Source organism: Jaculus jaculus, chromosome 17 (assembly GCF_020740685.1).
Source record: "Jaculus jaculus isolate mJacJac1 chromosome 17, mJacJac1.mat.Y.cur, whole genome shotgun sequence".
Lineage (NCBI taxonomy): Eukaryota > Metazoa > Chordata > Mammalia > Rodentia > Dipodidae > Jaculus > Jaculus jaculus.
The window spans coordinates 45,697,382-45,985,739 of record NC_059118.1 but is presented as its reverse complement, the minus strand read 5'-3'; the positions used below and the strand labels follow the sequence as shown (position 1 = coordinate 45,985,739).

At 38.2% G+C, this 288,358-nt stretch overlaps 2 non-coding genes and 3 pseudogenes across 2 annotated transcripts; 1 reads left to right on the top strand and 4 right to left on the bottom strand.

Annotated features, from left to right (window-relative positions):
- The first annotated feature begins 26,215 nt into the window (after nt 1-26,215).
- Nucleotides 26,216-28,520, top strand: LOC101611342 (annotated as a pseudogene).
- Nucleotides 28,521-41,176: 12,656 nt separating this feature from the next.
- Nucleotides 41,177-41,282, bottom strand: LOC123455648. The gene has a single exon (XR_006634037.1). It is a non-coding gene; the product is annotated as a U6 spliceosomal RNA (small nuclear RNA).
- Nucleotides 41,283-62,406: 21,124 nt separating this feature from the next.
- Nucleotides 62,407-64,235, bottom strand: LOC101611057 (annotated as a pseudogene).
- On the bottom strand, nt 62,439-62,564 carry LOC123455694. The gene has a single exon (XR_006634077.1). It is a non-coding gene; the product is annotated as a small nucleolar RNA SNORA33 (small nucleolar RNA).
- Nucleotides 64,236-81,456: 17,221 nt separating the features above from the next.
- Nucleotides 81,457-203,334, bottom strand: LOC101610763 (annotated as a pseudogene).
- Between the last annotated feature and the right edge of the window lie 85,024 nt (nt 203,335-288,358).

Sequence of the window (288,358 nt, the reverse complement as noted above, 5' to 3'; positions counted from 1 at the left end):
CCTTTTTAAACTCATATCTTCTAGTAGAGGCCTCACATTTTCAATAGCTTTGGTGTCTCACTGGCCTAAATCATTTTTAAAACAACTTGTTATAGGAAGAAAATATAAATTCCCAGTTATTATCACATACCACATAACTTTATGAATCACAGAACATGGCTGACTTCTTTAATTGTTGAAACAATAGAAAGAGATGTTTGATTAGATAACACAATATCAGTTTTTAAAATGATGTTGACAGCATCAGTGTTTCAGAACAGATGGCAAGAAAAAGGTGATGCTCTGTTTAGTCAAAATAATTTCTAATGGTAGGCTACATGGTACACACTCATAAATATTTGCTAAAGTAACACCATATGCATTCAACCATGTATTACAGAAGAACGCACACATACAAAATACATCTGACACCACTCCTTCTCTTAAGGATCAGTAGTGAGGACACATATCATGAACTCTGTGTGACAGAGTAGGTTTAAATTAGTCTCATAATGGAATCACAGTCAGCTCCATGAATGGTTTTTGTGCATTTTAGTTTTGAAAGAGTTTAGTAGATGATAATAACTGTCTTCTGTTTAAAAACTAAGATCACAGGCATGATGATGCACATCTGTAATCTCAGCACTCTGGTTGGAGATAGGAGAGTCAGAAGTTCAAAATCATAATTAACTACATAGCAAGTTCCAGGCCATTGTGGGCTACATGAGACCCTGTAATAAGAACAAACAAACAATATCCATGTATAGTAGTAAAACTAAAAACAAAGCTTGAAATAGTTGCCAGAATTTCACTTGGAGATTCAGTTTATTTGTTTCTAGCAATGGAAATAATATTTCATTTGTTCTTCAGAAAGACTTTAAAAGCCGATGCATCCTCCATGTTGGGTTTCTTGGAGTAAAGGAAATGGACTCAAGATAAAAGGAGACAATTAAGTAACCTAACTCACAGTTTTGTTGTCATTGCTTTTCACAATTCTGTGATCTTGAGATCATCTGGGGCTAGAGGCTTCACTTCTGTCATGACTTTATTCACATATCTGACCCCTCAATATTTATTCCTGACACTCTCATGCTCTTTGGTCTATCTCTGTTCACATGGTATCTCATATTCCCAGACTCTTAATGTGGTTTGGATTTCTCATGGCAAGGCAGTTTCATCATAGTCCTACTTTTTATTTAGCTGATGAATTCTAAGAGGAGATGATAGAAATATGTGATCAATGAATATCAGCAAATGCCTTAATTCCACATGCATCATATTCCATTAGTCATAACTACTAGCAGCAATATTTTTCTTTGATGTTCCCATCAAGTGTCAGAAACATTGAGACAATTTTTTAATCTACCATAAATTGATTGAGATACTGGCTGGAATGGGGCTGGAGAAATGGCTTAGTGGCTAAGGCACTTGTGCCTGCACAGCCTAAGGACATGTGTTTGACTCTTCATATCCCACATAAGCCAGACGCACAAGGTCATTCAAGCACACAAGGTTGCATATGTGCATAAGGTGACACATGCTTCTAAAGTTTGATTACAGTGGCTAGAGGCCCTGCCATACCAATTTTCTTTCTCTCTCTCTCTTTCTGTCTCTCTCTCTCTCTTTTCTCTTTTGCTCTCTAGCATAAAAAAGGCCACGCTGTTGGGCTCGCCACAACAAAAAGATACTGGTATGATATATAATCATAATGTATTGAGTATTATATCTGATTTATTATTTGTAATCAGCAAACATATATATAAACATATAGCTAATATAATCAAACATATATATATAAAGTGATGTGTAACAATTTTGATTGATGTGCTGTGGATGCATGCTTTTAAAATTGTAGGATACTTAGCATCCCTGGCCATCACCAAGTAATGACCTTACCCTATTCTTGACCAATACAAATGTCATGTAAAGCACTTTTCAGTCCCTCACTCAGTGAAGTGGCATAAAGAGTACTTTTGCTTGGTGAAAATTATTGGTCTAATGTCTTCAGAAGGATAATTTTCTACAGAGATGTTATCAAGTTCCTGTTTGTTCTGTATTTATAAGATGATAGCAAAATTATTCATTTATTTTGTACTTCATTCATCTAACATAAAGATCTCATTGAGTAGCTAAGACCTCTGGACATCTCACTATAAGCTTCTGCAGAAGTGCACATCATGTAATATGCTCCTGAATCTCAAGCATGGTCTAATATTCTCGATGACACAGTAAGCTAGCAATAAAAATTCAGCATGCTTCTTTCAATAAAAAACACATTCATTGTAGATCTTTCGAAAATTTTCTATAGAAAATACATTCATCTGAGGCAACCAGTTCAGATGAGATCACTGTTGACATTTTGATGGATGATGTGCTGCAGTCATTATCATGCCTAGCCACGTGAATTGCACTTAGGTAAAATATAGTATACATGGAACTTTACATTCTAGTCTATATAGCTGTGATATGTAGTATGTTTTACATTTGCTTTGAATAGCTACTATTTTTTAAAGTAGCTTAAAACTTTGAAATGTTAAACACTAACGAAAAGTGAAAAGTAATGTGCTTGGCTAGAGTTTCAGGGGAAATTCCCTGTGATAATCAAGGTTTAACTGTGAGTTTGAAGAAAGGGTAATTAAGATCTGTAAGATTCTAAGAACTTCACAATTAGAATGAGCATAACAGTTGGAAGACAGTGTAGTTTGTATCTGTATCATTTTATATATTATCTTCTATGTGACTAGTTTTTAAATTTTGGGTTATTGCACAAAGCTTGGAATAGGAAAGTATTAATGCCTTCAAAAATCATAAGGACACTGACAGAGGCTCACATACATACTCTTAAGGATGTCATAAAACCTGTAGAGTATACTATCAGCTTCAGTGACAGCAGTGAGGAGTGGGTCTCCAGTGGACTCAGAACAAAAGGGTGTTCAGCAGTTGCCAAATGAAGAAATAATGAAAGACTCTTTATGAAGAAAATCCATAATTCATGCTTAGAAAAAAGTGTGAAATTTATGTTTTTTACTTAAAGCTAACACTTTTCTGTTTGTTTACTGTCAATTCATTGTTTCCATGATAAAAGCTAGACAGTTTTTGCTACACCGGTGCATTTGCTAATATTACTCCTGGAATCAATTGCCAATATTACTAATATGGTAATAAAATTAAACAATGTAAATTATATGAGGTAATTTTGTTTTCTACTGTCTTCCAACCACTCAAAGTAACTATATGGTAATATGGCTTCTTTTTTGCATGTGTGTAGAGTCTGTGTGTGGTGAACTGTATGTAATATGTGTGATGTGTGGTGTATGCAAGTGTCCCATGTGCTTAAATGTAGAGGCCAGAGGAGAGCACTGAATGTCCTTCTCTATGACTCATCTGCATAGTTCCTTGAGCTTTCCCTTAATCTGGAACTGCTGTCTGCCAGCAAGGCCCGTCCCATGGACTGGGGTGACAGACATAAAATATTATGCCTAGCATTTTAGGTGGGTTCTTTGTAGTTGAATATTCTCTTATTCTGTTATGTAGAATTCTGATTTGTGATATTCCTCCTTTCAATTAACTTATAGGTAAGCCATGAAGAAAATGGCAGCAAGTTATTTTAAAAATACATTTTAAAATGAGAAACTGTTAATAACTCATTTTTTTCAGGAAATGGGTACATACCAAGACCCATAAAAATACAGTGATTCTGTCATTTTTAATTTTAATTAATCTTGTAATGTTCCTGAAAGTGAGACTTGAGTTGCTTCAATTCATTCATTTCATTCATACCAATTTTTTAAATTAATTTTAATTTATTGATTTTTTAATAAAAATGTTGCACACTAAGACCTCCTCCCCCACTCCAGTTCTGCTGAGGGTTTTCATGGGGTTATTGGTATTCACTGTGTAGACCAAGAGGCCTTAGTCAGGCTCTATAGAGGTGTCTCCCTTCACATTGGTGCCTCAGGCTATTCCCACCCACACAGAAGCTCTTGCAATCTTTCCACCCCCTCTTACACAATGCTCCCTGAGCCTTGGTGGGCAAGATAAAGATCTGATTTAGTGTTGTTTTCTCTGTAGACACTGGATCTGTTTTTATGAGGGTTACAAACTAGCTGTGAGAGCAGTATTCCTGTCACCACTTCCCCTGCAATGACTTCTGGCCTGGGAAGATGAGGTGAAGGTAACCAATCTTATGGTAAACAGTAGGCTTTGTCTTCTTGATATATTAACATTTTCTTGTTCTCCCCAATATTTTCCTCCATCACACATATGCACAGGGCATGGACCTATTTTTTTCTCTTTTTTAAAAAATGTTTTGTTTTGTTCTGTTTTGTTTTTAAGGCAGGGTCTCACTCTAGCACAGGCTGACCTAGCATAAAATATGTAGTCTCAGGCTGGCCTTGAGCTCACAGTAATTCTCCTACCTCTGCCTCCAGAGGGCTGGTATTAAAGGTATACATCATCATGCCTGGCCAGACCTAGTTTTTCTACCTACTACTTTTCATCTGAATGGTGGCTTTGACCCGAAAGTGGACCTGTTGCTTGCCTTCACCCCAAGGCAGTGCTAACAAGGCCTCTGGCTCTCTTGAAACTTGAAAGCACTTGGGTCATCAAAGGAACAACAAGCTCAAAATCAGTGGTGACCCAGAACAACCATCCTTAGCACATCACTATGTCCTTCCCCCTTAGGCTCCCTGCCTCTCATACAAAGTGCTCCCTGCTCCTTATTCTCTTCCACACTGGGCTTGCTTTGCCTATGTCTCCCTTTAATAAATGTCAGCTCCAACAGCTTCTTCTTTCCATGCACCACAGGAAGCCCCAAGTTCTTGAACTATGGAAACCACTCCTATCTGTCTACTGTGGCAGACATAGAACTCAAGGATGTCTTCATCTGGGATTTCCACTTTCAGAATTCATACCAACTTTTATTTATTTATTTCAGAGAGAGAGAGAGACAGAAGGAGAAAAAGGCAGAGAGAGAGAGAGAGAGAGAGAGAGAGAGAGAGAGAGAGAAGGGTTCCAGAAAAATTTTCTATTTTACTAATAGATGTTTTACTAGTATATCTTGATTATTTACTAGATTTTTTTTTTCTGGTGTGTGTGTGTGTGTGTGTATGGCCAGTGTTGGCAGGTCTTCATCAATTCCTCTCCACCTTATTTTTGAGATGAGATCTCTCACAGAACCTGGAGCTCATTGGATCAGCATGACTAGCTACCCAGGAAACCTTAAGGATTATCCTGCTCAGTCCTTGGTTTGTTTGTGTCCCCCCCCCCCCCCCGCCAATTCTTTCTGCTTTCCCTTGTGAGGTGTGTTGGTCGTAGAGCTAGTTTTAAGTTCAGAATTGCTATGAAAATGCACTCTTCTGAAACAGAAGCAGTGCCTGGCCCATGCACAATAACTAAAGGACAAGGCTCAGACATCCTCACACCTTGAAAATAAGGTGGTGATTTTTTTTTCCTTATAGAGTTTAGCACAATGAGAAACTCTCTGAAGATGTATAGATTATCTATCCTGGAAATGGTAGGTGTTGACAGAGGACTCTTTCAATACATTTTACATTTTATACAAAAAATCAGAGCTTTGTTCTGCCAAAGCTGTTTAGTTTTAATCAGATATGCACCAGTGATGTAACAGCCTCATGTAACCTGTCATTTTGAATGTGGCCTGAAAGCTAAGGAATGCCTCTGGCTTCATATGACAGAGCCACCCTGGGCATTGGGAATTAAATGTATAAATGAGAATTGCTCTAACAACTAATAAGCAAGCATGATGCTGAGGGAACACAGAATATGGGTTCTTTTAGATTGAGGTTGTAAAGAGCCTACAATCTCACATATAGTAACTCTCATTGCATAAAGGTATAAAATCAGTGCTTGTGATATTATTAATGTCAATTTAATAATTACAGAATACTTTGCAATTCTGCTTCAGTTAAAGCTGGGGGTCAGATGGGTGTATAAAATGTATGGATGGATGTAATTCCCCTGCAAATATATTAGCACTAGGGCCAAATTAAAATTGACCCTGATTTTGCAGTTTTAAAATTTTACCATTAAAAGTTTGAAACTGATTAATAGTTAGTGGGTTTCTTCCACTAAAATATGTGGAGAAGCTCACCCCATTGATTTGGAAGGTTATCATTTTCCAGGTGGAAAACTCATTACCATGGAGTAATGAGAGAAGATGGGAGTAGCCCACCTGCCCAAGTTCACCCAGAGTCCTCTTACCTAGGTCAGAGATCCATGGCAACTAAGCCCTTCCTCTACTCACTGAGTGAGTCACCTCTGAGCTGAGCCATACACACTTCCTGTTTTCCAGGCAGCTGTAAAGGTCTGGTCCCCAGGCAATGAGCAAAAGGACAGGATCAGGATGACCGGTGATCCTGAGATACACATTGGACTTTTCAAAAATAATTATTTCCCTTCTAATCCCTTCTTCATGCATTTCTTTTTTAATCTTTAATTTTCCCAGGTGCTTTCATTATGCTTGGAACAGTTGCTTTCTGGATCTCTTTGTTGAGGTGAGCAGAATTACCATTGCTCTTGTCCCTCTGATTCATGGGTGACACATCACCTTAAAAATATTTTCAGGTACTTTGTAAGCAACATTTTACCCCCTAAAAGTGATATTTTATGTAACCTTATGAAAGGCTATTTCCTATGATGCATGACTGAGGGTTCTTAGCAGTCACAAATATTAAATAGGCTGTGAAAATGTAGTTAATTAAGACAAATGTGGTCAAATGACCACATAAATTTTATGATTTAGCTTCAATATCTTTTCTCTAAAATATAAGTATATTCCCTGAAATGTAACTTGAATGATTTCTTATCCTCTGAAAAAAAAATCATCTGCTATTAAGTTGGGTTCTTTCTTGTCCAGATGTGTTCTCAGATACATCCCCAGTAAATAACACCAAACTCACAGCCTCCAATACATTTTACATCTCTTGAACCTCAAAGCTACCTTATCTCTTCTTCCTGCAAGTCATTGTTTGGTCATGCACTGGAGACTGCAAAGGTTGTGTCTTCAGATTTGAGGGTTGACATATTCTATTTGGATCCCTGTTGATGCTCACCCTGAAATTATCTCCCCACATTGTCATGAGCAGGTGTTTAATGTGGGGACTAGTCATGTCTTTAAACTAGAAGTATCCATCCATCACTGAGATTACTTGGACAGGTGTGTGTGTGCTCAGAGAAGTACTTTGGGGTACTGTGGTGGCCCACACTTTTGGGGCTTATAAAAATGGTCTGAGAGGTCATACATAATGCTTTTAGTGTGCATGTGTATGTGTGTGTGTGTGTGTGTGTGTGTGTGTGTGCCCCGTGTGCATGTGTGTGCAGGCCAAAGTAGAATGTTGAGTGTCCTCTTACAGGTCAATGGCATATTTCTTCCCTTGAGAACAATATGTCCCTTAACCTGGAGCTGCTGTCAGTGGGCCCCATTGATTTCCCATTCTTCCCCCACCCACTGATCTCCCATAGCCTGAGGTTCACGATATATATGGGAAGCTCAGCTTTATATGTAGGTCCTAAGGATTTAAACTTTGAAGTCTTCCTGTCTGAGAAGACATGCTTAACCACTGAGCAATCTCCACAGCCCACCTTTACCATTTTTAAAATATTAAGTTCTTTGAAAAATGTAGTAATAAACTAAGTTTATCAATAAATGAAAAACAAGGCCATGTGATTACTCCAATGTCTTCTATATGATTTCTTAGTTTTTAGCCTACGGAGATCTGCAGCCGGATTGCATAAATACAGGAGCTTTGGTGTGTTGAAGCTATCTGTGCTGGATAGTTAAAAGGCTTTTTAAAGCAAGAATGCTAAGACATAAAATAAGTCCTCTATTATTTTTACCTGATGTTTAAAAGAAAAATAATTTTGTTTGCCTTTTAATTTCTAAAGTTGGGGTTTATAGACCCCTTGTCCTTTAGAACTGAGTTAAAAGTGCTGAACAGGTTTCAATCTGAAATGCTAGAATTCAAACATGGATGGATTGAGCTTGCAAAGTCACTGTGACAACCAGTGTTTGAGTAAAACACTTGACATTGTATCCTGGGTAAAAAAGAAAAAGAAAAAGAAAAAAAAAAAAAACAAGAAAGCAAAACTCATATTCAGAAGTAAGTGTTGAGCCTCCTCCACTGAGATGACATCCACTCTCTTTCTTGTTTAAATTGGCCTCAAGTGCTCAGTACTACTCAGAGAACACACAATTCTGGATGAGGGACATGGACTTCCCCCAGCTACAGTTGTTTGGGGCATGGTGCAAAACAGGTTTCATAGGGGAAGCTTTCCTAGGAAGCTGGCTTAGTGTGTGGTGAGCACTGAAAGTGAGAGGAAAGATCTTCCCAGCACAGTATTTAGGTAATTATGAAAGACTGTCCAGCATGGCAGAGCCACAACCAAACGTTGAGGGGACTGGACAGACATCTGCACATTACCAAAACAAAAATAGCTTGCTCAGGCCAATGAAGGCAGAAATGCATGGAAAACTGCCCATCATTTCCCTAGTAACTTACATCTCTGATTTTCTGTGAAAATTCAGTTTTGGCAGCTACCTTTCACTGTTGGGGGAGAGGGTCGTGCAGTGTAACTGCTCATTGCTACTTTTTAGAAGTATGAAATGGCAGAATTTTATATGATAAAATTCAACCAGAAAAACAATTGCTAGGTCATTAAAAGTATACATCATCTGAGTTTATTTTAGTCTACAGAAAAGTAGGATTATTTATTTCTTGACTGTTTTGAAGATATATGTATAAATGTATATATATATCGTATACTTTGATCATAATCCCCTCCCATTATCTTCTCTTGATTCCCTTCCTTCTCCCTTCTTCCTCTTGATTATCCATATTCTCCTTTAATGCCTTAATGTCTTTTCTAATTTCTTTCTAATGTGAATGTGTGTGTGTGTGTATGAGAGAGGGAGGGAGGGAGAGAGTCTATATGTGTCTCACTAAGATTAATTAGGGTTGCTTGAATAAACATGGTTGGGGGTTTCTTACCATAGTACTTACAAATTACTAGTGTGTACTATTTTTTATCATGATTTCTCTTTTTTATTTATTCAATTTTTGGACTTCTATAATAACTGGCTGTTTCAACAATTTAAGAAATTTAATTCATTTCCTCTTGCCTGGTTAAAGAATTATAGATTTAGAATGTAGGCAAACTAAAAAAAACTATGTCTCAAAACATACAATGTCCTCAGGATGAAAAATTTCCTTTTATCTCTTTGTGTTTCATGATTTATAGTTAGCTTTTGAGATTTTTGCATTTATTGATCACTATTATTATCTCTTTTGAAGCACAAACATTGTAAAACCTGCCTGACTTTCAAACTCACACAGCAAGATTATTTCATGGATGTGTATGTGGAAACATAGATCACAGAGAGTAATCTGTACATTTTTCAGCTGGGAGTTTCCTGTTCCTGTCAGAAAGTTAGCACTGATTGTCAGGCAGGTTCTGTGTTTTCACCATTAATTCTTCTTCCATGCTTCAAGGACATTGGTTTTCATTTTAAAAATAACTATGAGTTTACTGCTTAGTCTATGGAAATCCTCAGCTTTGTTGCTGGGGGAAATTTTTCAACTTTCCCAGCATCCCTGAATATGAATACTTAGGTTTAGTGTTCCCAAACAGCTTATATAATCTTTTGCTTGTGTGTTCTGGAGACATCCTAGATCTGATCTTATCTCTAAGAAGCTAAGCAGGAGATCTCCAGAAAGTATTCTGCATTAAATAATAACTTACATTCTTCTCAGAGTATATAACTTGGTGGGGTGCTGTGAATTTCTTTTCCAGACACACTATTACAGTCAGAAAAACATCCTGCATGAGCTTGGGCACCTATCCACTTGCCACTGGTTCATGACCAGACAACAATTTAGCTATTGAATTAACAAATTAAGAGCAAAATGAAAAGCTATTTGGCTAGTCCTGACTAGAAGAGTGGAAGAAAGTTTGGAAATAGCATGTCATTTTAAAGTAAAATTTCCTACTTTCAATATGTTTTCATTATTAAATGTAGAAAAGCTTGACATTTGGTGGCCAGAGATAACATCCCAGACACATTTTGCATTTATACCTACATGAAATGTTAGTTTTGGTTATGAAGTCAATCATAGAGCATCATTATACGATTTGCAGGAGAAATATTATTTCACTCACTATTTAAGTTTCACGTTGTTTGGTTAATTTATATGAAATTATCAAACATACCTTAGTTCTATCTGTTATTGGAAGCATACTATTTGAAATCTGTGAGGTTACATTAGGCTTTAATTTGTACTATAGTATAATCCATCATACTCACATTCATCACCTCTACTTTTTCCCCAAGGAAACAAGTCACTTTACAAGGAATGGGTCCTGCAGACTGGGCATTGGTAAATGTTTGAAGTTGTTGGGTTGCTCTGCTGTCTCACCACATGAACTGTCCTGGCTCAACTGGGAGACTGCACCAGTTATAGGAATCTCTGAATTTCTTAGCAGCCAGAACAATTGGTCATCCTATCTGACACCAATGGTCATGTTTACCAGCCTCCTCTAAGCCATGACTCATCCCTTAGTGTCTAGCTTAACTAAGATGGATCAGCATTGCCTCTGCCCTCATGACTGATTGATGACTAATATGGTTGTAGCAAGGTATGAACTGTAGCCCTTTAGAGAAAGGCAGCTAGTATTCATTAAAATTTCATAGAGCTCTTGATCCTTGCTGTGGAGCAAGTCAAGACCCCAGAGACTCTTGACTTGAATGGTTTGGTAGAAGGTTAGGTATTATACTTTAAAAACATCTTACCTGCTGATTGCAAGTTGTAATCAAGGTTCAGTATGCTGTTCCCTGAGAAAGGTATACAAATTTCAAGAGGTAAAGATTCTGGAATTGCCTGTATTTCTTCCATTGTTGAAGGGTGCTTATTCAATGTTTATGTCCTCACTAGGGTCCCAGAGGACATGCTGATATTTTTTCTAAGTTAATTTACACAAAAAAATATCTACCTTGAACAATTCCTTTTTTTAACCAAAAGAACTGTATGTAATGCTGTACAACCGCAGTTTATTTTGTTCTTGGTTTTCCAAGGCAGAGAGAAAAAGAGGCTGAAAGTGAACACACACAGAAAAAAAGGAGAGACTTGTATATACAACACAAAGAAAAGCAGTCTCAAGGCCAAGGCCAGAATTTCACCTTGAAATATATTAAGTACTTAACTATTATGAGCTGAATAATAAATGAACTAAGAAGGGGTGCATTTACAATATCTTCTGCTACAGTTCACATGACCATTTGCAATTAAGTTCTAAGAAAAAATGCCACCATGGAGGAAGTATATACTTTTCCTTTAAAAATACAGCACTAAAACAATTTAAATATTTTATTTTACCTTTTTGCAAGGCAATTTAAATCTGGCTCAATTAGTAAGAATATTACTGTTCATATGTCTTTTCTATTTTTCCATTCACAGTTTACAATTTGTATGAAAATTATCTTATTTTGTAACTATTAAATACTACACTACTTTAAAGTTTCATTTGAATTAAAATGGTGCTGTCTTAGAAAAATGTCTGATTTTGAAATACGCAAGAATTAATGACAGATTCTTAACAAGAGAACAACTGTAATAATTATTAATACTCAAATGACATTGATTTCAGAAATTAAAGATGTTCTTTTAAATTACAAATGCCAAAAAAATGAGACCTGTAACAATACATTTGGAAAGAAGCATGTCATAGGCAAGTGGATGTGTTTTTAAACCATGAAGTATGCAAAAAATATTGACATAATACCCAAAAGTTACTGTACATAGACCAAGTATCTTTTAAATAGTAAATATAAACTAAAAATAACCACATATGATGCATTGTCACTGGGTATGTCTGTTCACACTTGTATACAGGAACACACACATTGACATAGAAACAACCAACATTCCACTTGCATGGGTGTTGCTACTTACCAAGGACTCATTTACCTTGTGATCTGACATTTATTTAATGAATGTCATCTTAAAAAGAATAAAATTGTATCTTAAAAATCAAAACATCTGAGGTAGGAGACTCATCATGAGTTTGCAGCCAACCTGGCGTTACAGTCTGAATTCAAGGTCAGCCTGTGCTAGAGTGAGACCCTAGTTGGAAAAAGCAATAATAATAACAAACCAGACATGGTGGTACATGCCTTTAATCCTAGCACTTTGGAGGCAGAGGTAGAATTGCCATGAGTCCAAGGCCACCCTGAGGCTACATAGTGAATTCCAGGACAGCCTGAGATAAAATTGAGACCCTAATTGGAAAAACAAAACACTATGCATAAAAATGATTATTTTTATTTCAAACTATTGTAAAGAATTCACTGTAGTCTGTTATCTTAGGCAATTCTTATATGAATCATATTGTGATAGTGTGCAGGAGTAAGTTATACTTCTGTGAACTACCAGTTGAGCATGGAGATTTATCTCTATCAGAGTTAGAAATCATTATCAGTATTTAAGTATATTAGTAGATAGAAAGGAGGCAATGCATGATGGAAGAAATCCAGAATAGTCACAAATTGTGTTCTTCCAAATTCTTTACATCTATACAGATATGTGCCCTGGTCAGGGCCATTATGGGTAATTATATTTTAACTTGTTTGTTAGCATTAACACAGCTTAAACTTTATACCATAAAATCAATAAAAATATGTTAATTATGTTAATTTATGGAAAATTTTCTTTGGGTCATTGAATTACAATATTTACATTTAAAATTGAAGTCATTATTTACAAATTGGGGAACTTCATTTTCTCATTGTGACTGTTGCCTATATTTTAGAATAGATATATTTATGTTCATATCATGATGAGGACACATGAAACTAATGTGATGATTGTATAAGAGGCAACTTCTGTGAGTTCATTGACTGCTATGCAATAATAAATGTTAGATGCGGGCCTAGGGTTTTTTTTTATACCACAAAACTTAATTCTCTGATCAGCCTTTCAAGCTAGGCAATATCACTTTCATTATAGAAATGATGAAAACAAGAAATACATTGTTTAAATAGCTTTCCTTCTTAATACGTGGCTATTAAATGCAAAACAGTCTCTAATGCAGAACAAAGTGTTTTGAATTTTATGTTTTTCCATTATATTAGTGTTCTTCCATGCAGTTAGTTAAGTGTGCCTACACTCACACTTGCTGGTAGGCAAGGCAGACAAATAATGGTGTTGTATTATTAATCTCATTTTTAGAATATATACCTGAAATCTGAAAGCTTCTTACTTGTATGATGATATGATTTAGCATTTATTTATCTCAATGGAATTATTCCTTGCTACAAGTGAATCTTAGGTGATTGTAAAACTCTCTGAATATATGTGTTTTTTATTGTGAGCAGCATTTGAGGTTATTGTTTTAGTTCTTTTTATAGTTCTTTTTATAGTTCTTTTTATAGTTATAGCAATTTTATTATAACTATTAGTAACCAAATTAATGAGAGGACTGAAGAGTGTCATGAAAGATGGAACACAGCACTTTTAAACATACTTACTGTCTTAAAAACATCAAATGTAATAGTACCCTGAAATGAAAAAAAATTAACTATGAAACATGACATTACCTATACATATCGTTTCAAATATTAATGCTAACATAAGTAATCTTATGGCTGCTTTGTTTGGATACTGATAGAGCCACCCTACTTTATGCTTTTTCTGGCATGTGTGTGTGAGTGTATGTGTGTGTCTTCTGTATCTCTGTATAGATGTGCACAACCCAGGAACACATGTGCAGAGACTGGATGAGGTCATCAGGTACCCTGCTCTATTACTATTTTTGCCTTATTTTCCAGAGGCAGTATCTCTCAGTAATCTTGCATATTTTTGATTATACTGACCAACCAGCCAACCCTACCAATCGCTCTGGTCCTGCCCCTCCCACTCACTGCTGGGGTAACAGGCATGCACAGCTTTGCCTGTTTTTTTTTTTTTTTTTTTTCCTTTATGTGCTAGGTAGCGAACTCAGGGCCTCATATTTTAGCAAATGCTCTTAACTACTGAGACATGTCCCCAGCACCTACTTTATGGTTTTGTAAAAATATATCTAGGTTCTTTAGTGATTAAATATTTTTCAAAAGCACTGGATTAAAAGAAATTATGGTCTGTGTGTTTGGCACACTAACATATTTGGGGCCTATGCTTGTGAGAAGCACAGAGTCTTTGGGGCCTGTGAGCCACCGGTGAGTAAGGGGTCAGTACACTACAGGAAGGTGAGATTCACTGCATCTTGGGGGTCTATGATTTCAGGGCACCAATGTGTTTGGGGCCTGCACACTCCAGGCTGGTGAGAGGGTGCATCAAGTTTGGAGCCTGTATGTTGGTGAAAGAACAAATTGTGCCCATTGTTTCAGGAAGTTAAAAGAGCATAGAGGGCTGGAAAGATGGCTCAGTAGTTAGGGCACTTGTATGAGAAGCCTAAGGATCCAGACTCAATTCCTGAGTAAGCCAGATGCGCAATGTGGTGCAGGTGAATGCAATTATCAAAGAAATGCAAGTGGTTATTAATAACCTAAAACAATGCTCATAATCCTTGATCATCAGGAAAATGTGAATTAAAGCAACAATGATATTCCACCTTACTCAAGTCAGGATGGCAATCATTTAAAAAATGAAACAGCAATTAATGTTGGTGAAGATACAGGGAAAGAGAAACACTCATTTACTGTGGAAATCAATAAGGAGACACCTGACACAGAAGAAACTAGACCCACTCCTCTCACTGTGCACAAAATTTAACTCCAGGTTCACAAGTTTGGTGCCTGTGTGTTCCCAGGGGCAATGAAGGGATCAGCTTGTATAGGGCCTCTGTGGTCCTGGTGACTCAGGGGATCTGCATGTGGGACCTATGGGCTCCTAGTTGATAAGGGTATTGGCATGTTTGAGGCCTGAGTAGTACCAGCAGGTTAGGGGCTTTCTGTGTCAGGGCCTGGACCATAAGGGAGCCTGATTGCATGAGGCTTGTCTGGAGCCTGTATGCTCAGGGCTGCTGAGGGGCTCTGTGTAAGTGGGAGGCCTTTCTACCTAGTTGGCTCCAACTCTACAGGCTAGTGTTCTAGTGTAGTCCCTGGAACCTGGTGCCTCACACACCCCTGCCTGACCTTGCCTCCCTCCCCAAAATTTCCCCTTGATACATCTGGACTGTCTCAGATGGGGGTCACAGGGATATCTGGCAACTACCCACCAGTGGGTATCAGTGAGTTCTCTATGACCTTCCCAGCTGGGTACAGTAGGGGAACAGGGACAAATGCAAAGACCCCAGAGGCAAGGCACAGCTGTGGTAGTGGGTTAAAAAGGTTCCAGATGTCCAACCACAGCTCTCTTATCAGCCATCAGCCCAGAGCTGCAGCAACATGTAAAAATTCTACAGGATGCATATCTGTGGATACAATGCCATTAACACTCCAACCTGGGTCAAGCTCAAAATAGAACAATCATGGTATGTCCTACAAGGGCAATTATTTGCTTCCAACTTAATAAAAAAAATATTGTGTAGAGATGGGTTGACACCAATGCAAAGAGAAGGAGGAGGAGGAAGAGGAAGAGGAGAAGAAGAAGAAGGAGGAGGAAGAGGAGGAGGAGAAGAAGAAGAAACAATAAACAGAGATCTCCACCAAACTAGCTAGTTTTACAAAGGTAGTGTCCAATGCAAACATAGAAGAGACAATAGAAATTGAATTCCATAATGAAAGCACAATAAGCTTACTTACCTTGACTGAGAAAATTGTTGAATCTTAAGCAAACCAACAAAAAAACCAACAATTGGGCTGGAGAGATGGCTTAGCGGTTAAGCGCTTGCCTGTGAAGCCTAAGGACCCCGGTTCGAGGCTCAGTTCCCCAGGTCCCACGTTAGCCAGATGCACAAGGGGGCGCACGCGTCTGGAGTTCGTTTGCAGAGGCTGGAAGCCCCGGCGCGCCCATTCTCTCTCTCTCCCTCTATCTGTCTTTCTCTCTGTGTCTGTGGCTCTCAAATAAATAAAAAAAAATTTAAAAAAAAAACCAACAATCAAATATATGAAATAAAGCTGATTAATCTCTTATAGCACACAGCTTTCATCACTGAGCTTGACTTAATTGAAGAAAATGAGAGAGACCTCAAAAGAGAGATGAATAAATTGAAAGTGAATCAAAAAAATGGGGCCTCAATAACCAGCTGATTAAACTTAATGAAGACATAATTAAATGCAAGAATGAATTCTAAGAAGCATCAAGAAAATCAAAACATGACCTGAAATTGGAACTGGACAAAGGTTTGAATTCTACATAGACAAAGGCAACAGAAAATAAAAACCAAATATAGCTTGTAAAATCTTCCCTAGAACCACTCACTAACAGAGGCCATCAAGTGGAGGACAGGACCTCAGACCTGAAAGACAAAAGAGAATAAACAGTTCAGGAGTCCAAATCTTTGAATAGTTCAAAAAATCATGTGAACAGAACATGAAGGAACTGTGGGATACCCCAAATCAAACTAATATCTGGATTATGGGTATGCCAGAAGGGAAAGAAATTCAGGCAAGGGCATGGAAAATGTATTCAACAAAATTTTTGAAGGAAACTTTCCCACCCTTTCAAAAGAGAAACTCATCCAGAAACAAGAAGTTCACAGAACTCCAAACAGACTGTAACAAAGAAGAAACTCTCCAAGATATATCAATGTTAAAACTCTAAACAACAAAAGCAAAGACAGTGCTAAGACAGCAAGAGAGAAGCAACACATTACATACAAAGAAAATTGCATCAGAATTACTTCAGATTTCTCATTTGAAACATTGAAAACCAGAATGGACTGGAATGGAACATTTCAAAGTCTAAATAATTATGGCTTCCAACCATACCCAACTGTACCTAGTGTCAGTAACCCTCTTAATAGATGGAAAAAGGAAAAATGTACCTAATAAAAAGCCAGCTCTATGAACCTTCACCAGGCCCTTAGAGGGAACACCTGAGCCACAAGGCACTGGGAAGGGTATGATGAAGATCAACCTGAATCTTCTACAGCTTCCCTCCCTCCCTCTCACCCCCCTCCGTTTTTCTCTTTCTCTGTTCTCTCTAATTCTTGCATATTTGTTATGTTTTTCTTCCTTTTCTTAGTGGGCACTGACCTATAACTCCCAGTACCAGCATGTGGCTATCATCCACAATGAGCTTTGGATCAGAAAGAACTACAAGGTTTCCTAAAAGAAAGACAGATTTCTGTCCGAGTACTTGATGACCCACCAAAGGTTAGTGGTAAGACCCTACTGCTGAAGACACTGTATGTAGGTGGCTGGAAGCTGGAAGAGAGTCAGTCCCCAGAAAGTCAGCACATCTAGTGCCAGAAGGTGCTACATGGGCGACTTGGGAAAATGACCAATATCTGTTCAAGCATCGAACCTACTTAGTAGCAAATAACCTGTTGTGATGCCCACACAAGTGCAATAGTAGCACACAGCCATGGTGGGGAACCAACTGCTTGTGATTCGGCTAACTGATCCCCTCAGTGGTATAAGACCCATAGCTGGAGCTGGGAAACAAGTCAGAACCATATCCAAACATAAGCCTGCTCTCCATTATCAAGCTACCATCAATCGTGGGCTACAAGAGGGCATACACCTCTTAAATTCTCTATAAAAAAAATAAGGGTTATTTCATTTGTCCTGGTGCTAACTTACTCTCTGTTGGAGAATCTGCTTCTCTTTTTCAGACAAATATAGATCCTAGGAGACAGCCACCCCATCATACCTTAAAAAGGCCTCGGCTGAAACTAAGAAAAATTGGTGAAACAAGCAAGGGTGCTGTTTTCCTGGTGAACCATGTACCAGCACAAGGGGGAAGGAGATCAACACAGAGATAAATCAACTCCTACCAAATCAGAGAGCCAAAAACCCAGAGGCCCCCAACACCTCATCACTGAAGAAGACCCAAAATGAACCCTACATGGCACAGGGAAATTTTGTGGAAGAGGGGGTGGAAAGAATGTCAGAGCCACATGTTAGATCATGATATGCAGAGACATTTATCCTACCCATAAATGATGGCTAACTCCACAATGCATGACCCATATACCTCAACAAGTTGGGGCCAAGGGGAGGGAGTAAGTCACAGATGAGCCTAATAATGCTACCCAACTGACTTTATTTGCTGAATACAAAACTGATTAGTAAAAAATAAATGCCAGCTCTATGATTATATGAAAACAAGGCCCAACCTACAGAGAATACTTGAGGGAATACATATAGAAGTGTTGAACAACCAATCTCAAGAGCCCAAAAGAGAAAGATCACAATGACCAAACTATAGCAGGCTCAAAAATGTTTAAAGTACAAGAAAGCACCAAACCCTATAATGCCCCCAAGATGGCAGGAATTAAATTGAACTGCACATTTATAAAAAAGACACAAATTAACAGTGTCAGTCAAATAAAATGGACCCTTCCATCTGTTATCTTCAAGAAATCCACCTTAGTCCTATGGAAAGATGCCTCCTCAGGATGAAAGGATGCAAAATGATATTCCAAGCCAATGAAAATAAGAAACAAGTGGTTATGGCTAAATTAATATTTGATTTAAAAAGACTGCAAACCAAAAGTAATCAAAAAGGATAATGAAGACCAGTTTTTATTCATCAAAGGAACAATCCAACAAGAGGGCATTAAAATCATAAACCCATATGCACCAAACACAGGTGTATTGCACTTCATGCAACAAAACCCACTTGACAACAAACCAGAAATAAACCACAATACCATCAGAGTAGAGGATTTTTATACTCCACTAAATCAATAGAGATCATCAAAGTGGAAAATTAACAGGGAAATAATAGAGCTTAACAACACCATGGATCAATTATACCTAACAATCATCTACAGAATATTCCACTCCATTTCCACAGAATATACACTCTTCTCAGTAGCCTATGGAGCCTTCTCCAAAATAGATCATATATTAGGGCATCAAGTTTGCCTTCATAAGTTCAGAAAAAAATGACCTAACTACCTGTATTCATATAGGGCCACAGCAGACTTAAAGCTAGAAAGTAACAAGAGACACAGAATTCCAAACAGACTGGAATAAAAAAGAAACTGCAAAACACACCACTGTTCAAACTCTAACCAGTGGAAACTGGGAGTGTTCAAAGGAATGAGAGAGAAGCAACACATTACATAGAAAGTAACATGAGCTCCTGGAAACTGAACAACATATTTTTTTAAATTACGAATGGTTTGTGGAAAAAAGAAATCAAAAAGGAAATTGTAAAATTTGTATAACGGAATGATAACAAAAGCACAACATAACAAAACAGATGGAACACAGTGAAGGCAGTGCTAAGGGGAAAACTCATTGCACTGGATATATTCATAACAAAGTCAGAGAGAACTCAAATAAATAGCCTAATCATCCACCTAAAGGCATTTGAAAATCTAGAAGAATCCAACCCTAACAGATTCAGACAAAAAGAAGTAATTAAGATCAAAGCAGAAAGTAAAGAATTTGAAACTAAGAACACAATTAAGAAAATTGATGGAAAAAAAGAGCTTTGAAAAAATAAACAAGATTGATAAAACCCCACCAAATTTGATCAAGTAAAAAAAAAAGAACAATCTCAAATTAACAAAATTAGAAGTGAAAAGGGACAAGTCACAACACATACCAATGAAATTAGAAGAATCATCAGGCCATACTTCCAAACTCTCTACTCTACAAAATTAGACAATCTGGAAGAAATGGTTGAATTCCCAGACATATACCACTTACCAAAACTAAACTCAGAGCAGATTAATCTCTTAAACAAGCCCATTACTTCCATCAAGATTGTAAAGGTAATCAAAAACCTCCCCAAAGAATAAAAGCCAGGACCAGATGGCTTATTAACCAAATTCTATCAAAATTTCATTGAAGGCTGGGCGTGGTGGCACACACCTTTAATCACAGCATTAGGAGGATTGCGGTGAGTTTGAGGCCGCTCAGAGACTACATAATGAATTACAGGTCATCCTGGGCAAGACCCTTCCTCAAAAGAAGAAAAAAAAAATCACTGAAGAACTTAAACCACATTTTCTCAAACTGTTTTACATATTCAGAGAGCAAAGAATGCCTCCAAGTCCTTTTATAAAGCTAGTATTACTCTAATTCAAAACTTGACAGGCAAAAACAAGAAAAGTATACTATATGCCTATATTGATGATGAACTTAGATGCAAAGATCCTGAATGAAATCCTCACAAACTGAACTCAACAATACATCAAAAGTATTATCTACCTTGAACATGAAGGCTTCAACATAGGCATACAGTGATGGTTCAACATATGGAAATCAGTTAACATAATTCACCACTTAAATAAAATTAAAGGCACATGATCATCTCAATAGGTGCAGAGAAGGCTTTAGACAAAGTACAACATCACTTCATGATCAAAATACTGGACAGAATAAGCAAGGCTGGTTCATAACTCAACATAATAAAAGCTATATATAAAGCACCTAAAACCCAAATAATATTTAATGGGTAAGGACTCAAGGAATTCCAATGAGATTAGGAACAAGATCGGGGAGGGGGGCACTCACAGTACTACTGTTCAACATAGTACTAGAATTCCTATCCCAAGCAATAAGACAGGAAAAGCAAATAAAAGGGATACAAATTAAAAAGAATGATGTCAAATTAGCTCTATTTGCAGATGACATGATCTTATACATAAGTGACCCCCCCAAAAAAATTTCAAAACTTTTTAACTCTTTCAATAAAGTGGCAGAACACAAAATCAACACACAAATACCAGTAGCCTTTCTATATGCAAAGTACAAATATATAGAAAAAGAAATTGGTGAGGCTGTACCATTTTCAATAGCCACACACAAAAATATGTGTGTGTATTTGATATATAATTGATTATATATATTTTATATATATACACACATATATACACACACACACACACACACACACACACATATATATATATATATATATATATATATATATATATATATATACACACACACACATACATAAATTACCTTGGAATGATACTAATGAAGGTTGTGAAAGACTTATGTAATGAAAATATGGGAAGATATCCTATACTCCTGGATAGGTAGAATTAATACTGTGAAAATGGAGATTTCACCACAAGCAATACCCAGATTTAATGTAATATCAATAAAAATCCTAGCATTATTCTTCTCAGAGATAGAAAAAAATGATCTCACAATTCAAGTGGGAGCTAGAAAGATGTCTTAGCAGTTAAGATGTGTGCCTGTGAAGCCTAATGACCTAGGTTTAATCCCCAGTGCCCACTTAAACCAGTGCACAAGGTGATGCATGCATCTGGAATTTGGTTACAGTGACTAGAGGCCCTGGCATGGACCCTCTCTCTCTAAAATTAAAAAAAAAATAAAATATTTTAAAAGGAAAAAAATGAGTTAAAATGTTCATGAGGAATGGCAGCAAGCCTTGTGTGTACATACATGTTCTCAGCAAAAGAAATGCCTCTGGAGGTATCATCATACCTGATCTAAAGCTATAACAGAAACAGAATAGTAGTGGCATAAAAAAAAAAAAAAAACAGACATATATACCAATGGAACAGAATTGAAGACTTAGCCCTTAGTTCAAGAAACTACAACTATTTGATCTTTGACACCAATGCTGATTGCCCACCTCAGTCCCTCTCTGTTGCACTGTGGATTCATTAGTCTGTTTGGGTCACTGAATCTGGTGTTCTGATAGCTGTGATGGATATTTGGGGCTGTGGGATGTTTCATGGCACTGGTATTTGGGGAAAGGTAAGATGCGCAGGTGCCTGAGTTGTACTCAAGCTGTCCCATTTGTCTTCTCTTACAGCAGCTACTCAGCAGGTTGCTGCCATCTTTCCCTTTGGGTTTCTTGACTTTTCAAGGAGGCTGGTGTGAGTGGAAAGCCTGTTAACCTGGCTTTTGTTCCTGTGGTTTTGCAACAGACCAGGGGGCACATGGAATGGCATTGCAGTGGAAGCTGATTCTGGTTGCTTTTCTGCCTACAAGAAGCTCTGGGTCTCTCCTGCCTCTCTGCTGTGATTGGTAATTTCTAATACTCCTTCACTTTTTGGTAGAAGTGTGTATTTTGATGTTTTTTATGCTTATCCCACCCCCACCCCAGCTGCTTTGACATGGCTACTATGCCACTATCTTACCAAGAAATCCTCATTTGATTTTCTTTCTTTTAATGATTGACATCCTGGCTGAAGTAAGGCAGAATTTCAAAGTTGTTTTAATTTACATTTCCTTAGTGCTTAAGGATGTTGGACACTTCTTTGAGTACTAGCCACTTGTAGTTCTTCTTTTAAGAACTCCCTTTTCATTTTTCTGCCCCATTTATTAAGTGGGTTTTATTAAGTTTTATTGTTTAGATTTTTTTTTTTTTTGAGGGTCTCGCTCTAGCACAGCCCAGGCTAACCTGGAATTCACTATGTAGTCCCAGGCTGGCCTCGAACTCACAAGAGATCCTCCTACCTCTGTCTCCTGAGTGCTGGGATTAAAGGCGTGCGCCTAGCCTTTCTTGTCTTCTTTTTTTTTTTTTTTGGTTTTTCAAGGTAGGGTCTTACTCCAGCCCAGTCTGACCTGGAATTCACTATGGAGTCTCAGGGTGGCCTCGAACTCACGACAATCCTCCTACCTCTGCCTCCCGAGTGCTGGGATTAAAGGCGAGCGCCACCACGCCCGGCAGATTTTTTTTTTTTTTTTATTGAAGTAAAATCTGTATTTAAAATGTAGATACAAGATCATTCCATTCTGTTCAAGCATATTAAATACCTTCTCTAAGCTTCTTTTTTTTTAATTTAATTTATTAGTTTTCTTTATTGTTTAGATTTTTGAGATCTAAATAAGCTGTATTTTAGTATTGACTATTGCTGCCTTTTGATGTTTTCTGATTTTTAGGGCCTGTGTCTTTTTCTTCTTTCATTATTGGGGGACAGGGTCTCATTTGGTGCCAGAATAACCAGGAACCCATTTCATACCAGAAATCTCAGCTCCTATTTGGCAGTTTTAAGGGTGCAACACACACACATAGGGACTTTGACTTAATTAGATTATCTGTTTGTTTAATCCTCCCCCATTACATAAATACTCTGTTCCAGTTTTGATTGAATGCATATATTGCTCAGTTAAATTTTAGAATTTGCCAGTAATTTGTTCTACACAACTTACTAAACTACTTGTATTTCAGACAATCTCAATACCTATGGTCACTTCTGCTGTTACTCTGGGAATAATATAAAAGCCACATCTGGCACCATAACTCCTGCACTGAAGATTTATAAAGTCAGATTTATACATCTACAAATATTGCAGATAATTAGAAAACCCAAGCATCAAGTTAACTTAATATGAATAATCTCTACATTATAATACAAGAAACACAAAAAATCCAGACAAGACAATTCAACAAAAATTATACATCCAGATTTCTGGTCAAGATGGCATCTGCATAACCATGCCTCACCTCCTGGTGAAGGAAAGGAAAGACTTTTAAGGTTCATGAGGTTTTTTTATGGCTTTGCAGAACCTAGTAGACCTCCACTGGGAGGGTGTGGAGAAGGAAAGTAGAGAATCAACTGATTCCGATGTGTCAGCTGCCCCTCCAGTCCCACAATCCCCTCAAGCAGCTGTCCTAGCTTCAGTCCCAGCCGCAGGTTCCTCCTCCACTAACTGCAGGCTAAGTGGACCCAGGCCAGCAGCCTAGTGTAGCTCCACATGTGAATTCCTTCCCACACATTACATCCCCCCAACCTTTGCAGACCCAGACAAGCAGACTAACAACCCCTCACATACACAAACCCTGGCATTGCTGCAACCACAGAGATACACACAAACACAGTCCCACTTACCACCATCCCCCCACCAACCCCACAGACCCCAGCCAACAGGGTAGTGTACCCCCCAATCCTAAGTGTTCCTGCCACTGCTGAACTACATGCAAGAACACAGTCTGACTCACCACCACCCCTGCTTCCAGTCCGCAGACCCAGATCATCAGGCTAGCATTTCCCCCCATCACCATTGGGATCTCCATATCCCACTACCCTTCCATGTGTAGACTCAGGCCAGCAGGCTATCCTTGCCCCCCTCCCTAGGCTTTCCCACCACAGGGGACCTCCACTTCCTGCTCCCCTGCATATCAGGGCAGCAGTCCCATATTCCCACCTTGCCTTTTCACAGGATGTGGCAGTGCAATCCACCCCCTGCTATACGGTCCCAATGGACCTGCTGTCCCATCCCCTCAACCCTCAGCTTTGTGGAACCACCATGCATTTCCATCCTCCTCCCCATCTGCAGCCCAGACACAACATCAGTCAGTTTTTTCTCATTCCCCCATACCCTGTCCTCTCAGCCCACCTGACCATGCAGTCCTATACCCTGAACCAACAAACAAGCCCCTTCATCAGGTACCTGGACCCCCAGCAGAGCCTCAAAGGCTCTTTCCCTATGAGCAGGCAGACCCCACTGCTATCAGAAGCATAGTTGAAGCAAACATAAAAGGGAATAATCACTGAAAACACTTCAGTGAATGGTAGACTAAAGCTTCCTCCTAAATTAAAAAAAGATTCCTACACTGTGATGGGCAGACAACAGAACAAAAGGAATAACATGAAAAATAATATGCCAGTTAATTCAACAAAGTTGCCTAGTCCTGCAACGGATGTCTCTAATCAAAGCATAGAAGAGACAATAGGATCTGAACACCAAAATGAAGATACAAAGCTATGCAACCCTAGTCAATCAAATAGAAGAACTTGCATAAAATCAACAAAAGACCAATAATTGCATGAATGCTGTCCTCACTACATTATACCTAATAGAAAAGAACCAGGAAGGGTTCCAAAGACAGTTAAATAATCAGAAGGAGCGAGAAAATAATAATAATAATAATAATAATAATAATAATAATAACAACAACAACAACAACAACAACAAAAAGAAACAAAGAAGACCTCAATAACAAGCTGGCTAAGCTCAATGAAAACATAAAGAAATCCAAGAATGAATTCCAAGAAACATTAAGAAAATCAGAAAATGACATGAAAAGGGAACTAAACAGAGCAGTGAAAACTATACATAAAAAAGCAGTAAAAAATACAAACCAAGTTGAACAAGTCCCAAACTGTACACAAGCTCTCAAGAACAGAATCAGCCATGTGGAGGATAGAAACTCAGACCTGGAAGACAAAACAGAAGAAACAGTTTGTGAGTCTAAAAGATTCAATAAGCTCAAAAATTATTATGAACAGAACATGATGGAACTGTGGGATACCCTTAAATTTCCCAATATTCAGATCATAGGAATTCCAGAAGGGAAAAGAATTAAGACCAAAGCATGGAGAACTTATTCAACAAAATTACAAAGAAAACTTTCCCATTCTTTCAAAAGAAAGTCCCATCAAGTTACAAGAAGCTAACAGAAATCCAAACAGACTGGACCAAAGGAGAAATTCTCCAAAACATATTATCATTAAGACTCTAAACACTGATACCAAAGAGAAACTCCTAAAAGCAGCTAGGGAGAAACAACACATTACATATAAAGGTAACCCCATCAAAATTACTTTCAACTTCTCAGTGGAAACCCTGAAAGCCCAAAGGGCATGAAATGGAACACTGCAAAGTCTAAGAACCTATGACTTCCAACCCAAACAACACTACCTAGCAAAATTATCCCTCATAATAAATAGCAAAAGAAAAGCTTTTCACAATAAACCTCAAAACTCAACTTTATAACTATATGAACACAAAGCCAAACCTGCAGCGGGTACTTCAGAGTATTCTACACATAGAAGAATCAAATAATGAACCTCAAGCAGCAGATCACAATAAAAGTCAAAGAAGGCACAAAACCTATGAAGTCCAAGAAAAAAGAAAACCATATAAAACACCACAATATGGCAGGAATTAAATAAAACCTCACCATTATTACCCTAAATTTTAATGGCCTATCAAGAGACATAAGCTGGTTTGTGTTGGGGGAGAGGGGGAAGGCACCCGATGAGGCTGGTGAAGCTGGTGAGGCTCTGGAATGTGCAGGTTTGCCTGCAATGAGATTTCATGCTTTATACCCAAAGACATTCTTTCTGAGCTGCTGTGAGGAAATTTGGGGTGATACTGTATATTTTCAACTAATGGAGAATTAGCTGTGTCTTGAGAAAGGATTGCTGCACTCGACGAACTCTACTCGAAATGTTATCCAACAGGAGTCAGAATCTTCATGGGTTGAGGCAGATTGGTCTTGACAAGATCTGAGATGACCTCAGAGCTGGGATCCAGCAAGTGTACACCAGACAAAGTATGGCAAAGTCCAGATACATTGAACTGTACACTCATGTTTATAAATACTGTACTAGCCTGGGGGTCTGGAGTGCCTCCTACCAAGTCATAAAAGGGCAGACACCTGCAGGAGCTCAGTTTGTTGGCTTGGAATTATACAAGTGACTTAATGGAAGTTTTGAAGAACTACTTGACAAATTTTCTTAAGGATGGAGAAGATTTGATGGATGAGAGTGTCCTGAAGTTCTACTCTCAGCAGTGGGAAGACTACCAATCATGCAGAAAAGTGGTAACTGGAATTTGTGTCTACCTCAACGGACACTGGGTTCACCATGAATGTGATGAAGGACGAAAAGGAATATATGAAATCTACTCATTTGAACTGGTGATGTGGCAAGATTGTCTGTTTAGGCTCTCGAATAAACAGTTAACAAATGCTGTCTTAAAACTGATTGAAAAGGAAAGAAGTGGGGAAACCATCAATTCAAGACTGATTAGTGGAGTTGTATAATCTTAAGTGGAATTGGTGCTGAATGAAGATGATGCATTTGCAAAGGTCCTACGTTAACAAAGTATAAAGAATCCTTTGAATCTCAATTTTTTTCTGACAGTGAGATTTTATACCAGAGAGAGTACCAAATTCTCACAGCAGAACCCAGTTACTGAATATATGAAAAAGGCAGAGGCTCATCTGCTTGAGGAACACTGGACAGTTCAGGTTTACCTCCATGAAATCACACTGGATGAGCTAGCAAGGAAATGTGAGCAGGTCCTCATTGAAAAACACTTGGAAATTTTCCACACAGAGTTTCAGAATTTACTGGATTCTGATAAGAATGAAGATTTGGGCCGCATGTATAATTTTCTACCTTGAACTCAGGATGGCCTAGGTGAATTGAAGAAACTGCTAGAGACACACATTGATAATCAGGGTCTTGCATCAATTGAGAAGTGTGGAGAAGAGGCTTTAAATGACCCCAAGATGCATGTACAGACAGTTCTGGATATTCATAAAAAATACAATGCCCTGGTGATGTCAATATCCAACAATGATGCTGGCTTCATGGCTGCACTTGATAAAGCTTCTGGTCTCTTCATAAATAACAATGAAGTTACCAAAATGGCCCAGTCATCCAGTAAATCCCCTCAGTTGTTTGCTTGATACTGTGGCTTCTTGTTGAGAAAAAGTTCCAAGAACCCAGAAAAGGCAGAACTAGAAGACACCCTCAATCAAGTGATGGTCATCTTCAAGTATGTCGAGGACAAAGATGTATCCCAGAAGTTCTATGCAAAGATGCTGGCCAAGAAACTCACGCATCATAACAGTGCGAGTGATGATGCTAAAGCCAGCAATATCTCCAAGTTGAAACAAGTTTGCGGTTTTGAGTATACCTCCAAACTTCAGTGGATGTTTCAAGACATTGGTGTAAGCAAATATTTGAATGAACAGTTCAAAAAATACCTCATGAATTCAGAACCACAGGACTTGGTTTTCAGTATTCAGGTCCTGAGTTCTGGATCATGGCCCTTTCAGCAGTCTTGCACATTTGCCTTGCCATCCACGTTGGAATGCAGTTTTCATTGATTCACAGCTTTTTATGCTAGCTGTCACAATGGTAGAAAATTGATATGGCTGTATCAACTGTCCAAAAGAGAACTGGTAACTAACTGCTTCAAAAACAGATACACTTTTCAGGCATCCACATTCCATATGGCAATTCTGCTTCAGTACAACACAGAAGATGCCTACAATGTGCAGCAGTTGATGAACAGCATGAGCACGTAGATTAAAATGGGCATTTTGGCACAGGTTCTAGAGAAGTCAGAGTTATTGGTCTTAGGAGATGAAAATGCAAATGTTGATGAAGTAGAATTGAAGCCAAATACCTTAATAAAATTATATCTTGGTTATAAAAATAAGAAGTTAAGGGTTAACATCAATGTACCAGTGAAAACTGAACAGAAGCAAGAACAAGAAACAACACGCAAAAACATTGAGGAATACCACAAGCTCTTGATTTAGGCAGCCATCATGAGAATCATGAAAATGAAGAAGGACCTGAAACACCAGCAGTTACTTAGAAAATTCCTTACTCAGCTGTCCTTCAGGTTCAAATCCCAAGTCCCAGTGATCACAAAATGCATTGACATTCTCATTGAGAAATAATACTTGGAGCCAGCTGATGGTGAAAAGTATACCTGCAGTTACTTGGTGTAACCCTTCTCAAAGGATCTGACTGGGACGCACAAGCTAATAGTTCCAATGGAGAGAATGAAAACAACTCAACTTCATAACAGCCAGCCTGCTGTCATTTGGAGCTCCCTTTTTAACACTGAGACTGTGACTATCATCAGCTGGTCTGAGACCTCAGCAGAACTGCTCAGGACTGACATATTTCAAGTCTATAAATATGGACAGCAATGCCATTTAACCTAGCTTAAGAACAGAGGGGACTGAAACTTCCATGCTGAAGGGTGCGTGCTACTGCATTTAAATGTATACATTGGCAACCTGATTAATATCTGTCATCTGAGGCAGCACCTGTAATGTTGGCAGCACTTTGAGAGCAATTCTAAAGGAATCTACATGTAATTTGCTATGAAAAAAACATTTGTATAGTGTGTTTTATTTTTTAATATGTGAAAGTAAAGAAAATTAAAGGATTTCTGTAAAAAGAGAGACATAAGCTAACCAAGTGGATCAGAAAATTAAACTCCTTAATCTGCTGTCTTCAAGAAATCCACTTCACCACTAAAGACAGACACCTCCTTATGGTGAAAGGATGGAAAACAATATTCCAAACAAATGGAAATAAGAAACAAGCAAGCGTACCAATACTAATATTGGATAAAATAGACGACTTCTTACTTACTAAGGGAATGATCTAACAGTAGGATATCATAATCGCCAATCTTTATGCACCAAACACAGGTGCACCACAATTCATAAAACAAATTTTACTTGACAAAAAAACAGAAATAAAAACCAACCCCATCATAGTTGGGCACTCCAATAAACAGAAAATTAACAGGGAAGTAAGAGAGCTCAAAGAAACCATAGTTCAGTTAGACTTAACAGATATTGTCAGAACATTCTACCCAAAATCCATAGAATACTTATTCTTCTCAGAAGCCCATGAAACCTTCTCTAAAATAGATCATATACTGGGTCATAAAGCCTGCCTCCATATATTTAGGAAGAACAACATAATTTTGTGTGATATTAGATAAAGATGTTGTATTGCTAAAAATTAACAACAAAAGATGTGACTCAACCAGGATTTCCAGGAATCCCACCAACTTATGGAATCTGAACAACAAACATTTAAACAATAAATGAGCAGTGGATGAAATAAAAAAGGAAACTGCAAAATTTCTAGAAATGAATGACAACAGAACACAACAAACCAAAACATAAGGGGCACAATGAAGGTGGTCCTCAGTGGAAAATACATGTCACTAAATGATATCATCACAAACACAAAGAAATCCAAAATCAATAACCTAACCATCCACATAAAGGCACTGAAAACACAAGATGAATACAACCTAAAAAGCTCCAGACATAAAGAAATAATTTTAGATCAGAGCAGAAATTAATGAATTAGAAACTAAGAAAATTGATGAAACAAAGAGCTGGCACTTTGAAAAACAAACAAGATTGATAAACACCTGGCCAATTTGATCAAGTGAAAAAAGGAGATGCTTCAAATTAACAAAATTAGAAATGAAAAAGGAGAAATTTGTGTTTACCTTTACCATGAAAACCTAAAAACACTCAAGACAGAAATTTAGGAGGGCTTGATAAAATGGAAAGATCCCAATGCTCCTGGATAGGCAAAATTAACATTGCAAAAATAGCAATCTTACCAAAAGCAGTATATAGATTTAATGCAATACCAATAAAAATCCCAAAATATTTTTTCACAGAAATAGAAAAGAAATGATCTCAAAATTCATATAGAATTGGAGAAGGCCTCAGATATCCAAGCATATCCTCAGCAAAAAAACACCTCTGGAGGTATCACCATACCTGATCTAAAGCTATATTACAATACCATAGTAGTAAAAACAACATGGTAATGGTACTGGCATAAAAAGGAATTATAGAACAATAGAAAAGAATTGAGGGATCCTCAATTTGGGTCAGGTAACTATAGCTACTTGATATTTGACAAGGCCTTAACAATGTAGGATGGAAAAAAGACATCATCTTCAACAAATGGCGCTGGACAAACTGGATAAGCATATGCAGGAAAGTGAAACTTGATATACACATCTTGCCATGCACAAAACTCAAGTCCAGATGGATCAAAGACCTCAATGTAAAACCAAAAACTCTGCTACGACTTGAAAAATAAATAAATTAAAAGGAGAAACTTTTCATGATACAGGAGTGAGAGAAGACTTCCTGAAAAAAAAAAATGTAGCTCAGGAACTTAAGCAATCACTCAACCATTGAGATCTCATGAAGCTGAACAGTTTTTTTCACAGACAAACATACAATAAGCAGAGCCAATAGATTACCCACAGAATGGGAGAAAATTGTTTCCAGCTGTACAACTAGCAGAGGGCTAATTTCTAGAATCTACAAAAATTCAAAATCCTAAACAATAAAAAGTCAAACAACCCACTCACAAAATGGGGCACAGAACTTACAGGGAATTCTCAGAGGAAGAAATACAAAAGACAAACACTTAAGAAAATATTTATCATCACTAGTCATCAGGGAAATACAAATTAAAATAATTATGAGATTTCCCCTTACCCCAGTAAGGATAGTAAACATTAAAAATTCAAATGAAAACAAGTGCTTGCAATGATGTGGCAATTCTTGGTGGGAATGTAAGATGGTATAACCACTACACAAAGCAATATGGAGACTGCTAAAAATGTTGACCATAATTACCAACAGACCCAGTTATTCCCTTACTAGGCATTTACCCTAATAGCTCCATGTCTCAGTTCAGAAAGATTTGCTCAAACATGTATATAGCTGCTCAATTCATAATGGCTAAGAGATGGAATCAACCCAGATGTCCATCATTAGATGAATGGATAAGCAAAATGTGGTATATCTACATGATGGAATTCTACACAGCAGTAAGGAAAGATGACACAATAAAATTTGAAGAAAAATGTTCAAATTTGGAACAGGTAATTCTCAGTGAACTCACCCAATCACAGATAGATAATCGCTGCATTGTTTCACTCATCTGTGGCTCCTAACATGAACCTGCCCAAGATGCTGACATACCTAATAAGCATCTCACGGACCAGATAACAGGGAGAGTGGAGTGGGAAGATAAGGTAAGGGGGATGGGAGTGACACAAGACTTCACCCAGCCAGTTAGGTGTGATGGTGCACACCTTTAATCCCAGCACTCAGGAAGCAGAGGTAGGAGGATCACTTTGAGTTCAAGACCACCCTGAGACTACATAGTGAATTCCAGGTCAGCCTGGGCCAGAGTGAGACCATACCTTGAGAACAACAAAACAAAACAAAACAAAACAAACAAACAACAACAAAACTGGACCCAAATGGCAATGGTACCATAAAATTTTATATCCTGAAAGACAGACTAAAATGTTGAACCTTCATCAGGTCCTTAGAGGGAACATCTGAATCACAGGGCCCAGCAGAGGGTATGTTGAAGGCTAACGTAATCTTCTCCTGTATCTATCTATCTATCTATCTATCTATCTATCTATCTATCTATCTATCATCTATCTATCTATCTATCTATCTATCTATCTATCTATCTTTTTTCTTCCTCTTCTCTCTTTCCATTTTATATTACATATCTTTTTTTTTTTTTTCCTTCTTTTCCCTTGGCACTGGCCTGTAATTCCCAGTACCAGGATGTGGTTAACAACCACAATGAGCTGTTGAACAGAGACCTACAAGGTTTCCCAAAAGAAGACAGATTTCTGTCAGAATACTTGATGTCCCAGCAAAAGTTAATGGTAAGACCCTACTGCCAAAGACACCATATGCTATTGGTATGGAACATGGAGTGACCTGTCTGGAATTTGGAAGAGAGTAAGTCCTCAGAGAGATAGCTCATCTAGTTCCAGAAGGTGCTACATGAGTGACTAGGGGAAAATGACCAACATCTGCCCTAACAACTCATGCTCTATGCTTCTCAGCAACAAACAAACTGATGTGTTACTCACACAATTGCAAAAGTGGCCCACAGCCATGGTGGGTAAGCAACTGCTCTTGATTTGTGTAACAGATCTTCTCAGTGGAATGGAACCCATTGCTGGAACTGGGAAACAAGTCAAAACCATATCCAAAATATAAGCCTGCTCTGCATTGTCAAGCTCCCCCCAATTCTGAGCTACAAGAGGGCCTATACCTATTAAATTATCTCTAAAGTAATAATGGTTATCCCATTTCTCTAGTGCTGACTTCACTCTCCATTGGAAAATTTGCTTCTCTTTTTCAGAAGGATGCAGAAGCTGAGGAGAGAATCCGCCCATCACAACTCACCAGGGACCCAGCTGAATCCATAGAGGAAATGGGGAAATGAATAAGAGTGCTACTTTATTGGTGAACCTTGTACCAGCACAAAGGTGAAGGAGATAGACACAGAGAACACTCAACTCCTACCAAACCAGAAATCCAGAGACACAGAGTCTCCCAAGACCTCATCACTGAAGTAGATCTAAAATGGACCCAACATGACTCAGGGAAATTCACAGTAGAGGGGTGGGAAGATTGTTGGAGCCACATGTTAGGACATTATTCATGGAGACATTGTCTCCTCCCTATAATTGATGTATAACCCCACAATGCATGACCCACATATTCCAATGAGGACGGTCCCTTTGGAGGGGGGAAGACTGGGAAGAGGCTAATGCAGGTACCAACATGGCTGTATACATACTATGTATATAACTGTTAAAAAAAAAATAGTCTGAGCATCTCTCTTTCCACATCCAGCTTGCCAGTCCCCTGGCTGAATTTAAACCTGTCTGATGAGAAGAGACATCTGGATTAAATGATATCATGGAACATGGACCTAACAGATACAGGAAATTCCATCCAAATCCTGCATAATATAGATTTTTCTCAGCAGCACATGGAACATTCTTTAAATGAACCATATATTGGGACACAAAGCAAAACTTGAAAAATACAGGGAAATTAAAATAATTCCTTTCACTCTATCAGATCACTATGAGATTAAACTATAAATCAACAGCAAGAAGTGCTATACAGCATACACTAAATCATGGAAACTAAACACTACACTACTAAATGATGTATGGGTCATTGAGAAAATAAAAAAAATCAATAAATTCATAGAATCAAATGATGATGAGAATACAACTTACCAAAACCTTTAGCACACAATGAAGGCAGTCCAAAGTGGGAAATTTATAGCTCTAAGTGCCTATATTAAGAAATTAGGGAGTTTACAAGTAAAGAATTTAATGCTTCACATTAAGCCCTTGGAAAAACAAGATGAAGGCAACCAAAAATTAGTAGATTGGAATAAATAAATAAATAAATAAACAAATAAATAAAGGCAGAAATTAACGAAATAGAAACCAAAAAAAAAAAAAATCCAAAGAATCAATGAAACAAAGAGTTGGTTCTTTGAAAGGATAAACAAGATTGATAAACCCCTAGCATATCTGAACAGCTGAAAGACAGAAGGGCAAAAATTAATGAAATCAGAGATGAAAAAGACACCATTTCAACAGAAACCAAAGAAATTCAGAAAATCATAAGGATATGCTTTAAGAATACATATGCCACTAAGTATTAAAATGTGAAAGAAATGGATGATTTCCTTGATTCATATGACCTCCAAAAATTAAATTAAGAAGAGATAAACCAATCAGATAGACTTATTACAAGTACATGAACAGCATGGTACTGGTACAAAAAAACAGACATAGAGATCAATGGAACAGAATAGATGACCTAGATATAAGTCTGAGCAGCTATAGCCACCTGATCTTTGACAAAAATACTCATTTGAGGAAAGACTGTATCTTTAGCAAATGCTTCTAGGAAAACTGCATATGGATCTGTAAAAGGATGAAAATAGATATTTATCTCTCTCTATGCACAAGAATTAAGTCCAAATGTATCAAAGACCTTAATATTAGACTTGAAACTTTCAAACTGCTAGAGGAAAAAGAAGGTGAAGCCCTTAAACATATTGATATTGGCAAAGACTTTCTGAATATAACCCTAGTTACTCAGGAAATAAAACCATTTATCAGCTGCTGGGACCTCTTGAAATTACAAAGCTTTTGTACAATAAAGGACACTGTGTATAGAGCAAACAGGCAACCTACAGAATGCAAGAAAGTTTGGTAGCTATTCACCTGAAATAGGATTAATATCTAGGATATACAAGGAACTCAAAAAAACTAAATAATAAGAAATAAAACCAATTAAAAATGGGCCATGGAACTAAATACAGAGTTCTCAAAAGAAGAACATACATACAACATCTAAATTTGAATATAGCCTTCCAGAATGTACCTTTTAAAATTTGTCCTTGGGGTAGCTAGGGCCATGCCTTGGTGCCATAGAGCCACTGGATGCCACTGAAGGCTGTACAAACACGTTTTTGATCTCAGGACTTATTTAAAGGTGCACTGGCACAAGTTAGAAGAGATTTGCCATCTTTTTCCAGTAAATGTCTTCTGTATCAATCGACTCCTAGTTAAAGTCATCCATATATATTTTCTAGATTTGAAAACAACCCTTTTGACATCTATGGTTGTTTTTCCTTATTATAGAATTAGAACTATAAGAGATACAGAAAATATGTCTTAAGGCCTTGTTTATTTTCCCTCTTGGAAAGCTCTTTTTGTATTACTTAATAGGCCATTTATATCTTTGAGTTATCCCTTTATCTATAATATGTATATTTGTAAATGTATACATTTCTCTCTGAGTGTTCAAGCAGATAGACAAAAGTTAATCAAGGATTAATTTTGGAGGTCACTAATGGCTCTCCAAAGGAGACATTAGGAACCCAGGAGTAACCCTATAGCTTCCCCAATACTGGTGTTTTCTGTCTATTAGAATGAGTCAGGGCCATGCTGGCCAAGTAGTCTTCCATTCTTTGGGAAGACAGGAGGGATGATTTTTCTTTGTCTTGTTTGTAACTCTCCTGTTTCAGAATATACAGCTATTTTTAGTTTTGGGGTCTTTTTATCCTCCTTGATTAGGAAGAAAGGTGACTTACCAGGGGCTAATGTAGAAGTGTCCCATCATCTCCAGTGGCCTCATGACCTGAGTATACAGGCCAAAATATTGGCCTTTTTAGCTACAATGATTCCAATTAGCTTTGTCTTCAACACAGGTTATTGATACACATAGAAAGGAAGTTACACCAACCTGGATATATACACTGAATTACTGAAATAGTTTTTTAAAATAACACAAGTTCTCAAAATCATTTTGTCCAACCTTTTAAAATTTGGTTGTCCTGCAGCAGTTGTGATGTTAATGAGTGAAGCCTTAACCATAATACTCAGCTTTTCTACTTTTCTACCTTGGCATCAAGTAAACATATTTAAAAATTTTATCCAATTACATGTTTCAATAAAGGTCCCTTCTCTGGTCAACCTTCATTACTATTAAAATATCCTGCTGCTGTCTATCCTTTTTTCATTATTTTCCTTTCTGGTCCCTTTTACTTTTTCTTGGCTTCCTTATTATAATAAGCAGAAGTTTTTACCTGGAGCAGCTGTTTTAAGCTCTTATCTAGTTCAGCTACCAATCTTTTAAGTCTCTGGGGAAAAGTAATAAACAATTCCTGTTCTCCCTGTATTATTTAAATGAGCCCAGTTTCTTGGGAGACAGACTAGCAGACATTTTTGGGCTATCCTAGAAGGCAACTGTCCCATCTGAAACAAAGTGAAGTAAACTGAAAAGAAGAGTCTAGAGTCAGGTTATGCCCAATGCTGGCTCTCATTTTCTCATATAAGGAGGGCATCCCTCTGAGAAGATTTGGGAGAAGAAATTTTGTCCCCAACAGAATGGGGACACATAATGCAGCCTATATTCCTCCAGGAGCAAGGAAGGTCCAGGACAGGATATCCATGCTCATCTTGCCTGGCCAGCTTCCAAGCTCAAATATGTCCAGCAGTCTCCCAGCCTTGCAAGTATCTTATATCATGGCAAATAAGCAGTGCCATTAGTAGGAGAGGACCAAGTGTGAAGACTTCTGCATCTACTCCTGTCTTGACAGCCTATATGCCTGAGTGTGGGAGGGCTATCCTGGGACTGCTTTCCCTTCTCTGTTCTGTGGGAGACTGATATATGGGTTCCCCCATTTGGGAATGTTTCACAATGGTCTAGGAACTAAAGGGTATTATTTTAAAGGTGGTCTTTGGTTTTATTATCTTAAATATAGGAATCCTATCCTTTGTTGATGTTTGAGAGAGAAGGAGAGAAAGAGAGCCATGATTTCTATCCACTGTAAACAAACTCCAGTCACATGTGTTACCTTGTGCATCTGGCTTTCATGGGTACTGAGGAATGGAACCTAGGTCCTTGGGCTTGCCAGACAAGCACCTGAATCAGTAAGCCATCATTTACTTGATGATACTTAATGATATCTGTTTATACCCAATATACATTTTGGGTAAGTCTGATGTTTGTCTTATATAAGGAGTTTGTAATATGATCAAGGACCTTGACTCAGTTTACCTATTTAGCCTTTTTTATTGAGAAATTTCACTAACAGATGTGACTTTATGTGTCCAAAAGAAAGCAATTATAAAGAGAACCAGAGTTATATGCTGTTTGACATTCTTTTTTCCTTGTTAATGACAACTGTCCATTTTATCTCTTTACAGGGTCTGAAGGACACATGGTTTAAATTTGCATGGCTTCTGAGATAAAGGCACCACCATTGCTTTTTTCAGAGTCCAGCTTACCATAATTTTAAATAGCATACAACAATAAGCAAGAGCAAACGGAAATGACAAAGCAGAGAGCTAAGCATGCTGACATTTCTTGTCTTACTCTGAAGATGTTTATTTTTACCAAGAATTTATTTTACCCACTTGTAATATTTAATGTGGTAGTGTTTGGTCTATGTCTAACCTAGCTATATCTCCAAAGAATACAAGTTGCATCTGTGCTTATAACTTTGAAACCCACTGAGCATAGGACATCACCTGTATCTAATGTAAGCAGAATTTATATTGTCTATGTCTCTATATAAACCTTTTAGAGCATCCTTAAGAGTCTGTAAGTAGTTGAAAATCTTTAATTTTAGGCATTGTGTTTACATTTCACCTGAAAATTGTCTTTTTATTCCTTATAAAAGGAAATTAATTTTAGGCAAAATTTGGTCTTTTTAGGTTTCCTACATCTTTTATACATACACACACCTTCATTGACATACTCTAACATTCTGATGTAACTTCCACTCAGAAAAAGCCATTTTTAACAAACATTCTGTTAGGTCATGATGGGCTCCCAAAATGGAGTCATAAAGGACAGCAGAAGGTGTGACAGTGTCATAAGGACATAGGTTACCCACACACCTCAAGAAACTGCCCAGCTATTATGCCCTTCTTGCCTAAAAATGCCCCCAGATCATGGTTTCCTGCCCCCTCATCTCCTAAGTCACCTGGTCACTCTTCTAGTGTCACACCCTAGCTATATTAGATCTCCCCTAAGGAAACCTATCAATAAAATAAAAATACATCACCATGACTGGCTAAAACTCTGTAAGTTTAAGATTGTCCTTGTCTTATTCATGCTGGTTTTGCTGGGTGATTTTCACTGAAGTTATAATCTAAGTCTTATAAAAAATGGCTTATTGTGATTTTATTCTTAGAAAAACTGAGGAATCTCCCCATGTCTTAGGGTAATCCACTGTATACAAACAATGTTAATATAGTTTGTCTAAGCTTCATGTAACAGTCATAAATATTTGTTTATTTAAGCCTTAAAATTGTTCAATGGCAGGGGCTGGAGAGATGGCTTAGTGGTTAAGCACTTGCCTGTGAAGCCTAAGGACCTTGGTTTGAAGATCAATTCCCCAGGACCTATGTAAGCCAGATGCACACATCTGCACATATCCGGAGTTCATTTGCAATGGCTGGAAGCACTGGAGCACCCATGCACTCTCTCTCTCTCTTTCTCTCTCTGCCTCTTTCTCTGTCTGTCTGTCACTCTCAGATAAATAAATAAAAATAAATGAAAGAATTTTTTTAAATTGTTCAATGGTAAAACATACTTATTTAAGAAATTACTTTGGCCGGGTGTGGTGGTGCACGCCTTTAATCACAGCACTCGGGAGGCAGAGGTAGGAGGATCGCCGAGAGTTCGAGGCCACTCTGAGATTACAGAGTAAATTCTAGGAAAAAAAAGAAAGAAAGAAAGAAAGAAAGAAAGAAAGAAAGAAAGAAAGAAAGAAAGAAGGAAAGAAAGAAGAAAGGAAGGAAGGAAGGAAGAAAGAAAGAAAGAAAGAAAGAAAGAAAGAAAGAAAGAAGTTACTTTGTATCTGTCATATTGTTTCTAATGTGTGTTAAAATCAGGCTTGCTTAACTCAACAATGACCAGTTTTATTTTATTTTTGAGCTATGTATAATCAGTCTCAGTTAAGGTTTCACTTAATTAATTGTCTCATTTCTGGTATCTTAACTTCATTGCTTATAGAGATATTGATACTTAAGATATGTTTCCTTCCTTAGAAAAGTAATCTTAAACTGCCATTCTGCTCCCAGTCTGGGGAGTAATTGGTACTTACATTGGTGTACATGCTAGCCAAAGTTGTTTTCAAACACAGATGCCAAGTTTGTATATTGTAATGTCTTTTTCTGTCATACAATTTCTAGATTACATCAGTTGTCTACTGATAAAATATTATCGGGGCTACTAAAATATTCTGCCTATACTTATAACTGACAGATACTTAAAAGATAAAATGTGCATGCTTTCTATGTTCCAGATATAGCTTACACTGTCACCTGACAACTAAACTTAAATATTAGTTAAATATTAATCAGAATGATTTTAAACTATTGTGTCATTCTCTAACCAGATCTGCTTTGCTAAACAGATATGTTTTGCACCGTTTTAACTAATATGCTTTGCTAATCAGATATGTACAGTCCCTTTGAGTGATTAATAACCATAAGTAGAAGCTAAAATCAATTGGAAACATTGGAGTTGAAAGGATAATCAATATTTTGGTTCCTGCTCTAATGTCAGAAGGCCACAGAGGATGATGGGACACTTGCTAACTTCTAGCTTCTGGTAAATTACCTGTCTTCTTGATCAGAGAGAATATGGAGATTTAGAGATGAATTCCAAGTCTGCAACAGGAGAGTCGTATTAGAGAAAAATTAGTCCTTTAGGCTTCCAAAAGAGGGAGGGCCACTTGGTCAGCACAGCCTTGACTTATCCTAGCAGATGACAATGCTGAGAGTCATAGAACTCCTCATAGCTCCCTAAAAGTCTCATGTACAGAGCCATTGTTGACCTCCAAAATATACAGGTAATTCTCACAGCCTACATGAACTTAACCCCCCAGTAAGAAAAATATAAGTATGAAATATAACTACAATAAAAGCAAAGATTTATACTAATAGGCACCTCTGTCTAACACTGCCTTACAATACTAAATTCCAACATTAACTCAGGCCTTCTGCCTCTGCCTGTCCCTGATTACTTCTGAACTCCACCTACCCTGGCTCCAGCTCCTCCTGCTTGCCTTAGACAGAAGCAAAACTATTCCTTGGGCCCCTCCTTCCTTAGCCCTTACCCTACTAGATCCAAGAATAAGTACACTGCCACCCCAATGAGCACTCTAAAACTTAAACTCTCTTGTATTCCTATGCTTCTCCTGATCCCAAAATGCTCCTTTTGAATACACTGATGCCCTTCTGCCTCCTCTCTCTTTCCCCAAACACTCTATCCTTTGCCTCTGAGTGCTCATTCTCCCCTTGTGCCTGGCATTTTGATGTCATAACTGTTGACAAGGGTAACAAACTCCTTAATTCCTTAATTTTCCCTTCTGTCTTCTCATGGGGGTATGCAGAGCCCATCTCCCTCACCTTCTCTATAATAGATCTTGCCAGTGACTGCCCTAAAGCCAGCTCAATACAGGGATGGTATGAGAGAAGTCTCTGCCTCGCTCCAGACTAAGTCATAACAACATGCTACACTGGCACTGACAGAGGGTGCTCACTATCAATATTACCACTCTGCTACCTCTAGCAACCATGGAACTGACTCCTCATCACCTGCCCTGAAGGGAGACCTATCGACTGCATTATCCAGCCTCTCCCATAAGATCTCAGTGCCCCTACGGTAACCATGAAGAAATTAATCTTCATCTTTTATCATTAACAAAAAGCTGGAATATTATTAGGTCCTGAGGGGCCCCCAAAATGGAGTCATCAAGAATAGCAGAAGGGTGACAGAGACATAAGTAAGTAGGTTATCCACATTCCTCAAGAAACTGTCCAGCCATTATCTCTTCCTTGCCTAACAATGTTCCCAGGTCCTGTTTTCCTACCCCCTTATCTTATAAGTCACCTGGTCACTGTTCTGGGTATCACACCCTGGCTATCTTAGATCTCCCTTAAAGAAACCTTTCTTATTTAGCTATTCCTTCCTCCCCTTTCCCCAACTGAAGCCCTATAAAGTCCATTATCTGAAAATTTAGGTTGGCTGTGCTCCTCTCTTGTAAGCGAGCTCTGGCAGTTCATGTTTTAACCAAATAAAAGCTTTCATCTTTGTCTCAGAGTGGTTTGCATGGCCTTGGTTACTCTCAAACTGTACACATTCTATGCCCAACATTGAAATATTCCTTCCTAGTTCTTTCAATCATCTGATCTCAACCACAATTAACTGTCGTTCTTTTTTTTTTTTTTAATATGGAATGCTTCATGAATTTGCAGTCATCTTTATGTAGAGGCCATGCTAATCTTCTCTGTATGATTCCAATTTTAGTATATGTGCCGCTGAAGCAAGCACTAACCTTCATTCTTATAAGAGTATTAAGAGAAACTATACCACATGGATTAATCTTACATCCATTGACAAAGAAGCAAGTAGTCTTAGCTTCAAAGAGTTAACCATCTTATTTTTGCAAATTTATAGAGGAAAACTTAGCAGAAAAACTTACAGCTGCCTTCGTCTTTATGTAACCACAATTTTCTACCTGATAACCAAACTTGTTTTATAGCACCAATATGTATACCTATAGATTTTATATAACCCATTGATTTGAGATATCTCCTACTAATATACTCCATGAAATATATTTTTTACTTATAAATCTATGAATACAGGCAAAACATGACAACCATTTGGGGATAATTTTTATCGATAATTCTAACACACTTAGTAATGCTTTTATTAAGAGTAACTATGGCAAGCTGGGCAAGGTGGCCCACTCCTTTAATCCTAGCACTTGGGAGGCAGAGGTAGGAGGATCACTGTGAGTTTGAGGACACCCTGAGAATGCAGTGTGAATTACAGGTCAGCCTCGGCTAGAGTGAGACCCTACCTCAAAAAACAAACAAACAAACAAAAAAGATTAACTAAGGCAAATTTTTGTTTTGTCTTAAGAAAGGCTGGCCTAGAACTCAAGCCAGTTGCCTCCTCCTTTTAAGCAACAGGACATTACAATCTTTTTTAAATACATGGCAAATTATGAGCCACTACCTTGGAAAGAATTTTGTTGTTTTCAATAATCCTTTATGTAAGTTGAAGTTGAACTAGAATGTAAACTCAGTATCTATATGTCATTTAATTATGATATTGTGTAGAAAAGTATGGCTTTGTTTACATAAAATTTCAGCTTACCATAGGCTTTAGTTAAATATGATTTTTAAAGACAAAAATGAAAAAAAAAACTTTGACATAAATCAACGCCAAAAAAACTTTAGGAGAGACCTGTAGGACTATTTGGATTAATAAAGAAGCCAAAAGTTATCTATAAACAACATATTATTTGTTCAAAGCCCAAACAAAAGAGAAAATATCAGGCACAGTTCGAATTAAAATTATGTACTTATTTTTCCTTTGCAATTTCAAAGTCATGTAGTTTAAAAATGTGGAGTCAGGCTATAACATTGGAACCTTGAACTGGTGACCCTCCTGCCTCAACTTTCCAAGTAGCTAAGATAATAGGCCTGCACCATCAGGCCTACCTGATTTTACTGTTATAACACCTGTATAAATAAATGTTTTACAGGTATATAAAGGTATATTTGTCATAGAGCAATTTGGCAGTTAGTGAGCACCATCAGGCATGTCTTTTCTATTGTGCTTCTGTATTTTCTGAGAGTCAGCATGGTTACCTCCCCCACCCAGTTGACATAGTCGCAGGACTCAGCTCCATAGGAGGGAGGAGGCATGTTGTTGGAACCCACACCTGTAAAAATAAACCTTCCCAGCCAAGTGTTCAAGGCATGACTTGAGCACTTTTAGTACTCCCCCCCCCCCCCCATTAAGAGGGCCTGAGACCCAGTCTCTGGCTAGGGACTCCCTCCGCTCCAGAAATGTCTCAAATCTCCAAATGATTTGGGCAGAGGCCTGCCATTATTGCAGGATGGGCAGAGCCCACAGCAGGAGTCTGAGCTCCATCCTCCCACCTCTCCCACAGGTAGCCATGTGTTTTGTGGCACAATGGCTCATAATAGAAAAAGAAAAAAAATATACAAAACATTCTGGCCAGGGCTTTTTGGTTCTGGAGCCTCCATGTGGCTGTGAGGACTCTCCCTCTCAGCTCAGCAGAACCAGCTCCCAAGCTCTGGATTAATTCAGCCTTGGGGCCAGAGAAACTCAACCCAGTTCATCACCCTACAAAAGTTGTCACCTTACCAAAAAGTCCCACCTGATGCTATACCAGTTTGGCCTCAGCAGATACCACATTTCAATACGGTGCTGAGCCCAGCAGGGTGGAGCAGGACAGGTCTAGATGCCGCAGCAGGTAGCTAAGACTGCCTGGCTAATGCTTAACCAAAGATAGTTATTTTAGGCTTTAGCCAATATAGAAAGCAAGCCAATTTTCCAAAAAGTGGAGAGAAGCAGTAGAAATACTGCAAGCCCTGCTCACAGCCACAAACCGTCACCCATAACATAATAGCCATAACTGTCCTTCTCAAGGTTCTTTTGTTTGACTCACCAACTATAATGGGGTGCTAAGGGTCGAGGAAAGTCCTTGAACCCCAGACCCTAGGTTCATTTATAATTTTAGTCAAAGAATTGAATTTAAAAGAACCAAGCAGGATAATTATAAAAATTATATTTATTGAGGGGAGTAGAACCTAGGAAAGGCACCCACATGGCAAGAGATCCCATGAGAAGGGCCTGGGGTGGGGGGAAGCATGGAAAGAAAAGAAAAAACAAAGTTCAAGGCACTCCTGACATGTGGGTAGCTGGGGGTGATAAAGAACACATGCAGAAAGTAAGGATAGGGGTCCTCCAGTCTGCCCTTGGGTTTATGCCTAGTCTGAGCCCCTCCCAGGTGGGCCTGGGTCTGGGCTAAGCCACCTCAGGGGAACCAAGGGAAAAACTCACCCACATCTGGAAGTTCCCAAGGGATCAGAGAGCCTGCCCTCCCCTTGCAAAGAGCTTTATAATCTTAAGGTAGTAGGCTGTCTTCTGGCTCAGGTGAACCAGAGGGCGAGCTGGTTTGATAGGGCTAGGGGCTGTCTCAGCAGATATTGTCTCTGGCACTGAGTTCTAGGGTTTAAACTTGACCAACCACAATGTTTACATCCTATGAAAGACTTTCCTCCCAGGAAGCCACATGACTGTTTGTGGAAAAATAGGTTTGGGACACTTGGCAGGAAAAAAGAAGTCAGGTCATCTTGGATTTCTAGAAAGTGAAAAAAAAAAAAAAAAAGGTGCCTTCCTGTATACTAACAACAAACTTTCTGAGTATGAAATCAGGGAATCACTCTGATTCACAATAGTCTCAATAAAATAATAATAAAGTACCTGGAGATAAACCTATTCAATAAAGTGATGTATCTCTACAATAAATATTTTAAAATATTCAAGAGATAAATTATAGCAGATACTAGGTAATGGAATGACATCCCATGTTCTTTGATTAGAAGAATCAATATAGTGAAAATGTCAATCCAAAGCAATCTGACATGTCCCCACCAAAATTTCAATGCCATTCTTCACAGAAATAGAAAACAATCCTAAAATTCATCTGGAAGCACAAAAAACCTTAAATAAACAAAACAATATTCAGCAACAACAATAATGCTGATGGTATCTCCATACCTGATATTATGATATATTGCAGAGCCATAGTAAAAAAAAACGTACGGTACTAGCCCAAAAACAGACATGTTGATCAATAGAACAGAAAAGAGAGGACCCAGATAGAAGTACAGGCAGTTATAGCCATCTGATTTTCAACAAAAATGTCAAATATATTCACTGGAGAAAAGACAGACTCTTTAACAAATGGTGATGGGAAAAACTAGATATCTATATGTAAAAGGATGAAAATAGATCCTTCTCTGTCTCCATGCAGAAGCATCAAATCCAAATGGATCAAAGACCTTAATATCAGACTTGAAACAATGAAACTGCTAGAAGAAAAAGTAGTAGAAACCCTTTAAAATATTGGCATAGGCAAGGACTTTCTGAATGTAAGGCTAGTTGCTCAGGGAATAAAATCACTAATCAACCACTGGTACCTCATGAAATAAAAATCTTTTGTATAGCATAGGACACTGTGAAAAGAGCAAAGAGGCAATCTAATGAGTGGGAGAAAATCATAGCCAGCTATACATCTGATAAGGATTAATATTCAGGATATACAAAGAACTCAAAAATCTAAACAATATGAAATAAAGTAAACTAATTAAAAATGGACTATGGAACTAAATACAGAGTTCTCAAAAGAAGAAACACAGATGGCCTATAAACATCTTTTAAAAAAAATGTTTTACCTCCTTAGCCATCAGGGAAGTTCAAATTAAAACTGCTTTGAGATTCTATCTCATTCCTGTCACAATGGCTATCATCAAGAAGATGAATGACAATAAATGCTGGTGAGGATATGGAAAAGGAGGAACCCTTCTATGCTGATTATGGGACTGTAAACTGGTACATCCATTGTGGAAATCAGTGTGGAGGTTCATGAGACAACTAAAAATAGATTAGCCACATGACCCAGCTGTACCACTCCTAGGCCTATATCCTAAGGACTCGTCTCACTACCTTAGAAATATTAGCACATCCATGTTCACTGCTGCTTGATTCACAATAGCTAGGAAATTAAACCAATTTATATATCCTTCAACTGATGAATGATTAATGAAGATATGGTATATTTATACAATGGAGTTCTATTTAGAAGTAAAGAAAAATGAAATTATGAAGTGTTCAGGGAGATGAATGGATATGGAAAGGATTATACTAAGTGAGGTAACACAGGCTTAGATAGCCAAACATTGCATATTCTGCTCATATGTGGATCCTAGCTACAAATGTTTTGTCTTGTATGTGAATTGGAGTAAAATTGGTAGCAGAAGCCAGTAAGTTAAAAGGAGGCTATAAGGGAGGGAGGAGAGGGGAGGACTTAAGGGGATGGTATTGTATATATGTAAGTATATAGACAGATTACTGTGGATGGAATGGTTTAAGTGAGGTCAAGGTAAGAGATTGAGTAGAAGGGTGAGGGGAGGGTTAAACAAAATTCAAGATAGTTTCAGTCAGGGCCTTTTTGAAACTAAGGAAAATTGGCAAAATAAGCAAGGGTGCTGTTTTCCTGATGAACCAGATACAAGCACAAGGGGGGAGGAGATCAACACAGAGAAAAATCAACTCCTACCAAATCAGAGAGCCAAAGCCTCAGAGGCCCCCAACACCTCATCACTGAAGCAGACCAAAAATGAACCCAACATGGCTCAGGGAAATTTTGTGGAAGAGGGGCGGAAAGAATGTCAGAGCCACATGTTGGGTCATGATTTGCAGAGACATTTATCGTACCAATAACTGTGAGCTAACTCCACAATGCACGACCCATATACATCAACAAGGAGGGGCCATTGGGGAGGTGGTAGGTCACTGTTGAGCCTAATAATGGTACCAAACTGCCTGTATTTGCTGAATAGAAAACTGATTAAAAAAATTTTAAAAATTCAAGATAGTATGAATATAAGCCATATGGAAACTTGCCTTTTTAGACAATGGCACACCTAGAAGCCAATGATTGTTACTAGAAAAATTTCAGTGCCAGGAATGGTATATCTTCCAACAAGTTGATGGCTAGGGAGGTCCCTGATATCCACAAAACATTACACACTACTGCCAGGGCTCTTGATTCCACACAAGTAATAGATGGCAAGACATTATTGCTGAAGACTCTACATGCTTGAGCTGCAAGTTCACTGAGAAATCAGCTAAAAACCTCTTCCTTATAGCCAGCTGACAGAAAAGTGGACAAGGTATGCTGCATGCACCAATATAGGAGAGAGACATAATCAGTGGAGATAAACTACAAAAGATACTGCAAGCCTCAAGTTTGGCCAGCCAGGCCAAATGAACCAACAGGTGTAATATTGGCACGTATGTTAGGGGAAAACCAACTACTCACTAATTGGATTGGAGACATGGTAAACAGGAGGGAATACATGCCTAGTGCTAAAAACCTATAATGGCAGAGGCCATGAGCCCTTGGGGTGTACTGCCTGATAGTGTCTGGATAAATACATATATTATGCTCACTAAACTGCCTTGAAAGCAGTTCTGTTAACACTCTTACCAATATAAATACTACTCTCACTTTTGGTTAAACAAGCTTCTCTTTTCAGATGGCAGTGACCTCTGGAATGATTTAAGTGGCACTCTAGTGCTGGAAAGAAGTGACAGAGGAGTGTTCAGCACTAAAACATCTCTATCACACCTTCCAAGGTTCAGGGTCTATTGTGAAAGAGGTGGTAGAAAGAATATGAGAAACAAAGCAAGGACAGGACTCCTTACAATACAATTTTCCAGAACCAAAATGGCCTGGATATCCATGATCTCACAATACCTGGCACTACCTACACAAGACCATCATAATATGAGGAAAAGATGATGACATCAAAACAAAAGAGAGACTGACTGTGAGGGGGAACATATATAATGGAGAGTGGATTTGTGAAGGGGATAGTTGGGGAGGGAATTATCATGATTTATTGTCCATAATTATGGAACTTGTCAATTTTATTTTAAAAAGTCAAATGACAATAAATGTTGGTGAGGATGTGGTGAAAGAGGAACCCTCATTCACTATTGGTGGGAATGCAAACTTGTACAACCTCTATGGAAATTAATATGGAAACTCCTGAAAAAAGATGAAAATAGAGTTATCAATAGACCCAGTTATTCCTTTACTGGAAATTTACCTTAACGGCTCTACACTTTACTGCAGAGATATTTGTTCAATGATATTTATAGATGCTCAATTTATAATACCTAAGAACTGCAATCAACCCAGTGCCCATCATTGGAAGAATGGATACTGAGAATGTGGTACATTTATACAACGGTGGCACATAGCCTTGGTGGGTAACGTATGGCTTCCTGATTGGCTAGGGACCTGCTCAGTGGAAAGAAACCCATGGGTGGAGCTGGGAACCACGTCAGAATCCAATGGAGACCAAGGCTATGGTTTTGAATGACAAGCTCCCATTAATCTTTGGCCAAACAGGCAATACATACATCAAAACTTCTCTAAATTAACAATGCTTATCCCTTTTAACTATGCTGACTTCATTTTCCACTGAAGAATTTGTTCTTCTTTTACAGACGTCAGTGAAGCCCAAGGATATAAACCACCCCTCCCTCACACTTCAGTCAAGGCCCATGTGAAACCATAGGAGGACCTGGTGAGATGAACAAAAGTGTTGCTTCCATGGCAAGCCTTGCAATCTGCACCAGGGTACTGGAGACAAATGCTGAGGATATTCAACATATACCAAAGCAGAAATCCAGAAGGTCCTGAGAGCTCAACACTGAAATAGACATAAGATACACCCACCATGACTCAAGGAATTTTGTAGAAGAGGGGGTGGAAAGATTATAAGAGCCACAGGTCAGGAGGGTATACCCAGAAGCATGCCCCCGACCCCAGCCCTGGGAACTAACTTCTGCTCTCACAATGCATAACCTACAGCCCCATGGGGAATACTAGCAACACCACTGAGGTGGACCCTTAGCAGATTAGGGGCAGGGAGGAGGGAAATAATGGTAGCAGCACATGATGGGTCCATGAAAAGCATAATTTTAATTAAAAGAAAAAACAGTTGAAAAGAAAAAGAAAATCTTTTTTCAGTTTTCTTCCCTAGGTTCATACTTAGCTCCGAGTTGGGGTCTCAGACGAAGTGGGTGCATCCAACTCCTGCTCCCGGGGTCAGGAACTCCCCTGACTGCCGTGAATAAGTGTAATGGTTTGTAACCTAAAACTAAAAGTTACAATATCTCAAATCCTTTATGAATCAATTTCAAAATGTCCCTTGAAAATTTTCTCTCTCTTTCTCTTTTTCTGTGTCATATATATATATATATATATATATATATATATGTATGTATGTATGTAAGAATGAATTGGTACAATAGAAGCCTTTCATTCATAGATAGATAGATAGATAGATAGATAGATAGATAGAGATATAGATATAGTTGATAGTTTATATCTATCTATCTATCTATTTATACATACATACATACATATATAGAGAGGGAGAGAGAGAGATCACAACCAAGTCAAGGTCTATATGTGTAAGTATTCTATATTTAACCTTTCTCCTTAGTTTTCCTCTCTACTCTTACAATTCGTCATTTTAAATTCACAAGAAAATTTTGAGGGCTTATTTTAATATTTAAAATGTAAGTAGTCAAGGAACAATAAAAACAATTAAATGAAACCAGAAAAAAACATTAACTCCAAATGGATTAAAGAGCTCAACATAATATCTGAAACCCTCAAAGTACTGGATGAAAAATAAGGGGAATGCTTCATGTTATAGGAGTGGGAAAGACGTCCTGAACAATACCCAGCAGCCCACAAAATTAAACAGTTACTACGACCAGTGGGATCTCATGAAGCTAAAAGTTAGTACAGACAAACCTAACATACTACCATGCTAAACACTGAATTTTAATACCTATTATTTGGAACAAACCTGAATACATATCCCTGTTGGTTTGCTATCTTAATATATTATTTGAATGTAAATGCAACAGGAGCCCAGAAAGTTTATGTCAAATACCATTAAAAACAAAAACAAAAACTGGAGGCTAATGGCTCAGTGGTAAAGTGCTTGTCTGCAAAACCTAAGGAGCCACATTTGGTTTCTCAGTACCCACATAAAGCCAGATGCACAAGATTGCACATGTGTCAGGTGTTCATCTGCAGTGGATACATACATTCTCTCTCTCTCTCAAAAGAAAGAAAGAGAGAGAGAGAGGGAGGGAGGGAGGGAGGGAGGGAGGGAGGGAGGGAGGAAGGAAGGAAGGAAGGAAGGAAGGAAGGAAGGAAGGAAGGAAGGAAGGAAGGAAGGAAAGAAGGAAAAGAAAATATTTTAAAAAATTAAAAACACATTATTTAATGTGATTCTGAAGCATGTATTGGATTAACATATTCTACTCAAGATCAGCACATTATTATATCCTTATTAAGAGCAGTAGACATGATCTTGTCAAATCTCAGCATCAGAAATGACAAGGTGTGATAGTTTGAATGGATGACCCTCAATATATTCAGTACTTTACTAAATTTTGTAATTTAGATCTACATCCTCCTGATGGGAAGATTTGTCACTATGGATGGATCCTATGGTCCAGCCCTAAGGTTTGGGGATGCATTTGGAATTCTAGTCTAAAGATATGCAAAGTGCCTAAGCTTTGCATGGAGTTCCTAAATGTGCTTGCTTATGGTGTGTGTGCGGCATGTGTCTTTCTCTCTCTGTGTCCCTGTCTTTCCTTCTTTCTTTCTCCCTCTCTCTCTCTCTCTCTCTCTCTCTCTCGCTCTCTCTCTCTCTCTCTCTCTCTCTCTTTCTCTCTCTCTCTCTCCCTCTGTCTGCCTGCTTGGACCTGTGAAAGCAGGCCAGCTTTCTGCCATTAAGGAACTTCCCCTGTTTCAATAAATCCCTTCCTCCCACCTGGTTTACACAATTTGTTTGCTTTTACAGGATTTACAGCTAAGAGATTATCTTAAATCTCAGATGAGACCTGGGGCTCTAGGATTATTTTAAATATGCAAAGACTTTGGAGGCCTTTAAATTTGACAATTTACAATGTGAGCTGGTTATGCATCTATTGAGAGCTAGGGCAGAATGTGGTAGTTTGAATTGATGGCCCCCAGTATATACAGGTTTGAAGTTTATAATTTAGAACTACAGCCACCTGACTGGAGGAGTTGTCACTGTGGGTGGATCCTAAGGTCCAGCCCTAAGGTGTGGCAGTTGATTTGGAATTCCACTCTACAGATATGCAAAGTGCCTAAACTTTGCATGGAGCTCCTAGGTGTGCTTGCTTATGGTGCTGGTGTGGCTTATGGTACTCTTTCTCTGTCTCTCTCTCCCTCTCTCTCTCTGTCTTTCTTTCTGTCTCTCTTGACCTGTGAAAGCAAGCAAGCTTCTTCTGCAATTATGGAACTTCCCATGCTTCAATAAATTCCTTCCTTCCTTAACTGTGCCTGTTCTAGAAGTTCATCCCAGCAATGTTTAGCTGTCTGCTACACAAATGAAGAGGACTTTTAGGGCAGTAAATATACTCTGTGTGACACAAGAATTGTGGATATATATTATTACACAGTTGCCAAACCTTGTAAAATGTAGAATGCCAAGAATAAATTAAGGGCTGGAGAGAGATTGCTCAATCAACAGTAAAGTTGCTTACTTTAAAAGCCTGATGGCCTGGAATCATTTTTCTAGTACCTGTGGAAAGCCAGATATGCAAAGTAGTGCATGTATACGGAGTTCTTTTGCAGTGAAAAAAGGGCTTGGTATGCATATCCCCTCCCCACTCACCCTCTCTCCCTCTCTTCCGGTGTTTAAAAATGCATATGTACATACATACAACTTAATGTAAACAATGGTCTCCACTGACCATGGTATAGATTCATGTGTTCTAAAAAGTGTGACATTTGATGGAGAGCTGATGCTAGAGAAGGCTGAGCACATGTGGGAACAGAAAGTAAAGGGGAATATATATAACTTCTCCTAACTGTTACTGTGATCCAAAATGTATTACCAAATACAATCTAGGTTGTTATTTTTTAAATGAAAACATATAGATTCTGAAAACAGGAAGAATTACTATTTAATCTTCAAAAAAAATAAACAGGGTGAATATGGACAGTAGAATAGATAAATAGTAAAGACAGTGAAGTGAATAGGGAGTGTAGAATAAATAAATAGGAAAAAAAGTGAATATGGAGTGCAGAATAGACCAATATTAAATAAGGTATGAGTAGCAGAAATAAATAAATAGCAAACAGGGTGGGTATGGACAGTAAAATAGATGAATAGTAAATAGGGTGAGTATGGAGAATAGAATGGACAAATAGCAAACAGGGTGGGTATGGAGAGTAGAATAGATAAATAGCAAACAGGGTGGGTCTGGAGAGTAGAATAGATAAGTAGTAAACAGGGTGGGTCTGGAGAGTAGAATAGACAAATAGTAAATAGTGTGATAATGGAGTTTAGAATAGGTGGGATTTTAACAGGCTCACTTGAGGGATATATGACCCAGTATATTTCACGTTAAATAAGTACACACATTTTTTTCACACATAGTTGGGAAATTATACCATTAATGACAGTCCATATATTGAATGACCATCTTGTTCAGATGTCCTTTCCTTTACCATATAGATATTGTCCCTGATCAAAAAAATCAGTTTTCACATAAAAAGTATCAAATATTCAAAAAGATATAACAATAGACCTGGCATAGTTTTAATATGTAAGTTTCACATTTTTTAAAAATTTTGTTATCTTTTAATAAATTCACAGTTCTTAAGAGTACATTTCTTGGGCTGGATAGATAGCTTAGTGGTTAAGTGCTTGCCTGTGAAGCCTAAGGACCCCGGTTCAAGGCTTGATTCCCCAGGACCCATGTTAGCCAGATACACAAGAGGGCACATGCATCTGGAATTCATTTGCAGTGGCTGGAGGCCCTGGTGTGCCCATTCTCCCTCTCTCTCTCTCTGCCTCTTTCTCTCTCTGTCTGTCACTCTCAAATAAATAAATAAAAGTAAATGAAAAAAATTTTTAAAGTGCATTTCTTTCAAATATCCCTTGAGTCAGTACTAAAAATTGGAAATGAACTTATAATAAAATTATTTTTAAAAAAGACTATAGGCAAGGCAGATTGTGGTCTAGAATAGAAGTTTGCTTTCTGCCCCATGCAGCCTTTCTAGAGTCTCAATCTAATATATAAACTGGTATTTGAGGCATGCATGGCCATCTCATTTCTGTTAATTTCAAGTTACAAGGTAATTGGCTTAATAAGGTTACCTTATTTCCAGCCTTCAAATTTTAGCTCTGGTACTCTGTCCTAGGAAATTGTCACATGATGAGGATATCAGGTAAGGCCAACCCTTTCTTAACTTATCACACAAGTCTTCCACTGAAGCATCTGTAAGGCCTGTCTTTTCAGTGCAGATGTCAAGAGAGGGGCAGTGAATACACAACAATGATCCATGCTTTTCCCTGTGCTTGGGAACCACCCATATCCTCATGAGGATCTTTTCTCTCGGGAGGATGTTGGCTGGTGCTGTGCTTGATGAAAATGATCAACTGAGAATTTGGATTGTTACCACTGGCACCTTACCCCAGAAACTGGCCTGAGGCCTAACTTCCTAATTCCACATTTGCCTAATCATGAGAAAAGCAGTAAGTTCAGGACAGGGAGGCTGCTCCAACACATTACTTTGCTGTGCATTTGTTTCTAAGAGCAGGTCTCTGCAGACAGCTTTCTCCCAACAATGGCATTGCTTCTCCCCTCAAACCACAGCATGTTATGTAGGACAACAGTCCCAAGATGGAGTCACAATGAAGGAAGAGAACAGCAGCAGCCTGACTGATGCAACTTTAGATGTTTATACTGCCTAAGCCCCACTCCTCTGGCCTTAACAAGGCCCCCAGCCTTAGTTTCCTGATGATCTTATCTCAGAGACAGTCTGGCTTTTCTCCTGGTGACACCTCCTCCTCTGCTGTTTGAGCTCTGTCCCTCTGACTACCTACCTTCTCCAATTGGCCCTTGCTGTTCCTTGCATTCCGCATCTTTTGTCTTCTTTATCCCTTTCCTCAAAGGAAAAGCTCTATAAAAATCCAAACTATCCAGAGTCACATTCACGCCAGCTGTTCTCTCTTTCTCTTTCTCTTTCTCTTTCTCTTTCTCTTTCTCTTTCTCTTTCTCTTTCTCTTTCTCTTTCTCTTTCTCTTTCTCTTTCTCCTTCTCCTTCTCTTTCTCTTCCTATGAGACAGCCAAGCAGCTCAGGCCCCAACAAACAGCTTTTACCCTTCCTCAGAGTGGTCCTGCGTGGTCTTTAGTTTGTGAACGTGACTTCTGGTGCTGCAACTCGCATAGGAGGCTCCAGGCTGGCCTCTTGGGCAGCCCGACCAGACCACCAAGCTGCCACTGTCCCCTGATCATTCTAGACCATCTGCCAGGTGCAGGCTCTCCCAGCCACCACAATTTTGGCTTCAGTCCTCTTCCCTCATCCTCTACCCTCTGTGTCTTCCACAAAGTGGCTTGCTCTCAGAAGTACTTTCTTTTTTTTAAATATTTTTTGTTGTTGTTCATTTTTTATTTATTTATTTGAAAGTGACAGGGAGAGAGGGAGAGAAAGAGACAGAGAGGGAATGGGCGCGTCAGGGCTTCCAGCCACTGCAAACGAACTCCAGACGCGTGCGCCCCCTTGTGCATCTGGCTAACGTGGGTCCTGGGGAAACGAGCCTCGAACTGGGGTCCTTAGGCTTCACAGGCAAGCGCTTAACCGCTAAGCCATCTCTCCAGCCCAGAAGTACTTTCCCTCCATTTCTCCCTCCCTCTCTTTCTCTCTCTCATTCTCTCCCACCTACAAACCTTCTCTCACCCTTTCCCCCTTTGGGGTCGTCTCTCACAACTTGAGTTGGCTCCGTTTCTGGGGTCCCCAGGTTTTGAGAAAGATGCACTCTCAACACCTAGGGATTCTCTCTCAGGCCCACCAAGCCCTAAGAGGCGCCTTTCAGCTCTGTTTGCGAGCCTAGAGACCCTCTCCTTTCCCCCACCTGCGCCCACACTCCAAACTCCCTCTGCCCAGAGGAGAAGGTAGCTCTTTGCCCCTCCTCCTACCTGCTATGCACAAAGGGACTACCTCGCTCCTCCTCTCCGTCCATTGTTTCCTTTGTCCTCCTCTCTGAGAGATTCCCTCAGCCACTCTCAGCCCTTAGACAGTATGCTGCAGTTTCTCTGTCTGCTGTCACTGTGCCAGGTGGACGGTCTCAAACATAGGACACTGAGCTACCATAATTTACATGATCCCGCCAGGTTGAAGCTTCTTCTCCCAAGCCGTTCTGGTCTGCCCTCCCCCCACCCCGCGCCCGCTACCCCTGCACAGTCACTATGCTCCCCCACCCCGCCCCTGTCCCTATCTCCTCTCCTCTTCAAAACTAGTAATTACTTCAAGAACACATCTGACTTTTATCCTTGCTTCCTTTCAAGAGTCTCCTCCTAGACCCTTCCCTTCTCCCTCTCATCTGAGATGAAAATAAAATTTCCAAAACTGTCCCTATCACCCCCCCTCATGCACACTCATCTACACCCTTAAAGAATTTAAGGCTCTAAGATGATCAGCTCCTGCCAGTTAGTCTTTTATTACAATGAGACCTGGCCTCAGTATAAGTTAGACAATAGATCCATATCTTTTGATTTCCAAATTCTTACTGATTTAAATAAACTCGCCACAGCACTGGCAATTGATTCGGGTTCCCCATATTCAAACATCTTTTGCTTTATATGCCTGTCCTTCTCTCTGCTTTGCTTGCATTACTCACCTGATTCTTCTAGCCAAGGTGAGCATGACCCATTTCGATAAAACAACAAAAAATAATAAAAAAATAACTTTTAAACTCTAAATTATTGTGCATGAATGTGAGATTAAACATTAACTTAAATTTCATATACTTGTACTAATCTGTAGAAAATGTACATTCTGGCTGCATTGGTTTGTTGTGCAGTAACCCTTTGAAACATGGATTCAAACAACATGCGCAGTCATACTGACACGACTCTTCATATGGGGGTATGCTGTGCATGGAATGCAGATTTGTCAAGTCTAGTTCAGATTTGTCATTTTGATTCTTTCCCAATTTCTATCTTGTGTAAGATCACTATTAACAGATAATCTCAATATGCTATGTCATAGATGTAGTTCAGATGTCTCATTTGTTTGTCTCTCTCAATTTCCAAATGTGTTATGTTATATCCAGGACAAATTATCAAGTTTTGCCCACATTTTAAAAATCCATGCTTTTAAAATGTGTTTCATAGGATTATAAAAAGTTTCAAATCAACAGGTTGTAAAGTCTAAAATTTGATTCACTGTTATAGTTTTGTTCAGGGTAACAGTTATAAAAGTTGCCTTCAAATGTTTAATTAAGTTAATAATGTCTCTATGTTAAAGTTTTAGGTACAAAAACTGAGTCTTAACAAGGTTAACATTTATTTATTAGTTACTGGGTTTTTAAAATAAAACTAATGCTATTAAATAGTTATTGTGTTTATAACTCAAATTTTATAAATAATGTAATATAAATTCATTCATGAATTCTTTTGTTCTTAGAGAGATAAAGAAGTCTCCCCATACTCTAATAACTATATAAACTGTGTGCTTTCTCAACTTTTGAGGAGCTCCATTCATAATTCTTGGGCAAAAATGTGGTGTAATGCTAAAAATTTGTTATTTACAAACAACATAACTTAAACTATCAAATATCTGATCAAAGCTTCATTTAATAGTCATGGATAATTATTCTTTTTATGTTAATCAAGGTAACCCTAAACAAGATTCAACAGATTGACTGTTCCACTTTAGACAAAAAGATTAAAGCCACTAAAATGGACATAGATACATAGATACATTTAAAGGAGATTCTAAATTACTAAAGTCAGACTTCTGGTTTTTTCAACTTTAAAACCAGAGTTCTTGTTTATATCTGCTAAAATAATAGACAGAGGGTTTTTTGTTGTTGTTTGTTTTGTTTTTTTTTTTCAAGGTAGGGTTTCACTCTAGTCCAGGCTGATGTAGAATTCACTATATCATCTCAGGGTGTCCTTGAACTCATGGAGATTTGCCTACCTCTGCCTCTCGAGTGCCGGGATTAAAGGTGTGCACCACCATGCCCAGCTGACAGGTTTTTAAGTAACAAAACAAAACAACAACAACAAAAAAACCTAGGGCTGGAGAGATGGCTTAGCTGTTGAGTGCTTGCCTGTGAAGCCTAAGGATCCCAGTTCAAGGCTCGATTTCCCAGGACACATGTTAGCCAGATGCACAAGGGGTACATGCATCTGGAGTTCATTTGCAGTGGCTGGAAGCCCTGGCATATCCATTCTCTCCCTCTCTCCCTCTCTCTCTCTCTCTCTCTGCCTCTTTCTCTCTCTCTGTCTCTCTCAAATAAAAAAATAAAAATAAATATATATTTTTTTAAATCTAAAATTCAACTCTGATTTTAGATTGACAGACTCAATTAAAAGCGGTCAAAATTTAACTTGATTTCTTACAGATTGCTTGATTGGAGTTTGTTAATAAATTTATCTCATATTCAAGTTCAGATCCTCTAGTGTGAAAATAAAAATGTCTCTCACCAAAAATAAAAGTCAGAGTTAATTAATATTCATATTTTTGTTAATAAAACTTGTCTCCAGGATTGTTTTATATATATATATATATATATATATATATATATATATATATATATATATATATAATATCTGTATATATATATACATATCTGTATATATATATAGTGTTTTCTATCTTTCAGATATGGCTTACCCATGTCATAAGACAACATAAATTAAATGTTACAACAAAATATTACGGTTATTCAATACTATGTTTTAACTAGATCTGTTTTTTTAAAGACAAAAGATACAGACATACTCTATATTCCAATTTTTCTACTGGATACATAACAACCAGATGTAGTAGCTACACCAATAAGGACTTTGGGACTAACAGGGTACCCAATATTTTGGTTCCAGCCCCTGCAGTTTAAAAGGGCTTAAGAGACAATGGGATCCTAAAGCTCTTGTTATGTCACCTATCTTCTTGATCAGAGAAGACATGGAGACCCAAAAAGTGGATTCCAATCACTATCCATTCTGCAGAAGGAGAATTGAAACAGATGGAAAACCCTTAATGCTTCCAAGGTTAGGGAAGCCAATGGTCATCATGGCCCTGACTCATCCTAGCATATGGCACAAATGCTGAGAGAGCCATAGAGAAACTTCACGGTCCCTAGAAGTCTCTCCTAAAAGAACCACAACTGACCTTCAAAATTACACTATAAAATTAAACTTTGGCCACTTACTTGGTATTAAACATTCAATAGAAAAAAACAGGCAAAAGAAAAAAAAATACAGGCAAAAGTACATGCTCACTGTAACAAGACCAGATGAAAACTATACCATTTTGTAAATCTCTAGAGCTTCATGATGATCATGCCTGGCATTTCTGATAAAAATTCTGTTAATTTTGGGAGTGGGTATTTATCTATAATCTTAACCTTGTAGCCTCTCTCTATAGTTAGCCCACACTCAGATGTTTCTATGACAATCCAACTTCATGTACTTGGGTCACCTGGATCGCCCTTCAAGGCCTAAAATGCTAATGAAAATCCCACATTTGAATTGAGGCTACTTAAACCCTAACCCTATCCAAACTTCAACTTTTTCTTTCACGTTACCTTTCCATACAACCCCAAAATTGTTTCAATCTCCTGGCCCCCACCTAACCTCTACTAAACAACTTACACATGCCTCCTTAGGGCTGGGATTAAAGGTGTGCACCACCATGCCCGGCTAGGAAGCTGTCTCTTCATAAACAAAAAAATGTTTCATATACACCAATCAGGTAATATAAAATTAGAGATAAAAAACTCCAAACTCTGGCTGACAGAATCTATCCTGACACTTCACTGTCCTCAGACCATGAGATATCTTTAGACCTATTTGGCCTTGACTACTACTATTACTTGGATCATTAATGGGGATATTTATCTTACTATTGATAGCCCCAGTCTTTAGAAATACACCCAAAACCAGGTAAAAAACCTCACACATCACTTCTTCAAAAAACTTTATTAACCTACATCTCTTCCACTCAATACCAACATTTAGCCTCCTCAGACTGACTCCCTGTCACCTGCTCAGAGCAGGACTTGCCAGCTGCTGACACCAACATCCCCTGAAGCACCTGACCATGCCCCCTCATAGGTGGAAACATCAATGAGAGATGATCATGCCCTCTTATCCTTAGCAAAATGCAGGAACGTTAGGTAGGACAAGAGTCCCAAGATGGAGTCACAATGAAGGAAGAGAACAGCAGGAGCCTGACTGATGCAACTTTAGATGTTTATATTGCCTAAGCCCCACTCCCCTGACTTAACATGGCCCTCAGCCTTAGTTTCCTGATGATCTTATCTCAGAGCTATGAAAAGCTATGGCTTTTCTCCTGCTGACACCTCCTCCTCTGCCATTTGAGCTCTGTCCTGACTATGTAGCTTCTCCATTTGGCCCTTGCATTTCCCTGCATTTCCCATTTCTTTGTCTTCTTTATCCCCTTCCCCAAAGGAAAAATTCTATAAAAACCCAAACTATCTGGAGTCATGCCAACTGTTCTCTCTCTCTCTCTCTTCTCCCATGAGATAGTCCAGCAGCTCAGGTTCCAATAAATAGATTTTCCCCTGCCTGCCTCAGAGTGGTCCTACATGGTCTTTAGTCATTCACAAACATTACACGACAGTGTTAGATACTTATATCACATTGACTTGGGTTTGCTATGTAATTTTTGGTAACACAAAATATTGTGTGCATTTGAGAAAGAGAAAGGGAGAGGAGGAGAAGAGAATGTGTGTGCCACGGCCTACAGGCCCTGCAAACAAACTCCAGATGAGAGCACCACCTCGTGCACCTGGCTTATGGGTCCTGGGGAATCAACCTGAGGTCCCTTGCCTTTGCCGGCAAATGCCTTAACTGCAAAGCTATCTCTCCAGCCCTACTGTGTAATTTTAAAAATGCCCGTGTGTGTGTGTATGTGTGTGTATGTAATAACTAACAAAATTGTGATTGCTTTGGTGATAAACAGTACTTCCAAAAAATTAGCAATTTCCATTTTTTTCAAAAAAATTGAAGCTTTACCCAGGGCCCTATGTATTCTAATAAAGTGCTTAACCTCTGACCTATACCCCCAATCTCCTACTTTATTTCTTATGCCTTATACCTGAGGGTCATAAAACCACGTGAAAAATTTAAAGACATTCTCTAAGCCAGACTAGTACCTTGCTAACCTACATTTAGACATCACCTCAGGCCTCAGGTTTCTCATGTAGGATAGGGAAATCTCCATGTTACCAAGTCTAAAATTTAATTTTTCATTTATGTCCAGTTAATCTGCACTAAAGATGACAATTATCACAACGCTTCATCTGGAAATAAGCCTCTCCAAGGCCATATGTTATCATAGTGGAAGCATGAAATTTGAGTCTCAAAGGAGGTCCAACTAAATCTTGTTATTACTACTACTACAATTTATATGGAGAAGAGGCATATTTACATTATGTTGACTGTGAATTGTGGGAAGGTAGCAATGACATCAAACACCTTACACAAGGTACAATATAATTCTATGACTGAAGTAGAATGTATTTTTTTTTAATGTGTTGAATTGTGATACACAGTACCAACAACAATATCACTAACAAAATCTTATGGGGACTAGACATTATTCAATGCCTCTGGAAGCCAAGTCAACCCTGAGGCCTCTTCAGTTGCATTTCATGCATTTCAGCTAGACTCAGGGATGACTTCATTGAAGATGAAATACAAGAGAGGTTTTTTGTTTCCTTGTATCTTTGGGCAGCTGTCAGAGAATGATTTAATAATCCTTATCTTAGGAAAGACTTAGAAAACTCTACACCTGCCAACAGTGTGTTTATGCTCATTTTCTTGGTTAAAATTTTTCTTGACATAGCAATGAGTTCCAAGGATGATTTTTTCCCTCTTTGGCCTGAGGTATGAGAGATTCCAAAAAACTATACTTAAATTCATTTGTTTACGTCACTCATTCGTTCCCTATCAGTATCTATTCCAACAGCTGGAATGGATAAGCAAGAGTGATCTTTACTAATATAAAATGTTTGATGGGGACCACCTTCAAAGGTTGTATAGTATGTAAAGAAATAAGATAATTGAAATTCAGTGTCATTATCATGATGGAAGAAGACACAGTAGGAAAGCAGAATGCAGAATAGAATATCCATTATACATATCAAATTTCCCAAGACATCTGATAATACTTATAGAATAGAAAATAGTACATACACAATAAAAATCTAACATCACTAGAAATATCTATCACCTAGTATCCCTTGATTATCTTGCATGAAGATCCAAAGAATTTTTCACAGAGGAGATAGTTAGAATCAAGGGGCCTCAGAGGACCAGCAGGGGCTGGAACTGATGCTATTGGGACAAGTGATTAGGGAAGCCATTGTAGGGTGAAGCACCACACGAGTGAAGGCATGGAGAAAGAGGAATTTGGTATAGTGTGGTGCTGCAAAGATCCATGGTCCTGGATTCCTGTCACAATGGTCGGGTCATGGCTGTTGAGAAGGATCAGATTAAGGTAATTAGAAAAGGAGTACTTTCCAATTCTTTTTTTTTTTTTTATGGGGAATGCTAGTTTATTATTTAAAAACATTTCTCATGATAAGTGTTTGACCATAAAACATGATGATCAAGACACTTTATGGCAAGTCTTCAGTAAATAGGAAGAATATATCTAAAGAAAAAGAAATATTCAAAAAGTTTACATGTATTGTGCAGTATTATGAGTAAAGGTTATGAAATTTCTTTACTGTTTCTTGTTTATAAAGGATACTCTTAGTGTAGAAACACCATTTATTATATTTAAATAGCTAGGTTTTCTGTTTGCTTTCAATGCTCTACTTTAGAATGAAGCTGAGACTTAAATCTTACTAGTTCTATTGGTACACAGACAATGATGTCTGGTGACAAGATGTGATTAATTTGTAAATGGCACTGTCTGGTTCAAGCTTTCCAAATGTTCTTTTGTTTTTTTAAGTAACAAAACTTTTAGAAAGTCCCATCTGTGTAATGGGCAATATGTAAATAAATAAATAAAATATTTCATCTTTTTCAAATTGAAGGTCATGCTGTTACAAGTAGTTTGAGTCCATAAGTAATACTTTGGAATTAAATTATTTAATATTTGATTTCAGTAACTGAAAAATAAAGGTATTGCATTTGCTTGTGAGTCCTTGAACTATCTTCTTGACTAGGTAACTGAAAAAAGATAAAAAGTTTAGCACTAAAATGTGAACTTGCTTTCCTTGTAAGCTATTAACTTTATTATTTCACTAATTTTGCATCACTCTGTAGTTCATATTCATAGCATATAACCAAACATAATTTTAAAGTAGTGCCTGGGTCTGACCATAATGTGCATACACTATAGTGTTGGCATGTGCTTTTTCTTAAAGAACTGTTTTTCTTTAGACTCCTATCCCTGCTCATAGTTTTAATCTTTGACTAATCATTTGCTAGGAGTGTGCTAGCTTCCTTTGGGAAATGTCAAATTTAAGAATGAAAAATGCAAGCCGGGCATAGTGGCACACGCCTTTAATCCCAGCACTCGGGAGGCAGAGGCAGGAGGAGCACCATGAGTTTGAGGCCACCCTGAGACTGCATAGTGAATTCCAGGTCAGCCTGGACCACAGTGAAACCCTACCTTGAAAAACTAAAAAAAAGAAAAAAAGAAAAAAAATTTTTTTTTCTTCAAAAGAATATGCAATTTATTAATTCTTATCTTTCATTAAACTTAGAACAAGTTACATTAAAATTAAGTCTTATGAAAATGCTTCAACATTAAGGTATTGTAGCCATTTTCAGGGACCTTAATGACCTCAACTGTCCTTAAGGCTCGTAACATGGCATCACTATTGCCAGCTAAGAAAAAATGTTTTAAGTGCAGTATATTAGGACCTTTTGCTCTGGACTTCTGTAGTATGTCTAGATATTACTGTGTGGATTATGTAAAGCAGGTTTGTTAATGTATAGCCCTGGTCTGTAATTCAGGAATACTTTAGAACTACCAGAAGCCATTATTTGCACTTACATATATGATCAGTATAAAAAGCAATAAATGTTAAAATTATAAACAACAAAAAAAAGTGAGAGTAGCATAAATATATGGGTATGAACATTAGGAGAAGTGCTTACTGGGCAGTTTGATGAGCATAGTATATACATTTAGCCAGACAGCAGCAGACATTACACCTTAGGGCTCATGACTATCCATGTTGTAGGTTTTCAATATCAGGGATGTATTCCCTCCCATGCAGCAGGCCTCCAGTCCAATTAGAGAGCAGTTGGTTTCCTCCATAACAGATGTGCCACTATTGTACCTGTTGGCTCATTTGGCCTGGTTGGTCAAATATAAGTCTTGCAGTGTCCATTGTGGAGTATCTTCATTGGTGATTTCTGTCTCTCCCATGGAACTGCAGCATGGCTTTTTCCAGCTGGTCTACATGGAGGAGGTTTTCAGCTCAGTTCCAGCAGGATTTCTCAGTGACCTTGCAGCCCAAGTATGTGGAGTCTTCAGCAATAGGGTGTTACCATCTATTCCTGGTGGGAAACCAAGGGTCTTGGCAATGATATCAAAGGGTAGATGATTTCCTTTGGCAATTGCCTGGCATAGCAAGCTGGTGGTGTTGCTGCCCCTCTTGATATGTGGGCCAGCCCCAAGAACATGCTGGAGAACACTAAAGGCATGTGCTTCTGCACTCCCATTGGCAGCACCTTCTGCCACGATGGCAGCATGGGCAAGGCTACCTCCACTCTGCTCTCGAATTTCACCTCCATGGTACTTGGTTTTTGTACCAGCTAAACCAAGCCCACCCCTTATGTTGAGAAACTGTTCAGCGACTTGCTTTAGGACAGAATGACTCACACCAAGTCCAATCAAAGCCATTCTTGCACTTGTAAAGTGGTTCTGAACAAAGTAATTTAACTCATCTGATGTCACTTTTCGAATCCTGTAGTCAGGACAATACAAGGAATTTGCCAAGGCATTCTTGTAAGCAGCAGCATGCACGTTTTCAATGACATGGGTCTGTGGATTCTGAAAAGCCAGTGCTTTGTCAACCCTCAGCTGAGACTGAAGGTCAGCTACTTCCCATCGACGAAATTCTGGTGCTGTGGTGACATTGAGCAGGAATTCCATTAGAATTTCAATATCATCCCGCACGCATTCCACTGTGTAAGCCATAGTTTCCCTCATTGCAGTCACACTTAATTTGCCACCAACTGCTTCAATTCCACTAGTTATCTTGAAAGACGAAGCTCCTTTGGTAGTCAAGGTGGATGCAAGGCGTAGTAAATGAGAGGTTCCTAAATTGTTGGAGTCCTCGTCTCTACTGCCTGCTTAATGAATAAACCAATTCTTGACATGGGAGCATAATTTTCCATAGAAGCAATCACCAAGCCATTTGGTAATTTGGTAAACTCAAGATCCTGGGGATGCAGAGGTACTCCTGGAGAGGCAGGTGCAATTTTGACTTTGGGGGCAACTTTGAGGGAATAAAATCGCGAGAAGGACCCGGCTATTCTGAGCAGCTTCATGGCTCAAGAATGCTTTGACCCGCGGTCAAGGCCGCTTAAAGGAAAGCAAGATGGTGTTCTTACTTTCCAATTCTTGCTAAAGAGCTCAGATTTCCCAGAAAGAGTTCATCACAACTTGAGGTTAAATACAAACTCATTATTTTATCCATAAATTTGGGGAAAGCAAGTACATTATTTATTTAAACTGCAATTAAACTCCATCATAAATAATTTAAAATTTTTATTTGAGCCAAATATATACTCAGATAGTCAGGTATGGTGGCACACACCTTTAATCCCAGCAGTTGGAAGGCAGAGGTAGGAGGATCACTGTAAATTCAAGGCTACCCTGAGACTACATAGTGAATTCCAAGTCAGCCTGGGCTAGTGTGAGACCTTTCCTTGAAAAATTAATAACAACAAATATATATGCACATATATATGTTTATTTATTTACTTATGTTTTTTTTGAGGTAGGGTCTCCCTCTAGTCCAGACTGACTTGGAATTCACTATGTAGTCTCAGGGTGGCCTCAAACTCATGGTGATCCACCTATCTCTGCCTCCCAAGTGCTGGGATTAAAGGTGTGTACCACCACACCCAGCTATAATTTCTTATATATACACATAATGAATTTGTCATAAATTTTAAAGAGTAAAGATTAGATGTCATAGATATGTCTCTAATGAAAGGAAAGTTTAGAAAGACATATTCAGATCCCCAAAGGGTCTAGTCTAGCTCTATCTGGCCATCAAATCTTCTTTAGTGCAAAGTTTTATGAGGGTTTTGTGGCGAGCACTGCAGTCTTATAAGGGTGTTTAACAAAACAGATAATGTAAAGAAAATGGGTAGAGAAGTTTTTCCTGATGAAAGAGTTTAGTGTGTGTGTGTGTGTGTGTGTGTAAGAGAGAAAGAGAGAGGAGAGAGGATAAAGAGAAGAGTGAGAGAATCATATGAATTTGCAATAAAATAAACTTTCTTACTGCTATTATATTCACTGAGTTCATAAAACCCAAAGATTTGATAAAATAAAAGATTCTAAGTCATGAGACATTTGGCAAATGTCCATTGCTTTGTAGAGGTGAAAATTAAGGAAACTTGGTCCAGTTGGCAGCCTCCTGCCCTACACAGATCTTTTGGTCAGCCTGAAGCGCTGTGACTGCTATGCAGTTTTATTATGGTGAAAAATTACATTTTATATCATATTTCAGCATTATTATAAAATAGCATTATTATAATGTAGCAAGTAGTTAAATAAAACATTATTTCAACATGAAACCAAAAGAAATATGGAATAATAATGGTGAGTCTGGAATTTATCTGATTCATGTCCCACATGGATACTATTTAATTTTTTAGAGAGTAGTTGATAATATTTTATTTATCAATGATTGTTTCCAAGAAATTTGGAAACAAATGCCACAATCAGAACAAACTGAGTATATGATTTCTTACCATAATTGAATATATTGATAATACAAAGGGAAATTAAAATCATCTAACTCAGTATTATTTTAACAAGTCACTCAGGAAAAAAAAAAAGTTCTAATCACTATAAGAATAGTCAAAAGTCCTTTGTTTATTTCTAAAGATATGTAGTGTCATCAGTGGGCAGTATGAGGGATAATTGAAGGATAATACAAATTCTTTTTTTTTTTTCATTTCTTTTTTTCACTTTTCTGTTTTGTGTGGTTATTTTATTCTTGGTCTTTTCTTTGGGCATGTGTACATAAAGTTTATGTGATGTGATGTGTATGTGGTATGTGTATAAATGTATATGCAAATATGTGTGTTCTCTGTTCAAGCATTCAGAGACCATAGGAGAACCATCTGGTGTCCTCTACTGTCCTTCTGCCATGCCACTCCTGTTGAGACAGAGTCTCTCACTACAGCTGGAGTTGTCATTTTTTGTTTTTATGGTCAGACTGTGAACAGTGAACCCTTGTGATTCTCTTGTTTTTGTCTTCCCCCACTTCCAGGACTGATGTTACAGACAAGGTGGGCACACATAGCTTTTTATGGGTGCTGGAATTGAACTCGGGCCCTCTAAGTCCTCAGGCTTGCATGGCAAGCACACTTAAACTGTTGAGTCATTTTCCTAGCTCTGAAAACACTTTCTGCTCCTACTTCAGATATTTACAATATCAGACCCTGAAACAGTTTTTGAATTTCTAAACCTTGTTTCTCCATGGTAAACAGGATTCACCCATCTTTTGACTCTATCATCAAATGGGAGAACACCTATGGCTGTTGCATTTTACATGAATATCTGAAGCATTTTTGTTCTGTAGGTTCATGAGTATACAATGTCTCAGAGATTAATTTTCATGGAATTCTTTTTGTAGAATTAAAGTGCACACTGTTGTGTGTAGGGTCAGCTCCTCATTCTTTAGATGGAGTCTTCCATATCTAGATATTGAGTGTTAATTCACGTGTTCTAAACATTCCAATGGGCCTTTCCATGATTCCTTGCTTGCCATGGCTTCAAGATTTAAAATATATACATAATATTATAAATTTTGCTACTTGATATTCGACAAATTTGAAGTAAAAGGAATAAATATATTTTACAAAACTTCTTTCCCTAATTTTAAATATGGAGATAAGAGAAAATGTATCGTTACCATCTGCATGCAATTGGCATTAGCTGCTGAGGATACTTCCTGCCCTCTTCCTTCCTTTGTGTTATAGCAATGCGCTCATAGAATTGCTTGTAGGACGTTAACAATCCCTTCCTAGGTAGAGTGGTGCCCTTTCTCCTGTCCATTATCTGAACCAGAAGTCAAAGGCTTTTGCTACACAGGGTCACATTTTTGAGGTTCTCAGACCGTAAGATCTGTCGTATCCACTCAAGTCAACTCATACAGCAACCCCAGTAGATACAAATGTACAAGTCCAGCTGTGTTCTTAGGAAAGCTTATTTACAATCACAGACAGCATGTCAGAGCTGCTACAGAGGTGCCTATCTCAGCATGTTACTTAATTGTTTTGTCCACTTCAGAGAATGGTCTATTTTGTAGTAGCTAACATTCATATAAAAAAAGTTACTTTTCTTTTCAAATGCTTATTATAACTTTGATATAAATTAAATATACATATCATCAAATTTCAGAAATTTTAAGTCTACCACTTCGTACATATTCTTTGCAATCATCATGCTTGTACAAGGAACCCAATTCTGAGGTGAGCAGAAAAGCAAACAATAAATGTCATTGTAACACCCAGTTGCAGCTCTGTTCCCACAGATGCTGCTTTTAACCACTGCTTGTGCCTTCTATCTTATTGCTTATGTACTGGCATGATGCATGCCAAAGTCCTTCACAAAGAAACCTTTTTTTTTTTTTTTTTTTGTTAGTTGATTCATCCACAATGTTCCCTGAGGCAGGTGTATTATAAATCTATTTTAGTACTGAGCTCTCTGAAACTCATGGATTTCTGCTTTATGAGTTTTGAGTGTTCTTGGCATCTATTGTCTGATTGTCAGGCTAGCAGTGACAGCAGCACTCATGTTGACATCACCACTTTCTCTAGAAAGTCTCCTGGGCTCTGGAAGATGTGATAAGGGTGGATTATGTCTTGATAGGCAGTCAGCTATCTTTTCTTGTCCTATTGATGGATTTAGGTTCTCCCCAGTCTTCACTGCCATCTGTAAACAAACAAGCAAACAAAAAACAGATTATCCATCCAAGAGTGAGATCAGCATGGATTAAACAGTATAAACATAGTTATTTTAAAGACTTTTGACAGCTACAGTGTCTCTTCTTGGCCAAAGACCAGTGGAAGTTTCTCTCTTTAGTCAGTGACCTTCATATGCAGAGGATTCTGACTTGGTTCTCAGTACTAGGTATGAGTTCTCTCTCACTGAATAGGCCTCATATCCAATCAGATTGTGCCCCACTATTACACATTTGTGTACCTCTTGTCAGGCTGTTTGATTTCCTAGCTTCCAGGGTACCCTGTCTGTTCATGCTCTTGGTGACCATTAACCACATAACACTTTCTGGCATTATGAAAGCTAGCCAGAAGGAATATTGCTTCCTTTTAAGTTGTAGTATGACCTCTTGATGCTTACCTGTTGGTGGCCTATGGTGTTTTCAGCAACAGAGTCTTACCTTTTAGCCCTGGGGGATAACCAAGTGCTTCGACAATTGCCTATGTTGTTTTGGAGACTTTTTGGGTCTATCTGTGACCAACAGCACACTATGGTGGTAACCCAGTTCTGGTACTGGGATGTACCAGCCAATGTCCTTGCTTTTAAGATTAAACTTCCTCCACCCTTTCCAGGGCCCTTCTGTCTTGCTCCCCACCCCCACATACACATAACCTCTTATTAAGGGTCATGTCTCTTAGTTTACTATCCAGGAAGAAGGTTTCAATGGTGCACTGGTTCCTGCTGTCATAAGTTTTGTGTATCCCCCACATATGGTGCCTCATTCTATCCCCTAAAGCCCTTCCACCCTCTGTGTTCTGCCCCTTTCCTTGCCTGCCAAGTATTCTGTCTTCCCTTTCTTTTCTGTTTCTGGTTTCTCTAGCTTCATTCTAACCCCCTGTCAATACTCCTGATGCTTACAACCATTTACACACACCTCAAGTTGCTCCACGCTAGGAACTGTGTGTGAGAGAGGGCACACAAGTTTGTCTTTCTGAGCTCGTGTGACTTCACTTAATATGTTTTTTTTCCTAAGTTCATTCATTTTACTGCAAATTTTATTATTTTATGTTTCCTTACTGCTATGTAGAATTCCATTGTGTATATGTACCACATCTTCACTAATCATCCATTAGTGGGCATCTGTGCTGTCCTAGCTACTGTTAATAGATTAGTTACAAATATGATTGAGCAGGTGTCTCTGTAGTAAAGATTGGAGTCTTTAGGGTCTACACTCAGGAGTGGTAGAGCTGGATCAAATGGTGGATCTATTTTCAGCTTTTCGAGAATTCTCCATATTTATTTCCATAGTGGTTCTATAAGTTTGCATCCCGCCAGCAGTTGGATTAGGGTTATTCTTTTCCCATATCCCTGTCATAATTTTCTGCCATTTTTATATTATTTTTATTTACTAGAGAGAGACAGAGAGAAAAAGAGAGAGAGAATGGGTACACCAGGACCTCCAGCAACTGCAAATGAACTCCAGACACATGTACTACCATGGGCCTCTGGCTTGCCTGACTTCTGGGGAACCAAACCTGGATCCTTAGGTTTCATAAGCAAACACCTTAACTTCTAAACCATCTCTCCAGCCTGTCATTTGATTTTTGATGTTGCCATTCTGACTGAAGCAAGATGGAATCTTGATGCATTTACTTGATGGATAAAGATGCTGAACAACTTTTTAGGTTTTTTTTGCCATTTGAGAACTCTGTTCAAATTCCTTGACCAAGGTTTTGAGTGGATTGTTTTTTGTTTGTTTTGTACGGTTTAGTTTTTGAGTTTGTCTTAAATTCTAGATATTTAAAACACCCTGTCTGATGTATAGATGGCCAAGGTTGTATTCCATTCTGCAAGTTGTCTATTGACTCTGCTGATGGTTTGTTTATCTGTATAATAAATTTGTAACTTTATGTGAATCCAATGGTGGAGTGCTTGTCTAATTCTCTGGGTTATTGGAGCCTTCTTCACAAAGTCTTTCCTTATGCCTATGTCTTGGCTTATTCCTCCTATTTTTTTCTTCCAGTCATTTTAGAGTTTCAGATCTTATTGAGGTCCTTGATATATCTGGAGTTGATTGCTGTGCAGTGTAAAGGAAGTAGGTCCATGTTCATTCTTCTAAATAAATTTAGTTAATCAGTTTCTCTGGCACTATTTGGTGAAAATGTCTTTTCTCCAGTGTGAATTTTTGGCCCCTTTGTAATTGTTCTTATTAGAACATGTACTGGGAACTTCTATTTTATCCCCTTAATCTATGTGTCTGTTTTTGCTCCAGCAAAATATTGTTGTTATTACTATGACTTTATAGCATATCTTTAAATCAGGTATGGTGATAATACTGGAAGTATTCCTATTGCTGAGTATATTTTTTGGCTGAGACCCTTTGGGCTTCCATATGAATTTTGAGGTGTTTTTTTTTTTTAACTCTATGAAGAATGTTGCTTGAATTTTTATTGGAATTGCACGGAATATTTGTATTTCCTAGGCTGGCCATTTTCACAATATGTATTCTAAGATTCATGAGCATGGAATGTCATTTCATCTCCTTTTAACTTCCTCCATTTCTTTCTTCTGTGTTTTTAAGTTTTCATTTTATAGGTCTTTCACTTCCTTGATTAGGGATATTTCAAGGTATTTACTTTTTGTGGGTATGACTATTGTGAATGTAGCTGCTTTCCTGATTACTTTGCCCTGATGTTTGTCATAGATATACATGAAGGCTACTGAATAAGTCCTCCCTTTTGATTTTATTATATATGTAATATATATATATATTCTACCTTTCTGATGTTTATACATTAGAACTTAGCAATCCATAACCTTTTGACAAATAAAATATGTATCTCAGCATATTTTTACCTCACTTAACATTTCTCTTTTGTACTCCATATTTGTATTTCTAGAATTTGTTTAGGATATTTTAGTGTACTCAGTATTATTCTTGTCCATCTTTGACAAGCAGGCTGTTTGTTTCTTACTTTTTAAATTTCTTAAAAATGTTTTTCTCAATTCATGGCTTCTTTTTATTTTTCCCTCTAGTTTTATTACAGTAGAATTAATGAAAATGCATACATTTAATGTATACAATGTGTGTCTTTGTATGTGAAATAATAACCCACACATATGATCAAGGAGGACTTCTCCTTCCACTTCTCATTTGTTCTACTTAGTGTGGTGTCCTCCAGGTTCATTCACACTTTTGTAAATAGCAGTATTTGCATCTTGTTATGGTGTAAATCTGAAATGTCCCTAGTGGGCTCATGTCTTAAATGCTAACTCTGAAGTTCTAGCATGGTTTTTGAAGGCTGTGGAGCCTCTAAGTAGAGGGCACTGGCAGAAGGTCCCTAAGGGTAAACGTTTGAAGGCTAGGCTTGTCCTTGTTTCTACTCCCACAGTTCTGACTTCTTGGTCAGCAATAGTGAGGGAGATGTGGGGTCCCACTCTTACCACCATGGAAACCAATGATCCCACTTGCATGACTTGCCCACCATGATGGATTAAAACTTCTAAAATTGAGCCAAAATAAACTTTCCTCCCCCAGCTAATTCTATCACCATGACAAGAAAAGTAACAAGCACACTTCTTATTCTAATATTAAATAATATCCTGTTGTATATATTTATCACTTTGCCTATATCTATGCTTTTGTTGAAGGGTATTTAAGTGGTGCTATATCTTGACCGGTATGAATAATGCTGTAATGAACATGGAATGCAGGTCATACTTTAAGAATTGATTTTCTTTCCTTAAATATGCACCAAGAAGTGGGATTTCTGGACCATGAAGAAGCTCCATTTTCAACTCCTGTATTGCACTTCATAAGGATATACTAATTTACATCTCGAATGAAAGCATGTAAGAGTTCTTATTTTGGTATATTCTCCAAAATGTCTTATCTTTTAGCTTTTTATAAAACTTTTTTGTTATTTACTTATTTGCAAGGAGAGAGAGAGAAAGAGAGAGAGAGAATATTTGCACTAGGGTCTCTATCCACTGCAAATGAACACCAGGTACATGTACCATTTTGTGAGTGTGGCATTGCATGGGTACTAGGAAATCAAACTCATGTTGTTAGGCATTAAAGACAAGCACCTTAACTGCAGAGCCATCTTACCAACCCTGTTTGCTTGGTTTTGGGAGTAGTATTTCACTCTATCTCAGGCTGACCTGGAATTCAGAATATAGTCTCAGGGTGGCCTTGAACTCATAGCAATCCTCTTACTTCTCCCTCCCGAATGTTGGGATTAAAGGTGCACACCACCACATCCTGCTTTTAGATAGTATCTATTTTACCAACTTTGAGATTATACCTCATTGTGCTCTCTCTTTTGATGACAGTCATAAGTCCCAAGTTCATTTAGCTTCTGGCAAATAGGCTGCAAATTCAGTTTTTCTTTATTTTATTTTAATTTAATTTAATTTTTTTATTAATTAGTTTTGTATTCAGCAAATAGAGTCAGTCTGGTACCATTATTAGGCTCATCCGCGACCTACCCCATCCCTATTGGCCCCTCCTTGTTGAGGTATATGGGTTGTGCATTGTAGAGTTAGCCCACAGTTAAGGGTAAGATAAATGTCTCTGCATATCATGACCCAACATGTGGCTCTTACATTCTTTCAGCCCCCTCTTCCGCAAAATTTCCCTGAGCCATGTTGGGTTTGTTTTTGGTCTGCTTCAGTGATGAGATGATGGGGGCCTCTGAGTCTCTGGCTCTCTGATTTGGTAGGAATTGATTTTTCTCTGTGTTGGTCTCCTTCCCCCTTGTGCTGGTATCCAGTTCATCAGGAAACAGCACCCTTGCTTGTTTTGACAATTTTTCTTAGTTTCAGGCGGGGCCCTTCTGATGGATGATGGGGTGGCTTTCTCCTTAGGATCTACATCTGCCTGAAAAAGAGAAGCAGATTCTCCAACGGAGAGTAAGTTAGCACCAGGACAAATGAGATACCCCTTACTTTTTTATAGAGAATTTAATAGGTGTAGGCCCTCTTGTAGACCATGATTGATGGTAGCTTGATATTGGAGAGTGGGCTAATGTTTGGATATGGTTCTGACTTGTTTCCCAGCTCCAGCTATGGGTCCCATACCACTGAGGGGATCAGTTAGTCAAATCAAGAGCAATTGGTTCCCCACCATGGCTGTGTGTCACTATTGCACTTGTGTGGGCATCACAACAGGTTATTTGCTGCTAAGTAGGTTAGACCATGAGTTGCTTGGGCAGATATCAGTCATTTCCCTCAGTTGCCCATGTAGCACCTTCTGGCACTAGACACGCTGGCTGTCTGGGGACTGACTATTTTCTAGCTTCCAGCCATGCCATTCAATTTTATGTGTCAACTGCATATGGTGTCTTCAGCAGTAGGGTCTTATCACTGACCTTTGGTGGGCCATTAAGTACTCTGATAGAAATCTGTCTGTCTTTTAGGAAACTTTTTAGGTCTGTCTGATCAAACGCTCATTGTGTATGATCAAGGCTAACCTTAATCTTCTACATCTTCCCTCTCTCCCTCTCCCTCTCTCTCTCTCTCTTCTCTCTAACTCTTGTATATTAGTTATCTTTATCCTCATTTTCTTAGTGGGCACTGATCTGTAACGTCCAGTACCAGTATGGGGCTATCGTCCACAAATCCAGTTTTTCATAATCCCTAATTCAGATTTCATTTATTTGCTTGATAAGCTCTTTATAATCACCAGGTCACAAAAAAAGGTTAGTCTAAAGCAAACAAAGGAAGATATGCATGGAATGGGTGTGGGAGAAGAAATGTGATCTCTCCAGGACACTGTTTTCCAGTAATCTCGAAGTGTTCTGCCACCAGAATATCTGAATGCCCTCCTTTGGGGTTTAATGGAACCATAACTAAAATTCATGATTGAAATCCAGGAGTGGTGGTGCACACCTTTAATCTCAACACTCGGGAGTCAAAAGTAGGAGGATCACTTTGTGTTCAAGGCCACCCTGAGACTACATAGGAAATTCCAGCTCAGCCTAGGCTAGCATGTGGCCCTACCTTGAAAAATCTAATAATAATAATAATAAATTCATGAATGATTAATTCCATGGCCATTGGTGATCAACTTAACCTGCACACCCTCTCATGTGTCTAGAAGTTGGAAATTAATGGGACTCATTGTATCAATCCTGTAATCCACAATCATGCCATGAATTGACGAGCTCCTATCCAGAAGTATCCTGAGGATTTCCAGCCATCATTATTGAATTCATTATCATGTAAAAGACATGTGTTATATTTAAGATTCTAAAGACTTCAGGAGATGTATTTCAAGAAACTTGAGATAAGCCAAATATATATTTCATGATATCACAGAGGGTTAAAGTCCAAAATACTTAAGGAACAATGAGCTAGCATAAAAACAAATAAATAGCAAAAACAATAAAAATAGACAAAGGTTGCTTTTCAAAGGAAGGTAAACAAATGAGTAATAAATTATATATACTTACTGTTATTATTCATAAGTGTCATGATGTTCTGTTTTCAGAAATATGCTAAATTTTCTGAGGACCTGTATATTTAGTTTGCTCTATCACTTAAATAAAATCTAATAGTTTACATGATTCCAGGAAGGAAGCTTTTTATGTTCTTCAGCACTCTGAATATATTAATTTAATTTGTCCATGTGTCTTGACTTGCTTTTAAAATGTGATTTAAATTTAATTTTGTCCTTTGTAGGTGGTCATCTAACCTGTTTCTAGATGGTCTTAAAATTCTCTTTTCATCATGATTGTGTTAAGTTCTCTGAACTGCATGTGGTTGTGGACTTGTTTGCTTATTGATTTGTTTTGTAGCATTTGGTGGACATCATTAGTCAGAGAATTTGGCTTCGGCTCTTCATAGCATGCTGTGCAGGAGAAACAGTTGTGCTCCTTACTCTCTGGCTGGGATTGTAACTCCAGACGTAAGCTATGGTGAGGGCGAGGAAGATTTCAAAAACAGACAGGCTGATACTTTTTTTTTTGGTTTTTCGAGGAAGAGTCTCATTCTAGCCCAGGCTGACCTGGAATTCACTATGGAATTCACTATGGGTGGCCTTGAACTCATGGCAATCCTCCTACCTCTGCCTTCCGAGTGCTGGGATTAAAGGCGTGCGCCACCACGCCTGGCCAGACTGAGACTTTCCAACCTCTTGTCACCATCCAGGAAGAATTCAAGATGAGATAAAGCAAGGAATTGGGAGGAAGTTCATTGTAAACAAAGGTACACACTCAAGAGTAAGTAAGGGTTACTTAAGAGAGGGTCATGTTGCTGGGATTTTGAATAGCTTATTTTATGGACGATTTTTTAAATATTTTATTACTTATTTATTTGAAAGAGAGACAGACACAAGGAAAGAGAGAAGGAGGGAGAGAGAGAATGGGTGTGCCAAGGCCTTCAGTCACTGCAAATGAACTCCAGACTCATGTGCCACCTGTGCATCTGGCTTACGTGGATCTTGGGGAATCTAACTGAGGTCCTTTGGCTTTGCAGGCAAACACCTTAATATAAGACATCTCTTTACCACCTTATGGTAGATTTTTTAAAATAATTTTTATTTATTTATTTGAGAGGGAGAGAGAAAGATGGAGAAAGAGTGAGAATGGGCATGTCAGGGCCTCTAGTCACTGTAAATGGAACTCCAGATGCATGTGCCACCAAGTGCCTCTGGCTTATGTGGGTGCTGGTGATTCCAACCTGGGTTCTTAGGCTTTGTAGGCAGGTACCTTAACCACTAAGCAATCTTTCCAGTCTTTATGGTCAAATTTTAATTGAAAGAATGATTACTTAAGAGTTAAGGGTACGGGAAAATAGGAAGAGGTGGGAAATTCTAGAAATGGCCTGAGATTTTTACAAAATAGGGTTTATTTTCCCTTTTTATCTTTACATGTGTGTAAATATGTGGGAGGAACAGGGAATGATGCAAGGCTAAAGATAGTTACTGTTGTAATGACGGAAATGGTGACTAGTGAGAAATGACAGGTAGTGATTGGCTGTTTTGATGTTCAGACTATCTAGCTAATTTTGGGTGAGTTACTTCATGTCCTCCAGTACCACAGCTCTGAGGCTGCAACAGTTTCCAGCTTCCATATAATTTGACTCTTGTTTTTCCTATATCTGTTTAGTCTATTTCACCAGTACATTTACTTAGTTTTATTTGTGTGTGTATGTGTATATGAGGTTTGTATGTAGTATTTATGTGTCTAATATCTAAATATTCATATGTCCCATATACACACATGTGAAGACCAAAGAAGGATGTCATGTTTCTTCCTTTGTCACTCTTCTGCCTTATTTTCCTTGAAATATGTTTGAACTGAGGGCTATTATTTTGTCCATCCTGGTCAGACTGACTGACTAGCAAATCCTACACATCCTCCCTATATTCAACATCCCCCAGCCCTGGGGTTACAGCATACACAGCCATAGCTAGATCTTATGTGGGTGCTAGAGATTCAACTCAGGTCATTGTACATGTGTAGCAAGTGTTCTACTGGATCTTATTCCCAGTCCCAGCTAATGTTGCTCTAATTCCCACCCCAATATAACTGGCAAAGTCCTTTGTAGTACATATTTAATGTCAAGTCTATAATAAGACTAGTTTAATCAGGAGAGAGGTTAAGAAGTGTCATCTTGAAATTAGAAACACCCATTTATTTTGTAAATCACTTTAGTGCTGTCTTCCCAACCAATCTTATGAAAATACTGCTCTAGGAGTTTTCATAGAGAAACATCATCTATTTTGACCTCTACCCTTACTCAGAGGGAAATACCTGAAGGTTTACAATATGACACTTTTACCCTCCTCTAAATTAAGTTCTCAGACAGGTCTCTATCTCCTACATCAGCTAATTTTTCTATACTTAGGAAAAAGCAAATCATTTATTTTTGTATTGTTCCTAATTTGTTCAAATACTCCCAGTGGTATTTCTTCCTATTTTCTCATTACACAGATAAAGCATGTAAGGTTCATTACCTTACTACTCGGGTGATTATAAAGCTTGATTCTCTCTAACTTCTCTATTAATAACTTTCTCCATCAGTGATTGAATCGTCTCAAGACCTGAGAGAAATAAGAAGCCATTCTCCATGACACAATTGACTATAAACCTGGGGACACTGGATAAACTGACTTTTTTAGTAGAAGCCCAGCAATGTCCTGATGCCATGAACGTGGTGCTGTCTTCTGACCCCAGAGAAACTAGGATGAGATTCTCAGATAAATGTTGCTGCTATGAACAGAAAGCAGGAAGGGCAGGTACTCCTGCACATTTCCTGTCTTTCTAAGTTGTTGTCAATATGAAGCACAAGGAAGCTCAAGATCTGGTTCAGAATTTCTTAGACATCTTGCCAAGTCATCATCTTCCTTTTGTTTTGTGTTTCATGCAGTTTTTAAATGGTAAATTAAGCTATAAATTAAGGATAAATTTATTGTTGCATTCTCATTTCCTTCAAGCGAAAGGCATGATTTCTACATCAACAGGAGAACAGAGGAGATGGAATGACATTCATTATATCAGCCATTCAGTCCAATGTTGTTAATACTATTGAGATCACTGGCATTGTATCGGCATCCAGAGCTCTTCTATTTAGTGTCATCTCCTACTTGGAGTTAAATAGAAGAAACAATCCAAGCCTTGAAGGCTACCATGTTTCATTAGTGATGTATTAAAAACAAAACAGATAGAATGATAATTTCAAAAGCATCACAGCATCTCAACAAAAACCAAAAGGATTATATCTTCTAAGATCAGATTCAGGATAACTACACAGTTAGGTAGGGTTTTCACCAGGGGATCCAAGGTTCTCTTTTGCTTAGTTATATCTATGTCCAATAAATCATTCAGGAACTATTCATTAGGTCCCACTGACAGAGATTTCAATGCAGGAGACATAGTGTTGTGTGAAAGACAAATCAGGTATGGATTCACCTTCCAGGTGTCTTCAGCACAAGGGAATAGAGGCACTACATAACACAAAATAGTAGAAAGTGAGTGCTCTCTCAACAGTAACTTGTAAAATCCTAGAAACTCATATAATGTTCTACATTACCTGATCACCATGGTGTTTAACTTTCTGTGATTTCAGCATCAGTTATGAAACCAATAACAACAACAAACAACAAATACACTGAATTTTAGTTAGTTTGAGCACTTTTAGAAGATGGAAAATGGATTATATCATATATGCAAACAGAGCCTTGACTTTCACATTATTATTCCTAAAATTTATGTAGTGAGCCTTGCAACTTTGGTATCCATCCAATTCTTTCAACAAGAACTGGTGTGTTTTTAAGACAACATTCTACATTCTGTGTTAATAGCTTATCAATAAGTATACCCTCTGTTCCTCTACTAAGAAAAATATAGAAGTTTGAGAAAACGAGGAAAATTTCAATTCTTTTGTTTCTTTACAGAGAATCCACATATGCTCACAGCATATTATTTATGAGGTGTGAGACATAGAGGGCATTGCTTTTCCATGGGGATCCAATTACTTCTGTAGAGTTCCCTTATGTGGAGCAGAGAACCTGACAGCATTTATTCATGGATGAAAATTGGTCATATGAAAAATGGCCCATGTGAGAAGTCTTAGAGTCTCAGGATATTAGACCTTGCAATGATTGCAGAAATTCTGAGCTTTAACCCTCTTATGTTACAATTGAGAAACTGAGACATGGAAAGGTTTGCCCAAAGACATCTGGTTATCTCATGAGATCAGGCAATTTATAACCTTTTCCTATAGTTGCTAAGACTTACATGCCATAATGTGGTAGTGTGAAGTTATAATATCAGGTTTGTAGGATAAGATATCACCCTTGAGAATTGTTTTTAAGACTCTTAGAATTTATGTGATTATTCCATATCCCAAGATTGATCATTTCTGGTGCTTTATTGTTGCAAGTTAATGCATAGCCCAGACCTAAGCCATTGCCATAGAAGAGCAAATATCAACTTACAGGACAGTATAAAGTCTGACTTTAATTTAAAACTTTAAGTGAGAACCCTGTTGGAAATGATAATTTTCCTTCTATACTTCCTTAGGACTTTACTTGAATTTTAATACTGCTTTTTCTTTTTTACAATTTATATACCTATTGACATATTACATTTCTACTAATCAACCCAGAGTACTCTGAATGCAGGTAATGTCATGTTGATACCTCTCCTTTGGTGCACCTGTGTGTTTTCATATAGATATTTGCTCCAGAAATTGTTTATAGTGTTCATGAATAAATTAAAGGAACTTCTGCTTGCTAAATGTTAATTTACCTCTTGTTCTCCCTTTTCATTGAAAAATATAATAAATGTAAAATGAATGACTACATCAAACATGAGTTCTTCTTTTTACAGACTAATAATTATTAACCTATGCCACAGCAAAATATCTAATAATCAATGAGAATACATTAGCTTTCTATTGCTGAAACAATACCTGGAATAAATCAACTTATAAATAAAAATTTATTGTGGCTCATTCCATAACTTTCAGTCCAAACTGATTGTCTTTGTTGCATCAGGCCCATGATGACATAGTTCATCATGTCAGGAGTGTGTCAGAGGAAATCTATCCACTTCACAGCCCAGAACCTTAAGACAGGAAGAAGGGACTGAGGTCACAATGTTTGCTTGAAGAGTGAGCACCAAATATCTAGAAGACATCATATCAGCTCTATCTTTTCAAATTTCATTGTCTTGCAATGTTTTCACTAACTAGTGTCAGACCCTTTAGCATTTGAGACTTCAGAGAACATTCTAGATTCAAGCTATTAATAGTAATTATTTTCTATGTTAATAACAAAAATGTGTTTCCTTTTCTTTACTCAACATGTTTTACATTTATGGTATTCTCTTATGGAAAAGCATAGAGGAATGCAGGTGGCTTTCCTACCTTTTGTATATGACCTTCTTTCATTTTCCAGCCTGACTATGTAGATTCAATTTTGCTGAGTGCCATGGTGAGTTGGAAGATCACTGCAGTACCTGGTAGTTTTTGTTTTACATGTTATTGGTGACTGCTGACCACAGTGCTGTTAGAAGGATGTCTTTCATGAACTATCCACAAATTTATCCACTTCTATAGTTTTCTACAAGATATGAGGCTGCTAAAATCAACCTCACTTAAGATCACTGTCTTATGCTTGGACATGAATATATTTTAAAAATATTTTTTTTCTCACCTAGTCTTTCCTTACTGCTTTTTTCCTATGTAAAAATTGAAAGGATTTTTATTTACTTTTTATACTCTTGGAGAAAACCTTTCACATGTAAAAGTTTGACATTTGATAAGATATTTATTCACATTTTATTTTATATTCATATTTTATATTTATATTCTGTTCCATTGGTGGAACAGAATTTGATAGGACATAATTTTTTTAGTTCAATGGGACTTTCACATGATCACAGTCACAAAATTGGCACACTATATTAGTAAAATCAAACAACTAGACAATGTATGTATCTTTATGTCAAATCTTAGCATGCACTATCCTTAACACATGATCTTGGAAGTATCTGCTGTGAGCTTACTAAAATATTAACCACAGAAGGTCTGAGGTCACAAATGACAGTTTATAAAATAAAACCTCTTTTCCAATAGCTACTTGTTTTGTAGCAAAAATATTACAAATAAAAGTAGTGCTATTCAAGGTGTTCATTTTGAAATCACATGATACATAGGTTCAAACCATTATTTTCCTCTCACATAGAGACACACACGCTGTGAAGACTGAATTACTGATGAAACATGCCTTACCCGACACTGCCCATTTAGTGATGTCATGTTGCACACTCTGTGGGCACAGTCAGAGTGAGTGGATTAAAACTTCTCTAGTTATTCGGCACACTTATAATTTGTTCCTAGTTTGAGACTCAGAAAAAGTGTTTGAGAAACAGGACAAAATGTGTATTTTTGCCTTCCCTCCTGAAATTTGTCAAAACTTGTAAGTTTAAAACAGATTCCCACACACACACCCTTTTTGATAGAAAGAAATAGCTAATTGTTTTTCATAGATGGAACCGTATTCAGATGTATTCAATTCTTTTTTTTTTTCTTTATGCAAGGTAGGGCCTCACTCTAGCCCAGGCTGAGTCTGCAGTCAGGCTGGCCTTGAACTCACAGTGATCCTCCTACCTCTGCCTTCCAAGTGCTGAGTTTAATGATGTATGCCACCATACCTGGCTATCTATCTATCTATCATCTATCTATCTATCATCTATCTATCTATCTATCTATCTATCTATCTATCTATCTATCTATCTATCATCTTTTAGACAGGCTCTCATTCTATACCCCAAACTGGCCTGAAATTCACTATGCAGCTTAGACTGGCCTAGAACTTGTTGAAATTCTGCTTCAGTCTCCAGAGTGCTGGCCTGAGCCACCATGTCTTGCTTCAAGTTTTCATTTTTTTCTGGACGGTGGGAAGCTAACATTAGACAAACAGATGTTTCCAAGAGTACAGCTACAGTCAAAGTGCCTTGGTTTCTCCTTTCACATGATTATATAAATTTTAAAGAAAAGAAGCCTCACAAGCTATGTACAGCAGCTTACACTCAGTGTTTCGTTTTCACTTGATGTACAGTTAAAATTAATTCATGGCAAATGCTCGTCACATCATCTATGTAGGCACGTCAAAGCTCTGGAGCTTCACTGCAGGGATGAGGTCTTCAGCGGGACCATGATTCTGGACTCCATGTCCTGAATAAGGGGGGCTGTGTAGTATACCAATTCTTCCCAGCCGTGTTTGTGCCATGCTGCATTCCATATGTCTTCCCTGGTCTGCAGATCTTTGTAAGCCCAAAGACCGTGCACCATGTATAGCTGCCCAATCGGAGAGAAGAGCCGCCCCCCCCCCAGGGCCTCATTCCCGTCCTGTCTACACCTGTCTATAGCAGATTGCACGAGCCCAGTAATTTCCCCACTCAGTCGTGGTTCATGGTCGGAGTTGGTAAGACCTGAGTTCGTATATATTGGGTCCTGACCGAGGCACAGGCTCATTCCAAAAACTGAATTCCAGTAGCAGCTGATTCTTCCTAGAGAGAATCATGTCGCTTCTTGCCTCACGGAAATTCGCAAATTCCTGATTTTCTCTGAGTTTATTCATGACCTCTGTGAGGGCTGGATAGCCTTCGTCGTACCTCCAGAGGTGGACAGCTTGATCCTGCTCACCATACCACGTGTTCCAAGTCCCCGCCAAGGAACAAGGGTAATGTTTGTCATCATGAATCTTAAGTAACACCTCCTGACAAATTTTGTTGCATACTTTTAGGCCATCCGGCTTAACATTGTGAAACTAATTTGTACAGACTGCTTGTTTCTTTTTTGGCTAGGAGATTAGAGTGAGCATCTTTTCTTGGATCAACATTCCTGACAAATAAGGATTTTAACCAGCTATCTTCCCGAGGCCCTTACTGGCGGCCCTCAGTCTCCCGAGCCCGGGCAGGAGGCTGCCGACTGTGGCCGCCGTCCCAGGCCTCTGAGCGAGGCCGCTCCTCCCGCGCAGCCCTCGTGCTCCCCTTCCTGCTTTTCTTAATGGGAATGAAGAACCTCCAGCTCAACTCCATTTACAATCAATTAAACACCAAATCATTAAAAAATAAAATACTCAATTATTGATGATGCTGACTAATGGAATCATCCATGTCAACATTGTAGCATTCCAACCATTAATAATAAATCCATAGAGTGGGATGTATAAGATATTTAAAAATAAATAATTGATATGGTAAAGGATAACTCAGTAACGTTAGAAGTAATTCACCAATATAGAAATGAACAGGTAGAAGCAATACTGCAATTCTTTCCAGAGGAATTATCATTTATCTGAGAAAGTTAGGATGAGAGAAAAACTTATGATCTCAGGTAATTAATTTAAAAAGATGTAAGTTAAGCCACGCATGGTGGAGCATGTCTTTAATCCCAGCATTTGGGAGGCAGAGGTAGGAGGATTGCCTTGAGTTCAAGACCATTCTGAGACTACAGAATTAATGCAAGGTCAGCCTGTGCTACAGTGAGGCCCCACCTCAAAAAACTAAAAAGAAAAAAAAAGAAGAAAGATGTAAGTCAAGAATAAATACAAGTAATGACATGGACTTAGGAGGTTAATGCTCTTAGGAGGGAGAAGCAGAAGCATTAGTTCAATGCCATCTTTAGATACACAGCAAGCTGTAGGCCATCCTGCCTACATGAGACTGTCTCAAAATCAAAAACTAGTTATTTGTTGGATGGAGCTATTGTTTATTCATTTATTCACTTATTTATTTTTAAATAATTCTTTTTTTTTAATTTTCTTACTGAGAGAGAAAGAGAGAGACAGAGAGAGAGAGAGAGACTGAGAGAGAATGGGCATGCCAGGACCTTCAGCTTGCTACAACAAACTCTAGACATGTAGACATGTGCACCCTAGTGCACAGGGGTGGCATTGCTAACCTGTGTCACTGCATCTGAATATGTGGGACCTGGAGTTTTAAACATGAGTTCTTAGGCTGTGCAGGCAAGCATCTTACTCACTAAGCCATTTCTTAGAAATTTTTTGAGAGAAATTTTCTTGCCCAAGTTGGACTGGAACTCACAATCCTCCCTCCTCAGCCTTCTGAGTGTTGGCATTACTGGTTTGTGCTCCTGCACTTACAAAAAAAGATTACTTCTGTGAATTCAGTGCCTCTCTTGTGTGGTTTTACTATATCTGAAGATTTGAGACATGGATTGAGTTTAGGCTCTGGGTAGCTTTTCAGCTGAGGATAACTTTGAACTATAGCTCCTCCTACCTTCATATCTCAATTCTGGGATTACAGGTATGTGATCATATCTGGCTATCATAGCCTCAATTACCTATAGTGAGACACAGTCCAAAACTCTTAAATATAAAATTCCAGAAATAAACAATTCATAAGTTTTAGATAATTCTATAGAGTATATTACTCTATTCCAGTCTAAGGTACTAACTAACTCTTATTGTACAGTGACAAAGAGTATGTTTAACTTTTCCATGTTATCTATAAATCAAGTCTGGAACACAGCTCTGGATAAAATAGAATACTACATTTCTCACTGCAGAAGCAAGAAGGCGTGGGTGGAATAGATAAAACATTTCCAATCGAATTTCAACTAACTATCATTTGAAGAATTGGCAGGACATACAATGTCAGATTTTCTGACATTCTGTGGTTGGTGGAAAACTCATGGTTAAGCATTTGGAAACTAAAGTTAGCATACTTTGGGTCACAGTCTTTGGCTGGAGTTTGGCCCTACTGCTGTCTTACATTAGCCTCATTTTTTAACTATTACTGTAAATTATTTTACATATACCAATTTTATAATGAATTAGCCAGAGTCCAGTTTGATTTCTCAATATTAAATTTTCTTGTCTGGGCTGGAGAGATGGCTTAGCGGTTAAGCGCTTGCCTGTGAAGCCTAAGGACCCCAGTTTGAGGCTCAGTTGCCCAGGTCACACGTTAGCCAGATGCACAAGGGGGCGCACGCATCTGGAGTTTGTTTGCAGAGGCTGGAAGCCCTGGCGCACCCATTCTCTCTCTCTCCCTCTATCTGTCTTTTTCTCTGTGTCTGTCGCTCTCAAATAAATAAATAAATAAATAAAATTTTTAAAAATAAATAAATAAATAAATAATTTTCTTGTCATTTCTAAAATGGAGTATAAGAGTTTTCAACTGTTGGGCCGGGCGTGGTGGCGCACGCCTTTAATCCCAGCACTCGGGAGGCAGGGGTAGGAGGATCACCGAGAGTTCGAGGCCACCCTGAGACTACATAGTGAATTCCAGGTCAGCCTGAGCCAGAGTGAGACCCTACCTCGAAAAACCAAAAAAAAAAAAACAAAAAAAGAGTTTTCAACTGTCATCTAGTATTGTTTTTAGATTAAATGAAACAATATGAAAAGTGTTTAGTATAGGGGCTAACTCAGGGCATTTAATGAATATTGACTGGTCACTGTTTTTCTTTTGTACTTGTATGTATGTGCATGTGTGCACAAGTTTGCATGATTACATGTATGTATGTGTGTGTACATGTCATAAATACAGATCACAGGACAATTCAAAAAATAAAAAATCAATGTTTTAGAGCAAAAATGTGGAAATGTTATAGTAGAGCATGTATTTCATACATTTCAGTGAATTTGACAGAAGAACCTCTTTGTGGCTGGTATTGGTGGATTAGCCAAAATCCCTTGTTTTCTGAAGAAGGAGATTCAGTCAGGAAAGTGGCTGACAGTGCTACCTTTCTTATATCACAGGAATACAAGTTCGTGGATGACCAATGTCCCCAGGGTGTTTGAAAGGGGGTTCAGTTCTCTTTCTTACCATGAGTTGCAATCTTCTAAGCTGACCAAGTGTCAGTACTGACATGATATACTTGATGACAGGCGGATATACCAATTGTGCTTATGTACAGATTAGTATTTTTTGATATAAAGTACTTTTTATGTCTTAAAATCTGCATGTCAATGTATAAAGGATGATCACTGTTTAAAAGACAAAATGTAAACAAAGTTAACAAATGGAAAATTATTTCTCTATGAAAGATAATTTCAGACTAAAACCAAAAAAGCAATACTGTTTTCCTGAAGCTAAGCTTAAAATATGTTTGCTCTTTGACAGGAGCTAATTTTTAGCTTAACATAATGGAAAATCATTTTTTCTAAACCTTTTGATTTTTAAAGGTCTAATTTTAATTGATGATTCTGTAAACTTGAATGTGTGCTTTTGTAAACAACAACAAAAAAAAAATCCCTTAGCTTCATCTTCCACATTTGCCCTCTGTACATTGCTCCCTTCATTCATTCTTTCTCACTCACTCATTTGTCACCCAGCAGGGTTTTGTGTACTCATATGTCTCCTCTGAGTTGTGCAGTCTCTTGATTTTGGGAAATGTCAATATAAGTAAGGCACTATTCCCAGATTAAAATGTCTATTTAATGCAAAATATGGCCAACCAAATTAATTATTATAATTTAGCAATTTCTTATTTTATGTTTATTCCATTAACTACTGGAATATACCATTCAAGAGAGGATACCAGTTGTTTTCTAGAATTATGCTTCAGATATATAAAACATTTATACATTTGCATAATTGATGAAATAGGTAAATAAAAAGAGAGGTTGCACTCCAAAATACTGAATTATGTAGCTAATGGATTCCAAACAATTATAAGAGGATGGTGCTGTATATTGGATTTTATACGTCTCAAATCACATCCAGTCCTGATATAATTAGTTCTTTGTCTCCACTGTAGGAAACATAGGCTTTGTATGCCTACATAAAATGCAGCTAACAAGTAAAAACAAATATCACTTTTCAACTGAAGAATATGTATTTTTATGTTTATAGTAATTTTGTCATTGATGTCAACCTGGAGCCACAATATCACATAGGTGATGTTAGATGTATTTGTTCTTGCTGTGATTGGTTTAAGCTAGCACCTAGACAATTTGTACCACTGTTATCCACTTTGCTTACCAGCCCACATCCTTGTAAGTGAAGGACAATGTTCAGCAATAGTTGTCTGAATGCTTCCTGGTAAAATATCACAGTTCAGTCAATCATATCTTTTCTCACTTGAGCATCTCTCATTGGCAGCAAATTGTTCCTTATATTAAGACTCATTAGCTCTCTACTCTTTTTTTCTTTTAACCTGGGCATCATTGTACATAATGCCTCTAAACTTTATTTCATTCTTACGCAGATATAAGCTAAATAATTTTTTCATAATTGATGTTTGATTAGTTATATTGAAGCTTAGTACACAGATATTTCAAGATTTTTATAAGACAACACTTCTACTAGACATTAAAAAGCACAGTATTATGATTCTTTCAAAAGTTCCAGTGAGTATAGAATGTCATATGTGGAGGCAAATTTCCTATAAGAATGTAATTAAGTACTAATATTTTACATACAAAAAAGCTATCACTTAAGTCCCATAAATGCACATTTTAAGTAATGTACATTACATAAGCAAATCTCATTATCTTACAAAGCATTAAAAAAATCATTAAGACAATTAGATTATCAGCACATAGTTCTAGCAAAGCAACATGAAAGGGGCAGTTTTCCACAAGACCTGAGTGTTCTTAAAGCAACATGGAACAAGAAGTAACCTAAAATACTCAACAACTGTTAACTATGTAACAGTGACTCTAAGCTGCCATTTGAAGTTATCAAACCCACTTATGCCCATAGCACAGAAAGCTTACATCCAGGACAATCAAACCTTCCATAATTCAATATCCTACTGCTCTGTGGTATTGCAGAAGCTATTTGGAAGTGCATTCACTGCTTAAAAATTATATACACTTGAAAAATAGGGGATTATTTTTCACCAATGTTTCCAGAGATCCTAGTAAGCTACATTTACAATGATAAAAAGTCTGTTGATAGTGAAAAGAAGGTAGACAGGATGAATGGAGGTAGAGATGTGTCATTCAGACTTTGTTGTTCTTATTTCATCAGACCTTAGACCCTCCTTGTAGTAGGTTGATTATCCTCCATACTCACACATTTTTGTGATTAAGACTCATCATACTCATTCTCCAGCTGGTTGAACTTTGGGAGGTAGAAACTTGTTGGAGGAGATGTGATTCTAGGAGAGGGACTTGGGTGTCATAGCCCAAGCCCTCTTGCCAGAGCCCTGATTACTCATCTTGCTAATTTCCAGTTGATGGGACCAGGTGTGATGCCATATTCTGCTCTGCCATGCCATGATGACATAGACATTAAACTGAAAATTTCCCTTTCCTGTGGTAGTTTGAATAGATGGCCCCCAATATATTCAGTGTTTTATTAGTTTGCATCTGCAGCCACCTGGCTGGAGGTGATGTGACTGGATGATCTTAAGGTGTGGTGGTGGGCTTGAGTTTTAATCTAAAGATATGCAAAGTGTGCCTAGCTGGAGTTCCTGAAGTGTGCTGTGTGGCTTTTGGCTTTTAGACTTGAGCTTTTCTCTCTCTGCTTGCACCAGTGAAGGCAGGCCAGCATCTTCTGCCATTATAGAATTTCCCCTGAATCTGTAAGCTTTAATAAATCCCTTCCTCCATAACTGTGCCTAGTCTGGAAGTTCACCTGAACCTGAAGCTGTCTGCTACAGAAGTTAGTACCAGAAGTGGGGTGAGCTTTCTAAGGGGAAGGAAAGACTACAGAGGACTTTGTTGGACCTGGACTATTGGTATAAGGGCTGGCCGCATTCTGCTGCCTAGGCCTAAGAGTTTGATCAAGGTTAAATTTGTTATGGACTGGTGTGCTTGGCTAAAGTTATTACACTGAGAGATTTAAGATTTTAAGTTAGAAAATATCAAGCAAGTTAAAATTACAGGCACTGAGACTGGTTTTAGGTTACTGAACATGCTATTGTCAAACACATTAGAAATCTTAAGGATGATGGCACAACTGCTTTACATTAAAACAATGGAAAGGGTACCTGAGGAAAGACTATCATAGAAATTCAAACTCTTTTGGAAAGAGTTGACTGCAGAAGGAACCTACTTTTCAAGGCTATGGTTTATTTCATCCTTGAATTAAGAATATGGCTGTGTCTTAATCTGCATTTCCCTGATGGCTAGTGACATAGAACATGTTTTTAGATGCTTATATGTCATTCGTGTTTCTTCCTTTGAGAATGATCTATTTAGCTCCATAGCCCATTTTTTGATTGGCTTGTTTGATTCCTTATTATTTAACTTTTTGAGTTCTTTGGATACCTAGATATTAATCCTCTATCAGATATATAGCTGGCAAAGATTTTTTCCCAGTCTGTAGGTTGCCTCTTTGCTTTTTTCACTGTTTCATTTGCAGAGCAAAATCTTTGCAATTTCATGAGGTCCCAGTGATTAATCTGTGGTTTTATTGCCTGAGCAATTGGAGTTGTATTCAGAAACTCTTTGCCAAGACCAATATGTTGAAGGGTTTCCCCTATGTTTTCCTCTAGCAGTTTCAGAGTTTCAGGTCTGATGTTATGGTCTTTAATCCATTTGGACTTAATTCTTGTACATAGTGAGAGAGAAGAATCTATTTCCATCCTTCTGCAGAAATATATCCAGTTTTCCCAACACCATTTTCTGAAGAGGCTGTCTTTTCTCCAATGAGTATTTTTGGCATTTTTATCGAATATCAGGTGGCTATAGCTACTTGGGCTTACATCTGGGTCCTCTATTCTGTTCCACTGATCTACATGTCTGTTTTTGTGCCAGTACCATGCTGTTTTTGTTACTATGGCTCCGTAGTATAGGTTAAAATCAGGTATGGTGATACCACCAGCCTTATTTTTGTTGCTCAGTATTATTTTAGATATTCGAGGTTTTTTGTGATTAGCCACCAGGGAAATGCAGATTAAAACTACACTGAGATTCCATCTCACTCCTGTCAGATTGGCTACCATCATGAAAAGAAATGATCATAAATGTTGGTAGGGATGTGGAAAAACAGGAACCCTTCTACACTGCTGGTAGGAATGCAGTCTGGTCCAGCCATTATGGAAATGAATGTGGAGGTTCCTAAAACAGCTAAAGATTGATCTACCTATGACCCAGCTATAGCACTCCTAGGCATATATCCTAAGGACTCATCTCATTTCCTTAGAAGTATGTGCTCAACCATGTTTATTGCTGCTCAATTTATAATAGCTGGGAAATAGAACCAGCTTATATATCCCTCAACTGATTAGTGGATAATGAAGATATGGCATATTTATACAAGGGAGTTCTACTTAGCAGTAAAGAAAAATGAAGTTATGAAATTTGCAGAAAAATGGATGGATCTGGAAAGGATTATACTAAGTGAGGTAACCCTGGCCCTGAAAGCCAAGTGCCACATGTTCTCTCTCATATGTGGATCCTATCTACAGATGATTGGGCCTCTGTGTGAGAAGGAAAAAACTCAGTAGTAAAGGTCAGCTCAGGGTCTAATGCAGAAGAGGTGGTGGAAAGAATGTAAGAGCCAATGGAACGGTAGGACTCCTTACAACGTGCTCCCTCCAGACATAAAATTGCCTGGATATCCATGACCTCACAGTGCCTGACACTACCTACACAAGATCATCATAAGAGGAGAAAAAAAAGTCATGACATCAAAAGAAAAGAGACTGTTTGAGATGGGGAAGGGCTATGATGGAGAACGGAATTTCAAAGGAGAATGTGGGGGGTTGATGGAAGGTATTACCATGGGAGATAGATATATATATATATATATATATATATATATATATATATATATATATATGCTTTTTTTTTTTAAATCTTTTTGAGGTCGGGTCTCACTCTAGCCCAAGCTGACCTGGCACTCACTTCCTATAGTCCCATGCTGGCCTCAAACTCACAACTATTCTTCTACCTCTGCCTCTCAAGTGTTATTTTTTTAACTTTAATTATATTTTTATTGATTTATTTGCAAGCAGAGAGAAACAAAAGAGAGACAGAGAGAATAGGCACACTAGGGCCTGCAACCACTGTAAACAGACTCCAGATGCATGTGCTATTTTGTGAATCTGACTTTATGTGGGTCCTGGGGAATTGAACTCAGATCCTTAGGCTTTGCAGGCAAGTGCCTTAACCACTGAGCCACCTCTCCAGCAATGTTTTTCATCATAATGTATTATTTATTTGCAAGCAGAGAGAGAAATGAGTGGGTCAGGGTCTCCTGCCACAGTAACTGACTCCAGATGTATGTGCCACTATGTTTGTCTGGCTTTACAAGAAAATGCCTTTAATCACTGAGCAATCTGCCTAGACCCCAACCTAGAAATCTTGTATTTTAAGGTTTAGATTGACTTTATTAAATTAAGAGAAGGAAGTGCAGAGAGTTTCTGCCATATAGAAGGCAGGAAGAGGTAGAGAGCCCATGTCTGGGTAAGGGTACTCTCCTACCATTCCAACCCAACCCAGATATTCTGGGATGTGGGAGGTCTGACAGAGGAGATGTGGAGGTGCAGAAGTGAGGAGAGATGTACAGCCAAGAAGAGAGCTCCATGGGATATTTTTTATAATCATGGAAAATGTTCATAAAAATTGAGAAAAAAATACAAAACAAAAAAAAAATTATTGAAGAATATTTTCCAAATCTCTCAAAAGAGAGGCCTATCCAGATACAAGAAACCCAAAGAACAAGAAACAGAAATAAAGAAGAAAGTCTCCAAGACAAATCATATTTAAAACTCTTAACAATATAAAGAGATAGAGAGAGAGAGAGAGTGCTAAAAGCAGCAAGAGAGAATCAATCACTACCTACAAAGGCAATCCCATCAGAATTACCTCAGATTTCTCAATGTAAATGCTGAAAGCTAAAAGGGCCTGGTTGGAACACTGAAAACTCTAAAAAACTATGGCTTATAAGCCAGGCTACCATAGCCAGCAGAAGTATCTCCATAATATATGGTACAAGAAAACCTTTCCATGAAGAATGTTAACTCTATGATTATAGGAACACAAAGCCAAACCTACAGAGAATACTTCAGGAAATACTGCACACATAACAAGCAACCAATCTCCAGAGTCAATAAGAAGATGACAATAACCAAAAATAGACCAGGCTCAAAAAGAACAAAACACAAGCAAGCACCAAACCCCATAATTCGTTTCATCATAGCAGGGATTAATTCAAACCCCATAGTTATAAGCTTACATTTTAATTTAATGGTAGATCAAAAAAAAATTGACCCTTCTATCTGCTTTTTCCAAGAAACCCACTTTACCATTAAAGATAGATGCCTTCTCATGGTAGAATGATGGAAAATGATATTCTAAGCAAATGGAAATAAAAACTAAAAGTAATCAAAAAGGACAAAGAAGACCACTCATCAAAGGTATGATCCAACATGAGAATATCACAATCATAAATCTATATGTGCCAAACACAGATGCACCACAGTTTACAAAGCAAAAGCTACTTTACAACAAAACAGAAGTAAACACCAACTCCATCATAATCAGAGACTACAATATTCCACTACCATCAATAGACAAATCATCTAAGCAGAAAGTCAATAGGGAAATAATGTAACTCAACAACATCACAGACCTAACAGACATCTACAGAACTTTTCACTCCAGGTTTACAGAATACACATTCTTTTTACAGAATACACATTCTTTTCAGCAGCCCATGGATCCTTCTTGGAAAGTGACCATATATTAGGCCATAAAGTGTGCCTCCATAAATTCAGGAAACCTGAAGTAACTTCTGTCATCATAGAAGACCATAGTGCTTAAGAGCTAGAAATTAACAAGAGTTGAAGAGTAACTTCACCAGTTCCTGAAGACTAAACCACACACTTTTAACAATGAGTGGGTTGTGGGAAAAAGTAAAGAAATTGTAAAATTCCTAGAATTGAATGATAATGAAAACACAACTTAGCTGGAGAGATGGCTTACCAGTTAAGGCATTTCCTGCAAAGCCAAAGGATCCCAGTTTTATTCTCCAGGACTCACATAAGCCAGAGGCAGAAGGGGTACATGTGTCTCGAGTCCATTGGCAGTGGCTGGAGGCCCTGGCATGCCCATTCTCTCCTTCTCTCTCTGGATGCCTCTCTATATCAAATAAATAAAAAATTTAATAGAGTTTTTTAAAAAAAAATAATGAAAGAGCTGGTTCTTTGAAAAGATAAACAAGCTTTGTAAGCCCTTGACCAATTTGTTCAAGCAAAGAAAAGAGAAGTCTTTAACAAAATCAGAAATGAAAAAGGAGAGATCACAACAAGCACCAATGAAATTGGAAGAATCATCAGGGCATACTTCCAAAACCTCTACTCCACAAAATTTGATAATCTAAAAGATATCAATGAATTTCTGGACACATACCACCTACCACAACTAAACTCAGAGCAGATTAATCTCTTAAACAAACCTATCACATCCATGGAGATTTGATAGGTAATCAAAAACCTCCCCCAAAAGAAAAGTCAAGGACTAGATGGCTTATTAGCCAAATTGTATCAAACCTTCATTAAAGAACTGAAACCAATTTTTCTTAAACTATTTCATGTAACCAGAGAATGAGGAAGCCTTCCCAACTCCTTTTATGAAGCTAGCAACACCCTAATACCCAAACCAGACTTTGATTCAACAAGAACAGAAAAGTATAAGCCTATATCCTTGATAAATTGATATGTAAAGATCCTGAACAAAATCCTCTGAAAGTGAACTCAGCAACACCTCAAAAGCATTATTCTTCTGATCAAATAGGCTTAATACCAAGGATGCAGGAATGGTTTATCATATGGAAATTGATCAACATAATACACCACATAAATAAACATAACCATAAGAACCATATGATCATCACAATTGATGCAAAGAAGGCCTTGACAAAATACAACATCACTTCACAATAAAAATTTGAAAGAATGGGTTTATATATCAACACAAAAAAGCTACATATATAAAGCACACAAATCCCAAATAATACTTAATGGAGAAAGACTGAGGGAGTTCACATTGAGATAGGGAACAAGACATGGGTGCCCACTCTCACCATTCCTCTTCATCATAGTACTAGAAGTACTAGCCCAAGAAATAAGACAGGAGAAAGAAATAAAATTGATTCAAATTGGAAAGTAAGAAGTCAAGTTAGGGGCTGGAGAGATGGCTTAGCGGTTAGGCGCTTGCCTATGAAGCCTAAGGACCCCGGTTCGAGGCTCGGTTCCCCAGGTCCCACGTTAGCCAGATGCACAAGGGGGCGCACGCATCTGGAGTTCGTTTGCAGAGGCTGGAAGCCCTGGTGCGCCCATTCTCTCTCTCTCCCTCTATCTGTCTTTCTCTCTGTGTCTGTCGCTCTCAAATAAATAAATAAAACTTTTAAAAAAGAAAAAAAAAAAGAAGAAGTCAAGTTAGCCCTATTAGCAGATGACATGAGCCTATGTAGAAGTGACTGAAATTCTCCATGTGAAAACTTCCAAAGTTGATTAATTCCTTTACTAAATCGGCAAGATACAAAATCAATGCACAAATTCAGTAGTCTTTCTATAGGTAAATGACAAATATACAGAGAAAGAAATCAGTGAGGCTGTACCATTTTCAGGGGCCACAATAAGTATTAAATACCTTGGAATAACATTAACCAAGTATGTAAAAGACCTATATAATGAAAGCAAAAGAAAACCCAAGAAAGAAATTTAAGAGGACTTGAGAAGATGGAAAGACCACCCATGCTCCTGAATAGGTAGAATTAATATTGTCAAAATGGAAATTCTACCAAAAGTAACATATAATTTTAATAAAATACCAGCACCATTCTTCACAGAGATAGAAAAAAGTGAATGAAAATTCATATGGAATGGCAGCAGGCCTTGGGTACCTAAACATACCCTCAGCCAAGAAACACCTCTAAAGTATCACCATACCTGAACTAAAGCTATATTACAAAGCTATACCAACAAAAACAGCATAGTACTGGCATAAGAACAGAAACATAGACCAATGGAACAAAATTGAAGACTCAGACCTTAGGTCAGGTACAACAGCATCTTCAACAAATGGAACTGGACAAATTGGATGACCATATGTAGAAAAATGAAACTAGATCCACTAATATCTCAATACACAAAACAATCAAGTCAAAATGGATTAAAGATCCCCACATAAGACCTAAAACTCTTCTCCTACTGGAAGAAAAAATTGGGAGGCACTCTCCATGATATAGGAGTTGGAAATGACTTCCTGAACAAAATTCCCAGTTGGGGAAAGAGGAACAGAAAGGGGAAAATCAAACACAAAATTAAATTCAAAATGAGCCAGTACATTAGAAACCACTATCCTTGGAGATAACCTAAAAGATGTAATCCTCAAAAGGGTAAAGGAGAAAAGTAGGGTTCTGGGAAAGGTGAAATGAATCCTAAACTTAAAAGCACCCCCCCCCCCAACGCCATGCCTGGCTGGTAACTCCCAGTACCAGAGATTGGTTGCTACCCACATTGAGCAGTTGATCAGAGGGACCTACAACTACAAGGTCCCCAAATCAAGACATCTGTCTGTCAAAGCACTAATAACAGCTTGAGGCAAAAGCTAAGACCCTATTGCTGAAGACACCTCATGCTGCTGACACAGAGAACAGAGACACCTGGCTGGAATTCCAAAGATAACCAGTCTCCAGACTGTTAGCCTGTCTAGTGATGGAAAGAGCTACATGAGCTACTGGGGGAAAATGACAAACAGTCTGGGCAACCAGAGTTCTAAGCTACTCAGAAGCAAGCACCCTGACATGATGTACACTCTAGTGCAATAGTGGCACACAGTGTTAGTGGCTAACCAATAGCTTTCCGATTGGCTAAAAGATATGATTAGTGTACAGGAACCAATATTTGGAATTGGGAACCAGATCAGGATCCTATGGTGACAAAGATTATATTCCCCAGTGCCAAGAACTCACTAGTCTTTGGCTCAAAGTGGGGTTACATATAACAAATTCTACCTAAATTAATAATGCTTATCCCATTTAAGCTATGCTGACTTTCTATTGGAGAATCTGCTCTTCTTTTTCAAAAGGTAGCAAGACTTGAGGAAATAAAGTACCCCTCGAAATTTGGCCAAGCCACAGCTGAATCCACAGAGGAATTGGGGAGGCAAGCAAGAGTGCTGCTTCCATGCTGTGCCTGAAAATAAACGCCAGTGTGTAGGATACAGACCTGACAATACTCAACACCTGCCAAAGCAGAGATTCTGATGCTCCTAAGAGCTCATCAATGAAGTAAACTTAAAAGTCACTCACCGTGGCTCAGGGAATTTTGCAGTAGATGTCATAGAAAGATTTTAAGAGCCACAGGTTGAGACATCATGTCTACAGGCATTCCTTACCCACCAAAATAACTGACTGCTGCTCCCACAATGCATAAACCACAACCCCATGGGTAATGCCTGCAACCCCACTGAGGATCATCCCCAATGCAATGGGAGCAGGGGAGGTGGAAAAGATTATACCAACACATGATGTATCCATATGAATCATGTTGTTAATAATAACAAACATTAAAAAATAATAAAGATTTTTTTTAGGAAATATGAATTTTTTATAGCATAGCACATTTCTCAATCTCTATAGCCCCATGCCTCTCAGTAATTACCCTCTACCTACTTGATTTCTTGTTACCAATTATTAAGTTGCCACATGTAGTCCATTATGCCTTCCAGTCCTTTCAGCATTTGCTCTCTGTTGTTTTCCATACCTTGGCCTACTCTAGTTGTAGGTGTAGTTCCTGGGACCTGTCCTGTTTTAGCTTCACTTACCTGTGTTTGCAGGTATGAAAATTTGCTAGTCAGCTGTCACCATGGCAAAATACCTTATCTGATTACCTTATAAAAAGCACAGGTTTGGGGCTGGAGAGATGGCTTAGTGGTTAAGCGCTTGCCTGTGAAGCCTGAGGACCCCGGTTCAAGGCTCGATTCCCCAGGACCCACATTAGCCAGATGCACAAGGGGGCGCACGTGTCTGGAGTTCATTTGCAGTGGCTGGAAGCCCTGGTTCAACCACTCTTCTCTCTCTCTCTCTCTGTCTGTCACTCTCAAATAAATAAATAAAAATAAACAAAAAACATTTTTTTAAGGCACAGGTTTGTCTGACTTATGGGTTTTGATGATATATTCTCCCTATTGATTTAGGCCTTTGTTGGAGAAGGCCAGTGGAGTTGTTAGAGAAGGTAGAGTGGAGTGACATCACTCAACTAATGGTCAGGAAGCAAAAAAGAAAAGAAAGAACTTGGTTTTTACAATCCTTTTGAAGGACATACCTCCATTGACCTAAACTCCCAGTATAGCACACCTTTCAAAGATTCCAACAAATTTCCAATAGCACCAGCTTGGGGGCATAGGCCCTTAGCACATAGGCCATTGTGTGTCTTTCCAAGTCCAAGAAAGAGCAGATGGTTTTTGGCAGATAGGCCTGGAATGACATTTTCTAGTGTGTAACAATGTAGAAAGTCAGCATGCTTCATGTTTCTATTTTCTACAATAGCTACTATGGACAGATGAATTTCTCAAAGCTTTCAAATTATTAATTGTGCTGACCTAAGAGAATATTTGAGACTTGGTACTTTAAAAAATGACAGAAATTTAGTTCTCATAACTCTTGATATAGTATACTACGAACTCAAGTTTCCAGAATTTGGTCTGATAAGGGCATTTTTGCTGCAGCATCACATGGCAGAAGCTAGACAAATAAGAGCAGAAGTATATCATATGCATGCCACATTAAGCCCCATTCATGGGATTATCTCACTACTGAGGATGGGTCCCCCCATGCATTTATGTTAAGGCACAACATTTTCATTATGCTTACTTTGGGTCCATCTATGTTATGACAAGAGCATATCCAAAGCACAGCACAGTGCACATTATGGCCATTTAGAATGGCAGGAAAAGCAGATGTACTTTCCAGTTACTCATTGTGTTCCTTAGTGAAGCAGCAATGAATACCAAATAAGAACACTGTGTTTTAACTTTTCTAGGGATAGGAACCTGTCTTAGTCATTAGTAACATCAGTTATTCCAAACTACCCGCGTGTTGGGGGACAAAGACTCAAATCAATGGCATCTACATCCTATTCATTAATACTGAAACTCCTCTGTCTCATTTAGCAAGATTGTTGACTGATGCAATATCTTTAATACTTTCTGATAACATGATTGCAAAGAGAAATGATCATTTTATTAGTATATGAATAATCACTGATAAAATAAAAAATACATAAGTTCTAAGTTTAGAATATTTCATACTCTGCTGAAGTAGAAAATTGAATCTGGAAATGTAGCTATAACTATTAAAAGATAGAGGAAGACTTCAGCTGACAAAAATATAGATTAGTTGGAGAAAGCTATTAGAAAAGAGGAAGCTAAGCAAATTCAACTTGCTCAGACCTGTCAGAGGCAATTTTCCCTACTGGATACAATATAATTGGATTTATACAGAGTGAATGAATGAGGGGCCTGAAACATAGAAACACCTTTCTCCAGCATATGTGCAAGCATGTATACATGCAAACATACATTCACACATGCATGCATGCATACACACACCCCAAACACCAAACATCTCAATTCATTGGCATACTAAATTTTTACATAATTCAAGAACTCATTATTGTCATAATGAAGCTATAAGTTTTCTAATACCTGAGAGTCCATTAATTCATTCTACATTAATTTTCATTGTCAAATATTCTATGGTTACTCTCTATATATTTTGGGAAGTGGTAGGTATTAAGTTTAAAAACATGGATAAGAAAATGTCCTCATTATTAGAATATTCTGTTAAAGTAAAAAGGGGAATGACTAGCATAGGGTGAAGACTTAGGTTTTAAAGCAGTTTAAATTTATTTTGCAAATAATAATTCAAGCTTAGTAATATGATGATATCTGAATTACAAACACTAAAATCTAAATGATCAAATCTTTGAAATTCCAAGCTGATATTTCCCATTAATATCTGTCTTGCTTCAGCTTCCTCCACATCTTTCTCTCCTGGATATCATTGTATCTCATTCATACCATCTCAGATCTTTCATAGCCCCCTGCTCCTTATGCATTAGACGTAGGTATTTCCATGCATCTAAATTTAGTCACCATATCATCAAGACCATGTAGCAATGGAAAAAATGTGTTCCATGTTCAACATATCCACTACTGCCTGGAGCTGATCATTGGAAGCAGCATCTCCATCCTTCATTTCCTGTTTGTTTCCTAAGGTGTAATTAATAACCACCTGTAAGATCTGGGAGTGACCAAGACCACACAAATAACTCAGTGATGAAATGATGTAAGCTTTTATTCAGGAAAAACATGAGCTACCAGGGATGACTCACAAGAGAGGGACACAGCCAACTTGACTTTTCGGTAAGTGCATTTTATAGGGCTTTTTCAGTTGGGGGAAAGTGAAAAAGAAAAAAAGAACTCATTTGTTTAGTTGACTAGAAAAGTTCCTTTAGGAGGTATCAATACATTAATCATTTTAAATAGCTAGGAGCCAGATGTGGTGGTAAACATCTTTAATCCCAGCACTTAGGAGCAGAGGTAGGCAGATCACTGTGAGTTCAAGGCCACCCTGAGACTACATAGTGAATTCCAGGTCAGTCTGGACTACAGTGAAACCCTACCTTGAAAAACCAAAAACAAAACAACAAAAAAAAAAGACACCAGAACAGTGTTCATGCAACTTAGGAGATAAGAAGGCCAGAAAACATGACCTGGGAATTGTTAGGCAAGGAGAGGATAATGACTGAGTGGTTTATTGAGGAATGAGGATAATCCACTTCCGTATGTCTCTGTATCCAATCTGCTGACCTTGGTGGCTCCGTCTTGGGAGCCTGTCCCAACCTAACATTCCAGCCTTGTGTTAATGATAAGGGAAGACAGTGATCTGTCTTATGTATTGTCTTCATTCTGACCATAAGGGCAGTGAGTTCTTATGGGAGAGGCTGGATAATGTGGTTGATGGGTCTCCCTTCAGAGTAGGTGATGACGAGGCAGTTCCATGGTGGCTACAGGTGAGAGAGTGGTGAGATCAATAGTGAGCACCCTCCAGCAGTGCCAGTGTAGCATGCTGTTATGACCTGGTCCTGAGTGAAACAAGGTTTCTCTCTTACCATCCCTGCATTGAGCTGGCTTTGGGGCAGTTTCTGGTGACACATATTATGGAGAAGGTGAGGGAGATGGGCTTCATGCGCCCTGTGAGAGGACAGAAGGAAGAATTAAGGAACTTGTTACCCTTGTCAACAGCTATGACATCGGAATGCCAGGTGCAATGGAGGGATGATCACTCAGGGATGAGGGATAGAGGACTTGGTGAAAGAGAGTGGAGGCAGAGGAGCATCATTGTCTTCAAGAGGAACATTCTGGGATTGGGATAAGAGTAGGAACATGAGAGAGTTTGAGAGGGACTGTTGGGATGGAGTTGTACTTATCCCTGGATGAGGTAGGGTAGGAGGGAGGTGGTTTGACTCTCTTTAGCTATGATAGGTGGATCCACTTGGGGATGTTGTTGCAGTCCGGTTTGCATTGCTGGTAGAAATCACCAAACCAAGAGCAGCTTCTGGGAAAAAGATTTATTTTGGCTTACAGGCTGGAGGGGAAGCTCCACGATGGCAGGGAAAAACGATGGTATGAGCAGAGGGTGGACATCACACCCTGGCCAACATAAGGTGGACCATAGCAACAGGAGGGTGTGCCAAACACTGGCATGGGAAAACTGGCTATAAAGCCCATAAGCCTGCCCCCAACAATACACTCCCTCCAGGAGGCATTAATTCCCAAATATCCATCAGCTGGGGAGCTAGAATTCACAACACCTAAGTTTATGGGGGACACCTGAATCAAATGACCACATTCCGACCCTGGCCCCCATAAACTGATAACCATACACGATGTAAAATGCAATGCACTCTTCTAACTTTAAAAGTCCCCATAGTTTTTATCAATTCCAATGATGTTCATACATCCCCATAGTCCAAGATCTTTTAACTGAGCCATAATACCAAAAAATAACCTCAAAAAAACCATAATGGCACAGAATATTCACACTGCAATAGATGACATTGGGCATAGCAAAGAAACATTCAACCAATACAAGATTTAAACAACCAGGGAAAACATCAAACTCTGTAGCTTCAAGTCTAGCAACTCTAGCCAGTGACAAATCTTCAAGTATGACAATTCTGACCAGCAACAAGTCTCTGGCATTCCAATTCTGCCCCTCCAGCTAGTCTACTCACAGTCCTGGGAAACTTCATTGGGGCTAGCAGCTCCACAGCAGCCATCTCATGGTCCCAGCATCTCCACTGGGTCTCCAGTGCAATCCATGGTTCATCCTCATGGCCCCATGGGGTCTCTATGCAGGCAACCAGAAAACCTGCTTCACACTGCCCATGGCCATTTCCAAAACACATGACCGTGTTGCAAACCCAATGACCCTTTTTCCAGCATTGCTTATACTCCTCCACCATATCAGGTAGGGTGCCAATTTGTTAATTCAGGGGGGAATAAAGCAGGCTTTGAAGAACAGGACACTTCTTGAGCACTCAGGACCCTTCAAAAGAGTTGACATTCTTCTTGTTGCCCCAACGCAGGACAGCTAGCCCAGTCTCAAAGGTTATAATCTCTCAGTTGCAGCTGAATGTGCAACAGTTCACCCAAAGATTTTTCTTTCTGTGCCATATCCCTCTGCACACACCAGTTCATTTCTATGCAGAGCAACCCTGCACAACTTCTCAGGACATGGGCATAAGAGCAAACTTCTCACACAAACTGCTAGCCCAGTCCAAGCAAAGCTCTTTCTCATCCTCATAAGCCAAACCTCACAGTCCATAGTTCTTACTGCATTCAGGTCTTGTAGCTCTGACTAAAATAGTCCATCAAGCTGTACTTACAGCACTGCAAGGCATTTCTTAGGCCAAGGTTTCAAATCCTCCCATATTCCTCTTGAAAATCAGCTCCAAAAGGCCACAGCCACACAGTCTGGTGTCTAGCAGCAATCCCACTCCTCGGTACCACTTTACTGTTGCAGTCCAGTTCGCATTGCTGGTAGAAATCACCCAACCAAGAGCAGCTTCTGGGAAAAAGAGATTTATTTTGGCTTACAGGCTCAAGGGGGAGCTCCACGATGGCAGGGGAAAACAATGGCATGAGCAGAGGGTGGACACCCCCTGGCCAACATAAGGTGGACCACAGCAACAGGAGGGTATGCCAAACACTGGCATGGGGAAACTGGCTATAAAGCCCATAAGCCTGCCCCCAACAATACACTCCCTCCAGGAGGCATTAATTCCCAAATATCCATCAGCTGGGGAGCTAGAATTCACAACACCTAAGTTTATGGGGGACACCTGAATCAAACCACCACAGATGTCCTGAAGCTTTGAGGCCATGGGAATGGTTAGGATCACCAGATGAGGTCCAGTCCAGAGTGGCTTGAGCTCCTGTAGGCAAGACTGCTATGGAAGACTTGATTTCTAGGGTTATGTGAGAGAGAAGTAAAACTTGGTAAGTACCCATAGAAAGGAGTTTCTGGTAGTGGTGAAGGTTGTTTAACAAGAAAGGGAGTCTATGGGTGAGTTACAAATACCTCAGGCAGAGACTTTCAGTTAAGATGGCAGCATAGGAACCACGCCAAAGCATCCTAGGGGAGAAAAAGCCAAAGAAAACCCAGCAAAATACACACTTTTACTAAAAAGTGAGGTGTATAAGAAATTAAAACAGCAGCGGAGAAATAGAGATCCAGAGAAGCCAGAGCCCACACAGGCAGGTCGAAGCAGCTCTGGCAGTGCAGCCCTGGCACCGGCAGTGGAAGCAGCAGTGGAAGAAGCAGCTCTGGATCCAGCAGCAACAGCAGCCACTCTAGCACAGGCAACAGCAGCTCCAGCAGCAGCAGTGGGGACCCAGCATGGCAGCTTCAGCTGCAGCAGCGGCGTTTCCAGCAGCGTGGGTTCTGATCGGCAGGGCCACAGTTGCCAGGCTCAGTTTGCCCCACAGGAAAAGCCAGTGCCCAGCTCCAGAAGACAAAACAGTGGTCCAGCAACCCAGCCAACCTATTTGACTGGACCAAAATCATCCAAAAAGGTAACTGGGATTGTACCAGGGAAGGGTCTCACTTGGTCACAAGCTGACTTGGATCCCTCAACAGACCAGAAATCTTAATCTCTTTGTTGATAGAGGATCTGGTTGTTATAATACCTACTCTTGCATAAATACTCGGTGCTGTTTTTGATTGAATGTCAACAGTGTTTAGTTAAATTTTAGAATCAACCTGTATTTTGTTCCACTCAGCCTGCATGAATACTCCCATAGCAGGCAAACTCAACCCCCTAAGAACACCTTTGTAGATACTCTGAGAGTGCTAAGAGCCACACCTAACATCTTAATCTCCTACCCTGAAGATATATAACATCAGATCAATTGATACAGCTAAGAATACACAGCTAACTAGAAAATCCAAGTATTAACATAATCCAAGATGCAAAACTATATACAATATAACATAAGAAACACCAAAAAACAAGACAATATAAATCCACCAAAAAGTATTAATGCATCAGAAATGACCTCCAGTGAGAATAAGTTAGAGGAAATCCCTGAGAAATGTTTCAAAAGAATGATTGCAACTATGTTCAAAGAAGTCAAAGAAGAAATCAAAGGAATCAAAGAGGAAACCAAAGGAATCAAAGAAGACACAGGACACCAATTTAACAAAATTAAAAGTCAATATAAGACATAAATAAGGAAATAGAAATATAAAGAAAAACCAGTCAGAATTACTAGCAATGAAGAACACAGTTAATGAAATAAAAAAAACTCTGTAGAAAACCTTACCAGTAGAATGGATGAAGGAGAGGACAGAATATGTAAGCTAGAAGACCAGGTGGCAGATCTAATACAGTCCAACAAAAAGAAAGACAAACTAATAGAAAAATATGAGTGTGAATTTCAAGATATTCAGGACACTATGAAAAGATCAAACATAAGAATTCAGGGCATAGTAGAAGGAGACAAATTTCACTCCAAAGGCATAATAGGCATCCTCAATAAAATAATAGAAGAAAACTTCCCCCAAATTGGGAAAATGCAGATACAGGAAGCCTTTACAAGACCAGCCAGACGAAACATGGCTAGAAACTCTCCTTGCCATATTACAATCAAACTACCAAACACACAGTCCAAAGAAAAAATATTGAAAGCAGTTAGAGAGAAAAATCAAGTTACCTACAAAGGCAAGCCCATCAGTATTACAGCAGATTACTCAACACAAAATTTAAAACCAGAAGGTCATGGAGTGATGTATTACATATTCAGAAAGATAACAACTGTCAACCAAGGTTACTTTATCCTGAAAAGCTATACATTCAAATATATGGAGAAATAGGACATTTCATGATAAAGACAGGCTAAAGGAGTATTTAAAGACAAAACCAGCTCTACAGAAAATACTTGAAAGAATCCTCCATGCTGAGGAGAAGGAAAAGCACACATATAAGGAACCTGGAATAAGCAAGCAATACTCAAATACTAGTTAACACAAGAGAGCAAAGGTAGAACAGGAACCACACACACACACACACACACACAAAAATTGGCAAACATAAATACACACCTTTCAATAATATCTCTTAATATCAACGACCTCAATGCCCCAACCAAAAGACATAGGTTTGCAGACTGGGTTAAAAAGCAGGATCCTACCATTTGTTGTCTCCAAGAAACTCACCTTTCTACAAAGGATGGACATTATCTTAGGGCGAAAGGTTGGAAAATTGTGTTTCAAGCAAATGGACCTAGAAAACAAGCAGGGGTTGCTATCCTAATATCTGACAAGGTAGACTTCAGTCCAACGTTAGTCAAAAAAGATAAGGAAGGTCACTTTATAGTGACTAAGGGCACAATCCAACAGGAGGACATTACAATCCTAAACATACATGCACCTAATCCCAAATTCATCAAACAAACACTATTAGAACTAAGGTCACACCACAGTGGTGGTGGGTGACTTTAACACCCCACTCTCATCAATTGACAGGTCATCCAAGGAAAAAATAAACAGAGAGGCATATGAACTAAATGAGGTCATAGAGGGAATGGACCTAACAGATAGATACATGACATTTCATCCAACTGCTGCAGAATATACATTCTTTTCAGCAGCACATGGAACATTCTCTAAAATAGACCATATATTAGGACACAAAGCAAAGCTTAACAAATTCAGGAAAACTGAAATAATTCCTTGCATTCTATCTGACCACAATGGAATCAAACTATAAATCAATAGCAAGAAAGGCTATAGAGCATACACAAAATCATGGAAACTAACAATACACTACTGAATGATGAATGGGTCAATGAAGAAATCAAGAAGGAAAACAAAAAATTTATAGAGTCAAACGATAATGAGAACACAACATACCAAAATATCTGGGACACAATGAGGGAAGTTCTAAGACATAAATTTATAGCTTTAACCGCCTATATGAAGAAATTAGAAAGGTTGCATGTAAACGACCTAATGCTTCTCCTTAAAGCCTTGGAAAAAGAAGAACAAGGCAAACCAAAAATCAGTAGATGGGAAGAAATAATAAGGATTAGGGCAGAAAGTAATGAAATAGAAACAAAAAAAAATCCAAAGAATTAATGAAACAAAGAGTTGGTTCTTTGAAAGTATAAACAAGATTGGTAAACCCTTTGTAAATATGACCAAAAGAAAGAGAGAAGAAACACAAATGAAAAAAATCAGAGATGAACAAGGTAACATCACAAGAGATTCCAGTGAAATTCAAAAAATCATAGGGACATACTAAAAAAGCATATACTCCACAAAGTATGAAAATCTGGAAAAAGTGGATGATTTCCTTGATTTATATGGCCTACCTAAATTAAATCAAAATGATATTAATCACTTAAGTATACCTATAACAAGCATTGAGATCTGAACAGTTATCAAAAATGTCCCAACTAAAAGAAACCCAGGCCCAAATGGATTCACTGCAGAATTTTACTAGATCTTCAAGGAAGAGTTGACACCATTGTTTGAAGATGAGGACTCCAAATAAGTGAAATTTGAACTAAATTGATTCAAAGAAGAATAAGCACTAAGAGGTAACTAAGGAGGGGAAAATATTTTAGGTAGAAGGAATTCTTGCTATCAAATACTTATTTTAACCAAATACTAATTTTAATTTTGTTATCAAATGCTTATTTTAGCAATCAAATATTTATTTTTTATTTTTGTTAATTTTTACTTATTTATTTGAGAGCAACAGACAGAGAAAGAGGCAGATAGAGAGACAGAGAGAATGGGCGCGCCAGGGCCTCCAGCCACTGCAAATGAACTCCAGATGCGTGTGCCCCCTTGTGCATCTGGCTAACGTGGGTCCTGGGGAATCGAGCCTCGAACCAGGGTCCTTAGGCTTCACAGGCAAGCGCTTAACCGCTAAGCCATCTCTCCAGCCCTCAAATACTTATTTTAATTGACTTAATTTTAATCATTTTAATACTTATAATTTCAGCAAACTACTGAATAACCTTTGGGAAGTTTTCACTTTTATCAAGTTGTCAAATCTAAATGTGGCCTGAATAAAGGAGGATAATTTAACTAGCAGAACAGTTCTGATTTACTTTGTCTTCTCCACCATATCCAGATTTTTTTTTCTCTAGCTCAGGCTGACCTAGAATTCACTATGTAGTCTCAGAGTGGCCTCGAACTCATGGCAATCCTCCTACCTCTGCCTCCCGAGTGCTGGGATTAAACACGTGTGCCACAATGCCCAGCAAATTAATTTTTTAATATTTATTTTTACTTATTTGAGAGAGAGAAAGAAAGAAAGAGAGCAGGAGAGTGGGCATGATAAAGCCTCCAACTGCTGCAAACAAACTCCAGAAACATATGCCACCTTATGCATCTGGCTTACAAGGGTCCTGGAGAATCAAACCTGAGTCCTTTGGCTTTGCAGGCAAACACCTTAATGGGTAAACCATCTCTTAGACCCAGACTTTATTTTTTACACAGAAAAATCTTCCCTTTGCTACCAAGAAAAAGGGACAGGTCTATAATCTTAGCTACGTTGAAGGCTGAGCACAAAGATCACAAGTTCAAGGCCAGCTTGAGCTATTATATGATGTCAAAGCTAGCTAGGGAGTGGGCTGATCCCTTGCTGAATACCTATATAAAAGGCTCCTTTGCTCCTAATGCACATAAATTGAGGCTTTTGTTATTGTATTGTAAAAATCTAAGGTTGTGATTAATTCAGTGTCAATGAATCTGATTGACAATGCCTTATTTTAGTCACATTACTTTGTCACTGCTTTTATTGTAATATAATAATCGGTTCCTGTGTTCTTGGAATCTGAGCTTCACTTGAAACTTGCTCTGTTTTATCAGGCAGGCACAAGCACAACTGGGAAAGTCAACAAACTTCTAACTTGTGTGTTTCTGGTTGCCTCTTCTCTGAAACCGTCAGTAGAAAATGTCTAGGTCAACCTGCAACAAGGAAAGCCAAGTATAGAGAAGGCAACTGGCCTCAGATGTTCTGGCTAATGTGGTCCTGGTACAGCTGAAGGAACACCAGATATATAAGTGAGTTCTGCTCATAACAGTTCTGTTTAGTCAAGGCTAGCTGATCCCACCAAAATCACTGACCTGGAGACTGATGAAGAAAATAGATATTCCTTAAAACACACTGAGTTTGGGTGATTTGTTATACAGCATTATTGCATATCATATTATTATTGCATATTAACAAATGAACATAATGGTAAATTCTTATATGAAATTATTTAGCATACTAACTTATTTATTGTTGTTTTCAGGAACCCATGCTTGATTTTCTAATGGAAATAAGTGGGAATATTATAGAACAAATGTTAGCATATATCTTTCAAAGACTTTATATTCTGTGAATTGCAGCATATTATATTGGGACATTGGAAGTTTAGAGAGAACTTTTCCTTCCTCCATAAATATAAAAATATGTAATCAGCTTATATCAATACTTTTGGGGGGATCAAGGTCTTGCTCTCACCCAGACTGATCTAGAATTCACATTTTAGTCTCAGTGTAGACTTGAACTCATTGTGATCCTCCTATCTTGGCTTCCCGAATGCTGGTATTAAGAATGTGCACGCCTGTGCCCAGCAAAGTTTTTACATTTTTTAAAAAAGATTAAGTAATCAGTTTGAAAACAGATATAGAGAAGAGAGACTGACAGAAAATGGGCGTGCCATAAACCCTAGAAGCATGTGTTACATGCGGTTTTTTATGGGCTCTGGGGAATCAAACTCAGGTTGTCAGGCTTTGCAGGCAAGAGCTTTTACCACTAAGCCATTTTTCTGGGACAGTTTTATAGTTATGAAGAAGAAACTTACATTATCACAAAATTACATTCTGAAAATGTCATGTGAAAAGAGAATTTTTATGAGAAGTGCACAGAACTATGTTCTTTCCAAATTTAATTGAATGTGAGTTAGCTTTTAAGAAATTTTCTCATATCCCTACTCTTTGGAAATATGCTTGCCATTATTAGGTAGCTAGAGAATAACAGGTTCTAAGGACACAGGGCCTAGCCTCTCCCTCAGGCATTTGCCCATATAGTAAAAGAATGGAAGAGAAGGGCTTTACTGGTTGGAAATTGATCTGCAAGATTTCTAGCGGTGCAAGTAAAGTCATCCTGGACTGCCTAGAGGTCCATTTGTAGATAACTATCTACACCTGGCTCTAAGACTTCTAGACCTCCTAAGATTACTGCAAAGCAGGAACTTTTTTTTTTTTTTTTTTCATCATCTATCCATCATGAACTCTTGTCCTTCCAACAAGCAAGGCTTGGGACAAGCACACTCATTTCTTTTTTTTTTTTTTAATTTTTATTAACATTTTCCATGATTATACTTTTTTTTTTTAAGACAAAAAAGACATACCATTCTATATTATGCATCACTGACCTCCCTACTATAAGATTCAATTAACTTGGTAAAGGCAAAAACCTTAAGAGAATGTCAACTATTCCAAAGATCTTAAAAAATTAATAAAGAAAGCCTACTTAGCTTGTAGATAGGGAAAATGGTCTTTCTGGCTAGTATCTACTTGAGGACTTGACAGTGAACTCTACTTTACTTTGCAATAAAACTGTCTATCATCAATATACACTTTGTTTCTCACCTTAGTGCTTTCAGTAGATTACAAGACTGGAGAAGTAAGGGGAATCCAAAATCATGATAGTCTTCGTGACACCCTCTTAGGCCTGGAATGTAATGTCAGTGCAAAGGTTGACAGCTAATTCTATAATACCCACTTAATTTCACAAAAAAAAGGTGACCTTAAAACAAACAAATGAAAATATGAATTGGGTGTATTGGAGTATTGGGAAATATCAGGAGAGTCATCACAGATGTACGTTAATTATGTCCTTAAGTAGTTTACTTTAAAGAAAATTGTGACTATTAAGAGAATGTGTATAAAGTATAATTTAGATAGTTTATCTCAGTAACTCATGTGCATTTGGCTATCTCTCTGCTGGAAATTCTAAAAGGTGAGAAGCATGACTAACCAGTAAGGCTCACTTACCTTTGGAGTAAAGGCAGAAGGATGAGGTAAACAAGAGCTACAGAGAATGTGAAAGGTCCTGGCTGCTATGAGGCTCACCTCCAGGCACCACAGCCCATGCTCTCTCTATACAACATGGCCATTCACTGTACAAAGGTAGCTTGTTTCTCAGGGGAGTGAAACCTATACCAAGCTTCACTGTCTGTGAATATGAAGGTATTTTATTGTGTCTTTAGGTGGTCAAGACACTTTCATTTTTCCATAATGTTATGTTGAAGTGATTATTTCATTGATAATAACCATGATGGACTAGAATACCTAAAATGATACTTTTAAAGAAATGTTGACAATGAAATGTTTTTTTTCTCTTAAAAAAAGAAATGTTGATAGCTTGAAAAATATTTATTTTATATACATGAAAAAACTTGCATATGTGGTATATCTGAAATAACAGAAGAATACCTACCTCTCCTAGGGAACTAGGCATATATTAAACATGGTGAAATCATTATTAGTAAGCCATATACAATGGCTTGTGCCTGTAATTCCAGCACTCAAGAAGATGAGATAGGATGATTGCTGTGAGTTTGAGGGCAGCATGAATTATACAGTGAGTTCCAGATCAGTCTGGGCTACAGTGAGAACTTGCTTTAAAAAAAATACTGTTAAGGTTACTGATAATTTAAAAAGGTGCTATTATTGCATTTATGCCTTCTGATCTTGGTGGAGTATAGGGCGGTCTGACTCCCTAATTGTCAGCTGCTGGACTGTTCCTTTCGAGGTTTGCTGTGATTGGTATAAATATTCATTCTCTAGCTATATAATCAAAGGTTTCTCTCCAGTCGTCTTTCCTTTCCTACTTCCAGTAGTGTTGGGTAATCTGGTCACATGAAATAAGGAGCCAAAGAGGTGGCAGTGTGAGCCAATGGCACAGATGCAGCCCAGCCCTAGGAATAGTCTAGCAGCCAGCAGGCCTGGCAGCTGGAGAACAAGCAGTAGAACTATTCCAAAGAAGGAACAGGGCAGGAACAGAGGCTAGAGACTTGAAGTTGAAGAAGGACAAAAGTCTATGACAAGCCAGAGAATATGTCCTGCATACCCTGGCTGAGTCACACAGAAAGGAGCCTTTAGTACCAAGTCAAACACCATAGGCTCAGAAGCTATACTGGCTGCTGTTAATTGCTGAGGAATCCTGGTACTGAAGCCTGCTCAGGAGCTGTGACATTAGCCAAATGTGAAGGAATCCTGTCTTCCTGGACTTCTGTAACACTAGATGGCACAACCTGCTGCTCCTTCCCACTGCCAGATGCAGCTGAGATTTCAGGGTTTCCAAGGTGGCCTGTAAAGAGTTTCTCTTGTCTTTCTCACTATTTCCATCTAGTTATAGTGAAGTGACCCTAGCTAGCTGAATGGTAACACAGTCATGATTATGTTTTATGCACATTTATTTCTCCTATGAAAGGACTGAGAGGAAGTATATCATAGTTGTTATCTATATATTATAGGCATATGATTTTATATTAATTTCTGTCATATTTCTTCTGAGTGCATCAATTTAATAACATAAATCTATAGTAATTTGTAATTAGAAAAGTTTAACACAATATTTGAAATACACTGATTTAGGAGCACTTTAAGATTAAGAGATGTGTCCTATTTATTCTTAAATTCTTTATACATTGTTATCAATGTTTGGTAATTTTTTGAAAAATAAAATTAAGAAACACATATAATTATAATATTTGGGAGTGACAAAGACCACCCAAACCACTCTGAGGCAAAATGTAAGCTTTTATTCAGGAAAAGTACAAGCTGCCAGGGCTGACTCTCAAGATCAGAGCACAGTCAACCTGAGTTTTCAGGTAGTGGGCTTAATAGGGATTTTTCTGTTGGGGGAAGGTGAAGAAGATAAAAGAACTCATTTTTTAAATTGAATAGAAAAGTTCCTTTAGGGGAGATCATTATATTAGCCATTTAAAGTATGATATCAGATCAGTGGCCAGGTGACTTACAAGATAAGAGGGGGCAGGAAATCATGACCTGGGGCATTGTTAGGCAAGGAAGGGATAATGACCAGGTGGTTTCTTGAGGAATGTGGTAATCCACTTCCTTATGCCTTTGTTACCATTCTACTGTCCTTGGTGACTCCATCTTGGGAGCCCATCCTGACCTAACAATGATGAATGAAAAGAAGACTTCAGAAAAGTACTCAGTAGTGCATCAATTAAAAAATCATAAAATCAATTCGATCTTTACCTGTGGTGGTGAGAAACCAAGGAGACTTTCTTATAATAGTGATTTGCAGTCTTATTCTAAAAGAAATGAAATTACATGAAGTGTAGAAAACATTTCTTACCAAGAAGTTGCCAGTCATTGAATTATACTTTATTCCTCTCTAATTTTAAAAACATAACAATTTGGGAATCCAGCTGCTCTCACTCAAGTAGCTGGACTCTAATGTGTGTGCCTCAGGAGTGATACTGAATGACAAACTGAATAAAGGAAACATTTATTTTTATTTAGGTGAAAATAACATTGACTTCTGTTGCAGTTATCTTCTCATTACTAGGACAAAGCACCCACCCAGAAGCAGGTAAATGGAGGAAAGTTTTTATTTCAGCTAATAGTTTTGTAGGGAAATTTCATTATGTCTGAGAAAGAATGGAAGAGCAGAGGTTGGACTTTATATCCTGTCATATCAGCTGGGAGGCAGCAGCAAGAGTGAGCTGAGCTAACAGTAGGAATGAAATAATAAACCCCAAGGGCAAACCCCAGTGGAATACTCCATCAAAGCTTCAACTCTCATAGGTTATATTAGCTGGGAACCAAGGATGTGGCTTAATCACAAACATATGAGGCTATGGGTGATATTTCACATTCAAACCACCACAGTTTCTTTATTGTTTTCTTTTTAAAATTTTTTTTTCTTTTTTTGTTTATTTAGAGAGTGACAGAGAGAGAGAGAAAGATGGGTGTGGGGGAGAGAGAGAGAGAGAGAATGGGCACTCCAGGGCTTCCAGCCACTGCAAACGAACTCCAAACGCATATGCCCCCTTGTGCATCTGGCTAACGTGGGTCCTGGGGAACTGAGCCTCAAACCAGGGCCCTTAGGCTTCACAGGCAAGTGCTTAACCACTAAGCAATCTCTCCAGCCCTCTTTATTGTTTTCTATTATATGTGTGTTTTGTGTGTGGGGTGTGTGTGTGTGTGTGTGTGTGTGTGTGTGTGTGTGTGTGTTATGTGTTCTTATTTGTGTGAATCCATGATGTCCAGGTGTGTGTGTGTGTGTGTGTATGTATGTATATATGTATGTGGAGGCCAGAGGACAGTTTGTTTTTCTCAGTCACTTTCTATATTGAGACAGGATCATTGCTAAACCTTAAGCTTGCCAATTCAGCCAGATTAGCCAATAAATTTAGGGATTCTTTCTGTCTCTGCCTCTTTAGCACTGGGAGTATATGGCTGCTAGAGATATAAAACTAGGGTTCTATGCTTACATGGCAAGCATTTTACCAACCATTTTCCCAGCCATTATTGGCTTTTTCTAGAAAGTTTTCCTTGATAACTTGAAACATTATTCTATTAAACTACCTGTTGTAGTTACCTTTTTATTGCGGGGACAAAGCACCTGACCTGAAACAGCTGGTGGGAGGAAAGTTTTACTTGGATTATAGTCTTGTGGGGAAGCAAGGGTAAAATGGTAAAGCAGAGGCTACACATCACCTTTGCCACAATAGGTTTAATAGCAGATTAAGCTGACTAGAGCTGGAAAAGTAGGGATTAATGAACCTTCAGATATTGCCCCCAGTAACATACCTCCTCTAGCAAGGCTTCACTTCTCAAATTGCTACTAACTGAATGCTTAGCATGCAGAACACATAAATTTATGGGGGGCATCTAATTCAAATGACAACAGTATCTTATGAAATATTTTAATTTAGTCAAACACTGACAAAAACTTTTTTTTCATGTTTATTATAGTATGGTGCACACAGGCAGGAATACACAGTCTCAGAATATTTTTATTATTCAGAGAGACCTTTATGGTGGACAAAAATGAATATACTTGTTTACTAGGCATGAGACACTTTTTACAGCCTTTGCATACATTGCCTTATATCATTTTTCAACAGCCACTAGAAGCAGGGGTCTCTTTTCAATCCCATTTTACAAGAAGAAAAAGATGAGCAGAGGGATTAAGTATCTCCTCAATGTGTGACAGCTTAGAAAAAGTGGATCTTTGCTTTAAGTCCATGGTCTTATCCACAACTCCCCACAGCCTCTTTAGTAGCATTAGAAAGTACTCAGTCAATGTTGCCTTAAAATAATGGCCAGATAATTTTGTGATTCCCAGTTCATTTCAGATTTATCCATTGAGAAAAGTCATAGTATTCCTGACTAGTTTGATAGGCATATTTGAAAGATTAAACTTTCCTTAAACAAGTTCCAAGCACATGAAATTTTAGTTATTTATAACATTATTCTTCAGGGAGCAGATGAGTATGTCATATCTGTGCATCAGTACACCTTGTACTGGGGAGAGAGATGGCATGTCAATTCCATTTCTTTCTTAACTATGTGGTCTGTTTAGTTTCTTATTATGGAAGTGCAAGGTATTTTTTGTATGTTATGTGTGTTTGTGGTATGCATTCATATGTATAGGTACATGTGTGTGGGAATGTGTGTGTGCAGGACTTCCTGCACATGTGTATGCACATGTGGAGTCCTGAGATTGATATAAGGTATCTTTCTCATTTGCTTTCCACTCCTTTTTGAAGCAGGGTCTCTCATTAACCCTGGAGCTCATTATTTTGGCTATGCTAGTTCACCAGTAAATCCAAGAAATCCATCTGATTCTGCTTCCCCTGAATTGGGAATATAGACACTCATCACTGTTAGGTCTGGATGAGTTTCCAAGATGGAGTCACGAAGGTCAGCAGAATGGTGACAGAGACAGAAGGAAGTAAATTATCCACTTTCTTCAAAAACCACTGGGTCATTATTCCATCCTTGCCTAACAATGCCCCAGGTCATGAGTTCCTGCCCTTTGATCTCTTAAGTCACATGGTCACTATTCTGGTGTCATACCCTAGCTATTTTAAATGGTTAATGTAATGATATCTCCTAAAGAAAATTTTCTATTTAACTTAACAAATGAGTTCTTTTTCCTTCCTTATCTTCCCCCAACTGCAAAAGCCCTATAAAGCCCACTACCTGAAAACTCAGGTTGGTTGTTCTCTGCTCTTGAGAGTCAGTCCTGTCAGCTCATGCTTTTCCCAAATAAAAGCTTTCATTTTTTGCCTCAGAGTGGTTGGGTGGTCTTGGTCACTCCAAAACCTTAAAATCACCACACCCAGCATTTTACATGGATTCTGAGAATTCTGACTCAGGTCCTCATGCTTACACAGTAAACCCACTGAGTGAACTCTCTGCCCTGATTCAGATTTTAATGCATGTAAAGCAACAACAGAATCACTATGTTTACATTGTTTGAACACAGTGTAAGTTCATAATTTATGAGGGTTTTCAGACACTATGTTGACTAGAGTACATCTCATTCAGTTTCTGAAACCTCTGAGAAAAACCAGACAGTCCTTTAGAAAATAACTCCAGCAGATTGGAACACCATGCCAAGAACCAGAACAAGAGTCAAGCAGGCTTCAGTACTCTCACTTTGCCCAAAATATGAGTGTGCTCTGGACCTAACCATGTCCTCTATGCCTGCATTTCCTTATCTGTCATTAGGGACACTAACAACAGGCCCTTTCTTTAAAAACTATTTTGAAACCTTTCCCTAGAACATATTCCTTGTACCCATTGTTACTATCATCGCCGTCTCACCATGACAGGCCAACTCAGAACCAAAAAAGTGAATTGATCTTACCTGACATTATTATCACCCTATAAGCTGGCCATCTTGCTTTTATATCTATCTGACCTAATGGTCCCAGCTGCCCCCTGAAACTCAGCCTTCTGACAGCTGACCCAGGGTCATTTAGTTCAGAACAAAAATGGGCCCTATGGTCATGACACATTGTGGCTCTTTGATCCAGCTGGGGCAGCTTTACAAGTTCTTTTGAGCCAAGTGGAAAATAAATCCCTGGTCTTAGCCCCAGGAAAACTGAACATGGGGGAGGAGTTAGATCTGCTCTCCCCCTTCTCCCTAAACTCATATTTAGTCTAGGCTGCTATATTTTCCTAAATCCTCTGTTAACCAGCACTAACCAGGAGCAGCAGCACTTCCAAAGCCAGGGCACTTACTTTGTTTCTTGTCTTTGAACTCTTCAGTTATGATGGAAACTTTATATTTTTATATCTGCTTGGCTGAAATCTACTCCTCAGAAAAAAGAATATGATTGCCTTTTGCTTGCTTTCACTTTTACCAACTCTTTTCACATTCAGACAGGGCTTAGAAGGGAACCTAAAGAAAGCAACAAGCCTGCTTTCTGGGCTACAGTGGCATTAGAATAGCAGACTTCAGTGGCAACAGTCTGTTTATAATCTCCTGGGCCCTGTTTCTGTTTTCATTTTCCTGTAGATTGAAGTGGCTGCAGTGCAGAAAACAATAGGAGGATAAAACGCTAATCCTCTTGGCTCTCACACATGTAGCTCACCAGCATGCATTCAGAGACCTGTGTTTCTGTCCTTATACCAATGAGTAAACAAAGGACCTCACAGTCTGTTGCCTATCCTTGGGGAATTAAAAACAAATGCATATACTAGAATATTCCTAAAGATTATGTTATTTGAAAGGCATTTCATTTTATAATCATGCAAATACATCTGTTCTTGTTTTTCAGCCTGGTAACTAGATCTCCAATTGCCAGCAAATAGTCTTCCCTTTCTTTTCTTCCTCCTCATTCTAACCAGAGTCCCCTTATCCTTTGTTCTTTGATGCATAAGATGGGATGGCTTTGCAATCAAGTGCTGAAAATTCAGTTAGCAAGGGTCATTTTTCATTCATTGTTCTGGTGCTCTGGCTTTCCTGACTTTGTAGGGCTAAGGAAAGGGGTTGACAGAAGGTCAGTCTATTGTGTTGCCTGTAGACTGTGTTTGTCCTTCCTAAATCTGTTTATACTCCTAAACACTTGACACACTGCACATTCTTCTATGAAATCTATCTTTGAACAGCAGTCTTGGGCACACTAAGTAATCCTAAGATTTGGATAGCTAAAAGATCTGGAGGAGATTTTATTAAATGACTTTTGGAGATATTTTTTATTAATAATGATCACCCAAAATGAATATTCTTCAGTTGTTCTTTGAGGTAGACTAGGATTGTTAGACAAAATATATGAAAGCATTGTTTCTTTATGTCAATAAATGTCACTTGGGATGTCTATTTCTGGTTCACCTAATGGAAATGCTTATTATAAATGCAGGGTCATGCCTTTGTGTGAATAAATAATAAAAAGGGAAGACTTAAGCAAGACAATGGAGCAATAGGATGCACTGGAATGACCATTGTTACCAATTAAATTATATTTTAAGGATTATAATAAAAAAGCCTTGAATAATACAATCATATATTTCATATACTACAACTCAAACAAGAATTGAACATTCATAAAACATATTTACTTATTTGAAGATTTGAAAATTAGGATTAGGACCCTGTTTCAAGTTTCTTCATAATCCATTGCTCTCCTGAGACTCTTAGCTCTCATCACAAGCAGCAACACTTGAGTATGTTTGAAAGTATAGCATGTGTGAAACTCAACCATAATGAAAAGTAAACATACCTGTCATCTCACAGTTAGATGTGAAGAAAACTAAAGATGACTGAAATGATTGCTGATTTTAACAATTATTAAGAAGGAATAGCTGGAGATTTCTAGTGATATTACTTTTAAAAATATTTCATTTTTATTTATTTAGTTGAGAAAGAGAAATAGGCAGAGATAGAGATAGTGAGAAAGAAAGAGAATGGGCTTGCCAGGGCCTCCAGCCACTGCAAATGAACTCCAGACACATGCACCACCCTGTACATCTGGCTTACATGGGTCCTGGGGAATTGAACCTGGCTTCTTTGGCTTTGCAGGCAAACACCTTAACTGCTAAGCCATTCCTCCAGCCCTAGTGATATTACTTTCATTAGCATTTTGATGGTGATCCTGTTAAAGGTGTAAGTCTGTTTCCCTGCTGAGCTGTGCATATAGACAGCCAGTAGTGGATTTTGTTTCTGAGGATGATTGTTGAATAGTGGACACAGGTCCTCACTGGCCTTTTCTACCTCTTTGTTTTGTATTCCTTAGTATGATTCATTATTTCACAGCTTAAATGTACTCTTGTTTCCTTTAGTTAACAATTAAGGTCAGTTCTGTAAATGGTGGTTAAGGTTCTGCTTTTGATAGCTTGTCTTCAAGTTGGAAGACACTGCAGTCAAGTTTGCATTGCTGGCAGAAATCACCTGACCAGGAGCATGGGGGTCTGGAATGGGAACTGGACTTGAGGAGATAAATGACCCAGTGCACTCCACCCCAACCCCAGCTGAAACCACAGAGGAATTGGGGAAATGAGCAATAATGCTGACTTGGTTAAGTAGCTAATATCAGCAAAAGGGTGATGGAGAAAGATACTGAAGACACTCAGTACCTACCAAACTGGACATCTGGATGCTCATAGGTGCTCATCACTGAAGTAGACTTAAAATGCTCTCAGCATGGCTCAGAAAATTTTGCAGAAGAGGGGGAAAAAAGATTTTTAGAGATATAAATTGTAACATTTTGCACAGAGATATTGCCTCTCCCTCATAACTGACTGCTGCCTCCTAATGCATGACCCACAATCCCCATGGGGTTGACCTGCATCCCCAGTGAGGAAGGCCTCTTCAGAAAAGGGGCAGGAAGGAAGGAAAGGGTGGTACCAACATGTGATGTTTACATATAAAATATGTCCAATATCTAATGATAAGAAATAAAAAATATAAGTAAATAAAAATCACAAAGAAATCACCTGAATAAGAGCAGCTTGTGGGGAAAAAAGATTAATTTTGACTTACAGACTTGAGAGGAAGTTCCATGATGGGAGGGGAAAACAATAGCATGAGCATGAGCAGAGTTTGGACATCACCTCCTGGCTAACATCAGGTGGATAATAGCAACATGAGAGTGTGCCAAACCCTGTCAAGGGGAAACTGGCTATAATATCCATAAGCTCACCTTTAACAATACACTGCCTCCAGGAGGGGTTAATTCCCAAATCTCCATCAGTTGAGAACCTACCATTCAGAATACCTAAGTTTATGGGGGGGCACCTGAATCAAACAACCATATTCCTCCCTGGCTTATACACTGATAACCACACATGATGTAAAATGCAATGCATTCATACAACTTTTAAAGTCCCCATAGTTTTAAATCTATTCCAATGATATTCCCATAGTCACCTGAATCAAACCACCACATTCCACCCATGGCCCCCATAAAGTGATAATGATACATGATGTAAAATGCAGTACATTCATTCAAGTTTAAAAGTCCCCATAGTTTTTATCAATTCCAATATGTTCATACATCCCCCAAAGTCCAAGATCTTCTAACTGAGTCATAATACCAAAAAACAAAACCTCAAAAAAAAAACCATAATGGCACAGAATAAACATTCACACCGCAAAAGATGGCATTGAGCATAACAAAGATATATTCAACCAATACAAGACTTAAAAATGGCAAACATCAAAGTTGTCTAGCTCAAATCTGACAACTTTAAACAGTGACAAGTTGCCAAATCTGATAATTCTAACCAGCAACAAGTCTCTGGTATTCCAATTTCACCCCTCCAGATAGGCTAGTCATAGTCCTGGTAAACTTCATTGGAGCCAGCAGCTTTTTTTAGCAGCCATCTCCTGGTTCAAGCATCTCCACTGGGTCTCCAGTGCAAACCATGGTTCATCCTCATGGCCCCATGGGGTCTCTATGCAGGCAACCAGCAAACCTGTTTCACACTGCCCATGGCCATTTCCAAAACATAAGACCACGTTACAAACTCAATGACTCTCTCTTTCCTCATTTCTTATATACCACAATACCAGGTAGGGTGCCAATTTGTTAGTTCAGGGGTTAATCAAACAGACTTTGAACAACAGGGCACTCTTTGAGCACTCAGGCCCCTTCAAAAGACTCTACATTCTTCCTGTTGTACCATTGCAGTACAATCTCAAAGATTGTAGTCTCTCAGTTGCAGCTGAATGGGCAGCAGTTCACCCAAAGATTTTTTTTTTTCTATGCCATATCCCCCAGCTCACACCAGTTCATTTATACACAAAGCAACCCTGCACAACTTCTCAGGACATGGGCATAACAGCAAACCTCACACAAGCTACTAGCCCAGTCCAAGCAAAGCTCTTTCTCACCCTCATAAGCCAAACAAACCTCACAGTTCATACTTCTTACTGCATTCAGGTCTATCAACTCTGACCAGAATAGTCCATCAAGCTGTACTTACAGCACTGCAAGACATCTCTTAGACCAAAATTTCAAGTCCTTTCACATTCCTCTTGAAAATTAGTTTGGAAAGGCCAAAGCCACAAGTTAGATGTCTAGCAGCAACCCCACTCCTCAGTACCACTTTATTGGTGCAGATTCTCATTGCTGGTGGAAATCATCCAACCAATTGCAGCTTTTGGGGAAAAAAAAAAAAAAGGTTTATTTTGGCTTATAGGCTCGAGTGGAAGTTCTCCGATGGCAGGGTTAACAATGGCATGAGCAGAGGGTGGACATCACCCCTTGGCCAACATAAGGTGGGCAATAGTAATAAGAGAGTATGCCAAACATTGGCATGGGGACACTGGCTATAACACCTATAAGCCCACTCCTCAAAATACACTGCCTACAGGAGGCTTTAATTTCCAATTGCCATCAGCTGGGGAGACTAGCATTCAGAATACCTGAGTTTAATGGTGTCACCTGAATCAAACCACCCACACAGTCATTTTTGCATTGCTGGCAAAAAAACACCTGACCAAGAGCCACTTGTGAAAAAAGAAAGCTTACTTTGGCTTACAAACTCAAGGGGAAGCTCCAGGATGGCAGGGGAAAATGATGGCATGAGCAGAGGGTGGGCATTACCTAGCCAACATCAGTTGGAAAACAACAACCAGAGAGTGTGCCAAGCACTGGCAAGGGGAAAATGGCTATAATTCCCATAAACTCACCCCCTACAATACACTGCCTTCAGGAAGGGTTAATTCCCAAATCACCATTATCTGAGAACCTACCATTCAGAAAACCTAAGTTTATTGGGGGCATCTGAATCAAACCACCACAGAAGAATATTTGGGGCTATGATTACTAATTACTCTTCACTGCCATAATCAGTATTTTATATTCAGTTCTTAGCTTTACCATTTAGAGGTATAATTCTCAATATCAGGGTAAGAAGTAAAAGGGAATAAATGATAGATCACGAACTCTGGAAAGGTGATTTATGTTAGGAATTTGTCTTCCAAAAGTACGTTTGCCTACTTGAAATTGGATTCCATAGGAGAATTATTCATTTATGAGATTGCACAGGGTGAAGGTGATAGACGTGATCGGCTTGAAAGCATGGGTTGCAGTATTTATAGCAGTGTGGCCAATTTAAGGTGATCTTTCTCCACCCCTTTCTAGAAACTGATATGCAAGGAGGTTTATGTGTGTGAATGTGAAGGAAGTTTGAAAAGAGTGTCATGGTGTCCTTCAAGTTAGTAGAGAATCCTAGGAAACTAGTGATGAGGATAGACTCTGCTGTCCTATGTTCAAGGACAGCCCTGACCCTGGCCTCATAGCTTCTTAGGGACTCCTCAGAGGTAGATTGAGGCCTTATAATATTTAGTTCCATAGTTATACTTATGAATTTTTCATTTTAATGTATTTTATATTAATGTCAACATTTTATTTTATTGCATACATATAAAAGCTAATAATACCTTCAACAAGCTTGTAGTTTTTTGTAAGCTTTACAATAAAATAAAGAAGATGAATATAGTCATTTGTCAAAACTGTGTGCCATATTCTGAAGGTTGAGCCTCTAGGCAGGGAGGATCCAATGTACAAACAAACTGCAATCATCCCAAGTTTTAACAACAAGAAATGAACTTTACAAAACAACACGTGCTGAGAACTTCTCATATGTGGATTGCAGCCCTTAGATAAATAACTGATTGGAATGGTTTCAAATTCCAACAGTTTTTAAGCTGTTTTGTTCTTAACTCTTTGTGTCTCAGTTTCTCCATGAATAGACAAGATTAATGTCCATATTAACTAAGTTGTACAAACTTTGGGCAAAGTGCTTTAGTAGCATTTCATTTTAATTTACTATGTTCAGTTTAGTGAATGAACCAAAATAAAGCTTACTTGCAAATACAATTCACCAGAAAACTGAAGAGCTAAATTTCAGAAAACAAAGTGGGAGTTTTCAATGATACAGCAGATAGTTTATAGGAATTCCTATCACTATGCTCCCCTGACAAAGCTCCTTTGATGCTATTGAATTTTTATGCACACCATTTATTCTGACTAAAAATACAGCTTTTAGCTAGGAGTGAGTGGTGGTGCATGCTTGGGAGACTGAGGTAGGAGGATCATTCTGAGTTCAAGGCTATATAAAAAAATTCCAGATCATCCTGGGCTAGAGAAAAGACTCTATCTCAAAAAAAAAATGCATACATGCATACATACATACATACAAACACGCATATACATATACGTGTGTGTGTGTGTGTGTGTGTGTGTGTGTGTGTGTGTGTGTGTGTGTGATTTTTTTTGTCCCAGGGCATGGTGGCACATTCTTTTAATTCCAACATTCCAGATGCAGAAGTACAAGGATCACTTTGAGTTTCAGGCCAGCCTGGGACTACAAAGTGAGTTCCAGGTCAGCCTGGGCTTGAGTGAGACCCTACCTTTAAAAAAAAAAAAAAGATAATTTTCCTCATCCAACAGATATGATGCTTTTCTTCAGGGAGAACCTACTCTGTAGTGTTGGGAAAAGTGATCCAAACCTGATCTGTCACTGGTACAGACTTGAGAGTACAAAGCATGGCATTCCAGAAACCAAGGAGTCTAGATTTCATGTAGCATAGCACTTTGAGGGCACTGTATAGGGAAACCCTTCCAAATGTACACAGGCATTGTCTGGAGACTTTGGTTGGATACTGGTTCACATTGTTGAACACCTTGGACAAAAATTTGCAACAATTCAATCAAACCAAACTAGTGCTGAGTAACTTAAATAACTTATACCTGCAACAAAAACTCTAAACATTGTGTAAGGAAATACAACAAACAACTTAAAATGAATATCTCCTAATAACAAACTGACTAGATACTGGAAGAAGTAGATAATGTAACTCACAGCCTGAAGAAAATGAACCAAGCAAAGCAGGTACTAAAGTAACAGAAATTAAGGAATGAATATAAAAGACCTCTAATAAATACACTTAAAAATCATATGACATAAGAAAATATAAACATGATGATATAGAAAAGAAAAATGTAAAATTAAATCAGTATAACTGCTAGACATGAAAAATACTATATCTGAGTTGACATCAGTACTAAATAGAAAGACTGTATATGTGGAAAAAATGAGTGACAATGGAAAAAAGAAACTCACTCACAATTAGCCTTTCCTTTGTTCTCAAAGTGCATTTAGAGTCCTTGTTTACCTAAAATTCAAGTCATTTACTATAAAGAGCCTTGTCACAACACTTGAATGTGCTAGTGTGCTTAGGAAAGGGCTGTCAGTATATAGCAGCCATATCAACAAATGCTTTTCACCCTTGGCCCTTTTCGGAACCCCTTCACAAAACCAAGCTTTGTGTAAACAGGCAGTGAAGAGCTAGACTCATTATATTTGCCTGAAGGTAAGTTGCATTCACCTGGTTTGGACTTTAGCCTCATACCTGAGACTTGCAGTCATTATGACTAGTTTATGCACTTTTTTGTTCATTATTCTTCCAGAGTTTGAGTTCATATAGGTTAAGTTCATATGGTTAAGTCCAGAAAGTGTGTTATGGATTAATGAATGATGTCTGAAATTGACATAAATTCCTTCTTTTAATCTGAGTTTCTATCCTTTCTCTCCCTCCTTGCTGTTCCTCCATTCATCTCATTTCCTCTCTATCATCCTTCCTTCCTTCCCTCCTTCCTTCCTTCCTTCCTTCCTTCCTTCCTTCCTTCCTTCCTTCCTTCCTTCCTTCCTTCCTTCCTTTCTTCCTTCCTTCCTTCCTTCCTTCCTCCCGTCCTTCCTTCCTTATTTCTTTTCTTTCCTTTTCTCTCTTTCTTTCTTTTTTCTTTCTAACTTGAGGATGTATATACAAAGTATTAGGAGATATTGCATTCTTATAAACTGAAACTCATCAATAATTGACTAAATATTTTTAAATAACCAACATTGGTTGTTGACCTCTCTGAAGTGAACTACCTTGCCACATCATGTGGCATTCCATTTGTTGCTGATAATCAATAGTCCTGTGTCAGCTGGTAGCTTTGGCCACAGAGCCATAGTTCTAATCATAATTTCAATGGAGACAGAAAACTATACTTCCTTATTTTGCCAGTTAGACCAGTTCCATGTTTAATCCAGGGTTGTAAAATGCAGACTTCTGGTCTGATATTAAGGTCTTTGATCCATTTGGAATTAATTCTTGTACATAGAGAGAGATAAGGCTCTATTTTCATCCTTCTACAGATACATATCCTGTTTTCCCAGTACCATTTGCTAAAGAGGCTGACTTTTCTCAAATGAGTATTTTTGTCATTTTTTGTCAAAGATCAGGTGGCTATAGCTACCTGGAGTTACATATGTGTCCTCTATTTTGTTCAATTGATCTACATGTCTGATTTTGTGCCAGTACCATGCTGTTTTTGTTACTATGGCTCTGTAATATAAGTTAAAATTGGGTATGGTGATACCACCAGCCTTATTTTTGTTGCTAATATTGGAATTTTTGGATTTTTTCTATTTCCTTGAATAATACCATTAAAATTTGAGGGGGATTGCATAGTATATATTTCATGCATACATACATACATACACACACACACACACACACACACACACACACACACGGCTTTTGGTAGAATTGCCATTTTCACAATATTGATTCTTCTAATCTAAGAACAAGGTTTATCTTTTCCTCTCCTAGTATCTTCTGCAATTTCTCACCTGAGTGTTTTAAAGTTCTCATTGTAGAGGTCCTTCATTTACTTGGCTAGGTTTATTCCAAGGTACTTTATTTCTTTTTTTTTTTTTTTTTGAGGCAATTATGAGTGGGAATGATTCTCTAATTACATCCGCTGTGTGTTTGTTGTTAGCATATAAGAAGGCTACTGATTTCTGTATGTTTATTTTGTATCCTGCTATATGTCTATAAGTGTTGATCAGCTCTAACACTTTGCTAGTATAATCCTTAGGGTCCTTTATTTATAGAATCATATCATCTGCAAATAATAACTTTATCTCTTCCTTTCCAATTTGTGTCTATTTTATTTCTGTATCTTGTCTTATTGTTATGGCTGAGTTCTAATACTATATTAAATAAAAATAGGGACAGTTGACACCCTTTTCTTGTTCCTGATTTTAGTGGAAAAACTTCAAGGTTTTCTCCATTTAGTATTATGTTGACTGCAGGTTTGTCATAAATAGCCTTTGTTATGTTGAAATACTATTCCTAATTTCTTTGTTATGTTGAGATTCTATTCCTAATTTCTGTAAGACTTATATAATGAAAGGATGTTGGACTTTGTAAAATACTTTTTCTGCATCTAATGAGATGATCAAGTGATTTTTGTCCTTCAGTCCATTTATATAATTTATTACATTTATTGATTTGCATGTCCAACCACCCCTGCATCTCTGGGATAAAGCCAAGTGCTCAGGGTGAATGATCTGTCTGATATATTCTTGTATTCTGTTTGCCAGTATTTTGTTGAGAACTTTTGAGTCTATGTTCATGAGGGAAATTGGTCTGTATTTTCTTTTCTTTTCTTTTTTTTTTTTTTTTTTTTTTTTTGTTCTAGCTTTGTCTGGATTTGGTAGCAGGGTGATGTTGGCTTTTCAGGATGAGTTTGGTAGGATTCCTTCCTTTTTCTTTTGTGGAAAAGTTTGAGAAGTATTGATGTTAGTTCTGCCATGAAGGTAAAATCTATATGGGCTTGCACTTGTATTAATTGGGAGATTTTTGGATAACTGCTTGGCTCTCCATACCTGCTATAGGTCTATTTAAGTGCTCAATCTCGTCTTGATTTAATTTTTGTAGGTCATATAAATCAAGGAAATCATCCATTTCTCTCAGATTTTCAGTTTTATGGGGCATGTGTTCTTATAGTATATCTCTGTGAATCTTTGAATTTCTCTCATATCTATTGTGATAGTTCCTTTTTCATCTCTGATTTTACGAATTTGTGTCTCTTTTCTCTTTCTTTTGGCCAGATTTGTTAAGGGTTTATCAATCTTGTTTATCCTTTCAAAGAACCAATTATTTGTTTCATTGATTCTTTGGATTTTTGTTTGTTTATTTCTAGTTTTCTGGTTTCTATTTCATTAATTTCTGCTCTAATCTTTATTATTTCTTCCCATCTACTGATTTTTGGTTTGCCTTGTTCTTCTTTTCCCAAGGCCTGAAAGTGAAGCCTTAAGTTGCTTACTCGCATCTTTTTCAATTTCTTAATATAAGCACTTAAAGATATAAATTTTCCTCTTAAGACTGCATTCATTGTGTCCCAAAGATTTTGGTATATTGTGTTCTCATTATTCTTTGATTCTATCAATTTTTTTGATTTCCTTGTTGGCTTCTTCATTGGCCCATTCATTATTTAGTAGTGTATTGTCTGAAACTGCTAAAGGAAAAAGTAGGGGAAACCCTTCAACATATTGGTGTTGGCTAGGATTTTCTGAATGTAACCTTAATTGCTCTTGAAATAAAACCACAAACCAACCACTGGGACCTCATGAACTTACAAAGCTTCTGTACAGCAAAGGACACTGTGAATAGATCAAAGATTCAACCTACAAAATGGGAGAAAATCTTTGCCAGCTATACATCTGACAGGATTAATATCCAAAATATACAAAGAACTCAAAAAAGTGAAATAATAAGAAATCAAACAACCCAATTAAAATGAGAAATCCTGCTGGAGCTGAGCTGAAAACCTACTTCATGTGTACCAGCTGATAGAAAGTTGGTACAAACTGTGCTGCATGCAGTTCAATGGGAAAGAGAAATCACCAGTGGAGATACTCCATAGTGGGCACTGAAAGCCTTAAATTTGGCCAGCCCGGCCAAGTGAGCCAATGGGTGCAATAGTGGCATGTCTGTTATGTAAGAAACCAACAACTCTCTAATTTGACTGAAGGCCTGCTTCATGGAAGGGTATACATCCCTGATACTGAAAATCTATAACAGGGGTAGCCATGAGCCCTAGGTGTGTAACATGTGCTGGTATCTGTCTAAATGTATATAGTATACTCACCAAACTGCCCGATAAGCACTTCTCTTAATGTTCAAACCCATATATTAATGCTACTTTCACTTTTCTTTTAAGACAGCAGTAGCGTTGGAATGACTCAGAAGGCACCATGGTGCTGCAAAGACGTGATAGAGGAGTGCTCAGCACTGAAATATCTATGTTATAACTTCTAAAGCTCAGGGTCCATTGCGAAAGAGGTGGCAGAAAGAATGTAAGAGCCAAAGGAAGGGTAGGCCTCCTTACAATATGCTCATCCAGACACAAAATGGCCTGGATATTTATGACCTCACAGTGCCTAAACTACCTACACAATTCCATCACAACAGGAGGAAAAGATGATGACATCAAAATAAAAGCAAAATTGATTGAGAGGGGATGGGGGTATGATGGGGAGTGGAGTTTCAAAGGGGACAATGGGGGGATGGAGGAAATTACCATGCATTATTGTCTACAATTATGGAAGTTGTCAATACAAATAAATAAATTTTTAAAAATTCAGACTTCTGTCAAATTTAGTGAAACTCCTGTCAGTGGAACTTGTTTTAAGAATTGAGTGGAATTAAACAGGTATTACTGGCAATCTTTTGCAATAATGTAGTTTCCATAAATATTACTCTAATACTGAATATTCCATTCCTGCCATCTTAGGAGCTTTCTTCACACCACAAGATGCTATGCAAGCTACTGGGTGGGGGGGGATTCAACAGTCTGTAGACCCTGTGCATCATACAACTGTGCTGCCAGGCCAGATATGCACTGATGGAATAGTTGTGTGAATGTTAAAGGAGTAACCAATCACATTCTAATTGAATTGAAACCTGCTCCACAAGAAGGGGTTCATGCTTGTACAATAAACCTGGCCTAAAGGTTTACACATTAGGGCCATAGACCCTAGGGGGAATACACTACTGTGTGTACTAAACAAACAACATGTCAAACTGCTTTCTAAATATCTATGTTCCCATAGGCTAGTATTCCTTGAAACCTTGATCTGGCAATTTCTTCCTACAATGGACAGTACTTTATGCAGACATGTATCACTGCCAAAACTGCCAAGAGTAAGTGACTGCTATGTACTCATCTTCAATCATGTCATCTAAACTATCCCTCCCAAGACTCAGGGGGAACTTTACAGAAGAGGGTGCGAGAAGAATGTATGAGCCAAAGGATGGGTTGGAGGACTACATAATGCTATCATCTGCATATTACTTGGCCGTTACACTCGTTAACTCATAGCACTGTAGTTTCCAGCACAGTATTAAGCCTTTCAGTTCTTCCCCACTGATAAGGGAATAAAACATTAGATCCAGACTATCTAGTGTCAGTTGATGTTTGCTGGGAGAGGGGAGTCAGGTTCATTACTGGTGGAGCTGCTGTTAAGTTGCCCATTTGAAAATAAGTAACCTTCTGCACATATCCGTGTGAATAACCCTAATTCAAGTCAATGAGCTATCACAAAAGTCATGAATGTAAGATGGGGATTAATAGGACAGGAGGGTGTTGGTGGGAAGGAGGCAGATAAAAGAGGGCAATGGGGTGAATAAGATTAAAACAAGTTATATGCATGTATAAAAATGTCAAAATGAAAACAGCATAAATTAAAAAAAACATATTTTGAAAAGTATTTCTTTGACATAATTAAGTATGATAGAAAAGTCTGGTTAAAGTTATGTTATGATACAGAGGTGACAATGTTCTGCTGATTGGAAGCCAAGATTGGGAACTGAAAAAACATTTTAGGGAAGCACTAAAGCCTGGCTTGCACTTTAAGATTCGTTTCCACTCATCAATTTGATTTGTGTCTTATAATAAACCTTGGTAATTACATGATGTATATACTTTGAGGCTATGAGGCTGGGGGAAACTATATTTAAAGAGAAGAATGGAAAACTCTCAACCATACTTGAATTCAGCTTCCTTGGTGGCATGCATCGTGACATCTTTCATCTCTGTAGTGAGGTTGGCAGTATGGAAAAAACTGATTTTATCTTTTTTATGTCAATACCTCATACATTTTTTAATGTTTATTTTCTTGGGAAAATTAAGAAAATTGAGTAAGTGGATAGGTTTTTAACACATTTGTCTGGCTTTTTAAATTTCATTAAAGAAAATAAATTTATGTTAGGAGCTTCTCTTGGTTCTAAACATTTACTTTTACCATGTACACATGCCATCTGTATTAATCACTTTACTTGTTGCTATGACCAAACACCTGACAAGAAGCAGGTTAAGGAATGAAAAGGACTATTCTGACAGCTTCAAGGGGTACAGTCCAGGGTGTCAGGAAAGGCACGGCAGTAGGAGCAGGCAGCTGGTTGGTCACTTTGTAGTACAATCATGAAGCAGAGGAAGAGCAGGTGATGCGACCAGACTATCAAATCTAAAGGCCAACCCCCATCCCACTTCCCTAGCAAGACTTCTATCCTAAACATTCCACAACCTTCCCAAACAGTGACACCTGCTGGGGACCAAGTGTTCAAACACATGAGCCTGTAGGTGACATTTCACATTTAAATCATAATGCCATCTTTATAGTGTTCTTCCTTAAAAAGGCCTAACTGTATGCGAAATTTAAGAAGCAAGGTATATATTCTGATAGGAGAAGAAAAATCAGATATAAGATGCAGATATTTATGCTACCTAAGATTTCAGTCTTGGTGACTTATTGGTTACCATATTATGAAATAAGTCCTACACAGGAAAGATTTTATTTAGTTCTCCTATTCCTTAAACTCAGAGAAAAATTCTACTTGCTTATTAGAAATAGCAAAATACTATTAATTATCAAATCTCTCTATGTGAAATGACCATTGTGATTTTAATGCCTTTGCTCAAGGTGAAGACTTCATTCAAAGCAAAGTGAAGACACATCATAACAATAAGAATAATATAAATATTAAATACATAATAATGACTTATGCTAAATTTTCCATTCAGTTTAAATAAGTAAATATAATTGATTGCATCACCTGGAATTTGTTATGATGGTACTTTTGGTCGTGTTAAAATAGCTAAAATACTAGTAGGTATGTTTTATTTATTTAAAATATTCCATCTTATTAATTATAATACTTTCTAAGGTAAGTGCTATTATTTGCACTTTGGAAAATTAAAATACTAAAAAAAGTCAATTTGGCCAGTATGGCCTCAGGCAATGGAACTCTTGGAAGACACAAATTAGCCAATGATGAATCCAATTCAGGGAATCTGACATAATAGTTCTTGCTTTTAATGTGTGTTTTAGGAGCTTAAAATAAAGGTCAGGTGGAAGAGTCATGTCCTGCATGTATGAGGCTCTAAGTTTGATCCTCAGCTTCACATTAACTAGATGTAATAGCACACACAAGTAATTCCAGCCCTTAGGAAGTAGAAGCAGTAGGAAAATGTTCAGGGTAATTCTACAATACATACAAACCATATTCAAAAGAAATTATAACATACTGTTAAAATACATATGTATAAAACTTTATTTATGGTTCACCAAAAAAAAAAAAAAATACTCTGCTGGCTAGAGAAATGGCTTAGTGGTTAAGGCATTTTGCCTGTGAAGCCAAAGGAACTAGGTTCAATTCCTCAGAACCCATGTAAGCCAGATGCACAAAAGGTACATACATCTGGAGTTTGTTTGCAGTGGCTAGAGGCCCTGACATGCCCATTCTTTCTCTGTCTGTCTCTCTTCACTCTCTCACATAGTCTTGCTCTCTCTGCCTGCAAATAAGGAGAAAAATTTAAAGAAAGATTCTTTTATAAGTCACTGCCTCTGACCTTGACATTATAGGAATGTACAACATTTCAATGTTTCTTCAGTTTTCTCTGTGCTTTTCTCTCTACATGGTAGGACTGATGTGAGGATAAACAAAAGGAATCATGTTTATATTATGAGAAGATTGAAGGACCGATACATGCTACAAGGATAAACTTTGAGCACATCATATAAAATGAAAGAACTTGGTCACAAAAGGCTATAAATTATATGATTTCAATTATATTACCTGCTCAGAGCTATCAAACCTACAGAGACAGAAAGTCAATTAGGAGTTGGTAGGTGCTATGGGGGAAGTCAATGGTAATTGGTTACCATAGAGAAGAAATAATTATTGTTGGGTCCCTGTCCTTGTCCTTGAGTTTAGATGTCAGTGTGAATGAAACTAGGTCCATTCTTCATGAATAGTAAGTAGCATCATCTTCCTCAGCTTCAGTATAGAAGTTTCAGTATTATCTTTCCATCCATATATTTGGTCTCAAACTACAAGTCATTAGTGAGCATTTCTTACTAATAGGTCACTCAGCTTAGGCCTAATTTATATATTTTTGTAAAAGTTTTGGTTCCTAAGTACGCTTAAAGAATCATACAGCCACCTTCTTGGAACATGCTATAGACAGAAATTCCAGTGCATACTTAGACCTACTGCATGTGAATCTGTGCAGGTAGAGTCTGTTACACCCCTAGTTTCTTCTCTTGTGTGGTACAATGTGGGAGTCTTTGTTTTATTAGAAGATGTGGTTCAAAAACCAAAATACTGCCTCTGTCAATACAATATAATTGCATAAATTTGAGTAAGTCATAAGTTTATAAATCTTAGTTACTACATGTGAAAAAGAACACAGAAAGTAAATTCTCAAAGGATGAAAGTAGACAATATAGTTAGATCTTGAAATGGTGCAATAATGTATTGTGAATGCCTGCTCAGCTTCCAGGTGAGGCTGACCCTGTGTGGATGAGCAACCATATGCCAGAGAAGACTTTAGAGGCTCCTGTTCATTCATGTCGGAGCATGCATCATGTGGCAGGCCTTTAATTGACAAATCATATGCTATTGTACAGATCTAAACAAACCATTATTTTGTTGTTGCCCCTGGACTTCACCAATTAGAGTATGATGTGGGCAGAAGAAGACATAGGATAGTCACAAATTGCTGATGGTCTGAAAGGTGTAATGTCAAGGAATTTTACAGGAGCATAAGGAAGGTAGGCAGAAACCATGGGTCCTTGTTTTTTGGAATTTTACAAATATTAATCATGTGTGTCTTATTGGATCTAGCTTCACATCAGGAACCCATCGACTGAAAGACTGTAAAGGAAAAACACAGTAAGCAATAGAGGACTTGAAACATAACTGAGAGCATGAAGAACATTGAAAGGGTAGCATGACTAGCTTTGAAAGGGTGTTGGGGATGCTTCATTCACTCACCCAAAGAAGGGATTCTACCAGCCAGTCTTGATTCCTGATCTCCCTGCTATAAGGCTTATATGTAAGTCTTCAACAGCCTGGAGATTTTCCTATTATCACCTTTTCAGTAGGAATTATGAAAACAGCATTTCCTCAGTGTCTTTCATTCTGATCAATGTGAGTGTTTTGTTTTTGTAATAGTTTCTCTCTGTTGATAGAAGTGTAGTTGGTGACCTCAAGCAGACTTCTACTGGAACATGAGCCAAAACAAACACAACCTTTGGCTCCTCCTAGCTTCAGAAGATTGTAGTTTCTGAATATGTGCCTGGCAACCTGCATGGCTTTCATAATGATTATTACAACTTTTTAAAAGGGCTAGTAAAAATATATATTCCATTTCAGGAGGACTGTGTAACTAATTTCACAGACAGAGAGAAAATGCAAAGTGTAAAGCTGCATAGGGAAGGGCTCTTCTTGATGGAGAAACTCATGACCTGCTAGGCCACCTTTCCCTGTGAGTTGTTTTTCAGCTTCTATGGACTACATATTCCAGTAAGCATAAAATAAACCACATGGCCCAGATGTATTGGTGATTTTCTCCACCTGGTTTTCATTATGGTCACCAAAAAGTAAAGCAAGTTAAATAGAATGCGTAGGTACTTCCTTTTTATTTCATTTTTATTGTTTCTTTATTATTTCTATTTGTTTTACTATTTCTATGTAATAAATATTGCTGTGTGCCTCTAAGATTGTGGTTTCTGAAATGGAGAACAAATGAGGAAAATCTCTTTCTCTGCCATTTTACAATCTACCAACATATTTATGTCCTCCCTCTATTCTCTGCTTTGAGATACTTCCACTATCTACAGATTTCTCCAGACATGTATGTCCTACTTCTAGCTGTCGACAGCATGGCTTTCTAATTCTTCATTTGTTTACCACAGGTTTACAACATTCACAGCACACTTCTCTTGTTGGTAAGATGCTTCTGTGACCTCAGCATGCTGTTGGTTTGGGTGGATGTTGTCACTTTTAAAAAAGAACTTTAAATTAATTTGTGTGTGTGTATGCACCAGATCCTCTTGCCAGTGCAAGCAAACATCAGACACATCATCACTTTTTGCATCCAGTTTACATGGATAGATTGGAAATTGAGAATTTGAACTCAGGCTGTGAGCTTCTGCTAGCAAGCTCCTTCATCATTGAGCCATCTTCTTAACCATACCCTTCTTCTCTCCATGTTTTCACTTCTCAATTATTTTCATTTGTGTCTTTATTTAAACTGGTAACATTATTCTGAGCTAAAGAAGATGTGAATACATGTGATAAGAAAGAAGATATTATACCTCTTACACTTCCCAGACATGAAAGAAAGTAATCAGACTCAAGATGTCCCCCAGAGATCTTTCATTAAAGTACTGGGGACAGGAGCAAGTGAACAGTTAGTCTCCTACCTGAGTGTTGTTACTATGTCATCCATTGCTACATGATAGTGCCTACCAGGGACGGCAGCACAAAAAAGTTGAATAGTGTTCAATGTGGATTAGTCACGGGATCATAATCCTGAAGTTTCAAAAGCAAAGGTAAATTGTGACTGCATTGTGATGTACTATTGCCTAACCTATTCATCTGTTAGTTACCCTGATGAAAGCATGTCAGTTGGAACCCTGTAGTGACAATCAACTCTGAGGTCATATGGCTGCTGTGACAGTCTTTACATTGTTTTGGCTAGCTTATATTCTCAGCTCCTTTCTGTATGGTCTTTCCCATGAAGCAGCTGACCTTTTAGCTTGAATCTTCAAACACATTCAGACAGTACCCTACATGACAATGGGTTTACCCTCTTATGAAGGATCATCATGTCCATCTTGTACTTGCTGTATTCTGTTAGTCAGAAGTAAGTCACAGATTTGTCTATATGCCAGAGAAAAGGATCATAAAATAGTGTGATAAGAGATCATGTTAGAGTTTGTGTACTGAAAGGTTTTAATTTTAGGAGTAAAGAAATCAATCAGAGGGATGGTCTGACTTTGTAAAGGCATAGTTACTTTGTAAAATAAGTAGGAGGACACCATCCACATCTTTATATTAATCTTAACCTATAGCACTAATCATGAGTCACAAAAAAGTTGTGAAAATATCCATGTTACTTAATCTTATTGAACTTCAGTCTTTCTAATTTCCAAGATGAGATTACTCTTTGATAAATTATTTTGGATTTTCATATCTCAATGTTTATATGATTTCTGTCAGTGTTTAATATCTTACCATTGATCAGCTTTGCTGAGAGCAACAATTTCAAGGAGGAAAGATTTATTTTGTCTCGCAGTTTCAAAGGGCTCAGTCTGTTGTCACTTGCTATAGTACACACCTTTTGGTTGCTGAGATGAACTTCCAAACTGGAAGAAGGGATTTATTAAAGATTACAACTCCAGAGGAAGTTCCATGATAACAGAAGAAGGTGATCCACCTTCACATGTCCATATACAGAGAGAAACAACCAACACTATAAGCAAACACAACTCCAGGCCAAGCTCAGGGACTTTGCATACCTTTTGACTGGAATTCTGAATCCACCCCCAGACCTTAGGGTTGGACCCTCAGATAAAAACTCCTCCTGAATCTAACAGGGTATAGTGGTACATACGGATAAAACTCCTCCTGAATCTAACAGGGTATAGTTATATATACATATTTAAGGTATAGGTACATACCTATACCTTATATATACATACCTTAAATCCTACCACTTGAGAGGCAGAGGTAGTAGGATCACCATGAGTTCAAGGCCACCCTGAGACTACATTGTGAATCCCAGATCAGCCCAGACTAGAACAAGACCTTACCTCAAAAAACAAAACAAAGGCCAGGTGTGGTGGCGCAAGCCTTTATCCCAGCACTTGGGAGGCAGAGGTAGGAGGATTGCTGTGAGTTCGAGGCCACCCTGAGACTACAGAGTGAATTCCAGGTCAGCCTGGGATACAGTGAGACCCTACCTCAGAAAACCAAAAAAAATTAAAAAATAAAATAAAAATAAATCTCCTGATTCTATTGGGGGGATATCCATTTAGACAACTATATTCCGCCCCTCACACCCAATTGATTAATAATTATTTCATATTGTTAACTGTATTCAGTCCAAATTCAAAAGTCCCCAAAGTCTTGAACAATTTAAAATAGTTCCAAAGTCCTAAGTCTCATCTGAGATTTAAGATAGTCTCTTAGCTCTGCATCCTATAAAATTAAACAAGTAATATACTTTCAGCACAGAGTAAAAATTTTCAATTGCTATAAAGCATAACAAGAAGAGATTGGAGCAGTGAAAACTCAATAACCATCAAGCAAACATCAAACATCTGCAGGTCAAGTCAATTATCATGACCAGTGACTGACAGTCTCTGGATTTTGAATTCCACCTCACCAGCTGGGCTGAGTAGCTAGGGAAAACTTCCATCCCTTGAGAACAACCTCCATGGTAGACCTTGCACAGTCCTTTTATATCCAAACATCTTTGAGTCTCCATGCAAACCACAGTCCATCTTCCAATGGCTCCACCAGCCTCTTCATGAGTTATTATGCCCTTCCTATGTGCCATGTCTCAGAAGAAGCTCCTGGAACACTGTGCACTTCATAATCACTCCATTCATTTTTCATGCATCCAAAACTAATACCAGTGGTGCAGAATATGTCCATATTCTTAATTCAGAGACAAGATAAATAGTGCATTCCTACTATTCAGTCTTTCTGGGGTGGGGTCACCTCAGGAATTCTCTCCATTGTTTTAATGTCAAAAAGTTGGCTTAGTGGTTAAGCACTTGCCTGTGAAGCCTAAGGACCTTGGCTCAAGGCTCGATTCCCTAGGACCCATGTTAGCCAGATGCACAAGGGGGTGCATGCATCTGGAGTTCGTTTGCAGTGGTTGGAGGCCCTGGCATGCCCATTCTCTCTCTCTCTTTCTCTCTATCTGCCTCTTTCTCTCTGTCACTCTCAAATAAATAAATTAAAATAAACAAAAAAAAAATTTTAATGTTGGGCCATCTTCCTTTAGATTGCTAATGTGTTTGACAATATCAGTTTCAGTTCCTTAAAACCATCCTCTGTGGCAGTAAACTTTAAACATTTTTTGTTTCTCCAATTTTAAATCTTGTATCTCTTAGTCCCATATCCTTAGCCAAACACAACAGTCCTTTACAAATTTAACTTTGATCAAACTCTCTGGGCGTGGATAGCAGAACACAGCCAACCCTTACGTCAGTAGCCCAGTTCCAACAAAGTTTTCTGCAGTCTTTCCTTATTCTTAGAAAGTTCATAAATTGAACCTCCAAACACAATTCTCTCTGCACTTAGCATTGTCAAACTCTCATCAAAATAGTTCCTAATACTTGGCTTACTGCTACCGAAGATATCTGCAGTTTCAAACACCACATTTCCCATTCCTCCAGCACACAAGTTCAAAGACCAAAATCCACATGGCCAGATTCATCTCAGTAACTCTATCCCACTCCTTGTTCCTAATTCTGTAGCAGTCAGCTTCAGGTTGCTGGGATGAACTGCTAAACCAGGCATAAGTTATGGAAGGAAGGGATTTATCAAAGCTTATAGATCCAGGGGAAGTTTGATAATAACATAAGCTGGGTAACTTTCACAGGTCCAGAGAGAAAGAGAAAATTGATATCATAATCATGCACACTCCAGCAACATTAGGTCAAGCTCAGACACTTTGCATACCTTTTGATTGGAATTGCAAATCCACCCCACATCTTAGGGTTGGACACTAGGATCTGCACACTGTGACACCAAGGTACAAGCTTGAATAAAACTCCTGAATCTATTCAAATGACACTTGCCTCTTTTGTTGCTGGTTGTGGTGAGGCAGAACACTATCTGTAGTGATGATATTAACCACATGATGGTTAGTCAGATGAGAAGAAAAGGGGGTCATTATTCCAAAATACCTACGAAGACATACATGCCCCAAAGAGACCTATGTCTACAAACTAGGTTTCATCTCCAGAAGTTTCTCCACTTCCCATTAGCACTACCAGCTAAGAAATAAATCTTCAACACATGAGCTTTTGGGTAAATTCTAGAATCTGATCATTACATCCTATACAGTATGTACAAAGCCTTTCACATTGCAAAATTCATTCACTTCATCTCCAAGAAACACAGTCTTTTTTTTTTCTTTTTTATTCTCTTTCTGTGGAGGTGGAGTCTGGCTCTATCCCAGGCTAATCTGGAACTCATTATGTAGTCCTGGTGACCTTGAGTTTACAGTGATCCTCTACCTCTGCCTTTCAAGTGCTGGGATTAAAGGAAAGTGCCACCATGCCTGGAATCCTTATAACTCTTAAGAGCTCCAGCATTTCTCAAAATAAAGTTCAGCACCTCATCTGAAACTCATAATGTAAATTCTTAGCTTAGAACACCAATGGTGGCACATACCTTTATCCCATCACTCTGGAGACTGAAGTAGGAGGATCATCATGAGTTTGAGTCTACTTTGAGAATACATAGTGACTTTCAGGTCAGCATGGGCTAGAGCAAGACTATACCTTGAAAAGCCAAGGAAAAAAAAAAATTTAAATCCACCAAAACCATATTACATACTTCTAACATTTTCTCAAGGGCAGGACAGATACTTTCCAAATGTGAAAAATAAGAGAGCCATTAAGGAATGTCAGACAAAAGACTAAAATTTAGCAGTGCAGGCTCCTGTGGCTAAATAGATAGCATTGAAGGTATGTGATATATTTCTCTCTAGAACTTCATGAGCTAATCTCTGGTGGCTTCATTTCTGGTCAGCATTCTGGTCTTCTGGAGTCATATTGGAATCACCCTTTATGCTGTATTTATAGCACTCTTATCTTTCTTTAAACACCTTCTCCAATATTTTTCATATTCTTTTCATAAATCATTTCCAAAGTCTCCTCAACCACCTAGTAAGGTATAATTGTATCAAAACCCCACTCTTAGTACCAATTTTCTGTTAGTCAGCTTTCTGTCACTGACAAAATAATGAAGAGTAGGAAATGCCTGTTTTGACTCACAGCTTTACGGTTTCAGTTCAAAGTTACCTAGTTCCATTTCATTGGACCTGAGGTGAGTCAGTGCATCATGGAGGAAGCTGTGTACCTCACAGAAATCATGGAGACAGCATACAAGAGAAAGAGGTGAAAGAAAATATACCTTCCAAAGGCAAGCCTCAGTGATCTACTTGATTACTTAGTCAACATGGCCATGCCTCCTAATTTCCATTATTTTCTAATAGTGCCACTAGTGGAGGACTAAATATTTAATTCCTGAAACTTCAGGGAGCATTCCAAATCCAAGCCATTACAATAAATATTTAAAAATCTTAGTTTCTCTTTTTTTCTTTATAGTCTGTCATTTACTCACTTTACTGGGGATAACCATAAGATTTTGTATGTAGTATTTTATTTTTAATGTTTGAATATTTGTGAAAGTGAATATTATAATAAGAATTTTTCACTGCCTCAGAAATAGAAATATAGGTCCACAGCCAAACATAAAACTACTAACTGCCTTTGCTTTGGCCAAAATCTCTGAACTTAAAGTCAAAGTCATTTTTCTTGCAGAACTGAGTTTGGGGGAATTCTTCCCTAGCAATTTGGGTTTTGTTTTCTAAATCAAGGCCAACTAGCTTCACTGAAAGGCATTTTTACATGCTAGCTGATTGTCATAAATAGTGTACCCACAATGCTTTCAGGGGAGTCTATAGGATCATGGTTAATGGACTGCTGTGATCCTGCAAATGAAATTCATTAATGTCTATGGGCTGAAGAAGGGTTCACTGTATAAAGTTTGCATAAAAATTCTCATTTCTCCTCTCTGACCCATGATAAATTGTTTTATAGCAGAAGGTCAACAGGGTACACATTATTTCCCAGCACACTATCAGGGTCTTGTCCTCTGGGGCCAACAGTCTCTATACAGTGATGAACTGTCATGTGTTACATGAAAGTAATGTCTTATGACAGACTTTGCCAGAGTTAAAAGGCAGACTTTGTCTTCTTATTTATTAAGTTAAGCTACCAAGGGAGACATGTGCATTCCCAATGTCCCAACAAAATTCATGGTTATCTCTCTCAGGCTCAGGTCTGTTATGCCATCCTGGCCTTTCCTGAAAATCTGTTATGCTTTAGCTAAACAAATTTTGTAGTCCCTGTCTTGCTATGATAAAAATAGTTGTTGCAGGCTGGAGAGTTAAGGTGCTTGTCTGCAAAGCTAAAGGACCTCAGTTTGGTTCCCCAGGATCTACATAAGTCAGATGGGCAAGGTGGCACATGCATCTATAATTCATGGCTGGAGGCCCTGGAATGCCCATTCTCTCTTTCTCTTTCTATCTGCCTCTTTTTCTCCTTCAAATAAATAGTTCAAATGAATAACATTTTTTAAAAAATTAAAAATGTATTTTTTGGTTACTCAAGTATCACTGTGTACCAGGCCAAGCTGTGTTCAATGTGTCTTACATATATTATACATTGATTCACTTAATCCTCTTAAGTACGCTTGGTATAAGAACTATAATTTATGTTTTTCTTCAGTGAACAAACATAATTATAAAAATATCTCAATTAAGTCTGAATTTATCTGCAAGATATAAAATATTAATGGAGGCAAATATTCTTCTCATCCACACTTGTTGAATAGAATGTCTGCTTGATATATGTTGACCTCTGCCAAAGTAAGATCCAAAGACACTTAGATTCTTGTGGTTTACTATAGAGAATTCTTAGGTCTTCAAGGGCAAAGCCACCTAACATGGTTTCCTTTACTTTTCTTTTCTTTTCTCTCTCTCTTTTTTTTTTTTCCTGAAATGACTATTTCACTAAAAATAGCAAAATTGACAACTGGTTTTAATAGTAATATACCTTTTGTAGTTTAAGTGATGATATGATATGACTTATCCATGTGTTCATTAAGAAAATAATGCGGGGCTGGAGAGATGGCTTAGCAGTTAAGCGCGTGCCTGTGAAGCCTAAGGACTCCGGTTCAAGGCTCGGTTCCCCAGGTCCCACGTTAGCCAGATGCACAAGGGGGCGCACCCGTCTGGAGTTCGTTTGCAGAGGCTGGAAGCCCTGGCGCACCCATTCTCTCTCTCCCTCTATCTGTCTTTCTCTCTGTGTCTGTCGCTCTCAAATAAATAAATAAATAAATAAAAATTTTTTAAAAAAGAAAATAATGCATATATAACAAAAGAAACAAAAGGAGTACTTGACTAAGATTTACCTGAGCACAATAATTCAAATACTAAGTACACTGTACACTATATTCAGGACAGATGGTCAATGACTATCAGTAATGGACATGTGCTAACATAATTCTCTGTGCTTTAAGAGAGGGTGAGAGAGTGCAGTGTTATCATAAGTGTTGTTACCGGAAGAGATACTCACACTTTCTGTTTTATGTTCAATTGTGCCATTACTCATTTTATTAGATTTCCACTTACTGGAGCAAAATTCTAATTCCACCTTTAGAAGAGGAAAACAGAAACCTCTATCTGTATAAATGCTTCTCATGTTATGATGCAGCATCTCTTGACTATATAAAACAGGTTATATACTAATAAACCCATGAAAAACTGAAAACATTGTTAAGTTGAAATTGCATATAATATCTCTTAACATGCTGGCTGTCTTAGCTTAGGAATAGAGGACAGAGTTTCAATTGTTTCCTCTCATGATATGTGGCTAGATGTGTGATTTTTCACTACCCAATGTATCCATCACTATAAAGTCTCACATTTCATATGGCCATCCTGGAGGAACTCCAAGTCCTAATTTCTGAATTATGTTAGCACACATCCATTACTGACAGTCATTGACCATCTGTCCTGAATATAGTGTACAGTGTACTTAGAATTTGAATTACTGGGCTCAGGTAAATCTTAGCGAAACCATAATATCCTGAAGCACTTGTTCTCTTCAAAATTCAAAGTCCCAAGCCCAGTTTTCAGTGAATTCATACAGCCTCTATTCCATTGTAAACTCTGAAACTTTTAAGACAAACATTGTAAGTTAAGGTACTTTTTGTTCTTTCAATTCTAGGGCAATTACCAAATATCATAATTCTAAGTAATTGCATTTTAATGCAAGGCCTCAACCCCTCACTCACAACTTTGACCAATAGTTTTGAGTTGATACCAAGGCTTTTCTGACAAAGTACATTGCCACTTCCACATGGCTTAAAGCATCTTAGCATCATCTAGAGACCATAAAAAATGAAAATACAGTGTCAGCGATTCTTCCAAAGAAATAGTTTACATATTACTAAAAACTAAAATTTAGTAAAAGGAGCTAGAGTGTGCAGGCCTTCAGAGTAAACTTGCCAACTTGCCTTACTCCCTTGCTGGCACATTGGCAGAATAATCAAGTGATATTGAACACTGAATTTACTTGGAAGCCTTTGTTACCCCCATATGCACAAAAGTGAAAATCACAGAAGTAGATGATTATTGGTATGACAGATGATTGACAGCTGACATGCAACTGAACAGATAGGCACATAAGAGCTCATATGGTGACATTTCCAGTTAGAGGTCCCTAATATAATAGCGAAATTTTTGCTTTTTTTAAATTTAATTAATTTAAGTTAATAAAGCAAAGTTCATATTGATGCCCACTTTTTTCAATGTCTGAAGAAGTTCAGAATCACTTAAGGCTTTTAAAGCTTAATAAAGTATTGCATTAAACAATCACAATGTTTACTATGTTAAAAATAAAAAAGGTTCATCTTTCAGAATGAGATTAGAACACTGGAGAGGGTAGGATCAAGACTAACCTAAATCTTCTACATCTTCCCTCCCTCCCTCTCTCCCTCTTCTCTCTCTTTCTCTCCTCTCTAACTCTTGTATATTAGTTATGTTTTTCCTCAATTTCTTAGTGGGCACTGACCTGTAACCCCCACTACCAGCTTGGGGCTACCATCCACAATGAACTTTTGTTCACAGAAACCTACAAGGTTTCCCAAAACAATGACAGACTTCTGTCAGAGAACTTGATGACCCACCAAAGGCCAGTGGTAAGACCCTATTGCTGAAGACTCCATACACAGCTGACACGTAAAATGGAATGGAATGGCTGGAAGCCAGGAGAGAGTCAGTCCCCAGACAGTCAGCGTGTCTAGTGCCAGAAGGTGCTACATGGGCAACTGGGGGAAATGACCAATATCTGTCCAAGAAACTCATCGTCTAACCTAATTAGCAACAAATAACCTGATGTGATGCCCACACAAGTGCAATAGTGGCACACAGCCATGGTGGGGAACCAACTGTTCTTGATTTGGCTAACTGATCCACTCAGTGGTACCAGACCTGTAGCTGGAGCTGGGAAACAAGACAGAACCATACCCAAACATAAGCCCACTCTCCAATATCAAGCTTCCATCAATCATGGGGTACAAGAGGGCCTACACCTATCAAACTCTCTATTAAAAAAGTAAGTGTTATCTCAATTTTCCGGGTGCTAACTTACTCTCCATTGGAGAATCTGCTTTCTCTTTTTCAGATAGATGCAGATCCTAAGGAGAGAGCTGCCCCAACATACCTCAAAAAGGGCCCAACTGAAACTAAGGATAATTGGCAAAATAAGCAAGGGTGATGTTTTCCTGATAAACCGGATACCAGCACAAAGGGGAAGGAGACCAACACAGAAAAATCAAGTCCTACCAAATCAGAGAGCCAGAGCCTCAGAGGCCCCCAGCACCTCAGCACTGAAGCAGACCAAAAATGAACCCAATATGGCTCAGGGAAATTTTTTGGAAGAGGGGGCGGAAAGAATGTCAGAGCCACATGTTGGGTCATGATATGCAGAGACATTTATGGTACCAATAACTGTGGTCTAACTCCACAATGCACAACCCATTTACATCAACAAGGAAGGTCCATTGGGAGGGAGTAGATCATGGATGGGCCTAAACAATGGTGCCAAACTGCCTGTATTTGCTGAAAAGAAAACTAATAAATTAAATTAAAAAAAAAGAATGAGATTAGAGAGATTATTAGCTTTCAAATAGACATACCTGACTTTGTTTAGGTGTTAGATAAAATTTACATATACACCCCCCAAAATAGGTGGAGCATATAAATAAGAATCAGTATTTAAAAAGTCCTTAGACAACCAAAATTGGAAGTCACCAGTTTCTTCTAACAAGTAAATGATTGAACAAATTGATAAAATACCAAGAACTGCTTTGTTAAACCAGGCATTGTGGTGTATGCTTTTGATACCAACACTTAGTAGGCAGAGGTAGGAGGATCACCATGAGTTTGAGGCCACCCTGAGACTCCATAGTGAATTCTAAGTCAGCCGGACTAGAGTGAAACCTGACCTCAAACAAACAAACAAACAAAAACTACTTTGTTGTGTGTATATGGCACATATGTTTTGAGGCAGGATAATATTAATATGCTGAGAAATGAGAGCATAGAGAATCATATCAGAGAATTATATCAGATATTCAATTAAAACACAAAGAGCAGAAAAATTCAGGCAAAATAAGAATAAAGAACAAGAGCATCTCTTTAGGATTGGAGTGTCTGATCTCAGAGTTCAAAGTCAAGATCTATTTCCTTTGAGTTTCTAGATGTGGCTTTGCTTGATTACCAAGATTTCATGGATTTGAGTTCTTTCATCCTAAATGCAGCAGAGCTCAGGTGTTATTTAAAATACAAATCTCTAGGAAGCTACTGATTTGCAAAGTAGGGATGCAAGAGAAATCAAGACATTAGAAAGGAGAAATCTGAAGTATCAGAAAATAAATGAAAAAACAATGAAAATGAAACAGAGATACGACTAATGAGGAATGTTAAGATAATGCCAGCAAATTTATTAGAATTTTGACCTTAACTATTCCTTGATTTTAGCTATATTTACTACTTTTTCTTTTTTTTTTTTTTGAGGTTGTGCCACTGAAAATTTCCTAATTAACTGCTAATTAAGCTACTGCCAGTTTAGATTACTTTTTCCACTGAAACCTACCATTAAAGGAATATGATTGAATTGGGTCAAAGATTAACTTTTGGGTTGCCTAATAATACAACAACTTGAAAGATGGCATCTATGATTTGTAACCCAATTTCTACTTGTATAAACACTAGGTATATAACATGTGTTGGTAAAGTTATAAAAACATTAAAATATGACCCAAATGTCACCATAATAAGATAATAAACATTTGTATGTGGAAGCTTTTCATTGGTTTCCATTTAAGGGAATTTACATCCTCTTGCTAAATAATCAGTATAGTGTATTATAGTTTGACAAGTTGATCTTCCTCTACCTTTTACCCTTTATAGTTTCATATTCAGCTATTTTAAAAATAAAAAAAAAAACAATTAAACATTTAGTTTTATACACCATGCCACAAGCCAATTATTATTTAATATAGGCTCACAGCCACTGGACTTGCTGCACACATGGAGTTTGCATTACAAAATTAAATCTACTTTTTCCTATATTGAAATTATACTTGCTTCTCATTTGTAAGCTTACAAATAGCAGAAATTATCTTATGTAGACTTTAATTTGACAAATACATAAGCTTATGGAATGAAACCCAACTTGATAGCATTTTAAGAAGAATTAACTATGTGTTTATCTGCAAATATGTGAAAGAATCCCTTAAATTAGTACTTCAAAGTCCATCTGAAGAATGAGATTAAAATTAGTGTCAAACCAAATCTTAAGCTCTCACTGGATACATGAATGAATTTGTAAATCTTAAGGATTTATGGACAGATATAGTGATCATTTTCTCTTTTTTCCTTTGATACTAAAAGATAAGAAAAAAGGAGCATGGAAAGAAAAATATATTTATTTTCTCTTCTATGCATATTAACAATAAAGCAGTTAATTATTTTACAATATTTAATATTTACCATGATAGGGTTAGGAGAATGAACAAGACAAATCTTAAAATATGTCTTCCAGTCCTCCTTGAACCTAAGTTGATTGAGGAAACTATGTGGGCAGACATAAATGATCACATCTTTGTTTTTCCTATATTTCAAGGCATAACATATCTTGCAACTGACACAAAAAATGACTGAAATATTTTGAGGAAAAAGAGCAGGTGAGCATGGTAGTTTGAATGCATGTCCCCCATAGACAGGGGTGCTTTATTAAAGCTTGTAACTTAGGTCTCCAGCCACCTTGATAAAGTTGGTTATCATTGGGGAAATCTCCTGGAGTCCAGCCCTAAGGTGTGACTGGGGGCAGATATGATTTCCAGATCAAAGATTTTCAGAAAGACCTGAGAAAGACCCTGAGCTCAGGGACCTGCTTGCTATAGTTCCCTGCTGCTGCTTTTGATTTTTGCTGGCTTTTGGTTGTTTCTCTGTGCTTGGCAGCTTCTTCTGCCACCGATGGAACAGCCCTCCTGAATTGTAAGCTTAAAATAAATCCCTTCTTCCCATAACTGTGTCTGCTTGGAATTTCATCTCAGCAACATGTAGCTACCTACAATAGGGGACAAAAATGAATAAGCCCATGACTGGTTGTACAAATTTTTAATTATGACATTGTTTTTGCTATTGGGAATTCAGTGTATAAGTGCATTACTAAAGTGAGCTAAAAGAGAATGTTACTAGAATAAGATGAATTAAAGACTCATAACATTATGAAACCTTTGAAGAATTTCAGAAAGCTTAGATAAGAGAGGAATTTAGTCTCTTGACAATCTTTTGTGTTTCATCATTTAAGCCCTCCAGACTTCACATTTTAAAGCTTGTTATACATAGTCAATGTACATACTTACTTCATATTTAAATATGATTGTACAAAGTCTGAAATTTGGTACTTCATCTAATCATTCTTATTTATTTCTCATTATGATTGTTTACTCTGGCAGCATTTCAGAGTAGTACATGATTATTCATCTTTGAAGGTTAATTACTGTTTCTGGTAGCTGTTTGCAAATGTATGCATTCATGATACTTTTAGAGTGAATGAACAGCTATCCTTTACTATATTTTTCAAAATAGAATTTAATAATTCACATGCTTGAAATATCAAAGTATTTTATTAATATACCTGAGAATGTGCAGATTTCTTCTTATGAGAAAATAATTTTTCATATTGAAGTATTCTAAATAATTCCAAGGTCATATTTATTGAAAAACTGTTCATCATGTTGGCTAAATCTAGATGGGTTACAGATGGAAATATCTTTAGGCTAGGGTGTAATTATTGGGATTATAGTAGATATTACAATTGCTCATTCCATTTTAAACTTACATGTTTTTGAAGAAAATTTACTTCATAAACATGTTATTATGTATGCTTATCTCATCAAATAAAGTTAGCTTATCTCATCAAATAAAGTTAGCTTATCTCATCAAATAAAGTTAACTAAGAGATACTGGATGTCCAAGAAACTTCTTGATCTATGTGGATTTTTCCCCTAGTATTTTCCCCTGTATTTTGCAGTCATTCAAATGATATGTTTTTTCACCCTAATTTTCCAAAATATGGTAACTTAAAAACTATAGTAGATTCTGTGCAATGGAATTGTTATTTATATTGAAATTAATATATTTTTAGAGAGCAACATTATGAGAGACATGATTATGCACTAAGAATTGAGCTCCTAGCACTGCTAAAGAAAGCATATTCCTATAGAGCAACTCAAACTGGGGGTGCTAAATGGCTATGGTTCAAAAATGTAGGGACAAGATTTTGTCTTTCAGAAGTAACATTTTTCTCCACAATCAATGAATCTTGCTTTAGACTTTCTAGACTTTAGAACTGTGAATAATGAATTGATACTTTGATGTTTAAAAGACATCCTGCTGACTGCATTTTGTTGTAGTTGCCCACATGGACAAGATGGTGATACTTCCAAGCACAGGCACTTCATGCAAAATAGAGCATATATTCATATACATGCCTTTTGGACTGAGTGACCAATGAGTAATAAGCATACATGATAATGGAATCCACCTGAAACTCATGTTATGGGTCCAAGCTGAGTCATGTTATCATTCTTTTCTACTAAGTAGAAAGTTGTATGGATACATCTTATGTTAGTACCATCATTTCCCTTCTTCCTGACCCCATTCCACTGAGGGACCTCCTCAGTGGGGTTGCTGGTATTTACCCTATGTTTTCAGGTTATGAAATGTGAGAGCATAAGTCAGTCATTATAAGGGGGGAGAAGCATTGTTTCTGGACATTCCCTTCCACTCTGTGGCTCTTAATTTTTTCTGCCCACTCTTAAACAAAATTCCCTGAGAAGGGGTGGATGTGTTTAAGAATACTTTAGTGTTATGCTCTCAACAGATTCTAGACTTCTGCTTTCATGAATTTTGAGTATCCTCTGTGCCCATCTCCATGACTCTGGTGCCGGTTGCCAGGCTCACTATTGAAGCAGCACTCTTGCTCATCTCCTCAATTCTTCTGTGGTTTCACCTGAGTCCTGGCTGATGTGCATGGGGTAGTTTATCTCCTTTGTCTAGCTGCCTTCTGAAAAACAAAAACAGATTCTCCAAAGGAGATTGTGATCAGCATAGGCTCAATGGAATTGTTAGTTAAGAGAGATTTAGTGGGTGTGGCCTCCCTTTTGGCTAAAGACTAGTGAGAGCTTCAAGTTGGAGTTGGAGTTCAAGTTGTCTTCATAGGATCTGACTTGGTTCCCAGTTCAAGCTGAGGGTTCCTTTCCACTGAGCTGTTAGCCAATCAAAGAGCCATTGGTTACCCACCTAGGCAGTGTGCCACTATTGCATATCTACCTTGTCAGGCTGATTGTTTTTATATAGCAGTGTCCTCTATTATCACACAGCTCATGTAGCACTTTCCAACACTGTATGGGCAGACAATCTAGGGACAGGCTTCCTTACAGATTCAAGCCATATCTCTTAATGTTTTGTGTTGGCAGAACGTGGTGTCTTCAGCACTAGTATTACCTTTTACTACAGGTGGGTCAAGTGGTTTGACAAAAATCTGTCTTGTTTTGGGGACCTGATAGGTAACTCCAAGGAACAGCTCAATGTGGATTGTAACCAATTTCTGGGACTTGGAGTTACAAGGCAGAGTCAGATGTTTTAGGGTTAGGCTTTATCCTACCATCTCCAGGTTCCTTCTTACCCAACAATCCCTGCATATTTCTGTTGATGGTTGTATCATTTAGTCTGATATCCAGGAGATAGGTTTTAATGGAACAAATTTGTTTTGGAATTAGTTTTGTGTGCATTCCCCTGCCCTCCCATTCCCCTTCCCCAACAAACTTTGATACCTATTATCGACCCTCAAGTTGCATGTCAGATATGCCTGCCACTCAAGGTGTTCCACGTTACAAACCACAGACAAGGAAGAACATACAGCATCTGTCTTTCTGAGGTTGTGTGAGTTCATTTAGTAAAATCTGCTCAAAGTTCATCCATTTTCCTCAAATGTCTTTGCATCATGTTTCCATACTACTGAGAATGCTATCATGTATATGACCAGACCTTCATTATCCAATCATCAAATGATGGGCATCTAGGTTGGTTCCTGTGCTTAGCTGTTGTGAATTAAACAGTTATAAATATGGTTGAGCAAGTATCCCTGTAGTTAAGAGTGGAGCCTTTAGGGTAGAGACCCAACAGAGTAATAGCTGGGTCAGCTAGTAACTCTTTTATAATTCTACTATATAATTGATATTACTATTTATATATTTTATAACATTTATATTATTAATATAGTTTATTATATAATAATATTATATAAAGTTTATTATAAGTCCTAGACTTACAAAACAAGTATACTCAGCATAGTAATTGGTAGAAAGTACACCATGTTCAGAGACACTGACTATTAAACAACAACCGCATAACTTTCCTTTGTGGTCATAAATCCTAAAATTTCAGGAGAAGCCATCTCCATTCCCCATTCCATTTTCATTGTTTCAGGAGTCACTACATTGATTTCCACAGTGGTTGCCCAAGGTTGTACTGCTACCAGCAGGAAATGAAGGTTACTTTATTTTTCCCACACCCTTGCCAGCATTCATTGTAGGTTAATTTTTTTTCTCAATTTTTATTAACATATTCCATGATTATAAAAAATATCCTCTGGTAATACCCTCCTTACCCCAACTTTTCCCTTTGAAATTCCATTCTCCATAATATCCCCTCCCCATCACAATCAGTCTCTCTTTTATTTTGATGACATGATCTTTTCCTCCTCTTATGATGGTCTTGTGTAGGTAATGTCAGGCACTGTGAGATCATGGATATCCAGACCATTTTATATCTGGAGGGAGCACATTGTAAGGAGTCCTAATCTTCCTTTGGCTCTTACACTCTTTCTGCCACCTCTTCTGCATTAGACCCTGAACCTTGGAAGGTGTGATTGAGATATTACTCAGTACTCCAGTTACTTCTTTCCAGCATCATGATACCTTCTGAGTTGTCCAAAGGTCATTGCTATCTGAAAAGAGAAGATTCTCTACCCAAAGTGAGAGTAGCATTAATATCAGGGTATATATATTAAGAGAAGTGCTTCCTGGGCAGTTTGATAAGCATAGTATATATATTTATGCAAACATCAGCAGACTTTATACCCCTAGGGCTCATGACTATCCCTGTTTTAGTTTTTAAGTATAAGGGATGTATTCCCTCCCATGGAGCAGGCCTCCAATCCAATTAGAGGGCAGTTGGTTTCCACCATGATAGATTGCCACTATTGCATGAGTTGGCTCACTTGGCCTGGCTGGCCAATTATAAGGCTTACAGTGTCCACTGTTAAGTATCTGCACTTGAATTATCTCTATCTCCCATTGACTGGCATGTAGAAAGGCTTCTTCCAGCTTTCTATTAGGTTATGGAGGAAGTAACCAGCTCAGTTAAGCAGGATTTCTCAGTGGCATTGCAGCCCACATATATGGAGTCTTCAGTAATAGGGTCTTACCATCTATTCCTGGTGGGAAATAAGAGCCTTGGCAATGGCCTATAATGTTTTGGGGGCACCAGGGACCTCCCTGGGGAACAACTCACTGGAAGGTATCCAATCCCTGGCACTGAAAATTTTCTAGCAACAATCTACGGCTCCTGAGTGTTCTATTGTTTAAAACTGGAGGATTCCATATGATTTATTTATATTCTCTTAGATTTTGATTAGCCCTCCCTCCACCTTTCCTTTACTAAATCTCTTCCCCTGACCTCGCATTGGGCCTTTTCACCCCTATTAATCTAATCTTCTACTTAAATATACACAATACCATTCTATTAAGTAACCCCCTCCCTTCCTTTCTCTTCCCTTTATATCACTTTTTTAGCTTACTGACCTCTGTTACTGAGTTTTTTCCTTCTCACACAGAAGCTCAATAATTTGTCGCTAGGATCCACATATGAGAGAGAACATGTGGTGCTTGGCTTTCTGGGCCTGGGTTACCTGGGTTAGTATAATCATTTCCAGATCCATCCATTTTTCTGAAAATTTCATAACTTCATTTTTCTTTACCACTGAATAGAACTCAGTTATATAAATGTGCCATATCTTCATTTTTCACTCATCAGTTGAGATACATCTAGGCTGGTTCCATTTCCCAGCTATTGTGAACTGAGTAGCAATAAACATGATTGAGCACATACTTCTAAGGAAATGATATGAGTTCTTAGGATATATGCCTAGGAGTGCTATATAGCTGGGTCATATGGTAGATCAATCTTTAGCTATCTTGGGAACCCCCACACTGATTTCCACAATGGCTGAACCAGATTGCATTCCCACCAGCAGTGTAGAATTGTTCTTCTTTTTCCACATCCCCACCAGCATTTATGATCATTTGCTTTCATGACAATAGCCAATTTAATAGGAGTGAGATGGAATCTCAATGAAGTTTTAGTCTGTATTTCCCTGATGACTAGGGACGTAGAACATTTTCTTAGATGCTTACACTCCATCCATATTTCTTCTTGTAAGAACTCTCTATTTAGCTCCATAGCCCATTTTTAATTGGCTTTATTTCTTATTATTTAATTTTTTGAGTTCCTTGTATATCCTAGATAATCCTCTATCAGATATATAGCTGGAAAAAGATTTTTTTTTCCCATTCTGTATTATTCACGGTGTCCTCTGCCATCTAAAATCTTTCTAATTTTATGAAGTCCCAGTGGTTAATCTGTGGTTTTATTGCCTGAGCAATTGGGGTTATATTCAAAGAGTCTGCCAAGACCAATATGTTGAATGGTTTCCACTACATTTTCCTCTAGCAGTTTCAGGGTTTCAGCTCTAATGTTAAGGTCTTTAATCCATTTGAACTTAATTCATGTGCATGGAGTGAGAGAAAAATCTATTTTCATCCTTCTACAGATACATATCCAGTTTTCCCAGCACCATTTGCTGAAGAGGCTGTCTTTTCTCCAATGAGTATTTTTGGCATTTTTATCGAATATCAGGTGGCTATAGCTACCTAGACTTATATCTGAGTCCTCTATTCTGTTCCATTGATCTACCAGTCTGCTTTTGTTCCAGTATCATGCTGTTTTCATTACTATGGCTCTGTAGTATTGGTGAAAATCAGGTATGGTGATACCACCACCCTTAATTTTGGTCATTATTATTTTAGATATTCAAGGTTTTTTTGTGATTCCAAATGAATTTTTGGATTATTTCTTCTATTTCCATGAAGAATGCCATTGGAATTTTGAAGGGGATTGCATTTAATGTGTAGATTGCATTTGGTAATATGGCCATTTTCACAATATTGATTCTTCTGCTCAAGGAACAAGTGATGTTTTTCCACTTCCTAGTGTCTTCTGCAATTTCTCACTTGAGTGTTTTAGTTTTCATTGTACAGATCCTTTACTTCTTCGGTTAGGTTTATTCCAAAGTACTTCATTACTATTTTTTTTTTTCTTGATGCAATTGTGATTGGGAGTGATTCTCTGACTTCATCCTCTGTGTGTTTGTTGTTAGCATATAGGAAGGCTACTGATTTCCGTGTATTTATTTTGTATCCTGCTATGTGGCTGTAGGAGTTTATCAGCTCTAACAGTTTGCTGGTAGAGTCTCTAGGGTCCTATATATATAGCATCATGTCATCTGCAAATAATGATAACTTGATTTTGTCCTGTCCAATTTTCCCCCTTTTATGTGTGTCTCTTGCCTTATTGCTATGGCTAAGACTTCCAAAACTATATTAAATAAAAGTGGGGATAGTGGACACCCTTGTCTTGTTCCTGATTTTTGTGGAAAAGCTTCCAGTTTTTCCCCATTTAGTAATATATTGGCTGTTGGCTTGTCATAAATACCCTTTATTATATTGAGATATGTTCCTTCTATTCCCAGTCTCTGTAGTACTTTTATCATGAAGGGATGTTGGATTTTTGTCAAATGCTTTCTCTGTGTCTAATGAGATGATCATGTGATTTTTGTCCTTCAATCCATTTATATAATGTATTACATTTATGGATTTGTGTATTTTGAACCATCCCTGCATCTCTGGGATAAAGCCTACTTGGTCAGGGTGAATTATCATTCTGACATATTCTTGTATTCTGTTTGCCAATATTTTGTTGAGAATTTTTGCATCTATGTTCATGAGGGAGATTAGTCTGGAATTTTCTTTTTTTGGTCTATCTTTGCTGGTTTTGGTATCTGGGTGATGCTGGTTTCATATAAGAGTTTGGAAGGATTCCTTCTTTTTCTATTTTGTGGAAAAGCTTAAGAAGCCATGGTGCTAGCTCTTCCTTGAAGGACTGCTAAAATTCAGCAGTGAATTCATCTGGACTTGGGCTTTTTTTAGTTGGGGGATTTTTGGTAACTGTTTGGATCACCATGCTTGTTATAGGTCTATCTAAGTGATTAGTCTTATCTTGATTTAACTAAGGTAGGTCATATAAATCAAGGAAATCATCAATTTCTTTCAGATTTTCATACTTTGTGGAGTATATGCTTTTATAGTATGTCCCTATGATTTTTGAATTTCTCTGGCATCTGTTGTGATGTTAACTTTTTTATCTCTAATTTTATTACTTTGTGTCTCTTCTCTCTTTCTTTTCATTGGTTTTGCTAAGGGTTTATCAATCTTGTTTCTCCTTTCAAAGAACCAACTCTTTGTTTCATTGATTCTTTGGATTTTTTTTTTTGTTTCTATTTCATTAATTTCTGCCCTAATCTTTATTATTTCTTCCCATCTACTGATGTTTGGTTCGCCTTGTTCTTCTTCGTCCAAGCCTTTAATGTGAAGCATTAGGTCGTTTACTTGTGACCTTTCTAATTTCTTTTTCTCATTTTTTTAAAATTTTTATTGAGGTAGGATCTCAGTCTAGCCTAGACTGACCTGGAATTCACTATGAAGTCTCAGGGTGGCCTCAAACTCATGGCAATCCTCCTACCTCTGCCTCCTATGTGCTAGGATTAAATGCGTGCACCACCATGCCCAGTTCTAATTTCTAATGTCAATTGTGACTTCTTTTCATTTCTAATTTTATTAATTGAGACTTCTCTTTTTTTTTCATTTAATCAAATTGGACAGGGATTTATCAATCTTGCTTATTTTTTCAAAGAACATGATCTTTGTTTTCACTATTTTCTTAGTTTCCAATTCATTAATTTCTGCTCTGATAGTATTTCAGTCCTTCTGGATCTCATAGGGTTAGATTGTTGTTGTTGTTCCAATACTTTTAGGTGGATGGTTAGGCTATTAATTTTAGATATCTGCGTCTTTGTGATAAAGGCATTTAATTCTATAAAATTTCCCCTTATGACTGCCTTTATTGTGTTCCATAAGTTTTTTGTATGATGCATTTTCGTTATCATTCAGCTCAAGAAAATTTTTCCTTTGTGATTTCTTCAATGACCCATTCATTGTTCAGTATCATGTTTCTCAGTCTCTAGGAGCTGGTGTACTTTTTGTTGTTTCTCTTACTATTAATTTCTAGATTTAAAGCATTGTGAAATTGGGAATATTTTTTCTTCGATGATTTTGTTGAATATGTTCTTTATGCCTCTGACCTGGATTTCTTCCCCTTCTGGTATACCCATGATCATGGATGCTTGATCATTTTATGGTATCCCACAGTACCCTCATATTCTGCTTGCATGTTTTGTTTTGTAACTTAGCAAATTTTTGGACTCCTGATCAATTTTTTCTACCTTATATTCCAGCTCAGAGGTTCTGTTCTCTACGATTGCCTGTTAATGAGGGATTCTGCAGAGGTTTTTAAAACCTCTATTTGTTTTTGTTTTCTGTTGTTTTCTGTTTTTTCATGTCATATCCATGTCTTTTTTTGAGGTCTCATTTCAGGTCAATGTCTGGTTTTCTTGATGTTTCCTGGAATTCATTCTTGACTTTGATCATGTATTTATTGTTTAATCAGCTGGTTATTGACATCTAGTTGTTGACTCACCTTCAATTCATATATCTCTCTTTTGAGATCTCTCTCATTTCCTTCAATTAAGTTAATCCTAGTGATAAAATCTCTTCTCTGTATGAGATGATTCTACTCAATTTCATTATGTGATTGATGTTTTTATTATTATTATCATTATTTGCTTCCAGTTGAGCAATTTACTTGGTCAGGGTCACATAGCTTATTGTGTTTTCATTTGGGAATTAAATTTCCATTGTTTCCTCTGTGTTTTCACTGGAGGCTTCAATGGTGGGATTAGGCAATCTTGGTAAAGGTGTCTTAGTTTTCTGACTTTTTATTTATTTATTTATTATTTATTGTTGAGTATTGTGTTCTACCCATATCAGGGTAAAAGTCTCATTTTATTAAGGAGGAAGCAAGTATTTGTCCTTGTAGGATCTTTAGCGAAAGTTCTGTTTTAGGTTTGGCCCAGATTGGTGTAGGATGGGGACATAGCAACAAATGCACAGTTTGTGGAGGCTGCAAGTACAACAGGGGTACCTGGGAGTTAGGAGGCAGGGAATGGGAAGTTCAGGCCTATTCAGTCCCCTAATGTGCTCTCTTAAGCACAGGAGCACTTGGGGTTGGGAACCTGGAAACTGGGAAGCTGGGGAGCTGGGAGCTGAAGGTCAGCTCTCACGGTGAACCCTGGCTCAGGGAACAGGGAGTTGGGGAACCATGAGGCAGGAAGTCACTGAGTCAGGATAAAAAGGCCTTCTTGTTTACAGCACACACAGGCTCCAGGCCATCCCACGCCAGCATAAGTGGTACTAGGCCTGGGAAACTGGGAGGTGAGGACTGTGCCAGGGGATCTCTCCTATTTATGCCACATATGTAGCCTTTGGCACAGGAGAACAGGGAATTGGAGACCCAGGTTTATGTGGAAGCCAGGAGCAAAAGCACATGTTATCTTTGTTTAGACCAGATACTATGTTGAAGCTGCAGCCCTAGCCGTAGCTCCTCCTTCCTAATACACATGTTGAGTGTGTACAATGTAGCACTTTCTGTATAAAACAATATACCTGAGAAAATTCTCATAAACTTCTTACTCAAGAAAAATTACATGTATATGGATATGTTACATAGCTATCATGATTGTTGTAATTTACATTACAACAAGCATTCATAAACTTTGAGTTTTGTCATGAATAATTAATTTCATGTTTCTGGCTATATTTACAAGTGATTCTAAGAATCTAAGTAGAGAAAATCCAAACATGTTAGCCAATGGTGTATGACGTCTCTACCCATAATCAATGAAACTCTAAGGTGAAACATTCCATAGTACACTACCTCTCTCTCTCTCCTCTCCCTCTAGCAGGTAGAATCCTTAATTTGAGGTTCAAGACTTGCAATTTACTTGGATACATGTGTATATTCTACCATCTCCACACAAAATCCAATGGTGAATTTCTATCAACCAAAATCTTCTATTTATTACAAACTGAATGGAATAGAAACAGAACTTTCTTGATATAGTACTTACAAACTCTTGTGCTTAAGATACCTACATGTTTATCAGGTCAAGAAAACTATGCCTAGTGCAGGTTTCCTAAGGTAAATGTTATGTTTCTGTTTTTGTTTTATTTTTATTTATTTATTTGATAGCAACAGACAGACAGAGAGAGAGACAGAGAGAGAGAATGGGGGCATCAGGGCCTCCAGCCACTACAAATGAACCCCAGATGCATGTGCCACTTTGTACATCTGGCATACATTACCTATGGGGAATCGAGCTTTGAACCAGGGTCTTTAAGCTTCACCTTGAAAGTGCTTAAACACTAAGCCATCTCTCCAGCCCAAATGTTATGTTTCTGTACCTTTTCCTCACATGTAATAATTTTCATGCAGGAATGTCTTATACTTTAAACTGCCTCAGCTTTAATATGAAAGTTGGTGTATATAACAAGAGTTATTACTTAATGATAAGATCATACTCTAAGTTATACAATTAATTAGTTATTTAAATATTATAAAATATACACAAGAAAGTATATACTGACTCTTGTGTCTGACCTTTAGCTTTATTATACCCTCAAGTTGTGTGGTTAGTAACATAAACCATAATATAATTTAAGTAGTTAAAGCAATTGTTTTATATATGAGTGCTTTGATACTAATAAGCAATCAACTGGGGAAATATTATTATTCTCTATTATATAGTGGAAAACTTAAGTTTACAGAGGTTAAGTAACTTTGCCAAGCCACAGAAACAACAAAGACTGACCTCCATCTCTAAGTCCCCTGTTTCCAATATCATGGCTCATTCTCTCATATTATGATGCAGGGCCTGTCAATAGGAACACGTTAATGAGTAGGTTGTTATTCATGAGGTTAACTGTATAGTCATGATCATGTTGAAGCTGAGGCAGTTTAAAGTATAAGACATTCCTGCATGAAAATTATTATAGGCAAGGCAGAGGCATATTTACCTTAGAAAACCTGCACTAGGCATAGTTTACTTGAACTGATAAACCTGTAGGTATCTTAAGCACAAAAGTTCATAAGTACTATATCAAGAAAGTTCTGTTTCTATTCCACTCAGTTTGTAATATATGGAAGATTTTGGCTGACAGATATTCACCATTGTATTTTGTGTGGAGATTGTAGAATATACACATGTATCCAATTATTATCTTTTAAATATTATCTTCAGTCATCTAACAGATTCAAAGGAATTTTGACCATAAAAATATCATTTTGAAGCCAGGCATGGTAGTACACATCTTTAACCTCAGCAATTGCTAGGCAAAGGTAGGAGGATTATCATGAGTTTGAGGCCAACCTGAGAGTAAAGAGGGACTTTCAAGTCAGTCTGGGCTAGAGTGAGACCCTACTTTGCAAACCCCCAAATAATAATAATAATAATAATAATAATAATAATAATGATGATGATAATGAAATTAAAAATATAGAAAAAGAAACAGAAACTTTGTGGTCAACATTTTTTCCCTGATCAAGGGATAAGAAGTAGCTTTGATTTTTTTAATTTAAGTTAATTTTATATCTTCTCAATTTTTAAAAAACATTTTCCATGATTATAAAAAATATCCTATGGTAATACCCTCCCTCCCCCACTTTTCCCTTTGAAAATTCAATCTCCATCATATATCCTACCCATCTCAATAAGTCTCTCATTTATTTTGATGTCATGATCTTTCCCTCCTCTTATGATGGTCTTGTGTAGGTAATGTCAGGCACTATGAGGTCATGGATATCGAGGCCTTTTTATGTCTGGAGGGAGCACGTTGTAAGGAGTCCTACCCTTCCTTTGGCTCTTACATTCTTTCTGCCTCTTCTTCCACATTAGACCCTGAGCCTTGGAAGGAGTGATTGAGATGTTACTTAGTAGTCCAGTCACTTCTTTCCAGCACCATGATACCTTCTGAGTCATCTCAAGGTAACTGCCATCTGAAAAGAGAAGATCCTCTACCCAAAGTGAGAGTAGCATTAATATAGGGGTATTAATATTAAGAGAAGTGCTTACTGGGCACTTTGGTAAGCATAGTATATACACTTATCCATACATCAAGAGATGTTACACCCCTAGGCCTCATGACTACTCCTGTTTTAAGTTTTCAGTATCAGGAATGTATTCCCTCCCTTAGGGTGGGCCTCCAGTCCAATTGAAGGGCAGTTGGTTTCATAATAGACATGCCACTATTGAACCCGTTGGCTGATTTGGCCTTGCTGGCCAATTATAAGGCTTGCAGTGTCCACTGGCGAGTATCTCCACTTGTGTTACCTCCTTCTCTGATTGAACTGCATGAAGAATGGTTTCTTCCAGCTTTCTGTCAACTGATCTAGGTGGGTGAGGTTATCAGCTCAGTTCCAGCAGGATTTATCACTGGCCTTGCAGCCCAAGTATGTGGAGTCTTCAGCAATAGAGTCTTACCATCAATTGCTGATGGGAAAACAAAGGCCTTGATAATTGCCTATAATGTTTTGGGGGCATAAGGGATCTCCCTGGCCAACAACTCACTGGAAGGTATCCCATGCCTGGCACTGAAAATTTTCTAACAATGATCTATGGCTCTTGTGTGTTCCATTGTCCAAAACCAAATGATTCCATATGATTTATTTATATCCTGTTAGATTTTAACAAGCCCTCCCTCCACCTTTCCTTTACTCAATCTCTTCCCCTAACCTCACTTTGGGCCTTTTCACCCCTGTTAATCTATTCTTCTAATTGCATACAATTCCAACCTATTAATTACCCTCCTCCCTTCATTTCTCTTTTCTTTGTATCAACTTTTAGCTTACTGGCCTTTGCTACTGAGTTTTTCCTTCTCACAGAGAAGCCCAATCATCTGTAGCTAGGAACCACATATGAGAGAGAACACGTGGTGCTTGGCTTTCTGGGCTTGGGTTGCCTCACTTACTATAATCCTTTCCAGATCCATCCATTTTTCTGCAAATTTCATAACTTCATTTTTCTTTACTACTGAGTAGAACTCCCTTGTATAAATGTGCCATATCTTCATTATCCACTCATCAATTGAGGGACATCTAGGCTAGTTCCATTTCCCAGCTATTATAAATTGAGCAGCAATAAACATGGTTGAGCACATACTTCTAAGGAAATAAGATGAGTCCTTATGATATATACCTAGGAGTGCTATAGCTGGGTCATAGGATAGATCAATCTTTAGCTGTTTTAGGAACATCCACACTGATTTCCACAATGGCTGGACCAGATTTCATTCCCACCAGCAGTGTAGAAGGGTTCCTCTTTTTCCAATCTCCACCAACATTTATGATCATTTGTTTTCATGATGGTAGCCAATCTGACAGGAGTGAGATGGAATCTCAATGTAGTTTTAATCTGCATTTCCCTGATGACTAGTAATGTAGAATATTTTTTTTAGATGTTTATATGCCATTTGTATTTCTTCCTTTGAGAATGCTCTATTTAGCTCCATAGCCCATTTTTAACTGGCTTGTTTGATTCCTTATTATTTAACTTTTTGAGTTCTTTGTGTATCCTAGATATTAATCCTCTATCAGATATGTAGCTGGCAAAGATATTTTTCCATTCCATAGGTTGCCTCTTTGCTTTATTCACAGTGTCCTTTGCAGTACAAAATCTTTGTAATTTCGTGAGGTCCCAGTGGTTAATACGTGGTTTTATTGCCTGAGCAATTGGAGTTGTATTCAGAAAATCTTTGCCAAGACCAATATGTTGAACGATTTCCCCTACTTTTTCCTCTAGCAGTTTCAGAGTTTCAGCTCTGATGTTAAGGTCTTTAATCCTTTTGGACTTAATTTTTGTTCTTGTAGAGAAAGAAGAATTTATTTTCATCCTCCTACAGATACATATCCAGTTTTCCCAGCATCATTTGCTGAAGAGTCTCCAATGAGTATTTTTGGCATTTTATCGAATATCAGGTGTCTATAGCTACCTGGACTTACATCTGGGTTGTCTAGTCTTTTCCATTGACCTACATGTCTGTTTTGTACCAGTACCAGGCTGTTTTTGTTCCTATGGCTCTGTAGTATAGGTTAAAATCAGGTATGGTGATACCACCAGCCTTATTTTTGTTGCTCAGTATTATTTTAGATATTTGAGGTTTTTTATGATTCCAAATAAATGTTTAGATTGTTTATTTTTTGTATTTCCATGAAGAATGCCTTTGGAATTTTGATGGTGATTGCATTAAATGTATAGATTGCTTATGGCAAGAATGCCACTTTCACAATATTGATTCTTCTGCTCCAGGAACAAGGGATGTTTTTCCACTTCCTAGTGTCTTCTGCAATTTCTCGCTTGAGTGTTTTAAAGTTCTCATTGTATAGATTCTTTACTTCCTTGGTTAGGTTTATTCCAAGGTATTTTTTTTTTTTTGATGCAATTGTGAATGGGAGTGATTCTCTGATTTCATCCTCTGTGTGTTTGTTGTTAGCATATATGAAGGCTACTGATTTCTGTGTATTTATTTTGTATCCTGCTACATGGCTATAGGTTGTTATTAGCTCTAACAGTTTGCTAGTAGAGTCTTTAGGGTCCTTTATCTATAGAATCATGTCATCTGAAAATAATGATAACTAGATCTCTTCCTTTCCAATTTGTATCCCTTTTGTGTGTGTCTCTTGCCTTATTGCTATGGCTAAGCCTTCCAGTACTACATTAAATAAAAGTGGGGACAGTGGACACCCTTGTCTTGTTCCTGATTTTAGTTGAAAAGCTTCCATTTTTCCCCATTTAGTAATGTGTTGGCTGTAGGCTTGTCATAAATACCCTTTTTTATATTGAGATATGGTCCTTCTATTCCCACTCTGAAGGACTTAAAAAAATTTTTTTTGTTCATTTTATTTATTTATTTATTTGAGAGTGACACAGAGAGAGAGTGTGTGTGACAGAGATAGAGAGGCAGATAGAGAGAGTGGGAGAATGGGCATGCCAGGGCTTTCAGCCATTGCAAGTGAACTGCGTACGCATGTGCCCCCTTGTGCATCTTGGGTGTTGGGGAGTTGATCCTCAAACTGGGGTCCTTAGGCTTCACAGGCAAGCACTTAACCACTAAGCAATGTCTCCAGAGCCCTCTGTAGGACTTTTATTGTAAAGGGATGTTGGATTTTGTCAAACACTATCTCTCCTTCTAATGAGATGATCATGTGATTTTTGTCCTTCAATCCATTTATACAATGTATTACATTTATTGATTTGTGTATGTTGAACCATTCCTGCATCTCTAGGATAAAGCCTACTTGGTCAGGGTGAATGATATTTCTGATAAATTCTTGTATTCGGTTTGCCAATATTTTGTTGAGAATCTTTGCATCTATGTTCATGAGGGAAATTGGTGTGTAATTTTCTTTTTTGTGTTCTATCTTTGCCTGGTTTTGGTATCTGGGTAATGCTTGTTTCATGTAAGAGTTTGGAAGGATTCCTTCGTTTTCTATTTTATGGAAAAGCTTAAGAAGCAATGGTGTTAGCTCTTCCCTTAAGGTGTGGTAAAATTCAGCAGTGAATCCATGTGGACCTGGGCTTTTTTTAGTTGGGAGATTTTTGATAACTGTTTGGATCTCCATTGTTGTTATAGGTCTATTTAAGTGATTAGTCTCATCTTGATTTAACTTAGGTAGGTCATATAAATCAAGGAAATTATCCATTTCTTTCAGATTTTCATACTTTGTGGAGTATAGGCTTTTATAGTATGTCCCTATGATTTTTTTAAATTTCTCTGGCATCTGTTGTGATATTAACTTTTTAATCTCTAATTTTTTTAAAGTTTATTTATTTATTTTTTATTTATTTATTTTTAAATTTAATTTATTAGTTTTCATTTCAGTGAATACAGGCAGTTTGGTACCATTATTTAGGCTCATCTGTGATCTACCCCTTCCCATTAGACCCTCCTTGTTAATGAAAATGGATCGTGCATTGTGGAGTTAGGCCACAGTTATTAGAATGATAAATGTCTCTGCAAATCATGACCCAACATGTAACTCTGACATTCTTTCCGCCCCCTCTTCCACAAGATTTCCCCGAGCCATGTTGGGTTCACCCTTGGTCTGCCTCAGTGCTGAGGTGTTGGGGGCCTCTGAGGCTTTGGCTCTCTGATTTGGCAGGAGTTGATTTTTCTCTGCGTTGATCTCCCTCCCCCTTGTGCTGGCATCCGGCTCACAGGAAAACATCACCCTTGCTTATTTCGCCAGTTGTCCTTAGTTTCAGTTGGGCCCCTTTTGAGGTATGTTGGGGCAGCTCTCTTCTTAGGATCTGCATCTATCTGGAAAAGAGAAGCAGACTCTCCAATGGAGAGCAAGTTAGAACCCAGAAAATTGAGATAACACTTACTTTTTTGATAGACAGTCTGATAGGTGTAGGCCCTCTTATACCCCATGATTGATGGTAGCTTGATATTGTAGAGTGGGCTTGTGTTTGGGTGTGGTTCTGACTTGTTTCCCAGCTCCAGCTAAGGGTCTAGTACCACTGAGTGGATCAGTTAGCCAAATCAAGAGCAATTGATTCCTCACCATGGCTGTGTACCACTATTGCACTTGTGTGGGCATCCCATCTGATTATTTGTTGCTAATTAGTTTAAACAATGTGTTGCTTGGACAGATCTTGGTCATTTCCCCCAGTCGCCTATGTAGTGCCTTCTGGCACTAGACACGCTGACTGTCTGGGGACTGACTCTCTCCTGGCTTCCAGCCATGTCATTCCATTTTATGCATCAGCTGTGTATGGAGCCTTCAGCAATAGGGTCTTTGGTGGGTCATCAAGTACTCTGACAGAAGTCTGTCATTGTTTTGGGAAACCTTGTAGGTTTCTCTGATCAAAAGCTCATTGTGGATGGTAGGCCCAAGCTGGAAGTGGGGGTTACAGATCAGAGTCCACTAAGAAATTGAGGAAAAAGATAACTAATATAAAAGAGTTAGAGAGGAGAGAGATAGAGGGGAGAGGGGGAGAGGGAGGGAGGGAAGATGTAGGAGATTTAGGTCAGTCTTGATCCTACCCTCTCCAGTGTCTTCTGGTTCAGGTGTTTCCTGAAAGGGTCTAGTGAAGGTTCAGCCATTTGGTCTGTCTTTTAGGAAGTAGAATTTTATGGTACCATTCCAGTTTGGGTCTGGATTACTGTTTTCCACCCTTTGATTCCCTTCCTGCCCTCCCATCCACCTTATTGTCTAGTCCATGAGGTGCTTGGTGGGTATGTAAGGCATCTTGGGCAGATTCAGGTTAGGTGTTGCAGATGAGTGAGACTATGTGTCGATTTTTTTTCTGTGATTGGGTAAGTTCGCTGAGAATGATCTGTTCCAGGTTCAACCATTTTTCCTCAAATTTCTTTATGTCGTTTTTTTCTTACTGCTGTATAGAATTCCATTGTGTAGATATACAACAACTTTGTTATCCATTCTTCTAATGATGGACATCTGGGTTGATTCCAGCTTTTAGCTATTACGAATTGAGCTGCTACAAATATGGTTGAGCAAATCTCTCTGGCTTTTGGTTTGAAGGTTTTAGGGTACATGCCCAGCAATGGTATAACTGGGTCTGTTGGTATTTCTATAGTCAGCTTTTTCAGGAGTCTCCATATTGCTTTCCAAAGTGGTTGTACCATCCTGCATTCCCACCAACAGTGAATGAGTGTCCCTGCTTCTCCACATCCTCGCCAGCATTTATTTTCATTTGACTTTTGATGTTGGCCATTCTTATTGGGGTAAGGTGGAATCTCATAGTTGTTTTAATTTGCATTTCTCTGATGATTAGGGATGATGAACATTTTCTTAGGTGTGTGTTTGCCATTTGTATCTCTTCCTCTGTGAATTGCCTGTTTAACTCTGTGCCCCATTTTGTGAGTGGGGTATTTGTCTCCTTATTGTTTAGACTTTTGAGTTCTTTGTAAATTCTAGAGATAAGGCCTCTATCAGTTGGATAACCTGCAAATATTTTCTCCCATTCTGTGGGTATTCTATTGGCTTTGCTTATTATATGCTTGTCTGTAAAGAAACTCTTCAGCTTCATATGATCCCAATGGTTGAGTGACTGTTTAAGAACTTGAGCCAATGGGGTTTTATTCAGGAAGTCTTTTTCCATTCCTATATCATGGAAGGTACTTCCTAAATTTTCTTCCAGTAGTTTTCGAGTTTCTGGTCTTATGTTGAGGTCTTTGATCCATTTGGATTTGATTGTAGTGCATGGTGAAATGTGTGGATCAAGTTTTAGTTTCCTGCATGTGGTTATCCAGTATGACCAGCACCATTTGTTGAAGATGCTATCTTTTTTCCAGTCTATTTTGTTTGGGCCTTTGTCGAATATCAAGTAGCTATAGTTGTTTGGCCCAAAATCCGGGTCCTCAAGTCTATTCCATTGGTCTATACTCCTGTTTTTATGCCAGTACCATGCTGTTTTTATTACTATGGCTTTGTAGTATAACTTTATAGTGGGTATGGTGATGCCACCAGAGGTATTTCTTTTACTGAGGATATGTTTGGATATGCGAGGCCTTCTGCCTTTCCATATGAAATTTGAGATCATTTTTTCTATGTCTATGAAGAACACTGTAGGGATTTTAATTGGAATTGCGTTAAATCTATATATTGCCTTTGGTAGGATTGTCATCTTCACAATGTTAATTCTGCCTATCCAGGAGCATGGGAGGTCTTTCCATCGTTTCAAGTCCTCCTCAATTTCTTTTTTGAGAGGTTTTATATTTTCGTTGTATAGATCTTTTACTTCCTTGGTTAACGTTATTCCAAGGTATTTTATTTTATTTGTTGCTATTGAAAATGGGACTATGTCCTTTATTTCTTTTTCTGTGTCTTTGTCATTTGCATACAGAAATGCTTCCGATTTTTGTGCCTTGATTTTGTATCCTGCTACTTTGCTATAGGAGTTAATCACCTTCAGGAGTTTTGGGATGGAGTCTCTCGGGTCTCTTACATATACAACCATGTCATCAGCGAATAGGGCTAACTTAACTTGTTCCTTTCCAAATTGTATCCCTTTTATTTCCTTCTCCTGCCTTATTGCTTGGGCTAGGACTTCCAGAACTATATTGAAAAGCAGAGGTGAGAGAGAACACCCCTGTCTTGTTCCTGATCTCAATGGGAATTCCTCCAGTCTCTCTCCATTAAGTATTATTTGGGCCTTTGGAGCTTTGTATATTGCCTTTATTATATTAAGATGTGAACCGGCCATGCCGATTCTCTCCAATGTTTTGATCATGAAGTGATATTGTATCTTGTCGAAGGCCTTTTCTGCATCTATCAAAATGATCATGTGATTTTTATGTTTAAGCTTGTTTATGTGGCATATTACATTGACAGATTTTCGTATGTTGAACCACCCTTGTGCTCCTGGGATAAATCCCACTTGGTCAAGGTGGATAATGCTTTTGATGTGTTATTGGATTCGGTTTGCGAGTATTTTGTTGAGGATCTTTGCGTCTATGTTCATTAGGGAAATAGGCCGATAGTTTTCTTTTCTTCTGGCATCACTGCCTGGTTTTGGGATTAGGGTGATACTAGCTTCATAGAAGGAGTTGGGTAGTTTTCCCTGTTCTTCAATTGTGTGGCACAGTTTTAGGAAGATTGGTTTGAGTTCTTCCATGAAGGTTTGATAAAATTTGGCTGGGAATCCATCTGGCCCTGGACTCTTCTTTTTTGGGAGGTTTTTTATTACTTTTTCAATCTCCATGAGCGTGATGGGTTCACTGAGGTGGTTGATCTGCTCTGAGTTTAGCTTTGGTAGATGATATGCATCCAGGAATTTATCCATCTCCTCCACATTTTCCAGTTTTGTGGAGTAGAGGTTTTTGAAATAAGTCCTGATGATTCTGCCGATTTCACTGATGTCTGTTGTGATCTCTCCTTTTTCATTTTGAATTTTGTTAATTTGTAGTCACTCTTTTTTTTGCTTGATCAAATTGGCCAGAGATTTGTCAATCTTGTTTATTTTTTCAAAGAACAAGCTCTTTGTTTTGTCAATTGCCTTAATTGTTTCGTGGTTTCCAATGCATTAATTTATGCTCTGATTTTAATTATTTCTTTCCTTCTGGAGCTCTTTGGGTTGGATTTTTCTTGTTTTTCCAATGCCTTTAGGTGGATGGTTAGGCTATTGATTTGGGATCTTTCTGTCTTTTTTATGAAGGCATTGAGTGCTATGAATTTTCCCCTGAGGACTGCCTTCATTGTGTCCCACAAGTTTTGGTATGATGTGTTCTCATTGTCATTCAATTCCAAGAATTTTGCAATTTCATTTTTTATTTCATCCACTATCCATTTATTGTTTAAGAGTGTGCTATTCAGTTTCCAGTTGCCGTTGGGGCTCTTGTTGGTTTTTTTGTTGTTGATTTCTAGGAATATAGCATTATGATCTGATATCATGCAGGGAATTATGTCGATTTTCCTAAATATGTGGAGGCTATCTTTGTGACTCAGTATATGGTCTATTTTAGAGAATGTTCCATGGGCTGCTGAGAAGAAAGTGTAGTCTGTGGATTTGGGATGGTAAGTTCTGTAGATGTCTGTTAGGTCTAAGTGCTCTATGGTTTTGTTGAGCTCTCTTACTTCCCTGTTGAGTTTCTGTTTGGATGATCTGTCTATTACTGATAATGGTGTGTTAAAGTGCCCAGCTAGGATGGTGTTGGTGGTTATTTCTGTTTTATTGTCAAGTAGGTTTTGTTTTATGAACTGTGGTGCCCCTGTGTTTGGTGCATACAGATTTATGATTGTAATATCCTCTTGATGGATTGTTGTCTTTACAAGTAGGAAGTAGCCTTCTTTGTCTTTTTTGATTGTTTTTGGTTTGAAGTCAACTTTATCTGATATTAATATAGCTACACCTGCTTGTTTCTTATTCCCATTTGCTTGGAATATTGTTTTCCACCCTTTCACCCTGAGGAGGTTTCTGTCTTTAGTGGTAAGGTGGGTTTCTTGAAGGCAGCAGATTGAGGCGTCTAATTTTTTGATCCACCCTGTTAGCCTGTGTCTCTTGATGGGTGAATTAAGGCCATTAATGTTTAGGGTGATGACTGTGATATTTGATTTGATCCCTGTCATGTTGTGGTGGTAGAGGTGTGTTGGCATTTTCATGGGATTTAATTTTTTTTTTTTCTATCTACTCTGGGTTTGGTTGCTGTGATCTTCTTCTTGTAGGCATTTTTGTTTGGTTATTTGTTTCTTCTCTGTGGAGAATTTCCTGGAGTACTTTCTGTAGGTTTGGTTTTGTGTTCATATAATTGTAAAGCTTAATTTTGTCATGGAAAGTTTTCCTTTCACCATCTATTATAAGGAGACTTTTGCCGGGTAGAGTAGTTTGGGTGAAAGCCATAGTTTCTTAGAGTTTGGAGAGTTTCATTCCAGGCCCTTCTAGCTTTCAGGGTTTCCATTGAGAAGTCTGAAGTAATTCTGATGGGGTTTTCTTTGAAATTGGTGTGCTGTTTTTCCCTAGCTGCTTTTAGGATTTTTTCCTTGGTGTTAATGTTTAGAGTCTTAATGATAATATGCCTTGGGGAGTTTCTCCTTTGGTCTAGTTGGTTAGGAGTTCTGTTTGCTTCTTGAATCTTGATGGGCCTTTCTTTTAAGAGACGGGGGAAGTTTTCTTCAATTATTGTGTTAAATAAGTTCTCCATGCCTTTGGTCTGAAATTCTTCTCCTTCTGGTATTCCAATGATTCTGATATTAGGACATTTAAGTGTATCCCACAATTCTCTCATGTTCTGTTCACAGGAACTTTTGAACTTACTGAAATTTTTGGACTCTCGAACTGTTTCTTCCATCCTGTCTTCCAGATCAGAATTTCTATCTTCCACTTCGCTGACTCTATTCTTGAGAGCCTCTAGTGAGTTTTGGACTTGTTCAATTAAGTTTGCATTTTCTACTACTTTCCTATGTATCACTTCCATCGCTTTGTCCAGCTCCCTTTTTGTCTCATTTTCTGATTTTCTTGCTGATTCTTGGAAATCATCCTTGCATTTCTTTATGTTTTCATTTAGTGTGGCCAGCTGATTTTTAAGGTCCTCTTTTTTTTTCACTCTCCCTCAACTCTCTTAGCTCTCTTTGAATTCCTTCCAGTGTCTTATCATATTGCTCTAGCTTAGTGATGGTAGCATCCATACGATTATCTATCCTTTGTAGCTTTCCTGTCAGTTCTAGCAGTAGTTTGGTCAGGGTTGCATTGGTCATTGCTTCCACTTGATGTTCTGATCCTAAACACTCTTCTATGTTTTGGTTAGTTGTGATCCTTGTTGGACTGGGTGATCTGTCTGGATTTTCTTCCATGTTATTTTTCGTATTATTTCTTTTGCGCTGTGGTCTACCCATGTCAGTGTATGGGCAGGTAGATGGGTGGAGCAGCCTGGGATCTAGCTTAATGCGAATCCAAGGCAGCCTGGGGCAGGTGTAAGCAGCCTGGGTTTTTGCTCAGTCTTGCTAAATCCGCCTACCTATAGCCTGACAGGGGCACCAAAGTTGCCTGAATTCTCACCCAGTAATGCACCTAAGCTGCCTGCCTTTGAGCTTGAAAGGGGACTGAGGTAGCAAGCCCTGAAGGTGCCTAGATTCTGGCTGGGTACACTGGGGTCTGTAAACAGTCTGTGCTCTTCTGCCTCAGGGGAGTGGAGGATGGGTGGCAATGTACAGGTAGGGGATGGCAGCTGCGCTGGCGCTAGTGACTCAGTGTGGACTTATGTGGCTCTTGCTGTGGGGTGGGCCCGCTGCACGTGCAATTGTAGTGCAGAGGCAGATGATGTGTGTACGGAATCAGGACACAGCAGAAGCTGACCAGCAGCAAGTGATGTGAGCACAGCAGCAGGGGATCTGGCAGCCACCTATTCACGGCAGGGGTGGCCCCCACAGGCCTGCGAACCGAGCACCATGTGGCTGGTCTACTCGCAGGATCAGAGAACAAGGGCAAGGTAGGAGGTCTCAGCTTCAGTGCATCAGGCTGGCAGGCGTGACTGGTGGGTGCCCGATCAGAGCACAGCCATGCGGGATGTGCAGAGGGTGCGTGGGCGGGTGGGCGGAAGGGGGTGCGGGGTGCGATGGTGTGTATGGAGTGAGTGGGGCACGCAGCAAGGGGCAGGTCGGGGTGCACCGGGGCACCAGCCAATCAGGGTGGGGTGTGCGGGAGGTGGCAGGGCTCCGGGGGTGCGGGATGTGGTGCCCTGGAGGGGCGGGGGGCGTGGGGTGCTCTGATCAGTTAGGGGGCGAGGGGCACGCTGTTGGTGCGGGGGGGTGCACATGCAGGGGGGGTGTGCGGGGCGCGGCGGTGTGCGGGGCACCTGGGGGGCTTGAGGGGGAGTGCAGGGCCCGCGGGGGTCTCGGGGTGCGCAGGGGGGCACGGAGGAGCTTGTGGGAGGTGCAGGGTGCTAGGGGCACAGGGCATGTGGGGGGTGCACGGGGTGCGCGGGTGGGGGGGGCGCAGGGTGTGCATGGGGGGAGGGGGCGCAGGGCACACCGGGGTGCGGGATGCCAAAGGATGCCGCAGGGTGCTCTGGAAGTGCGGGGGGGGGGTCGGGGCTTGCAGGGGTGGGTTGAGGGGGTCGCGCATGGGGCACGGGGTGTGGAGGGGGGCGGGGTACGCTGAGGCACTCCAGGACGCAGGACGCATGTGGGTGGGGCACTGGGGGCACGGGGCACGCCTGGGCACGCAGATGCGTGCTCGGGATGTGCGGGGGCGCCCGGGCTGTGTGCGGCGGGGGGACGAGGGGCGTGCGGGGTGGGGGGCAGGAGGCGCCGGGGTGGGGCGCAGGGGGGGGCAGGGAGTGCTTCAGAGTGCACGGGGCTCAGGGCGCAGTGCACGTGGGGACGGTGGATGGCTAGGAGTGCAGGGCGCTCGGGTGGGTGCGGGGGGGGGCGCAGGACGCTGCGGGAAGCTGCGGTGTGCGCTGGACTTGCGGGGGGGGGGGGACAGCTCGCGTGGGGGAGGGGGTCAAGGGGGTTGTGGGTTTTGCAGGGGGTGTGGAGCATTCTGAGGTAAGATGGAGCGCGGGACGCTGCGGGATGCTGCAGGACACCTCGGGGCACTCTGGACGCGTGGCAGGGGTGGGGCGCACGGGGTGGGGGGGCTCGTGGAGCGCGGGGGTGGGGCGCGGGGGTCTCGGGGTATGTGGGGGGTGCGGGGCACACCTGGGCGCCTTGGCGCGGGACGTTCTGGGGCGCTTGTAGCGCGCCTGCCACGTGTGGGTAGGGAGCGTTGGGCGCGCGGGGGGGGGGGACGTGGGGGCGGGGGCGGGGCGCGCAGGGGAGGCTCAAGGCGCGTGGGGGTGGGGCGCGGGTGTCTCGGGGCTCACGGGGGCACAGAGGTGCGGGGCACGCCTGGGCGCCCGGGGCGTGGGGCGCTTGGGGTGTGCCTGCTGAGTGTGGATAGGGAGCGTGGGGCGCGCGGGTGGTGGGGCGTGCGGGTGTTGAGCATGCGGGTGTTGGGGCGGGCGGGGGAGTCTCGAGGCGCGCGGAGGTGGGGCGCGTGGGGGGTGTGGGCATGCGGGGCAGGCCTGTGCGCCCAGGGTGCGGGAAGCTTTGGTTTGCTTGGGCTGCACCTCTGCGTGTGGATAGGTAGCGTGGGGAGCGCTGGGTGGGAGGGGCGCGCGGGGGGGCGGGGGGGTGCGCGGGCGTGGGGCGCAGGTGTTGTGGGGCGCACGCGGGCTGCCGGGGCGCGAGGGGCTTGGTGCGCATGGGGCGCCGGGCCGCTGAGGCTCCGGGCCGCGCCCAATGTGGCGATTTGTGGCGGGCGGGTTGGCGGGGCGTGGGTCGCGGGGGTGTGTGCTTCCCTCTTTTACCCCGATCTGTGCCCTCCCTCTTCAGAAAGTTCCTAATTTCCCTTGAATACTTACCTTTTTTTCCCCTTGTTGTTTGTAGTGCAGCTAGGCAGTCGCCATCTTGACCAGAAGTCTATTTATTTATTTATTCATTTGAGAGCGACAGACAGAGAAAGAGGCAGAGAGAGTGAGAGAGAATGGGTGCGCCAGGGCTTCCAGCCACTGCAGACAAATTCCAGATGCATGTGCCCCCTTGTGAATCTGGCTAACGTGGGTCCTGGGGAATCGAGCCTCAATCAAGGGTCCTTAGGCTTCACAGGCAAGCACTTAACTGCTAATTCATCTCTCCAGCCCTTCATCCCTAATTTTATTACTTTGTGTCTCTTCTTTCTTTCTTTTGGTCAGATTTGCTAAGGGATTATCAGTCTTGTTTATCCTTTCAAAGAACCAACTCTGTTTCATTGATTCTTTGGATTTTTTTGTTGTTATCAGTTTGTTTTGGTTTCTATTTCAGTAATTTCTGCCCTAATCTTTATTATTTCTTCCCATCTGCTGGTTTTGGGTTTGTCTTGTTCTTCTTTTTCCAAAGCTTTTAGGTGAAGCAATTACTTGCGACCTTTCTAATTTCATTTTCTTTCTTTCTATTTTTATTTTTATTTTTGATTTTTCATGGTAGTGTCTCACTCTAGCTCAGGCTGACCTGGAATTCACTATAGAGTCTCAGGGTGGCATCGAACTCACAGTGATCCTCCTACCCCTGCGTCCTGAGTGCTGGGATTAAAGGCATGCACCACTTATTTCTTAATATAGGCACTTAAAGGTATAAATTTACCTCTTAGGACAGCCTTCATTGGTATATTGAGTTCTCATTATCATTTGACTATAATTTTTTTGATTTCCCTCTTGATTTCTTTACTGAACCATTCATCATTTAGTAATGTGTTGTTTAACTTCCATGATTTTGTGTATGCTCTATAGCCTTTCTTGCTATTGATTTGTAGTTTGATTCCACTGTGGTCAGATAGAATGCAAGGAATTATTTCAATTTATCGGTATTTGTTAATGTTTGCCTTGTGTCCTAATCTATGGTCTATTTGAGAGAATGTTCCATGTGCTGCTGGAAAGAATGTATATTCCGCAGTATTTGGATGAAATGTCCTGTATATATCTGTTAGGTCTATTCCTTCTATGACCTCATTTAGTCCAAATGCCTCTTTGTTTATTTTTTCCCGGGATGACCTGTCAATTGATGAGAGTGTGGTGTTGAAGTCACCCACCACCACTGTGTTTGGTGTTATCTGTGTCTTCAGTTCTAATAGTTTTTGTTTGATAAATTTGGGGGACCCCCATGTTATGTGCATATATGTTTAGGATTATAACGTCCTGTTGTAGGGTACCTTTAATTAATATAAAGTGGCCTTCCGTATCTTTCTTAACTAATGTTTGACTGAAGTCTACCTTGTCAGATTTTAGGATAGGAAGCCCTGTTTTGTTTTTAGGTCCATTTGCTTGAAATACTGTTTTCCAACCTTTCACCCTAAGATAGTGTCCATCCTTTATATAAAGGTGGGTTTCTTGGAGGCAACAAATTGAAGGATCCTGCTTTCTAACACAGTCTTCAATCCTATGTCTTTTGGTTGGAGGATTGAGGCCGTTGATAATAAGAGATATTATTGAAAAGTATATATTCATTTTTGCAATTTTTTTTTGTGTTCTTCCAGTTTAACCTTTGCTCTATTGTGTTAACTAGTATTTGAGTATTGTTTGTTTTGCCCTGGTTCCTTATATGTGTGCTTTTCTTTTTCTTCAGCATGGAGGATTCTTTGAAGTATTTTCTGTAGGGCTGATTTTGTCTTCAAATAGTCCTTTAGCTTGCTTTTGTTGTGGAATGTCCTTATTTCTCCATCTATTTGAGTGGATAGCTTTGCAGGATGAAGTAATCTTGGTTGACAGTTGTTATCTTTCAGAACTTGGAGTACATCACTCTGCGTCCTTCTGGCTTTAAAGTTTGTGTTGAGTAATCTGCTGTAATTCTGGTAGGCTTGCCTTTGTAGCTAACTTAATTTTTCTCTCCAACTGCTTTCAATATATATATATATATATATTTTTGGATTGTGTGTTTGGTAGTTTAATTATAATATGGCCATGAAAGGTTCTTTCCCAGTTTTGTCTGGCTGGTGTTCTAAAGGATTACTGTATCTGCATTGGCAACTCTTTCACAATTTGGGGGAACTTTTCTTCTATGATTTTGTTGAAGAAACCAACTATGCCTTTGGAGTGAAATTCGTCTCCTTCTACCATGCCCTGAATTCTTATGTTGGATCTTTTCATAGTGTCCTGAATATCTTGAAATTCCCACTCATACTTTTCTTTGTCTTTCTCTTTGTTGGACTGTATTAGATCTGCCACCTGGTCTTCTAGCTTAGATATTCTGTCTTCTCCTTCATCCATTCTACTAGTGAGATTTTCTACAGAGTTTTTTATTTCATTAACTGTGATGTTCATTGCTACTAATTCTGACTGGTTTTTCTTTATTATATCTATTTCCTTATTTATGTCTAGTATTGACCTTTTTATTTCATTAAATTGCCATACTGTGTCTTCTTTGCTTCCTTTTATTTCTTTGAACATATTTATAATCATTCTTTTGAAATCTTTCTTGGGCATTTCCTCTAACTTGTTCTCACTGGAGGTCATTTCTGATGCATTAATACTTTTTGGTGGATTTATATTGTCTTGATTTTTGGTGTTTCTTGTGTTATAATGTATATATTTTTCATCTTGGATTATTTAATGATTGGATTTTCCAGTTAGCTGGGTATTATGATATGTATCAGTCAATCTGTTGCTATATATATTCAGGGTAGGAGCTTAAGGTGCTAGGTGTGGCTCTGAAGACTCTCAGAGTATCTACAAAAGTGACTTTAGGTGTTGGGTGTGCCTGGTATGAGAGTATTCAAGTAGGCTAAGTGGAACAAAATACAGACCGATTTTAAAATTTAACTAAATAATGTACATTTACAATGAAAAACAGCACAGAATATTTATCCAATTATATGTGTTATGTCAAGCAGATCCTCTGTCTGTCCCTTAGGCTGTATGGTGCTTCACCCCCTCCCTTAGTCCTGACAACAAGGCAGTTAAGATTTCTGTTCTGTAGAGAGTTCCAAGTCACCTTTTGACCAGGTGAGACCTTTTCTAATGTATAACAGAAGAGTAAACAAAGCCACTGTAATTCAAGAAGCAACAAATAATAAACCGAAAATACAGCTTATTTAAGAATGGCAAGTTGGCCATCCATTCAATTTAGCATATAATTTATCTTGATATGTAAGGTGCAATTAGCACTTCTGGTTCAGGCATATATACCAGGTTTATTAGGTGGGTACTGACCTGGTGTAATCCCAGTTACCTTTTAGGTTGATTTTGGTCCCAGCTGTGCTCTTGATTGGGTCCCTCTTTGGTGCTCTGTCAGTTCAAGTAGGCATGGACAGGTCCCTGGACAGCTGCTCTGTTCTTGAGGGCTGGACACTGGCAGTGGCTAAGGGGAGAGAGCCGATGCCGCTCTAGTTTGCCCACTGTTCCATGTGTGCAGGGAGCAGCTACAGACGCCGTTACAAGATGGCACTGGCTTCCTGGCAGCCTCGAGGAAAACAACTCCTTATTAGGCAACACCTTGGCGCAAGTTGTGCCCAAGACTGTGCATGCGCTTGACATCAGCTGTCTTGAGCCTATCCCGTGGCTCCTGTGGTTGGGTAAAGGCATAGCAACCAATCAGTGGGTGCCCCGTAGTACGACACCCTATAAAAGCAGCTACACTCCCGTGCCCCTCGCCCCTCGCCATCAGCTTTCCTGTTAACCAAGAGGCTCTTCAATAAAGTGTGATCAAGAAGGATCTTCGTTTGCTGGTCGTTCTTCTCCTGCTGGTCAGGGGGTTCGCTGCACATGTGTTCTTCTACCTTGTGATCTGTTCCTCTGTTGTTCCCTGTCATTTTCCCTTCATGTTTCTGGAGTTTGCGGAGAGCTCCGGTGTGAGTGGAAAATCCCCTCTTCTGGCTTTTTCTGTGACTCAAGCAGAGCCTGGCAGCTGGGTGGTGTGTACCACTACAGTCTCGCATGCAGACCCACCCAACCAGAACAGCTTCTGCTGGCCCATGCAGGATCTAAATGCTCTGGATCACTCCTACTTCTCTGCTGCTGTTTCAATTTCCCATACACCTCACTTTTTAGTAAAAGTGTGTATTTTGCTGGGGAATTTTGGCTTTTTTTCCCCTAGGCTGCTTTGGCATGGTACCTATGCCACCATCTTAACTGGAAGTCTCCAGCTTTGATTTTAAATGATTGGCATGTAGGATCTTGAAACTAGACTTTGACCAGTCTCCCTTACTATCACTATTGTCAGTTTAGTGGAGGAGCATGAGAGATATCTAGCATATTTTAGGCAGTTTCAGTTAGATATTGAGGGCCAATGAAAACCAGGACATACAAGGCACAAGAACAGAAATGAAACACATGTTTGATCTAGACTTATCTATGATGGCAACTGCTGCCCAGAGTCTATCACACTATATAAATAAATGGATGGGCTGACCATGGGATCCACCCTCCAAATCTACAAATCAATCAGGGACTCCCCCTTGCATACCTTCATCTGATACTACTACATCTGTGACCTTCCTGGTCATCCCTTTCTCTTTGTGGGACCCTAGGTGAGTATGTGTTTCCTGTTTTTTATTTTTTGTTGCTTGGACACATGTAAGTCTAGCCTCTAGTATAGCACTGTTTCTTCATCTGAACTTTTCTGCTTGTTTCTGCTTTATAGTTTGGAGTAACTTCTCACTTTGATTACTTGTATGGTTTTTCTCTGGTCTCTGATTCTAAAACATGCATACTTCCCTTACACTTGAGATCTATTACATGGGTACTCTTAGAAACTCTAGGCTTGATACCTGTGTAATTTCTTTAAACTCAGTGTAATTATGAGTGTAACTTTCTTCATTACTCATTTCTCCTCTTCCTTCCACAGGAAATCACATGGTAGTTGCAATGTAGGTTCCTTCTCTCTCCCTACACAAGCTCCTAGTTCTACTTTGTATGCATTTGTGACTGTACTTTAATTTCTCTTTAAAAGCTTCAGTTTCTCTCTCTCTCTCTCTCTTTTTTTTTTTTTTTTTTTTTTTTTTTTTTTTTTTGGTTTTTCAAGGTAGGGTCTCACTCACTCTGGCTCAGGCTGACCTGGAATTCACTATGTAGTCTCAGGGTGGCCTCTAACTCTTGGAGATCCTCCTACCTCTGCCTCCAAGTGCTGGGATTAAAGGCATGCGCCACAACGCCCGGCTCTAAAAACTTCGGTTTCTCTTAAACGAGCTCTATGAATTTCATTCCATGTGCTTACAATTCTATTCCAATCTTTCTCTAAAATACTCAATTTTTCTTAAAAGGAAAGTTATAAACTGTTCAGTGATTTCCACATGACAGTGGTTCTTACTTTCCACATGTTTATGACAAAGCTCTATCTTGTCTTTCTAGATTCCAGTCTGTCTTAAATAAAACCCATGATTTGTGATTTACCCATAAGTTAACTTAATAATTCAGTTTATCCTTCTTGAGTCCGTCTTTATTAATTTCTTCTGATGATGATGATGATGACTATATTTCATATTGATATTGTGTTGGTACCCTCTTTTCCCTTATCCATGCTACCATTCCACTGGACATCCCCCTCTGTGGGTTTGCAGGTATTCCCTATGGTATTGCAGTTTATGCACTGTGGGCACAATAGTCAGTTATTTTGGTGGGGAGAGAATGCCTCTGAACATAATGTCTCAGCATGTGCCTCTTTCACTATTTCCACCCCATCTTCTGCAAAATTTCCTGCACTATGGTGGGTAAGTTTTAAGTATACTTCAGTGATGAGCTCTTAGAAGTCTCTGATCTCTGCTTTGGTAGGTGTTGAGTATCCTGAGTGTCTGTCTCCTACACCCTGGTGTTGATTATCAGGTTGAATATGGAAGCAGCACTCATGTTTGTCTCCCCAGTTCCTCCGTAGTCTCACCTGTGGCTTAGCTGAAGGGTGAGGGGTAGTTTATCTCCTCTGGTCTTGCTACCTTCTGAAAAAGAAGAACATGTTCTCCAAAGGAGAGTAACGTCAGCATAGTTTAAATGTGATGAGTATTATTAATTTAGGGAGAATTTGATGTATGTAGACCCTCTTTGAGCCAAAGAGTAATGCGTGCTTGACACCTGAGAGCATAATCTTTGTTTCCATAGGGTTCTGATCTGGTTCTCAATTCCAGATATGAATTCCTTTATGCTGAGTGGATATCTTAGCCAATCAGAAAGCTATTGGTTACCCACTGAGGCTGTGTGCCACTATTGTACTGGTGTCTACATCCTGTCAGGGTGATTGCTTCTGTAGGTTAGACCTCTGGTTACTCAGACCATTGTTGGCCACTTTCCCTCAGTCTCTTGTGTAGTGCTTTCTAGCACTAGATAGGCTAACTGACTGGAGACTGGTTTTCTTCTGAATTCTAGCCAAGGTGTCTCCATGTTATGTGTCAGTAGCATATGGTCTTCAGAAATAGGGTCTTACCTTTTTACTCTGGGAGTAATCAAGTGCTTTGACAGAAAGCAGTCTTGATTTGGGGACCTAATAGGTCTCTCCAATCAACAACTCAATGTGTGTAGCAACCTATTTCTGGTACTTGCAGTAGGTCATAGACAAAGAAAAAAATTTCCTTAAGCTTAGGCTTTATCTCACCCTCTCAAGGGCCCTATTTTTCAGGTGCTCCCCCCTTATTCCTTTTGACGGTTATATCTTTTAGGTTATGTCCAAGAATAAAGGTTTCTATGGTACCAAGTCATTGTGGACTTAGATTTATGTTTATTTTTTCCCTCCCCCTACCCTCACCCAAACCCTTCTGTGGTGGTTTGATCCAGGTGTCCCCCATAAACTTGGTGTTCTAAATGCTAGGTTCCCAGCTGATGGAGATTTTGGAATTTAACACCTCCTGAAAGGAATGTATTGTTGGGGACAGGCTTAGGAGAGTCCCCTTACTAGTGTTTGGCACACTCTCCTGTCACTATGTTGGCCAGGGGCTGATGTTCACTCTTTTCTCATGCCATTGTTGTCCCTGCCATCATGGAGCTTCCCCCTCAAGGCTGTAAGCCAAAATAAACCTCTTTTTTTCCTTCAAGCTGCTCTTGGTTGGGTGATTTCCACCAGCAATGTGAACCTTACTGCAACACCTTCTATCCCTTTTGTCAGGGCCTTGAACTATCAGGTATGACAGCAACTCAAGCAGGTCCAGGTTAGGAATTGCATATAAGTGAGACCATGTAGTATTTGTCTTTCTGTGACTGTGTGAGTTTGCTGAGCATGATTTGTAGCAAGTCTGTCAATTTTTCTACAGTTTCCATTGTATCATTTTTTTTTTCTTACTGCTCAGTAAAATTCCATTCTTTGAATGTACCACAACTTCACTGTTCATGCTCCCAATGATGGGCACCTAGGTTGATTCTAGTTTTCAACTATAATGACTGAAGCAGCTAAAAATATAGATGATCAAATATCTCTGTCGTGATGCATGGAGCACTTAGGATAAATGCCCAGTAAGGGAATAACTGGGTCTTTGGTAGCTCTATGTTTATCCATTTCAGAAATGTTCATGTTGATTCCCATAGTGGTTGTACAAGTTTACATTCCCTTCAACTGTGGGTGAGTGTTCCTCTTTCCCCACATCATCGCAACATGTTAGTAGATGTTTTAATGATTGCCATCCTTACTGCAGTAAGGTGAAATCTCATGGTTGTTTTAATTTGCATTTACTTAGTAGTTAGTGATGTTGAACATTTGGGTTTATTTTTATTTTTATTTTTTAATTTTTAATTTATTTATTTGCGAGCGATAGACACAGAGAGAAAGACAGATAGCGGGAGAGAGACAAAATGGGCACGCCAGGGCTTTCAAGCCTCTGCAAACGAACTCCAGATGCGTGCGCCCCCTTGTGCATCTGGCTAACGTGGGACCTGGGGAACCGAGCCTCGAACCGGGGTCCTTAGGCTTCACAGGCAAGTGTTTAACCGCTAAGCCCACCATTTAAGCCCGCCATTTGGGTTTAGATCTGTGTTTCCCACCCCTACATTGTGCTCCCTTACCTCCCCACCTATCCTATTATCTAGTCCATGAGATGCTTGCTGGATATGTAAGGCATCTTAGATAGATTCAGGTTAGGTGCTATAGATGACTGAGACTATGTGGCGATTTTTTTTTTTTTCTGTGATTGGGTGAGTTCACTGAGAATAATCTCTTCCAGATTCATCCATTTTTCCTCAAATTTCATTTTATCATTTTTTCTTACTGCTGTATAGAATTACATTGTATAGATATACCACATCTTAGTTATCCATTCTTCTAGTGATGGACTTCTGGGTTGATTCCAGCTCTTAGCTATTATGAATTGAGCCACTACAAACATGGTTGAGCAAATCTCTCTTGCCTGTGGTTTGAAGGTTTTAGGGTACATGCCCAGTAAGGGAATAACTGGGTCTGTTGTTATGTCTATAGTCAGCTTTTTTGGGAGTTTCCATATTGCTTTCCAAAGTGGTTGTACCATCTTACATTCCCACCAATAGTGGATGAGTGTTCCTTCTTCTCAACATCCTTGCCAGCATTTATTTTCATTTGATTTTTTGATGTTTGCTATCCTTATTGGGGTAAGGTGGAATCTCATAGTTGTTTTAAGACCAGAAACTCAACTACTACTGGAAGAAAATTTAGGAAGTACTTTCCATGATATAGGAATGGAAAAAGGCTTCCTGCACAAAACCTCAGTAGCTTACTATCTTAAATAGTCACTCAACCAATGGGATCACATGAAGCTGAAGAGTTTTTTTACAGACAAGCATACAATAAACAAAGCTAATAGATTACATACAGAATGGGAGAAAATATTTGCTGAATATCCAACTGACAGAGGCCAAATCTCTAGAATCTACAAAGAACTCAAAAATCTAAACTGCACAAAGTCAAACACCCCACTCACAAAATGGGGCAAAGAGTTGAACAAGCAGTTAATAGAGGAAGAAATACAAATGGCAAACACAAACTTAAGAAAATGTTCATCATCCCTAATCATCAGAGAAATACAAATTAAAACAACTATTCCAGAAATATTGAGATGTTCAGGTTTTAATCTTTATTCTATCATATTGATTGATTTTCTTATCTTAATTTGGTTCTATGCTCAGATAAACTTTATTGGTCATGATGATTTAGTGATATTTAGAATCCCTGCATATGACTTACTGATAATTTATACTTTGCATACATATTATTAAGGGATAAAATTAATCCAATCCACTTTAGTACATTACAATAAATGTAAATAGACCATGTATTATATCAAAGTAAGAGATTGGCTGATTCACTGAAATAATAAATCTCTGTTTCCATGAGAAAAAAATATTCTTTGACATGCTCATATGCTGCTAGATTGGTTTTAAATTCTAAATGATTTTATGGAATTTTATGGTAAAATCTCTTATCAGCTAAGTAAATATCAGTACTTTATTTAAAATTATCTTGAAAACTATCAATTCCTTTTTTGTTTTAAATATTCATCATTTAACTGTATTTCTATTTTTTTAATTTAATTTATTAGTTTTCTTTTCAGCAAATAAAGGCAGTTTTGTACCATTGTTTAAGCTCATCCATGACCTACCACCTCCCAATGGCCCCTCCTTGTTGATGTAAATGGGTCGTGCATTGTGGAGTTAGCCCACAGTTATTGGTACGATAAATGTCTCTGCATATCATGACCCAACATGTGACTCTGACATTCTTTCCTCCCCCTCTTCCGCAAAATTTCCCTGAGCCATGTTGGGTTCATTTTTGGTCTGCTTCATTGCTGAGGTGTTGTAGGCCTCTAGGAATAAACAATTCATGTTGGATTTCAGAGTCCTTCAGATCTGTCTCTGTCCCAATTTGTTTTACTTCCTTCCATCCAGTATGAATATCTAACTTTATTGTATGTTAAGAATTAATCACTCTTGCCAGGCGTGGTGGCGCACGCCTTTAATCCCAGCACTTGGGAGGCAGAGGTAGGAGGATCTCCGAGAGTTCGAGGCCACCCTGAGACTACATAGTGAATTCCAGGTCAGCCTGAGCCAGAGTAAGACCCTTCCTCAAAAAACCAAAAAAAAAGAATTCATCACTCTTGTTGACATGTGCCTTGGTTTGTTTTTCTTTATTATAACTTCATACTACAGTCTAAAACTTTTTGAGAAAGGCTCTAATATATTCCAGCCTGGCTTCAATATGTGTAGCCAGTGCTGACCTTGAACTTCTAGTCCCTTTGCCTCCACCTCCTGAGTGCTGAAATTACAAGCATGAATTCATGTGATGCTGAAGATTGAGCCCAGGGCTTCATGCATTCTAAGCCAGAATTCTATCACATCTTCAGCCCAAACTAAGTAATTTATAATGAATGCTGAAACATTCAGCTCATGGTTTTGAAGGTTGATATGCTCAAGATTGTGTAGCTGCACTGGTGAGGTTCTCCTTCTGGTGGGTACTGAAGAACTTTTAGGCTGAGCAAGATAGGTAAGACAGCACATAGCAAGAGAGAACATAGCTGAGGCCTAGTCTTCATTTGACTATGAGTGTGTATTTGGTGTGTGTGCATGTGTGTATGTGTATGTGCATGGGCACATGTATATGTATATTGTGTATATACCTGTGGAGGCCAGAGATCAATGTCAGGTGTCTTGCTCATTTTCTATGCATCTAAGTTTTTCAGGCAAAATTTCTCATTAAACATGGATATCGCTGATTTGGCTAAACTAACTATTCAGCTAGTCCTAGGAATTCTCCTCTCTCTGATTCCCCAACATTGAGATGATCACCTTCCCTGTCATTAATATGGGTGCTGGGAATCAAACTCTAGTCTTCAAGCCACTGTCTCATTGGATTCAGGTGCCACATGTGGTCTCATCTAACCTTAACTATGTATCTTCAATGGTCCCAAATCCAAGTAGTATGGTTCACTAGCTTTCTACCTCATACTGGAAATTCAGTTTAAATGAGTCTTGAAAGGGACATGTGACCTCTAACAAAATGCTTATTTTCTTCCATTTTTGCTTACTTTTCTTTACTATTCTGACTTGAACCCATACTCATCCTTGGCCATGCTTTCCCAGAAGTTATGTCTAATCCTAATTTCATCTTCACTGTGAAAACATATCCTTATTGGACTTAGACATTAATGCCCTTAATCAATTATCTGAAAGACACAAATATGGGTATATCATTTGTTTCACAATACTTAATAATCTACTAGATTTTGAAATATATTTGATCCATCTTATTATCTTGGGCTTAGGGAAAACTATGCCACCAAAGCTTTAGCATTATAAAGTAGTGAGTAAGTCTCAGTGTTAAGTAAGAATACACAAAAAGATCCATAAAGGTATAAATATGGAGTGTACAATTTCATTTTAAATCATACAGCAAGTTGAATTGAATAATTTTCACAAGGCATAAGAAGCACATTATTCTCTGGAACAAACCAGAAACCAAAGAAAGGAAAAATATTTATGTTATGCTGGTTTTCTCCTTATCCTCTTTTTTTTTTTTTTTTTTTTTTTTTTTTTTTTTACCCCATAAGCCCCATGCTATGAATGGTGTCACCCACATTCACAGTGGGTCTTCTTTTCTTAGTTATCATCTCTAGAAACTCCCTCACAGACAAGCCCAGAATTGTGTCTCCTAAGTGATCCTTAGTTCTGTACTGGTTTGCTTTGGGTGTCTCCCATAAACCTAGGTGTTCTGAATGCTAGGTTCCCAGCTGATGGAGATTTGGGAATTAATGCCTTGTGGAGGCAGTGTGTTGTTGAGGGTGGGCTTATGGGTGTTATAGCCAGTTTCCCCTTGCCAGTGTTTGGCACACTCTCCTCTTGCTGTTGCCCACCTTATGTTGGCCAGGGAGTGATGTCCACCCTCTGGTCATGTCATCATTTTCCATGCCATCATGGAGCTTTCCCTTCCAGCCTGTAAGCCAAAATAAACCATTTTTTCCCACAAGCTGCTCTTAATTGGGTGATTTCTTCTAGTAATGTGAGCCTCACTGCAACAGTCCAATCAAGTTGAAAATGAAGACTATCCTTCACATTAGGACATCTCCAGAGTGTTAGTTTAAGATGCCATAGTTCTGGAAATGAAATATATATGTCTATATGTGTAATGTGCATGAATGCATTTGTTCATATGTGGCTGAAGAATTTGGTAGAGGTGGTGTATAGCTCAAAATTCACCAAAAATAAATTATAAAACAAGTGGATCTTACTAGCAGTTTCATAAAGTCATTCATTTATTCCAAGAGCATTCCATAAATAATAATCATCATATTCTATCACATACAGAAAAAATACTTTACAAATTTTAATTTCAATTAATTTTAAAAAATTAAGGAAAATTATCAATGGGCATTAAACCTCAATTATACAAGATGCATATAAATTCTTGAGACTAGCTAACTATGCCCAAATTAACAATATTGTTTTATAGCTTCAAAATGTTAAGATGGTAGATTTAATGTGTTCTTATTGCAATTAAGTACTTTTGGAATGAGAGTGAATCCCAACACCATCAGTATGTTGACAGTTTATATATAGAGAGAGATAGATAGATAGATAGATAGATAGATAGATGTAGATATATATTAGAAAATCTTAAATGAATGGCCTCCATGGGAATTAAATGCAGAATCAGTGTAAATGAATATATATATGATATTATTATTATTTATATAACATATTATGTATATATTATTTATATATTATTTATTGTATAATATATATATTTATTATACATATATAAAATTAAAGAATGCAGCATTTAAGGCATAGCTATTTTTCTTGGTATGAGAAATATGAAAAATACTATTTGTAGTGAGCCAAAATATCTCAGCTTCAATTAAATCAAGATAGCATAGTAGCTCACTAATTAAAATTAAATTATATCTTGGAACTTCCTAATATATTTAGTGAAAGCCATTCATCTTCCTCAGAAGTTATCATTAATAGACAGAGATAAAAGCAATACACTTAGTGGTTGAGTTCAAACATGGACTTGATGTCTATCTGTCAAAGACCCGCTGCCTAATTCTTTATGGCTCTTTAGCGCAAAGAGATTTCTCTTTTCTTTCCAATGACAATTAGATTTCCAGACACATACACATGTTCCAATCTTATGTTCTTGTAAGTGCCTTTCTACTCACCCATAATAGTTTACTAAATGCTACACATTTTAAGCCAGTCAATTGTTTACACTTGAACTGATCAAAATCGACAGAGGTCAACATGATACCATGGGAGATTGTATCACCAGTCACTAATGGTTCAGATAAGCAACTGTTTGGCAATGTTGTAGAAAAAAAAAAAAGTATCCCAGCACTTTTAAAAACTGGAGAGATCTTTCAAACCAACCTGCCATTATACATTCTGTTTTGCATTATAGAAACTTTTATTTTCTTTCTAGTGGAAAGACTTTCTCTAGCCCTCATCTTATTCTATTTATTTTTGTGTTGTTATATATATTTACTTATTCCATATTTTTCTGTTTCTGTTTTATCATACTCTTGTACAGTCTTCTTAATTCACATTGTACTAGCAACATAATAAATTTCAATATATATGGAAAGAGAGAGAGAGAGAGAGAGAGAGAGATTTCTTTAAGGTGACACACACATCTGTAAACATACTACTAACTCAATACTAGAAAATTTCAACTTTCACAAGCTTTTGGTTCATTACTTGAACTAAAATGTCAACTATCTGAGTAATCTTGTGCATATCTATTTAACTCAATGGCTTAAATAGTCATTCACCATTGAATTGTAATTCTTTACTTTTTTTTTTTTTAAATCTATTATAGAGAGAGTGAGAAAGAGAGAGATTGTGTATACCCCGGCCTTTAACTACTGCAAATGAACTTCAGATGCATGCACCACTATGTGTACCTGTCTTATGTGGGATCTGGGGATCTGGGGAATCCAATTTGGGTCCTTAGCCATTTCAAGCAAGCACCTTAACTGCTAAGCCCTCTCTCTAGTCATGAACTGTAATTCTTTTAGACATCAGAAGTGGTATTAATTGGGATTTTATTGTAAAATATAAAGGATTATTGCAGCTTTGTAATGTGAACTTCCTCTTTATTTATTTGTGACAGAAAACACCATAGTAAAGATTCACCTTCAATACTCTTCAATAAAGAAACACGCTGGGCTGGAGAGATGGCGTTGCAGTTAAGCGCTTGCCTGTGAAGCCTAAGGACCCCAGTTCGAGGCTTGATTCCCCAAGACCCACGTTAGCCAGATGCACAAAGGGGTCGCACGCGTCTGGAGTTCATTCACAGTGGCTAGAAGCCCTGGCACACCCATTCTCTCTCTCTTTCTCTCTCTCTCTCTCTCTCTCTCTCTCTCTCTCTCTCTCTCTGTCACTCAAATAAATGAATAAAAATCTAAAAAAATTTTTTTTAAAAAAAAAGAAAAACATGTAACATGCTTCAGCCATAGGTTCATTTATTTATTGAATGTTATAACTTTGGGAAAATAGACAAGGCTTCACAGAGGAAAGAATAATTATGAGATAGGTTGTGTGTTTTATTACATCATGTTACTGTTCACTGATTTGTGTCCTCATTGAGTTTGGTCTCACATCTCTAAGGTTAAATAAAAATATGGACCATTACTGTGGTAACAACTTGCTTATAAACAGCACTATAGGTTAGCCCACTTTCTGGTTATTTTCTAAGCATAGTTCTCTTTGAACATCAGAACTTGAATAAATGTCAGATGTTAGGAACATGTAAGGTGAGCTCTAGGTCTCTGTAACAGGATTGATACAATGTAGAAGTTGAGAGATGAATACTTACTTTAATCTCAAACCTCTAGTTTTGGAAGCTTATAGTGTAATTAGACTGACTAATCATTCATCAATTCCAGATTTGACACTGAGCAAAACACAGCTATGCCCTTGCACTTATTTTATCAGCTTTACCTGCTGGGTAAACTCAAATGGACAGAATTTGGCTTGATACCCATCAATTCCTAACACTATTTGCATGTATTAGCAATCCAAAAAAAATAATAATTGGCTAAAAATCACAATAAGGATATGTCCAGAGTCACTTGCTTTTCTTATTAGAAGACAATAATTAAACAGTCCCTATGTGACTTTGGATAGAAAACTCGGGGTAGAGATTGTATCCTTTCATTTTTAAATGTTATGTAGAAAGTGAAATTGAAATAACTTTTCACTCTACTACATTAGTTTATATTATTTTATCTTCAAATATTAGTGTATAGCTATAAAACTGGTTTGTATGCAAGAATGCAAGAATCTTATTTTCAGTTGTTTAATTTACTACCTAAAATTGCTGTCATATTATAATAATGAACACTACTGCAACACACTGCAAAGAGTTGCCAGTGTGCATGGGAACCTTATTTCACACTTTAGTCCCTTGTTGGGCTGTGTTCCCATATCTGCCCAATGTGAACACATTCAGTCACTTGTCATCGGATTCCAAATTTAACTGAGTTGACATATTTTATTTAATCTTCCCCAAAGGAAGAACTCTACTAAATTAGCAGGGCTTTTTTGGGTAAAAAGGTTTCACAATAAATCATCTACATATACTTGTAGCTAACACTTTAATATCCTGAAAATATGCAAGGAAAGCAACTGTCAAAAGAGCAGAACTCTTATGGAGCAGAAATCCTCCCACACACTAGAACTTGCATTTCTGTTTTCTTATTATATCACTTGAAAGAAAAATAAAAATTCTACCATTATTTTAAAACATAAGTTAAAATATTTATGAAAATGCATTATAAATGTGTTTTTGTTCTTTTAATATATTTTAGAAATTAGACAATTCTTATATCCACCAGAGGCACATCTTCAAAGCAGGAGTTTGGAAAAGCTCAAGATGGAACACAAGGAGGGAAAGAAGGCAGCAAACACAGTTCTAATGGGGAAACACCACTAAATATATATCTTTACTGAATAACTTGAGAACAGTACTTAATGACAACGATAGGGCTAGGTTTTGCAAGATATATTTTTTAAAGTCTCTAGTGTTTTCATATTAGAATCTGTGTAAGTTTGGAGTGTAAACCAGGCTAGACTCAGGAAAAGAATGATGAGCACGTACCAATACTCCAGGAATATGAGCTATATAAACAGAAAATAAGCTATTAAACCAAAGGTAAGCTATCATGAGACAAAGACTTCTGCTGCAGAGCAAAGCAGAGGAGGAAAGGTTTATAGCTCACCCACTTATATGTCTTTTTAGTACACAACATAGTTATGGTTAGAATGGGAGTTTAGTTCTAAGTGTTTTTGTTTTTAATTTTTCAAAATGCCCTATGTTAAGAAACTCATTCTCATTGGAGTCTACATACAATTCTTTCTGTATATTCCTCTTAATTATTATTATTATTTCTTATTTTCGCTAAACTTCAAACATGAACTTTTCATAAACATTCAGGTGAAATGTCAGCTGAGTAAAAAGTAGCTGAGATCACTGATAACATTTCCAGTAAAAGGTTTCTATATTTGAATATAGCCTATATACTATATTTTTATATTTGAATGTTTGTAACCTCTTGTCCATAGTCATGTATTATTTTATTGGTATGCCATATTTATCATATATATTTTGACAGATCTTCTTTATTCAGACAATAAGGCAAATACTATCTTTAGAAAGCAAGTGATATTTGATCTGAAAGGGCTTTTGGAAATGAGTGAATGGAGTTTTGATATGTAGTTAGATGAATTGAGGCTGTGAATAGTATAGCTGCTGAGATTTTTCAGGGCACTGGAGACCACACTGTGTTGCATCCATAGGTCTTTGTTCTGCTGTCAGCTCTCCCTGCTGAAGCATGCCAAATTGAAAATAAATAAATATAAGATAATAAAATGACATAAATCTGAAGATATGGATACCAGAAACTCAATATTTGAGTGACAGTTTCTATGAGACCTCAAATTTATCAGTGTTACTCCTATGTGCACAAGGACATCTGTGAAAATCCGGCCAGATATCTCTCTCTCTCTTTTTTTTCTTTTTTTTTCCTCTTTTTGGTTTTTCGAGGTAGGGTCTCACTCTAGCTCAGGCTGACATGGAATTCACTATGTAGTCTCAGGGTGGCCTCAAACTCACATTGATTCTCTTACCTCTGCCTCCCAAGTGCTGGGATTAAAGGTGTGCACCACCATGCCCGGCTATCTGGCCAGATAACTCTTAACATTGGGACGATTATTAAACTGTCACCAGGACTGATGACCTTTGGCTTTCATCTGTAATCATATAAAGTAACTTGGCTTTTACATCTTAATATTTTTGGTTTATTTTTATTTATTCATTTGAGAGTGACAGACAGACAGACAGAAAGAGAAAATGGGTACATCAGGGCCCCCAGCCACTGCAAACTAACTCCAGATGCATGTGCCCCTTGTGCATCTGGCTTATATGGGTATTATGGAATCAAGCCTTGAACAAGGGTCCTTAGGCTTCACAGGCAAGCACTTAACTGCTAAGCCATCTCTCCAGCCCAATCATGTCTTATTTTTAATTTAAAAAGACATATTCTAGCATATTTCCTACCTATTAGCTGTGAGTAAAACCTATAAGCATAAAATCCAAGTTATTCCTTTCTCTTCATCTTTGATGTAATCATAAACAGTTTTTCTGAGGTGATATGATTGGCTAAATTTCAGCGACAGGTTGTTAGAACACCTCCTTTTTTTTTAACCTCTTAAGTGTCTAGGAAAGTACAGTACTGTGAGTTAATGAAGTGTGTTGAAGTCTTCTTCCAATCTAAATGTCTCTTTTTCTTCACTCCTTTTCATCACTAAAAAGGTCAGACTTTGTCTAGTGATGCTTCTCAAATTAGAGAATATTATGTTTCTTTTGACTTTTTCTACAGCCTATGAAACTGAAAGATATTGCCAGAAAGCCTTTGAGGTACTTATCTCAAACACCATTTTCTTGCAATTTCTAATGAAGTCATTTACACAAAGCAAAATTGACACCATGCCACTATTGGGTGGCTCATTCCATTGCTATTTTATCGTCATTCTCAGAGGGAGTACAGGCACTGAATTCCAGCCCAAAGGTATGCAGAGAGTGGTATGCTCTGGGGGTCTTACTTGTTACTGGTTCATGCTTGCTGCTATTGGGTGTTTGCTGGCTGGTGGTGGTTTTTCTATCTGCTTGGATCTACGAGTGGGAGTCAGCTACTTCTGCCAGTAATGGAGCTTTGCCTGCTTCTGTAAGCTTGAAATAAATACCATCTTATCCTCAACTCTGACTTCTTTGAATATTCATCCCATGACTATGAGTTGCTTGGAAAGATATTGGTCATTTTCCCCCAATTGCTCATGTAGCACCTTCTGGCACTAGACACACTAACTGTCTGAGGATTGACTCTCTTCCAGCTTCCAGCCATGTCACTCAATGTTAGTTGACAACAGCATATGGTGTCTTCAGCAGTTGGGTCTTACCACTAATGTTTGGTGGGTCATGAAGCACTATGACAGAAACCTGTCTTTTGTGGGGTAACCTTGTAGGTATCTCTGATAAAGAGCTCATTGTGGATGATAACCACATGTTGGTACTGAGAGTTACAGTTCTTGCTGGAAAAATGGTACATGAGCTATTGAGGGAAGCTGCCCAACAACACTCTAAGCTACCAGAGATCTAAACTACTCAGGATCAAACAATCTAACAGGATGTACATGCCAGTGCCATAGTAGAACACAGTCTTAGTGGGTAACCAATAAGTTTCTGATTGGTTAAGAGATTCACTCAGTGTAAAGAAACCTATATCTGGAATCGTGAACCAGATCAGAATTCTATGGAGACAAAGATTATTCTCTCCAGTGTTAAGCTCTCACTAGTCTTTGGCGAAAACATGGGTTACATGCATCAAATTCTCCCTAAATTAATAATGCTTATTCCATACAAACTATGCTGACTTCACTCTTCATTAGAGAATCTGTTCTTATTTTTCAGAAGGTAGTGAGACCAGAGGAAATAAACTAACTCTCACACTTCAGACAATCTACAGCTGAAACCACAGAGGAATTGGAGAGATGAGCAAGAATGCTGCCTCCATGCTGAACCTGATAATCAGTGCCAGAGTGAAGGAGACAGACCCTGAGGATACTCAACACTTATCAAAGCAGAGATCCAGAGGCTCCTAAGATCTCATCAATGAAATAGACTTAAAACTCATCCACTATGGCTCAGGGGATTTTGTGGAGGAGGGAGTGGAAAGATTGTAAGAGAGACAGGTTGAGACATCATGCCCAGAGGCATTCCTACTCCCCCAAATTACTGATTGCTGCTCCCACAATGCATAACTTACAACCCACACAAAGAATACTTGCAGCCCCACTGAGGAGAATCCTCAGCAGAATGGTGGCAGGGGCAAAGGAAAATAAAAGTACCAACACATAATGCATCCATCAAAATAAGTTGTTAATGATAATAATGATAAAAGGAAAAAATAATAAGTAATATATGTGGAATTGCCAAAGAATAAATTTTAAAACAAGATTTGAAAATTTTCTCAACTGCCCATGTATATTTTCTTTGAGTTAATTTTAAAGTTTCCTAAAAATTCACCAAGAATCATGACAGAAGCATGTGACAGCAAATCCACTGCTGAAATCTGGAGCACAGATTGAACAGATTGGCACACTGTCATTTTTTTAAGAGCTACAATGTCTCAGAGGGTTAATTCTTTAAAACAATGTAGCCAAGCCTTCCATTTTCCTGAAGTTGGTGCCTGACTTCATCTGCCTCTCTTTATCTATGTTTAAAAGTGGCTTCCTCTCCTCTGTTAGTTGCAGATCAGGTCAAGCACAGGCCAGCTTGTTTCTTCATCTGTAAGAGCTATTTCTGTTGTTTCTCTCAGTCATACACATCATTCTGTCTTCACCCCTTCCCAGCATGGTACCTATTATAAATTCATAAGTCTCAGCTCATCCTCACCCTTCACTGCACTTCATCTAAGATGGTATCTGCAAATACTATGAAGGCATCTCAGGAAAAAAAAAATTATCTAGATCGTATATGCCAGTTCTTTAATAAAAATACTCCTGGGCTTTTAAAGTGTAGAAGCATTAATGGTACATGATTATAATGACGTGCTATTTCTTTTTTAATTTCCAACATGGAGAAAATACATTTTACAATAAGCAGTATATGTAAAGTCACCATACATCTCATCATCAAAGTCAAGGTATTTTAAGAGGAAAAGTAGATACTATAGAAAATTGCATTAGGAAAACCAATGTAAAACAGATCTGTTCTGGGATAACTTGAATGTTAATCATCCCAAACTAGGTCTACACAATGCTCTTGACATTCAAAACAGTCAGGTAGCTGGCCATACCTCAATGATATTCATTTCATTATTATTAATTATCCTGAAGATTTATTTCATAATAGCAGAATTGTTTGAATAGCTAACAATTGCACATGACATACGTTGTAGTGTGAATGGATGTCCCACAGTAGATTCAGGAGTTTATTAAAGCTTGTAACTTATTAGACTTCTAGCTGCCTGGCTGGAGGAGGTGTCACTGTGAGTGGATCCTAGAGTCAGCTCTAAGGTGCATTTGAGGGAGGATCTGAATTCCAGCCTAAGGGATGGAGAGTGCTTGAGCTCTGCCTTGGGTTCCTGGAGTGTGCTTGCTTGTGGTGGGTGGTGGTTGCTTTTCTTTCTGCATGTAAAGGGAACCAGCTTCTTCTGCCATCAGTAGAACATCCCTTGGATCTGTAAGCTTCAAATAAATCTCATTTCTTCCATAAAATGTGTCTAGTTTGAGGTTCATCTCAGCCACATGAAGCTGTCTTTGACATCATATTTGGGGACATGTGGAAAAAATGAGAAGTAAAAGTTAAGTATTAGAGGAAAAAGGAGTTATTGTACAAGCAGCTTCTGATGCGGCATTAAATATGTGGCCAAGCATTCTTCCAGGCAATTGAGAGTGTTCAAACTTCAGATATCATTTCTTCTTTGTATGGCATTTACTACAGAATTTTAGGAGAGTAAGAGAATGATTTGGAGTAATATAATGAGTGAAGATTTTAGAAATACAGTGATAAAAACATGGTTAAAATAATTTTTAACTGAAGTATTTATGGACACAGATGAACTGAGGGAAAGAATAACATGGACAAAGCACTGGACACTGATGTCTCATTAATGTCATTTATACTGACCACAACATCCCATAGGGAAAATGCACATTAGGGATTGGAGAAAATAAGGACACAAAACTTAGCATAGGATTGATATACTACAGTGTGAGAAGCCTGGAAATTATGTTACTAATATGTCTTAGAAAGTCAGTCTGAGAAAACTATTCTTGATGAATTACCATGTAAGGAAGAGAACCCAACACAAGGTTATTTCTATATGCATATGTGAGAAGAGAATGACTTATTAGAGGTGGATGATAATATAAACAGAATAGTGCTTCTCAATGGGAACTAGAAGTACAAAGAAAACAAAGAAATGTGGATTATTCTTGGTGGCTGAACAGTAAGTGCATCTAGCCAGTGGAATCTCCTAAAATTAAGAAAGTCATAATTCTTAGAGAAGCGTATGACAAGCTTGCTTCCATGCATGCTAAATTCAAAGTTGCAGGAACCCATCTAATTGGAAAAGATGAGAATACTACAGGTGTCATGCCAGTAGATTGTAATAATCTTAGAAACTGGAGGAATTCTCTAGCTTTCACCTGACTGTGAGAGTTCCAGCCACAAGATTCCCTTTAGGATTCCTCTTTCCTCTATTATAGTGGCATAGATAACATGTCATTATGATTGGGACCGTCATGTAAGGTCTAGTACAAGGGCTGCTTTGAGGACTCCTCTACCTTTCATCCTGTGAGCACCAAAGACCCACTGTTGGGATATAGACCAAGTAAGTTGCAGAACTGGGTTCCCTTTAGGAATATTCATCTATTAACATTGTGGGACAGTTATTTACCATTGAGGCAGGGACAAGTGGTAAATTCTCAAGTTCAAATTCCCCTTTCCCCTTAGGAATCCTTATTCCTTAACTATGTGGGTACAAATGATCACTCATTGTGGGTAGGGATAGTATATGAATTCCAGTGCTTGTTTACCCTTTACTATTTCTCCTGTTTTCACTATTTAAGTTAGGACCCATTGTAAATGTCTGACCAGATGGGTTAGACTCATCACAAACCAGGTAACATGAAGAATCAAGCCAATATATCTATCCAGAAAACCACAATATCATGCTACAGGACTCATATGAAGTACTATTTAGAAACTCCAGACAAATATCTCAAAAGAATGATTTTAAATATGTATAAAGAACACAAGGAATCATGGAAAAAATACATAAACAAAATCTCAGTTAAATTCAGAGGACATGAATAAATGTCCATATTAATACCAACAGTACTATAGAAACATCTACATGAGATGAGGAAGTTGAAGCAAGTCATGAAAATGAAACTCAATACAAAAACAGATATCCCCATGAAAAACCAAACTGAAATAAAGCTAGTACAGAAAGATGCAAGCCAGGAACATCTAGTCACAAACAAATGCAGGCCCATCATAATAACTGCTAAATTTTCAGTGGAGACTCTAAAAGCTAGAGCAGCTTGAAATTAAGTACTTAAAGTATTGAAGAACCACAGTTGCCAATGAAAGCTATTATACCCTGAAAAATTATATTTTATAATAGAAGAAAGAAATATGTTTCTATGTAAAAGAAAGAAAAGGAAATTTATGAGGACTAAATCTCTCCAACACAATGGAATATCAAAGAGAAGAATAAACATATTAAAGAGGGCATAGGAAGAAAAAATGCTAGAACAATTCTTAAGCAAGCGAAGACAAAGCAAACACAAACAAAATGATCTACATGACAGGGATTAAGTCTAACTTTTCAATAATAACTTTGAATATTAATGGGCTCAACTCCCCAGTCAAAAGACACAGATTAGTAGACTATCTCAGGAAGCAGAATCCAACCATTTTATGTCTTCAGAAAGGTTCACCTTACTGTCAAAGATACTATCTTATGGTGAAAGGATAGAAAAAGGAATTCCAAACAAATAGAACAAAGCTATGCTAATATCTGACAAAATAGACTACAAAGAAAATTAATGAGATCAGAAACTGATCAAGGGAAAAATAATCAACAAGACATTGTAATTCTCAACTTATACAAACCAAACACATATGCAAGTGATTTTATACAATAAAATTTACTAGATATAAAGTCAGAGGTATATTATGACATGATAATAATGGACAATTTCAATATTCTGCTTTTATCTAGACAGGAAATAAACAATGAAGCAAAGCAAAGGACTTAATAGACATCATAGATCAAATGAGCCCACCAAACATTTCCAGAACATTTCATCCAAACTTTCAGAATATAAGGAATTTTCTCAGTAGCTCGTGAAACTTTGTCTCAGATATCAGGACACAAAGAAAGATTCAACAAATTTTGGAAAATTAAAATAAATCCTTGTATTTTATCAGACTGGAATGCAATGATACTAAAAATTAACAAGAGAATGTTCACACATATAAATTGGACATCACACTTATATACAATAAATGTATCATTGAAGAAATTGAGAAGGAAATAAACATTTTTTTATAACTGAATGAAAATAAAAATACAACATTCCAAAACCTACTGGACAAAATGCAAGAAGTCTTAAAAAGGAAGCTTATGTAACTCTATATGCTTACATTAGAAACAACAAATAAAAAAATAAATAGCTTAATGATATACCTGAAATCCCTAGAAAATCCAGAAAGAACAATCCCAAACCCCAATTCCTAGAAGAAAAGAAATATGTAAAAGCAGAAGCAATGAAATATAAACAAAAAAGATAAAAATGATAAAACAGAGAGTAGATTCTTTGAAATATAAAGACTGATATACCCTCAATTTCCCCAAAAGAAAGAGAGAAAAAACTTTAATCAATAAGAAATGAGAGGAAAAATGAGACATTACAACCGACATAAATAAAATTGAGAGCATCATAAAAAATGGAGAGATTAGAAATGGGGAAAATATACCCAAACATAATAAAGGTTACATATGACAAACTTATCCAATATCAACTGAAGAAAAACTCGATACATTCCCACTTAGATCTGGAACCAGACAAGAATGAACACTCTCCTTACCATTATTTAATATAGTTCTTAAAGTCTTCCCTAGAGCAGTAGGAGAAAAAGAAATAAAGTGAATAAGACTGGAAAAAAAAAAAAAACTATCCTTGTTGGCAGGTTATATAATTCTATATATAGCAGACTCTAAAGACCCAATCAGAAAACTCCTAGATTTGGGACATTATGCATAGAGACACTGCCTCTTTGTCATAACTGACCTCTGTCCAGACAATGCACCACCCACAATCCCCATGGGGATAACCTGCATCTCCAATTAGGATGGTCCTTTTGGGGGGGGCATGGGTGAGGGAAAGGATGGTACCAACATGTACTGTTTACATAATGAGTATTTCCATAACTAATAAATGTTAAATGCTAAAAGTATGCCTACCTTTATGCTGCAATTTACATACAACATAGAAAACAACAGATATTGGACTTGAAATGAAGATCAATTTTATTAGTACTATGATGAGTTACAGTTCAGTTAAATTTATAATGGATTGAGAAAAAGGTGCCTATGCCAATTATAGATAGACCTGAAGCTGTGTTTTTTTGCAGTAAGTGCAATCTGAAACTGGTGAAACACTAAATAAATACTGAGATGAGTTTAAAATGTCAGGTGCATCATTTTTATTTTGGTGTGCTGTACAAACACCGTCTTTGATGAAAACAGGACATATGTCATTGTCAAACCCATGCACAGTCTGTGCACTGTTAATATAACTTCAAATGTGTGAGTAAAAGCTGAAAAAAAAATCAGGTAATTATCTAGATAGTCACACGTTTCTAGATATTTAGTTCTTTGTATAAAATATATTTATGTTCAATTTTTATTCAAACATTGGATAGCTATAGCCCCTTGATATTCGATAAAAGTGCCAAAAATACTCATTGGAGAAGACAGCCTCTTTAGGAAAATTTGGAGAACTGGATATATGTGTAGAATGATGAAAATAGATTCTTCTCTCTCTCCATGCACAAGAATTAAGTCCAAATGGATTAAAGACCTTAACATCAGACTGGAAACTCTGAAATTTCTAGAGGAAAAAGTAGAGGAAACCCTTCAACATACTGCTCTTGGCCAAGACTTTCTGAATATAACCCTAATTGCTCAGGCAATAAAACCACAGAGTAACCACTGGGACCTCATGAAGTTACAAAGATATTGTACTGCAAAAGACACTGTGAATAAAGCAAAGAGGCAACCTACAGAATGGGAAAAATCTTTTCCAGCTATGTAACTGATAGAGGATTAATATCTAGGATATACAAATAACTCAAAAAGTTAAATAATAAGAAACCAAACCAGCCAATTAAAAAATGGGCTATGGAGCTAAATAGAGAGTTCTCAAAAGAGGAAACACAAATGGCATATCACCATCTAAAAATTGTTCTACATACCTAGTCATCAGGGAAATGCAGATTAAAACTACCTTGAGATTCCATCTCACTCTTGTTAGATTGGCTACCGTCATGAAAACAAATGATCATAAATGCTGGCAGGGATGTGGAAAAAGAGGAAGTCTTCTATACTGTTGGTGGGAATGCAATCTGGTCCAGCCATTGTGAAAATCAGTGTGGAGTTTCCTAGAACAGCTAAAGATTGATCTACCATATGACCCAGCTAGGCATACATACTTAGGATTCATCTCATTTCCTTAAAAGTACATGCTCAACCATATTTATTGCCACTTAATTCATAATAGCTGGAAAATGGAACCATCCTAGATGTCCCCCAACTGATGAGTGGATAATAAAGATATGGCACATTTATACAAGGCAGTTCTACTCAGTGGTAAAGAAAAAATGAAGCTATGAAATTTGTAGGAAAATGGATGGATCTGGAAAGATTATAGTAAGTGAGGTTACTCAGGCCCAGAAAGCCAAGTGCTGCATGTTCTCCCTCATATGTGGATCCTAGCTACAGATGATTGGGCTTCTCTGTGAGAAGGAAAATACTCAGTCGCAGAGACCATTAAACTAAAAAATAGATATAAAGTGAAGAGAAGGGAGGAGAGTAATTAATACTCGGTATTGTATAAGCATAAGTAGAAGACTAGATCAACAGGGGTGAAAAGGCCCAAAGTGAGATCGGGGAAGAGATTGAGCATAAGAAAGGTGGAGGGAGGGCTAATCAAAATCTTAAGAAGAGGGCTGGAGAGATGGCATAGTGGTTAAGCACTTGCCTGTGAAGCCTAAGAACCCTGGTTTGAGGCTCAATTCCCCAGGACCCATGTTAGCCAGATGCACAAGGGAGTGCAAGCGTCTGGAGTTAGTTCTCAGTGGCTGGAGGCCCTGGAAAGCCCATTCTCTCTCTTGATCTCTATCTGCCTCTTTCTCTCTTTGTCACTCTCAAATAAATAAATAAATAAATAAATAAATAAAAATCTTTAAATAAAAAAAATCTAAGAGGATATAAATAAATCATATGGAATTCTCTGGTTTTGGACAATGGAACACTTAGGAACAGTAGATCATTGCTAGAAAATTTTCAGTGCCAGGGATGGGATACATTCCAGTGAGTTGTTGGCCAGGGAGGTCCTGATGCCCCCAAAACATTATAGGCTATTGCCAAGGCCCTTGGCTTCCCACCACGAATAGATGGTAAGACCCTATTGCTGAAGATTCCACGTACTTGGGCTTCAAGGCCACTGAGAAATCCTGCTGTATCTGAGCTGATAATTTCCTCCATGTAGACCAGTTTACAGAAAGCTGGAAGAAGCCATTCTCCATGCAGTTCAATGACAGAAAGAGATACCACCAGTGAAGATACTCCACAGTGTACACTGAAAGCCCTATAATTGGCCAGCCAGGCCAAATGAGCCTCAGGTGCAATAGTGGCACGTCTGTTATGGGGGAAACCAACTGCCCTCCAATTGGACTGGAGACCCACTCCATGGGAGAGAATACCTCCTGATACTGAAAACTTAAAACAGGTGTAGTCATGAGCCTCAGAGGTACAAAATCTGCTGATGTCTGGATAAATGTATATTCTATGCTTATCAAATTACTCAGTAAGCAGTTTTTTTTTTAATATTCATACCCTAATTAATGCTACTCTCACTTTGGGTAGAGGATCTTCTCTTTTCAGATGACAGTGACCTTAGGACAACTCAGAACGTGTCATAGTGCTGGAAAGAAGTGACTATAATACTGAGTAATATCTCGATCACAACTTCCAAGGCTCAAGGTCTAATGCTGATGCTGAAGAGGTGGTGGAAAGAATGTAAGAGCCAAAGGATGGGCAGGACTCCTTACAATGTGCTCCCTCCAGACATTAAATGGCCAGGATATCCATGACCTCATAGTGCCTGACACTACCTACACAAGACCATCATAAGAGGAGGAAAAGATCATGGCATCAAAATAAAGGAGAAACTGATTGAGATGGGAAGGGGATATGATGGAGAATGGAATTTCAAAGGGCAAAGTAGGGGAAGGGAGGGTATTACCATGGGTTATTTTTTATAATAATGGAAAATGTTAATAAAAATTGAGAAAAAAAGAATAGAGAATATTCAGATAACAGAATCAGGCTTTATGGGGTTACACCATCATATTAGATGTGTAGAAATCACAATCATTATTGCCTTTAAAGAATGTTAGATTTTCTCTCTCTCTCCCTGTGAGTGTGTGTGTGTGTGTGTGTGTGTGTGTGTCTCAAAAGATTTGCCACTCAAAACAGAAAGTGATACAAAATCCATAGCTAGTGTGGCTCACACTGAGGTGAAAGAAAGGCTCTTCAAACAAACAGAGTAAAAGGTTAAACTCTGACAAATGTGAAAACTCAGATTTTTGAATTCATGATAATACCCTAGATTTCAGAAGGCACAACTACAACAATGTTGGCTAGAAAGTGAAGGTGATAGAGTATCAGCAAAGACACTCAAAACTATAGATTCCTATAGTAATTGGCTAGATAAAGCCTAAGCCAAGAGTACCTTTTTCAATTACTCACCCCCCAAAATAAAACAAAAACGTAAGTATTCAGTGCCCAGAATACAAAGGCCAAATATTTGATGATAACATGGGCTTAGTTCTGTTTCAGATTTAGTGGAAATTTTCAGATATTATCTTTGACTTTACTCTTCTGCATAGTAAGCACAATTTTTGGGTTTACCCAGAGCATGAGTTCTTAAGTAAGGCACCTAAATATCCTGCAAATAGAGATGCATGGACATGAACTGAAACACAAGACATCTGAGGTGAAGCAAAATCAGGCTGCAAAATTTTCTGAAAGATATCAAATAGTGTAAAAGTATCCACTTGTGCTATCACAAACACATCACATTGATTTTACTCAAGCATCATTTATACAGCCATGTAATCCATCATTAGTACCATGGGGAATAATCAATATGATACACAAGACATGCCAGGAGTTGGGAACACTTTAACATGCAAAAAATAAAAATAAAATGCCTGTGTTATTATGTCAGCACAAACTATTTAAGTAATTTACTTTAAAGGACTTTTTTCATTGTAGATTCAGTAAATTTTTTTTTTTCATTTGGGCATTGAGAATAATGAATCAATAAAGAAAACAGTTTGCTATTGCTAATCACTGACAGAATGACATATTGGGTTGTGTTTAAAGCACAGTGTACCATTTATAAAACAGGATTTATGTAGAATCTCTTGTTCTGACAAAACAAATGTCAGTAGAATGCATAAGGAAATAATTTTACTATCCTTTGGGATCAGTTATCTCAAGAAAAAAGCTATTCATATTGGCATAAATGTAGCCATGTTACTGTAATTATGTCTTTAGAATGTCATCAAATCAGAGATGTGACCAACAGAATTGACCTGCAATCTAATTAAATGGCAGTATCATGGGCAAACTCCTGCTTTAACATCTTTTGTTTTGCTTTATTAGGGTCTCTTTGTTCTTTTATGTTGACAAAAATTAGTATTGTCAATTGTCTCATGATAAAAATGCATAACAATACTTAAAAATGAAAAATCAGTCAATCATTTGAACATAAGATCAGCAAAATAAAGGTAGGCTAATTTCCCATGACAACATTAAAACAAAGCAAGAAATGGGAAAAACCTATTGTGGACCATAAAACATACCTCTTTGCGTGGTGAAAGGCAAATGGCCATAAATCCAGGAAACATTGCATTACCATTAATCAGTGACTCGGTCAGGGAGGAGCATTATGTTATTAACATTAGCAGTTCCAGTACCATAGGTGTGATCATTCACAGCTGATTCTGCATACTTCAGTGAATGATTCTGTAGTTGTTAAATAATACATGTGTCTAACATTATGAAAGGGATGTGTGCATCTGGGGACAAGAAGAGGAATGGAGATCAGCAGATATTTGCCCACTGCTGAGGAGCATCATTTAATATTGCCCCAGCTCCTGTCTCATCAGCTCATTCTGCCTGACTGCCAAGTCTGGTACAGAGTGTACTTGCCACATCAGAGGCATCAGGATCTGAGGAGTTCACAGAGGTGGGTGAATGTATGTAACTGCTGTGAATGATGCATGCAACAAGTCTGATAAGATGTTATTATCACTGTGTCTGTTCCCAGGCCTGCAGACTTTATGCCTACTATGCATACTATGTTAGTGTGTTTGCTGTCCCTGCAAGGCACTACAGGACAGCAGGAGCCCTTGCAGTTGGGAGATGGGGAAGACTTGGTGAAAGAACATGTTTAGTGGATGGAGAGTTGGCATAGGTGCACACAGCCCACATCTCAGAGCGGGATCAACATAAAAATCCTTTTAATAACTGGTTTAGGATAAAACTAAGTGTGCCCTGTTCACATGGCTCAGGAACCCAGAGCGAGACTGGATATCTCCATGTGTGTTAACTATGTGTCCAACTATGGGATGCTAATGAAGATATGTGCAGAGAGGGCTTGAACAATTTCTTTAGCTTGTCAGAATGGCCTTTTAATAAAAATACTATCTGCCTCATCACAATATATTTTTTAATAGTATCACACCATAAGTAACACAAAACAATTAATGAAAGAGTCTAGATGAAATTTTTTTATTTTTTTATTTTTGTGTGAGATTATTTTAAAGTTTTTACTCTGCCACATCAGCTATTATTGTTTTATGTGTAAAACAAATATTTGGCCCAATTGTCTCTTAATGAGATTGTCTATGTGAATGCTTCTCAGAATGGTCATTATTTTTACCACAATGAAATTCTGTGAAAATTTAGTCCAGTAATCCTAAGTAGAAAATTCATTAAGAGAAAGAAGAGATACTGGTGAAATATGTCCATGTTGTTGGTAGGGTGATGCAATCCCGAGCTAAGAAACTCTGAAGCTGCCTGCCTTTGTGTTCTGCTAGTACATACATTAAACATGGCACAACTGTCAGCATCACTAATTCCAGAGATAATGTGTGCAATGTTGCACATCATTCAACTGACAAACAATTGGCAGGTAGCTTTTTCAATAGCAAGATAGATTTTTATATGGGATGTGCTGATTGCTTATGTGAGTCCCTTTGAAATTTAACAGCAGAAATAATTAGAGCTGTAAACCTCTTCTAAGTATAATTAAATTACTATTTATACCCATTGTCATTTTTTAAAACAGGCTGAGGCTTTACTATGGATCAAGGAAGAAGGAAAGGAATAAGGGAAAACAGGATAGTTCTTTCAAGGCAGTAAACATTGAGAATTTTATGCATGAAACTATGTGAGTTTAAATACCGAATCACTAAGAGATTATTTCAGAGAGATGGGTCCATGACTCTTTAGCCGTTAAGAAAGAAATGTATTCTGCAAAAGAACAGGCATGCTTTTGTGCTAAGTAGCCATAAGATAGACCACAGTCTGTGATTCTGCTTACCTACTTGGGTAAGAGCAAAATGAGACCAAAGAATGTCTGCACTGTGAAAACTGAGTTTTGTATTTGGTAGCTTATTAAATCTCCATTCCTCCTTAAAGGAACCTTTTAGTTAACTCTAAGCCAGCAATAGTATAAAAATTCTTAGAAATACACTGTTCAGTTAAAGCATGTGAATTGCTGAAGGCAAGGGTGGGCTCTGTAACCATTGACCATTTTCTCTTTACCCTGCTTACAAAGGCTGAATAAATAAATCCAGGAGGTCTCAGTTTTCTTTTATATCTACAGACTTTATAATGCTCAATGATATTCTAAATCTAGATGAGTGGAAAAATACTTGTCATCTGACATGTAGGATGTATTACTAGATCCTCAGCCTACCTACTTGCTTAAAGACTTGAAATTCCAGTAGTCTGTTTTATCCTTTAAAACAGAAGATCAGCAACTGGGCAACTGGAGTCACATGGTGATAAGATCTGGTTTTGCTCATTAAATGATGGCAAAGAAGAGACATGACTGCATTGAAGGCTAGCATGGGGAGCATGGCATCTTCTGGCACTGGCACTAAAGGCCTAAAGCAAGGTGGACTGTATTCTGCCCTGGCTTCTTCACATGCCTTCCATTTCCATATGTGGAATGAAAACACAACATTAGATGACTGTTAAAGTGTATCCTAGCCATAATATATGATGATTATTGCCAAGGTCTGCAAATTCCAATTTCCATATTGAATATAATATTAAAGTCTTTTAGCTACTATTTTAAGAATTTAATACCTACTATAACAATAATTCTCCATAGCTGAATTGAAACATTACAAATACATTAGAAAAGTAAACTATCATTGATTTCTGTCCTCCACACACACATGCATACATATATGAGCATGCTTACATGTATGCATCTATGCCACACACACATACAGATGAAGAAAATCTAAGTTCATATACAATTTTGAGACATGGCCTAAGGTACTGAACAGAAGTCAACCTGACATGATGCTCACACAAGTACAATAATGGCACACAATCATGGTGTGTTACCAACTGCTCTTGATTTGGCTAATGGATCCACTAAATGGAACGGAATCCATACCTGGAACAGGGAAACAAATCAGAACCATATCCAAAAACTAGCCTGCTCTCCAATATGATGCTCCCACCAATAGTGGGCTACAAGAGGGCCTACACCTATTAAATTCTCTCTAAAACAATAATGGGTATCCATGTATCTTGTACTGACCTAACTATCCATGGGAGGATTTTCTTCTCTTTTTCAGATCGATGCAGAACCTGAGGAGAAAATCAACCTATCATACCCTACCTGGGCACCAGCTAAAGCCATAGAGTTATTAGGGTAATGAACAAGAGATGCTTTCTTGGTTAACCTGGTACCAGCACAAGAATGAAGGAGACAGACACAGAGAACACTTAACTCCTAAAAAATCTGATATATAGAGACTCCCAAGACTTCCCATCATTGAAACAGACCTAAAGTGAACCCAACATGTCTCAGGGAAATTCACAGAAGAGAGGGTGGAAATATTGTTAGAGCCATAAGTTGGGTCATTATGCACAGAGACATTACCTCTTATCTATAACTGATTGCCACCCCCACAAGACAACACCCACAGCTGTCATGAGAGAAGGCTAATGATGGTACCATCATGGCTTTATATGCACTATATACATAACTAATAATAATTTAAATGTGAAAAAAAAAAGCTGGAGGGAAGGATTAGAGGTTCAAGCACTTGCCTGCAAAGCCAAGGGACCCAGGTGAGATTCCCCCAGGACCCATGTAAGCCAGATGCACAGGTGGTACATGCATTTGGGGTTTGTTTGCACCGGCTGGAGGCCCGGGTGTGCCCATTCTCTGTGTCTCTCTCTGTCTTTCTCTGTCTCTCTCTCTCTCTGTGTCTCTCTTTCTCTCTCTTTCTAAGTAAATAAATTATATAAAAAGTGAAACAAATCACAACATATAGTATAGAATATGAATTATGTTAACACATAAAATTCTTACAACGACTTCCAGCCAAGATGGTGACTGCCTAGCTGTGCTGCAGATACCGGGAAAAGAAAGGCAAGAAATTAAGGGTTATCCGGGTCTTCTTGCCAATGGGAGGACACAGAGTGGGGAAAAACAGGGAATCACGGATCTCCTCTCAGGTGGGTAGTCTACCCCCCCATACAGCAGCTGTGGTCGAATTGTGCGCCTGCCAACCTGCTGCACTGACCCTGCAGGGACCTCCACCATTGTGCTCTAATCACGCATGCTGGCACGCCAGGCTGTGCTTGGTTCTACACCCGTGGGGGCCACATCTGCTGTGATTAGGTGGCTGCCAGACCCCCCGCTGCTGTGCTCCATCGCTTACCTGCCAGCCACCCTCTGCTGTGTCTTGATCCCGTGCATTCATCAGCTGCCTCTGCACTACAATTGCACGTGCAGCAGGCCCAGTCCCACAGCAAGGGCCACACAAGCCCACACTGAGTCACTAGCACCAGCTCAGGTGCCATCCCCTACCTGTCCGTTGCCACCGATACCCCACCCTCCTGAGGCAGGAGAGCACAGACTGCAGGTCCCGGTGTTCACAGCCAGAGTTTGGACAGATTTAGGGCTTTCTACTTCAGTCCCCTTTCAATCTAGAAGGCAGGCAACTTTAGTGCATTACTGGATGAGAATTCAGGCAAATTTGGCACACCTGTAAGGCAGTAGATAGGCGGCTTTGGCAAGAGAGAGCAAAAACCCAGGCTGCTATAAACTGCCCTAGGCTGCCTTGGATTTTCACTGAGCTAGAGCCAAGAATGCTCCACCCACCTAACTGCACCTACACTGACATGGGTAGACCACAGCGCAAAAGAAATAACATGAAAAATAAAATGCAAGAAAATCCAGACAGATCACCCAGTCTGACAAAGATTACATCTAACCAAAACATAGAAGAGTGTTTAGGTTCAGAACATCAAGTGGAAGCTATGAGCAAAGCAACCCTGACCAACCTACTGCTAGAACATGCAGGAAAGCTACAAAGGACAGATAATCATGTGGATGCTACCATCACTAAGCTAGACCAATATGATAAGACACTGGAAGGAATTCAAAGAGAGATCAGAGACAGTGATAAAAAGAGGACCTTAAAAATCAGCTGGCCACACTAAATGAAAACATAAAGAAATGCAAGGATGATTTCCAAGAATCATGAAGAAAATCCAAAAATGAGGTGAAAAGGGAGCTGGACAGAGTGATGGAAGTAATACATAGGAAAGTAGTAGAAAATACAAACTTAATTGAACAAGTCCAAAACTTGGTAGAGGCTCTCAAGAAGAGAGTGCGAAGTGGAGGATAGAAACTCAGAGCTGGAAGACAGGATGGAAGAAACAGTTTGAGAGTCTAAATATTTCAGTAAGTTCAAAAGTTCCTGTGAACAGAACATGAGGGAATTGTGGGATACACTCAAATGTCCTAATATCAGAATCATTGGAATACCAGAAGGAGAAGAATTTCAGACCAAAGGCATAGAGAACTTATTTAACACAATAATTGAAGAAAACTTCCCCTGTCTCTTAAAAGAAAGGCCCATCAAGATACAAGAAGCAAACATAACTCCTAACCGACTAGAACAAAGGAGAAACTTCCCAAGACGTATTATCATTAAGATTCTAAACATTGACACCAAAGAAAAAAATCCTAAAAGCAGCTAGGGAAAAACAACACATCACTTTCAAAGGAAACCCCATCAGAATTACTTCACACTTCTCAATGGAAACCCTGAAAGCTAGAAGAACCTGGAATGATACTCTCCAAACTCTAAGAAACTATGGCTTCCAACCCAAACTACTCTACCTGGCAAAAGTCTCCCTTATAATAGATGGCGAAAGGAAAACTTTCCATGACAAAACTAAGCTTTACAATTATATGAACACAAAACCAAAACTACAGAAGTATTCCAGGAAATTCTCCACAGAGAAGAAATAAATAACCAAACACAAATGCCTACAAGAAGCAGATCACAACAACCAAACCCAGAGTAGGCAGAAAAAATTTCAAATTCCATGAAAACACCAACACACCTCTAACCCACAACATGGCAGGGATCAAATCAAGTCTCACAGTCATCACCCTAAATATTAATGGCCTTAATTCACCCATCAAGAGACACACGCTAACAGGGTGGATCAAAAAATTTGACCCCTTAATCTGCTGCCTTCAAGAAACCCACATTACCACTAAAGACAGAAACCTCCTCTGGGTGAAAGGGTGGAAAACAATATTCTAAGCAAATGGGAATAAGAAACAAGCAGGTGTAGCTATATTAATATCGGATAAAATTGACTTCAAATCAAAAACAATCAAAAAAGACAAATAAGGATACTTCCTACTTATAAACGGAACAATCCATCAAGAGGATATTACCATCATAAATCTGTATGCACCAAACACAGGGGTACCACAGTTCATAAAACAAAACCTACTTGACAATAAAACAGAAATAACCACCAACACCATCATAACTGGGGACTTCAACACACCATTATCAGTAAAAGACAGATCATCCAAACAGAAACTCAACAGGAAAGTAAGAGAGCTAAACAAAACCATAGAACACTTAGACCAAATGGACATCTACAGAACTTTCCACCCCAAACACACAGACTACACATTCTTCTCAGCAGCCCATGGAACATTCTCTAAAATAGACCATATACTGGGTCACAAAGACTGCCTCCACATATTTAGGAAAATAGACATAATTCCCTGCATGATATCAGATCATAAAGCTATATTCCTAGAAATCAACACCACAAAACCACCAAGAATCCTAATGGCAACTGGAAACTAAAGAGCACACTATTAAACAATAAATGGATAGTGGATGAAATAAAAAATGAAACTGCAAAATTCCTGGAATTGAATGACAATGAGAACACATCATACCAAAACTTATAGGACACAACAAAAGCAGTCCTCAGGGGAAAATTCATAGCACTCAATGCCTTCATAAAAAAGACAGAAAGATCCCAAATCAATATCATAACCATCCACCTAAAGGCACTGAAAAAACAAGAAAAATCCAACCCAAAGAGCTCCAGAAGGAAAGAAATAATTAAAATCAGAGCATAAATTAATGAATTGGAAACCAAGGAAACATTTAAGGCAATTGACAAAACAAAGAGCTGGTTCTTTGAAAAAATAAACAAGCTTGACAAACCTCTGCCAATTTGATCAAGCAAATAAAGGAGAGATTCCAAATTAACAAAATTCAAAATGAAAAAGGAGAGATCAGAACAGACATAAGTGAAATTGGGAGAATCATCAGGACTTATTTCAAAAATCTCTACTCCACAAAACTGGAAAATGTGGATGAGATGGATAAATTCCTGGACAGATATCATATAAGAAATCTAGACTCAGAGCAGATTCATCACCTCAATGAACCCATCACACTCAAGGAGATTGAAAAAGTAATAAGAAACCTCCCAAAAAAGAAGAGTCCAGGACCAGATGGATTCCCATCCAAATTTTATCAAACCTTCATGGAAGAAATCAAACCAATCTTTCTAAAACTGTGCCACACATTTAAAGAACAGGGAAAGCTACCCAACTCCTTCTATGAAGCTAGTATCACCCTGATCCCAAAATCGGGCAGAGATGCCACAAGAAAAGGAAACTACCAGCCTGTTTCTCTAATGAACATAGATGCAAAGATCCTGAACAAAATACTAGCAAACAGAATCCAATAACACATCAAAAGCATTATCCACCTTGACCAAGTGAGATTTATCCCAGGAACACAAAGGTGGTTCAACATACAAAAATCTGTCAATGTAATACACCACATAAAGAAGCTTAAACATAAAAACCACATGATCATTTCGATAGATGCAGAAAAGGCCTTCGACAAGATACATCATTTCATAATCAAAACATTGGAGAGAATCGGCATGGCCGGTTCACAGCTTAACATAATAAAGGCAATATACAAAGCTACAAAGGACCAAATAATACTTAATGGAGAGAGACTGGAGGAATTCCCATTGAGATCAGGAACAAGACAGGGATGTCCTCTCTCACCTCTGCTTTTCAATATAATTCTGGAAGTCCTAGCCCAAGCAATAAGACAGGAGAAGGAAATAAAAGGGATACAATTGAGAAAGGAAGAAGTTAAGTTAGCTCTATACGCTGATGACATGATTGTTTATGTAAGAGACCCGAGAGACTCCATCCCAAAACTCCTGAAGGTGATTAACTCCTATAGCAAAGTAGCATGATACAAAATCAATGCACAAAAATTGGTAGCATTTCTGTATGCAAATGACAAAGATACAGAGAAAGAAATAAAGGACATAATCCCATTTTCTATAGCAACAAAAAAATAAAATACCTTGGAATAATGTTAACCAAGGAAGTAAAAGATCTATACAATGAAAATATAAAAACTCTCAAAAAAGAAATTGAGGAGGACTTGAGAAGGTGGAAAGACCTCCCTTGCTCCTGTATAGGCAGAATTAACATTGTGAAGATGACAGTCCTACCAAAGGCAATATATAGATTTAATGCAATTCCAATTAGAATCCCTACAGTGTTCTTCACAGAGATAGAAAAAATGATCTCAAATTTCATATGGAAAAACAGAAGGCCTCGCATATCCAAACATATCCTCAGTAAAAGAAATACCTCTGGTGGCATCACCATACCTGATCTAAAGCTATACTACAAAGCCATAGTAATAAAAACAGCATGGTACTGGCATAAAAACAGGAGTAGACCAATGCAATAGACTTGAGGACCCGGATTTTGGAATAAGCAACTATAGCTACTTGATATTAGACAAAGGCCTGAACAATATAGGCTGGAAAAATGATAGCATCTTCAACAAATGGTGCTGGTCAAACTGGATAACCACATGCAGGAAACTAAAACTTGATCCACACATTTCACCATGCACTACAATCAAATCCAAATGGATCAAAGACCTCAACATAAGACCAGACACTTGAATACTACTGGAAGAAAATTTAGGAAGTACTTTCCATGATATAGGAATGGAAAAAGACTTCTTCAACAAAACCCCGTGGCTCAAGTACTTAAACAGTCACTCAACCAATGGGATCATATGAAGCTGAAGAGTTTCTTTACAGACAAGCATATAATAAGCAAAGCCAATAAAATAACCTCAGAATGGGGAAAATATTTGAGGGCTATCCAACTGATAGAGGCCTAATCTCTAGAATCTACAAAGAACTCAAAAGCCTAAACAATAAGAAGACAAATACCCACTCACAAAATGGGGCACAGAGTTGAACAGGCAATTCACAGAGGAAGATATAAAAATGGCAAACACACACCTAAGAAAATGTTCATCATCCCTAATCATCAGAGAAATGCAAATTAAAACAACTATGAGATTCCACCTTACTCCAATAAGGATAGCCAACATCAAAAAATCAAATGAAAATAAGTGCTTGTGAGGATGTGGAGAAGCAGGAATACTCATTCAGTGTTGGTGGGAATGTAGGATGGTACAACCACTTTGGAAAGCACTATGGAGACTCCTGAAAAAGTTGACTATAGAAATACCAACAGACCCAGTTACACCCTTACAGGGCATCTACCCTAAAACTTGCAAACCACACGCTAGAGAGATTTGCTCAACCATGTTGTAGCGTCTCAATTCGTACTAGCTAAAAGCTGGAATCAAACCAAATGTCCATCATTAGAAGAATGGATAATGAAGATGTGGTATATCTACACAATGAAATTCTATACAGCAGTAAGAAAAAATGACACAAAGAAATTTGAGGAAAAATGGTTGAACCTGGAACAGATCATTCTCAGTGAACTTACCCAATCACAGAAAAAAAATCGACACATAGTCTCACTCATCTACAGCACCTAACCTGAATCTACCCAAGATACCTTACATACCCAGCAAGCACATCATGGACTAGACAATAGGATGGATGGGGAGGGCATTGAAGGGTGGAAATCAGTAATCTGGACCCAAACTGGAATGGTACCATAAAATTCTACTTCCTAAAAGACAGACCAAATGGTGAACCTTCACTAGAACCTTACAGGAAACACCTGAACCATAAGACACTGGAGAGGGTAGGATCAAGACCAACCTAAACCTTCTATATCTTTCCCCCCTCCCTCTCTTCCTCTTCCCCCTCCCCACCTCTCTCTCTCCTCTCTAACTCTTGTATATTAGTTATGTTTTTCCTCAATTTCTTAGTGGGCACTGACCTGTAGCCCCCACTACCAGCTTGGGGCTACCATCCACAATGAACTTTTGATCAGAGAAACCTACAAGGTTTCCCAAAACAATGACAGACTTCTGTCAGAGTACTTGATGACCCACCAAAGGCCAGTGGTAAGACCCTATTGCTGAAGACTCCATAAATGGAATGATGGCTGGAAGCCAGGGAGAGTCAGTCCGCAGACAGTCAGCGTGTCTAGTGCCAGAAGGTGCTACATGGGCAACTGGGGGAATGACCAATATCTGTCCAAGAAACTCATGGTCTAACCTAATTAGCAACAAATAACCTGATGTAATGCCCACACAAGTGCAATAGTGGCACACAGCCATGGTGGGGAACCAGCTGTTCTTGATTGTATAGTAACTTGAATATAAATATGTCCCCCATAGCCTTAAGGTTTTTTTTTTTTATTATGATTAAGCTTCCTACTTAAGTCTTCAGCAGTGTTTGGTATGTGACTGGGGTAGGGGGGATGATCTTGATCCCAGCCCTATTAGGTACGGCAAGGGTAAATTTGAGTTTTGTCTGTTTGCATTTGCAAGTGTTGGCTTCTCTCTCTCTGCTGTGGATGCTTAAGTGAGCCATCTTCTTCAGCCATGGTGAAAGGTCCCCTGAAATCTATCAGCCTGAAATAAACTTGTTCCTTCTATCAGCTGCTTCTGGTGAGATGTTTGTCCCATCTACAAAAAGTTAACTGCAAAACATTATAATCTATTGTGTTTCAAATAGTTTCAGTTTATTCTTAGTAATTGAGTGTATGGTCTAATACTTTTAATATGAATATTGTGATTGAATTCTTACAAGAGTAATTGAATTGTAGTTATTAAAATTAAAAATAAAGCTACAGAAATTCCAAACATTTTTCCTGCAGATATGAAATCAAAAATAGTATAATAAGTACAAGAACATTGAAACATGATGTGTGACATTTTCCCCCCAAACATTTTGCTTTCAAAAGTCTCATAAACACTAGTAGCCTGGTAAAATAAAGTTCAATGCTACATAATAAAATATTCTGCTACTTTCAAGAACATAGAAGGAGGGCTGGAGATGTATCTCAGTGGTAGAATGCTAACACAGCAAAGCTCTAAATTCAATCCCCAGTACTTCAATAAATAAAAAAAGATGGATGTACATATAAGTATGTTGATATATGATAATGTAGTTGACATTTTTTTTTTTTTTTGGTTTTTCGAGGTAGGGTCTCACTCTGGCTCAGGCTGACCTGGAATTCACTATGTAGTCTCAGGGTGGCCTCGAACTCTCGGAGATCCTCCTACCTCTGCCTCCCAAGTGCTGGGATTAAAGGCGTGCGCCACCACGCCTGGCAAGAGTGATTAATTCTTAACATACAATAAAGTTAGATATTCATACTGGATGGAAGGAAGTAAAACAAATTGGGACAGAGACAGATCTGAAGGACTCTGAAATCCAACATGAATTGTTTATTCCTAGAGGCCTACAACACCTCAGCAATGAAGCAGACCAAAAATGAACCCAACATGGCTCAGGGAAATTTTGCGGAAGAGGGGGAGGAAAGAATGTCAGAGTCACATGTTGGGTCATGATATGCAGAGACATTTATCGTACCAATAACTGTGGGCTAACTCCACAATGCACGACCCATTTACATCAACAAGGAGGGGCCATTGGGAGGTGGTAGGTCATGGATGAGCTTAAACAATGGTACAAAACTGCCTTTATTTGCTGAAAAGAAAACTAATAAATTAAATTAAAAAAATAGAAATACAGTTAAATGATGAATATTTAAAACAAAAAAGGAATTGATAGTTTTCAAGATAATTTTAAATAAAGTACTGATATTTACTTAGCTGATAAGAGATTTTACCATAAAATTCCATAAAATCATTTAGAATTTAAAACCAATCTAGCAGCATATGAGCATGTCAAAGAATATTTTTTTCTCATGGAAACAGAAATTTATTATTTCAGTGAATCAGCCAATCTCTTACTTTGATATAATACATGGTCTATTTACATTTATTGTAATGTACTAAAGTGGATTGGATTAATTTTATCCCTTAATAATATGTATGCAAAGTATAAATTATCAGTAAGTCATATGCAGGGATTCTAAATATCACTAAATCATCATGACCAATAAAGTTTATCTGAGCATAGAACCAAATTAAGATAAGAAAATCAATCAATATGATAGAATAAAGATTAAAACCTGAACATCTCAATATTTCTGGAATAGTTGTTTTAATTTGTATTTCTCTGATGATTAGGGATGATGAACATTTTCTTAAGTTTGTGTTTGCCATTTGTATTTCTTCCTCTATTAACTGCTTGTTCAACTCTTTGCCCCATTTTGTGAGTGGGGTGTTTGACTTTGTGCAGTTTAGATTTTTGAGTTCTTTGTAGATTCTAGAGATTTGGCCTCTGTCAGTTGGATATTCAGCAAATATTTTCTCCCATTCTGTATGTAATCTATTAGCTTTGTTTATTGTATGCTTGTCTGTAAAAAAACTCTTCAGCTTCATGTGATCCCATTGGTTGAGTGACTATTTAAGATAGTAAGCTACTGAGGTTTTGTGCAGGAAGCCTTTTTCCATTCCTATATCATGGAAAGTACTTCCTAAATTTTCTTCCAGTAGTAGTTGAGTTTCTGGTCTTAAAACAACTATGAGATTCCACCTTACCCCAATAAGGATAGCAAACATCAAAAAATCAAATGAAAATAAATGCTGGCAAGGATGTTGAGAAGAAGGAACACTCATCCACTATTGGTGGGAATGTAAGATGGTACAACCACTTTGGAAAGCAATATGGAAACTCCCAAAAAAGCTGACTATAGACATAACAACAGACCCAGTTATTCCCTTACTGGGCATGTACCCTAAAACCTTCAAACCACAGGCAAGAGAGATTTGCTCAACCATGTTTGTAGTGGCTCAATTCATAATAGCTAAGAGCTGGAATCAACCCAGAAGTCCATCACTAGAAGAATGGATAACTAAGATGTGGTATATCTATACAATGTAATTCTATACAGCAGTAAGAAAAAATGATAAAATGAAATTTGAGGAAAAATGGATGAATCTGGAAGAGATTATTCTCAGTGAACTCACCCAATCACAGAAAAAAAAAAAATCGCCACATAGTCTCAGTCATCTATAGCACCTAACCTGAATCTATCTAAGATGCCTTACATATCCAGCAAGCATCTCATGGACTAGATAATAGGATAGGTGGGGAGGTAAGGGAGCACAATGTAGGGGTGGGAAACACAGATCTAAACCCAAATGGCGGGCTTAAATGGTGGGCTTAGCGGTTAAACACTTGCCTGTGAAGCCTAAGGACCCCGGTTCGAGGCTCGGTTCCCCAGGTCCCACGTTAGCCAGATGCACAAGGGGGCGCACGCATCTGGAGTTCGTTTGCAGAGGCTTGAAAGCCCTGGCGTGCCCATTTTGTCTCTCTCCCGCTATCTGTCTTTCTCTCTGTGTCTATCGCTCGCAAATAAATAAATTAAAAATTAAAAAATAAAAATAAAAATAAACCCAAATGGCAATGGTACCATAAAATTCTACATCCTAAAAGGCAGACCAAATGTCTGAACCTTCACCAGGCCCTTAGAGGGAACACCTGAGCCACAAAACCCTGGAGAGGGTATGATGAAGACTGACCATAATCTTCTACAGCTTCTTTCTTTTTCTCTCTCTCTCTTTCTCCTAACTCTTTTATATTAGTTATCTTTTTCTTCCTTTTCTTAGTGGGCACTGACCTGTAACTCCCAGTACCAGCATGTGGCTATCATCCACAATGAGCTTTTGATCAGAGAGACCTACAAGGTTTCCTAAAAGAAAGACAGAGTTCTGTCAGAGTACTTAATGACCCACTAGTGGTAAGACCCTACTGCTGACACCTCATGTGGTTGACATGTAAAATGGAATGGCATGGCTGGAAGCTGGAAGAGAGTCAGTCCCCAGGCAGTGAGCACATTTAGTGCCAGAAGTGCCATTGGTGACTGGGGGAAAATGACCAATTCCTGTCCAAGCAACTCAACTAACCTACTTAGCAGCCAATAACCTGTCCTGATACTCACACAAGTGCAATAGTGGCACACAGCCATGGTGGGAAACCAACTGCTCTTGATTCAGCTAACTGATCCCCTCAGTGGTACGGGACCCATAGCTGGAGCTGGGAAACAAGTCAGAACCATAACCAAACATAAGCCTGCTCTCATTATCAAGCTACCACCAATTGTGGGCTGCAAGAGGGCCTACACCTATTAAATTCTCTATAAAAATGTAAAGGTTATCTCATTTGAATGGTGCTAACTTACTCTCCATTAGACAATCTGCTTCTCTTTTTCAGATAGATGTAGATCCTAAGGAGAGAGTCACCCCATCATACCTCAAAGGGGCCCTGGATGAAACTAAGAACAATTGATGAAACAAGCAAGCTTGCTGTTTTCCTAGTGAACCAGGTACCAGCACAAGGGGGAAGGAGATCAACTCAGAGAAAAATAAACTCTTGCCAAACCAGAGATCCAGAGACCCAGAGGCCCACAACACCTCAACACTGAAGCAGACCATAAATGAACCCAACATGGCTCAGGGAAATTTTGTGGAAGAGGGGGTGGAAAGAATGTCAGAGCCACATGTTGGGTTATGATATGCAGAGACATTTATTGTACCAATAACTGTGGGATAACTTCACAATGAATGACCCATATACTTCAACAAGGAGGGGCCAAGGGTGGTGAGGTAAGTTATGGATGAGCCTAATAATGGTACCAATGACTGGTTGAAGTCAAAGTGAGCCATCACATTAACCTTCTCCAGCAGGCTCAGTGAGATAAAAGGTATTCAGAGATATCTCCAGGAGACATATGAATGTATTGAAGGAGAATCAACAAATGGTTGAGTTCATAAGTCAATTGGATAAACTCAATGCGTACATGACAAAATGCAGAAATTAAATCTAAGAGATAATAAGTAAGTCCAATCAAGGAATGAAATCAGAATTCAAACAAAAGATGAAGATAATGAAGAAAAGCATAATATGAGACAACAATGAAGTAGTTTTATTAAAATGTTCCCCCAAAAGGCTCACCAACCAGTGAGACCATATGGAGGTTAGAATATATGAGCTAAAGGACAGAGGAATTAGATCAGGAGTCCAAAATTTATGCCAAATTTAAAAAATATGAACTGAACATGAGAGAACAGTAGAATAACTTAAAAAGACCTATTTTACTTGAATCATGTGTATATAGGAAAGGGAAGACATACAGACCAAGGGTATAAAAAATATTTTCAAAAAATAATGAAAAAAATTTCCCTACCTTACAAAGAGGGACCCATTCATGTACAGGAGATGAATAGATGACCAAATAGATAGGAACAGAGAAGAGATTCCCCATGTCACATTATAATTAAAGTACTAAAAACAGAGGACAAAGAAAGAGTATTAAAATCTTCAATAAAGAGCTGAAGAGATGGCTTAGCAGTTAAAATGCTTGCCTGCAAAGCCCATGGACCAGTGTTTGACTCTCCAGATCCCATGTTAGCCAGAAATACAAAGGTGAGGCAAGCTCAAGGTCACACATGCCCACTAGATGACACAAACATCTAGAGTTAGATTGCAGTGGCTGCAGCCCTGGTGCACCAGTTCTCTCTCTCTCCTCTCTTTCTCTTTGTCTCACTCACTTGCTCTCTCTAAAAAATAAAAATTGAGGGCTAGAGAGATGGCTTAGCTGTTAAGCACTTGCCTGTGAAGCCCAAGGACCCTGGTTCAAGGCTCGATTCCCCAGGACCCAGATGCACAAGGGGGCACACACGTCTGGAGTTTGTTTGCAGTGGTTGGAGGCCCTTCTTCTCTCTCTTTCTCTCTCTGCCTTTTTCTCTCACTGTCTCTCTCAAATAAATAAATAAAAATGAACAAAATAAATTAAGTAAAAATTTTTTAAAAAAACTTCAGAGACAAACAGCTCATTATATACAAATTAAGCCCATCCAAATGACTTCTGACTTTTCAGTGGATACTCTAAAAGTCAGAAGAGCTTGGAATGGAGTATTTTAAAACCTAAAACACCATGGCTATCAACCCAAAATATACCCAGCAAAATCATCCCACATAATAGATGGTAAGAGAAACACTTTTCATGAAATAAACCAGCTTTATGATTACATGAGCACTGATTCAACCTCACAGAGAGTACTGCATGGAAGATTCCACACTCAATAGATGAACTAACATACACATGAAGGAAAAAAAAGAAGAAAAAAACAATAATCAAGACTAGAATTGATGTTCAAGCATGCAAAGACCAAAAACCACACCAAACTCCACAAACCCTCAATGATTAAACCTCACAATTATAAGGCTGAAAATTAATGGACTCAATTCCCCAATCAAAAGGCACAGATTATCAGGCTGGATCAGATAAATGGATCCATCTATTTGCTCTCTGAAAGAAACCCACCTTACAATTAAAGGTAAACACCACTTTAGGGGGAAATGATGGAAAAAAAAATTATTCCAAGCAAATGGAAACAAGAAATAAGTAAGTTTGGATATACTAATATCACACAAATCGGCCTTAAACCAAATATAATCAAAAGAAATAGAATTAAATCAAAATGAGATTAATCACTTAAATAGACCTATAACAAACATGGAGATCCGAACAGTTATCAATAATCTCCCAACTAAAAAAAGCCCAGGCCTGGATGGATTCACTGCTGAATTTTACCAGACTTTTAAGGAAGAGCTAACACCATTGCTTCTTAAGCTTTTCCAGGAAATAGAAAAAGAAGGAATTCTACCAAAGTCCTTGTATGAGGCCAGCATCACCCTGATACCAAAACCAGGCAAAGATAGAACAAAAAAAGAAAATTACAGACCAATCTCCCTCATGAACATAGATGCAAAAATTCTCAACAAAATATTGGCAAACAGAATACAAGAGTATATCAAAAAGATCATTCACCCTGACCAAGTAGGCTTTATCCCAGAGATGCAGGGATGGTTCAACATACACAAATCTATAAATGTAATACATTACATAAACGGGTTGAAGGACAAAAATCACATGATCATCTCATTAGATGCAGAGAAAGCATTTGACAAAATCCAACATTCCTTCATGATAAAAGTCCTACAGAGACTGGGAATAGAAGGAACATATCTCAATATAATAAAGGCTATTTATGACAAGCCTACAGCCAACATATTACTAAATGGGGAAAAACTGGAAGCTTTTCCACTAAAATCAGGAACAAGACAAGGGTGTCCACTGTCCCCACTTCTATTTAATATAGTTTTGGAAGTCTTGGCCATAGCAATAAGGCAAGAGACACACATAAAAGGGATACAAATTGGAAAGGAAGAAATCAAGTTATCATTATTTGCAAATGACATGATACTATACATAAAGGACCCTAGAGACTCTACTAGCAAGCTGTTAGAGCTGATCAAAACCTACAGCAATGTAGCAGGATACAAAATAAATACACAGAAATCAGTAGCCTTCATATATGCTAACAACAAACACACAGAGGATGAAATCAGAGAATCACTCCCATTCACAATTGCATCAAAAAAAAAAAAATACCTTGGAATAAACCTAACCAAGGAAGTAAAGAATCTATACAATGAGAACTTTAAATCACTCAAGCGAGAAATTGCAGAAGACACTAGAAAGTAGAGAAACATCCCTTGTTCCTGGATTGGAAGAATCAATATCGTGAAAATGGCAATCTTACCTAAAGCAATCTACACATTTAATGCAATCCCTATCAAAATTCCAAAGGCTTTCTTCATGGAAATAGAAAAAACAATCCAAAAATTCATCTGGAATCACAAAAAACCTCGAATATCTAAAATAATACTGAGCAACAAAAAAGAGGCTGGTGGTATCACCATACCTGATTTTACCCTATACTACAGAGCCATAGTAACAAAAACAGCATGGTACTGGCACAAAAACAGACATGTAGATCAGTGGAACAGAATAGAGGACCCAGATGTAAGCCCAAGTAGCTATAGCCACCTGATATTCGATAAAAATGCCAAAAATACTCATTGGAGAAGAGACAGCCTCTTCAGCAAATGGTGTTTTGAAAACTGGATAAATATCTGCAGAAGGATGAAAATAGATTCTTCTCTCTCGCCATGCACAAGAATTAAGTCCAAATGGATTAAAGACCTTAACATCAGACCGGAAACTTTGAAACTGCTAGAGGAAAAAGTAGGGGAAACCCTTCAACATATTGGTCTTGGCAAAGACTTTCTGAATACAACCCTAATTGCTCAGGCAATAAAACCACAGATTAACCACTGGGACCTAATGAAATTACAAAGATTTTGCACAGCAAAGGACACAGTGAAAAAAGCAAAGAGGTAACCTACAGAATGGGAAAAAATCTTCGCCAGCTATATATCTGATAGAGAATTAATATCTAGGATATACAAAGAACTCAAAAAGCTAACTAATAAGGAATCAAACAAGCCAATCAAAAAATGGGCTATGGAGCTAAATAGAGAGTTCTCAAAGGAAGAAATACGAATGGCATATAAGCATCTAAAAAAATGTTCTACGTCACTAGTCATCAGGGAAATGCAGATTAAAACTACATTGAAATTCCATCTCACTCCTGTCAGATTGGCCACCATCATGAAAACAAATGATCATAAATGTTGGCGGGGATGTGGAAAAAAAGGAACCCTTCTTCACTGCTGGTGGGAATGCAATCTGGTCCAGCCATTGTGGGAAACAGTGTGGAGGTTCCTAAAACAGCTAGAGATTGATTTACCATATGACCCAGCTATAGCGCTCCTAGGCATATATCCAAAGGACTCATCTCATTTCCTTAGAAGTACATGCTCAACCATGTTTATTGCTGCTCAATTTATAATAGCTGGGAAATGGAACCAGCCTAGATGTCCCTCAACAGATGAGTGGATAATGAAGATGTGGTACATTTATACAATGGAGTTCTACTCAGCGGTAAAGAAAAATGAACTTATGAAATTTGCAGAAAAATGGATGGACCTGGAAAGTATTATACTAAGTCAGGTAACCCAGGCCCAGAAAGCCAAGCGCCACATGTTCTCTCTCATATGTGGATCCTAGCTACAGATGACTGGGCTTCTGCGTGAGAATGAAAATACTTAGTAGCAGAGGCCAGTAAGTTGAAAAGGAGACATAAAGGGTGGAGAAAGGAAGGGAGGAGGATACTTAATAGGTTGATATTGTATATATGTAATTACAATGATTGTAATGGGGAGGTAATATGATGGAGAATGGAATTTCAAATGGGAAAGTGTGGGGGTGGGGAGGGAGGGAATTACCATGGGATATATTTTATAATCATGAAAAATGTCAATAAAAATTAAAAAAAAAAAGAAATAGAGAAGGTCACTTCATATTCATTAAATGAACAATTCAACAAGAGCATCATGGGAGCATCTAATTTTATATTACAAATTATTCTACACAATAAACCAGATATAAATTCTAACGCAATAATAATAGGAGACTTTTTAACACCCCACAACTATCAATAGACAGATCTTCTAAGCAGAAAATTAGGAGAGACAATGGACCTAAACAATACCAAAGATCAATAAGATCTAAAAGACATCTATAGAACATTTCATCCAAATTCTACTGAATACATATGTTTCTCAGCAGCCCATGGAATCTTTTACAAAAGAGACCATATATTAGAACATAAAGCTTGTTTTCACACCTTTAGAAAAACTGACATAACGTATCTGACAATGTAATGAAAGTAAAAATCCACAATGAGTACAGAAAACACAACTCCTTAAGACTGAACAACTCGCTAACAATGAATGGATTGTTAAAAAATCATTAAGGAAACCAATAAATTTACAGAATTGAATGAAAATGATAGCACAACACATCAAAACTTATGGGACACAATAAAGGCAGATCTAAGAGGGAAGTTTATAGCACTAAATACCCATATGACAAAGATAGATCTCAAATAAATAACTACCCATCTGGAGGTTTTGGAAAAAATAAGAATAATATACTCCTGAGAGTGCCAGAAATAAAAAAAAAAAAAAAAAAAATTATAAAGATCAAAGCAGAATAAATGAAATAGAAATATAGAAAACAATTTAAAAATTGATGAAACACAGGCTGGAGAAATGGCTTAGCAGTTAAGGAGCTTACTTGTGAAGCTTAAGAACCCAGGTTTGATTCCTCAGTACCCACATAATCCAGATGCACAAGATGGTACATGCGTCTGGAGTTCATTTAAATTGGCTGGAGACCCTGGTGCATGGTCATTCTCTCTTTCTCTTTGCTTCTCCTCTCTCTCTCACTCCCCCTGCCTCCCTCTTTCTGTCAAATCAATCAATAAATTTTTTGAGTGATGAAACAAAGAGCTCATTTTTCAAAAATAAACAAGATTGATAAGCCATTAGTTGAATTAATCAAAAGAAAAAAGAAGACTTAAATCAACAAGATAAGAAATGAAAATGTAGATGTCACAACTGAAACCAATAAAATTGAGAGAATCACTAGGCATGGTGTCACATGCTTTTAATCCAAGCACTTGGAAAGCAGAGGTAGGAGGATTGATGTAAGTTAAAGGCCACCCTGAGACAACACTTTGAATTCCAGGCCAGCCTGAGCTAGAATGATACCCTACCTCAGAAAAACCACAAAAACAAACAAAAAATTAAGAGAATCATCAGTATATACTGACATATACTGATGTCAAGGACTTGTATTCCATAAAATTGGAAAACCTTGAAGAAAAAATCCTTGATTCATACCACCTACAAAATTAAACCCAGAACAAATAAATGACTCAAACAAAATGAAAACTGAAAAATGAAACTGAAAAAGTAATTTAAAGCCTACTAACAAAAAATGTTCTGGCCCATGTGACTGCACTTCCAAATTCTATCAAATCTTCATTCAACAACTAAAACCATTTCCCTTCAAATTATTTCAAATAATTGAAAAAGAGGGAATGCTTCCAAACTCCTTCTATGAAGTCAATATTACACATAACTCAAGCTAGACAGAAACAAAAGAAAACTATGGACCAATATCCCTGATGAAACTAGATGGAAAATTCTTAAGAATATCCTTGCAAACTGAATCCAAGAACTCTCAAAAGCATCATTCACCACTGCTAAGTAGGTTTCATCCCTGGGATTCAGGGAGGTTGTTCAATATGTGGAAATCAATAAACATAATACACCACTTAAACACAGAAACCACATGATCATATCAATCGATGAAGAAAAGACCTTCAATAAAATACAACATCCCTTCATAAATAAAACAATGGAGAGACTTGGAATGGAGGGGTCATATCTCAACATAATAAGGGTGATATTGAAAGCACCTATGACCCAGATTATAATAAATGAGAAAAAAAAATCAATGTTTCCACATTCAAGGCTGGAACAAAAGAGTGGTGCTCACTGTCACCACTGCTTTTCAACATAGTACTAGAAGTCTGAGCAACAAGACAAGAGAAAGAAATGGAAGGGATAAATTTTGGAAGAGGGAAATACTGAAAAGAGAGAGACACACAGAGAAAAGAAATTTCAGTGATGCTCTCCCATTTACAATATCCACAAAAAAATCAAATATCTTGGAATATCACAAACCAAGGAAGTAAAAGCCCTGTACAATTAAAGCATTAAAACATTGAATCAGGAAATTGAGGAGACTTCAAAAAGATGGAAAGACCTCTCATACTCATGGATTAGAAGAATTAATATTAAATGGCCATAAAATGGCCATAATGCCAGAAGCAATAGACAGATTCAATGCAATTTCAATAAAAATCCAACAACATACTTTATAGTTAGAAAAACATAATATCAAAAGTCATATGAAAGCACAGCTGGCCTCAAATAGTCAAACATATCCTTCACAGAAGAAATACTTCAGGTGGAATCCACATACCTGATTTTTAGACATACTACAAATCCATAGTAACTTAAACAACATGGTACATACACATAGACCAGTGGAATAGAATATAAGACCTACCTGTCAATTTGAGCTACTGTAGCCATCTAACCTTTGAAAAGTGGCCAAAAACACAAAATGGAGAAAAGATTGCATCTGCAACAGTGGTGCTGGATAACTTGAAGAGCCATATAGCCACATGTAAAAAACTATATCCATATCTACTTTTCTCACCCTGCACAAGAGGCAACTCTAAACTGACTAAGGACTTAAACACAAAATCTGAAACCATAAAATAAATAGGATAAAAATAGGGAGAATTCTTCACTATATAGGCATAGGGAAAGACTTCCTGAATAAGACCATAGTAATTAGAAATTAGACAAACACTCAACCAATGGGACCTAATAAAATTAAAAAGCTGTTTTACAGACAAACAAAACATCAACACAGTCAATAAAGAACCCACAGAATTTTTGTGCTGACAGAACACAGTGAGTTCTGAAGAATGGTGCTCCTCTCCCTGCCTTTCACCAAATCTGGTTATATACTTAACTTCAGTCCTGACCCTGTCTCTTTTAGCCTCAGGTAGAGTTTCTCCTTCCTTTTTCCCTCTCTCTCTCCCTCGCTCTCTTATAGTAGCTTCTTACAATTATTATGTGAGCCCAGTGGTTATGATATGTTATTTTGGCTGCAAAAACTTGATTTAGATAAGTTACAAACTTAAGGAACTTCATTAAAGGTTTAAAAAAATGCTCAGTAGTTACTGGTAGCTGGGTTTATAGATGCCTTCAAAACTAAAGCCCACGAGAACAACAAATTCTAAATGTCTTCTTCCATTCATTCCTCATTTTTTTAACCTATTTTTGTTTCCAGATAGGATTTTCCCCTTTTCTACATTTATGGTTTAGTGAACGGGGATTTTCCCAAGTACCAAGTCTCACATTTATTTTCCATCTTAGAGTGATGTGGTGTGATGTCTTCACCACCTCACATAGAAAGTTTACTTAGAGGCTTTTTCAAGAGAGGTAGAAATACAAGGCAAAGATGATAGGTGCACCTTGATTCCCAGGCTCTAAAAAGAGCAGGTAGGATGGTACATGTAAGTCATTAAGAAAAAAATGAATGCAATCTAAAGATAAAATAACACATGTGGTCTGGTTTTACATTTGAGAACAAAGAAATGAATCTTCAGTCAACATACAGACTTGAGAACCCCTCTGCTTTCTCTGAGGCAACATTCTATTGTAGCATTACTTTGGATTGTTACCTGTGTGGCTCCCTGAATTAGTACTTGTTAGCTTTTTATATATATACTTTGGGACATACCTGTAAGTTGAGCCAATGTGAATTATGTTTCATTGTATGTATATTACATTTCTTTTTCTATTAGAGAAGGTTATGATTTCCTGATAATGTTGCTCTTTTAAGGTGTATATATTGTAGTGTACAATGTTCTAAATTTTGAAGGATTTTATAAAACAAAAGTTATTCAAATTTTCATGTTTTGTAATAGCTGGTCCTTTATTTAAATGATGGATTTATTGGTGAAACATGAATATAATTTGAGTGTAAATAAATTCTGTTTTAAAGAAATGAACTTAAATATTTTTATTAAATGAATTTCTATTAAATTATTTCCATCCTATGTATCATACAAAGAACTCTCTGAATGTTTGAAAAACTTTACCAGCTATATCTACAACAAAGTTCTAATATAAAAGAATCAATAAAGAACTCAAAACATTAATAATAAAGAACAAATAATTCATTCAAAAATGGGGTAGAGAACTGAACAGGGCATTATCAAATGAATAAATTTAAATGGTCAATATACATTTACAGAAATGACTAAGTATGCTGAACATATAAATCAAAATATCTTTGAGATTTTAGATAGCACTTACCAAAAAATTGAAAGATAGTAAATGATGCCAAGTCTTCAGGGGATGATTCATCATTCATCACTGGTGGGAATGCAAAACAATACTATGGAAATCAGTATGACAACTCCTGGAAAAGATGAAAATAGATCTGCCACTTGATTAAGCTATGTCACTCCTGGGAATATGCCCTAAAATCTCTACATTTTATTACAGAAAAAAACTAGAATCAGCCCAATGTCCATCAACAGATGAATGGGTAATGAATATGTGGTACATATACACGATGGAATTCTATTCACCAAGAAAAATGAAATAATGAAATTTGCAGGAAAATGGATGGTGTTGAAAACTATTCTAAGCAAAGTCATCCAGGCACAGAAAAACAAATGCAGCATGTTCTCCTCTCATGTGCAGGTCCTAACTGGGATCAATAGGAGATCAATGTAAATGGCAGCAAGCATCAAGAATATGGACATAAAAAATAATGAGATCAGGAGAATGAAAAAATAGGGAGGGAGGAATGAAGGAAATACACTCTGTACTAGGTGAGTGACAAAATAGAGGAGGTGGGAGAGAACTGGAGGGGCAATTTAATTGAAATAATGAATTAATTGTAGCCTAAGATTGGACACAGAAGAATGTGGTCAAAGTTGATTTCATAAGAAGGTCAATATGATCATATTGGCCTAGGATGACCTTCTTATGAAATGACAATATGGCTAGTAAGTGTACTAATGTGAACTGTGCATATGTTACTTGTCAATTTAGTATGTACTAAATTTAATGTGAAGAAAAAGGGTAAAAAAGCAATTTCAGAAGTAGTAAGGACAGAGAAGATGCTTCCTTTGCACAATGTCAACATATGACTTCTAGGGTTGGGGGGATGTTTCAATGGGTAAAGTGCTGTACATTAGAGCTTGAACACACATGTCTGGATCCCTAAAATGCATATGAAGGGCAGGTTTGGAGGTATGCACCTATAATCCTAGAACTGAGTGGATAAAGACTATCGTTCAACTAGTGAGCTCTAGGTAGGTTCAGAGACACACTGTCTCAAGAAAATAAGATGGAGAGTAATTGAACAAAATTTAGTGTTGATCTCTGGCTTCCACATGCTCCTGCACAAATAAAGCCATGCACACACATCCATGTCAATACACATATGAACATACTTACTTTCACTGTTCAACTTAAAGCAGAAGTAGGTATTCATACAAATGGAGATGCAGTGATCTCAGTATATGTTCACACACATGGGGATGCAGTGTTTTCAGTAAGTGATCACACACTTTTGAATGCAGTGATCTCAGAAAATGGTCAAATATATGGGGATGCAGTAATCTTAGTAGATGGTCACACACATGAGAATGCAATGAACTCAGTAGATGATCACAGACATGAGATTGCAGTGATCGTAGTTGATCACACACATAGGGATTCAGTGACCTCTGTGTATGTTCACAAATATAACATGCAGTACAGGATCACAGAAATGGGGATGCAGTGGTCTCAGTGGATGATTTTCAACATGGAGATTTAGTCTTTCCAGTGGAGTCAAGTCTTCTCAGTAGATTATCATACCTGGGGATAGAATCATCTAGTAGGTGAACACACCCCTGAGATGCAGTGTTCTAAGTAGATAAACATATGTGGAGATGCAGTTATCTCAGCACATGATCTCATACATCAGAATGCAGTGTTCTCTTTCAATAATCACACACATGGGGATTCAGTGTTCTCAGTAGAGACTATGCAGAGACATGAGGATTCAGTAATTGATGTATATGTTCACAAACATAGGAATCAGTGATCTCAGAAGATGATCACAGAAAAGGGGATGTCGCTATCTCTGTACATGATCTCTCACATGGGGATGTAGTGATCACAAAATTCTCAGAACCTGCTCCTAACCTGTGCCATCAAAAGAAAGACACATTATGAATGCCCACTTCAGACGCAGCCATGGAGAAGCACAAGTGACATGGCTCTAGCTAGCATGTGGTGGTTTAATTTTCCTCTTTCATTTAAATATACTAGAGATTTTTTTTCAGGAAATTTTAGTTTATTCCCCAAATATTTACTTTTTTCATTGCTATGACCAAATAATACTTAAAAGGCAATGCTTTATTTTGGCTCATAGGTTAGAGAAATAGAGTGCATCATGTTCATGAAGGACAGCCTTGAGAGCAGCTTAATGTGTGCCCCCAAAAGGATACAAAGGGAGGAGAATGCCCATGCTCAGTTGTCTTCATTGTTTTTACCTTTTAATTCGGTAGAGGACTACAGCCTATGGTATGATGGTATGGTGCCATGCATTCAGGTCAGGTCTCCTCCATTCAGTTAATCCTCTCTGGAAAGACTGTCACAGATACACCCAAAGGGTTCTTTATTAATGCCCTAGATTGACAATCCAGTTTAACCCTCATATTGAGTGTTTTAAACAGAACCCTTCAACCAGATCCTATCCACCACTAATGACCAGACTGGGTGGGGTTAAAAGGTGGCCCTTGGGCTGGAGAGATGGCTTAGTGGTTAAGCACTTGCCTGTGAAGCCTAAGGACCCCGGTTTGAGGCTCGGTTCCCCAGGTCCCATGTTAGCCAGATGCACAAGAGGGAGTTCGTTAGCAGTGGCTGGAAGCCCTGGTGCACCCATTCTCTCTCTCTCCCTCTATCTGTCTTTCTCTCTGTGTCTGTCACTCTCAAATAAATAAATAAATAATGAACAAAAAATATTTTTAAAAAGGTGGCCCTTATTTTATTTGGAATAAAACACTAATTATGGCTTGTTTACTATTGTAGTTAATAAAATCTGATTCATAATTTTCTCAATATATGCTTTCCAGCAAGACAAGAAACACACAATATACATTATTAGTGATTGCATATATTGTATATATTTTTCTATAGTTTTAATTTTAGCACACAGGTCTCAAACATGCTGTTCTCTTTTGTAACTCTAACTTATATTAATATTATCTAGTAATATTGGTACTAATTCACCAATAGTTCCTATATATAAAACTTGTGCTAATATTCTTAGGATAATCTGGAGAACACCACATTAGCAATGACTTCCAGAGCCAGCAACACAAAGACAAAGTACAGAGCCTATCGGAGTCACCAAGCCCAGTCCAAATTCGCACATTAAAGGCAAGTTGCTACAAGCTTTCACATGAGTCTCCATAAAGTTGCTCAGTGTCATACAGTTTTACACTTCCTTGTTATTATTAAGTATCAACACTTAAGTAGTACTAAGTATTATTTAACATTCACCTGATATGTGCCCTAAAGCATTATGCAATTAAAGAAAATAGTTTCATTTATTTTAAGTGTCCTTCTAAATGTTGTTGGAATACTATAGATCTTACTTGTATTATCCTATTCTGTTCATATAGATGTTTTCTCTAGAAAACATGGTAGAATATTTTGTGTGCATTTCACAAATAAGAAATGTATGGTTAACTATGATTTTCATAGATAAGCTTTTAAGTTTTTATAAGGTTTAGTATAGTTATAAGGATTGGCTTGATAAGTTTGTTTTCACCACTGTTATGTTAGAGTTTGCCTCATTTTGCACAATTTATTATTTTATTTTTTACTATTGTCTTGCATAACAATGTAATAAAGATTAAATCTATTTTAAAACTTATCTTTTAAAATGTTAAGGTAATCCATCAAAATACTTTCAAGTAACTTTATTGGAGACTTAATCCATTTTCCAGAGAATTACTTCTTTGAAGCTTTGTCACTGAACTCAATACCAACTTCATGAACATTCACTTGCTATTTTTAACATTTAGTGCACGTTAATATATTCGAATCTGATTTCCAGAGTAGGTGCTCTTAAAAATATTTATTTATTTATTAGAGAGAGTGTGTAAGGTAGAAAGAACATGGGCTGCCACAGCAAGTAAACTCCAGATGCATGTGCCATCTTTTGTGTTTGGCTTCCATGGGTATTGTGGAACCAAACCTGGTTATTTGGTTTCACAGGCAAGGCCTTTACCACTGAGCAATATCTCCATCCTAGTAGGTGATTTATAGTATAAAAAATATCATTAAAATGTCACAAACTAAATAAAATTTGTAATATTGTTAAGTCATGAGTTCTCCATATTTATGAAAACTGTTTCTTAGATTGGCAACATTCTCTCATCTGAAGGAACATGTGGGCTGGGTTGTCATGAGCATACATTTTAAAAGTTCAACACATTGGTACACTGATGTTAGATAACATTGGATTTTCACTCAGATTAGTGCTTTGAGAAATACATTGCAAATGAGAAGTTGCAGAGAGATAGCATTTGGCTCACAACTGGCATAGCTGCTATTATCTGATCAGCAAAGAAGGGCACTACCATGTGAACAAAAGAGGGTGACAAAATGACAATCCACTTATGATATTAATTACAGAAAACAGTTGGAAGTCAATAATATGATTCTTGATTCAGTGATGAAGAAAATAATTAAACTTGAAAATGTAATCACATTTTGATAAGTGTGTGTGATTATTTTATGTTTTGGATATAAATGTCCCTAATAGGCTCATGTACTTGAAACCTATAAAGGTACAGCCTTGCTATAGGAAGAGGACCACTGTAGGCAGGACCTGATGTTTGTGGTCCAGCCTCACTTCCTATCCATTCACTCTGCTTCCTTACTGCAGTACAAAGTGTCCAGCCACCTCACACTCCTGCTGCCATGCTTTCCCTATCTTGATGGAAGATATACCCTCATATTGTAAGAAAAATTCAGCCCTTAAGAGTTTAATTTGTTTCTTGTCAGGTGTTTGATCATAGTACTTAGAAAAGTAGCTAGTATAGCTTCTTCTTTCAACAATGTGTACACCCATGTGTGTATACCATCAAAGGCAGGACTTATATAAATCTGATAGAGACTTATTTTTTAACCTCATTTATTTAGCTAATTGATAGTAACAAACAGGTACTTAGTATTCTGAATAACACACCTTAGTACTTTAAAACCAAACTATTGTGGCAATAGTCCCAAGACTATCCATCATTTCTTAAAAGGACAGAATTGCCTGCTAAATTCCTTTATGATTGATGTAGTTTGAATGTGAAATGTATCTCATAAACTCATGTACTTGATTACTTGGTACCCAGCAAAGTGGTTCTGTTAGGGAAGGTTGTGCAATATCTAGTAGGTAAAGGCTTGCTGGAGGAAGTGGGTCACTTATAGAAGGCCTTACTTTGTTTGGCCCAGCCCCTCTTTCTGTTTGCTGTCTGCTTCCTGCCTTCCTCTGTGACTAGCTCTGCTCCCACTCTTAATGCCAGGCCTTCACTAACCTGAAGCTTTCTTTACAAACATAAAAAATAAACTGTCAGTCGGGTGTGGTGGCGCACACCTTTAATCCCAGCACTTGGGAGGCAGAGGTAGGAGGATCGCCGTGTGTTCGAGGCCACCCTGAGACTCCATAGTGAATTCCAGGTCAGCCTGGACTAGAGTGAAACCTTACCTTAAAAATCCAAAATAAATAAATAAATAAATAAATAAATAAATAAATAAATAAATAAATTGTCCTTCCACAAGTTGCTTTTAGAAAGGCATTTGTTCAAAGAAATGAGAAAATAACTGATGCAGAGACCAAGAGACTTTCATTCCCTGTCATTGGAAGGACCTTCAATTATGAATCACTGAGCCTATTCAGGAATGTCACCAACTTTAGGCCACACAATGCAGAGGTATCTCTCAGCACTTTGAGAAATTGCTAACAAAACAGTTGTTGAAGTTAAATTGTCTGCCCACTAGTTCATGAATATTATGTGGTTGGCAGTTAGCATCTTTCAGAATTCCATATGATCACAGGTACAAGTCAAATAGCCAGAGCAATCTGACAAGCGCTCTAAATGTTCACTGCTTCTCTCAGGTCCTGTGGATTCGAGTTGGTTTTCAAATTTGGAGAAAATTGAGAGCAAAAAAAAAAAAAAAAAAAAGGTTTTGGCTCAAGCTATTCATTATCCAATCAAATTCAGGCACAAACACTATAAACTTCTAAATTTAAAGTGAAATATTTGATTCTATTAATTTAAATTATAAAGTGCCTGTTAAAACATTAAACCTAATGGGTTTATTTTTTTTCAAGCTCATTTTCAAAGTTGAGATAGACTTCTAATGATTATCCAGAACTGTGTCAGTAAGTCTTCAAACTCTGGGCAGAATATGGAGGAATTTCAGATTCTTATGGCTCTCTTGATTTTGTACTCTCATTACTGGTTTGCAGAAGCCTAGATAATAATGCCAAGACTCCACTGCAGGAAATAGTCAAATGTTCATATCTCTAGCTCTGCTTGTGTTATGGCTGACCCTTCTTTTAGGAACCCTGTACTTTAGAGACCTGCCCCACATTCCTCTTTCCTCTGCTGTGGCACCTGTTTTTGCCAGAGAAGTGCCCAGAAGCTAAAGCAAATGATTGAGGTGCAGGAACCTTGTTCATTTCTCCCTGTATAATAAACATCTTTTACCAAGAATTTTGTAAAAGGGCAGTTTCTACAGGCCCTGATGATAACAGATAAAACTATAACTTCACGAGAATTAATGCACTCCAGTGATCACAAACACACATTTATTTTCATTATGATCTACCATCAGCTCTTTAAAAAGGGGATTGGTCACTTGGAGATCAAAGCTTCCTCCAAAAGACTGTATGAAAAATTGAATTTTCTAAATGATCCACTTAGGTGTAATCAGCATTTCAAGGTTAACATGTTGAAACAGCCAGGGACCAGCAATAATGCCTTCATTTGGGCTAAAAGAGGAGAAACTTGGATCCTAGAGTTCTGGGGAAGGCTGGATTTCTACCAGTGGCTTTGAAACAGCAGCAACAAACAGGAAGCTGATGGTGATTAAACACTCCTTCAATAATTTTTTCCCTGAGGACAATCCAACTAGTTGAGAGCAAGGGTCCTGAGTGTTCTCTGGTTTCCAGGACAATGGAAGGCACAGAGAATAGAATGCCCCAAGAATGGCATCAGGCCTGGAAAGATTCTACAGGAAAACAAGTCTCTCTGTACTTGGTCTGCTTTACTCATATTTGGTTTCCAGGATACTTCCTACTTCTAGATTTTTTGACTTCTCTGTGGAAGGGATTTAGACCTCTCTTTGATTAGCAGGATTTTTGTGCACTACTCCACTGCTATCCCCAGAAACTTTTATGTATCCTGACACCAACTGCAACCACACTTATTACACAAGTCTTGAATTAGTAATTCCTTAAAGGTAAGATGGAATTAAACTTTTCATATGCAACATTAACCTTCAAGAGGATTGATGAAAAAATTATTGATTGTGTGCACCACCACCCCCAGCTTAAATTAACTTTTTGAACAAAAATGAAATAATACAGAAATTCTTGCTGGATAGTTTTTTCTTTTCTCATTTTTCTAATTCTCCAATTCACATTGTATTACCTACCCCCTGCACAATTTTTGCTTTTTACATTAAATCACAACCTATACATCTATTTAGAGATGCATTGTCCTTGAGCAAACAATATTGTTCAGGCTGGACCCTTTCCAGACATGAGTCTTCTACAGGGACTCTGATGGCAGCTGGCAGTGGCATAGTCCAGTAGCACAGTGGATTTGTGTTTAGATGACATGTGAAGATGCAAAAAGGATGGCTAAGCACACAAATGTGTAAATAGGAAACATGTGAGTCCATTTTAGTGACCAAATGTCTATTTTAAGTTAACCACAAGTTTGAGGATTTCTTCTTGCTAATCTAAAAAAAAAAAACCTGCTTAAAATCCAAACTATGCATGCTGATAAAGAAGTGCCAAATAGTGAGTAGTTGAAGGCAGTCAGGAAGGTACTAAGCCTGGAGAAAGGACACAACTTCAAGTCAAAACCCACTGAACATCCACGTACTTAGTTATAATTGCAAAAAGGTCATTTTACCCTATTTGTAAAATATGAAGCATTTCACTGTGTGCTGTGGATTTTTCCCCTTTTTGAACACTGAAATAACACAGAAATAACTTTGACGTAAGAGAGTCACAATATATACTAGCCTTAACTCTGCTGCTAATTAATGATATCAAGAGACTTAGCAGGATTATTCTGCACCCTTTCATCTCTGCATGATGAGAAAATTCAACTAGTTTTCTATCTGCATTGCCAGTTGGAGGTCATCTACAAACAGAGCTGTTGTCGCCACTGTTCCCAGACAAAGTATTGCTGTGTCTTCCTGCAGAGTAGGGACTAAAGGGGATAATCAGCTATTTAATTACCTAATGGTCATAACCTATTCACCAAAAATAATTGTAAGGTCAACATTAGTTGGGAAAGGACTGCCAGAATAGTCTCCTGATTTGACAGAAGACAAGAGACTTCATCTAAACTATTTAATATAGATGAACTTATATATATATATATATATATATATGTGTGTGTGTGTGTGTGTGTGTGTGTGTGTGTGTGTATGTGTGTGTGCGTGTGTGTGTGTGTGTGTGTGTATGCATATACATGCATATTCTTTGTTTCTACACACATGCACATGCAGCCACAAGCAGTTCTTGCACAATGTTTTGATTTTTCTAAAACAGGTTCTCTGCATCCCTCAGCCATAAATAATAGCAGAGCCTGAAGTATCTCAGAATGAATTGTTCTTTAGTTTGTAGGCACTGTACTCCACTTCTTTCTTCCCAAACCTCAAACTGAGCTTGATGATGGCAAAAAAAGGAAAACAAACTAAAGAAAATCATAGAGGCTTTGGATATATATCTTTAAGACTCTGTCAAATTTCCAATGAACTTCCTTGAATATTCTAGCCTTAATTAGGAAGCTATGACCATACACTGCATCTCAATGTGTGCTCAACATAATGGGAGACCATACTGTACTTCTTTGTCCAGATGTAGGTAACACTCTTACCTTTTCAGAAGTACTTAGGAAATATATCTTCTGAATGCAATTGCCATGAAAGCATGTTTCCTATACTGTTACTGAAAATCAACATATCCTATTAATGGCATAAACTTCTGATTTTAATAGATATCTGAAATGAACTACTTTTTGTTTAATGAATTAAGAATATCTTGGACTAGTTTTAATGATATTTTTAAAACATAAAGGAAAAGCACTATAAATACACAAAGAAATATTTCTAAATGTTTTGTGATTCATTTAAAAAGCACAGAAACAGAAATAGGCAAAATAATTCCACATCTTCCACAGTGAAAGGTAAAGTCATATTTGTCTGGTCAACTTGTATCATTAGAGTATTTATCCTACTATCCTTTGTGGTAGGGTTAGGAGAAAGCAAATCATTAATGTGTGATTTAGCTTTTACTACAATTCAAGAAACTCTTTGCTGATGATTTTAATCTAAATTCAAAAGCTACCAAATAAATAATAACTAATAGGGAAATCATTCTAATGAAACATATTTTTGCACTTCTCAGCAAGTGAAATTGTTTGCTATTTTTAATATTAAAACCATTTTACTTCTTAGATAACTTACAGTAAACACACTTCCTTGTAATCACTTCACAGAAGAATAAATAGATTTGTAAAACCACTAAAAATCAATACTTAGTTGATGAATTTTAGGTGATGAATTAATTAATAGAGTGTGAATGCTTAAAGTTTCCATTACACAGCATGTGCCATAGCTTTTCATAGCATTACTATTGATAATAATTTTACACAAAATCACAAGATGTAACTGAATGAGAAATGTTGATAAAAATGTAACAATCCCTGTTTTGCAATGGCACTGTTCCAATAAAATCTGCTTTATGCTCAAGAATATAATACAGATAGACTTCCGGTTAAGATGGCGGCGTAGGTACACGCCAAAGCAGCCTGGGAGGAAAAAAGACCAAAAAAAAACTCAGCAAATTACACACTTTTACTAAAAAGTGAGGTATATAGGAAATTGAAGCAGCAGCGGAGAAGTAGGAGAGATCTAGAGCATCCAGAGCCCGCACAGGCTGGCAAAAGTGGCCCCAGCAGCTCTGCCAACCACAGTGGTGGCAACACACCAGAAAGTCGACAGGCTCGGCTCGAGCTGCAGGAAAAGCCAGGTGCGGGAGCTTCCACTCACACCGGCGCTCTCCGCAACTCAGGAAACATGAAGGGAGAGTGGCAGTGAGCAGGGGAGGAGCAGACCACGAGGTAGAAGAACACGTGGAACAGCAAGAGAACCAGAGCAGATGTGGTTCCCTCCCCTCCCCCACCGCCTGAGCCCAGCTCTAGCAAACAGAGCAGCTTCCTGGGACCTGGCCACGCCAACTTGAACCGAAAGCAGGACAAAAGCAGGAGCAGGGTTTGGCAGCAACATCAGCAGCTCCGGAACTGGTACCAGCGGCCCCAGCAGCAGCAGACACAGGAGTGGCAGCAGTGGCAGACCCAGCAGCAGGAGACTCAGAAGCAGCAACAACAGCAGACCCAGCAGCAGCAGCTTCAGCAACAGCAGTGGCTCCCAAAGTAGCAGCTACAGCAGCAGCAGCAGCAGAAGCAACAGCAGCAGTGGGCCCAGCAGCAACAGCTTGAGCTGCTGACAGACCCAGAAGAGGCAGCTTTCACAGCAGCAGTTCCAGCAGTGGAGGTGCTGATCTGCAGGGCCAAAGTTGCCAGCCTTGGTTTGCCCCACAGGAAAAGCCAGTGCCCACCTCTAGAAATCAGAACAGCAGCCCAACGACCCAGGCAGCAACTTGAATGAGAACAAACTTATCCAAGGTAACTGGGTTTGCACCAGGGAAGGGTCTCACTTGGTCACAAGCTAACTAGGATCCCTCAACATACCAGAAATCTTAACCTTTATGTTGATAGAGGATCTGGTTGTTATAATAACTACTCTGGCATACATAGTTGGGGCTTTTTTTGACTGAATGGGTACAGTGTTTAGTTAACTTTTAGAATCTACCTGTGTTTTATTCCACTCCGCCTACTTGAATACTCCCATAGCAGGGAAACTCAACCCCTAGGAGCACCTTTGTAGATATGCTCAGAGTCTTAAGAGCCACATCTAACACCTTAAGCTCCTACCCTGAAAATATATAACATCAAATCAATTGATAGAGCAAAGAATACCCAGCTAGCTAGAAAATCCAAGCATTAACTTAATCCAAGATGCAAAAATATATACATTATAACACAAGAAACACTAAAAAGCAAGACGATATAAATCCACCTAAAAGTATTAATGCATCAGAAATGACCTCCAGTGAGAACGAGTTTGAGGAAATGCCTGAAAAAGATTTCAAAAGAATGATAGTAAATATGTTCAAAGAAGTCAGAGAACAAATCAAAGGAGTCAAAGAGGAACTTAAAGAGGAAATCAAAGGAATCAAAGAAGATGCAGGACACCAATTTCATGAGATAAAGAAGGCAATATAAGACATAAATAAGGAAATAGAAATAATAAAGAAAAACCAGTCAGAATTACTAGCAATGAAGAACACAGTTAATGAAATAAAAATCTCTGTAGAAAATCTCACCAGTAGAGTGGATGAAGGAGAGGACAGAATATCCAAGCTAGAAGACCAGGTGGCAGATCTAATACAGGCCAACAAACAGAAAGAAAAACTTATAGAAAAGTATGAGTGGGAATTTCAAGATATTTGGGACACTATGAAAAGATCAAATATTAGAATTCAGGGCATAGTATAAGGAGAAGAATTTCACTCAAAAGGCATAGTAGGTGTCTTCAACAAAATCATAGAAGAAAATTTCCCCCAAATTGGGAAAGAGGTGCCAATACAGATACAGGAAGCCTTTAGAACCCCAGCCAGACAAAACCTGGAAAGAACCTCTCCTCGCCTATAATCAAACTTCCAAAAGCACACACCAAAGAAAAAATAGTGAAAGCAGTTAGAGAGAAAAATCAAGTTACCTACAAAAGTAAACCCATCAGGATTACAGCAGATTATTCAACACAAACTTTTAAAGCCAGAAGGGCTTGGGGTGATATATTCCAAGTTTTGAAAGATAACAACTGTCAACCAAGGTTACTTTATCTTGCAAAGTTATCCATGCAAATAGATGGAGAAATAAGGACATTCCATGACAAAAGCAGGTTAAAGGAGTATTTGAAGACAAAACCAGCTCTACAGAAATTACTTGATAGAATCCTCCATGCTGAAGAAAAGGAAAAGCACACATATAAGGAACCTAGAAAAAACAAGCAATACTCAAATACTAGTTAACAGAAGAGAGCACAGGTAGAACCAGAACCCGCCCCCCAAAAAATGGCAAACATAAATACACACCTTTCAATAATATCTCTTAATATCAATAGCCTCAATGCCCCAAAGAAAAGACATAGATTTGCAGACTGGGTTAAAAAGCAGGATCGTACAATTTGTTGTCTCCAAGAAACTCACCTTTCTACAAAGGATAGACATTATCTTAGGGTGAAAGGTTGGAAGATGGTGTTTCAAGCAAATGGACCTTGAAAACAAGCAGGGGTTGCTATCCTAATATCGGACAGGGTAGATTTTAGTCCAACGTTAGTCAAGAAAGATAAGGAAGGTCACTTTATATTGAATAAGGGCACACTCCAACAGGAGAACATTACAATCCTAAACCTATATGCACCAAACATGGGGGCTTCCAAATTCATCAAACAAACACTATTAGAAATAAGGTCACAGATAACACCAAACACAGTGGTGGTGGGTGACTTTAACACCCCACTCTCATCAATTGACATATCATCCCACATTGGAATTAAACTACAAATCAGTAGCAAGAAAGGCTATAGAGCATACACAAAATCATGGAAACTAAACAATACACTACTAAATGATGAATGGGTCAATGAAGAAATCAAGAAGGAAACCAAAAAAATTATAGAGTCTAATGATAAAGAGAACACAAAATACCAAAATCTCTGGGACACAATGAAGGCAGTTCTAAGAAGTAAAGTAATAGCCTTAAGTGCCTATATTAAGAAATTAGAAAGGTCGCAAGTAAACAACCTAATGCTTTGCCTTAAAGCCTGGGAAAAAGAAGAACAAGGCAAACCAAGTATCAGAAGACGGGAAGAAATAATAAAGACTAGGGCAGAAATTAATGAAATAGAAACAAAAAGAACAATCCAAATAATTAATGAAACAAAGAGTTGGTTCTCTGAAAGGATAAACAAGATTGATAAACCCTTAGCAAATCTGACCAAAAGAAAGAAGAGACACAAATTAATAAAATCAGACATGAACAAGGTAACATCACAACAGATTCCAGAGAAATTCAAAAAATTATAGGGACATAGTATAAAAGAATATACTCCACAAAGTATGAAAATCTGAAAGAAATGGATGATTTCCTTGATCTATATGATCTACCTAATTTAAATCAAAATGAGATTAATCACTTAAATAGACCTATAACAAACATGGAGATCCGAACAGTTATCAATAATCTCCCAATTAAAAAGAGCCCAGGCCTGGATGGATTCACTGCTGAATTTACCAGAATTTTAAGGAAGAGCTAACACCATTGCTTCTTAAGCTTTTCCAGGAAATAGAAAAAAGAAGGAATTCTACCAAACACCTTCTATGAGGCCAGCCTCACCCTGATACCAAAACCAGGCAAAGATAGAACAAAAAAGGGAAAATACAGATCAATCTCCCTCATGAACATAGATGCAAAAATTCTCAACAAAATATTGGCAAACAGAATACAAGAGTATATCAAAAAGATCATTCACCCTGACCAAGTAGGCTTTATCCCAGAGATGCAGGGAAGGTTCAACATACACATATCTATAAATGTAATACATTACATAAAAGGGTTGAAGGACAAAAATCACATGATCATCTCCTTAGACTCAGAGAAAGCATTTAACAAAATCCAACATCCCTTCATGATAAAAGCCCTAGAGACTGGGAATAGAAAGAACATATCTCAATATAATAAAGGCTATTTATGACAAGCCAACAGCTAAGATATTATTAAATGGGGAAAACCTGGAAGCTTTTCCACTAAAATCAGGAATAAGACAAGGGTGTCCACTGTCCCCACTTTAGTTAATATAGATTTGGAAGTTTTTAGCCATAGCAATAAGGCAAGAGACACACATAAAAGGGATACACATTGGAAAGGAAGAGATCAAGTTATCATTATTTGCAGATGACATGATTCTATACATAAAGGACCCTAAAGACTCTACTAGCAAACTGTTAGAGCTGATCAAAACTTACACCAATGTAGCATGATACAAAATCAATGCACAGAAATCAGTAGCCTTCATATATGCTAACAACAAACACACAGAGGATGAAATCACAGAATCACTCCCATTCACAATTGCATCAAAAAAAAATAAAGTACCTTGGAATAAACCTAACCAAGGAAGTAAACAATCTCTACGATAAGACCTTAAAAGCACTCAAGTGAGAAATTTCAGAAGACACTAGAAAGTGGAGAAACATCCCTTGTTCCTGGATTGGAAGAATCTATATTGTGAAAATGGCAATCTTACCTAAAGCATTCTACACATTTAATGCAATCCCTATCAAAATTCCAAAGGCCTTCTTCATGGAAACAGAAAAAACAATCCAAAAATTCATTTGGAATCACAAAAAACCCTCGAATATCTAAAATAATACTGAGCAACAAATATGAGGCTGGTGGTATCACCATAATTGATTTTAACCTCTACTAGAGAGCCATAGTAACAAAAACAGCATGGTACGGCCACAAAAACAGACATGTAGATCAGTGGAACAGAATAGAGGACCCAGATGTAAGCCCAAGTAGCTATAGCCACCTGATATTCAATAAAAATGCCAAAAATACTCATTGGAGAAGAGACAGCTTCTTCATCAAATGGTGTTTTGAAAACTGGATATATATCTGCAGAAGGATGAAAATAGATTCTTCTCTCTCACCATGCACAAGAATTAAGTCCCAATGGATTAAAGACCTTAACATCAGACCTGAAACTCTGAAACTGCTAGAGGAAAAAGTAGGGGAAACCCTTCAACATATTTGTCTTGGCAAAGACTTTCTGAATACAATCCCAATTGCTCAGGCAATAAAACCACAGATTAATCACTTGGATCTCATGAAATTAGAAAGATTTTGCACTGTAAAGGACACAGTGAAGAAAGCAAAGAGGCAACCTACAGAATGGGAAAAAATCTTCGCCAGCTATATATCTGATAGAGGATTAATATCTAGGATATACAAAGAACTCAAAAAGTTAAATAATAAGGAAGCAAACAAGCCAATCAAAAAATGGTCTATGGAGCTAAAGAGAGTTCTCAAAGGAAGAAATGGGAACGGCATATAAGCACCTAAAAAAATGTTCTACGTCTCTAGTCATCAGGGAAATGCAGATTAAAACTACATTGAGATTCCATCTCACTCCTGTCAGATTGGCCACCATCATGAAAACAAATGATCATAAATGTTGGCGAGGATGTGGAAAAAAAGGAACCCTTCTACACTGCTGGTGGGAATGCAATCTGGTCCAGCCATTGTGGAAAACAGTGTCGAGGTTACTAAAACAGCTAAAGATTGATCTACCACATGACCCAGCTATAGCACTCCTAGGCATATATCCAAAGGACTCATCTCATTTCCTTAGAAGTACATGCTCAACCATGTTTATTGCTGCTCAATTTATAATACCTGGGAAATGGAACCAGCCTAGATGTCCCTCAACAGATGAGTGGATAATGAAGATTTGGCACATTTATACAATGGAGTTCTACTCAGCGGTAAAGAAAAATGAAGTTATGAAATTTGCAGAAAAATGGATGGACCTGGAAAGTATTATACAAAGTGAGGAAACCCAGGCCCAGAAAGCCAAGCACCACATGTTCTCTCTCATATGTGGATCCTAGCTACAGATGATTGGGCTTCTGCGTGAGAATAAAATACTTAGTAGCAGAGGCCAGTAAGGTAAAAAGGAGACATAAAGGCTAGAGAAAGGAAAGGAGGAGGATACTTAATAGGTTGATATTGTATATATGTAATTACAATGATTGTAATGGGGAGGTAATATGATGGAGAATGGAATTTCAAATGGGTAGGTGTGGGGGTGAGGATGGAGGGAATTACCATGGGATATATTTTATAATCATGGAAAATGTTAATAAAAATTAAAAAATAAATAAAAATAAAAATAAATAAAAATTGAGAAAAAAATTAAAAAATAATAAAGCAGTTATTCTATAAAAAAATATAATACAGATCATTGCCAGTTTTGATAAATACAAGAGGGGAAATTATTAGTGGTGCCCTAACTCTTTCTAATTATTTTGACAAAGGTAATAGTCTATACCCTGGCAGAGTCTGAAAAAAATAGGAATTGTAATAATTGGGTTGATATTCTTAATTCTCCTCTACAAAAGTATATATATATATATGTATATATATACATATATATATATACACACATATATACATATATATGGTTATATATATATATATATTTGTGTGTGTGTGTGTGTGTGTGTGTGTGTGTGTGTATGGTTTTTTATTCATTTGGGCGGCAGATAGATAAAGGATGGTCATGCTAGGGCCTTCAAACTGCTGCAAAAATACTCTAGACACATCCACCACCTTGTGTGTCTGGTTTCTGTGGCGACTGGGAAATCCAACCTGAGTCCTTTGGCTTTGGATAGCACTAAGCCATCTCTCCAACCTAAAGGTTTTAGTTATTTTCCATGTAATAGATCACAATTTCCTAATTTCACCTGGGGTTGTTTTGTCCTGTTTCTCTTTCAATATTTCATTCTGCCCTTTAACTTCTTGATCAATTGTATAAAAAGTGATTTCTATAGACAACTATAACCAGTGAGATAATTTTCCCTTCCTTCCTGAACCCACAGTCTATTTTTCTGTAATGCAGACCACTATTGATAATAGGAGTAATTAAAATAGAGGAAGTTGTATTTTTTTTCCAAGGGCAAAACACATATATTTAGGAGATAATATTCCATAAATATAACACTAATTTATGAATGTAGCGTTAAATATGAAGTCTTGGACATAAAGTTGTGATTTTTGTCCAGATCTAAATGCTTGCTGAAAACAACTAGTGAAGGCATATATATAATAAAATCTGTGAAGCAATATTAGAAAGCTATGTGGCAACCAAGACTTGTGGGGAAAATTTTCAAGAAAATTAAACCATGCACTATGGATGGTTCTTGCTGGTACTAGATATAAGATCAAAAGTCCAGATACAAAGTCTTGGACAGTGGGCTGTACTAAGGAATAATATGGAAGATTTTTGCCAAACTTTTGGTGACATAGAGACAAAAAGGAGATAATCCATATTTAAGATAGAAATAAATAATGACAGATAATCAATACATACTCAACTTCTTGTTGATACATAAAAGGATTAAACGAAAACTTTAAAAACTGAATATGTGATAATTAAAATAGTACATAGCTGCCAGGCATGGTGGTGCACACCTTTAATCCCAGCACTTAGGAGGCAGAGGTAGGTGGATTACCATGAGTTCGAGGTCACCTTGAGACTACATAGTGAGTTTCAGGTCAGCCTGAACTAGAGTGAGACCCTACCTTGAAAAACAAAACAATAAAAAAAAGGTACATAGCTAAGAAAAATACTATTGCTTTTATATATGAGAAAATTTAAGTGATTTTAAATTGATAAGCACACAATTTCAAGAAATTCAGGAATGAGCAGGAGATTAATCTTGATGAAAATGAAAGGAAGAAAAATATATAATTGAATAAATCAATAAAATAGAAAAAATATCCATTAAAATATGATTCTTAAACAATTTTTATGTTACTTATTTGAAAGAGAGAAAGAGGCAGGGTGGGGGGTTATTGAGAATAAGTATGCAAGGGCTTCTATCCACTGAAAACAAACTCCGGACACAAGTGCCACCTTGTGTATTTTGCTTTATGTGAGTACTGAGAAACTGAGCCTGGCCCTTAGGCTTTGCAGACAAACACCTTAACTGCTAAGCAATCTTTTCAGACCTAAAATATTATTCTTTAGATGAGTAATTGGCATTCATAAGTCTATGGCAAGATTAACAAACATGTAAGTGTGTGTTACGGAAAGAACCAAATAACAACACTAGATCTCAATATGTAATTAAAATATAATAATGAATATTATAGAAACGTCATGTCAAATAAATGTCATACATTTAGAAGAAATGGACATATCGCAGGAAAAATAGTTTATTGCCACTGAAATAGAAAATATAAACCACCAGTGTATATAGATGGAATAGAATAGAAATATTCTAATTAATGAATAATTGTTAGGGTGGAAATATTTTGAACTAGCTCAAGAAAAGAGATGAATAAAAGTTTAAACAAATAATACATTAATTGTTTTTTTTCACATTTTTTATTAACATTTTCCGTGATTATAAAATATATCCCATGTAATACCCTCCCCCCCACTTTCCCTTTGAAATTCCATTCCCCATCATATTTCCTCCCCATCTCAATCATTGTACTTACATATATACAATACCAACCTCCTAAGTACCCTCCTCCCTTCCTTTCTCTTTCCTTTATATCTCCTTTTCAACTTACTGGCCTCTGCTACTAAGAATTTTCCTTCTCATGCAAAAGCCCAATCATCTGTAGCTAGGATCCACATAGGAAGAAGAACATGTGGCACTTGGCATTCTGGGCCTTGGTTACCTCACTTAGTATAATCCTGTCCAGATCCATCCATTTTTCTGCAAATTTCATAACTTCATTTTTCTTTACTGCTGAGTAGCACTCAATTGTATAAAGGTGCAATAACTTCATTATCCACTCATCTGTTGAGGGACATCAAGGCTGGTGCCATTTTGCAGCTATTATACATAGAGCAGCAATAAACATGGTGAGCACGTACTTCTAAGGAAATGAGATGAGTCCTTTGGATACATGCCTAGGAGTGCTATAGCTGGGTCATGTGGTAGATCAATCTTTAGCTGTTTTAGGAACCTCCACACTGATATCCACAATGGCTGGACCAGATTGCATTCCCACCAGCAGTGTAGAAGTGTTCCTGTTTTTCAACATCCCCGCCAACATTTATGATCATTTGTTTCCATGATGGTGGCCAATCTGACAGGAGTGAGATGGAATCTCAATGTAGTCTTAATCTGCAATTCCCTGATGACTAATGATGTATAACACTTTTTTAGATGCTTATATGCCATTCATATTTCTTCCTTTGAGAACTCTCTTTAGCTCCATAGCCCATTTTTTGATTGGCTTGTTTGCTCCCTTATTATTTAGCTTTTTGAGTTCTTTGTATATCCTAGATATTAATGCTCTAACAGATATATAGCTGGCAAAGATTTTTTCCCATTCTGTAAGTTGCCTCTTTGCTTTTTTTCACTGTGTCCTTCGCAGTGCAAAATCTTTGTAACTTCATGAGGTCCCAGTGATTAATCTGTGGTTTTATTGCCTGAGCAATTGGGGTTGTATTCAGAAAGTCTTTGCCAAGACCAATATGTTGAAAGGTCCCCCCTACTTTTTCCTTTAGCATTTTCAGAGTTTCAGGTCTGATGTTAAAGTGTTTAATCCATTTGGACTTCATTATTGTGCATGGAGAGAGAGAAGAATCTATTTTAATCCTTCTACAGATATATATCCAGATATATATCCTATGTGTTTTGGTTGGCGCATTGAGGCCAGTGATATTAAGAGATATTTCTTTTATTTAATTTTATTTATTTATTTGAAAGTGACAGACAGAAAAAGAGTTTTCCCAACACCATTTGCTGAAGAGGCTGTCTTTTCTCCAATGAGTATTTTTGGCATTTTTACCAAATATCAGGTGGCTCTAGCTACCTGGACTTACATCTGGGTCCTCTATTCTGTTCCACTGATCTACATGTCTGTTTTTGTGGCAGTACCATGCTGTTTTTGTTACTATGGTACTGTAGTATAGGTTAAAATCAGGTATGGTGATACCACTAGCCTTATTTTTGTTGCTCAGTATTTTTTTACATATTCTAGGTTTTTTGTGATTCCAAATGAATTTTTGGATTGTTTTTTCTATTTCCATGAAGAATGCCTTATGAATTTGGTAGGGATTTCATTAAATATGTAGATTGCTTTTGGTAAGATTGCCATTTTCACAATATTGATTTCTCCAATCCAGGAACAAGGGATGTTTCTCCACCTTCTAGGGTCTTCTGCAATTTCTTGCTTGAGTGTTCTAAAGTTCTCATTGTAGAGATCCTTTACTACCTTGGTTAGGTTTATTCCAAGGTACTTTATTTTTTTTTGATGCAATTGTGAATGGGAGTGATTCTCTGATTTCATCCTCTGTGTGTTTGTTGTTAGCATATATGAAGGCTACTGAATTCTGTGTATTTATTTTGTATCCTGCTACATGGCTGTAGGTTTTGATCAGCTGTAACACTTTGCTAGTAAAGTCTTTAGCGTCCTTTATGTATAGAATGATGTCATCTGCAAATAATGATAACTTGATTTCTTCCTTTCCAATTTGTATCGCTTTTGTGTGTGTCTCTTGCCTTATTTCTATGGCTAAGAACTTCCAAAACTATATTAACTAAAAGTGGGGACAGTGGACACCCTTGTCTTGTTCCTGGTTTTAGTGGAATAGCTTCCAGTTTTTCCCCATTTTGTAATATGTTGGCTGTAGGCTTGTCATAAATAGCTTTTATTATATTGAGATATGTTCCTTCTATTCCCAGTAAGACTTTTATTATGAAGGGATTTTGGATTTTGTTGAACGTTTTTTCTGCATCTAAGGAGATGATCATATGATTTTTGTCCTGCAACCCATTTTGGAATTTTGTGATGTTACCTTTTTCATCTCTGATTTTATTAATTTGTGTCTCTTCTCTCTTTCTTTTGGTCAGATTTGGTAAGGGATTGTCAATCTTGTTTATCCTTTCAAAGAACCTGATATATGCTGCTGGGCCCCCTGCTGCTGCTGCCTCTGCTGTTGGTGCTGTAGCTGCCACTGCTGGTGCCACCGCTGCTGCTGAAGCTGCTGGTGCTGAATCCACCGCCGCTGCTGCCCCTGAGGCTGCTGCTGCTGGATCAGCCGCCACTGCCTCTGAAGCTGCTGCTGCTGCTGGGTCTGCTGCTGCTGCTGCTACTGGATCTGCTGCTGCTGGGGCCGCTGTTACCGGTGCTGGAACTGCTAATGTTGCTGCATGACTCTCCTCCTGCTTGGGTCCCGCTGTCCGCTCAAGTTGTCATTGCTGGGTCCCGGGACTGCTGCTCTGTTTGCTGGAGCTGGGCTCAGGTGGTGGGGGAGGGGAGGGAGCATCAGCTGCTCTAGTTCTCTCACTGTTCCATGTGTTCTTCTACCTTGTGATCTGCTCCTCCGTTGCTCACTGTCACTCTCTCTTCACGTTTCTTGAGTTGCGGAGAGCTCCCGTGTTAGTGGAAGCTCCGCTCACCTGGTTTTTCCTGTGGCTCGAGCCAAGCCTGGAGACTTTCTGGTGCACCACTGCCACCGCGGTTGGCAGAGCTGCCAGGGCCGTTTTTTACCAGCCTGTGCAGGCTCTGGATGCTCTGGATCTCTTCTACTTCTCCGCTGCTGTTTCAATTTCCTATACACATAACTTTTTAGTAAAAGTGTGTATTTTGCTGAGTTTTGTTTGGTATTTTTTCCCCACTAGGCTGCTTTGGCATGGTACCTATATCGCCATCTTCTCTGAAAGCCTAAAACTTTTTAAAATATTTTATAAAATTTAATATCATTATCTGGACATGTTGGCACTCACTCCTATAATACCAACAATTGAGAGGAGGAAGTAAGAGGATGGGAAGTTAAAGAGTAACTTGAGCTACACAGTGTATAATTCTGTAAATGATAAAACACAAAAAATAATTTAACAACTTACATGATAGAAACATATCATGTCTGATAAAGGACTCTCATCCAGAAAATATAAAGCAGACGTTTATCTCATAAATAAGATAATAGAAAATCACACTAGAAGTAGTTGAAAATCAGGACAGATATCTACCAGAAGATACACAAGTGGAAACAGAAGCATAGGAGAAGGGGCTGAGATCAAATGTCATTAGGGAAATGCAAATTAAACTGGAATAAGATGTCAGTACATACCTACTAAGTGACTAAAATTAAAGACTGACCCTATTAAGCTTTGGAGAAGAATTAGAGCAGCTGAACTCTCCTAGAATTAATGAGACAGGTCCAATGCCCCTGCAGCACATGACACATGCTGTGATAGTATATGTCATACTGCAAAATTATCTGTGGATGATAAGTGTACATACATAAGCACCTAACAGTGCTATCAATATAAAAATAATTGCAAGCTGGTTGTGGTGGCACACTCCTTTAATTCCAGCATTTGGAAGGCAGAGGTAGGTGGATCACCATGAGTTCAAGGCCACCCTGAGACCACATAGTTAATTCCAGGTCAACCTAAGCTAAAGTGAAACCCTAACTCAAAAAGCTGAAATAATAATAATAAGAAGAATCAGCAGAACAGTGAAAAATCAGAGGATAAGTTTTATAGGTATTGTTTGAAAATCATGAACAATGAAGTTTATAGTGATGAATCTAACAAAGATGCACAATAATGCTCTGAGTTCATATCACTGAGAAAAATTTTAAATGTTGAGAAAAATGAAAGGAACTAAGATTTTCATTGGCTGGAAGTATTAGTGTTTTGGAAATGTTGGTATGGATGCTGCCCAGTGGTAAAACTGATGTACATGTTTGAAGGAAAGTCAATTTAAATATTCATATTAATAAAATCAATACCAAAATATGTATTTTGGGTGCTGTTTTTTTCTGTAGTCCACTGCAATAGTCATTTGTCCACACCACATTGTACTTTTTCTTGCTTTATCATCACACTTTGCTCTTGAATTTTATTCACTTTCTTATGCTAATTAAACTGAAAATTCTACATGTACCTCTTCAGACTTGTTCTATGAAATCTTCCTTCCTATTTTGTTTCTCTCTGCTTTAGGGACTCCAATTATATTTATATTAAAATGCTTGAGATTATACCACATAGTTCTAGTTCTCTAATTTTTAAAATATTTTATTTATAAATGATGACATCAAAATAGTGCTGTGACTAGTTGGCAAGAAAAAGGAATTCAATGGACTGGTATGGAGTTGTGGGACAAAAGAGGGTGGTGGGTAGGGATTATAATCATGATATAATGTGTATATGTATGAAGGTTGTCAATAAAAGTTTTGAAAAGTCTGTCTTTTAGGATGTAAAATTTTATGTTACCATTGCCATTTGGGTCCAGTTTTGTGTCACTCACCTCATCCTTACCCTCCCCTCCTGCCCCATCCTCTATTGTCCAGTCATCTAGATGTTTATTAGGTATATCAGCAACTTGGGCAGATTCAGGTTTGGAGCTATAGATGGGTGAGACCATGCGACAATTATCTTTCTGTGATTGGGTGAGTTCTCTGAGAATGATCTGATCCAGGTTCAATCAATGATGAATATCTGTGTTGATTCTAGCTCTTAGCAATTATGAACTGAGCAACTATAAACATGGTTGAGCAAATCTCTCTGAACTGAGGCATGGAGCTTTTAGCCCAGTAAGGGAATAACTGGGTCTCTTGATAACTCTACAGTCAACCTTTTTAGGAGTATCCATATTGCTTCCACAGTGTTGTACCACCAACAGTGAATGAGGGTTCCTATTTCTCTACATCCTTGCCAGCATTTATTTTCATTTGATTTTTTAATGTTTCCTCTCCTTATTGGGTAAGGTGTAATTCCACGGTTGTTTAAATTTGTATTTCCCTGATGATTAGGGATGATGAACATTTTCTTAAGTGTGTGTTTGCCACTTGTATATCTTCCTTTGAAAACTTCCTGTCCAGAACTCTGCCCCATTTTGTGAGTGGGATTTTTGATTCCTTATTGTCTAGTTTTTTTGAGTTCTTTGTAGATTCTAGAGAATATACATCCTAAAAGACAGACTAAATGGTTGAACCTTCATCAGGTCCTTAGAGGGAGCACCTGAATCACAGGCCCTGGAGAGGATAAGATGAAGACTAACTTTAACCTTCACCTGTTTCTCTCTCTCTTTCTTTCCATCTTCTCTCTCTTCTTTATATCTCTTTTATATTACCAATCTTTTTCTTCCTTCTTTTCCTTTGTGATGGCCTGTAAATCCCTGTACCAGCATGTGGTTAGCATCCACAATGAGCTGTTGATCAGAAAAGACCCACAAGGTTTCCCAATAGAAGACAGACTTCCATCCCAGTATTTGATGACCCACCAAAGGTTAATGGCAAGACCCTACTGTTGAAGACACCATATGCTCTTGGTACAGAAAATGGAGCGACCTGGCTGGATTCCGGAAAAGAGTCAGACCCCAGAGAGTTAGCTCATTTAGTGCCAGAGGGTGCTACATGAGTGACTGAGGGAAAATGACTAACAACTGTCCAAGAAACTCATGGTCTAAGCTACTCAGTAGCAAACAACCTGACATGATGCTCACACAAATGCAATAGTGGCACACAGCCATAGTGGGTAAGCAACTGCTCTTGATTTGGCTAACTGATCCACTCAGTGGAATGGAACCCATATGTGGAGCTAAGAAACAAGTCGGAACCATGTCCAAAACATGAGCCTGCTCTCCACTATCAAGCTCCCCCCAATTGTGGGCTACAAGAGGGCCTACACCTATTAAACTCTCTCTAAAATAATAATGGTTATCCCATTTATCTGCAGCTGACTTCACTCTCTGTTGGAGAATTTGATTCACTTTTTCAGATGGACACAGATCCTGAGGAGAAAGTCAGCCCATTGTAGCTCACCAGGGCCCCAACTGAAACCTAGGGTAATTGGGGAAATGAGCAAGAGTGCTGCCTTCTTGGTGAACCTGGTACCCCCAGTAGGGTGAAGAAGATAGACAGAGAGAACACTCAACTACAACCCAACCAGATATCCAGAGACACAGAGGCTCTCAAGACCTCATCACTGAAGTAGACCTAAAACAAACCCAACATGGCTCAGAGAAATTTGCCAAAGAGGAGATGGAAAGAATGTTAGAGCCAAACGTTTGTACATTATGCATAGAGACATTGCCTCTCACACATAACTTATAGCTAATTCCACAATGCACGACCCACATTCCCCAACATGGAGGGTCCCTGCACAGGGGGGAGGACAGGGAGAAGGCTAATGATGGTGCAACAATGCTGTATACACGCTGTGCACATAACTAATAATAAAGAAAACTAAATAAACTTTTTTACAGTTTTAAAAAGTCAAAAAATAATTTTGTTTGTTTTGTGTGTGTGTGTGTGTGTGTTTATACAACCAGGGACAGGCATGTTACCAGTGTACATGTGGAGGTCAGAAGACAAGCTTCCAGTCTGTCCTCACAGGGCTGCCTCATTTGAGGCAAAGCTTTTGTAGAACTTTCTTGGCTGTTGCTCATTTTGCTGTGCTTGTAGAGAGCTTTCAGTAATTCTCCTTCTCCACTTCCTATTTTGCCATGAAACTGCTGAGATTATAGAAGCCTACCAGTGATTTTGGCTTTTTATATGGGGTTTAAGGATTGTGTTTGGGTATCTAGGCCTTATTATTCAGTTCTATATCTGCTAAGCTGTATCACTAGCCCCTCATTTTATATATTAGATTTTTTTCCCTACTATGTGTCTAAATTAGGCTTCACTGCTACTACTCCATTTTGCAAAGTATAATATGCAATTATTTTTATCCTATGCATTATATTACAAAGCTTTCAGTTTTCATCTCTGGTAGCTCAGATTTGATCTTTAATATCTATGTGTTTATATAAAATATATTTCTCAATGTTTCAAACATATGGTATATGCTTTTGTTTGTTTTTGTTTTTGTTTTTCAAAGTAGGATCTCAGTCTAGCCCAGGTTGTCCATTATGTAGTCTCAGGCTGGCCTTGAACTCTCAGGGATCTTCCCAACTCTGCCTATTGAATGCTGGGATTAAAGGTGTATGCCACCACACCAAGTTGGTATATGGTTGTAATAGTGTGTTTAAAGCCATTGGGCCACAATAACATTTATATCAGTTCTTAGTCTTAATTAGAGAGTTATCTACACAGTCATATTTTCTATGTGCCTGTAAATCTTTTACTGGCTGTGGGCATTGTGTGTTTTTTGTGTTATAAACCAACTAGAATTTTTATATTGATGCCTATTTTTTTTCTGTTTCCTGTTATTTATTTATTCGTTTTATTTTTTTATTTTTATTTTTATTTTTTTGGTTTTTCGAGGTAGGGTCTCACTCTAGCCCAGCCTGACCTGGAATTCACTATGGAGTCTCAAAGTGGCCTCAAACTCATGGTGATCCTCCTACCTCTGCCTCCCACGTGCTGGGATTAAAGGTGTGAGCCACCACTATATTTCTTTTTTAAATTAATTCATTTTTTATTAACAACTTCCATGTTTATAAACAATATCCCATGGTAATGCCCTTTCTCCCCAAACATTCCCCTTTTAAACTCCATTCCCCATCATATCCCTTCTTCCTCTCAATTAGCCTCTCTTTTATTTAGATGTCCTAATCTTTTTCCTCCTATTATGATGGTCTTGTGTAAGTAGTGTCAGACACTGTGAGCTCATGGATATCCAGGCCATTTTGTGTCTGCAGGAGCATGATGTAAGGAGTCCTACCCTTCCTTCTGTCTTAAATTCTTTATGCCACCTCTTCTGCAATGGACCCTGAGCCTTGGAAGGTATGATAGATATTTCAGTGCTGAACACTCCTTCTTCCCAGCACCATGATGCCTTCTGAGTCATCCCAAGGTCACTACCATCTGAAAAGAGAAGGTTCAATACCAAAAGTGAGAGTAGCATTAATATATGGGTATCAATATTAAGAGAAGTGCTTATTGGGCAGCTTGATAGCATGGTATAAACATTTAGTCAAATAGAAGCAGACATACACCTCTAGGGCTCATGGATATCCCTGTTGTAATATTTTTTAATTTTCTTGTTCATTTTTATTTATTTATTTGAGAGCAACAGAGAGAGAAAGAGGCAGAGAGAGAGAGAATGGGCATTCCAGGGCCTCCAGCCACTGCAGACGAACTCCAGACACGTGTGCCACTTGTGCATCTGGCTAATGTGGGTCCTGGAGCATTGAGCCTCGAACTGGGGTCCTTAGGCTTCACAGGCAAGCGTTTAACCACTAAGCCATCTCTCCAGCCCCTGTTGTAGGATTTTAGTATCAGGGATGCATTCCCTCCCAAGAAGCAAGCCTCCAGTCCAATTAGAGGGCGGTTGTTTTCTACCATTACAGACATGCCACTATTGCACCCATTGGCTATTTGGCCTCACTAGCCAAATATAAGGCTTGGAGTGTCCATTGTTGAGTATCTTTGCTGGTGATTTCTTTCTCCCACTTAAGTGCATGCAGTGTGGCTTTTTAAAGCTTTTTGTCAGTGGGTCTACATGGAGGAAAATTTCACCTCAGCTCCAGCAGGATTCATCAGTGGCCTTGTAGCCCAAGTATGTTGAGTCTTCAGCAACAGTGTGTTACCATCTATTCTTGGTGTGAAACCAACGGCCTTGGCAATGGAGTGTAATTTGGGGGGGGGGGGGTATCAGGGACATCCCTGGCCAACAAATCACTGGAAGGTATCCCATACATAGCACTGAAAATTTTCTAGTAACAATCTGTGGCTCCTGAGTGTTCCATTTACCAAAAAAGTAGGATTCCATCAAACAAGCCAATCCAAAAAAAAGGGGGGGTTTTGGGGCTAAATAGAGCATTCTCAAAGGAAAAAATATGAATGGCATATAAGCATCTAAAAAAATGTTCTATGTCACTAGTCATCAGGGAAATGCAGATTAAAACTACGTTGAGATTCCATCTCACTCCTGTCAGATTGGCTACCATCATGAAAACAAATGATCATAAATGTTGGCAGGGATGTGGAAAATGAGGAACACTTCTACACTGCTGGTGGGAATGCAATCTGGTTCAGCCATTGTGGAAATCAGTGTGGAGGTTACTAAAACAGCTAAAGATTGATCTATAGTATGACCCAGCTATAGCACTTCTAGGCATATATCCGAAGGAATCATCTCATTTCCTTAGAAGTACAAGCTCAACCTTGTTTATTGCTGCTCAATTTATAATAGCTGGGAAATGGAACCAGCCTAAATGTCCCTCAACTGATGAGTGGATAATGAAGATGTGGCACATGTATACAATGGAGTTCTACTCAGCGGTAAAGAAAAATGAACTTATGAAATTTGCAGAAAAATGGATGGACCTGGAAAGGATTATTGTACATGAGGTAACCCAGGCCCAGAAAGCCAAGCGCCACATGTTCTCTCTCATATGTGGATCCTAACTACAGATGACTGGGCTTCTGCATGAGAATGAAATTACTTAGTAGCAGAGGCCAGTAAGTTAAAAAGGAGACATAAAGGGAAGAGAAAGCAAGGGAGGAGGGTACTTAATTGGTTGATATTGTATATATGTAAGTACAATGATTGTGATGGGGAGGTAATATGATGGAGAATGGAATTTCAAAGGAGAAATTGGGGGGGAATTAATATGGGATTTTTTTTATAATCATGTAAAATGGTAATAAAAATTTTAAAAAATAAACAAAAAAGTAGGATTCCACGTGATTTATTTATATCTTCTTAGATTTTGATTAGGCCTGCCTCCACATTTCCTTTAGTCAATCTCTTCCCCTGACCTCCCTTAGGCCTTTTCACTCTGATTAATCTATTCTTCTACTTACATATATAAAAAAACCACCATATTAAGTATCCCCCTTCCTTTATATTCCCTTTATATCTCCTTTCTAGCTTATTGGCCTCTACTATCACTTCTCAGTCCGACCAGCAGAAAGGAACGATGCCACACAACGTTCTTCTCAAAGCAGTTTATTCAGGAACCTTAACCGCATGCAAAGAAAGAAAAAAATGAACCCCGAGCCCTCCCCAGTCCGTCCTTAAATCCCTAGCCTGCACCACTCAGAGTCTGCCACATAAGTCTCTTCAATAGGCTCACGTCAGTAAAACGTCAGATGGTCTGATCTTGCATAGCAACGAGTCTGCACAGTGCGCACCATGGACGTGGCTATTCAGGGGTGTATAAGGAAGTCAGGTGCAAATCATATGACTTGGTAGCTGTCCCGGGTGCCATCTTGGAATGGCTGCCACACCCGCTCCCTACAATTCCCCGTTTTTTTATTGTTTATGGCAGAGAGAATGCCTGTCTTAGGTTGCCCCCTGCAACAATGCTCCTTACCCGTCATGGGGAGTCAAACAGCATTGGTTTAATCCCTGTCTTAGGTTGGTAGCACGTCCAGGGAGTCTTACCCATCTTTGACTACTTCTCTAGCATGCCAAGCCACACTTGAGGAGATTGTCCCATCTCCATCGCTGCAAATGCTTGTATAAGCAAGGCTTGATTCTTTTGTTAACGAACTCTCATGTTACATATGCACCAGAACGATAGGCAACTGATGAGGAGCAGGCATAGGGCTAACCCCCCACCCCCAGTCCAGCCCATTCCTTCAGATGAGACATTGCTTGAAGAATCCAATTGGTTAATCCTGAAGCTAGAGTGGCATCCACTCTGGTTGAATTTATGTGGACAATGGACTGTCGCAGTTCCCTCAGCCTGGTATCCAGCTCACGAGACCAATTACCTGTGAGATAGCTAGAAAGCTCTCAGGAAAGATTACCAGCAGCACTTGCATTATGGAAAGGAACAGAGGTTACACACAATCCTGGATAATGCCATTGGCACCCTAGCTGTGCTAACTCCATCAAAACATCCACTTGTTCCTGGACTAAATCTACTCTTTGGTTAAGCAAAAGGATACCTGCTTTTAATTGGCTATTTATATTACCTTGCACATCTAAGGCCTCTGCTACTCCTGCTGACAGATTATTCAAGGTAGCCGCAGTCTGTACTGTAGTGGTTACCGCCACTGCAGCGGCAGTGGCAGCAGTAGCTGACACAGCAATGGCTGTAATGATGGCTGCAGTAATGCCAAAATCTCTTTTAGACCTAAACAAGGTCACAGCAGAAGGAGCCTCCACAGGCCAGGGAACATACCAAGGCATGCGGGCAACAACAGCCAATTGATGCTGAGAAGCATTCCAGCACATCATATAAAAACAGGTGTCATTATTACAATGTAAAACACTATCAGTATGATTACCATTATATACTATAAAAACAAAAGGAGGCCACACACACACTGGTGTAGGCCGAAAGGAAATATTCTGTCCAGGACTCAGCTCTTGTACTGAGACCTCAAAAGTTCCATTCCAACTAAAACTAGCATTTCCTATACCTCCGCCCGCAATCATCGCCATGGGCGATAAATCAGTACAGCTCCCATTTACACCGCACAAAAGCCAAACATCAAAGGGATTGCTATATATGGTCTGCGTTGGGTTTTGATAGGTCCAATTATAGCCTGCAAATGTATAATTATACATTGTTCCTAGGTAGGGAGAAAAGGAAAAGGCATTTTTCACTGCCCAGCCAATCTTGTGAGATTGACACCCCGTCCATGGAGGTATATCAGTTCTACTGCCTCTGCAAAAGGGAGCCAACCTGGGCTGTGCAGGAATACTCGTATTGCCCTTGGCAACAAAAGCAGGCCAAACTCCACGCATCCAAGTTGCATTTGCCTGAGTGGGGTTTTTAAAGGGCTAATCAAACCAAGCTCCAGTTTGATTATACAATCGAACACATAAGCTATCATGAGAAATATTAGTCACTAATTGAAAACACAAAACCCCCTTCAAATGCAATGTCAGAGGATCTTGCACCGGAGCAACCTCTCCATCCCAAGGCAAATAAGGCAACTATAAGGAAGTATTGCTAACAAAAAATCTAGGAAAACTTGTGCAGAATGTATCAAAGGAATAGGCTTAGGAAACACTGACAATATACCCCATCATAATTCATCACTCTTTATCATGGGAAGCATCCACATCAGCAGGAGCACTTTCATGGCTAGCATGATCACAATCTCCAGACTGCACAACTCTGGTAAGTCGCTCTGGAACCCAAATCGGCTGCCGTTGATCCTGGGGAAACACACAGACAGAACCTCTCGCCCAGACCAACACGGGATCTAGGCCATTCCAGCAGCCTGTCAACACATCTTTCCACATTACCCTGCCTTTATTGGAGGAATCGGGATCAGCATGACGATCGGCAGCAGAATGCCCCTGCTTATCTTCGGTCAAAAAATTTAGGGTAAAAAGGGCAATAGCTAATCTTTCCCTTGCCGTACGGCCCGAGGCAATTCCCCCTCTTTGTTTAAAAAGACATTCTTTCAGTGTGCGATGAGCTCGCTCAATAATTCCTTGTCCTTGGGGATTGTAAGGCAATCCATGATTAAGATGAACTCCCATCATCTTACCAAAGGATATAAAAGAGGCAGAAGTATATGCAGGCCCGTTATCAGTTTTTAATTCTTTAGGCATGCCCCAAGCACTCCAAGCTTCAAAACAATGTGCAATAACATGTCGTGCCTTCTCTCCTGAATGCAGGGAGGCGAACATAGCACCTGAAGCAGTATCTATAGAAACATGAATATATTTTAACTTCCCATATTCAGACAAATGGGTTACATCCATTTGCCACACATGTAGAGGGTGCAAACCTCGAGGATTGACCCCTACACTTACTTGTGGTAAAAATGGAGCACAGGACTGGCATGATTTAATGATGTCTCTCGCTTCCGCACGAGAAATACCAAAGCGTGAAGACAGGGTCTTAGAATTTACATGAAACTGTGTATGAAAATTTCAGGCCAAATCAACAGAAGAAGAGGCTAAGAAAACCATACAGGCCTTGGAAGCTTTATCCACTGCATCATTTCCTTCAGCCCAAGGTCCTGGCAATCCAGTATAAGCACAAATATGTTGTACAAGAAAGGGTGACATCCTATTCCAAATTGGTATTTGTAGTTTGGCAAGCAGCTCTCCAATAATAGATTTCAAATTAATCTTTCCTACTATTTCCAGGGATTTAAGAATATTTACAACATATTGACTATCAGATATTAAATTGAAGGAATTATGAAATTTTTCAAAAACAGTAATTACTATTTGCAATTCAATAACTTGAGGTGAGGCTGGAGGGAACTCTACTACAACTGGCTGAGATCCATTAACCATATATGCTCCACATCCTGTTTTTGAACCATCAGTAAAAATGACAGGACACTCTGTCAATGGATCCACATGAGTAACACGAGGAAAAATCACAGGATGCATACTAACCAATTGTAAAATAGGATCTTTTGGAAAATGATTATCTATAAGACCATTAAAAGAACATCTTAAAACTGCCCAATCATCCACGGTTGCTGACAACACTTCAACCTGAGCTGAAGTATAAGGAACAAAATTTCTGGTTGAGTTACAAAATATTGGATACATTGTTGTATACCCATCATGGCCAGCTGGGCTACAGCTGTTGGGTAATGAGTAAGTGTTTTTGCTGGTGAAATCTTAGGATGCACCCAAAATAGGGGGGCACCTTGCCATAACACTCCTGTAGGCTGACATTCAGTTTGTAAAATGCACAATACTATGGCCTTAGCTTCATCTCTACGCCTAAGGGCAGCCTTTTGTATACTCTTTTCCACTAACTGCAAAGCTGCTCAAGCTGCATCAGTAAGTTGTCTTGGGCAATTTAAATCTGAATCACCTGGCAGGATATCATATAATGGTTGCAGTTGTTTATTGGTCAGAGAAAGATAAGGCCTAACCCATTTAATATCCCCTAATAATTTTTGAAAATCATTCAAGGTGTGCAATCCATCTGTATGAATTTGAACCTTCTGAGGAGTTACTTGTTCTGTGTTATTCTAGTTCCTAAATAATTTACTACAGAATCCTTACATAGGCAGCAGTAATGCCATAGGCTCGAACCCCTTCAGCTAAACTTTGAATAATTTTCCAACAAGTGGCTCATGATAGCGGTTACCTTGGGCATCCTGAAATACAGGAAAATACTGAGCTCGTAGCTCCCTCCAAACCTCCAGGTGCAAACGCCCTCCCGAAACTCCATTAGGAGCATATGGAGGCAGACGCGGTGGTCCTGGCGCTGAAAGTTCTACTTTTAGTTTCACTCTTCCTAAACTTTCAGCTATGCTTTCAGGCTCATCTTCAGAGACCTCCTCATTGGCAGAACTCTCAGCAGCCTCAGATTTCTGCGACCGCACCTCTCTTCACTGCTCCAACGCCTCTGTGCCCTTTTCTAGTTCCGCTCCACAGCCCTCCTTATCCTCTATACAATTCCTAACTAGCTCCCAAACTGGCAGCACCCTGGTCAGCAATATGCCCTGCTCTTCAGCAAACTTTAAATCCTTCCCTAGTTTCTCCCAACTGGGTGCCATAAGACGTCCTGATACTGAAAACCAGGGCGCAACTTCATCAACTGCCCGTAAAAATTTCTCAACAGTAGCTTTCTTAAGGCCAACTCCTTTTGCTTTTAAAAGACTTTGGAGGGCCTGACTGACTGAACTGGCAGAAGATGTATTTCCCATAGTGCTTGTGCAACTTGTCCCTCAATCGGGAACCTTATTGTCTCTTGCTGAGAACTTGCCCTCGTCCTACTTACCTGGGAACTTACCAGCTAGCTGCCCTGACTGCGATGAGTTCTGAATGTCCCCGTATGGGCCACCACTTGTCGCTTCTCAGTCTGACCAGCAGAAAGGAACAGCGCCACACAACGTTCTTCTCAAAGCAGTTTATTCAGGAACCTTAACCGCATGCAAAGAAAGAAAAAAATGAACCCCGAGCCCTCCCCAGTCCATCCTTAAATCCATAGCCTGCACCACTCAGAGTCTGCCGCGTAAGTCTCTTCAATAGGCTCACGTCAGTAAAATGTCAGATGGTCTGATCTTGCATAGCAACGAGTCTGTGCAGTGCGCACTGCGGACGTGGCTATTCAGGGGTGTATAAGGAAGTCAGGTGCAAATCATATGACTTGGCAGCCATCCTGGGCACCATCTTGGAATGGCTGCCACACCCGCTCCCTACACTCTACTCCTGAATTTTCTTCCTACTCACACAGAAGTCCAATAATCTGTAGCTAGGATCCACATATGAGAGAAAACATATGACATTTGGCTTTCTGAGCCTGAGTTACCTCCCTTAGTATAATCCTTTCTAGATCCATCCATTTTCCTGCAAATTTCATAACTTCATTTTTCTTTACTGCTGTGTAGAACTCCATTGTGTAAATGTGCCATGACTTCATTATCCACTCATCAGTTGAGGGATATATATGTTTTTTTGGTCTATCTTTGCCTGGTTTTGGTATCAGGGTGATGCTGGCTTCATAGAAGGAGTTTGGTAGGATTCCTTCTTTTTCTATTTTATGGAAACTTTTAAGAAGCATTGGTGTTAGTTCTTCCCTGAAGGCCAGGTAAAATTCACCAGGGAATCCACCTAGGCCTGGACTCTTTTTAGTTGGGAGATTTTTTTATATCTGATTGGCTCTCCATAGTTGTTATTGGTCTGTTTAAATGGTTAATCTCATCTTGATTTAATTTAGGTAGGTCATATAAATCAAGGAAATCATCCATTTCTTTCACATTTTCAAACTAAGGGGAGTATATGTTCTTATAGTATGTCCCTATGATACTTTGAATTTCTCTGGTATCTGTTGAGATCATATCTTTTTCATCTCTAATTTTATTAATTTATGTCTTTTTTCTCTTTCTTTAGGTCATATTTTCTAAGGGATTATCAATCTAGTTTATCCTTTCAATGAACTAACTTTTTTTTCTATTGATTCTTATATTATTTATTTATTTATTTGGTTTCTAGTTCATTAGTTTCTGTCCTAATCTTTAATATTTCTTCCCTACTACTGATTCTCGGTTTGCCTTGTTCTTCTTTTCCCATTGCTTTAAGGTGAAGCTTGAAGATGTTTACTTGAGGCCTTTCTAATTTCTAAATATAGGTCCTTAAAGCTATAAATTTCCCTCTTAGGACTGTCTTCATTGTGTCCCAAAAGTTTTGATATGTTGTGTTCTTATTATCATTTGACTCTATGAACTTTTTGATTTCCTTGTTGGCCCAGTCATTTAGTAGTGTATTGTTTAGTTTGCATTATTTTGTGTATGCTGTATAGCTTTTCTTGCTATTGATTTGTAGTTTGATTCCATTATTATCAGATAGAATGCAAGGAATTATTTTAATTTTCCTCTGTTTGTTAAGGTTTGCTTTCTGTCCTAATATATGGTCTATTTTAGAGAATGTTCCATGTGCTGCATAAAACAATGTGTACTCTGCAGCATTTCAATGAAATGTCTTGTATATATCTGTTAGGTTCATTTGTACTATGACCTCATTTAACCCAGATGCCTATCTGTTTATTTTTTTCCCATGATGACCTGTCAATTGATGAAAGTGGAGTGTTGAAGTCACCCACTACAATTGTGTTTTGTTTTATCTGTGACCTTAATTCTAATAACATTTTTTAAGTTGGGAGCCCCCATGTTATGTGTATATACGTTTAGGATTGTAATGTCCTCCTATTGGAGTGTGCCTTTAAGTAATATAAAGTGGCATTCCTTATCTTTCCTATCTAATGTTGGACTTAAGTTTTTCTTGTCAGGTTTAGTATAGAAACCTATATACCTTAACAAGGAGGGGCCAGTGGAGAGGGTGGTAGGTCAGGGATGAGCCTAATAATGGTACCAAATTGACTGTATTTGCTGAATACAAAACTAATTAATAATAAAAAAAAATGCCTACCATGCCTTTGGAGTGAAATTCTTCTTATTCTACTACATGCTGAATTCTTATGTTGTTTGATATTTTCAGAGTGTTCCAAATATCTTGAAATTCCCATTCATACTTTCCTATTAGTTTGTCTTTCTTTTTGTTGGACTTGTATTAGATCTGCGACCTGCTCTTCTAGTTTAGATATTCTGTCCTCTCTTTGATCCATTCTACTGGTGAGATTTCCTAGAGTTTTTTTTTTGTTGTTGTTTTTTGTTTTTTGTTTGTTTTTTTTTTTTTTACTTCATTGACTGTGTTCTTCATTGCCAGTTTTTCTGACTGTTTTTTATTTATGATTTCTATTTTCTTATGTATGTCTTGTATTGACCTCTTTATTTCATTAATTGTTTTCCTGCATCTTCTTTGATTCCTTTGATTTACTCTTTGATTCCTTTGATTTCTTCTTTGACTTTTTTGAGCATATTTTATTCATTCTTTTGAAATCTTTCTCAGGCATTTCCTATAACTCATTCTCACTGGAGGTCATTTCTGATGCATCAATACTTTTTGGTGGATTTATATTGTCTTGAGTTTTTGGTGTTTCTTGTGTTATAATGTACATATTTTTGAATCTTGCATTAATTTAATGCTTGAATTTTGCAGTATTATTAGATGTATTAATCAAATCTGATGTTATATATCTTCTGGGTAGGACACTAGTTGTGGCTCTTAGGACTCTCAGAGTATCCACAGAAGTAAACCTAGTGTTGGGCTTGCCAGTTATAAGAGTATTCAAGTAGGCTGAATATAAGAAATTATAGGCAGATTCTAAAATTTAACTAAGCAATGTACACATTCAATGAAAAACAGTACAGAGTATTTATGACAACCAGATCCTCTAACAAAGTCGCAGTTCCTTAGGATATGTGTTGCCTCACACTCTTAATTCTGTCAACTAAGAGGCTAAGATTTCTGGTCTGTTGAGGGTTCCGAGACAGCTTATGACCAAGTGAGACCCTTCCCTAATGAACAACAGAAGAGGAAACAAAGCCAGTATAAATCAGTAAGAAACAAATGACAAGCCCAAAATATAACTTATTTAAGAATGGCAAATATGACCATCTATCAGATTTAACATTAATTTATCTTGTCTAGGAGAGTGCGATTAGCCCTTCTACTTTAAGACTATTTACCAGGCTTATTTGGCAGGTACTGACCTGGTGTATTCCCAGTTACCTTTTGGGATGGTTTTGGTCTCAGTTATATTGCACTCCTGCTTCAGTTCCTCTTTGCTGTGCTGTGGGTTCAGGTAGTCTGGCCATATCACTAGATTGCTGCTCTGGTCACTGGTGCTGGGTGCTGTGTAGGTGAGCTCCCTTCCCCAGGTCCCTGGTGCTTGCTGGCATTTGTGTCTCCCACTGGTCCATGCGATCCTCTTCCTCATGTTCCTCCATTGGTTGCTGTGGCCCTCCCTTCATGTTTCTTGAGTTGGTGAGGAGGCCAGTGTGAGTAAAGAATCCCCTTGCTACCTTCTGAAAAAAGAAGAACAAATTCTAAAACAGAGTCAAGTCAGCATAGTTTAAATGGGATAAGCATTATTAATTTAGGGAGAGTTTGATGTATGTAACCCATGTTTTAGCCAAAGACTACTGAAAGCTTGACACTGGAGAGCATAATCTTTATCTCCATAGGATTCTGATCTGGTTCCCAATTCCAGATATGGGTTCTTTTACTCTGAATGACTCTCATAGCACATCAGAAAACTATCCCTTACCCACCAAGGCTGTGTGCATCTATTGCACTGGCATTTACATCCTGTCAGGGTATTTGCCTCTGAGTAGCTTAGACATCTGGTTGCTCAGACTGCTGTTGGCCACTTTTCCCAGAACTCATGTAGCTCTTTCCAGCACTAGACATGCTGATGACCTGGTTGTAATTCAGAAGAAAACCAGTATCTCCATGCTCTGGTCATCAGCATATTTTGTCTTCAGCAATAGGGTGTTAGTTTTTTGCCTCAGGCAGGTAATCAAGTGCTTTGACAGAAAGCTGCATTGATTTGGGGACCTCATCTATCTTTCCAATCCATAACTCAATGTGGGTAGCAACAAATCTCTGGTACTGGGAGTTATAGGACATAGAAAAAATTCTTTTAGCTTAGGATTCATCCCACCCTCTCTGGAGCCCTAATTTTCAGGTCTCCCGCTTAATCCTTTGTAGGGTTATAACTTTTAGTCTATCTCCAAGGATAAAAGTTTTTATGGTACCAATTCATTTTGGATTTAGTTTTGTGTTTGCTTCTCCCTGCTCTCCTTTCCCTCCCCCTCCACTTCTATCCCTATTATTTGGGCCTTGAGTTTCCTACTAGGTATGTGAGCAACTGGAGCAGGTCCAGGTTAGGAACTGCAGAAATGTGACATCATGTGGCATTTGTCTTTGTGTGTGTGATTGTGTGAGTTCACTGAGTATGATCTGTTCCAAGCCTATCCATTTTTGTACAAATGTTATTGTATCATTTTCCCCATACTGTTTATAGAATTCCATTGTGTAAAGTGTTAACCCAGAATTCACAAGAATAAAGGCCACTGACTACAAATTATGGCCAAATTGAAGCAAGCTTTTAATTGTGTACAATAAAGATTGTCTGGTGGTTATCTCCCTAAAGCTGGGGTGTAGAGAGCAGTCCTGAGTCTGCTTCCCAGGTTTTTTTTTTTTTTAATAGGGTGAAATCATAGAAATCACAAGGTAGGTGTTTTTGGAGGTAAGCAAGTGTGGTGACAGAAGCAGACCCTTGGTCGATGGGTATGGGCCCAATTTCCTGAGGGTATGTAGGTCCCTTTATGATACAAATTTAAGGGAGTACCATCATTGGCAAGAGAATCTGGCTTACCTCTATAATCTGATCAAAGAGACACCTTCAAACATCCAGCACCACCCCCATCAGCAAGTACAATTAGCTAGAATTTTAAAGTGTTTTTACATGTTAGGATGGGGGTCTGAGATCTGTCATAAGTGATATACCTCTTTTAATAAGACATATCAATGATAGATTGGACTAATACACTTTACCCACTAAGTAATCTCTCCAGACCCTGAGTAGTTTTGTTTATTGATAGCCAAGCATAATGGACCTTGTGTAAACCAGATTACAGTATTTTGATATCTGGAAAAGTATGGCATTGACAAAAAATAGAGTTCACATATTTAAGGCACATGAAGTTATACAGAGTAACCAATGAACAAAAGTTCTGATAACAGAAACACACATACAACACACACACACACACACACACACACAGATATATATATATATATATATTTTTATATATGTATATATATATATATATATATATATATATATATAGAGAGAGAGAGAGAGAGAGAGAGAGAGAGAGAGAGAGAGAGAGAGACAGAGAGAGACAGAGAGAGAGGGAGAGAGGGAGAGAGAAAGAGAGAGAGAGGAGATTTAGCACTTTTGAAAGGTAAATGAGATGTCCATCCAATCTATAAGTTTCTAAAGTTAATTTAGCTATATTTAACATAACCAAATACTAGAGGAACTGGTCTAAACTGCTATGGTCTAATGAAAAAGGACATAAGACTCATGGAAAGAGAGGAAATGGGCATGTCATGGCCATTTGCCATTACAAACAATCTTCAAATAAATGTTCCACTATGTATATCTGGCTTTTTAAACAATCATCTTTTACTGTTGAGCCAGAAAGAAACATTTTTAGTCTCCTCTGAATTAATTTTATAGAGCTATGGTAAATTCAAATATACACAACATTTTATGACACAATATGTAACTATTTAAATCTTAACCCACTCTATCTTTTTGCCCACAGCACTTTCATGAACTTAATAAGTAAATCTAAAGTATTAAGACTATGATTGTTGGAAGAATTGAGGAATAGTTCCCAAGTGTATGATAGATAAATGTTGTCTGGTGTCTCAAAATGTGGTATATGTATCTTATAAAATAGGAAAGGAGAGTATATAATTCCTCTGAGATGTTTTCTGAGGCAGGGTTTTAGAAACAATACCCTTAGAAGAGAATTAAATATTAATGAGCCATTTTTAACTTTAAGATTAAGTAAAAACTTTAACAAATATAGGAACCTAGCTAACTTGGTGGAATACTCTAAATAAGTCTTTGCCAACCATTATGATGACCAGAGTAACAGTAATGAGTTAAAGATTTAAGTTTTAACTTTACAACCTTAATGCCATGGCAGGTTGTTCTCAGCCAGGGCCAACCTTTCTCAGCCTTAGGTTAATAGACATTTTATATTGCAAGAAGTCTGTAATCTGTTTAAGTACATTAATATTTAATTAATCAACTTTGTCTTTAATTTTTTAAGTTTATATCTTCATTTACATACTTTTATTATCTAAGTAACCACTCTATAAAAATCTTTTCCATCAATGATTTAATATTCAACTTTTAAAAAAAAATTTTTTTGTTTGTTTCATTTTTATTTATTTGAGAGTGACAGAGAAAGAATGAGAGATAGAGAATGGATGCACCAGGGCTTCCAGCCACTGCAAACGAACTCCAGACACGTGCGCCCCTTGTGCATCTGGCTAATGTGGGTCCTGGGGAATTGAGCCTTGAACCGAGGTCCTTAGGCTTCACAGACAAGCGCTTAACTGGTAAGCCATCTCTCCAGCCCTAATATTCAACTTTTAAAGTTTTTTCTCCAGTTTATTTTTTTAGTCAGTTTATGTCATAGCTACCAACAAAAACTTTTATTGTCCTTACCATAAGTATGACCATTTGGTTTTTTTCAAAAGGCGTTTACTGGGTCTTTTAGGGGAGAGTATTCTCCAATAGATTGTCAGTGGGAGGGCACAGGGTGGGGGAGAACAGGAATTGCGGATCCCCTCATGGGCAGGTAGCCCACCCCTCCCACCAAATAGCTGCTGCATCTGCCACTGCATAGGCCACCTCATCCACTGTGCACTGATCATGCGCAGATCATGTGCCAATTGATCACTGCGTGTGGAAGCATAGACTGCTGTGCACACTCCCCCACATTACTGCTCCAACCACCTCGCAATTAGTGACTTACAGCAATAAAAGAGAATCCCCGAATCCCTCAACCTCTCGCTGTACCCACACCACGCCTGCGTGTGGAAGTTTAGACTGCTCTGCCCACTTGCTTGCATACTACTCCTGCCACTGCACGTTCAGTGAGCCCATTCCCACAGAAACTGCCACACCAGCCCAGAATGTGTCTCTCACTTGTGCCAGCTCAGGTGCCATCCCCTACCTATCTGCCATGCTGGCCATCTGACACTGTCCTGTTGTGGGGGAGCACAGCCTGTTTCCGGGTCCCAGTGTTCCCAGCCAGAGTTTGGGCTGCTTCAGTGCGTGGTATCTCAGTCCCACTACTAGCTCAAACACAGGCAGCTTTTGCACATTACTACTTGAGAATTCATGCAACTTTGGCACCCCTGCCAGGCAGTAGATAGGCGGCTTTGGCAAGTGAAAGCCAAAGCCCAGGCTGCTTGGCAACTGCCACAGGCTGCCTCAGATTCCCATTGCGCTAGAGCCCAGGCTGATCCACCCACCTATGTGCCCATACACTGACATGGGCAGACCATAGCACAAAAGAAATAACATGAAAAATCAAATGCAATAAAATCCAGTTAGATCACCCAGTCCAATAATGAATACATCTAACCAAAACATAGACGAGTCATTAGAATCAGAACATAAATTTGAAGCTATGAGCAATGCAATCTTGACCAACCTACTGTTAGAAATTGCAGGGAAGCAACAAAGGACCGATAATTGCATAGATGCTGCCATCATTAAACTAGAACTAATAGATAAGAAATTGGAAGGAGTTCAAAGAGAGTTAACAGTTTGAGGGAGAGTGAAAAAAAAGAAGACCTTAAAAATCAGCTGGCTATTCTAAATGAAGACATCAAGAAATGCAAGGATGAATTCCAAGAATCATCAAGAAAATCAGAAAATGAGGTGAAAAGGGAGCTTGACAGAGCGATGGAAATGATACACAGAAAAGTAGTAGAAAATTCAAACTTAATTGAACAAGTCCAAAACTCTCTAGAGGCTCTCAAGAATAGAGTCAGCGAAGTGGAGAATAGACACTCTGATCTGGAAGACAAGATGGAAGACACAGTTCAAGAGTTCAAACATTTCAGTAAGTTCAAAAGTTCCAGTGAACAGAACATGAGGGAATTGTGGGATACACTTAAACGTCCTAATATCAGAATCATTGAAATACCAGAAGGAGAAGAAATTCTGACCAAAGACATGGAGAAATTATTTAACAAAATAATTGAAGAAAACTTCCCCAGTCTCTTAAAAGAAAGGCCCATCAAGACACAAGAAGCCAACAGAACTCCAAACAGATTGGACCAAAGGAGAAACTCTCCAAGACACATTGTCATTAAGACTCTAAACATTGACACCAAAGAGAAAATCCTAAAAGCAGCTAGGTAAAAACAGACAACCACTTTCAATGCTAACCCCATCAGAATTACTTCAGACATCTCAATGGAAATCCTGAAAGCTAGAAGGGCCTGGAAAGAAATACTCCAAAGTCTAAGAACCTATGGTTTTCAACCCAAACTACTCTACCTGCCAAAAGTATCCCTCATAATAGATGGTGAAAGAAAAACTTTCCATGACAAAACTCAGCTTTACAATTACATGAACACAAAACAAAACATACAGAGAGTATTTCAGAAAATTCTACACAGAGAAGAAACAAATAATCAAACTCAAATGCCCACAAGAAGCAGATCACAATAACCAAACTCAGAGTAGGGACAAAAAACTTCAAAGCCTACAAAAACACCAATACACATCTGCCATCACAATATGTCAGGGATCGAATCAAATCTCACAGTCATTATCCTAAATATTAATGGCCTTAATTCACCCATCAAGAGACACAAGCTAACAGGATGGGTCAAAAAATTAGAACTCTCAATCTGTTGCCTTCAAAAAACCTACCATACCACTAAAGACCAACACCTCCTCAGGGTGAAAGGGTGGAAAACAATATTCCAAGCAAATAGGAATAAGAAACAAGCAGGTGTAGCTATATTAATATCAGATAAAATTGACTTCAAACCAAAAATAATCAAAAAGGACAAAGAAGACCACTTCCTACTTATCAAGGGAATGATCCATCAAGAGGATATTGCAATCATAAGTCTGTATGCACCAAACACAGGGGCACCACAGTTCATAAAACAAAACCTACTTGACAATAAAACAGAAATAACCACCAACACCATCCTAGCTGGGGACTTCAAAACACCATTACCTGTAATAGACAGATCATCCAAACAGAAACTCAACAGGGAAGTAAGAGAGCTCAATAAAACCATAGAGCACTTAGACCTAATGGACATCTATAGAACTTTCCATCCCAAATCCACAGACTACACATTCTTCTCAGTAGCACATGGAACGTTTGCTAAAATAGACCATATACTGCGTCACAAAGACTGCCTCCACATATTTAGGAAGATTGACATAATTCCCTGCATCATATCAGATCACAATGCTATATTTCTAGAAATCAACAACAAAAAAACCACCAAGAATCCCAACAGCACCTCGAAACTGAACAGCACACTTTTAAACAATAAATGGATAGTGGATGAAATAAAAAATGAAATTGCAAAATTCCTGGAATTGAATGACAATGAGAACACACCGTACCAAAAGTTATGGGACACAATGAAGGCGGTCCTCAGGGGAAAATTCATAGCACTCAATCCCTTCATAAAAAAGGCAGAAAGATCCCAAATCAATAGCCTAACCATCCACCAAAGGCACTGGAAAACCAAGAAAAATCCAACCCAAAGAGCTCCAGAAGGAAAGAAATAATTAAAATCAAAGCAGAAATTAATGAATTGGAAACAATTAAGACAATTTATAAAACAAATAGCTGGTTCTTTGAAAAAACAAACAAGATTGAGAAACCCATGGCCAATTTGATTAAGCAAGAAAAGGAGAAGCTTCAAATTAACAAAAATCAAAATGAAAAAGGAGACATCACAACAGACACAAGTGAAATTGGGAGAATCATCAGGACTTATTTCAAAAAACCCTACTCCACAAAACTGGATAATGTGGAGGAGATGGATAAATTCCTGGACACATACCATCTATCAAAGCTAAACTCAGAGCAGATTAATCACCTCAATGAACCCATCACACTCATGCAGATTGAAAAGGTAATAAAAACCCTCCCCAAAAAGAAGAGTCCAGGACCAGATGGCTTCTTAGCTGAATTCTATCAAACCTTCGTAGAAAAACTCAATTCAATCTTCCTAAACCTGCGCCACACAATTGGAGAATTGGGAGAGCCACCCAACTCCTTTTATAAAGCTAGTATGACCCTAATTCCAAAACCAGGAAGAGATGCCACAAGAAAAGAAATCTACTGGCCTATTTCCCTAATGAATTTAGATGCAAAGATCCTGAACAAAATCCTTGCAAACCGAATCCAACCACACATCAAAAGCATTATACACCTTGACCAAGTGGGATTCATCCCAGGAGCACGGGGGGGGGGGGGGGGGGGGTGTTCAACATACAGAAATCTGTCAATGTAATACACCACATAAACAATGTTAAACATACAAACCACATGATCATTTCGATAGATTCAGAAAAGGCCTTTGACAAAATACAACATCACTTCATGATCAAAACATTGGAGAGAATTGGCATGATTGGTTAATATCTTAACATAATAAAGGCAATATACAAAGCTCCGAAGACCCAAATAATACTTAATGGAGAGAGACTGGAGGAATTCCCATTAAGATCAGGAACAAAACAGGGTTGTCCTCTCTCACCTCTACTTTTCAATATAGTACTGGAAGTCATAGTTCAAGCAATAAGACAGGAGAAGGAAATAAAAGGGATAAAATTTGGAAAGGAAGAAGTTAAGTTTGCTCTATTCATTAATAACATGATTGTATATGTAAGAGACCTGAAAGACTCCATCCCAAACCTCCTGAAGGTAATTAACCCCTATAGCAAAGTAGCAGAAAACAAAATCAATGCACAAAAATCAGTAGCCTTTCTATATGCAAATACAGAGAAAGAAATAAGGAACATAGTCCCATTTTCAATAGCAATAAAAAATAAAATACATTGGAATAATGTTAACCAAGGAAGTGAAAGATCTATAGAATGAAAATATAAAAAACACTCAAAAACAAATCGAGGAGGACTTGAGAAAATTGACAGACCTCCCATGATCCTGGATAGACAGAATTAATATTGTGAAGATGACAATCTTACCAAAAGCAATATACAGCTTTAATGCAATTCCAATTAAAATCCCTACAGTGTTCTTCACAGAGATAGAAAAAATGATCTCAAATTTTACATGAAAATGCAGAAGGCCTCGCATATCCAAACATATCCTCAGCAAAAGAAGTACCTCTGGAGGCATCACCATACCTGATCTAAAGCTATATTACAAATCCATACTAATAAAAACCAGTATGGTACTGGCATAAAAACAGGACTATAGACCAATAGAATAGACTTGAGGACCTGGACTTTGGGTCAAGAAACTATAGCTACTTGGTATTCAACAAAGGCCCGAACAATATAAACTGGAAAAAAGACCGCATCTTCAACATATGGTGCAGGACAATCTGGATAACCTTATGCAGGAAACTGCAACTTGATCCACACATTTCACCATGCACTACATTCAAATCCAAATGGATCAAAGACCTCAATATAAGACCAGAAACTCTAATACTACTGGAAGAAAATTTATGAAGTACCTTCCATAATATAGGAATGGAAAAAGACTTCCTGAACAAAACTCCAGTAGCTCACGATCTTAAACAGTCACACAACCAATGGGATCACATGAAGCTGAAGCATTTCTTTACAGACAAGCATACAATGAGCAAAGCCAATAGATTACCCACAGAATGGAAGAATATATTTGTGGGTTATCCAACTGATAGAGGCCTAATTTCTAGAATCTACAAAGAACTCAAAAATCTAAACTGCACAAAGTCAAACACTCCCCTCACAAAATGGGGCAAAGAGCTGAACAGGCAGTTCACAGTGGAAGAAACACAAATGGCAAACACACACTTAAGAAAATGTTCATCATCCCTAATCATCAGAGAAATGCAAATTAAAAAAACTATGAGATTCCACCCTACCCCAATAAGGATAGCAAACATCAAAAAATCAAAAGAAAATAAATGCTGGCCAGGTTGTGGAGAAGTAGGGTCATTCACCCACTGTTGGTTGGGATGTAGGATACTACAACCACTTTGGAAAGCAATATGGAGACTCCTGAAAAAGCTTACTATAGAGATTCCAACAGACCCAGTTATTTATGTTTTATTTTTTTCCACAGCCCATTTATTCTTTAAAACTGTATTGTTTAGTCTCTAGGAGCTTGTGATTTTTTTTTAAGTTTTTTAAAAAATATTTGTTCATTTTTATTTATTTATTTGAAAGTGACAGAGAGAGAGGGAGAGAAAGAGACAGATAGAGAGGGAATGGGCGCGCCAGTGCTTTCAGCCACTGCAAATGAACTCCAGACGCGTGTGCCCCCTTGTGCATCTGACTAACGTGGGTCCTGGGGAAACAAGCCTCGAACAGGGGTCCTTAGGCTACACAGGCAAGCGCTTAACCACTAAGCCATCTCTCCAGCCCACTTGTGAATTTCTTGATGTGACTCTTGCTCTTAATTTTTAGTTTCAAAGCATTGTGATCTATGTTTAGCACATATAGATTTATGATTATGACATTTTCATGTTGTATTGTTCTGTTGATGAGTAAGAAGTGAACTTGTTTGTCCTTTTTGATTACTTTTGGTTTGAAGTCTATTCTCTCAGATGTTAATATACAAACAGTTGTTTCTTATTTCCATTTGCTTAGAATGTCATTTTCCTTCCTTTCACCCTGAGAATGTTTCTGTCTTTATTGGCAAGGTGGGCTTCTTGAAGACAATAGATAGAAGGTCCATTTTTTTTTCTAAATTTATTTATTTATTTATTTGATAGTGACAGAGAAAAAGAGGGAGAGAGAGAGAAAGAATGGGTGTGCAAACTGGGGTTCTTCGGCTTCACTGGAAAGCACTTAACTGCCAAGCCATCTCTCCAGCTCCACTTTTTTTTTTTTTTTTTTGATCCACCCTGATAACTTGTGTCTTCTAAAGGATGAGTTAAGACCATTAATATTTAAGGTTATAACTGTGAGGTTCAATTTAATCCCTGCTATGATGAGGTGCTTTATGGGGTTTGTTGTTTTCCTGTGTTTTGTACTTTTTTGAATCTGATCTAGTTTTAGTTATTGTGATATACTTCTGTTGGTGCTTGAGATTGGTTGTTTGCCTCTTCTGTGTGGAGTATTCCCTCTTATAGTTTTGGTTTTGTGTTCATATAACCACAGAGTTGAATTTTTTCATGGAAAGTTGTTTTATTTTCACCATCTATTATGAGGATTAATTTTGTCCCTTCTTCTGGATTTCAACATTTCCATTGAGAAATCTGAGGTAATTTTGATGGAACTGCCTTTGTAAATAGTGAGTTGTTTCTCTCTTGCTGCTTTTAGCACTTTCTCTTTGTTTGGCTTACTCACTCTTCTTGCACACCCTCCCAGAGAAGAGGATCTGGAAATTTGGGACACAGGAGCCCTTCAATCAAGAAGGTGGAACAAAGCCAGATGTGGTTGTGCATGTCTTTAATTCCAGCATTCAATAGACAGAGGTAGAAGGATCACTGTGAGTTGAAGGCCAACTTGAGACTGTATAGTAAATTCCAGGTCAGCCTGAGCTAGACTGAGACTCTATCTTGAAAAACAAAAACCAAGAGTAAAAAATTATAAAAAGGAAAAAAATGAAAGAAGACAGAGCAAGAGGCCTGATTCCACAGCAAGCTTGCAGGATCCTGGCAGCAACAAGCCACTAGCAGGGGAACCAACGAGGAACAGGGCCTTTTTATTTTATATGTATTTTTTAAATATATTTTGGAGAGAGAGAGAGAATTGGTACACCAGGGCCTCAGCAACTGAAATTGAAGTCCAGATGCTTGTGCCACCTAATGTGCTTGTGCAACATTGCACTTGCCTTACCTTTCTGTGTCTAGCTTATATGAGATATGTAGAGTCATACATGGGTTCTTAGGCTTCATAAGCAAGTGCTTTAACTGATATGCTGTCTCTCTAGCCACTTTATGGCTATTTTTAATCTTTCACTCAGACTGAAGTGCATTTATTTGAAATCTCTTTGACCCTCTAGAAACATGCCTTTTGATGTCTTGGGTAGAATATAGCTCAGTCCTAAGAAAACTGTGTCCCACTCCTGAGTGACCTAGTCTGGCTGGTGAGACAGGCCTGATGTAAACACCAGCTGTTCTTCTTTCTCCTTCAAAGTGGTCTCTCCTTGTTTGCTCAAATTCCTGCACTTATCAGTATTGCAGCAGACCTGTGGCAGACATCTGGAATTCTCTCAGCAGCTTTCTCTGTTACTCCATCCTGTGAACTCTGGATGCTTCAGACTCCAGGCTCACAGCAACATCTTTTCCATTCAAGAATATTGTCAGGTCCTATCTGTAGTTCTCTCTGTTTTGAAATATAAATAAGTTCCCAGAATAATGGGCTGGAGTTTTGTAAGGATTGTCTCATTTCTCCATGTCTCTCACTGCCTGACTTGCAATGTCCTGAAACCCTTGTTTTTTGTTTTTGTTTTTTTTTTAAATACTATTTGTCAGGTATTGTGTGCTGTTAGATCAGGTAGAACAGTAATCTGATTACCACTACTCCATGCTAAATGGAAATTAAGTTCTCTTCTAAAGGGTACTTAGCTGAGGTCCCTATTTCACTCTCTTAGTGATACTCTAGTACACCAACTCTCAGATGCTTAGATTACTAAAAATACTTTCTGTCCTGATGAAAAATGATGCTATTACACATTAATCACCTCTACATTACTTGAGTGCTATTTTATCACGCCTATTCAAATCTATCATATTTTTGTTATCCATCCAAGTTAGTTATTGCTATTATTTACATGTATAATGAATTCCTAAATGTTTACATGGTTGTTTAATGTTTTATTTCATTACTATATTTTCTGGTATATATTACCTTTTCTTCACAGTGACTTATGTGGGGTGACTTAGTCTGGCTGGTGAAAAACAGGCCCTGTTTCCATACTGTTTCTTCTTCCACATGGTTCTCTCATTTGCTCACATGCTACACTGAACAGTTTTCTTTTGAAAACCCTATTGTTGTAGTAACCTTAATTTTGCTTGGACAAAACGCCCCACAAAAATTACCTAAAGGGAGGACAGGAGTTATTTTGGCTTAAGGTCTCAAAGGAAAGCTTCGTGATGGAAGCAGAAAGCATAGCACCACCAGAGGCTGGATATCACCTCTGTCATAGCAGGAGGACAACAGCAGCAAGAAAACAAGCTCAACTAGCACTGGCAACCTGGGAACTAATATGCCTCAAGTTTCACCCCCCAAAACACACCTCCTCAGAAAAGATCCACCTTTACAATGGGCATCAGATGAGGACCAAACATTCTGAACACATGATTTTATGGAGGCATCTGAATCAAACCAGCACACTTGCCATCACTTTGAAAGACAGAGTTTCACTGGATTTATAATTCTCTCCTCAGAACAATTCTACTTAGTCTTCCTGAAAAAGGGTGTTGTTTCCCTCTCTGTAAAACATGGGTGTCTTTGATGATACCATCTTTCAGATGCTTCATGTAGAATTATGTACATTTTCTGTAGAGTCAGAGAGTGGTTTGTGGTAGAAAGTCAAGAAAAGAAAGAAAGGGCTTTCTTTTCTCAGATATCCCTTCTGATTTGATTCCACATGGTTTATCCTATTTTCATGTTGGCTGATGTAAGTCAGTTTTGTTATCTCTCTTAGAAGGCTCTATTGTGAGAGATTGCTCATCTTTTGTTTTTTATTAAATAGAAAGTTTGCATGGACACATCATATATTGGTACCATCATTTCCCTCCTCCATGCCAAGACTTCACTGAGAGTCTTCCTTAGTGGGATTGCTGGTATTCACCATGTATTTGTAAGATATGAATTCTGAGAACAGTCTTCCATTGTGGGGATGGCTATGTCTCTGGATATTCCTTCCCACCTTGTGGCTCTTACATTCTTTCTAACCCCTCTTGTGTAAACTTTCCTGACTCTTGGTGGGTGTCTTTTAATTTTAATTTAGTCGAGTTCTCAGAATCTTCTGGGTTTCTGCTTTGGTGCTTTTTTTTTTTTAACATTTATTTATTTTTTTTTTTTATTTATTGGTTTGAGAAAGACAGACACAGAGAGAAAGACAGATAGAGGGAGAGAGAGAGAATGGGCGCGCCAGGGCTTCCAGCCTCTGCAAACGAACTCCAGATGCGTGCGCCCCCTTGTGCATCTGGCTAATGTGGGACCTGGGGAACCGAGCCTCGAACCGGGGTCCTTAGGCTTCACAGGCAAGCGCTTAACCGCTAAGCCATCTCTCCAGCCCGCATTTTTATTATCCTCAGTGTCTGTCTGCATCACCCTGACCCAAGTTGTCAGACTCACCATGAAAGCAGCACACTTGCTCATCTTGCCAGTTCCTATGTGTTTTCACCTGAGTCCTGGATACTGTGTGAGGGGTGGTTCATCTCCTGTCAGGGTGTCAGCTATCGTTGTCTTGATGGTAAAATATAGTCCTAGGTTCTCATTGCTTCCTAAAAAATGAAAACAGATTCTCCAGTGGAGAGTGAAATTAGGGTACGTTAAAGTAGATAAGCATTGTTAATTTAGAAAGATTTTGGTAGGTGTAGCCTCATTTTTGGATGAAGGATAGTGGGAGTGTCTCATTAGAGTCCATTATCTACAGGAAAACTTCACCGCATGGCACCACACCTGCTATCAGAATACTAATTCATTTCAATTAAGTGAATTCTTATACAGACCAGTGCCAAATGACATGTTTTAACTTGAAATTTCTTGCATATTTCTCTAAAAATCTCAGGTATAACTTATGTTTTAACATTTTTCTTGACACACAAAATTTTAAATAATATTCAAGTCAAGGAGGCATTCTTTGACTCATTATCAAGATTATATATATATTGTAGGCAAATTCTTCTCCTCACAGATTTCCACCACTAACTATCTTAGAAAAAATTCCACATCCTTGAATATCCACTTTCTGAGTTATTGTAAGCCAGTGTTCCAACAAAAATATAATAAAGGTGAATCTGGAAATAACATATAGGAGGGAAAAATTAAATGGAAAAATATTTCCTCCAAAATGTAAAAGCCTTGTATGTCAAACCTTGAAACTGAAAAGAGCTTGGCTCTGAGTTCCTAGTCTTTGGGTGGCTGTATATGATGCACATTTCTCCAGTGAGGAAGAGGAAAATGAATCCCAGCCTGGGATGTAGCACTATCTGAAGACAATGCTTCATTCGTTAGTCCTCTCCAGGTTGCCATTACTAACTTCCTCTTTCCATCTCTAGGCAAGACAGCATGTGGACTCTGGAGTTTTCTCTACAAAGTGTTTTGTGCAAGATACAATTACCTACATCCCAACATCCACTGAAATGCAACTCTTGTACCTCATTTTTTCAAAGAATTTTAAATGACAATGAAACTGATGGCTCTTGTTAGTAATGGCTAGGATAATTACTTTGTCTTCAGTAACAGGAGCATTATTATAGGAGACCTTGGTGTGGAGTTCTGTTATAGAAAGCAGTGCCTAGGGTAAAAGTGGTGTCCGGAACTGTGATTGACTAGTGGGAAAGAAAGCACTGTTTAAATGTGTTCTTGTCCCAGATTTTCATGGACAATATTTCAAATTTGAATGATATGGAATATGAATTTTGCTTCTGCTGCTCGCATCTGCACCATCTCCTCAGACAAGCTATAAATGCAACCCAGATGGATTCTGTGACTTTCCCTAAGAATATGTAAAGCAATCTCTAATTGAAAATAAATTCATGTTGATTCACATTGTTTAAGAAATTGCAGTTGTTTCTAGTTACACTTAAATCCTATGTCTAAATTGAACACATTTTATAAGGTCTTCCCTCACCTAGCTTTTGCATATATCTCTCTGCTTCCTACATTAACTCCTCCTCACTGGAAGCCACATGGCCTCCTGGCTGTTTTTGGAATATAGCAAGCTTGCAACACATATAATTTTTATGACCTGTCTCCCCTCTGGAAAGCTCTTCCCATACATTGCTACATAGTCAACTCTGGTTAGAGCTTCTGTATCTCCTGCTGTCCTATATACAAGATCAAATGTGACCCCAAATCATTCTGCATACCTTACCTTACTTACAAGCCCTTTAAATTCATGTTTTATTATTTAATCATATGATGTATCACATCTTATTGCATTGCATGTTCTACTAGAATATAAATAAACTTCATGGAGGACAAATTTTATAACATCAGTCCTTAAAATGACATCTGGCCTTAGTAGTCACCCAGGGAATGTCAAACACATGAATAAGTTCTCAGAATGGTTTTGTTTCCAAAGCCTCATGCACCATTGCAATACAATAATAATACCATTTTACTTTAGCTCTCCCATTTATTGGAGACTTATTAGATGTCAAGCACGGCTGGTATGTTTTATACATTTTACATTAAGTGTTCATATACTATCAGGAAGCTAGGACAAAGAATTTTTATTTTCATCCCAAAATTTATGGAATCAATGTTCACAAATCATAATAGCTCACAAAAATTTGGGAATAGCTGGGATTTGAAGCCAAGTTTGTCTAACAATGGTTCTATGCTGATAGTCATGACTAGAAGTTATGTCCGCATTGTCTTAATAATTCCGACATATTCTTCCCTGTAGGATCTAGCAATCTAGCTATGCTAGTCATACAGATGAGGAATGTTGAGGCTTAAAAATTAACTTAGAGAATGTGGAGTAGAGCAATATCTAGAATATTTTATTTCTTTTTCTTTCCTGTATACATAATATGAGTATGACTAATAATGGATACATAAAAGAATATATTCAGGTATTTCATAACACTGTACAAACAACCTATTTGGTGCTGATAGCAATATGTAAGTCTTGCTTTTGAATGAGAGAACAATATAAGGATAAAATAATACTATTTTTTTATGATGTTGATAATAACAATACCCATGGTATTTATGAGATTTTAATACACTCATGATTGGCAAAGGCAGTATTTCAACAAAATTGGGCTTATCCAATTCAAAACCATTTTTCAATACACACCATGTGACCTAAATACATGGCCATCTCACCCCAGTCTTTTTTTTTTTTCAGTTTGAGGTAGGGTCTAACTCTAGCCCAGGCTGACTTGGAATTCACTCTGTAGTCACAGGTGTCCTTAAACTCACAGTGATCCTCCTACCTCTGCTTCCCTGAGTACTGGGATTAAAGGCGTGCACCACCATGCACAGCACAGTTTCTATTTCTTCATGAACAATGTCCACATTTGGAGAAAATTGTTCTCAGATTTTGGAGCAGATTTCATTATAGTTTACTCACAGAGGCTGGAAACAGCTTTGTATTCTGTTACACTGGAGAGTTATAATCACCCCCAAATGGAATATAACTTCTAAACATAAAAATAGGAAATTGATGTATAGATGTATATGGCAAATTAGCTATTTATACATTTATATATATTTTTGTCCTGATTTATTGTCTTATAACACAAAAGTAGCTCAATTCATGGATTCACACCTGAATTTTTATTCATTATTTACCAACATGTAAAAGCTAGACTTAACATTCATCCCTGTTCTCTCTTGCAGCTACACTAAAATGACAATAGAAAGGAAGTACAAATTCAGAAAGACAGGGAAGAGCATAGAAATGTCAACAGAAGTCATGAACAGAAAACACATTCATAAATTGATTGAAAGGGCAGAGAAACCTGGGCTGGTGGCAGAGAAGCTATTTGGTCTGTGTGAGATGAAGTTCTAGCCTCAGCAGCACAAAATAAAAAATAAATAAATCTAGGAAAAAGATGAGCTAAGCATGTAGGAGGAAGAAGACCAGAAGAAATGTTCTGATGTGCATCTCGGCAGGACCTTGTCCTGCTCAGGAATGAGAGACAGCTCTTACTTCTGCAGTTAGCCAGCACTTGAGGTTGTAACTATAAGGAAGAAATGAAAGGCTTAAATTGGTCCAGATGACTAATCCAGCCTTCTGAGGCCAATGTCCACTCTATGCTCACAGATAAATACCATGTGGACACATTGATCCACATAACTTATGGATTTGGAAACATGAGACATAAGCAAAGGAAGGAGTGAGAACGTGAGGTACATTTCTTAAAGAGAATTAAATCTTCTTCCTTCTGTGTGTTTCCACTAAACTCATTTAGCCCTGTCTTTTAAGGTTCAGCATTTTTGACCTTTTGAGGTACTTTATTTCTGGAAAATTGACTATTGGAAGAGAAGAAATCAACAAATGATGCCATTAGGAAATCTGACCTAATTCTAAAAAGAAGATGGACCACCAAATATACAGGAAATATTCCAGAAAAAGAGATAGAGACCAAGTAAACAGAAGTGGAATTATACTTGAAATGGATGAGACATTTCCAAGCAAGTGTAGCTAGTATCTTAAGAGGAAAAAAAAAAGAATATATCAAGCCTATGAATTATGGAACCAAGCATAATACAGAAGAGTCACAGAATTACAGAGACTTCTTATAAATTAGATAGTAAGGTAGTAAGGGACTAAAACTAGAATAGCAGATCTAAAGGAACTTTGGTGTTGTGACCCCTATGGCAAAATATGGATACAACATTTACATTCAGTTTGCTTTTTGGAGGAAGGTTTCCTGGGCACCTGGCTTGGGCTCAGTCAGAAAGGCTGCCCTATGATTTTCAGATCTCACACAGCCACATCTGGGGCAAGAAGATTCAGTCAGCCATCATTCAGGAAGTGCATAGTAAGGCATTCCTGATGTAGTAGTTAGCATAATTCTCTTCCAAAAATTGCAGTGGCTACTTATGTATTATTTTTTGATGTGTGTAGTATATGTGATGTGTGTATGGGGTTTGGAACATGCATGTGCAAATGTGGTACCCATGTGCACACAGCTGCAGAGGCGAGAGGAGGATGTGAGTTGCCCCCTTCCATCACTCACCCTCCTGCCTGTCCTTGAGAAAAAGTCTTTTATTCCAAAGCTTGCTGTTTTATTACAAATACCAGCAATTCTCCAGTCACTGATCCCTACAGGGATGGGGTTATAATTATACATGATGACACCCAGTTATTACATAAGAGCTGGTTAGTTTAATATGGGTGGTCTCAGGCCCTTATGATCAAATGGGAAAGCACATTTATCTACTGAGTCATCTCTCCAGTCCTGTTATACAATTTAAAAGAATCTCTGGGGTGGGGGGAGAAAAAAGAATCTTTATCTTAGACTTACAATGATCCTGAACTTTAGATAATAAGAGCTTTCCTTTGATTATTTGAGAAAACCTAGTCATTGGACAGAGGGTGTCTGTAAAAATAGCATTTAGTACCAGGCATGGAGCATATAACTTTATTCCCAAGGCAGCCTGGGACTACAGTGAGTTCTAGGTCATCTTGGGCTAGAGTAAGACCTTACCTCTAAAAAACAAACAAACAAATAAACAAACATAAAACAACAACAATAAAACAAACCCAAAATAGTGTTTAACAACAAAGGTTGTTAGTTATAACAAAGATTAGGAAACATTGACAATATCTATGTGTTTACATTTATATACACATGTACATACTAATGAACACACATATAATATATATAAATGTAGATGTATTTCATGGACTTGACCCAAAGACTACTAGATTTGCTCTCATAAACAACTTTATTTTAACTTGACAGAGAAATGCATTCAATTTAAACAATTTTAGGAAGAGGTATCATATTTTACCACTACGTTCCACTTAAAAAATATATTTAGTGGATTTAATTCAGTGTCAAGGTTATAATAAAAGAAAGTCAAGATGACTAGAAACAGACATGTCTTGTAGGCTAATGTCCCCATTTCCTGACTTCCATGCCCTACTCTGAAGTTTTCAGTCATCCACGTGCACATTCTGCCTGGGCTGTGGCAGGCTCCTGCAGTTGCTCTATTCTGCAACAAAGGAACCACTTTTTTTTTTTTTCAGTAATTTGAGATTTTATTCATCTATATCAAGCTAAACATCAGAACTAACTAGGCAAAGAGCCAATTACTTCCACCATTATTTCTAGATTTTCTAAGGTAAGACATGAATCAAAGAAAGCTAAACAGAAGGCTTGAAAAATGGAGCCTAGTTGTAACTAACTTGCCATTTGTCATTATTTACTGCTTCTTGACATATATGAGAAACTCCTAGGATGCACCCTCATTAGCAAACAGCAGGGTTATATGAGATAAATATGTAATTTCAGTACTTTTAGATGCTTTGAAAACGATGAAATAGCTCTTAGTTAAAAATTCAGAAAGCGAGAAAAGGTAAGGTGCAATTAGTTTTAGATACTTTTAGATATTTCTTTGCATAGAAGTCACTACTGATTCAATTATTCCTTGCTAATGCTTTCTAAAAGTATAAAATTTAATGTAATATGTAAATACAGATTTAATATTTCTCCTTTTAGTTTTTAATTTATTTTTAGAAAGAGAGAGTGAGTGAGAGGGAGACAGAGAAAGAATTGGTGTGTCAGGGCCTCAGACTCTCCAATCAAACTCCAGATACTTGCGCCATCTACTGGGTATGTGCAATTTTGCGCTGGCCTCACTTGTGCATCTGGCTTAATGTGGGATCTGGAGAGAGCTCCAACATGGGTTATTAGGCTTTGCAGGCAAGTGCCTTAACAGCTAGGCTATGTCTCTCCAAGCCCAGATTTAATACTTCATATGAGACATTTTACCTAATACATTAACTTCTTCAAAATAAATGTCTCCTAGGATAAATATCTATGTCAAATTTCTAGAATGTTCATGAAGTTCTTTTCTCTCAGTATTCCCACTTGTTCATGCCCCAAAGCTCCACATGTGTGTCTACTATGCACCAAATGTTTATGTTCCTCCCTCATTCATGTGTGAAAATCTTAGCCACAATAGGCTATTATTATTGAAAGCCTTTAGGAGGTAAAAAGGATCAAAAGAGACTCTAAGTTATGAAAGAATCCTTGTCATGTGAAGAAGAATGCAACTATGTAGCAAAAAGACAAATGTCGCTGAATCTGGAAGTGACTCTTCACTGGAAATCAAATTTGCTGCTACTTATTCAGCTTCCAGAATTGCAAGAAATTTATTTCTCACATTTGGTTACCCAGTAGCTCTCAAAACCACTACAGAAGCCTACAGATTCTCCCTCTCTCTCTCTCTCTCTCTCTCTCTCTCTCTCTCTCTCTCTCTCTTTCTCTCTCTCTCACTCTCTCTGTCTCACTGGTACCTGAGTAAGCATGTTCACATGTGTGAGGGCTTGCAGATTGCCCAGGCACCCCTATATCTTGAATTCTAGAATTACAGGGACACCATCCAAGCCTTCCAAAATGGTTTCTGGGAATCCTAACTCTAGTCATCATACTTGTACAGAAAACACTTTATCCGCTGAGCCAACCCCTCAGCTCCACAAACTATATCTTTAAAGCATAATATAAAATGAACCTGTAAGGAAATTAACACAATTCATTTAATACTTAATTATTCAAATCTTGTCTGTTTCTTAAGAAAAATATTAAATGCTGTCACATGAAAAGTATTGTCCTATATTATTTTTGTGTAGATGGTTGTGTATTTTGGTTTACTAGAATGTTTCATAAATTTCTAATTATGCATAGATTATTCTCCTAAGTAACTAGCAAAGTATTATATGTAGAGTATCAATCCATTTTATAACTCACTGGTTGTTTTTTTTTTAAGTTACATACACAGTGTATACAGTCATGTTGTGGGTACCATCATTAGCCTCCTCCCTGTCCTCACCCCTTCCCAGGGACCCTCCTCATTGGGGAATATGGGTCTTGCATTGTGGGGTTAGCCACAAGTTATGGGTAAGAGGCAATGTCTATGTGCATAATGATCCAACATGTGGCTCTAACATTCTTTCTGCCCCTTCTTCCACAAATTTCCCTGAGCCATGTTGTGTTCATTTTAGGTCTGCTTCAGTGATGAGGTCTTGGGAGCCTCTGGATATCTGGATATCTGGTTTGGTAGGAGTTGAGTGTTCTTTGTGTCTATCTCCTTCACCCTTGTGCTGGTACCAGGTTCACCAAGGAAGCAACACACTTGCTTATTTCCCTAATTATTCTTATTTTTAGCTGGGGCCCTTTTGAGGTGTGATGGGTTGGTTCTCTTCTTGGAATAAGTGTCCATCTGAAAAAGAGAAGCAAATTCTCCAATGGAGAGTGAAGTTAGCACCAGATAAATAGGATAAGCTTTGGGATTTTTTTTTAGAGAGAATTTAATAGGTATAGGCCCTCTTGTAGCCCACAGTTGGTAGGACGTTAATGGTGGGGAGTGGGCTCAATTTTTGGACATGGTTCTGACTTGGCTTCCAGCTCCAGCTATGAGTTCTGTTCCATTGAGCAGATAAGTTATCTAAATCAAGAGCAGCTGGTTTCCCACCATGCCTGTGCCCCACTATTGCAATTGTGTGAGCATCACATCAGGTTGTTTGCTGCTGAGTAGCTTAGACCATGAGTTGCTTGGACAGATGGTGGCCATTTTCCCCCAGTCACTCATGTAGCACCTTATGTCACTCGATAAGCTAACTGTTTCATGGCTGACTCTTTTCCAGATTCTAGCCAATTCACTCCATGTTACATACCAACAGCATATGGTATCTTCAGCAGTAGGGTCTTGCCACTAACCGTTGGTGGGTCATCAAGTACTCTGACAGAAATATGCTTTCTTTTGGGAAACCTTATATGCCTCTCTGATCAACAGCTCATTGTGGATGTTAGACACATTCTGGTACTGGGGGTTACAGGTCAGCCCCCAAGAAGAGAAGGAAGACAGAGATAAAACTGATAGAGAGAAGACAGGGAGAGAGAGAGAGAGAGAGAGAGAGAGAGAGAGAGAGAGAGACAGAAACAGGAGAATATTGAGGTTAGTCTTCATCATATTCTCTCTAAGGTCTTGTGATTCAAGTGTTCCCTCTAAGGACCTGATGAAGGTTCAACCATTTAGTCTATCTTTAAGGATGTAGAATTTTATGATACCATTGCCATTTGAGTCCAGTTTTGTGTTCCCCAACCCCAGCCTTACCCTCCCTTCTTGCCCAACCCATCCTATTTTCCGGTCCTTGAGATACTTATTAGGTATGTTGGCATCTCAGGTAGATTCATATTAGAAGCTATGGATAAGTGAGACTATATAACAATTCTCTTTCTGTGATTGGGTGAGTTCACTGAGCATGATCTGTTCAAGGTTTGACCATTTTTCCTCAAATTTCATTGTGTCACTTTCCCTTACTGCCATGTAGGATTCCATTGTGTAATATACCACATATTAGTTATCCATTTGTCTAATGACTGACATCTGGGTTGATTCCAGATCTTGGCTACTATGAATTGAACAGCTATAAGCATGGTTGAGCAAATCTTTCTGAACTGTGGCACGGAGCTTTTAGGATAAATGCTCAGTAAGGGAATAACGAGGTCTGTTCCTAACTCTATAGTCAACCTTTCTAGGAGTCTCCATATTGTTTTCCATAGAGGTTGTGCCACCTTACATTCCAACAAACAGTGGATGAGGGTTCCTATTTCTCTGCATCCTCACCAGAATTTATTTTCACTTAATTTTTTAATGTGTGCCATCCTTACTGGGGTAAGATGGAATCTCATAGTTGTTTCAATTTGCATTTCACTGATGATTAGGGATGATGAACAGGTGGAGCTATGCTGGCCTGGGTCCCCTGGCCTGCAGATAGTGCAGGAGGAACCTCTGGCTGGGACTATGGCTAGGATGGCTGCTTGAGGGTATGAGGACTGGTGGGCTACCCGAGAGTGTGGGAATAGACCACTTCCCTTTTTTGTCCCTCCGTGCCCTCCCACTGGAGGTCTATTAGAGATTGCTCCCCCTAGAAGACCCAATGAACACTTAATGTTGTGTCTTTCCTTCCCTAGGAGGTGTGACATGGTTAGGTGGAAGCCATCTCCAACTCCCTGATTCTTAAATGAGATACTGATTCATCTCTTACCACATTCCCTTTCTGATCCAATATACAGCATACTAACAGATAAAATATAAAAGACCCAATTTAAAAACCTAGAAGTGCTTGGATTCAGCCAGAGGTGATGGTGGTCTAGGTTCTGTGGGAAAAGGAGTTGGTTTCCCAGCTGGTCAGATAGGACCTAATGGAACTTCCTGCTTCTGAAAAGGAGCAGGACCAAAGCCTTGGTTCAATAATCATGGGTGATACAATATTTACAATGCTTCTCTTATAGAAGCATAAAGAAGCAGATGACCTGGCAGCCTGGGATCTTGAGGAAAGTCTTGCCTGAAGAATGGATAAATAAATAGGGATAGAGTTTTACAAAGTTAGGTGCTAGGTTGAGATAATTTAATATACTTTTACACCTGTGAAACTTTTAAAGAGGACATAATTGAAAGCATAAAAGTCTTACTGAATGGTAGAATTAAATGTTTTCTCTAAGTATCAAACAGAAAAACCTAGTCCACATTCATACATTTTAGTGAAAATGTAAGACTTGCAAAGAGAAGGTCTTGATAGTTAGAAAAGGGAAACATTGTCAACCACTGTCCCCTGGGTATGCCCTGGCTGCAGCAGGTTAATCAGCAGCTCTGATGATCCACAGGGCACCCTCACAAGATGGGTCCTTATTGATAATCTTCTGGTACAAGGCATGGCATATGGTCATTAGTTCCTTACCTCAGATTCCAGCTATTTACTCCCTCCTTCATCCTCCACAGTATATATACATATATACATATGTATATATAAATTATATATATAATATAATATATATACATATATATGCATATGCATATATGTTTAATAGCTGAAGGAATAGAGGAAAATGGTAAAAAATAAATAATGATATTGCAGTCAGGTTCACATTGCTGGCAGAAATCATCCAACCAAAAGCAGCTTTTGGGAAAAAGATGTTTATTTTGGCTTATAGGCTCAAGGTGGACACTCCATGATGGCAGGGGAAACAATGGCACGAGCAGAAAGGTGACATCACCCCCTGTCCACATAAGGTACACAACAGGGACAGGAGAGTGCCCAATACCAGGAAGGGGAAACTGGCTATAATACCCATAAGCCTGCCCCCCAAAATACTGCCTCTAGGAAGCATTAATTCCCAAATCTCCATCACCTGGGAAACTAGCATTCAGAGCTCCTAAGTTTATGGGGTACATCCAAATCAAACCACCACATTCCACCGCTGGCCCCCATAAACTGATAACCATACATGATGTGAAATGCAGTGCATTCATCCAACTTTAAAAGTCCCCATAGTTTTGATCAATTCCAATGATGTTCATATATTCCCACAGTCCAAGATCTTCTAACTGAGCCATGATACCAAAATATCCGTCCAAAACTCATAATGGCACAGAATAAACATTCATACTGGGCATTGGGCATAGCAAAAAAATAAATAAATAAAAAATAAAACTCAAGCAATACATGATTTAAACAGGACAAACACCAAACTCTGTAGCTCCAAGTCCAACAACTCTAGCCAGTGACAAGTCTCCTAATCCAATAATTCTAACAAGCAGCAAGTCTCTGTAGTTCCAATTCTGCCCCTCCAGCTAGGCTACTCACAGTCCTGGAAAACTTCATCTGGGGCTGGCAGCTTTCATAAGCAGGTGTCTCATGGTCCCAGAATCTGCACTAGGTCTTCAATGCAACCCACGGTTCATCCTCATGGTACCATGCAATCAGTCCAAGCAAAGCTCTTTCTCACTCTCATAAGCCAAACTTCATAGTTCATAGTTCTTACTGCATTCAGGTCTTTCAACTCTGACCAGAATAGTCCATCAAGTTGTACTTACAGCACTGCAATACATCTCTTAGGCCAAGGTTTCAAATCCTTCCACATCCCTCTTGAAAATCAGCTTTGTGATTTTATTACATTTTCTCAATTATATTGACAACAGATAAAATGAACAAAAATAAAATTACTTGACTATCCTGAAATTATAATTCATTCAATATTATTAGTTATCATCAATACTATTTTTGGCTTAATATTTAAGGTCTTTATATTTGTCTTTTCAATGAAAATAATTTTTTAAAGAGAAAACACTTTGGCCATCATGACCAAAGATTCTATGTCACAGGGAATATATGAGATTTTTCTTACATGAATTTACAGTTATAAATAGCCTAGAAAAGTTATTTTTATATGATCTAGACATTTAACTATAATATTTACTTTGGAGGAGTTATGATGTCTATATTATTTGATGTTTGTCAATATTATTTCATCTTAATAGATCATTTGTAAATCACAAATCATCAATTTAATTACTGTTTTACCTGATACATTTTTTAAAATAAATTTTATTATTTTTATTTATTTATTTGAGGGCAACAGAGAGAGAAAGTGAGAATGGGCATGCCAGGGCCTCTAGCCACTGCAAATGAACTCAAGATGTGTGTGTCCCCTTCTGCATCTGGCTAATGTGGGTCCTGGGGAACCAAGCCTCGAACTGGGTTAGGCTTCACAGGTAAGCGCTTAACCGCTAAGCCACATCTCCAGCCCAACCTGACACATTTTTTAATCTAAGATCAAAAAGCTTGCTCAGATACCTTCAGACTTTTGTCCATGCACACGTGTGCTTGCAGGTGTGTGTGTGTTATGGATGTGCATAGGTGTCATGATATGTGTTATATGTGGAAATACCTATGCCACTGCATGTAAGTGGAGGTGTGAAGACAACTTCAGTGTTTATCCTCTTCTACTTTGCTTGAGCAGATTCTCCCTTGTTATGTCCACTGTATTTGCACCAGCCGAGATGGCGTGCCAGCATCTGGATTCTCATGGCCCCACCTCCCCTTGCTGTAGGCCTGTTGGGATCACAGATGCAAATGCATTATCTTGCTTTCAGATTTGATGTGAGTGCTGGGGAATTAAACTCAGGCTGGCTAGTTTACAATCAGGCAACTTTAACTGCAAATTCATCTCCTGTGCCCCAGAATGATTTTTAATGCAAGGAAGCCTGAAGTCTAAATTCCAACTATAACTGGACAAATTGTAGAGATGACAGTTGCTTCAGAGAACACAGCCAGCATCCCACTTTTGAGATCCTTACAGTGTCATTCAGTGTTCATAACAAATCTAATATATTTTTTACCTGATTCATTCTTCTTTAACCAACTCATCTAGCTTGCTTCCAATTGTATTTTCTCACTATTGCATAAATCATTGATAACATAATTTATTAATGTGAAATTATAGCTTTGGATTGGAAATATGTACAATTATTAATGCTTCATATAGTGAAGAAGTGGGCAAGCCAAAGGGAAGGGGGAAAATGGCAATATAGGAATGTTTTTGAGATTTGAGAAAGTAGATAGAATATGCTTACATAAGAATGTCTTATAGCACACATGTTTTGGAAATGGCAGTTACAAATCAATAACTCTAGGTTTTGATGCATCCTGACATATTGCCATCATGGTTGATGTTTACAAGCAGGAAGAAAGTTTGGTATTGAAGACCTAAAACTGTGAAGCTATGTCCTAAATATCTTGCTTCAATATTTCTGCTTCTAAATATCTTAAAATACTGATCTATTTGCTAAGAAAACTTTCATCATGGAGATGAACAAATAAAAAATACAACATGTTCAAAGAGCCATTTCTGTTATATGAGAATTTTTATCAAGACATTTAGAATTGTGTTTCTTTAAGTTTTTGACATGGAGAAATTTTACTGAAAGGCATTGTCTGTGGAAGATGATATCTGAGTCATAGGATACTTTAGGAAAAATATGTTTATTTATACTACACTGATTTTGTTTTACTGTGTCCAGAGTCCATGCCTTATGAAACTTAAAAATTACATTTAAGGCCTAGTCTCTCTTGAGTATTTATCTCAACAACTAATATACCTTTGCTGGGTTTGGGTTTAGGAGATTGCTCAGTGCTTAATGGCTATTTCTTGCAATTCCTGCTGGCCTGAATTCAGTTTCCCAGTACCTATATATGCCAGATGCACACAGTGATACTTGCATCTGCAGATTGTTTACAGTGGCAAGAAACTCTGGCAAGCTGATACTCTCATTTTCTCTGATTGCACATCAATAAAATGCAAATAATAAATATAAATTCGCTAGTACAGAAGAATCCTGAACCATATTGAAAAGTAAATATCTCTTTTACAATGATTTAGCAGAGAGTCCTCACCAACCATAGTGCTGCTGTGATGACAGAAAGATACATCAAGAAGATTGCCTTAAACCAAAACTACTTGGAAGTTTACAAGCTTTTTTTCCAAAAATGAAATAAGAACATATCAAAGTTGCTGTATGTCCTTAAGATACTTCATTAAAGTTAGACAACATTCTTGTTTTGTTTAGGATTTTTTTTACAAGATCTCAGGTAGCTTAGCCTAGACCTGAAGTCTCTATGTAGCTGAGAATGAGCTTCAACTTCTGAGCTTTCTGGTTCCACATCAAAAGTGTTAGGATTATGCACATTCACCACCATGCTTGGCTCAAAATTATACATTTTAACTAAAATTTCCCTTTTTCCAAACTGCCATGCACATTGTTGATGACTTCCACAAATTAAAGTGGTATAAATTTCACTTTTTTCAAACTGCCATGCACATTGTTGATGACTTCCACAAATTAAAGTGGTATAAATGATTTATTGCTTTAGTTTATTAATCAGGTAATTGGTTAAGAGCCAGAAATGTATTGGAAAAACTTAAAAGACAGCTGGGATATATCAGAGGATATATAAACAAAGCGTCACAGGACTTTCAAACCAAAATGCCTGAGTGCCATCTCCCTGTGTTGGGCTTCTGAAATCCCAACATGCTTAAGTAAGAAGGGAGGTGGAGACATGAGACTTTCCTAGAAGCTTCTGGGTAGTGCAGCCAAGTATGATATCAGAGCAAGAAACTTTGCCTTAAGTGAAGTAGAAATGCAAAGGACTACCCTGAAAGTTGTCATCTAACCTCCATATACATGCTATGGCACACATGCATCCACAATAAAACACACATGCATGTGCACACATGCACAAACACATACACACAAACACATAGGCTTTTTTCCTTTTTTTTTATTTTTATTATATTTTCCATGATTATAAAATATATCCCATGGTAATTCCCTCCCTCCCCACCCCCACACTTTCCCATTTGAAATTCCTTTCTCCATCATATTACCTCCCCATTACAATCATTGTAATTACATATATACAATATCAACCTATTAAGTATCCTCCTCCCTTCCTTTCTCCACCCTTTATGTCTCCTTTTCAACTTACTGGCCTCTGCTACTAAGTATTTTCATTCTCACACAGAAGCCCAGTCATCTGTAGCTAGGATCCACATATAAGAGAGAACATGTGGCGCT